The sequence below is a fragment of the Biomphalaria glabrata genome, chromosome 14, assembly GCF_947242115.1.
Source record: "Biomphalaria glabrata chromosome 14, xgBioGlab47.1, whole genome shotgun sequence".
Taxonomy (NCBI): Eukaryota; Metazoa; Mollusca; class Gastropoda; family Planorbidae; genus Biomphalaria; species Biomphalaria glabrata.
In genome coordinates, this window is record NC_074724.1 from 23,253,404 (window position 1) to 23,541,761 (window position 288,358).

Genomic DNA, 288,358 nt, shown 5'->3' on the forward strand with positions numbered 1-288,358 from the left:
TGACATCACAAAACTGGATCAATTTTTCAAATGTTGAGGTTACGTTGTCATGGATAATGACGGGATCAAAATTCAGTAGTCTTTCATTGACATCATCTTAATTCATTATCTGTTCGAGCCATTCTCTGAGTTTGGCTGGAATTCGGGCTGAAGCTGAAATGTATTCAGTAACATTTTTCGGTACACTGGACCGTTCACAGACTTTTTTATCGACTTCAGCACACCGCTAGGACGTCATCAACAATATAAATTAAACTAACTACGCTGGAGCGCCAGAGAAGTCGTTAAGATAGTTATGGAACTTATTTTTAAAAATTATAGAAACTCTTGAGACATTGACTAGAACAGATGAAAACTCTTCTACTAGGTGTGAAGCAGGCGGATTGTTAGTTGCTATGCAGTCATATTGTCACCTACCTTGGGTTATTGACCCCTGTATTAGGAGTGAGACAGGTATGAATGGACATTTTTTCATAGTTGCTATGTTCTGTTTGGTGTAATGCACACATTGTAAGACAAATTTCCTCACGGTCAATAGAGATTATTATTATTATTAACTGAATTAAGGACGCTTAAGCCTACCTTAGAAAAAAAAAGAGAGATTGTCAATTCGAGGCTGCGCACTTAAGCGAAGAAGATCAAAAACATTCTTAACTACTAGTCGGGAGAACAGCGCTGAAGCCAGTGCAAGACATGGCTTAAATTGTTCAGATGTGCCAAAAACTCAAACTCACAGAATGTATGTGCTCAGATTTGGTGATTAGCGCAGAACTTCAAAGTGGTGTTGGCCTCAAGATGCCAGACGAAAAAGGAGAAGATTCCGTATTAACACACAAGAAAGAGCTAAGGGTGGAAATGTATTCTTCCTTGGACGGGATAGTTCAAGAAATAATAACCAGATATGAGCAATATCATTATGTAGTAGGTAAATATGATTTTTTGTCGACATCCCAACTATTGAATCCTCAGATTGAAATCAATCTCGATAGTGCTCATAGCGATATTGACAATTATGAATTTCATCTGGAGCGAAAGAGACTTCAAATGTTTGTTTTTCTTCAGAAGCATTTAAACATCTGAAACAAGGAGCTGTTTGAGATCTTGTGTTTTAAATTTTAAAAATGTTGACTAGATGATTCAGTTGTAAATATTGTTTTTATTTTCATATTTCTGACAATTGTGGTAAGTGAGGTTCTGTGCGGGTCAACTTTTTTCAGACTCAGCATTTCTTAATGGCAATCAACGCTAAAAAAAAAGCGACTTTAGTAGTATATGCATTTGAGAGGCGCTAGTAGGCCTACAAACCTTGATATTACTATTATGTGACTCACGCTTCGTTAGAAGACCACCATTAAATCACCAGTCACATGTTATGCACTCGGATAATGCATAGAAGACAGCAGGCTATCTATTCCATTCATGCCTGCTTTGTACGTTTTTATGGAGAAGGCTAAATGAGTATTAAAAGCAGATTTCAAATAATAGTAGCGTTAAGCCGATAGACAATTATGCTCTCCAGAAATCTCACCACGGAATAGGTTGCTATATAAAAATATGCCCCCCCCCCGAGGGGGTTCGATAAGACGACACTCCAATTAATACTCCTTATCTTAATTTTCATTTATGTCTGACATTGTTTACCTTACTTTGGGTCACTTTAGAATAACATTTGGCTGGACCGATACTTGTCCAATCGATTGTCAGAATTTATTTTTTTTAAATATGATGATACATGACAGACCAAGTTTTAAAAATTAAGTTCACAATTAAGCACCTCTTTGAATAAATAAGTTAACCGTAGGCTCCACTAACCGAAACGTAAAATGAAGTCAATAAATAGCTTCATCTCTTGTACATAACATTGCTTTAAGGAAAAAAAATCTCAGCTATGAGACTACACATTTATCCCCACAGTATCTATTATTACCAGTGATCACAAGGTCAAACGTTAATGACCACAGCATACTTGAGCAGGCCCTGCACTACGCTACATCTTGTGTTTAAAGATCAATTTAAAAAATTAAAGTTGGTGGGCAGTGGCGTCACTAGAGGGTGCGGACCGCATTGAGCAACACCCACCCAAGAACACACCAGATGTCAGACAGGGCAACATTTAAAAAAAACTCAGCACACATTAGTGTAGCACATTAATGAACGTGGGTCAATAATCTCTTTGCATTATGATTTATCTAAACCAATAAAACAACATTTTAGCAAAATCTATAGGTGGCTGAGTGCATGCTATTTTAAGTAGGGGCATATCAAGTGCACATCATAATACAGAACATTACCAAATTAATGAGTGCAGCAGTAGTACCGGTACTTCCTAATTTTAGTTGCTTGAGGGCTTCCATGACATTGGCACAGTTTGGCTGACCACCACAGCTTTGTTTTTCAAGGAGCTACAGTTTTAATCATTCTGATTTTATATACATCCTATGCAACTAGATCACTTACTGCTTAGTACCAAACGCTCACAATAATTATAAGGCAAAAATTGTTGTTTACACTTCTAAAGTTAAATGATGCTGTATATTCGCACTTAAAAAAAAACATAAAAAAACTTTCCTGCTAAACTTTCACATTATTTAGAACCAAATTCATCTGTGAACAAGCTTTTTTTTGTTTGAAAATTATTTAGTGTTAGAACAGGTCAATGCTTTTTGACTGTAATTTGACAGCAGTCACAATGATAACACCAAGTAAGCTAAAGTTCCATGGTTCCTGAATATTATGATTGAGAGTACGCAGTTATATACTTCATATTAAGTACAACTATACATGTGTGGTGAAATGTTGTGATGTAAACAGATGATATAAAAAAATTAAACAAATCATTTGTAAAAATAGTTCAAGAAATTGGTAACTCTTGTTATGATTCCTCATTTGGGAGTGCAACAAACATACATACATATATATGGCCACTCAGCCCCCAAATTTTTTAATGCTGCCCTCAGCAGAAAAAAGAGCCCACCCCTGCAATATGACCATTCCTTAAAAAAAATTAAACATTCTTTTGCCACACTTTTTCTGACACCCAAACAAACACAGAAAAAATATTCAACACTTTATTTGATTCAGAATATGTCTATGTATTGAGTGTTCAAGTCATGGCAGACTGAATCTGCAATAACAAATGTGTAAGAAAACAGTTGTGAATTCACTTTCTCAAACTATCACTCATAGATCTATCAAAATAACAAGTCTTTAAATTACTAAAATGGCTGGATTATTAAAAGTGTATGTCCCAGTTCACCGCACCAGGAATATCATAACCCACGATTCCACCTTTGCCAATACATTCACCAGCGTAGAACCAGAAAACTATTTCTGCACCAACAATTGTGTTCAAAAATGCCTCCTGAAATAAAAATAAAAAAATTTTGACATTTTTAATACAAAGACAAAGTTTTAGTAATACTTAGTCAAATTCAAAATGAGAAATTTACTTATATGGATGATAACTCTAAGGACTAAGCACACCAATTACTAGTTGTCATGTCATGAATCAAGATGGTAATCATGGGAAGATTTGCTTATCATATAAATAATAACAGACGTTCTTTTACAGCAGCATCCATTATTATACTAGAATGGCTAAAAAAATAGTTCATGAATTGTTTGAACCATGAATAGAGAAGGATGTTTTACTTTCCTTCTTTCACTTTCCAGGATCTTCCATAATGTAAATAAAGATCTTGATATAAAAAGGACAGAAAGGGATCAAGTCAGCTGTCAGCTTTTCTCTTTGTGGATAATTATCAATTCATGTTTACACTATTTTTATTTTACTTTAGAATCTGTTTACTATGCATGTCAGGTCAAAGGTCATTCAGTTTTTGCAGTTAATGTTATTTATTCTTTCTGTTTACTTATGTTTAAGGGGAGAGTGTATTCTCATCATGCACCTTGACTGATAAATTCATTCAAAGTCACAAGCAATGAATATTATACAAATTTAATTTAAATGCAATGTAGTCAAACCAGTGGGAGTTAGTATAAAACGTAATCATAGTATACATTTTTCATTATTATTTATTAAAAGAAAAATTAGACCAAAAAACCCCCTATAAACCTACCTTTACAGTAAGCTGTTTCCATTTACCAGTCTGGGCAGACAATTTTAGTTTCTGAATTGCCAGAGGGACCTCTGAAAGTTCTCCTAATGTTGGAGGTCGAAGTTCAACTTTGGCATATTTCCAAATAGTGGATAACCTTGGTTTAGCAAAGGCAAGGATAGCTGTAAGGAAAAAAGAACTATTTTCACATCAAATAAAAAACCTTTATTTACTTTGATAAATAAAAACCATAGACTATCTACAGCAGTTGTGACAAAATATGTAGATTACAACTTTGCCTTCATGACCTAGTTGGTTTGTTTTAAATTATCAAATAACAATGTGTTTTGTTTTTATCTTGACTTATGGACTTTAGGAGAATCTAAAAAAGCATGATAAAAGAGAGCTTTATATATTAATCAGTTTTATTTGTTTTCTGTAATATATATATATATTGGTTTTGCAGCGAAGTTGCAGAGATTCTCTCAAATTTGTTTAACATATTATCAATTTGTTTACAACCATATTTTAGATCTCTCGAATTTCAGTATCAGCTCACCCTGCCCCTTCCAAATATACATTTTGATAGACTGAGCTTTTCTTTATTATATATGCATTGTAAATGACAGGACCGCAACAGGAGAGTGAATTTCTGAGCCAAAAAATGCAGGAAAATGCTTAATATTTTTTTTTTTTACATCTATAGTTTATTTAAATGTCTATATAATCTATTTATACAAACAGATAGAAATAAATCTATAAATTAAATATTATAATTTAATAAACATGACTTTTTCAACTACATGTATTCTCTCTCTCTCTTTAGTTCCTATTCATGGACCCACTTCTTGTTTTCAGAATGGTATGTTTGTTTTTACACCTTAATTACCCCCCCCCCCCCAATCCATCCACCCCAGTGGCGCTACAGCCCATGGAGGGCTCTGGCCTGCTTCAACACATACTTCCATTCAGGTCTTCAGGTCAATCCATCGCATTCAGGGTCTGCCCCCCCCCCATAAATCTTTACATAACTCTCCCCCCCCCCACTGCCTGTTTAATAGGTTGTGACGATCCACAATTAGTGTATACCTAACTATCCTCGCCCCTTGCTCAAGTGGCATGATAATCTGTAGTGGGCATGGTCTCTGGTTTCAAATTATCAGCCCACACTGTTTTTATTTCATTCATAAATTATGTACTTTAAAAATCTCAATCTAGGTCATGTTTACTATTGATTCAATAGTATTGAACAAATCATAGGTCATAGATTTATTTATCTCAATAATATTTCTTATTATGATATTGCCATTGCCCTGTTCAGTGTACAAGAATTACTTAAATCCATTATTTTTCACTGAACACCTTTTTTTTTCTGTCAACAGCTAACAGTATAAGTGTGAATTGAATGTCTTCCAATAGAAATTATTTATAAATTTTGATATTCCTATCAGCCATTGTTTAAACAAGACTAATAATCTAGTCCTGTGAGTTGCCAGGAGGTGAGGTAAAAACAATAGCTCAATAGCATTACATACATGGTTAACGAGAATCTTAAAAACTTTCATCTGCTTTTGAGAAACAGAATAAAAAATCAGGAACTAAAACTGGACATGCGCAGTTCCAAAAGGTTTATTTTTGCTCCAAACTTAAAAACAGATGAAACAAACAAAAAAAAAAGATGTGTTCAGCGAATGAGAGCTTACTCTAGATCTAATTATAATATTAAGATCTATATAGATCTATCTTATCCTAAAGGAGTAAAATGCCTAAATCAGTAAGTTGAACTGTTACTGAGTGTCTGAGTAAAAAAGTTCAAGCTGCAGATTTAGATTATGATATTCAATATAATTCAAGAGACAAAAAGAGTCTTCTAGAATCTATATATATATATATTCAATTATATTGTATATATGTATATCAAGATTATTTCTTAGACCCACATCTAGATCTTATCTAGTGATCTAGTAAGTAAGCTTGATGATGATGATCAATGGACTGAATGGATCATCATCATCATGATCTGGACAGTGAAGTTCAAGTCGCAAGTTGAAGTTTGGCTTGGTTGACTTTTTTTTATCTTACTTTACAAGTTTATTTTATTTAATTAAAAGTTAATTATAGTCTAATAATTATTATTAGAGTGACGAGTCTAAATCTCCAAAATGTAGTTAATAGAATAAGCTAAACAACGAAAATGCTGAGGAAATTACAACTATGTCAGCATGTAATACTAACTTGATCCTTTCGAGCTGAAATATGTAACGACCTTCGCCATCTTAGGACTGATTTACAAGCAAGGGCGAAAACTACGAATAAGTGAAGCTCTTCTACTTTTGAGAAACAAGAAAATTTTGTTTGTTAAAAATAGAAACTGGTGGCTCAGTCGATTGCATCTGGCCAATAAAATACAAGACAAGGAAAAAAAATAACCTGGCATCTCTTTTAAGAGTCTTATGTAAAGTTTCATGATAGTCAACTTATTTATGATCTACTTTAGATTTTCTAAATCTAGACTAGGTTTAGAAATAGAACTTAATATCTAGGTGTGTTATATCTACTATTATTTAGATAAGATTTTCTAGAATAGATACTGTCAATATGTCATTAATGATTCATTAATAAATGATAAGATTAGTCTGATTAGATAATCCTAAATTTGGGGTAGATCATGATCATGACAATGATTCTCATCTCTCGCTATCTCAGCCATCTGTTTTGAGTTTGATTCTTTGATCTGGCTTTAGTTTATATATTTAGTTTCTCCCGTCTGTGTCTGTGAGTCAAATGTTTAAGTGTTAGTGAAACTTAGATGTAGTCATTCTAGTGTCTTTACTTTACTTTTGTCACATATAGATCTAGATCTAGATCTATTCTAGATCGAACTTAAGAAGTTAAGTGTATGCTGTCCTGGGTAGTGTGTATGGCATGCTGTTTAGATTACCTGGATAGAAGTCTAGATCTAGAATCTATTTCTAGACTCTAGATTAGATTTCATTAGATCTAATTAAATTTTAAACTGGTAACTGCCTGAATAACTCAACCAATACTGGCAATACTACTAATCTTTACTAGATCTTGACACTGTTGAGTCTTTAGACGACTCTAGACCTAGATTCTAAGTCTAAATAAGAGTAAATCTGCCTTATTAAACCATATATATTGGCATTATTGGACATTTAAACAAATTTTTATCAATTGAATTATAAAAATGTGTCTTTATTTTATGGTTATTACAGAAATAATGTAATAGTACAGTATGTCATCTATTTTTCTATTTTTTAACACATTTATTTTTGTATTCCTATGAAAGATAGTTTTTCTTCTCTAGCTAGATAATAAAGTACACCAGTATGAAAGTGTCCTAATAGGGGTTCTTCCAGTACTAAGGCTGTTACTCTGTTGTATAGCCCCATAATGCATTAGCCAAGCAAGACCTACATATTTGGCTTCAGCATTGAGAGGAGAACATGTATATTACTCTTCCCTTGCTTTCCATTAAGCCTATTAAGAGTTATAGGGGGGTGTTCAATAAGGTATATTTTTTTAGAAAATGCTACAATATCAAACTGAACCATAATTTTCAAATACAAAAACGAAACCTAATAATATACTCAAAAAGACACAAAGATAACTTAGGCACATTCTCTTTCCCATAGAATAATAATAATAATAATATAGATAATAGATCTCGTCTAGATATAAGACTAGAGTCTATATTTAAATATTAGTATCTTTGTTATTTATATACATGGGCATAGCTGGGGGGGGGGGATTTTGTGACATCATATTGTATTAATTTTCTTTTATTGAAGGGGAGATTTTAATGTTAAATCATTACTTGCCCATGCATTGCTAAAAGGGGTTTGAGATTAAAATCCTCCTCTTCAAAAAAAAAAAACTATGGCAAACTACAGTCACCAAATTCTATTAGCATAGCCAAAGGAGGGTTCGAATTCTTCTAAAAAAAAAAGTGCAGGTCAAATTATCAATTCATTCTTTATTAATGGAGACTATCAATTAATAGGAAAACAGATCAATGTGTGAAATGTTTTAGTTGTTGGAGGTTTGAACCCCCTCCCTCCACCTTTGGCTACTCCATGAACTGTGAATGTAGTTTGCTCAGGCAAATTCTCATAAATTTATTTTATTAATGGATCCAATTTATTTATAGGGAAAACAAATCCCCCCCCCCCTTTTTTTTTCCATTGCTCATAAAATTTCATAACTGTGGGCTTGTTTTATTTTTCTATTCCTGTGGTGGGGGGGGGGGGGTGGGAGGAGGTTGAACCTCAAACATAATGTGCCATATGTTGAATGAGCTTGGTTAGTTGATGTTGATTCTATAAGATAAGATAATTTTATTGATCCAATCAAATGGAAATTCAGTTTGACTACAATTGACAACATCAGCGTAACTACTATACAATAACAGTTTAGATGAAAAATTCGAACAACATTTACACACGAAACACATTCACATCCAGCGCTTTATGAATTTGACTTGTATGTACTTCTCGATGACGACAGCTGGTCTTGTAACACTCAGACCGAAAGTGGGATAAAGGAGTTTTTAAATCTTTCTGTTTTAGTCCCAATGGAAAGGAGACAACCATTTCGTTCAGATCTTATGTAACAGTGGTTTAATGGCTGCAGGTTCTCCTTAAGAATCGAGAGTGTTTTGGAAAGGCATCTTTCATGAAAAAAGTTCTTCAAGTGATGGTAGCTGTATTCGAGTGATATGCGATGCTTTTTTAATTAGTCTATTTAGTTTAAGTCTTTGTGTCAGTGAAGTATTACCATACCAGCAGGTGATGGCAAAGTTAATTAGACTGCTGATTAAAAAAGTTGAATAATTGTTTTGTCGATGTTAAATTTTCTTAGCTATAAATTTGTTGGGCAGTAATTTGTATTAATTTTTCATATGTATTTAAAAGCTATATATATATTTATCTTTATAAATCTTTGCATTAAACAAAATGTTTTATTTAATAAAGTATTTTTTTTACAGTTTCATTTGGCATAGAGGTGAAATTATTGAAAAGCTGCAATGGATGTAGTACTGGATTATGCTGATCACTATATTTTGACTCCTTATGTATATCCATCCACATGGCCTGAAAATGATCCATGGAGACAGATAGCCTCCCTTCTACTCATAGCCAATATAGGAGGCTACATCTTGTATTTCATATCAGCAACATTTAGTTACTTTTTTATCTTTGATCACCGTCTTATGAAACATCCACAGATTCTAGATGTGAGTAGAAAATTATTTTACAATTATTTAAATAAGCCCTTGTCTATACATAGCTCATTGGATTATATTACCATATCCAGCATGCGACAGAACTTCCCTTGACTTGAGTCAGGTCCGATTTGGGGGGGGGGGGGGCATGATGCAATTTTCTCCCCCTCGATTGACCATAACCCTATTTACTATTTATGTAAATAATTAGTTACTACTTTAAATTAAATATGCTATGTATTGATGTTTGTTTGGGTAAAAAAAAAAGGTTGTAGCTTATCAGCTTCTTTAAGCAATAGTTTATGAGGCCTTTATTTGCCAGCACTGTTAGTATCTACCTGTAGTTGATTGTAAACAGAACAAAACACCTAAGAGCAATGTCAAATCTTGAGCTGTTTGCCTCACCAGGATTTGTCCTATATTGCATGTCTCAGCTGGTAAGTTCTTTAAGACTCAGCTGGTAAGGCCCATTCATTCACTGCTTCTTTTATATTTCAGAATCAGATAAGGAAAGAGATCATGTGTACAGTAATATCTGTTCCGTTCATGAGCATCCCAACAGTGACAATGTTCTTTCTGGAGGTCAGGGGTTACAGCAAATTATATGACAATGTTGGTGATACAAGACTAGGTAAACTCTAACCTTGCATAACATTGGATTATTTGGTTAATAGACTTCTTGTAAAACAATAATGAACAGGTTTACTGATGGCTGATAAAAGGATAAATAAATACATACAGCAGACAATATATTAATATATACTAAAGAACATTTACATTTTGTAAAGCATATTTTTTGTCACATTTCTTTTCTACTTTACACCCATCCTACAAATGATCTGTTAGTGCTGGAAAATAATTATTTTAAATACAGTTATTTAATGTACTTGTGTAGTAAGGTTACTATGGAGTTTACTTCAGTATGTCTAGATCTTGTTTTTGTTTTACCACTATCATGGGGCTCACATGTTTATTTCATACTTTCTGGGATTTACATGTATACTACATATATATATATATACTCAATGGGCTTCACATGTGTACTACATACTTTATGGGCTTCACATCTGTGCTACATACTTAATGGGGCTTACATGTATGCTGCATACTTAATGGGGCTTACATGTATGCTGCATACTTAATGGGGCTTACATGTATGCTGCATACTTAATGGGCTTCACATGTGTGCTACATACTTAATGGGGCTTACATGTATGCTGCATACTTAATGGAGCTTACATGTATGCTGCATACTTAATGGGGCTTACATGTATGCTGCATACTTAATGGGGCTTACATGTATGCTGCATACTTAATGGGGCTTACATGTATGCTGCATACTTAATGGGCTTCACATGTGTGCTGCATACTTAATGGGGCTTCACATGTGTGCTACATACTTAATGGGGCTCACATGTGTGCTACATAATTAATGGGGCTTCACATGTGTGCTACATACTTAATGGGGCTCACATGTGTGCTACATACTTAATGGGGCTCACATGTGTGCTACATACTTAATGGGCTTTATATGTGTACTACATACCTAATGGGGCTCACATGTGTTCTACGTACTTAATGGGGCTCACATGTGTGCTACATACTTAATGGGGCTCACATGTGTGCTACATACTTAATGGGCTTCACATGTGTACTACATACTTAATGGGCTTCACATGTGTACTACATACTTAATGGGCTCACATGTGTGCTACATACTTAATGGGCTTCACATGTGTACTACATACTTAATGGGCTCACATGTGTACTACATACTTAATGGGCTCACATGTGTGCTACATACTTAATGGGCTTCACATGCGTACTACATACTTAATGGGCTCACATGTGTGCTACATACTTAATGGGGCTCACATGTTTGCTACATAGTGATGGGAACTAAACTAACTTTTAAAAGTTAAACTAAAAAAAAGATGTCTAAATAAATATGTGTGCTTGTATTTTTGCCTTGAATTAAAACCTTTATTTATACAGGTAAAGTTTAAAATTTCATTAAATAACAGATTTAAAATTTAGACCTAGTAACCAAAGAAATAGAAATTGTTGGAGTTTTAAGAAACATTTGACCTGTATAACTATTTTATAGTGTAAAATACATGCTTGACTAACCATGCAGATGTGCTATTTGCTTGTCTGACCACTAAAAATACAACTAACACTGTTGCATAACCGTTAAACGTGCAAGGGAAAAAAAACAGGGTGGTCTTGTCATTATAGACTGCACATTCAGTACACTATATAGGCCTACACGTGTACGTCTATCTGGTCAGGTTGTTAAAATCAGTCGGACACACAGTCTATTTACATTCTGGGCAGGGAGGGTGTGTAACTATTTTAGTGTAAAGATATATCTACGAACATGCTTGACTAGCCATGCCAGTGTGTTATTTTCCTGTCTGACCTCTCCACATTAAGCAAACACTATTGCATAACGCGTAATTAAAAAATGGACTAGGCCTACATGTGTATGTCTAGCTGACCAGGTTGTTAAAATCAGTTGGACATATATATTTACTTTATGGTCAGAGAGGGTGTGGATTAAGATTTTTTTTCTAGAGTCGGTTATCCTAATGCTTTTAGATCTATATAGGCCTAGCTGTCAATTTAGACTTAGATCTCAATAATAAGTCTTAAGACTATAAAAAGGGTATACTTGATGTTCCTGCAGTTAAAAATTTATTGTTTGCCGCAAATGAATTGATTAAAACCACTAAATATTGACCTAACTCACTAATCAGATTCCCATTATAAACAGAAATTAAACACCACCACATGGCTCACATTAAAATTCGGAACAACCCCATTCATAATATTACGTAGAAGCTTTTGCCAAAAAATGTTTAACATTTTATAATACGCTACTTTCAGTTGCGAATATTTACTCCCATAACTTCTACCAGCATCTTACTTTACCCTCTTCAAATGCAAACTGACTAAATAGTTGTTAACATAATCATTTTTTTGATAATCAAAGTTATTGATATCACATGACCAGAAAACTGGGATGTGCGTTTCAACCCTGACCTTTTTAGTTAAACTTTTTAGTTAGTAATTTAAAAAATTAATTAAACTACGATTTTAACTAAACTTTTTTTTTTCTAGTTAAACAGTGGCCTTAATTAATTTTTTTTAGTTAAACTAAAAGCTTCTAACTTTTTAGTTAACTTTTGCCCATCACTATTGCTACATACTTAATGGGGCTGACATGTTTATTGCATACTTTCTGGACATACATTTTATGGTATTGGGCACTTTAATATATATAGATAGATAGATATAATATATATATATATATATAGATATAGATATATATATATATATATATATATATATATATACATATATATATATATATATATATATATATATATATATATACATATATATATATATATATATATATATATATATATATATATATATATATATATATATATATATATATATATATATATATATATATATATATATACATATATATATATATATATATATATATACATATATATATATATATATATATATATATATATACATATATATATATATATATATATATATATATATATACATATATATATATATATATATATATATATATATATAATAATAATGACAAACCAAATAAAAGATATTGATATTTTCACAACTAAATTAGTAATAAAATGTACACTTTTAATAAATAGACTTAATTTAGAAATATGAATATTTACATTGTAGGAAATTTCTTTCTAATGATGAGTCACCCTGACTAGATTATCATGAATCTAATTTGTTCTGATATGTTACATTACCAGGCTATGCAGGTGTTGTGTTGAGCATGTTTACATTCATAGCCTTCACTGATATGTGTATCTACTGGATTCATCGATTCCTTCACCACAAGCTGGTATACAAACACTTACACAAACTGCACCACAAATGGAAGGTAAAGAAACTGTTTTTAAAATGAAACAATTTACTTTTGTATTAACGCCTGCACATCTGCTGCTCTAGTGATGTCAAGCCTTCATGGTTTATGTGGCTGACAATATTTTGTATGTTACTTAACCACTAAGCCACCTCACTAAACATTTCTAATCAAGAAGGTACCAACAGTATTCATGCAGTTATTATTTCTCAAAACATTTTCTTTTGTCCTAACTAATGATGCGAAAATACCATACCGTATCATCGCCGTATGTCTAACGGTATGATCATGATGTATCGGCATATGAATAAAAAAAATAATAGTTATAGTTATACTCATGCTGTTATAGTCTAGAATAGTCTAGATTTGAAAAAGCTAGTCTAGATCATCTCATTAGATGATAATGATAGATCGATATCAATGAGTATCAACTATTATATCTAGACCTAGATAATTAGAATAATTAGTTAGAATCTTACACTTACAGTTCTACAATCTTGAGTTGAATCTACCAAAGAATCTACCACTAGCCGTGACTAGCCGGAGTCCTGACTAGGTAGTCCCTGGGCAGAAGCAGCGTAGATCAAAAAGTAGATTGTATCTAAATATCTATTATCAGATATAATATTCTACTAGTAAAGTCTAGATCTAATTAAATCTAGATTCTAGATCTAATAATAAAAAACTTATTTTAAAAAAGGCAAGACTAGATCTAGTAGATGATTCGTACCGATGATTATAGCTAGGGCTAGACTTCTATCATCTAGCATTACTAGATTAGTGTCTAGATCTAACTAGACAACTAGTAGTTTTAGTGACACTCTATTAAGTCTATTCCTAGACAAGTTAAAGTCTAGACTTTAAGACTCAGAGACTATTGTGAGTATGTCTAGATCTCTAATACTTAGAAGTTACTAGTTTCTTTATTAGGCCTAAATATAGATAGATGTAAATTGATGGATCTACTCTGTTACTATTATTATAGAATTAAAATGACATCTTGACTAGATCTAGATAATCTAGTGTAAAAATCAGTCTAAGCTACTATTAGTTAGAAGATTCTATCCAGTTAACTAGTTCTATATTTGGTAAGATCTACTGACTACTCTGACTCTGTCAGCCAATAAATATTTAGATCTATTAGATCTTTTATTTGAAATAGAGTTAACTTTTAACATAGGTGCTACAAAGTTTGATTTATAAATACTAATATAGTAGTAGTAGGTAGGCCTATCTATGTGCATGTTATATATAAAAAAATGAAATGTTCAAACATGCGTGTAGATTATCGTTATTTAAGTAAAAGTTCTAAAGCTTAGAATTTATAGTTTGTATTTAAATATATATTATATATATATATATATATATATCGCTAAATGTTTTATTTATGTCGTGAAGATATAAGAGGCATCATGCTTGCAGGTTTTTTGGGGTTGCCAACCCCCCCCCCCCCTTGCAGGCAAAACGGGGCTCTGTCGCTTGCATCCATGCAAGGGGGCTCAAGTTGAAATTCCAACTTGAGCAGAGTTGTGTTTGCTGAGCACCTAAAAGTAGCACAAACCTTCTCCCAGATCCCCCTTCTGGTTCACAAAAGAGATAGGACCATAGCGCACTGAGCATGCTAAGGCATGAAATATGCACTGTATAAAGACAATTGAAAACAAAAAAGAACATCCTTGTGTTCAGCTAGACATCATACAAAAAATATCACCAGAACGAAAAAGTACATTAGAGAAATTTGATTATCTTGACAAAAGAAAGACCAGTAGATTCTAAATTCGCATTGGTATGTCATCTTCAAATAAAAAAAGCATTCTGAATTGATCTTGTTCTATTAGACACCTCTAATGAATACAAAATAAAAAGTTTTACATAGAAATGACATGACTTAATTTAATACTGTAATTTTTACAAATTTATATCAACTCACTCTGTCTGGTAAAAAGCTTGTACATGTTATGTCTCGGACACCTAATCTCGTATCAAGTTGAAATTTTGCACAATTATTTCTTTTACCAACCTGACACCACAAGAATCAATAAAAAAAAACATAGCCAATTAGTTAATTAACTATTGGTAATTAATTATTTGTTTGGTTATTTCTTTTACCTGACAATAAAAGAATCAATAAAAAGATTAACAAATTATGGGTAATTAATTATTTTTTTTTGTATCTTAAACAAGGAAAAGAAATTGTGCTTGACTAATGTGGTGGTATAAGTATATAACTTAATATTTGTAGGTCGCAGCTTTAAAGTTTGAAGCTAACATTAGATAACTATTAAACCTATTTCGATAAGCTGGCAGAATGATTAATGTATTGGTCTGAGAAGGCTTTAGCTCAAATTTCAGATCATTCACCTTTTTTTTTTTTTTATAAATGCATGTAAAAAGAGATCACCCTGATACTCCCTACTTTCTCCCCCTACTTCTTTCAAGCTGGTCCAGACATTTGATAGGAACATAGAGCATTGAGAATGCTAAAAGCATGAAATTGCACTTAACAAAAACAATTGATAAAATTATTTGTAATCGTGCAGATTTATTTTTGTTAATCTAGATCTCTTACAAATTTATATACATGACTGAATCAAACTTATTGATACAACTATGTTAAATATAAGCTTTTTAAATTTGTTTTTTTGTTACTTGATTAATACTCGTATGAAATTATAACTACAATACGAATACAGCAAATATTTTTATCTTATAGAAATGCTGATGTAGTATATATTTTAAGATTTAATTAAATTTATTACTGTTGTTTAAATTTCAGGTTCCAACACCATTTGCAAGCCATGCATTTCATCCTCTGGATGGTTTCTTACAGAGTTTACCATACCATGTTTACCCATTTTTGTTTCCACTTCACAAGGTAATATACATCCGTTTTGTTTGTCTACATTAGCTTATTGAGGGACAGTCAAGTTCTTATTAGCTCAGAGAAACTTAATGGGTGCAGACAGTTGTTGTTATTTTTGTTATTAGTGATACAATCACACATTTTGTCAGATTATTTTTCACTGCAATGGGCTAGGAATCTTTTGTTATTAAGTCTTCTGTTTAAATCTCTTAAAAAAATTCTTTTAAAGGTATCCTTGAGTCACTTACTTATAAACTAATACATTTGATATATTTTAGTAAATGTTCTTGTTAACATTTATCCAGGTCACATATCTTGGGCTGTTTCTTTTTGTCAATGTCTGGACCGTGTCCATCCATGATGGAGACTTTAGGGTGCCAGAGACTCTCAAGCCCATAGTAAACGGCAGTGCACACCACATGGACCATCACTTGTTTTACAATTACAACTATGGCCAGTTCTTCACCCTTTGGGACAGGATTGGTGGCTCCTTCAAGTATCCAAGCTCCTTTGATGGCTGCGGTCCCATTGACCTGATTTTATCTAAAGAAAAAGAGAATGGCAGGTTAAAACCTGAACACATAAAAAATGGCAAGAAAAGAGATTAGTACATGTTTTAGGTTAAATTAATTAGTCACCTATTGTTCAGTAATACAAAACAATCTCTCATATTTTATATGGTAGGATTAAAGTGCCTTCTTGGCATAAATGGTTTTAGGGCTTCTATGTAGGTTTTCCCAATCATATCAGCTGATGGCATTCTTAAAATAATCAATTTAAAAAAAAATTTAATACAACTTCAGTATTTTTCTTTATATGGTATATTTAAAATCCATTCAACTACATTATTATATACAGATTTAATATACAGTTTTATGTGCTTTAGTGGACCATTTTTCAGAGTATTTATTACTGTATAAAAATATGCGTTCTTCTAGTGTTGTGAAATGACATTCATTTGTTGATATAAAGTAGATGTGTGAAAAGCTGGTTTTGGGTCAGATCAATTTTGAAGGTTTTTTGTTTATTATTGCTAAAGAATTTTCTATCAAGTTAAAATATTCTAGGTAGACATGTTAAATTTTGTATACATTTATTTATTTATTACTAATAAAATTAAGGCATTGTTTCAAGATTGCCTTGCCACGTAGCAAGTGCTGCCACTTGAGGAGTATTGCAGACTTTGAAATTTAAATTCTTTGCGAAAGTGTATGATCACCTCATGACTTCTGTCTATTGATGTTGGCCTGTTTGTTACTTATTGAATTTCAAAGCTCAATTTAAACAAAAAACCATACATTGTGAAAAATTTCATACTAAAGCTATATATCTCAAATAATTATTGTGAAGGAAATTAATATCTATTTTGACACAGAAGAAAGAACTATATTTCATTTCTTACCTAGTAACAAATTCAATGTTTTGAAAGATATTGACAAGTGCTATTTCCCAAAGTTCCTGTAAGCAGCAGGGTATTGCCAGTTTATAGGTCCCATACTATTGTGTTGACAATCAAAAATGCATACCAATGAACAAGGAGCCATCAAGAAATATTTCAAGTTTTAAAGACCCTATGTTTCATAGTATAATGATCATAAATATTTTATCCTATGTCTGTATTGTTATACAGTATCCTTATTTGAATTTAAAGACTCATGTATAAGCAATAGTGAATGATGTCATATGTACTATGCTATTTTTAAGAAAATTATTAACTGTAATAAAGGGCATTTTCCAAAAATTACTGTATGAATGATCTCCAAAATCATTTTTGTTTAAATTTTTATGTTAGTACATTTTAATTTTAGTACATTAAGTTGTCGTGTCCTAAGTAAAATGTTTTCTGTTGCTTACTGTTGCTGCATCAGTTAAAGAAATTATTGAAATACTGTGTTTTTTTTTTTTTTGTATAGTATTGTGTAGAGGAGGGACCTGAGCATGATCTCATTGAAAGCTAGGGATTAAAAATGATCATAGTTTTGATGTGTAAAGCTAAATATGTTAATAAAATGCTTTGAAAACAAGAAGTTTATAAATCAAGTGTACAAAAAATATATTATTGCAAGATAATTTCATTTAATCAAACTTTTCAAGAATGATTGTATATTTAAAATTAGATTCTAAAATTGTACAATAATATAAATCATTATTTAAAAGTGTTGTGCGGGTATTGTAGTAACTTAGTCTTATTAATTGATTTCGGGGGGGGGGGGGGGGCTATGATTTAATCATTAAAAAGAATCGATTGACGTAAACTTAAATAAATTTTTATATACTTTTTGTTTTAATTTCAGCAATTCACATGAGTTTTTTTTTGTTTTTTTTTTTTAGATTTTGTAAAATTAGTCCTTAATGTGATTTAATTTCATTGCTGGTCAAGAGGCAACAGTTATAAATCAATGTACACTGTTAGTCTGGGAAATATTTTATTTATGACAATTTTATGTAGTTCAATTTCTTACAAGTATAAATATTTCCATTTTACTGTGAAGCTAACTTGACTACTAGAAAGTGTGTCACATCATTGTAGCTTTGGATAAAAATACAAGGGAGGTAACTTGGAAGATTGAGAATAAGACATATTGTTTATGCTATAAAACAATCAATTGAAAAATAAACTACAAATCTGCAATGCACACCCTCCATTACAAGATTACTAAATTTTGAGACTATTATATTTTTAGTGTCAGTACCTAGAACTAGTTTCAACCTCAAAGTTTAATACTCTCAAAATAATTCTTTTCATTTAGATACATCGTTAGCACAGCAGGTAGCAGCTCATAGTGTGTTTGAAAAATATTGAAAAGAAATGAACAAATGTGTCTGTTATTGGGTTAGAAATACATGAACAAGAATTCCAGGCATTCTTTATTTATTTATTGATTGATGTATGTATCTGGAGCTACAATCACTTCAAACCAGGACCTGGCACCAATTTTCTTTTTTTGAGCTTCTTAATATTTTTTTTTTTTTTTTTTTGACAGACACCAAGCTCTTTATAATAAGATTATTTGTTCTGTTACAGATTCAAAGAGTAGGTCTTAGGTGTTGTTTGCTTTCCAAAATCTTTTTCATTCTCTTTTTAATTCCAAGCTGAGTTTTAGTTTTCTATTCCACAATGTACAAGATTTCTCTTACTGTATGTTTTTTTTTAATATTTAAAAATACTGTCAACTATGGCTGTGATAAATAAACCATTCATTTCTTTATTCATTTTTCTTTGCTTAGTTTCTTTAGATGGATTCTACTTCAACTTAGCAATCATTATGTAAATAACAACATGTAGACTATCATTTATTTTGGGAAAAGTTACTTCTTTAGGCCCTCATAAATAGAGGAATTTATATTTAGTTCTGAAAAACAATTACATAACTTTATGATTTGGTTTTGTTTTGTTTTTTTTTAAGGGAGGGAACCTCAAAAATCCATTTTAATAATTTTAATGTACGTTTTGAATATACATGGTTAAATCTATTTTTAAAAAATATATATTTTAGAATCATAACCATTTACATTACATTCTCATGTTCTTTTTGCATGTGTTACTAGAGTTATGTTATTATACTGTTTTGTTTGATGTGTAGATTTTGTTCTGAGAACTTAACTGAATAATTATGTATTCAGTTCTGTTATTTCTAAACAACAATAAAATCACAGTAAATACTAGCTCATGACATTTCCTAAATATCCTAAAAGTAAAACTTCATTTGGCCATTGCTTACAACTATTTGTATCTATAAATTCTTTCATGCCTTGTTTAATTGCTTGTACACTTGTAATCAAGTATCAGTGTACATTTTTTCAATAATAAACATTTTAAAAAAACAAAACAAATGTCCTTGCTATTAGAAGCGTGTCTACTTGTGAGTACAGCTGTTCGTGTGTCACTCAAGGTTGTAATGTTGTTGTTTTAATGTAAAATCTTTGTATTTCATTGGTTATATTCCAGCCGATATTTTTGATCACAATTAACAGTCTCAAACTTTAAGCAAAACATTTTTACATTTTCTCTATGAACTATCTTCAATAAAAAAAAAACAACTCAGATGACCTCAGAGCTGAGGTGTGTATACCTTCAGTGAAGTCCAGTAGGGCGTCGGCGCTATAGGCGCCATTATCCCGTTGGTCGTTAGAAAGGCTTTTATCCAACAACCAGGCCTGGACGTGGGGCTCCCAGCGGTAGACGGTCATATCGGTAGACTTGGCCAGATCGGGCCGTGCCGTGTACACAGCGCACATTCCTCTTTCATGGGTCCTGCTAGCTATCGGGATACTGATGACGGCTCCCTTTGTGGAAGGGCGTGGCGGACTTTTTGGACGTGTGCGGGCTACTTGCTCCATCCCTACCCCGAGTGAGATAAAAAAAAAAAAAAGCTCACCCAGGAGGTCCCGCTGGTTCGCTACTCGTGCTTAGCCTATCTAATTCCACTACTAGACGTTTCCATCGGAGGCGCCACGCTGAGGCGACGGGTAGCTGGAATCTTCCGGGTGCTGGGTATACAATTTGATAGATTCTAAATATCCATTCCTAGAGTTGTGTGCCCGAGGCTGGAAAATGATAACATTAGTATTAAACTTACACAACAAAGTCCACAAGTCTTTACCCAGTAGTTTCCTATAAGCATTTTTTTAAATTAAAATTTTATGAAGTCCAGAAATGATTTTGACTTTAGCACTGTGTAGCTTCTTAAACCAGAAATCCTTTTGGATACCATAGCAAGCCAATGAAGCATGTTGAAAGGTAAAATATCTGAAGTCTAGAAATCTGTGGAAGTCTTTGTCTGATTTTAGTTGTTGTTTTTTTTTCCTACATATCTTTTTAACCTTCAATGATATGCCCAATATTTGTATCTGAAATTAGATTTAAAATTTAAAAAAATGTTTTGCATTCTTGAATGTTTGGAGATCAACAGAATGAGCATGTAGTTTATACATTTTTTGTAATTATCTTTGCATTGAAAAGATTTCTACTGTGTTTCATATTTAGGTAGAAGATTAAAAGATTTGATTATTTTTAAATAATACCTCAATAAGTTGAGTCAGTCTATATAAGAAGACGAAAAGATGTTCATGATGCTGTTCATATCTGGGTTTAAACCTAAGTTTATGTCTTATGGAGAGTGATTCATAAGAAGAGCAAGATTTGAATTGGTTAATATCACTTTATTTTCAAGAATATCATTTGTTATAAATACAATAGAATGTATCAATAGAATACCCTATGTACATGTCTCATATAACGTGGCTACAAAACATATACATTAATACAGAATGACACCATGTTTGGGCCAGTTACAATATGAAATCAACATTCTGGAGTTTGTTAGTCTCGTAAGGCAGTATGTTGATATCACATTAACACAGACCAGAACCTGTTTGGAAAAAACAACTTTGATATGGAGTCAATGCAATCTACAGCCAAGACTAACTATACATCTACATATTGGTCCTATTAGTTATGACAAAATGGTACGTGACTCTATTTGTTCCAAGTAGTCATAGTATCTTTAGGAATGATGCTGTACCTTTATCAGTTAAATAGAAAACAACCCTAACCCTAAATAATAAACCCATTAAAATACATTTTTTAAAAAAGCCCTGAGTGTGCCAGAAATAAACATTTTCGAACAAATTTCCCCTTTTTAAACTGATTTGTTTCCAAATTATCTCCCTTCTTTTCGTTAGTTCCATTTTTCACATATTTAAAGACGTCCTTCTCTTAATTTTATTTCTTAAATACTTGTTTGTTCCTACTCCAGAATCACACTATATCCAGCGTTCTAAAGCCTTAAACTCCGCCTGCAATGTTACCATATCTTGATTTCCAAATGTGTATGACAAATGAGAAAGCCACCAAACTTCCCACAACACACAGGGAACCTGAGGCGATGATAAATATTTTAACATGGAGGTAGACAAAGTGACAGTCTTCAACAGGCGAGTACAAGAAGGTCCTGTGGAATAGTGATCCAAGTGTTAAATAAAGGTCAAACATACATGCACATTAATAGTAACAGTCATTAGGCAAGTCGCGTGACACTATTAAAGCATTGGTAATGTAAGATAATGTCAGAGGTCAGTCTTGTGCATTGCATCAATAAAACTAGAAGTATTCCTAGACTATTAAAGAATTGGTAATGTAAGATAATGTCAGAGGTCAGTCTTGTGCATTGCATCAAGAAAACTAGAAGTATTCCTAGACTATTAAAGAATTGGTAATGTAAGATAATGTCAGAGGTCAGTCTTGTGCATTGCATCAAGAAAACTAGAAGTATTCCTAGAAAGCCCAAACATCCAGGGCTCACCTCGCGGACTGGTCTTGGGAGTGGTGGCAGAGACAGCCGTTGTCCACGTGCTCACAGTAGGCGTAGGTGAAGAGGTGACCTATGTGGATACCACAAAACACAGCGGCGGTGACACACAGAAATATTGAGATCGCAGACAGGATGCTGCATGCCGTCTGGAAAAGAGGGTTAGAGTCAGAAAGAGCTGTCAGGGCCTATCTGGAGAACAAAGTATAAAAGCTTTATTGAAAATTCGATTTCCCTATCTTCTGTATTTAGCTTAAAATAGTTGAAATAGCTCCTTTGGTCTACTAATAGCAAGTCTTTTCATTATTAGATACCAGGTTGGACAGTAGGAGAGGCGATTGATGACAAGCCCTTTCCTTTAAAAATAAGGGGGGGGGGGACGCAGACGTATTTTAGTGGAGAAATTACATAATGTATGTTTAAAACAACTGCCTCTAATTTATATATGTTATATATATACAACCTTTTTATGTGAACCCCCCCCCCCCCACATGTCATCATATAAAATGGACAGTGGATCCATATCTGATTGATCGTTTCAATTCTTCCGCCCCCTTCCCTTTCCTGTAGAAAACATGACTTTTAAAACAAGGTAGCCAGATTTGGCGACATTTTTTTAATGTACTTCCTAGGTACAGAAATGTTTATATTATGACACGAGTTTGTCGCCATTATATCAAGACAGATTTTGTTTTGGACAATTTAGAATTCTTAACCTTTTTTTTTTTTTTTTGTTAAGAGTTTTGCAATTTCTGAACAAAACGAAGTTTCATCCAGTGGCCTAGCTAGGGTATATGATGCCCGGTGCGGCAGCTCCTCGTGATGCCCCCCCCCCTTTTCTAGAAAAACGAAATAAAACAGCGAAATTATTTTTGTCGACCTAAAGTATATGTATTGTTAAAGTATTGCTCATTTGCAAAACAAAAAAAAAAAAAACAAGAATTTAACAACAAGGTATTACAAAAATGTTAGCTCCTTTCTTGCTGGCTAAATCTATTTTTTCCCAACAAGGCCAAATTAGTGAGTCGCATTTTTTTTTCAGAGTTGATAGCCTTTAAGTAATGATCAGCTTGAGTCTGCAAAAACTTTGTTCGCACAGAACTCGTTTACCAAAATTGTCAGAAATATGAAAATAAAAACAATATTTAGAACTGAATCATCTAGCCGACATCTTTTTTTTTCAATTAAAACATTGTCCTTGTTTCAAAAGTTCAAATGCTTCTGAAGAAACCGTTGAAGAAGTCATTTTCGCTCCAGATGAAATTCGTTTTTGTCAATGTCGTCATGAGCACTATCCAGATTGATTTCGATCTGAGGATTTACTAGTTGGGATGGTAACAAAAAATCATATTTACCTACCACATCATGATATTGCTCTTATCAAGTTATTATATAATATTTATTGAACTATCCCGACCAAGGAAGAATACATTTCCATTCTTAGCTCTTCCTTGTGTGTTAAATAGTGTTAATACAGAATCTTCACCATTTACGTTCTGGTATCTTGTGGCTAACACTTCTTTGTTCTGCACTAATCACCAAATCTGTGCTCATGCATTCATCTGAGCACATGCATTCTCTAAAGGTAACACTGGCTACAGCGATGTTCTCCCGACTAGTAATTAAGAATGTCTTTAAATTTTCCGTTTAAAGTGTGCAGTCTCGAATTGACAATATCTTACGCATCATTAATTAAGTTAATACAGGGACCAGAAACCCAAGATAGGTGAAAAAATGAAGACTGCATAGCAACTAACAATCCGCTTGCTTGGACCTAGTAGAAGAGTTTTGATCTGTTCTAGTCAACTTCTCTAGAGTTTCTATAATTTTTGAAAATGAATCAATAACTATCTTAACGACTTCTCCTCTGGCGCTCCAGCGCAGTTAGTTTAATTTATTTTGTTGATGACGTCCTAGCGGTGTGCTGAAGTCGATAAAAAAGTCTGTGAACGGTCGAGTGTACCAAAAAATGTTACTGAATAGATTTCAGCTTCAGCCCGAATTCCAGCCAAACTCAGAGAATGGCTCGAGCAGATAATGAATTAAGATGATGTCAATGAAAGACTACAGAGTTTGTACCCCGTCATAATATAATATAAATAATGTTAATATTTTCTTAAGTGCAAAGTTACTTTATACTGTTCTGAAAGCGTGCACTTTTGTGTAAATAGGCCCACTGCCCACACATACGTAGGAATATGACTCAATTCAGATATGCTGCAATGCACTCGTCGGTAATGAGAACCTGTGTGTTACGTTGAATATTAATATGACTGACCTGCAGGCCGCAGGGGCTGCCTACGAGTATGTGACTCACTTTTTTGTCCTGCTTTTTTTTTGTGTGTGCCTTTTTAAAGTTTTATGATTGGAGAGACGGAATATAACACTCTAGCTTTTGCGTCTCGGTGTGCCACCGTTGCATATCATATAGATCTAAACAATTAGAAATAAAATAGGTCTAGACTACAGACAAAAACAAACACTTATGATAGCGACACTTTATCATTTCTCTGCCAAATTAAACAGAACACCTTTTATCGCTCTCACAGGCATGAAGTTGATAGTTTTTGTCTAAACAAAAGAGGTATAATTCGCGTAATGAGAGGTACCTTGTCCGCAGACGCCTGAACGTCATTCCCCGCCGATTCCTCGTCATTATTTCAGTGGCGCCAGTCTAAGATATCTCCCAAGTTGTGTGCTTAGGTTTGATTCAAAAGTTCAGAGTATCCTCCCTTTTAAAAAAAAAAGTTGCTAAAAATAGAGTTTCTTGCACCTAGGCGTTTACAAAAAATAGTAACCTGGAGGTTCCGTTGCTATGAGCCTATGCATTTTGTGAACTTCTCTCAACATTTTAGACTCATGCGCCGCCACTGCAATGGCTATATGCTTGCATTTCTTATTTTTGTGCGCATAGGAGAAATCACAACGGTAAGTGAAGGGGCGATTTTTATTTTGGTCGGAGTATATGTTTACTTTTAAGTATATAATAAATAAACCATTGTTCTTGAGTCTGAATACATATATTAGATTCTATTAGCGTAGCCAAGAAGGATTTGACAATCTAAGTCAGTAAGAATAGCACATAAGGTTTTTGAAATAAAACTTTTTAATAGCAGGATAATGCACTGTAGATACCTCAGAATACGCATTTTGTTGGCTTTTAATACCGGAAATAGTGCTCACAGCGGGGAGTCTACAATGTTCCACTAATTCCAGGAAGAACCTATTCTAGAGTACAATAAGCGAGAGAGTGAAGGGATTAATTATGTACACACACACACACACACACGAAAAAAATCCTGGCTACGCCCATGATCAGAGTGTACTTTCTAAGGTAATATCATTTTTGCTCAATTTATACTATTAATTTACACTCTTTTCATGGGTGGAAGGTAGAAATAGTGGGTCAAAAGTCTGAAGACTGAATTCCCGAAATTAGCAGCAAAGTTAACATTCTCATTCTCTAATAATAAGTTCGTGGCTTCGATCCCCATACATGCTAATTTTTGTTTTAATAACAATCTTATTCGATCTGATTTTATTTAAACATATAAAGTAGGAAAAGTTTTAAATTTTTAAAATTTTTTTTTTTTTAGATTATCAAAAATCTAAAATTAAATTTAAAACACCACACAAGTTTAAGGAAATAGAAAACAAAACCAAGGTCAAGGTAGGCCTAGAGATTGAAAACTTAGAGAGTCAGGAGTAACGATCATCATTATCTCCGCATGAATGGGGGCTTAAGTGACAAATCCTCTTTTTAAAAAAAAGCCCTAAACTCCTCGAAGCCTTTTCTTTAACTGTTTGAAATAATCTCCTACATACCACAGTTTTCTTACAGATCTGCTAAAATGTCCAGCCTCTTTTTTGGATAGCATGGACAGACATTTAATGGACAACAAAAACAACTGAAAATGTTTCGATGGCAGCTGGTTTTGAGTTGAACGTGCACATTTTTATTCTCTTCTTTTTTTTTTTTTTAAATGTAAACTTTCAAGTCTCAAATTATATCGACCATGAAACCCATCAGTTATTCTTTTTATTTTTGTTCGAGAATTATTTTTTTTTTAGTAAAGCAAGAAGCCATTTATAGCTCACGCTGCTTCACGTCGTAATAACTGGCAACAAGGTAACAATTGTGGAGTGCAGGGGTAGACAATGTCAAATATTTCTGCTCGGAAAATAAGGTGACTATTTTTTTATATTATAAATTTAATTCGATTTTTAAAAATGCAATATAAAAAGCGTTATCAAGCACAAACTGGCGTGGTGAATACGCATTCTTGTGTATAGGCCTATATATTATGGACGGAAATAACAATTTTCCCATTTTTTTCATAATTTCTGTATCGACTATTGATCCGAGATGCACATTTTTGAAATGATTAATAGATAAATGTATAGTATTTCATGGCCAAACAGATCTACTAACTTTTAATGATCTCATTAGGGCAACCCATAGATCTAACGGATACATTTTAAAACTATGCAAACGAACTTAATTACAGAAAAGAGATAATAACCTCAATTTATTTTAAAACAGACGTAGAGCCTAGATCTAGATTTAGTACGAGAAGGAAACCTTACCTTGACTACAACTAAACTCAACGAGACCTCCTCGTCTTTCTTTCCTTTCACACAGAAGAACACGCTGCTCAATCCTGCCAGCAGGAGCTAAAGGGAGACAAATTTCAAATTCACAAGAAAACAAAGTTCCCGGTAATTAGCAATACGAGTTATTTATACATAGGGGATTCGCATACTTAAGTTAATCAAAGTGGTTTGCGCTTTAAGATCCAGTCCTCGTTCTTCAAACACTAAAATCGGACGGTGTAACAGAGATTCCCCCAGTAAGCGCTATAAAGATCAACTCAATCGCCATTTTGCCCTCACTGACAGAGTGGACAGCAGCTATTAGCAGATGGCCTCTGAAAGAGACAGTTGGAGAGCTCTCACAAAGGCTGAGAGACAAACATTTGAGACTCATTAGCAGAATTACTGTGAACTATTTGTGTATTTTTTCTAGTAAAGAGGTGAGAACCATTGCGTCTGGTTGTGTCTCCATTCAAATCCAAAAAGGATGTTCAAGGAATTTTCTTTTTTTTTTTGAATACTTTTATGCCATACTTTGTTTTGTTTTAGGCTAGGAACATGAAATAAAGTCAATAACTTACTGGCACACCGGCCCATAAAGGTTTTTCTCTCATTCGGATGGCAGGTATTATAATGTGAACATAGGCGGAGACACCTGTAATCAAGGCCCCCAACAGTATCTGAAAAAATGTATATATTAATACTTTAATCCAATGAAAAGCGCAAGACGGAACAAACAATAACACAACAAAATAATAACTTAATAAAAACGTCTATTGTCATGACTTACAAATCATCGTCAGGCCTAAAAGTGAAATACAGTCAAACTATATTTAGGGAAAAAGGTCTTATAGTTCTTTGCAAAAAATAATTGAAGTAGGTGCGTTGTAAGGTTTATCTCTAATTATTTTGGAAACATGTAAAATGTAACAAAGTTTTTATAATTTATGTTTTGTGTTTATTAAACAAAATTTATTTCAACGTCCGTGGAACAAAGATGTTAATGTCAAACTCCTTGGTTTCACTGATATAGATATTCACATTTATGAGTTTTTCTAGAATAGAGATACAGTCTACACCTAAATTCTAAAAGGTCTTCGAATCTTTTAAAGTAGTTCTGTAGTGGACTTCTACAGAAGCCACTTATCACTGTGCAGTGAACACTCGTCGTGCAAACATTTTTAGGAAGCACATTTTCACTGGTACAAATAACTTGGGCAGAGGGTCAATTAGAGAAAAATTCTGACTCGCGCATGACGTCATTTGTACCCAATCACATTCGAACATTTCAAAGACTAGCGCCACCAAACTGTCCTGCAGTAACTAGATAGTCTTAATGGTTATTGTCAATATGATCATTATAAACTGTCTTTATAGTGATTGTCAATAGGATCATTATAAACTGTCTTTATAGTGATTATCAATAGGATTATTATAAACTGTCTTTATGGTGATTATCAATAGGATCATTATAAACTGTCTTTATAGTGATTATCAATAGGATCATTATAAACTGTCTTTATGGTGATTATCAATAGGATCATTATAAACTGTCTTTATAGTGATTGTCAATAGGATCATTATAAACTGTCTTTATGGTGATTATCAATAGGATCATTATAAACTGTCTTTATATATGGCTCCTTTTGTCTCGAAAGGCAATGGATGCGCCCAAATGAGTCACTGGTTTTGGCTTAATCTTGAGACGGGGCAGAATCTGGTGTGGCTAATCAAGCCAATTCTAGAACGGCAGACTTTGCCACAATTCGTACATGTGTATGCCTCTGATTTAGGGCTAGCAGACAGGGCAGCTTTCTTTTTATCCCTCTTGATTAAAGCCGCTTCAATTCTTTTGTTCTCAGCAAGGGTTGTCCCAGCATGCACAGTCTGTCTCCATGCACTCCGGTCTTTGGCTATGTTTTCCCACTTACTTTCGCTGATGCCTGAGGCTCTCATGTCTCGCTTGCAGACATCTCTATATGTTAGTCTTGGGCGGCCCTTGGGTCTGACTCCTTCCACAAGCTCAGCATATAAGATATCTTTCGGGATTCTGCCATCTGGCATGCGGGTGACATGTCCGAGCCAGCGTAATCTTCTTTGTGTCAGGAGAGCATACATGCTGTTCATATTGGCCAATCTTAAAACTTCCTGATTGGAGACATGGTCCCTCCAAGAGATGCCCATTATGCGTCTCAGGCAGCGCAAGTGGAAACTATTCAATCTGTGCTCTTGGTACATGTATGTTGACCAGCTCTCACTGCCATAAAGGAGAGTGCTCACAACACAGGCGTTGTAGACTAGGATTTTGGTCGCTGTGGTCAATTTACCATTTTCCCAGACGCCCTTGGAGAGTTTTGCCAATGCTGTGGTAGCTTTTCCTATCCTTTTTGTCAGCTCGATGTCTAAGTCTAGGTTACTGACAATTGTTGAACCCAAGTAGGTAAATTCCTGCACCACTGAAAGGGTGTGGTTCCCAATTTGTATTATAGGTATTTCTGCGACGTCTTGTGCCAGGATTTCGGTCTTGGAGAGACTTATAGTAAGGCTAAACTCTTGACAAGCAGCTGCTAAGGCGTTCACTAGCTTCTGTAGACCTCCTTGTGAGTGAGATACGAGTGCCGCGTCATCGGCAAACAGCAGCTCCCTTATCAAGATACGACGCCTTTTCGTTTTGGCTTTAAGACGTGCCAGGTTAAAGAGCCTTCCATCGGATCTGCTATGGATGTATATTCCGTCTTCCAGGGATTTAAAAGCACTGGATAGTACGACTGAGAAGAAGATGCCAAATAGTGTAGGGGCCAGTACACATCCTTGTTTGACACCGCTCTTAATGGAGAATGGCCTGGAGGAAGAACTTTCAAACTGAACGGTGCCCTGCATATTTTCGTGAAAAGCTGACACTAGTTTTCTTAACTTATTTGGGCAGCCGATTCTCTCTAGTACAGCAAACAGACCGCTTCTGCTAACAAGGTCAAAGGCCTTGGTCAAATCAATAAATGCTATGAAGAGGGGCTGCTTTTGTTCTCTGCTCTTCTCCTGTAGCTGCCGAAGAGAGAAAATCATATCTGTTGTAGATCTACCTGAATTACTTCAGCAGGAATGCCATCTCCTCCGGGTGTTTTCCCATGTGCAAGCATGTCAATGGCAATGCTCAGCTCCTTTACTGAGGGCGTTTCGTCTAATTCCGTCAAAACTGGAAGTGATGGGAAGTTGGAAACAGCATTTGGTGAGATGGCGTTTTCAATCTGGTAGAGTTCTGCATAGTGTTCAACCCATCGTTCCATTTGCAGCGCACGATCGCTGATGATTGAGCCATCTTTTGACTTGAGCGGAGCACACTTGCTGGTGTGAGGTCCAAAGGCTTTTCTCATGCCCTCATATAGTCCTCTTATGTTACTGTCTTTATAGTGATTGTCAATAGGATCATTATAAACTGTCTTTATAGTGATTGTCAATAGGATCATTATAAACTGTCTTTATAGTGATTGTCAATAGGATCATTATAAACTGTCTTTATGGTGATTATCAATAGGATCATTATAAACTGTCTTTATGGTGATTATCAATAAGATCATTATAAACTAAAAGCGGACTAATAGGAGCTTGATAACAAAATATTCTCTCTGTTATACTTTATTTGTTACATGCTTTAACAACTTTAACTCTTGCACCCCGGAACAACGTGATTGTCTGCGAGACTACAGAATTACTAAAACAAATAGACGCCTCGGAGTTATCACTTTCTCCTTTGATGTTGCCGAGATTTTGTTGGAAAATGTGAGTAGACTCGAATCTTTCTACCATTATTTACTGCTAGGAGCAAAATTAGATCTGGCGCCTCAACGGCGCACCTCCCCCTCCCCCATCCCTTTCGCTTGTGCTCCTCCCTTCCCCCATGTACTGCTGACTGCTGTAGTTAGATCTAGTAATGAGCGAGGCAGTTTCGATACAAAAAGATGAGAAACTTGTGAATCTGAGACAATGTCCATATTTCTTATCTTTGATGTCGATGACTTGAAACAAAAAAATCACGATAAAGCAGACGTTTTTACGACAACTGTTATCACGTGACTATGTTTGACATATAGGCGTCTAGTATTTTCATGGCGCGAGCAGGGAAGTGCGAAGTGCTTTAGCTAAAGCGTTCATTTGTCACATCTTGGACATAGGGTGGCAACTGTTTCGCAGATTTTAAGATTGAGGTTCCCTTCTTTTTTTGAGAAGAACAGTTTTCAGATTCTAGTAAGTCACTGAGATGTACGTAAAATTCCAATTATTCAAGCGCTGGCGGTGTAAGTGCATGTTTTATTATGTTTCTATCTATATCATTATTGCTATAGTAGTAAACTAGTAATGCTGAGGTCGACGATTGTAGTCATACTGAATTTCTATTTCTTCGGACCAAAAAAAAGTATCTTTTTTATCTTACTTATCTTATCTTATTAGAACATGAGCTCTTATCTACACTATTACGATATTCAAAAAGAGCACTAATAATTTATTGATCGTAAAGTTAAAATCTGCATTCTAACAAATATTTCTTTTGAAGATTACACAATGTTGTCTTTCGAACTACGCATACAAATGTAACTCTTCTACCGCGCTGCAACAAACGTAGTGTGTCAAAGGAAGTTTGAAACAAATCTTGGCTTACTTTATAAGACAAACCATTTTTTTTAACGAGGCATTTTTGTTTTGTAGTTTTTGGTTCAAAGCTGTCCTATGGTTTAGGCTGTGGTGGCTGAGGGGTAAACAGCTTGGTTTCGAGTTCGAATCCATATGAGAAAAAAAGGATTTTGAGTTTCTGGATTTCTAGGGGCGTATCCCTGAGTCCACGCTTTTGTTTAACCTACTTGACATTGGTTGATCATTTTCTGCCCCATAGATCTCATTGTTTTGAAAGGGTACTTTTACTCGTGACGTCTTTGCATCTGGCCGAACAGTTTCAGCCTTGTGTGCTCTCTTCCAACACAGCCCGTCACCCTCTCTCTAGCTCTCGTAATAACCAGTTCTTCATTTCTTTAGTCTCTCTGTCCGTTCTTTCAGGCATTGACACGCGTGACAAAGCGTTCTTGCCCCATACACTCTTCCATACTCAATGGTTATAACGAGTATCGGATGTTTAGGTAATAGTACATATAGCACTATAAGCCTTACTTCACTGGTTAGAGCTTTAAAACAAAAAAAGTTACTAACATGTAGATTCTACATGTAGATGTAGGCACTTTTATAATACATTTAATTAGAAGCAAAAAGTCAAGTTGGTTCAACACATTTCTGATAATGTACGACTGAAATGAGTGGTGAAGACTGGGATTTTTTAATTTCGGGATCTTTAGGGCGCCTCTGACTCCACCCAGCTTTAATGAGCACCTGACGTTAGTTGGGAAAGGCGATTGGTTGTTGTGCTGGCCACATGACACCCTCGTTAATCATCGGCCATAGAAACTGATTACGTTTACATCATCTGCCCTATAGATCGTAAGGTCTGAAAGGGGAACTTTACTCTCTTTAAATAATGAAGCGCCAGATATGGGAAAGTTGTTCTCAAAGATTACGCACATATAAGTTAGGATAAATCTATTTATATCAAGAAATAAACTTTTTACTGCTTCAATTATTAGTACATTCTAGAATTTACTTGCCTCCAAAATAGCACACCTGTTCGTACGGGTTCTACTCTTTAAAAAAGAAAAAAATCATTGCATTGATCCAGTGTAGGTCACTTAAAACTGTTTTCATTTAACATGTAACTGGGCCAGTAGCTAACAGAAACATCACTCTCACTGGAAGCGAAGAAAGTCATCAACAATAGCATAAAACAAAGATGTCCCAAATCTTACCCAAACTGCAAACAAAATTATGCTTACTATGGATTATCCCGCAGCCACTGACCTATTTCTTCACAATGACACAACACGTGTTCCGGAAGATGAAACTCGGAACCAACGACGTGTGCCTACGTGGATTGACACCAAAGAATGTTGAGCTGAATAGCTGATTACGAAGTCTGGTTGAAACACTGGTCCAAGATATTCATGTCAAAGACAAACTGTAGAGCAATACGTGCTCTGGATGCCACTGCGCTGTTCTTATCAGAGATAAAACTACTTAAGGTTTTCACCCGTCCGAGGCTACCAGGGTACATGACAAGAATCAAAGAACAACAGTAATTCTATACTACAAACTTGATTATGTTTTGTTTTTACCTGTAAGATGATTAGAAAGACTCTGACGCCACAACAGGATGACATAGTACAACTGACCGCCTGTCTGATATCAGTCGTAAGTCTACGCCGGACACGTGACCGAGGTTTGTGGGACGAGGACAGTGTTTCTGGTCGCAGGTTTTGTGGGACAGTCGTGTTGAGATAGATCTGAACAAGGAAACAAGGGAACAAGAAAAACACACACACACAAAACTTTAAAAAAAAAACTTTTACCAAGATATCAATTAGTTTGGATCAGTCATGTAATTACATTTTTAATAGATCTAGACCAACAACAATAAACCTGTGCGATTAGAAATATTTTTTACCAATTTATTTGTTTAGCGCTATTTCATGCTTTTAGCTTTCTCAATACGCCATAATTCTATCACTTATCTGGACCTTTTGGGAAAGGGAGGGGGAGAAAGGTATTTCTGGGTGAATGTTTATCGTAGTCGCTTTTTAAAACCATTTATAAAAACAAAAAGGAGGGAATGACTTGAATTCGAACTCAAGTCGACATCCTAAGCGCTCTGCTAATGAGGCGAATATGAAAATAGAAGATTGTATCTATTGTTGAAATGTTTGTTGGGGTGTGTGGGTCTCTGTAGAGGAGTCCACTGGGCAGTCGGGCTTTCTGAGCAGCTCATTGACCTTGGTCTCCATTTAGAGCCCAGCTTTCACCTGTGGCTCCAAGCAGTTGTCTGCAAACGGCAACGGCCACACTCAGGCAAACTGTCTCGACTGACAGGCCAAATTAGGTGAGGCTTAGCAAGAGCTAGTATTTGGTGAAACTATGGTGTCCAGGTGGTTCAGCGGTGAAGCGCTAGGCTACTGAACCGAAGGGGTTTGTGCTTGAAACCCATCGATTTTGAAATTTCGGAATTCTTAGGCCGCCCTTGAGTCCCCCCCCCCAACACTAATGGGTTGGGTAAGTAAAGTCGTTGTGCTAGCCACATGACACCCTCATTAACCATAGTCCCTAGAAACAGATGACCTTTACTACATCTGATCCATAGATCGTTGGGTATTAAAGGGACACCTAACGTTTACTTCGAATTTTACTGTCATTTTGTGATATTACCAATGAACATTACCAATGAACATTACCAATGACCTGACTCGATCCAGCTTTCAAGATGAGATAAATGTTATGTCGAAACGAGAAAGAGAAAGAACCGTTATTTACTTTAAGGCAGAGTTTTCTCCCTTTCTACTTTATAAAACAAATTTAATGAATTGCTACTAATTGGTTAATTGTTAGATTGATTCGTGTATTGTCAATGAATTAATAAAGCAAAACTTCAACTCGATCCGCCAAGAATGGGAAGTAGGAGAATAAAGTTACAATACGTAATGAGGGGATTAAATCCATATATACATACACATATCTCATTATTTAAGTAGCATTTATTCACCTTATTTCGATATCAAACAAAATAATTAATTACCAATAATTAATAAAACTAATTGTGTGTTTTGTTTTAATTGATTTATGTTTTGTCAGGTACAATGAATAATTTTGCAAAGTTTCAATTTGTTCCGAGAATGGGAAGTGGGAGATCGCGCGCTTTGCAGTCACGCACGAACACACACATATGCTAAACGCGCAAATCCGATAAATTTTAAACATAATATTTTCAGTGATAGATAACTCCGTGTTAGAGTGTCAGTGTATTTCAATTGACACACTGTTTACAATGGTGTGTAATGTGCGTGTGTGTGTGCACACGAGCAAGTGTATGTTGTACGGTTCCTGTGTGAAATGTAAATTGAATTAAGTAAATAATTCAGCCCAACTGAAGGAGGTCAATGGTTCTGGTTTGATCTCAGATTTAAGGATCAAGTTAACAAACACTTTTTCTTGTATAAAATAAATACGTGAATTTAGCTTTAATCTTAGTGGAAAAAAAATATAGCCCTAACTATTACAAGAGCGTATGAAATAAAAACAAGATTGCAATTTAGAATAATATTACATTTAAACGACATAATGAGAAAAAAAAAGTAATATGCAAACTAAATTAACCTAGAACTAGATTGTTAGAATATACATTTTATCGTGACATAGATGTTAGTAAATCCGCCAAACATAATCAGATATTAAACACAACGCTATGACAATTGAACACAAACTAAGAAATAAAGAAACCTTACAGACCTATCTGTGCATAAAAGAAGCATTACGAAAACTAACTGAAATAGATACCGTACCACTATTTCACGACACAAGTAGCAAGGTAAGCGACCTATTGATACTAAGTGATCTACACTATTGATACTCACCAGCATAGATCTCAGTTCCGGACTGCTCACGGACAAACCACAGTTCCCCTTATTACTGCCACCTTGCACGTGGATTGAATTAGGCAGTTTGACCTTTATCGTGCATTCGGAACGTGAGCGAGGTAGTTGAGCCGACATTTTCTAAACGGACTGTCGAACGCACCTGTAGACCATGTAAACACGCTGCCTCTGGCCAAGCTTTCTTTGATGATTACATTGAAAGGAGGGAGAGAGAATTGGGCTAGGAAAGGTGGCATCAAAAAGACGCTATTATATATATATTTATATTTCTGTATGTGTCCCTCCCCCCGCCTCCTTTGTGGCTACGCAACAAGTAGAAGAGTTTTTCGAAAAAACCTGAGCCTATGTTGTCTAAGTTGAGTTGGGGGGAAATAATCTCGGAGCCAGGAAGAAAAAGATAAACCAGATGATCTCCTCTCGCCACCTAGCAACCAGTCACGCTGCAAACTGATATCAGGCGATACACTTGACAACAAAAACACCGCCTTGTCCCGCGTATATTGGAGGTTTGTCTAGGATAGGAGGGGCTATAACCGTATACATTAAAATAAATTAGTCAAGTTGTTATTTTTAGTCGGAAATGCAATAAAACTGTTCACCTGTACTCCTGTAGTATGTAAAAAAAAAAGTCGGTACTGAGCATAGAATCAATTGACATTAGCCTGTGAGTCAGTGTGAGTGATACCCAGCCTACGGGCTATGTGGGGCCGTGACGTGGTGATATCCTACCCTTGTTCCTATAGCAAAAAATGGACATGTTAAAGAAAAAAAAAGCAAGATACATTAAAAACTTTTTTTAAACCAATACTTACTTTTTACAACGCTTATATCAACTCACTCCGTCTGCCTGTCTGTCCATTTGTCTGTCAGGCCAAAAGTCTGTACACCGTATTTCTCCGACACCCAATCTCGGATCAAGCTGAAAATTTTCACAATTATTTCTTTTACCTGACAACACAAGAATCAGTTTTTAAAATTAACCAATTAATTAATTATTGGTAATATTTTTGTTTTGTTTTTTAGTATCATACAAGGGAAAGAAATGGTACTTGACTGATGCGTGGTAAAAGCTGAATTAGTCCCCTTTATAGGTCACCGCTTTAAGTTGTGCTGACCACATGACACACTGCTCGTTAACCGCTGACCAAAGAAACAAATGACCTTAACATTATCTGACCTATAGATCGCAAGGTCTAAAAGGGGATCTTTACTACTTGACATTCGCGATATTAGAGTGACGCTCCATTCGTTGCCAGTTTTGGAAATTTCCAAACTTGTCAACTTTTGACCTATTTTTTTACTATGTCCGTTTTTCTGTCTGTCTATCTGTCTGGTAAAAAGTTTGAACATGAGTTTTCTGCCACTTCCCATTCTCGGATCAAGTTGAAACGTTTCCCAATTAATCAATAATTTAAATAATTATTAGTAATTAATTAATTAATTAATCGATTAATTGTTTTAATTGATTCAAGTTTAATATAAAAATAAGGGGAATAAGTGCTACTTCATGAAAGATGTACATGCATATAAGGATTTATCTCCCTCATTACGTTGTGTTACTTTTGTTCTCCCACTTCCCATTCTCGGAGCAAGTTGAAACTTTTCATAACTATTCATAATCGACAACAGTATAAGAATCAATAACAAAGATTAACTAAATTAATTAAATAATAAATTAGTAGTAATTTATTAATTTTATTTCATATAGCATAAGGGGGGAGGCTAAATCCTGCCATCTTGAAATTAATGGCAGTAATTAGCGGTTCTTTCCCTTAAATAACCTTTGTTTTTTAAGGAGTATTCTTCTTTTCTTTTGTTAGTTTTTTGCCCCTTCCATCCAACTTCCACACATGAAGAGACTGTAAGTTTATAGAATTGTAAAGAAGAACAAAAAATACCGACTCGATCCCTGGACTATAAAAAGTGGTAGCCATCGGCGGCAATACGAACTCAATATGGCATGATTCTGTCAATAAAATATTGCTTGTAAAGTATGCAAAGTTTGCATAGAGCATGGCTGTACCAAAGGTTATAGAGAAGAAATGGACTGCCCATATCTGAGAATTATAGTTTATATTCCCCCCAGTATATACGGAAACATGTGGTGTTACACAAAATAGAAAAGTCTTAAAATGAAAGTTGCGTCATCAATTCAAGAGCTGCTTTAAATTTTGAAATGGCGGAAATAGATGTTCAGAATTCATAAATGAAGTTATACGGGCCATGCAAAATATCAAGATATTTTTAATCATATTTATGAACACCGAAAAACAGGTATTCAAATAATTGTATGATAAATAAATTTAATCAAGAAAATAAAATAACGTTTAAAAATCTTGCTTCTCAACTTGCTTCCTAAAAACAAAAAATTGTATTTTTTTCGACTCGAATTCACCTTCCAAAATAAAAGCCAAGATTTTAAGTTTAAAAACTTTGTTTCAATGAATTAGAGTCATAAGATCTCATAATTATGATGTCTAAACTGGTGATTAGTGACAGTATGTCATTGAACCAGTCTGGGACAGTAAAAGGTCAAGCCGGGGCTAACAGACAGGTAACAGACAATCAGAAACCTTTTCACAGTAAACGGTCGTCTGACAAAACCTCTGAAAGAGCAGACCTCTTAGCGTCGCGTGTCACAGAGGAATTGAAGTCTGCTTCCTCCTGTGTCATAACGTCAGGAGTGTCCGATGCAATGCTCGGTGGCATCAAACTGAATCAAGCTGTGTTAAAGAATGGACGAGCCGTTTTAAATCCACACTTGAAAACCGTTCAAGCCGATGAGTCCAATGTCGAAGCGCCAAATGCTGTGAACCTCTCGACGCAGGAGTTACGGCGCGGCGCCAAAAAGAGGACTAAAGCCTGTAACGCTACGGCCAAGGCGAAGACATCGATTAGAGGGACCCCGAGGGTTCTCCGAAACAAAAGACGTAGCACCAAACCCCAACAGCAGGGAGTCAAGCCAGGCCAAAGCTGCACTAAAGAGGGTGAAAACAGAACCAAACATGACGAGACCATAAAGTCAAACATTATTGCGGGGGCTGCTCTCTGTTCTTCGGTTCATCGAATCGTACCAAGAAAAAACACACGGAGTACAGCTACAATTATCACTAAAAGAGATTTCCCGCGGAAATTAAAAAAACAAAAAACCCAAACGGATAGAATTTTCAGAGCAACATTAAAGCCCAGTAGTGAATATTTTAAACACAGAAATACTCAAAACTCAAAGTCATTTACGACAATGAGCGCCTTGAGAAATCGCCCATCCTGGAATTCATCTACTGCCACTTCCCCATTTCACGTGAATCAGCACACTTCAGCTGTTGTACTTGCTGCCAATAAAACTAATAATTTCACATGCCAGCGCTCAAAATCTGATCACAATAAAAGAAAGACAAATGGAGCAGTAGAAACCCACAACCCAGCTTCTTATTCACCGGTGTCTTTTCTACACAGCAGCTCTAGTAAGTTAGACAGACCTGAAAGCAAGACGCGAATAAGAGGAGGCAATCTTACAGGCGTGATTCGTACTCGTATCATTCGAAAAATTAAAGCCTCCGGTTCCATGAACTCTTCTGCTCATAAAGCGACCAAAAGTGGATCTAGGAAGTTAACGCTCAATCCTTGCGACGATGGAAACCTGAAACTAAATCCAATGTTGGCAGTGGAATCAAAAGACCGGAGCAATGGTGATTCTCTCGATACTAGAAATTTCAGCTCTGAAATGGTCAACTCAAAATTTACAAACTCTACAAACGCAGCATTGTCTTTAGCCTCCTGCCCAGAGCTCCGTGGATCTTCGTCGATCGCGGGGGCAGCAACGTCAGTGTCCGATTGCAAAACATATGGCCGCAAATTGTCGAGCAAGTATAATCTTGGACAGGAGAGTTCCAGAAACAGCCGCGTTCATGTGACGCGCATCAGACGAAGATCGGTGCAGCATCTTCCGAGAGATTCCAACAACAATGCCGACGCCGAGGAGGCAAGCATGGATGCGACGGAAGCTAAGATGACGGAATCCAAAGGAAACGAAAAAAGCAACGACGATGACAAGTCTTCGTCGAGCGAAAGCTCATCAACGCCACGGCATTCCTCTGGAACAGTCTCGTCCACATCCTTTGAGGGGGAAACATCCGCTAGCACTTTACCAGACTCAATGGCCAAGAAAAAAATGTCCATCCAAGAAGAGAAAAAAAAAGGTAAGAAAGTTCTGAAAAAGAAAGTTGCCAAGAAGAAAATGTCTTTGTTGAAAGAATACAAGGATGTCCAGAAGAGCACTGCACCTCCATGCCCATTGTTTGCAGGCTGGGACTTTGAATCAAAACTAGACACGCATCAAATGAAAACTCTTCCATTGGAATGTGATTTGGTTGGACAGCTTAGCAAAGTAGGTATTGTTTTAACTCTTGTAAAACATATATTTAAAAAAAAAAAGCCAAGGAGTTTCTATGGTTATATAATTTGAAAATTAAGTAAGAAGTCTTATTTGTAATAGAAAAATTGATATTACATTTATGGTTGTAAGGGTTGAATGTATACTACTTCATCTTCACCTAGAGTTTATTGCTGTTGAACCGGTTAGGGCACTACACATCGTCCCCATTCCGTCGTCTTTTGCCTTGACTAGACATTCCAGTCCTTTCAATTACAGTGTTACGTTTTTTTCTATCTCCTTTTTCTTGTTCCTAGTAATCTCCCTTGTGGAAGGTCTTTGCCAGCCATGAGTATCTTGTAATTTGACCATCATTTTTTAGGGGGGGGGGATTATATAGTATATCTTTAATGACAATGTATATTGTGATTGGTTCTGTAAGGTTGTTATTGCCGGAAGTTGCAATGACCCCACGATCCCACTATAAAATGCTTCCATGGCATACGTCTCAAAATAGCTTCTGATAACCAGTCCTACGTCTGGCCTTCACGTGTGCCTTGGATCTTGAGTCCGGCGGGACGGTTATAACTGACAGGAGAAGGGGAAAACACAATAACTGGCGCCTAAACCAATAAGCTTCAGGCAGGAGGCGCTTTTTTGCTTTGAGAAGGAAAACTCTGAATCGAAATCCCTACTGCCTAGATGCTATATCCAGACCATGGGCAAGGCTTTGAATGTCAGCCCAGTACCATACCCTGGCAGAACCTAATACTCCGCTGACCCCGAAACTGTATCGGGTTTCTGCCGTTCCTTTAGTCTCAACGACATCGGGTGGGGAGGGGGGAGGATGACATGTGGGCGCCATTGTTCTTAGCATAGCTAACGCCCAGACTTTCATCTAATTTCTTTGACATAATCCATTCCCGCTCTACGACTAAAGAAGGCCCACATACAATGTTTACCTTGTGAATGGGAAACTTAAAATAGGTAGACATCGGTTAGAAATATTTCAGTTTCATCTTTACGACAATTGCTTTTATTTGTTTCACATTCAAGAGAGCTAAAGCAAAAGTCTGGGAAGCCATTGGTAAACCAATAAACATAACCAACTGGGTCCAGAAGGCGGATGCGCCAACTAGCACACATATTGACTTAATCGATGATCTGAAGGCGTACCTGGCCAAGAATTCTATTGAAGAGTTTGTGCAGGTAGTAGCCTTTAGTTAGAGTAACTCATTATTACAAGTTTGTTTGTTTATTAAGACCATCCATACACCACTGGCGGATCCAGAACTTTGAGTGGAGGGGCAATTTTTTTTCCTAAACCAAACCCTAATTTGAAGTAAACCCGAACCCTTTGATTCTTAGATGCACGGGCACGTAGAATAAACCAGCTAAGTTTTTATTTTTAGTTTTCTGCAACCATCTCCATAGCAATGTCAAGATTAACTTTTGATGGGTTCTTGCAGCAAGCATGCTTTCTTTGAATAGAAGGGATTCCATGACCATAAAAGGATCGAAAACTTAGCCAGGGAAAAGGCAAGTTTGTTCGCAATGCAGAGAGAAGTAAATGAATACAAAGTTTGGGAAAGACAAAGAAAAGTCAGTTGTAGGAAAATCTAGTTGTAGCTATGTCGTAGTTGTAGTTTGAGTTGTAGAACCAGGGCCATTTGTAGATGTAGTTGTAATTATGAGCTTGAACTGAGATAGTTAACTTGTTTAATTTTATTGCACAGTGTGTATTTGATTCAAGTGATTCCTAGTTCCAGAATTATTGAAGGATCTTCATTGTTTGAATCATAGTAGTAACCAGGGTTTTGTTTTCCGGGGTTGGGGGAATTTTTTTTCTCCACTCCCAATTATATATATGTGTGTGTGTGTGTGTATTCTTTGGAACGTTTTTTTTTTTTTTTTTTGTAATTTAGAATAGGTTCTTCCTGGAAATCATGGTAAAACTATAGACCTTTTGCCAGATAGGGAGCGCTGTGAGCTCCCCCCAGCGGGATCCGGGGCACTGGCAGGGCGCCAAGCATAATTTCCAGCATTTAAAACTTTAAAAAATGCACTTTCTGAGGTATCTACATGCATCCTGGTACTCTTCTATTAAAATTGTGTAGGTTGAAAACCAAATGTTATTCATTGCACCTAATTATGGAACTCTCTGAAAACTATAGTTTTGCCACAAAACCCTTTTGGCTAAGCTCCTGAAATTAAGTTATTGTAGCTTACCTTTTCCTTTTATTGGAAATGGGGGTTTACCTCAAAACCCCTCTTGGCTACGCTCATGGAATTTGGTAACTAGATTTTTATCGAAAAATTGAGTTTTATCATCTAAACTACTCTAAACCATCTGTTGAGGATTTTAAACTAAATACCATCTGAAGAAGTGTTTAAACTTACCACCCCCCTTTTAGGTACGCTCACAGAATTTGCTGACTGTAGTTTGCTTTAGTTAAATAATTAAGAGAGGGTTTTGAGCCTCAAAATTCTCTGGAGGGTGGGTTTAAACTCAAAACCCTCTGGAGGGAGTTTTAAATTCAAAACCCTCTTGAGGAAGGGGTTAAACTCAAAGCCCTCATTGGCTACTAGTTTGCTTTAGTTTAATATTTAAAAGTTGCTTTTTTAACTCAAAACTCTCTGGAGGGGGGATAAACTCAAAACATTCTGTAAAGGGGAGGGGGGGAATTAAATTCAAACCTTACCATTGGCTACGTTCACAGAATTTTGTTACAGTAGTTGGCTTTATTTTTATATCTAAGAGGGGTTTTAAAACTCAAAACCCTCTAGAGAGGGGTTTAAAACTCAAAACAATCTGGCGGGGTGTTTAAACTCAAACCCCCATTGGCTACGCTCATGGATTTCGGTGACTTTTATTTGTTTCATTTTTAGTTTTATTTAAGAGAGTTTTTAACCTCAAAACTCCTTGGGGGATTAAACTCACAACCTTCCATAGCTGCGTTGGGGCAAGTGATGGTTTAACTTATAGTCCGAAGGTGAAGCAGGCAGGGTCGGTCTTAGGCCACTGCAACCTACGCGACCGCAGTGGGCCCAGCCCTTTCACAGGCCCTGCGCTAATTCTAGGTGTAAATTATTTAATTAAACCATTATAATTTATGTATTATTAGATTTCCCGCTGCCTCCTGATTTTCCAGGGGCTCTTGGAAATCTCTTAAAATTGCAAAATATACGAAAAAGTCCTGGAAATTTGAAATTTTAAAAATTTTCTGAAAACTCATATAAATCCACTTTAAAAAAAACTAAAAAATTGTCTTTTTGGGCTGTCATTCAATTTGGTAAACGCCAATCCTACGCGCGATAAAAAAACGACATTGTCAGATTTCTTTTTAATAAAAATGTAACATAAGAACGAATTTATTTTCTAACACAAAATCTTATTTTTAATTATTATTATCCATATCCCTACCCTGACTGGGCTTCGCGCAATCTATTTCGCATAGGGCCTGCAATTGTTAGGGCCGGCCCTGGAAGCAGGTACCGCGTAAAGTGTAACTGTTTATTATGTTTTATTAGTGGTGAAAAATACGTAAATACATTTCTTTCAACACAGCAGTTGACCCACTCAGTTCTGCTGGCTCCAAACGAAAGTGCGATCGGTACTCTGATCGAGCAAGGCCAGCTCTTTAAGCAGAGACTCAAATACGACACCGACACCGACGCCTTCCTAAAGTACGTCTTTGAGAAGCTCGGGGACAATCCCATCGCTTTTCCCTCGGCCACCAAGAGCGAACAAATATTCTACGAGTCCAACTACGAGCCCTCGATGGAGCGTCCAATCGTCAAGCAACCGATCGACATAGTTATCGGCATACCAGGAGTCATCCACGATTCTAGGCTGAGTAGTGCCCGCTCGGATGTCGAGAAGATAAACTTGCCACAGCCAGAGCCTTCCCATGAGTCTTCAATGTAAACATGCCATCTTTCAAGACGACCATCGCGTTATTTAGAAGCAAATCAAAACATCCTAGAAAAATATAGACAGTTATAGTCTATATATAAAAAAAAAGGTTAAATATATAACCTAGACGTGTTGGTTACTCAATAGTTACTTCATTAAATTGAGTTTCTTAAAGTTTGGGCCGACAAAGCGAGCTCCAGAAACCGCAAGAGATGGCTGAAAGTGATATTCTATAGCAGGGGTGGGCAAATTACGGCCCGCGGGCCACATGCGGCCCGCTGAAGTGTTTTATGCGGCCCGCGAATACCTACAGAAATCATGTGTACCCACAGTATATACATATAAAAATGCTAATCTATTAAAAATAATTCTAAATTTCCCTACAAATTAACGAAATTCTCTCATTATATAAAGTCAAAGACACAATCTCAGGCCAGTATTTCTTCAATGCTTTGAAGAACTGTGTTGAATGTTGGGTATGATTGGAACAAGATGGCAAGTGTAACAACTGATGGAGCTCGATCTTTGACTGAGAAAAACTTTTTTTTTAAGAATATCCCAACCATAAACTCTAAACAGAAAAGTTTGCACAAAGCTGCATGAATTCTCATCATATTATGCGCAAGAAAAGACGTTAATAAAAACATCTAACTTACGGTCATCACCAAAGGCAGTATAGAAAAGTACTTGTAGATATATAAACTAAATATTCCGATGCATCCGCTGGCTTAGCAAGGGCAAGGTAATGAGAAGAATATAAATTCTCAAAGTAGAAATGTCCATATTCTTAGAAGGATATTGACTGTGACTTTGAAACTAATATTTCTAATGAAGAGTGGAAGATATTTTATGTTTTTCATGGTAGCTATTGCAATGGGCTGCTTGCTTATGTAATGCATGTTAAATTTTTCCAACAAGGCTTTCCAATTTCTCCAGGCCAGCAGGGGAAAATAGGTTTTGTCATTTTCCTTTGTTGAAAGGTGAAAATATTTCTAGTGAAATGGTTAATATTATCAGACTTATTTGGATTCCTTAATTATGAAATTTATGAAGGCAAATTTTAAGACGTCAAGAACCAGTTTTCAATACCATCAGCTCACCATTTAGTGCAGAAGCTGATTCAGGTCCAGAGAACATAACGCCATACAAATTGTAACCTGTAAGAGAAGTTCAAGTCAGTACTTCCACGGTAGCTTAATGGGTGCCAGAAGCTGTATTTCCACACTTTAAAAAAACTTTGCAGCTAAGTTTTAACATTATTTTGGTACACATACATATGTGAACAAGTATTTTTCTTGTGGAAATAAATAAGTGTAATCACAGGTCGATGGTGAATGACTATAATTTGACAGCAGTCACAGTATAACAACTAGAAAGCTAGCTCCACAATTCAGGAACATTACGCACGAGTGTAAATAGTTAAATTCCTCTCATTAAGTACAACTATACATTTGTGGTGAAATGTAATATGAAAAGACAATAGCAAATTAAAAAAAAAATTGTTAAATTGGTTTCAGAAATTGCTAACTCTAGTAATTCCTCAATTTGGAATGTGAAAAAAAGGAAAAGTGAATGTATGATACAGTATAAATATGAATTAAAAGGCATTATACAGTTAACTAGCGTATTTTTCTAAGTTGTAAGTACACACACACACACACATATCTTTATATATAATCTTTATTATCCGTAAGGAAATATACATATATGCGGCCCCCCATTCCCTAAATTTTGTTAATGCGGCCCTCGATACAAAAAGGTTGCCCACCCCTGTTCTATAGGTATGTGAGGTGCCAATGGAAGGTGACTTTTTCTGTGTTTACTGGAAGACAAGAGGGGGGGGGGGATATAGCTAACACAATAACAAAATATTGTCCTTTGATTGTTTTTGTATGCCACTAAAGAAGTGAGTCAAAGGGAGTTCCTTTAGAGCAACCCAAGAGAAGCGGACACACAAAAGCTGCAGAGGAGTCAAAACTTTATCTAAACAAGTCATCTTGGTGGCCTTTTTTTATTTTCAATCCCATGTAATTGTAAGGGTTCGTGCTAAACTAAGCTTGTAGGTTTAAAAATAACAAATTTGATTGAATATATTTTCTTCTTCTTCTTCGTGCTCTCTCTATTATATATAATGGAAAGTCCAGTAATCCTATATCTAAAATGAACCGCTCAGTGATTTCCAGTTCAGGCAGGTCTCCTTATAGTTTGTCTTCTATAGGAGGTTTTCGGGGCCAGTCTTGTGGGCTTTTCGATATAGTTTTGCAAGTCCCGACATTTAGGTTACGGAGCATATGTTGTCTCTTCTGTGTCCAGTTCTGAGGCGAAACATTATGCGTTGGTCATGTCATTAAATAAATTGAGTGTACTAGAAACTCAAACACAAGGCCTATTAAGCTGGTGAAAATGCCGCTTACACGTCGGAAACAACATAGTTTACAACGCATTGGTCATTTGGAGCCTGGAAATGATTCATGTAAAGGTCATTGTACATCACTATCTCCTGCGTTGTATTGGGCGAGTTCAGGTATCTGATAGTGGGCTACTGTGGCAGCTCGCCTGTTTTATTCGAGGCCTCTGTAGAACAAGGGCGTAGATCTTTTTTATTTTTAAAGGAAAATATTTCCAAGAACTGGTGGTTCAAGTCTGAAGGAATACAGAAATCGAGATTATTCTTATATTCTTTTGCCCTGGGAGTTTGTTTTTTTTAATGTATGAAACCTTTGAACAGTATAGTTATTACAGTGCAGCTTTTGACGATGGTATTGAAATGTGCCCTGGACAGGATCAAGTTTATCCAACTCACAACCGATGCACTTTGCACACATCAGTTCGTTTTAGACATAGTTTTTAACTCAGTACTTTTCAATGGACTTATATTCTTGGCTGACTGGTAAAACCCTAAGCTTCCGAACCGGGGGTCCTGGGTTCGAATCTTGGTGAAGACTGGAATTTTTTAATTCCGGATCTTTAGGGCGCCTCTGGGTTCACCCTCTTCTAATGGGTACCTGACATTAATTAGGTAAAAGTAAAAGTGATTGGTCGTTGTGCTGGCTACATGATACCCTCGTTAACCGTGGGGAACAGAAACAGATTATTTTTACATCATCTGCCCTATTAATCGTAAGGTCTAAAAGATGAACTCTAATTTATAGCATTCTTAAATTCTTAATTTCCATACTCTTTTTGGGCCTGCTAGCCTTGATATTAACAGAAGTTAAAATAAAAGAACCATAATTCTATTTGTCCCTAAGATTTGGGATATAAGTTTGTTGTGTAATTATTACTATATCACTGACATTAGAATGTGTGTGTTTTAATATTGTGCACACACAAAAAAAAAAAAGAAAAAAAATAGATTCAATTTTTAGTATAAAAAAAAATGAATCCTGTGCGTTTCGCACCTATGATTTATTGGGGTCAATATCATGGTCTCAGGCATAGTTGTATGTCTGACATGTTTAGGATGTTCTATTTTAAATTAATAGATTATAACATCCTAGCCCAAACCTCCCACAGAGGGCGCCCGAGATTCAAGCGAAATGTCCCGAGCACATGTCACACGACCAGACAGCCATAGTTCACAATATACGTGACATTGGTAAAATTACCAACATTTTTTTCATGGAGTGAAGTTTTTTTTTTTTTTTTTACATTTAATTAATACAATTTTTTTTAGATTCATAACTTATTGTCCGAACCTCTAGCTGAAAAACGTGACATGCCCATTACTTCAGACCTGAGTGTACATCTGATAATACAAATATGTATAGGCTAGGGGTAGGTACCAAGAAGAAGTATAAACAAGCAAATAATAACACACCATTAAATAGAAGTATTTTAATAGTGGATAAAACAATTTGTATGTACATATCTATACTCATAACTATTTACACATACACCACAGGAAAGAGAGTAGCTGTTCTTTGACTTACAGGACACAACAGTTCAACCTGGTTCTCTCCCCTTGCAAACGTGGCACTAATACATTTAATTAGGTTAAAAAAGACTTGACCAAAGATACACATGTCTGAGTCCTGAAATGGTTAGTTTTAGCTGTGAGATTAGTAACATTATGTGGTGATAGAACAACAGTCTTGTATGTCTAGATTACATAATTTTATGGACAAGTCTTAAATATTCCCACCAGACTCTGTGGCTTATCTTTCAAATACTCAATCTCTCACAAACCTGAGAACAATCAACAATAGCCTTGGATACAAGTAGAACATTAAAACAGAGACTAGGCTCATGGAATTGAAACTGAATATTTGTTGTTTTTTTTAAATGTAAAAGCCTCTTTAAAATTTTACACAAATTATAATACTTATTTCAAATGCAAGTGGATTAGTTAAATAAGATACTTGTTTTTTTTTCCAGCAATCTTGTTAGGTCCACAAAACAAAATTATAAGACTAGTCTGGTTTACAATGTAAGAAAAACAAAAAAAAAAAAATACACAAGACAAGAAAGTACAACAAACATGTTACAATACTACGGTGGCAGGATATCAAGTGAAGCCATCTTAAACGATGACATTAATGACATTAAATTATCAATAACAAAGAAGTAAAATAAAACCAAGACACACAATAACACAGCGATGAGGTCAAACAGAGAACATTTCCTGCCATGTTTGTGCAGCACAACAATGAGCCCAACAACAACCAGGAAATCTTTCAAACTTAGCAACAACATAGGAAGAAGATGTTCTAACTTATGTAATGGAACAAAAACCATGAAATGTAACAATACATGATGATGGTCCTTGAGATGACAGAAAGTAAGGTTTCTAGTTATATGCTAAATAATGTATGAACAGAATCCTATTTTGTAGAGACATTTTTTTCTGAATGAACTGTACACAAATTTAAAGCGTTTTTAAAGATAATATGCATCCAAGAAATACAATTAAGTTCATAATATACAGGAAATTGTTTTTACAGACGCTATTACCAATACTTGAATAAATAGAACAGATTTAGGAAATAATCTTTGAATTTTTCAAATAATCCACCATTTTGAAAGAAACTATAAACATTTAGTAGTCATTCTGTGGTTCAACTGTTAACAAAACAATATTCTATACAATGAACATATCTTAAAGCATTACAATTTATGTGTACACAACTAAAGCTGGTACTTATTTAGTAGTCTTTGCCAGAACCAGTCACATATAAGTATATTAAAGCCTTTGGTCAAAACCTAACCTTTTAAAGACTGACAGTAGGAGAACACATACAGTAATATAAGAAGTAGCTACCTAAGAATATTGCATGACATTCTCAGAAGACATGCAAGCACTTTAAAGTGACAAAACAAGGATCAAATTACTATGACATTGAAACAAAAACAACAACCTTAGATTCTAGGAAAACCTAGTACAAACTAAAACCTAACAGAGAAACTTTTTTTTATGGGTTATCAAATGACATTTGCATTAGATTTCAATATTTCTTTGATCATGATACCAATCAGTGACATTCAACTCTTTTCTAACAACATTGATGCAAGGAAACTTTTCTTTATCAAGTTTTGTCAATCAAAATGTTGTGACTCCTGATAAGACATTCTCACAAGTTTGCTTGGACAAAAAGACTACAGATTAGCCTAACATAACAAATGACATCAGTTTGATGAAATTGAGTTGAGCACCAAATTTGTAACTTGTTCTAAAGACAAGCCAGAACAATGTCATATGAAATTTTTAGCGTAAAAGATTAAAATAAAAACCCACATAAAATGAACTTGCAATATGAAAACAGCACAAAATGTACGTAATAAAAAGGATATCAGATCAATTTTTTTTTGCTTACAAAATGTTCACATTTGTGTAATTCATGGAATTATTTGTATGGTGTGCAATGTAATATATTTTTTAAAAAACAACAACATTTTAACTAGTAATACTCCCATTACTAGTACTATCACTTTATATGCTTCATATAAACATTAAAATACAAAAGCAAAGATCCAACTTATCTAGGTAACAATAGAGTAGACAAGATCAGTGAGAGCAGTTGTTGCTTTACCATAAGTAAGTAAAACATAGGGTGGCAGTTAGACAGATAAACATATATTGTTTTGTGACAATGACACACAAAGCTTTCTAGACTTTATCATCATAAAAAGACAGCTGTGGGATTTAAACGTGTTCATTTTTTTTTTTACTTATAACATTGAAGAAATATTATTTTTGGGTGTAGTTCTTAATCATTTAATTCATTGCAACCCAAAAAAAAAAATGAATAAAGCTGCTCCAATTTAAATTTCTTACAACTGACATGAATAACCAAATTTACTTATGTTTCAACATTTCAATTACCGGTACTTAGAAAAATCCCACAAAACATTTAAAACTCCAATATGTGGAGTTGTTAAGGTCTGATAGATCACCATGACATATCCAAGATATCACATTTTTTCCACATCTGGATATGGTTAAAGTAGACATGACACACTGAGCTACTTTTGATAATTTGAACTTTTGCTCTGATTAAAGTCTAAGCAGCTTGTGTCCAGTTGCCTTCCTGAGAGGTCCAAGTTTCCATACAAACAGGTTACAGTATATGGAAAACCTAAGAGTTAAAATAGTTCTACAATAACATAAATAAGCAATCAGGTTGGTTCCATCAAAGCATTTGTTGATATTGGTATTGAGACCTATCCATTCTCAAAGGAAAAATTCTAATTAAATTGATGAACAAAATGATCCATAAATCACACAACTCTACTATAAATAAATACTCATCTTGTTGCTTGAATGACACAATAGTGGGAGCTAATAATTTAGCACATGCACAATTTTGCACAAGAAAATGAAAGCCTCAGGTAAAAAGTATAGAAATCATTTACATTTCAAATAGATGTTATAAGATATTTATAGCTAGCATGCTACTTATGTTATCTAATGATTAGTTTTGAAACTTTTATTTCACAGCTGCCACACTCTCAAGCATAACCAATACACTATTTCAAAAACAAATTTAAACTGTCATCCACACACAACATTTATGTCCCACTACAATACACTGCACACATCGTATGTGTCGCACTAATTTACACAACACACAACTTTTCTTTCCCACTACTATGCATCCAACTTTTGTGTCTCACTACTATGCACCTTTCTTTAAAAATCACATTTTCTTTGCATTTACCGAAACAATGGAACTTTTCTAAAAAAATCAACAAGACTTTGAACAGGTGTCAGTTATGATGAACCCGAGCTCAAGTCAATACTATTTTGCTGAAGGTGAGATCTTAAGAAGGCATTTTCCTGTTTGAGTTCTTCACACTGTTGTCTGAGCAGCTCATTGTCCACATTGAGGCGCTCAGCATCTTTCAAACTTTCTGCCAACCTGCTGTTAGTTGCACGCAGCTCTTGAATGTATTCACAAGCCTTTGATAAAATGCCACCTTTGCTCTGTAAATAAATTAGCACAAAGGGCGGATGATGTTTATGTTGGAAAACATTGCAAAAAAAAAACTATTTATTTTTCTTCCTCCACCAATAGCTTCAATGGTGATGTGGAATGTTTTAGAAATGGAGGTAAAAGTGACAACTTTAGAATACTATACTTAGAATGTATTCAGTGAAGTGCCTTGTTGTCAAGAACAAAAGACATTAAAAACAGGTTTGCGGTGATCACTAATTGCTTAACAAAATGACATCGATCAGTCTCTAGCATCTCTCAGTGTGTGAGCGCAGTGTTTATGGTATGTAAAATATAATAGGTGCTAGTGGCATATTCTACATACATAGTTCTCTCTTTCACAGTCATGCACAACAAAACAATGTGCACTGCTCACTATATCATTATTTATACATTCCAGACTGACATCTTTCATTTCTTAAATTTCAAATACTTTAAAGAGAAAATACAAATCTCTTACAAACGAACCGAAACAAACAAAATAATAAAAAATTGCCCAATACTGCAGCAAGGGTTAGGTACAGTGTATCTGCTAACACTTGTAAAAATAATAATAATTGTCAAATATAAAATAACTTTACATCTGGACTTTAAAAAAAAAATTTAACAAAGAAAGCAATTTGGTAAAGCATCTATCTTATTTTGTTATTTCCCTTGTTGAAGTGTAAAACTCATAACTCGAAGGCATCACCCCCACGCCCCAACAGTTCTACTTCAAGTTATGCATTTTCCACTGTAATCAATATTTAACTTTTTTTTTTTACCTTACTAGCTAACCAGTCATTTTTTAAACAAAACATTCTATCATTGAATTTCATACATTCTTTAATATGAAGTATTGTAAAGTGTTCTGATTGAAATACTTACTGCCTGAGTTTGTTTGATGGGTTCTTGAGCACAGTCAGGGACTAATTTAGACAACTGAACTATCCAGTTATTGATTTTGTCTCTCCGCCTTCTCTCAACTGTAAAAGGAATAGATACACAAAGAAATTGTGGTAAGCTATAAAGTTATTTTCTCCATGCCTTATTTTATAAATTGGTCAAATAAACCATGCAGAAGACTTGCATTATCTTTACAACAGAGCCATTGGTTAACTGTCCTCAATAAAATTCAACAGCTTAAGGCACAATTCTTATTATTATTATAGTGTCACAGATGAATTTTTGTATGTGTGTATAATCTATTTTTTTACAGATAATGGTATATGTCAGTTGGAATGTATGCGATTATGACCAGAAGTGTGTTAGTTTTGAAACAAGGAGTGAGGCCAGCGTGTGATATGTGCCATGAAGTATAATAAAGTTTCTGTGTTTTGATCAAGTTGTTAAGTGTTTGATGTAATTACAGCTGAACCCAGGGACACCTAGACTTGGAGAGAAACTAAGGTAGTTTCTAGAGAGCTATAGATATAGTAGAAAGCTATAACATATAGCATTTATAATAAGTACTGTGAGATGCTTCAGATACTATTTTTATTGAAATGTTGCCAACACATATTTGTATAGATGAAGAAAATGTGCACTGTTTAGAAGGTTGTAAAATGATGTGATAAGAAAGGTGTAGGTCTAATTGGATTTAAAACAGAAAATGTTTATTTCATCAGAATGGAGATACTACTTTTTTCCTCGTATCTAATAGGGAGATTAAAAAGCAATATACATTTTGATAGATGTGACACCCAAGCCTTTGTATTCTATTGGTGGTAGAAACATAAGCTCCTTTAGTCCAACAAAGTATCAAAACTATTCTTTCTTCCTTACACTTAAATCTCATTGACAGCCGTCACAGTGGCACTAAAATCTATGGAAGGCCCTGTCCTGGTCCAACAAGTTTTTGAGCATTGCTCAATATAATGTTTCCACCCCCACCCACCCCCGTCACTTTAGTACATATCTTATATGGTAAAATTAATTTGATTTACAGAAAAAAAAAAGACTTTAAAATTGTTACCTTCATTATGTGTTGCTCTCCTTCTATCATCACGGGCAGTCCTGATACCACCACCTTCAAGTTTAGGAGAGAATGAAGTACGAGGAGCTATTTGCCGTTGTCCTTGGAGAACATCCTGAGGTGACATCATGACATAGAACTGACCTGTACATAGTTAATTTTAAGTTAACAAGTTTATTTTTTAGACTTGAACTATTACATTATTTTCTTAATTGGTAAACTGCATAATTGGAGCTATGATTATTATTTACTACAATATATTCAATAGATAAATGGTCTTTAAAATTTGATAAAATCAGGTATATTTTTATTAGTTTATCTCATTTTTTGTTTTTATAATTCCTCTTTTCAGTTTGTAAACTCTTCAACAGGTCAAAAAACAAAGGGGTCAGTGGGTGGATAAGGTTCTTGAATACGGCAACGATTTTCCTAAAAATTTGAAAATGAAATTGACCACTCCAGTTTGACTGTTAGAATTTTTCAAAACATAAAATAAACTTATTTTAAATTTGGCTTTAGGTCTAGAAAATCTTTCTCTTGAACAGACATAGGTCAGCTGGTATTTACACTTGTAGGCCTTATTCATTAAATAGTTTAATAAATAAACAAATGTTCAGGAATATTTTGTAGCACCATCTAAGTCTAAGTCTAGATCTCTGGGCCTATCATAAAAATTTGAGAGTAGATTTATACATTCACTTAACCAGGATTTTTGTGTGCGGAAGGGGGATTGGGGCAGGTTCATGCGTTAGTAATGAGTAAAATAATGTCTCTTATCAAACAGACATCAGTATCATAAGGGAGAAATTGTCTTTTAAAAAAATGTTTTTTTTTAATGTTGCTTGTTTTCCATTGCTTTAGTTAATTAAAATATATGGATATCAACTCCAAAGCTTGGGGGGTGCAGGAACAATTAAAAATAATTTTGAAGCAAATTGTTTTCAACAAAAGCAATGGAGTAAGGGGAGGTGACGGTGTCACCTAAAGCTGCTCCTGTGGCAATAGTATCACCACCTTGAGCTGAAACCACTGTCCCATCAGTGGCTGACTGTGCAGGAAAGTAAGCAAATCTTGTGGCATCCCCGCCTTCACCTGTAGGACTGCCTCCATTACTGAATGGGCTCTGTATTACAGCCTGAAGAAATACAAGAAGAAATGTCAAGGCAAACCTGAGGACAAAACTAGTATGGAATAAAAAAAAAAAATATGGGACTACGACAAATTATCTGCTGTTATTACTTTCCAATATGAGAGCAAATCAACAACAAAACCATTTGTATCTTTATTGCATTCCTCATTAATCTTCAGACTCAAAGACAAGCCTTATTATTATTATTATTGTCAAATAATTAATAAAAGTTATTTCTAACATATTGCTTCAAAAAGCTTCAGGTAAAAAAAAAAACAACCTGCGATGACTGAATCTAATCTTAACTCATCTCCAAACTGAGCTTGTAAGTTGAGAACACTATATAAGATCTACAACAAACAGGACACTACAAAAATACTTAATACCTGCTGTCCTGCATAAGCTGCAGCTCCACCAACCAACTGAGATGTGGCTTCACTTCCATCATGGGCTACTTGAACAACTCTGTAAGTCACCTGACCTGCAAAAAAAAAACCAGCATAAACACTTATAAGGAAATGCATTACATTGTGGTTTGACTCAACAATCTTTTTTTTTTTTTATGTTTTAAAAAATACTTAAAAAGTTTAAACCAACCAGCATTATTGTCAGCTCTAATTTGATATTGCAAAGTTGGATCCAGAGTTATGGTTCCTCCCTGCTGCACACTTGCGATGGCAGCTGCTTGCTCGTCTGCATGATCTGAAATATAAAGAGGCATGGCATGTAGGCCACATGTATGCAACCATCAATTTGGTGTCTGCTCAATGCTTTGGATATAAATATTACAGTCAAACCTGGTTATAGAGAAAACCTAAGAAATTCAAAGTTTATCCTCACTAATACAACTCGATAGTAAAAGATACTCATCCTCATATAAGTGAATGTAACCAAAGCTAAATGTACATGCTAAGTTTTTAAAATTAAGCATAAATGATTTTTTCAAAATTGCTAAAAAAAGTATGCAGATTAATTTTTTTTTTAATTAAAAAAGTTAATTAGTATATTTTATAATGAGGCCAATAAAAACAAACATTTAAAATAACCATTAAAGAAAAATGTCATTCCTATATCTTATAACTACATAACAATTAGATAAGATAGCTTAGTGTCATGCTTTAGACAACAACAGAATCATACCCTCATATAGACGCAATGATCATTTTAAGGTAGACAGGAAAACATTTCCATTAATTTTACTAATTTTTCAAAGAATTAAAAAAAAATGTCCTCAGGCTGACAGAAATTTAAAAAAAAAATGCATACAACTTTAATTTCTGACTTGATTATCATCATACCACAAAAGATAATTAATATAACATTCAAGTTGATACACTCATGCAAACCCCAAAAAAAACCAAAAAAAACATCTCGCTAAATAAGGAACAATGTATCATTTCAATACTGTTACGTATTGTACATCAAAGACACAAAGACTCCACAAAAATAGAAAAAGAAACAGCTCTAATTATAAAGTTGAAAAGTCTACAAATAAATCAATCAAATTAGTTACAATCACTATAAACATCAACGATGTATACATACATTCCATGTGTAATGCTTTATATTAACAATTATAAAAAAAAGTACTTTAGTTTAATGCTTTTATATGAATCAAGGATTTCTAAAAATCAAATTATTTAAGCAATACTCAGTAAATTTTGGTCTTGGGAAAAAGTAAACAGACTGTTTCATTGTCTTAACTAGTATGCTTTCAATACACAGCCTAATGAACTGCTAAACAAGCTACAATTTTAGATCTTAGTTATAGGGCAAGATTATTTGTATGCCTGTTAGAGAAGTCAATAAACATAAAAGGTTAAACAGCAAAGATAACAATAACATAGCCAGTATTTCTCAGGATAAGAAAATCAATTACCTAGGTCAGCTTCTACAGTTCCTGATAATTCCATATTAGAACTTTCCAGCTGATTCAGCTCCTGTTTAACTTTGCAGACTGAAAGTAGGAAATGGGACTTTTTTTTTTGGCTTTCCTCTCTTTTCTTTTCAAAAGTGGAACAATAAAACTTACTAACTTTGTGAAATTAATTTTTTTATTGGCTCATATAATCATAAATCTGCTAAAAAAATATTTTACTAAAAAATAAAAGACTTTATTTTAGCCTTATCAAGGATTTTTTTTAAAGTTGCTTTTTTATGGTGACATTTTAAATTTCACTGAACAGATTTGACATGAAATGGAAATGTCTCCAAACTTCCAAATGATTAACCTTTTTTTTAAATTTCATATGACAAACTGTATTTAATGTAACAGAGAAATGGAGAGTATGTAGACAGAAAGGATATAATCTCTATATATAATTCTCTTCATGGCTCAAGAGTTTGGACAAGAAGAAGAAGTAAAGGAAAGATCACTCCTTTATTTCTGCAAGGAACTAGAGTTACCCTACGAAAAAAAAAAGGGGGTGGGAGAGAACAAGTAGTATTCCCCCGTCACAAAATAGCAGGGCCGGACCGTTGTGACCAAGAAAGATCGCTCTTTTTTTATATTTCTACCTCACGTAAATTTAGCGGCGGAAATAGAGGGGGGGGGGGCATGTAATCTACTCTATATTCACCCGTCACTAAAATGCAGGGCCGGACTCAACCGTTGTGGGGCCCTATGTGAAATGATTTTGCGGGCCAAGTTTGGGTAGGGATACAAATAAAAAGTGAAAATTAAGAGTTTGTATTTGAAAATAAATTCGTCTTTGCATTTTATTCATTCTTTTCTACGTACATAATTACTTTACGAGACTTGCGTGTAGCAAAGTCATACAGTATATCATAAAAATTCTGTTTCCTACATAGATCACACTCAATAGCAAGAATTACCAAATGCTTCAATCTATTTTAGAGAATTGTTGACCTAAAGTAATTCTTCATTAGCTTGAGGTGCGAGAAGCTTCTTTCACCAGATTCCATAATTACGGGTATTGCATAATGCAGTTTTTTTTTTCATCGCACATAGGATTGGCGTTTTCGATTTTGAATGACACCCCAAAATTACAATTTTTGTCTATATATTTCAGGAAATTTTTTTTTTAGTTTTCAAAAGCTTTTAATAATTTCTTGAGATTTCCATGACTTTTCCGTATATTTTGCATTCAGATTTCAAGGAGCTCCAGGTAAATCAGGAGACTGCGGGAATTCTGTTATAAGTTATAAAATGGTTTAATTTAATTATTTACACCTAGAATTAGCGCACGTCCTTTGAAAGTGTAGGGCCCACTGCGGTCACATAGGGGCTTAAAGCCAGTCCTGCAAAATAATGGCGTATGCTACGCAGTGGGTCGATTAGTTTTTGTTTTTTTTTAAATAAGCTTGCAATTTAACAATATTAGCAAATTATTATTATTCTGAACCTACTTTTATAAAAAATGACTTTCAAATGCACATTTCTATTCTCACTAATTTCCATAAATAAAGTTACCAATATAATATTATTGATTAAATTTCAATATGCAATAGACCTGTCCAAAGAAGTCAACAATATTTTGTACACTTAGACAGCAGTTAAATATAACCTATAATACCTCTAAACAATGCTTTAACATTTAACAGCTAATCTATTGATACAGTTTAACAAGTTTGACTTAACTCTTTAAAAATGTGCATCTAAGCTTGAACAATTATTTTCTCTTATCAAATGGCAAAAAGCTGTCAGGTAATTATAAAGGTTTAAAGAATGATTCTTATGAACAAACCAAATCTTGCACAAAAATTTCATAGTGAAAAATGGAGCTCTGGCTTTTAAAAAAAAAATGGTCAGCATCACCGGGAAGCCTAAAGTTTATTTTATAAAGCAAAGCTTACCCAAATCTGTATCCACTGTAGCTGAAAGAGGGATATCTTCACCAGAGTCAGTACTTTTATCTTGACTAAAATAAACAGTACAGAAAAAAATTATGTTGCATCTTCAAATATCTTTAAGTGATCCTAACATTAACAAAGCTGATAAATTATGTAAAATCTAACAGTGTTCAGCATCAGGTAACAATACAATAGCATTAGTTTAGTATTTAGTGATACTTAAATCTAAATGAAACTAGAAAGTTTATCTATATTTTATGTCCTAATAGTAATGCAGTGTTTTTGAGTTGGAAGATCAATCAAGACTGCGATCACATTTTACAAAGCTAAGTAGACACAGAATTAGATCTTATAGTATATTTTGTCATATGTGACGCAGACAAAGTGGTTGTCTGCTGGAGGTTTCCTATTTTTGTCATCTGCACCTATTTTCAGCGAGAGCACCTGTCTCATGGTATAGGTTATACTATTTTCCTTATTAATAATTTAATCTTTGATTTATTAGCATTCATCAGAAAAAAAATTAGGTTTGCAAATACTATGAATTTGTTTTTAAATATTTATTTTATGCTTCATTTTAATTACCAAGTAGTTTCTGCATATTAGTTCTACATTCAATTTGGCCTGCCGCACCAGTATAGAACATAGGCTATTTATATCCAGCATATCATTGCTTTGTTTATTGTGATAATATTTTAGAACACAATTTTATGTTACAACTAAAAATGTTTCAAAAATTAGTCAATGATTTAATCTTTTTTTGTTTTACTCTCAGCAGTAATGGCTACATTATTTACAATACTTTCATGAAAAGAAAAAAAAAATATATATATTAATTTTTGTTAAGTACACTTACTGTAAAAACATGGAAGCAGCTTTTGTAAATTTAGATCATCAAATTTTAAAGGGGCAGAATTCAATTTGATGAAAGTCAACTGATTGGCCTGATCATGCATCAGCACATCAGTATTAATAACAACTCAACAATGGTATTGAACTCCAGTACTTGTGCATAAAACATGTTTAAAACTAAGGTGATCCATCTAAAAAGCACAATGATATAAGCCTAGTATAGCCATACTGACAATGAAAATCCCAAACCCCACAAATTGTCAGCAATTTTAAAATTAGCTTATGGAAATAAATATTTTTTGATGCCATATTGACAATCAATATCCCAGCATTTCAAATTAAAAAATAATAAAATGACAATGTGATCACACAATGCATATATATGATAATGTTCAAATAACTACAATATAATTACTTTATTCATATTTTGTTACAAATTAGTAAAATTATAAATTAAAAATTATGTACAGATTATTATCTATCGCTTTATCATTATTATAATACTATTAGCCAACTAAAAAAAAAAAAAGCATCACTTCCTTAACTTTTATGATATAAGAAGCTTATTATTCATATTAAAAAAAAAATAACCCAGTTGTCGCAATTAATTATTTAGTTGCATAGTAAAAATGTTCTCTATCTAATAGCGCCGCTTTCATCAATAGGTGATGACATCAATTGTGCTATTTTATTTTCTTGTGCAATATTAGTGTTCTCTTGTTGTGTCTTCTTAAATTTTCATATGACGTCAAATTTTTCTTATTGGTCATTTGGTGAATTCACGCCATATTGCTAGACTAAAGCAGGCTGTATCTTTTGAGTTCTTGAATTCTCCTTGTGTCTTCGTTATTGGAAAGCCTTAGCGTTGGCCTTGGTATATATTCTGGAAGGATTATCTTGACCCCTGTTTAGGGGTTTTCATCTCAGGTTTCAAGTCTGAGGTTCCAGATTCCAGTTTTCTATATCCAGACTTGGTGTTACATTGTGAGTTTTGATATTACTACTCTGAACTTTGATTCTTCATCGTGGGTGAACATTTGTCTTGGTTAGGAGATACTGGTGTTACCTTGAACAGTTTATTGAAGTGATTGATCCTCTTACAGAATCTTTGTCTTTGAATGAAATATTATGAGGACAATATTGCAAGGTGGTTATCATTGTATTTGAACTAATAATTCAGTAGTTAATGGAACTAGACTATGATTTAGTAATTTCTCATATCATACTATATCATATGTACAGTATTCATTTATCATTATCATTAAGCCATGTTATTTCATTGCATAAATCTCACTGAATTAAATTTATAGTTTAATTTAAATCATCATTCTCATCATTTATTAGTTTATGTATAACTGGGTTTGTATGGTGTGTCTGTTGGGCTGATCTCAGGACTAGAAGTAATAATAAATTATAAATTAATTATAACACACACACATTGCAATTAATATTACTTTTAATACCTAGACAATTTAATAATTTATTAAATTAAATCTTAAGACCTGACACCAGTTAGACCTTAAAAATGTTTTAGCAGGTGCTTCAAAATATTTAAAACATTTGTCAATCAAAGCAGAAATCTATAGATCTATCTGATGTTTTAGATGTTTTAATTGTGAGGCCTCAAAGTTCAGAAATGTGTAATTTATAGCTCGAACTCTATCTATGGCCATGTTACCTTTTTAAGTTATTTATTGTGGGGAAAAAAGGAAAATTTATTAATTTGGTTATAACATATCACAAGAGATGTACATTTATTAGATCCAAATAGTTTTTAAAACTCCATTTTTAATTGTTGGAATTTATGTTTAGTGTAAAGTCAGTCAAGAATTTGTTCATTTAATAAAATAATTTGATATTAAATACCGGTATCTCATATGTTTAATATAGATTTATAGCCCTATCAAGCATATATGCCTATACCTATAGCAAAGCCCAGTATTTCCCAAACTGTGTTCCACGAATTTCTGGAATAATTTACTTGTAGGCCACCACTAAATTAATCTCTAAGTAAATACAAGAATTTTTTTTTTATATTTCTTCTTGATAACAAAATAAATTCTCTATGAACTTTGAACTGATCTAGATTCTGAATCTCATTTGAAACAAAGATACAATAAAAGATCAACCATTAAATGATTTCTGGTCAAGTTTTTCTGCAGATCACAATATTACAAAACAAGCTATTGTATTGTTTTAATTACTTCAGTTTCATAACAACCTATTTGTTAGAAGCAAGATTTTTATAAGTTGCAAAAAAATCAAAGAAAAGAAAGACTTTATGCCACACCAGTCATTCAGATTTTATGCAACACAAGAATCAATAAAAGAGTTAACCAATTAGTTAATTAACTATTGGTAATTAATTATTTTGCTTGGTATCTCGAACAAGGGAAAGAAATCTTACTTGACTGCATTATCTGGAAACCACTGCGTGGTTCATCTCAGATATAGGATTACTGATCTGAATCCTCTAACATGTAAAATGAGAACAAAGAAGAAGTCCCCTTTATTTAGAGCTATAAATCTTCTATTTTTATAGTCACCTCACTAGTAGAGTTTTTAGTATGTTGGCTTGAAGAGATGTGAGCCATGATTTTGAATTCAGGTCGATCCCCCCTTTTTTTAAAATGCTTTTAATAAGTGATTATGGGTGATTATTGTAAAACTCACCCAGATATCCATTCTTCCCTCCCCCCCCATTTACCCAACTGGTCAAGATAAGTTATAGAATCATAGCATATTGAGAAAGCTAATAGTGTGAAACAAAAGCGCTTAACAAAAACAATTGGTAAAAATATTTCTAATTGCACAGATTTATTGTTGTTGGTCTAGATCTATTACAAATTATATGACTGATCCAAACTGAGACAATTACACTTCCTAAAAGCTTTGTTTAAAAAAAAATATTTTTTTAAAAATATTTTTCTTATTTTATTTCAAGAAAAAGAGAAAAAAAAATCCTATCTTAAAAATAAGCAAAGTGTTCCGCTAAATAAAAAAGTTTAGGGAACACTGATATAGCCTATAATTTAGAGTAATGTTTAGTAATATATTTATTAAATCTACATTTTTATTATATTAATTATAATCTCTCATAAAATGTCATGATACTTTTAAATTTATAAAGTTTAAAGTCAGTCACAGTCATAAGTTTTTAAGTCAAATGTAAAATCCAGAATTTTTTATCTCTAGATATCTTTATGACCAAATAGATCTAGATTATATTCTGGTATATAATATAATTATAATATATGTAGTGGAGTGGATACCTTTTCAGGAAACACCGGCCACCCCAATATCCACGTGACCCTTCCCCCTAGATGGCACCTTGTGTCCGCGCATAAAATGGCAGAACAACATGGGCACTGTCCATTCGACCGGCATCTCTTGTCGCTGTAGTGTCCGTATGTTACTGGACCTACGTTGTCTCCACTCCCTGTTTGTGCCTGGTTCTACACCATGTGTTTATGTATGGCTGCAGGTAATTGTATTTTACATTCTTATATTATATTGTAATTTAATTTAGTAGTCTAAATAGAATATCGCTACCCCCGGATTTCATCCATATTGTTGTACTATCGTTATTTTTAGCAAACTAGGATGTAAATGATTCCATTTGCTGAATTGTGTACCTTTAGTATACTATACGAATTAGATCATATATAGAATGTTAAATGTCCATCTTGTTAATCTAATTCTACAACCAGTCTGTAGGTACTGGCTTTTATGAACCAGTTGTTCTATTTAATTGTTATTGTCATTTATTTTTAGAGAATTACTTTGTCATTAATTTTTATAATGTTTCTGATGTATCATATCCCTCCTTATGTTCTGATAAGAGATGATTGGCTTACATTATTAGATTTTCTATTTGTTGATGTAGTATTTAGACCTGATGTTGTGTGTACAACTTGGTCTAACCATTTAGGCTTATTAATTATGTTTAGTTTATGCCCATGTGTTATTATGTTTTATGTTTGCCTTTGGCAGGTCTTTAGTGTGTAATAAAGAAATTGAAATCAGCCTACGAGTTGCCTTCGTCATGTCATTTAGTTTGTTCTGTGCCAAACCCACCACATATATATAGAGAGATATTCTAAATGATTATAATCGAGACCATTCGTTACAGAAGGCCTCAACATTGACCAGCAATGTTGCATCATGTGGGAACTTTAGACCAATAGCTTGTTGCCACATTGTGATGTGGCAGACAGCCATTGGTCTGCACTGCCCACAGGTTGTGAGAGTTGTGACTCGGTATAATCAATAATAATCTACATTCTAGGCTTGTCACTATACCTACTATAGACCTAGCTAGATTTGTAGTATTCTATACTAGTCACTATTTTATTAGACACTAATCAGTGGCATTGCTTGGAATTTGCTAACATTTGGGGCCTGTGTTGGGGGACTTGTCTTGACCTCATTGGGGGTTGAGGGGGGGGGGCTGCATTTTGTGTAATATTAAATTTAATATAAAAAATAATTTCGAACACTCATTTGCCATCATTTAGGTGCCGGGAGATTTTCAAATTCTCCCCCTTCACCCAGGGTCACTAGCTATGTCATTGACACTAATACTATATATAATATATTAATTAAATATATTTGATATATATCTAAGAGTCTAGACTCCAGCTACTAATTTTGGTAATTCTGAATGACACTAACAGCATAAATAAATAAATGCTGGTTTAATAATAGACTAAAGAAGCTTTGTAAACAGAAGGAAAACCTATATAGAAAATTTAAAGAAACTAATGCAGAAAGAGTTTACAAAAAGTATATAAAAATTAAACACTTAACCCAAAAAGTAAGCAGACAGCTGCAGAGAGAATACATAAACAATGTAATATCTAAAGATAACAACAAAAACCTATGGTCATACATTAAGTCTAAGAAAATGGAAACAACAGGCGTAGCGCCATTAAAAGATGAACATAACATAATACATAATGATAATGAAACTAAAGCAAACATTCTAAACAAATACTTTGCATCAGCATTCTCAGCCCCAGGAGACAAAGACATATTACTGAATTTGAACCAAGTAGACAACATAGAAGATATAGTAGTACAAGAAAATGGAATTCAAAAACTATTAGCCAACACCAAACCAAATAAAGCTTCTGGACCTGATGGTATTCCAGCTAGATTACTCAAAGAACTAAGTAATGAGCTAGCCCCAGTGTTCAAAATACTCTTTCAGGCTTCACTTAACCAGGGCAGAGTACCAAAGGACTGGAAAGAAGCTAATGTCACCCCCCTATTTAAAAAAGGAGAAAAATCTGACCCAGGGAACTACAGACCAGTATCACTTACCAGCATCACATGTAAAATCCTAGAACACATAATATGTAGCAACATCATAAACCACTTAGACAAACATAATGTCCTCACACCATACCAACATGGCTTTAGGAAATATAGATCATGTGAAACACAACTAATAGGACTAATTGATGATTTTTCAAAAGGTTTAGATAATAGTGAACAAATAGATGCTATCTTACTAGATTTTTCTAAGGCTTTTGACAAAGTTCACCACCATAGTTTGCTTAAAAAATTAAAATATTTCGGCATTAATGGTCCACTGCATCAGTGGATTAAAGACTTTCTGATAGGGAGAGAACAAACTGTAATAATAAATGGCTCTAAATCAACACCGATAACAGTAAACTCAGGTGTACCTCAAGGTACAGTCTTGGGTCCACTACTATTTTTAATTTACATAAATGATTTACCAAATTGCATTAGTTCAGGAACAAAAGTCAGATTATTTGCAGACGATTGCATAATATATAGAACAATAAAAACAACACAAGACACAGATATTTTACAAAGAGAATTAGATGAATTACAGAAATGGGAATCAAATTATAGCATGTCTTTCCACCCAGAAAAATGTCAGTTGTTAAGAGTAACAAAAAAACTAAAACAAATTAATTCCACTTATCTTATTCATGGCAAACCAGTATCACAGACTAAAAACGCAAAATACCTAGGTGTTATAATAAATGAAAAACTATCATGGAATCCACATATTGATGAAACTACAAAAAAATCAAACAAAGCATTAGGATTTATTAAAAGAAATTTCTATAAATCAAATAAGAACATAAAACTAAAATGTTACTTAACCTTGGTTAGGCCAATAATAGAATATGCATCCTCAGTTTGGGACCCCTCAACTCAAGAAAACATTAAGAAACTGGAACAGACACAAAATAGAGCAGTGAGATTCATAACAAACGAATATTCACATTTGACTAGAGTAACACCTTTAGTAAAATCACTAAATTTAGAAAGCCTTCAGGACAGAAGGCTCAAAAGTAAAGTAGCAATCATACATAAAACACTGAACCATAATCTTCAAATACAAAAACAAAATTTAATAAAATACTCTGAAAGACACAAAGATAAAGGCACATTCCTCGTCCCATATGCTAGGACAAATTTGTACAAATACTCCTTCTTCCCTAGTGCTATTAGAGCATGGAATGGGTTGCCTGAGCTAGCCAGGAAAACCAGTGACTTGGCAGAATTTAAGTCATTGGTTAATATGCATGACTAAATGCATGACGCGTAGGACGTAATCATCTTCTTTTTTGAAGTAACGTCTGTATTATATAAGATAAGATAAAATAAACATTTTTAACTTAAAAGTTAAATGTCTTAACTTAAGACTAGTTAAGTGTTCCTTTAAAAAAAATCCTAGACAATCTAGATCTAGATTATTCTAGATCTAGCACTAGATTCTAATCTAATTTAGATTTCTTTGTTTATGATTATAAATTATGAACAATGATTAACAATCTGAACATGCAATCAAGTTTTATCAAGTTGAGTCTGAAGTTTATTTCTTGTCATTCTGGCATACATTAGACTTGATTAGACATAGGACACCTATTACTACATAAAGTACATAGTTTACATAGTATGATATTTTATGATAATGATAGTTAACAATAACAGACTTGATAGACTAGTGACTAGAAAAAGAATCTAGATTCTATAAAATAATTAAATAATTATATTAAAATTAATGTCTAGTAGAGTCTAGATCTAGATCTAATAAATCTAATCTATTATTAGTATTATCTATAGATCTATTCATTATAGTCTAGAGAATCTAGATCTAGTACATAGTCTAAATATTTGAGACCACACAAAACTATTTGATTTTTAGATCTAGACCACTAGTAGGGTGCTTAGGCTTAGTAAGTAAGTTAGGTAGTCTGAGGACATGCTAAATATAGACTTTCGCCACGTGCGACATAAAAACGGATGCACTGACGACTTTAGCACACCAATTTTTTTTAGAGCACATAGACTCTAGATCTACAACTAAGATCTAGGTTACAATTGTGACACTCACTATCAAAGGACTTTTTAACGAATATTGATACCTGGAATCAAGAGTCTGGTCAAGCATTTCCATGACTATTCCTCCAGGAATAAGTTTGAATTTGCCTGGAGACACAGAGAGCTTGATCACGGGGCCAAACAAGAGGTCATGTGAGATGGAAAAGTGAACATGTGACAAAAATGGCGTCTCAGATGAAGTAGGCGGAAGAGCATCTAGGGCTCGATTACTACTTTTTTTTCCACAACTCAGAGAAGATATAAAAACCCACATCGACTTAAATAAACAAAAAAAAAATAATTAGAACAAGATTATTTGTTTCAATTGGTTTTATTTTTGTTTTACAACAGCTAATATATTTTCAACTTAATAAAGGGAATAGATTTTTAAGTGTAATAAGATTGTAAGAAGAACACTAAGACGTAATTCAGATGCTCACGTGAACGTCTCTAATTTATGCACCGTAAACCTGCAAAAAAATGGTATAGTCGTTAACAAAGCACATGCGCATACATGCTTTTTTTTTTTTCTTCTGAAATATGGATGGGCTATTGTTGTTGTTTTTTAATGGGAAGTAAAAACAATGCAACTAGACCTTTTTTTTTCCTTTATAAGATTAACATCTTGAAATTGTTTTGTAAATTTCAAATAACATTAATAAAGATTATTAGTTTTATTTTAATCAAAATAAGCTTAGGATAATTATTTACAATACGTTTAATTTAGACCTAAGAGACGTATGACCGTGCAAGGTTGACAGGGATTTTGGTTGACCTGTATCCATGTCGCATTTTAACTTTGGTTTTATCAAGGGTTTCCGGAGTCCAAGTTTGAGAGCGTCTCTATTGAGGGTCTCTGTCATCTCTTGTATACATTTAATTGTATTCCCGAGTAATTCTATATCGTTTGCAAAGTTCAGGTCCGTTACGAATGCAGCCTGATTTTTTTTTCATTACAAAGTCCATGGCAAGCAGAAAGATAATGGGGATAATGTTGGCCTACAACTATCTTGAATAAAACAGTTCACCTACTTAAGCCGCGTTACACATTTGAATGCAAAATCAACAACATCCCAGTTATACAAGAATGCAGCTAGGTGTATTTCAGAAAAAAATCACCCGAAGAATATCCAGCGGCAAAAAGCATCGAATAAAATTATTCGACGGTCATGAACAAAATGCATAAAATATCTTGGTCAGTTTATTTGAAATTTTACGGTAACATATTTTTCGATCCATTTCCGACTGTGTAAGGGGCGTGGTTGTACACAATCTATTTATAGCATTAGTAAATTTTGCACACAATATTTTAAAATATTTATTAGTATAAAACCACAAGATTCTAGATCTAGATATATCATGTAGATCTAGATCTTCATTCTTAGCGTCTTAGGCCAATGCTAACATTACCAATAAAATAATAATAGATTCTATAAGTAGGCTATATAAGTAAAGTTGATTACACTATAATGTCTATAAGGTCTGATTCAGTCTTAGTTCAGTAAATAGATCTAGATAATCTAGTATAGATCTAGAGTCGAGACCTGCAAATAATGTTATAATGATTATGACTATGGTTTAAGATGAAATCTGAAATAAAGAAGATGACCCATTTTTTGGCCTTTTTTTTTAGATCTGGGACAATGTTGTGCAGTTGAATCTAAATCCAGGGCCTATAACTAATGGTTGACGCCGAGATTCTAATATAATTAGAAAATAATCAGATCTAGTCTATAATAGTATAGTCTTTTTTTCCATATTCATATTAACTATTTAGATCTATATTCACAATATCTTAGATTATATTGTACTAGTCGACCGGCGGCGTAGCATATACGCCGCTATAATTTTGCAGGGGCGGCATCAGGCCACTGCAACCTATTCGACCACAGAGGGCCCCACACTTTCATAGGACCCGCGCTAATTCTAGGTGTATAAATTATTAAATTAAACCATATTATAACTTAAAACATTTTTACCGCGCTGGAAATCTCCTGAAATTGCAAAATATACAAAAAAGTCCTGGAAATATTCGGTAATTATTAAAATATTTTGAAAACTCATATAAAGCTCCTGAAATATATAGACAAACATTGTCATTTTGGGGTGTCATTCAATATGGAAAACGCCAATCCTACACACGATAAAAAACCGGCTTTATACAATATATACCCGTAATTGTGGAATCTTGTTAAAGAAGCTTCTCGCGCCTCAAACTAATGAAGAATTACTTGAGGTCAACAATTCTCGTAGATAGATATTGAAACATTTGTTGCTATTGAGCGTGATCTATGTAGGAAATAGCTTTTTTTTATGATATAGGCTACTGTTTGACTTCGCTATACGCAAGGCTCGTGAAGTAATTCTGTACGTAGTAAAGAATTAATACAGTGTTTCTCAAACTTTTTTTTCTGCCGGCACAGTAAAAAAGCTACAAAAATTTCGCGGCACACCAGGAAGAGCAACTGCCATGATGTTTTATAATAAAATGAAAAATTATATATATTTGACCTGTTTTTAAGTTTTACATTCAATTCAAAGGGTGTGCCTGTTTTTTGAGAGCAAATGCGATCTAATCGAGGTTCCTAAGTCGACAAACCAACTCGCATTTCATCGCCTATTGAAAGAAACGCTCTCTTTTCTTAGACTTGATTTCAGTCAGTGCTGAAAATCCAAACTCACAAAACCATGAAGGAATGAATTCAGTTTTGAAGATGCAGTGATGATGTTTTCCAGTGGAAGACTTAAATTCAATGAATTTAATTTGTCAAATAAATCAGAGAGAAATGTCACCTTAATCCACCAGATCTAGTCATGAATAGAAAATCCTAAGTCTTTTTTTTTTCAGCCTCCTAGAATGAAATCAGCTCAGCCTAAAGTTGGATGACACGCTTTAACATTTTTCTCTGTAGAGCCAACAAACGTTGGTATTAAACAGGAGACTTTTGTAGTCTGAATCCATTAAATTGCTTCACAGAGCTGAGAGAAAAGTCGGGATGCAAGTGGTCGAGATTTGATGAAGTTTACAACTTCAATAACTTGATCCAGAACAGACATCAAATCTTTCGGCAAAGATTTGAAGGCAAGAGCATCTCTGTGGATCATCTTGACGCACAAGAGTGACGAATCCCTTTCTATTTCCCTGCATGGAAGGATAGCCATCAGTGCAAACGCTAACACAGTTTTTCCACTGTAGTTTGAAGACCAAAATGTTTTCGTTCACCACATTGAAAATATCTTCGCCTTTGGTTGTAGTCTGTAAGTCTTTGCAAAATAAGTATTCGTTGACTCTTGCTAAAGCTGGTGCAATGACAGATTCAGCCTCTGTGTGTGCTTTCTTGCGTTTTGCTAATAACTGAGCAACCTTATAACTTGCAATCAATCACTTTTCTGGCAGTTCGTAAGTTTCTTAGCTTGTTTATTTTGTTGAGTCCTGATGTTTTTGAAGTATTCCTTCGGTTGTGATTTTACAGCATGATGTTTTGTTTCCAAGTGTCTCTTCAATTTGCTTGAAACAAGCGCCTCATTTGACAGAGTTGCATTGCAGATCAGACAGAATGGCAATGGAGCATCTTCAGGTCCAGAAGATATGAAACCATATCTTTGTACCTTCGTTGGTTCCTTGCTTTTCATTTCACGCTTTCGCAGTTTCATTCTTGCTAACGTATTTCTCCGCGGATAACAATAATTGACGCTTATTGATAATTTGTTATTATTAGCATACACCTAAAAAAATACATGAAACACATCGCTTATTGAGGGTGCGGTGGCTGAGCGGTAAAGCGCTTGTCTTCCGTACCTAAGTTCCCGGGTTCGGATCTTGCTGAAGACTGGGATTTTTAATTTCGGGATCTTTGGGCGCCTTTGAGTCCACCCAGGTCTAATGGGTACCTAAAATTAGTTGGGGAAAGGTAAGGGCGGTTGGTCGTTGTGCTGGCCACATGACACCCTCGTTAACTGTGGCCCACAGAATCAGATGACTTTTACATCATCTGCCCTATAGACCACAAGGTCTGAAAGGGGAACTTTACTTTTTTTTTCATTATCGGTACCAATTAAAAAAAGTCTGTGCGGCGGCCTTCATTTTAGTCATTATAATATGTATAATGCAAAATTCCCTAAACTTAAAAGCTAAAAGCCCTTCCCGTCAAAATGAAGCCATCCGATTTACTGGTCGTTGCAAGTGGGGATGTCATCGCAACGTAAAATACAATTTTATTAGTAGACAGCCCTGGGTAACGCTACACGTGTGGCGTTCTGATAACCTGCATAAGTTTCAAATATTTGTAGAAATTCCTGCAAATCTTCCGCGGCACACAGTTTGAGAAACACTGAATTAATAAAATGCAAAGACGAATTTATTTTCTAATAAAAACGTTTAATTTTCACTTATTATCCGTATCCGTGGTTACTTCAGGCCCTGCTATTTAGTGACGGGTGAATACATAGTAGATTACTTGTTCTCTTTCCATGACTTCTTGGTCACAATGTTTAAGTCCGGCCTTGTTTGCCGATTTGGGGGGGGGGGGGGCGAATACCTCTACTGCCCTTAATTCCCACCTAAACCCTTTGAGTGGGGGGGGGGCGTCCTACTTTTATGGAGAAATCATAGTTTGTGAACAAAATTAATTCAATTAATATATAAATTTTATATTATGTCAATCCCTTTCTGGTATCTTGCCGATTCGGTGGGGTTGGGGGGAGGGCGACTGCATGTACTGCGGTCCTATTTTTATGAAGAATCATAGTTTGTGAACAAAATTAGTTGAGTCGCCCCACCCCTATTCTTTAATGCCAAATGCAATCTTTAGCAGAAATTAATAAAGGAGCGAGGATTAATCGTTTTAACTCTACCGCCCCTCCCATTTCCAGACAGAGTTTAATTATGTAATTTCACATGAATTTATAATAATTATTTTAAGAAAGTTAGAATTCAAACGAAATTTATATTGATAGTCCCTTTTCCCAACCTTTACTCAATCTGATATTTTGCTAGTTAAATAAATTTGGGACTATAACTCACAATTTATAGCCTACTTCAATTTTATTGAATATTATTTATCGAATAATTATTTCTTCGGCGTCGATCCTCAAAGCCAAAATCTAAATATGTGGGTTATCTTATCTTTTCAAGGAAAAAATCGGTTTTATTTGCAATGTATTAAGGGCCTATTAATTCATATTAGAATACTTTTCAAGTACAACATTATTCGAAAGGTCCTTTTTTAATAGTATGAATAATGAGCCTTTGGTCAGGAGAATGCGTTTCTTCTGTGAAGAATGTAAGAAATCTTTTTTGGCGTCGGGAACCCCACTGATGAATAATGAGCTGTAGCTGTAGGAAAATACGTTTCTGCAGTGAAGAATGCAAGAAAACGCTTTTGGCGTCGGGGCGAACTCCATTGATGAATAATGAGCTGTAGCCTAGGTGTCAGGAGAATGCGTTTTTCGCTGCTGCTTTTTGAAATTCTCATATATATATATATATATATATATATATATATATATATATATATATATATATATATATATATATATATATATATATTTGTATGTGTGTGTGTGTGTGTGCTGTACGCACGTTTATGCATAGGGTTAGGGTTTACTGGGCGTTAGGGTTAGGGTTTGGAAAAAAATCGCCCCCCCCCCCACACAGTTCTGGATCCGCCAGTGCTTAAGATCCTCAAAAAACAAAACAAAAAAAAAACACACTCTATGAAAGCATTATAACTTCATCTATCTAAAAGCTATGAATACCATGTTTACATGAAAAGATCGAAATGATCTATATCTAAATTTAAGAACTACACTTTGCGAAGATAGTTTTTTACTTTGACACATGAAAATACAAAATATAGTTATTTGATTTCATTATTTAATAAAGTTAACCTTCAAATTTGTGTTTCAAATGCATTTTTACATAAATTCGTTCCTTATATCTGCAAATTTAGAATTACTGACGAACATTCTTTCATTAGACATTACGCGAAATGTTACACTTCTCTCTATTAGGGCGTCTAAAACTCTATTTCAACTCTAAGATGATAGAACTTCTTTTCGCAAAGATAGTTTTATATTTAAACACATGAACATATTAATTATAATCCATTCATTTCATATTTAATCAAATTAACATTCAAATTTGTTTTTCTAAAGCATTTTTACATAGATCTAGAAATCTAGATCTACATTCGATCGCCAATGTTTTCATAAAAAATTGAATTCAGGTCAATTAGCTATTTTTAGCTCCATTCATAATATTTTTTATTCACGAATTCACGCATTCGCTTTACTTATAACATTATTATTTTCGTTTCTAGTGTTAATGTTTCAGTAATTATATCAGCAATACGCAAGTTAAGACTCCCGGGCAGCGGGTAATATCTGTCTAGTATAGATATAATATAAACAGAGAGAGTCCCAAAGATCTAGACTTAGACTCTAGTGTCTCTAGTGAGTCTAGTGACTAGCACTAGTCTAGCCCTATCATATTCATATAACTAGTGAGTGACTAGTGACTCGAATCTAGATCTTGATCTATATCACTTATCAGCTATAAACATGAAGTTCAAAACCGTTTATGAGGGTCAGCAGGCTGTAGTTTTAAACCATCTTGGACAAGGAAAACTTGTAATTGGGCCAGAACGAGTAAGTATATATATACTATTAATCTACTATCTAGTAGTAGGACTAGTAAAAAAATAAGTAAAGTATCTTGTGATCTTATAATAGGGCAGATGATGTTAAGCAGTTAAGCCAACTTAAGCTCATCTGTTTATTTGGCCAACGGTTAAAGAGCATGCCTTGCCAGCAGGTTGGCCAGCACAACGACCAACCTTCTTTAAATACTTTCCCCAACTAAAGTCGGTATAAAGTCAGGTACCCATTAGAGTTGGGTGGACTCAGGGGCGCCCTAGTAAAAATCCCGGAATTCAAAATCAGTCTTCACTGAGATTTGAACCCAGGACCCCAGGTTCGGAAGCCAAGCGCTTAACCACTCAGCCACCCCCCCCCCCCCCAGTAGTAGGACTAAGGATTTTATTTTCCTTTTTTTTTATTCCAAGAGTGAGTTGACTATAGTCTTGAAATGAAAAATAATAAGTAAAAAAAAATAATTAAATAGTTAATAGATCTATACTAGGTCTATAATCTATAGGATAGGTAATAGACCTCTAGATCAAGATCTAGATCTAATTATTTTCTAATATACTTTTACAAAATATCAAAAATAGCCACACAAAGTTTGCAAAGATAACAGAAATCTAGATCTAGTATTTTGGTCTTTGGCTATCGGCTATATAACTCTATACCCATTTCCAGATTTATAGATCTTTATATATAATATTAATAATATCAAGAAGGTTGAAGAAGTTCACTATGGCCTACTAGCGGATCCAGAACTTTGGAGGGGGGGGGATTTTTTTCCAAACCCTAACGCAAAGCAAATCCTAACCTATTGCATAAACGCACACGGATGGTTGCCTGGTCGTGCAGATTGCGTACTGGACTGTCGTTTGGATTTATCGATGGTTCCAGGTTCAAACCCGGCTGCTCCCATCCCCCCTCGTCCTGTGGGAGGTTTGGACTAGGAAGTAAACTATCTTCATCTCTGGAGGAACATCCGAAACATGTAAAACATTTTACAAACAAAACATTTTACAAACACACCATAATATATTTATATATATATATATATATGTATATAAAGTGGTGTTTCTCAACTTCAGGCAAAAAAAAACCAAAACAACAAAAAAAAAACCCAGTCATGTTGGTGGCCTAGGGGGTTTGGGGGAGCGCTGTAAGCTCCCCTACTGGGGTTCGGGGCAAAGCCCCAACGCCAAGCTTCTTCTTGCATTCTTCACTGCTGAAACACATTCTCCTGACATCTACAGTGTTTCTGAACCTTCAGCAAAAAAGGAAAAAAAAACAGTCATGTTGGTGGCCTCTCTCTTGACTGGGGTGTTTTCTTGCATTCTTCACTCCTGAAACGCATTCTCCTAACATCTACAGTTCATTATTCATCCTATTAAAAAAGGCAGGTCAAATAAAATAAAATAACGTAACATGGGGGCAAGGGCCAATCCTGAAGTGTGACTGACAATCGAGGCACAAGTAGGGTAAGTAAATCTTTATTAGGCGTATTTATCGTAATATTATCTTCATGTTAAGCGAAACCTTTTGTAGTAGTCCTGTTTTGGTCAGCATAAGACATCAACAGAACGATGTTTTAAATGATAGATCTTTTTAAATTGTGTAATTTCTTAACTAAAATACAAAAAGAAAAAAGTATTGGTTTGTCCGATGGGCGGAGGGCGATTGTATGTATTGCCCCTCCCACCTGGTGCAACCCTTTTTCATTTTATATTTACGAATGATAAAATTTGAGATTAGAGTCTGAATATATAAATGGGTTCAAATATCAATATGTAGCATATATTACATACATATTCAACTAATTTTTTTCACAAACTATTATTTCTCCATAAAAATAGGACCGCCCCCCCACTCAGAGGGCTAGAGTGGGGAGGGCAGTAGAAGCAATCGCATCCCCTCCCCCCCAAACCACCCAATCGGCCAACATCGGAATGACATAATATAAAGATCGGTTAAAATATCAATAACAAGTTTTAATCATATTTAATCCATTCTGTTAACAAGCTGTGATTTCTACTAATAAATTGGAAAGCCCCCCCCCCTTTTCGAAAGTTTATGGTAGGGGGCGGGATTGATGTCATCACCTCTCCCCACCCCACCAAATGGCTAACTTAGATATACTAGAGGGGGGCGAAATAATCTAAAAATGGGTTGAAATATAAATAATTAGTATATATTATTAACATAAGTAATAAATTTGTACACAAACTGTGTGATTTCTTTACTAAAATTTGTCCCCCCCCCCCCCCCCCCCCCCCCCCCCCAAACTAGTGGTGTGTGTGTGTGTGTGGGGGTGCTATGGCCCAACCTAAACAGTGTTTAAACACACATGCCCGTAATATAATCAGCTTTTCCAAGTAAAGTCTTAAAGATTGTATAGATCTACTTCTCTGTCATCTTTTAAGTTGATTGAAAATGAGATAGTGTCAAAGGCAACTGGATGGGATGAAAAAGAAACAAGATCCATATACTATTAGGCCCTATAGTATAATATAGTAAGGTGGTCTATACTGCAATGGAGAGTCTAGTTGCCTGGTCTGGACTCCAGTGGACATACGGATAGAGGTGCTACCTAACATTTCTTGTTTTAGTTCTCAACACTCAATGACTCAATCACTTATCAAACATTCTGATTGGTGTAAATAGGTGTTATGTGTGTACAGAATGTGGGCATCAGCTAGGCTGACTTGTGTGAGACCAGCTAAACAGCTTTTCTAACTGAAAGTTTCGACCTCATAAATATCCTTTATGTTTGTAAAGGATTTGAGGTACCCTTAATGCCCAGTGGGCTAATAAAAAGATTTGGTAGATAACCTGGATTGAGCAGAGTGTCTTTGTTAGGAGTGGCACCACAATTACCCTTCATGAGGTCAAAAGCCAAGAACTCTTGCATTGGAGTCCCCATGCATTTTTTACTAGTAATGTTTCTCATTTGAAGGACAGCAAAGGAATAAATGGCAAGGTGGATTGCATATGTGCTACCATTCTTTTCATTCTGATCACATGCAGTGGTAGGCCTATCAATTCAATGTGGTAGCCCACTAAGGACCATATTTGATGTCCAGTTAGCCTATATTTGTTTTTCCAAGAACCTTTCCAAGAGAATATGCCAACATGAAATTAGCCAATTTATTGTGATGATCATACTTATTTTTATTGACTATATTAGCACTTTATATATTTTACCCATGTAATAAAAGAGAGAACAGATCTATTCATCTTTTTATTCAGATCTAGATTTACTGTCTTAACTTTTTACAAGCCCTTCAATTTTTTATTTATTTTGTAGCTCTTCCTTTTCCGTGAAAGGTTTTATCAGTTAAGATCAAACACAGCTGACAGATTTGGTTATATTGCTATCCAAGAGAACAGTGGATCAATTATCCACAAACCAGGGTATGTCACAGTAGTCCTGGAATATCAGATTGTTTAACAGGTTAAATCCTAGGATCAAGTTTATTAGGATTTTTCCAAACTTAATAAAAGCCAAGTTTCATTAAATAACACATTCTAAAAATTTAATTTATTAAACATGTTCATTATTTAAAGAATGAACTTTTATTACCTTTGAAAATGGTAAACTGCCCTACCATATCTTCTTAACTTATCTTATATAATACAGACGTTACTTCAAAAAAGAAGACGATTACATCTTACGCGTCATGCGTTCAGTCATACATATATATAGGCCTATATATGCTGACACTTACTGACAGAGAATCTGAATGTATGTTTTTTCTTTATCTGACATAGTAACCACTGTTTCTGAATGAATTCTTCTTCTAAACTTGTCTTACTGAAGGTTTTTTTTTAAAAAATGAACTTATTACAAAATGAGCTTTACCTTACAAGATCTACCATACACAATTTACAAATATTTCTTCAAAAGATTATCATATCTTACTTAATAAATAGATCTATTATAAAATTATATTTTATACATTTCTCACATTTTTCTTTTAAAGTTGTTCTGGTTCTTTCAAATTCTTTTTGTTGATTTTCCTTCTTTTTTTTTCTAACATAATTTTTAAGGACAATTTTCATGGCAAACTATGTTAGTCAAATACTTGTTGTTTTTTTTTCAAATTCTAGACCATGCCAGATATTTCACAATATTTTGGAGTTTAGAAATTGCGAGTCTAAAAATGCATTATGTATAGACGCCAATCATGTTCTGGTTGTTTACAAACGACTGAAAGGGGGAGAAGCTCAGAGACGGATTATACAGGGACCTGCAGTGTTCATTCCTGATGCAGAAGAATGGTACAAAGTTAAAATTGTGTGTGTGTGTGTATTTATATTTAAATATTATAATTTTAAAAGAGTGATTATTACAAAATTAGAAATGTATTGATTAATTATTTAATATGATTCAGGGCTCATGAGTTTGTCTGGCATGGAGCAGATCCAGAAAATAAAACTAGGATGCTTCCAGGTTCTAACAAGTTTACTCAGCTGCCTATAATACCTGATAACTTTTATTATAATGTAAGTACAGTTTGCTAGGTTTTTATCACAATAAAAAAATTTGAAGATATTATTACGAATCTCACTATCCAGGCTCTCTGCAAACTGCACCTTACACCAACAACTTAAAGAACTTGACAACTCAGGGCTCCAAAGTAACGTAACAGTTTAATGTCCAATAAATTACAGCCAATACTGAAGAATTGGCAACACGCAACACAAGACTGTACAAATATCTCTCTGTTAATAGCTGTATCGCCGTATCAACTCTTGCACTGGTCTCTCTGTCTCGTCTCGGACTTGTACTGAGCCGTCGTAACGAACCGTAGATCGGGAAGTTGTGACTGACTCGTCTCTGATACCTTTGCTCTTTATATAGGGTCCCTGCTGGCCTTCTAGAACCGGGCAGAACATCGCTTGACTATTCTGGATGGTCAGATGACTACATCCCTCATGACGCTCCTGAGCTCTGTTCACGACGCCGATCCTTCCCGACACTCTTCTGGCTGACCATCGTAACTCGTCACAGTTGACCGCTCTTCTAGCACTGGCCTAGGGTGATTTGCGTCGGCTGACTACACACATACCACTACCCACATCTGTGCCACCACCAGGTTTATAACAATATTATGTAATTACAAAATTCTATATCTAATACAGACATTTCCCATTTTACTTATGAGTCACAACAAGGAACATTAGGAACAAAACAGCAGACTTAGAAATTTTATTAGAATGTGAGAAACCAGACATAATTGCAGGCACAGAAACTTGGCTACATCCTGAAATTTATAATGCAGAAATTTTCAATAGTAATTATGAAATTTTTAGAAAAGATAGGGCTGATAATCATGGATGAGTTCTTTTAGCAATAAAAAACACTCTTATAGCAGAAGAAATTACCTTACCTAACTCAAAAAATATAGAATCAACATTTTGTAAAATTAATACCACCTCAACATCCCTAATAATAATAATAATCCGTGCAGACGTTAATGATGATTTAAACGACAGTGATATGTTTTCTTTCGGCGAGGTGAGAGGCTCCTCCCTCTTACCCCCCCCCCCCCCCAACTGTGCTTAGAGCATTTACAGACCACCAAATTCTAGTTTAGAATACATGCAGGAACTATGTAATCAGATTACTACACTTAAAGAGACAAATGAAAATGCAGTTTTTTGGATTATGAGTGATTTCAACCTACCTGATATAAATTGGAAAACACTAACCATAGATAAACACCAAAACCTTAAGGACATAAATGAGCTTTTCATAGAAACTTTACACAACCTAAGTTTAGATCAAATCATTAAAAAGCCAACTAGATTAAACAACACATTAGATCTCTTCTTAACCAACAGACCTGGATTAATAGTTGATTATGATATTATCCCTGGTCTATCAGACCATGAGATCATAAAAATATGCAGTCAGATAAAAGCAGTAGCCAATACAAAACCCAAAAGAAAAATCTTGCTCTGGAATAAATGTAACCTAACACAACTACACCAAGCTGCATTAAACTTTCAACAAACATTCTTATTAGAAAAAGACATTAACCAACCAGTCGATGACCTCTGGAATTTCATTAAAAACCATCTTAAAAGCATTATAGAAAATCATATACCAACTAAATACACATCAAACAAAATAAATAAATGCTGGTTTAATAATAGACTAAAAAAGCTTTGTAAACAGAAGGGAAACCTATATAGAAAATTTAAAGAAACTAATGCAGAAAGAGTTTACAAAAAGTATATAAAAATTAAACACTTAACCCAAAAAGTAAGCAGACAGCTGCAGAGTGAATACATAAACAATGTAATATCTAAAGATAACAATAAAAACCTATGGTCATACATTAAGTCTAAGAAAATGGAAACAACAGGCATAGCGCCATTAAAAGATGAACATTACATAATACATAATGATAATGAAACTAAAGCAAACATCCTAAACAAATACTTTGCATCATTATTCTCAGCCCCAGGAGACAAAGACATATTACTGAATTTGAACCAAGTAGACAACATAGAAGATATAGTAGTACAAGAAAATGGAATTCAAAAACTATTAGCCAACACCAAACCAAATAAAGCGTCTGGACCTGATGGTATTCCAGCTAGATTACTCAAAGAACTAAGCAATGAGCTAGCCCCAGTGTTCAAAATACTCTTTCAGGCTTCACTTAACCAGGGCAGAGTACCAAAGGACTGGAAAGAAGCTAATGTCACTCCCCTATTTAAAAAAGGAGAAAAACCTGACCCAGGAAACTACAGACCAGTATCACTTACCAGCATCACATGTAAAATTCTAGAACACATAATATGTAGCAACATCATAAACCACTTAGACAAACATAATGTCCTCACACCATACCAACATGGCTTTAGGAAATATAGATCATGTGAAACACAACTAATAGGACTAATTGATGATTTTTCAAAAGGTTTAGATAATAGTGAACAAATAGATGCTATCTTACTAGATTTTTCTAAGGCTTTTGACAAAGTTCACCACCATAGTTTGCTTAAAAAATTAAAATATTTCAGCATTAATGGTCCACTGCATCAGTGGATTAAAGATTTTCTGATAGGGAGAGAACAAACTGTAATAATAAATGGCTCTAAATCAACACCGATAACAGTAAACTCAGGTGTACCTCAAGGAACAGTCTTGGGTCCACTACTATTTTTAATTTACATAAATGATTTACCAAATTGCATTAGTTCAGGAACAAAAGTCAGATTATTTGCAGACGATTGCATAATATATAGAACAATAAAAACAACACAATATTTTACAAAGAGAATTAGATGAATTACAGAAATGGGAATCAAATTGGAGCATGTCTTTCCACCCAGAAAAATGTCAGTTATTAAGAGTAACAAAAAAACTAAAACAAATTAATTCAACTTATCTTATTCATGGCAAACCAGTAACACAGACTAAAAACGCAAAATACCTAGGTGTTATAATAAATGAAAACTGTCATGGAATCCACATATTGATGAAACTACAAAAAAATCAAAGCATTAGGATTTATTAAAAGAAATTTCTATAAATCAAATAAGAACATAAAACTAAAATGTTATTTAACCTTGGTTAGGCCAATAATAGAATATGCATCCTCCGTTTGGGACCCCTCAACTCAAGAAAACATTAAGAAACTGGAACAGACACAAAATAGAGCAGTGAGATTCATAACAAATGAATATTCACATTTGACTAGAGTAACACCTTTAGTAAAATTACTAAATTTAGAAAGCCTTCAGGACAGAAGGCTCAAAAGTAAAGTAGCAATCATACATAAAACACTGAACCATAATCTTCAAATACAAAAACAAAATTTAATAAAATACTCTGAAAGACACAAAGATAAAGGCACATTCCTCGTCCCATATGCTAGGACAAATTTGTACAAATACTCCTTCTTCCCTAGTGCTATTAGAGCATGGAATGGGTTGCCTGAGCTAGGCAGGAAAACCAGTGACTTGGCAGAATTTAAGTCATTGATTAATATGCATGACTAAATGCATGACGCGTAGGACGTAATCATCTTCTTTTTGGAAGTAACGTCTGTATTATATAAGATAAGATAAGATAAGGTTTACTGTTGCATAGCTACTGAGGATGATCATTATCTATAAATATTCCAAGCTAATAAAAAAAATGTAAAATGGCTTCTGAGTATATAGATTAAGGAAAAAAATGATATCTTTTGTTATTCCAATCAAGGGTGCATAAAATATAAATTTTGTTAAGTTGGGAGCACCTGTATTTATACAGTTATCTGTGTATAATGGTATCTTCTTGCCAGGTTCCTTATGAATATTATTATATCTTATAAATTACAGACTTCCTTCTTATGTGTATACATGGAACACATGAGTTCCATGCAGCAGATGATGTAGAAAGTTCACTCTTTTCTGTGGTTAGTGGTTAACAAGTGTGGTATGCCATGTCATGGAAACAAACAGCAACCTTTAGTTTTTATGAACATATGTTAGTAACTTGTTAGAGCAATGAAATCAATAACATTCATAAGTCCCAAATCAAATATAGCGAAACTTCATTGAGATGTTAATTCAGTTCATCTCTTTACCAATCATCCACCCACCCTATTTTATATCTTGTACACTATTACTATTGATTCAATTTTTTTTATGTCAGCCATTTATAGTTTCAGTAATTTACATATAATAGCAAAAATATACAATAGCTAGTGCCAAGATTGTTTTTGGAGAGCAGTGTATTGTCTACACATTCATATATGACTTACTACTTGGATACACTGAAGAAACAGAGCATTGAATATATTTTTCTTGAGTTTAATGCTTTCAAACTCAGTTCAATAAATTAGTAATCTAATGAGAAAAGAGCAATAAAATATAAATCACTTATACAATGATGACTGACATAAAATATTATAGTTGAAATGAAACAGTGAAGATACATTCAGGCAGTCAAAAATAATACAGCAAAGAATAAGCACAATGACCAATGATAAACGACCAGCCACCAATGACAGTGAACAATGATCCCAGAGCAAGATAGTACTGTGCAAAGATTTTTCTGTATTGTCTATGTCACTGATAGTAAATTCTGCAAGGTTCATGCGTGACCTATACACACACTTACACAGCATAAGAGAGTAAATTATTTTTACCTCCTTTCAATTCAGTTATATAAAACAACAAATTGTTGTTTTTTAGATGTTTTCTGAATTTTTATGTGTGCCCACCTATGTCTCCTTTAAAATTCAAAATATCTTTCTTGTGTCGTTCAATGGCATTCTTGAACAGGTGCGAGAAGTTCGAACAAGTGATGACACCATGTTGACTGTTAAAGTCATGCTTTTCTATGAAATTGTTGACATACTAAAGATGGTAAATTTGTTTTTAAAAAAATATACATAATTTTAGTTTTTTCCTGGTACAGAATAGATATCCTAGAATAAAGTATTATCTCACTGATAATTACAAACTTTTTAACTGTGTAAGACTTTTTTTTCTAATGTGTTGTATCCTTTTGTTCATGTTTCAGTTAGATGCCACACATGATCCAATAGCAGATTTAATCAAGTAGGTGTAAAAGTAGTTTATGCCTGAAGTGCATTTACAGAGCACCAAGACAGTTTGTGAATGGTGTTTTAGTAATAATTGAAAACAAAAACCATGAAAGAAATCCAAAAGTGACTGGGTGGAGATAAAGTTTCTGTTAGTGGCTGCAGCTGACTAAACAATATATAAACACAATATCGCATAGAGAATTATGACATTATTCTACACAATTTATCTTGTAAAGTGATTTGATAATTTAGTATTGCTAATACCTGCTAATCAACCAAGCCAAATAATTATACAACACCTGGTTCTCAAGCACTTCAAGTTAAGAGATGATTTTAATAAAAATGGTGTATGGAATTAAAAAAATACAAAATCTTAATCCTCATCAGACATCTATTACAGGTGGAATGAAGATAATTTTAGGGCTATTAAATATGTAACTTTAGCAGTTAGTAGTCTGGTGTGATGTTAGAATTTCTTTACAAATGACCTAACCATTTTATTAAATTTAGTAATATTTTATTTTGCAATAGAGATATAAAGATTTCTAAGAATGTACCTATTTCAAAGAATGTACCAAGTATTCTTGTTATTCATTTTGCAGTGCTTTGTGTGCTGATGTAATTTCTTTTGTTGGACCCCTGACGTAAGTTTAGAATCACTAAAATTATTTATTTTTTGTTATTTTTTAAAATAGAAAATTAAAAATTATTTACTTTTCTTTTCATTATTGCTTTGCATCTAACTGATAAAATCTTATCTTAAAGATCTCTTCCATTGTAAGAGTTTATTTTAGTTTTCTGTCCCCAATGTTTCTTTAAATTTATACAGCACAAGTGCTTTTCTCTCTCTCTCTCTCTTCTCACTTATGCAGGTTAAACTCCCACCAATCACATACCAAGCAAAACTGAACCACTTTTTTTTTTGTAATTCATCTAAATTTCATTACAAATATTTTTTATTTTTTTTCCACTTTTCTGTTCACTTATTAAAAAATTATTTTGTTTAGTGAGGCACCCTAGTTGCTAGTATAAGTGCTGTTTTTATAATCTTCCTTCTCATGTGGTATGAGATCTGGGCTACTGTTTGGTAGTCAAGAAGATCCTCAGTTTGAACCCTGACCACTGCCATCCCCGTCGTCTTGCAGGAGGTTTGGGCTAGGATGTAATTATCTTATGAAACTGAAGGAACATTCAAATTATTTCAAATATATTACAAACATATAGCCTATTTATGACAGTGAACAAGCTAATTTTATATTCAGTGTACAGGAATTGACATTGTATAATTACATTGATAGTCATATATTTACATATTTCTTTATATATAGAGAGAGAGTTAGTAGGTAGACCTTTTTTTTTTCACTATACAAAATGTATAAATTGGAAATACATACAACTTTCAAGCGTTTCCTTCTAAAAGAAATAGGTCTATAATCATTTTTAGCATCCATTTTCAAACAAATTTCTTTTAAGATGAAAATTAGTTTCTTTTTTTTTTTTTACTATAATTTTAAGGTGACATTGAAATTTAAACCTTTATTTTTAATTGAAAAGGTTTTTCTTTTCTGAGTTAAATCTGCTTAAACTAAAATAGTCTAAAGATATCAATCTATACGTCACTAAAAGTCACTAGTTGGTCACCACTTCTATTTTTACATATTAGGGCATAAGTAGATTAATTGTATTTATTTCCCTGGTACCCACCATATCTGGAGGGCCCGCCCTAGCTTCCACCTAGGGAGGTGCTCAATGGGAGAATAGCAACTCCACATGATAAAAGCAGTAATTTTTAACTAACATATTGTTTTGAAATGTTCTTTCTTGTTTTTGAATGTCTTCTGATAGGTATCTTATAATTTTTGTTCACTTGATATCAGGTACCAACAGTTCATTGAGAAAACTAGTCAACTCAGTAGCTTAGACACATACCCACATCTACAACAAAGGGCAGAGAGAATTGGGTTCAAAGTTGAGAAGGTTGTTTTCAGGGGCTATCATGCTTCAGATCAGTTGCAAGTAGGTGATGGATTGTTTTTGTGAATAGTACAAGTAGGTCTTATTTATTCTCTCCATTACTTTCTGGTCATGCCTTTTTCAGTTTCTTTCTACAAGGTGTTCTTCTTACAATGTTTTCTTTACTCTTATGGATTTCATAATATTGGTTAAAAATGAATATTATAGTCAGATTTGTCCTAGATCTTTAGTAGCCATTTGAAGTTTAAAATGAAAAAAAAAAATCCAAATATTATTTATAACACCCTTTAGTTAGAAAATATTTGACTTCTAGGCTTTTTTTAAGCTATTTTTTTTTAATTGCTTTTTGTGTAGCACATTTTTTATGCTATAGCATGCCTAGTACCCTAAGGTCCAATCTCTATAGTGGACCCTTGAAAGAAGGGGTATCTGGGAGAAGGTTTCTGTGCTGCTATTAGGTGTTCAGCAAACACAACTGAAGTCGAGATTCAAACTCAAGCCCCCTTGCTAGGTAGCCATGAGGTTCATGCCACTTAGTCTTAGGTCCCTAAATGCTGATGGGTGGTATGTTCTTATTTGATATACATTTTATTTCTTTTAAAACCCTTTTATGTTCTTATTAGATATACCTGTACATTTTATTTTTTTTTAACTCTTTTTTTTTTTAATCAGGTTTCTACCATTAGAGCTTTCAACTTTAAATTTAAACACTATTAATCAAATGTTTGCTGTTTAGGAGATGCAGAACACAGCCATAGAGTCTCACACCCAACTGAGGCTGCAGCGGGAAATAGAAGAACAAGAACAGAAACTTGTCAACTTCAAACTGAACCAGATGCAAAAAAGAAGTGTAATACGTACGTGATCATCTTATCTTTATAAATATTTCTTTTTTAAAAAAAGAGAAAAATTATTATAATTTAAAGCGTCCCCTTGTCTTTATAGCTACTGGTTAAAGTTTGATTCATTGAATTTTCTGTAAACACATCATTTACAAAGTTCTTGTACCGGTATGTTACTTTTTTTTTTTTTTGCTTATGTTATTAGGAATCACAGCATTGGTGTAGCTTTGGGTGTTTTGTTAGGTACTATGTCTGTATATAAGTAATGCTTTGGCTTAACGCCCTTATTTTTTGTTCTTGAATTGTTTGTTTCCAAATATATTTATCTTATAAGTAATTGATAATTAATTCCAGTGTATTTCTTTGTTAGATAATTCATACTGGTATAGAAAGAAAATGTTATTTCAAAAAAAGGTTAAAAACTAGATTTTCTCACTTGTCTGCTGTCAATGTTGTGATGCTCCATTTCCATGCTATAATCTGCTTCTATTGTGTTTTGGCAACATTTAGTGGTTCTTAAGACTACTGTCCCGGGTTGAAATCCTGGTGAAGACTGGGATTTTTAATTTTGGAATCTTTAGGACACCTCTGAGTCCACCCAGTTCTAATGGGTACCTGACATAAATTTAGGAAAAGGCGGTTGTTTAGCTGGCCACATGATACCTTTGTTAACCGTGGGCCACAGAAACAGATGACCTTTACTTCATCCGCCCCATAGATCGCATGGTCTGAAAGGGGAACTTTGCTTTACTTTACAACTACTGGTGGAAACAGCTCAACCTCTTAATGTTTTTAGAATCCTTTGGGGAATTAGCTGTTTTTCTTTTGTACTAACTTACGTTTTTTTTACTACCATTTCAGAACAAAGTATGCAGTTGAAAAGACAACTCCACCAGCAGAAAATAGCAGAGTTAACACAGAAACATTTGTTAGAAAAAGAAAAGCTAACTTTGAATCATAAGTTGGCATTGTCTTCCATGGAAATTAAAGTGAATGCAGGTAAGCTGAAAACATCTTTAGATGAGTTAAAATGTCAGATAAAAAGGTCAGGGTGAACTTAGGTTCCTTAAGCACACAATTATTGTTTTACAAATATTTTCACAATTTCACTTCTACCTGTACCTGCTGTTGTTCTTCTTAAACTAGAAATCCACCGTCTTGTCATTGTTAGAGTCACATTGCCTCTTATTTATTGAAAGTTTGTTGCGAAGGTGTACTACTGAGGCATTTCAGAGAGACAATCTTTTCCCTTTGCAACTAAAGGAGGCCAATCCTTGATACACAACTGCAGTCACAGGTTGTGCATCTGTTTTCACCAGGTGCCGTTGCATTTTCACCCTTCTTTCTACTACTGTTGTGTATGACATCTGCAATCCGTGACCCTTCCTTTAAGCTCGCTCTCCAAGTGGATCTATTCAGTGCCACTTTTTCCCAGCTGTTAGTGTTGATTTTGGAGAGCTTGATGTTACGTTAGCATACATCATAATACTGTAAAGTGGACAACCAGCGGCTCTCCTGCCTTTTGTTAGATCACCATACAGAATGTCTTGTGGGAGTTGACCTTCTGGCATTCTATGAAAGTGGCCAAGCCAGCCATGCGTCTGCTGCTGATAACAAAGAACCCTGCTCTTCGGAGTAAGGTGTACTTAACGTTTAATTATTCAAATTGTTGTCATAAGATCAAAAGAATAACTCACTGATTTTTCAACAAATATAAATTGGGACACATTGCCATATTATTGTCATTACATTTCTATTTTGATATCTTTATTAAGCCACGGCATACACATTTTCATTTTCAATGGTTTGTGGTTCAAGTTTTTTATATCTTCTAGACATGAATACATTTTTTTTCTGTGCATAATTAATGAGATTAATTAACATTAATGAGAAAAATGCAATTAATCGCAATGAACCAATGAATGACATAGTTTCTCACAAGAATGTGATGCAGGCTTGTAGATATAAGAACAATATACAAATCAAACAATAACAGTAGTTTCACCTATTTCAATTATTTAAATGAATACTAGTATATAGAAAGCATTGCAAGTCTTTGTGGAGAAATTCTCTGACAGATAAAGCAGTCATCACTACTTTCTTTTTTTTATTGTCTTGTCATGTCTTTTCTAGAATCAGTAATTTTAAGTTGTTTTCCCCCAGAAAGTCTTTCCGAGCTTAGTTTAACTTTACTATCCAATGTAAGAAATAATTTAAATAACATTTGACAGTTTGGGACATGCAATTAGTTTTCTGTTTTTAATTGTTTATCTGTTGATGTTTTTTTTAACCCATCTGAGAGTAGTATTCATTTTCCAGCATCATTGAAATTAGAAAAATGTGTCCTACTTCATGTGATGGACTATAGCTAGACACCTTTTAATAATTTAATACTGGTATTTGTGTAGGAGTAAAAGTGAGAAAACAGAGCTGGGGTTGAATCTATAATAATTTGACTCTGTGAACCTTCAATTGAATTTCATTGATACATTCTGAATATCTGTGTGTTCTGATTCTCCTCTGACAGATGAGCATTGGAGTATTTAATCTTTTGATGTTATGTCATGCTATTACCAAGACAGTTGAATGCAAAATATTAGCTATTGTGTCAAAGTGAATTATTCTAGTGGCCTACCACTTTTATTTTTTAAGATAATAAGGCTTGTCTTCGAGTCCAAGGATCAACGAGGAATGCAGTATTTCCGGTGGCCACACAAGCCTCAACCTATGAGGTGGTCAATTTAGATTTGATAACTCTTAGGAGATGGTAAAGAAGTGGGTTTTCAACTGATTATAATATGGAAGATAATATATAAAGTAGTGAGGGAGGGGATTCCTCAACATCACATTACAGAGTATCAGCCATTTAAAAAAAAAAACAAATTACAGAAATTTTACATATTAATGAATCTTGCAAACTTTGCTCCTTAATTTCTCTATTATGGTTATATGACAACTTAATAATTGGTTGGTAAACAACTAAGTGCCATAGGATATGTTGTACTTGCTTATTTTTTTTTAAAACAGAAATCAAAGAAGCTGAAGATAGCCAGATGATTGTGCAGCTGGCCAACTTGTCAGCAGCCAATATAGATGTCACCAAGTATTTAACCCTACAATATGACTTGCCAGCAACAGAAGAAATAAGAATAGCTAAAATAACTTCAGGTTTCTCAAATTTAACTAAACCTACAATTTAAGTATTACCATTTTTTTTTAAATATTAAGGTTGTAAAATGAGTTGTTCATGAGACAATTGGGGAATATCATAATTGTATGATTCTCATTTTGCATGCTTTTCTGCAAGTATTTTGTTTTTCTCTCCAGGATCTAGTTTTTAAATTATCATACCAATAATGTTATGTTTAAGTGCTTTTTTTTTATAACATTATATGCCCCCGACACTTATTGTTACAAAATAACATTGACATTTTCACATTCACCATCTAAGCAAGTAATAATACCATAAATGTTCAGACATTTCTCTTGGTAAATGCCAACTATTGTAGGTTGTTTTAATGTTTTTTTCCTTCTTTGTGTCAATCCAGTGTTGCCAGAATATTTTTGAATGTATTGAGATTTTTCTTTCTGTGATAATCTTGTTTTGTATAACTAAGGTTAAGTCCTTTTGTCACTAAAAAAAAATAAAATAATATCAAAATAAAATACAATTATGTAATTTTTTTTTTTTTTGGTTTTTATTTCTGAATGCATTTCTATGTTGTAATATGGGCAACGCCAAAACAATTGTTCAATCATTTGATAGAAACAAGAACATGGTAAGTTCATTGAGCATAAACAATCAGTTTATGTCAACTAATAAAGAAACATCTTTTAGTTTATATTTACACAGCTATGTACATTCACTATATACACACATGTGATGACTATAAACAATGATGAGGGAGGAACCATATACATTTGTATACATTAAAATAATCATCAAAATAATGCCACATTATTGTTTTCTTCCAATTTTTTTTTGTTTTTACATCAAAATAAAAATTCATGACACTAAATTCTGTAAAAATGTAATACTTTGTCCAATTAAAAACAAACAAACTTTAATACACATAAAAATATTAATATCAGAACACCAGTTGGTGAATACACAAGAGAAACAGTCCTGTGTAAAGCACAGAAACAATGCATTCAGTATTTCATTCACACTGTGGTTATAGAATGTACATGATGTATCAGCTTAGTTGTATATACATTTAGAGGTTCCCAACCCAAAGATCTTCAGTGGCCCTTTATTATGAGTTAGATTCCTATAATACAAAATATTTGGGTTTCTGGTAAAAAAAATAAAATAATCCACATGTATGTGGGAGATCTTACAAACATACATCTATTTAACTACCTCAAGAAAAAATGTTCAATTTCAGTATAATTTAATACTAAATTTCATGTAACTACTAATAAAACTCAACAAATAAATAAGTATCTTAAAATGACACTATATTGTTGAGTGATTCTGCATAATTAGAAGCAATTAGCAGCAGAATATTGTTAATAAACAAATTATCCCCTCCCCCCAAACCCAACCAAAAAAAAAAAAAACATACAAAGACAAGACACTTGTATAGTGGACATTTAGCACTGAGCTACACCGGATCATGGCAGTATGTGCATAGAGAAATGGGCTGGAAAGAAACAGTTTAAACACAGTTCTCTGTGACATTGGTTTTGTTCATTAGTTCTAGCAAACATTTTTATGTTGAATCAATAGGTGTCATAATAATAGCGATTACAACACAAAATTGCGTAAAACATATCAAATATCTTAACAAATATTTCACAAGAAGGCAGCCAGTAAAAAAAACAAACAAACATCATAAACATACTTAAATTAGTTCTTTAAAAAATTACAAAGAACACAAAAATCAATAAAAATAATATAAAAACCCTTCAAATATCCTAGACATTTTTTCTGCTAATAAGTTCTCATAATTAATAATCTAGATATTCATTCTCTTTAATTATTCAATAAATAATAATAAATAATTGATTTTAAAACATAAATGCTTTAAAATAATGTTAATAGTTCTCATAAACCTTATATTTTCATTATGTCCACATCACACCATTTTCTTCCTTTATATTAAAAAAAAAAATATTTTTTTTTCTGCATTTGAAAGAAGTGTTTGTCAGTATACAACATACTTAGCCTCAGGCTAGAATACAATCACAAATGTACTCATCTTTTATTTATTGATTAGTTGCCTAAAAAGTATTTTAACAAATTGTTTAAAATAGTGAAGAGAAAAATGCTCTTTATTACATAAGACACTAATATTTACCTCCCCTACCTTTGAAATTTAAAATGAGAAAAAAAATTCTTTTAAAAGTAATTTCTGACATGCTCCCTCCATACTCATGGGAATTAATAAATATAAAATCAATCTTTATCAAATTCATTATTACGGTACTAAGTTAGTATACAGGTTTTGTTTCGATATTTGAGGAGATTGGAATCTGTTAGAAACGTCTTAGTTTGTTGAGATATTTTCCCTTGACTTAGTTAAGATATTTGCGGCAACGTTTTGATCCACAAGAACAAGGAATTTTAACTTCCTCGATGGGAAATTTATAGTCGTAAGTCAGCTCCTCGCCTCGTTTAATCCTACAGAAGAAGAAAATATTTGCTGATTTAGTTCAATAAATGAATTGTACACTAAGATGATGTAAGGTACTTAAATACCTGTTAATATAGAGTGAAAGAGTAAGTTTGGTCTTTATCAGTGTTCAGAGTTGGTTACTTTGGAATCATTTTTTTTGTTTAAAAAGAAAAGGTAGACACAATTACACTACAGACCCGCTGCTATATTTCCAGTGATAATTAAAATATAAACACAAAACTTACGGCCTCATAGCAAATATGACAATGTGCTTTTTGCCATCCACCAGGATCACTTTGGAGAAACAATTAGGCTGTTGAAGATAGAAATAAAGTTTCAATAAAGAAACATTGGGGACAGTTAACTTTATAATGCACAGAAGGAAAGACAAACAGCTGGCTCACCTCACAAGAATGGTTGATAAATCTTGCAGCACTACCATGCATGGTGGCATCTACTACCTCATCATCATCAATTCTAAACATATAACACCCAATTCCCTGAAATGAAAAAAAAAATATTTTACAGTACGGTATAATCAAAATTAAACATTTTATCCAAAAAGCATCCAGACTATTATTGACCAGCTACACAGACTTCCATGACAAATACAACAAACTAGTTCACTGACAATAACAATACTTTTAGCACTAGGCTATGAACAGTACAAAAATCATTACTGTTCCTCTAAACTCTAAAACATTGTGTAGTGTAACTAAGTTGTTTATTTTCTGCGTGTGTCCAGCATGTCAGAAGGTCATGTCCTGTGTGTGTGTCCATAGTAGTTATGCAATGTCATGTGAGATGTTCACTGTCTACTGCAAGAATAAAGCCATGGTATTGGTATTCTAGTAGTTATTCTATTGCACGTTGATAACCACTACACCAAATATCTTAACAATGTGTGTACTTACCCTACTCTCATAGTACTTTTCTCTCTTGTCTGTAAGAGATGCTCGTATCACCTCACCAGCATATTCAATCACCATCTCCCCAGCATCTATATTTCTCTTACAAAACAAGCCTCTGCCATGAATCTTGGAGCGATACACATCCACTGCTTCCTTGGCAAATGTCTTAAGCTTGCGGAATCTCATAGCCATGGGCAGGCTCAAGCTTGTGGCCCTCCTATTCCAAGATATAAAAAATACATGTCTATACTGCAAGCTTATACATTTTACATGAATACATTTCTTTTCCAACAATTGTTTTGTTAGCCTTGAGTTCAAAGTTTGTCAATGCATGCCAGAAAACACAATGTTACAGACCTGGATGATTTCAGAGCCATTTCTTCTTCTTTTTCTCTTTCATCATCTCCTGGCCTTGTCCTGTACACAGACTTTAAAAAGTTGAACATGTCAAATGGCTTCCTTGTGGAAAAAGCTTCAGATCTGGCTGCTCCTGATGGATTCAATGTGACTTCCTAAACATGGACAAGTTAAAAAATTATGTTTAAAACATAAGACTAATATTGGTGCAGCTACTGTTAAAATAAAAAATTATGGGACAGTGTAGACATATTATATATATACACAAAAGTCCTGATTCACTCATCACTAGTTCTCCCACTTGCAGTGGGTGAAAAAATAGGAAAATTTAACATGTTGCTACTTATTTTTGGTCTACCACAACTAAGATATTTTCATGATAGAAATGTAGTTGTTTACTTTACCAAAAACAAATTTTTCTTCACAAATTTGGCCTGACATTGAAAAATACAAGATTATATTTCTATTTTTAAGCACTTTACTTTTTGTGCATAATTTCCTCTGATTCTAATGACACTAAGTTAACACAGTCGGTAAAGCATCAGACTCAAAATATGAGGGTCAAGAGTTCAACTCCCTAATCTTGCAATTCCTTTTTTGTTCTTGTTTGAACTATTTTTTAAAAGTTAAAAAGGAATGTATAACCTCGATCCTAAGATGATTTGAAACACTTGATAAAAAAATTGTGTTTGAAAGCATCAGAAAGGCTTTAAATAAACATCAAAATGAGTAGTACTTCCTTTACAATTTTTCTGACACCATTACAGCTGGTTACAAGAAGGAATCTTATGGGATCTCTGATAAAAATAAAATCCTATTTGGAAAAGTCATACAACTTACAGCGTCAGCCTGGTCCAAGTCATATTTATGGAATTTGAACTTGTAGTTCCTATGGCAGTAGACAGCTCCATACAACTGTTCTATGAGATAAACAACAGCATCATGATCTAGGCCAAACATGTTGCAGCCTGATATACCAGCATATGACAATTGCTTCATGCGGGAGGCTGCTCGGACATCCTGCACCTTTTCTAGCACCTGATTCCAAGCATCTAGGGAAAAATAAAATACTGTATGCATAATTGAATGCTATAATGAAGCAGAAATATCAGAAAAGCAACACAAGATCAAGCACAACTAAAATGTCTTTTTGAAGCAGAGAAACAATATAAACATGCATGTTACACAACAAAAGAAATACATTATTTTCTCTAAAATCAAAGGAATAATACTTTTTGTCTTTCAAAATACATAATAACACAGGACGGATGTTTATTTAAATCCTACAAAAATGATTACAAACTCACCATCCACTGTGTCACCTTGACATGTGAAGCCATCATCACTGCTAATCTCAAACCTGAGCCTGCTTTGATGTTTCACTTTCTCCAACTCAGCTGATGTTCCAACTGGCATATCTTTACCCTGATCTAATGGGGTGGCCACCACCTCCTCCTCCAGCATGGGTTGAGGCAGCTCCACATTGTCCTTCTTATGGTGGATCAAAGGATGGTGACTGGCTGTAATTGTTGAAAAGGAACCAAAAACTAGTTTAGAATATACCTTGTTAATCTAGCTATTTCAAAAGATCATAGTTAACTCATGAACATGAGTTCTTTCTTACAATTACAAGAAAAATCTGAAATTAAAACACTCAACAACCATATATATACACACCAAAGAATGAATGAATGAAAGGTGTATCTTAAGAAATGTGCAGTTTTCCCTGCAAGCTAAAGAGTCAAGTTAGGTTAATTGAACCAGCAGCTCATTCTGACAGATCCTAAAGTACTGAAATCACATGTTGTGTAATATAAACGGCCAATTTTTAGTACCCATAAAGACCAGGACCTTATTGGTCTAATTAAAGAGAACAGACTGAATGTGCTTGTCAGAATTTAAGTCTGTAACTTTGAAGACAAACCCAGATTTAATCCTCTTTATGTTTATTTGAAATATATGCACACTAATGAGGCATGAATTAATAAGAGGTAACTTTCAATTTTAAAGAATAATTATATTATAAAAACATGAACTGTTATAAAAAAAAACTGTCCCATTGCCCACTCACATACCTATCCTGAAAGTGTTAAAAAGAACATTGATATTAGAATTAGGTCAAATACTCACTTGTTTTCAACCTTCTTGATACAGTGGTTATCCTCTCAGTCTCAGGAGTTTTGAACCCGATTCCAACAGAGGATGGAACATCCTTCATCAAACTTTTTTTCATGATCTGTTTTTTTGCTCTCTCTTTGATAATGCTGGCTGGGTTAGTGATGGCTAGAGATTTCTTACATGGGGACATGATGGGGAAACTGGCCCTCCTGTGAGTGGATGCTGGAGCAAGCTGTTTGTTATGAAACTGTTGGGGTTGTTGCTGATCAGAGGGGATCTCATTTGAGGTCAATGCACCTTCAGCACATGTCACCTGTGGTGACTTTGACTGCACTGAGCTGATCTCCCCATTACTTTGGATAAACGATGGTATATTTGGGGTGTCACAACTAGCAAAACTGGTGCTCTCAATAATGTTTCGACTAACTACCTGTTTAAAGGAACCTGAATATACCCCATCCTCTTTCAATGTCTTGTCAAAAAGTGGACGTTTCAACTGAGGCTCTTCACTTGGAGGTAAATCAGACTTTCTTTTGTTGCTATGGTTGTAAATGTTTGGCTTTAGTGCTCTCCTGAAAGGTGGTCTTGTATTATTGGAATTTTGATTAATGGGAATAGAAATGTAGCCAGTACGTGACCCTGACCACAAGTTATCAGGACTGGTTTGACTAGATATATTTGTCTGACTGGAGGATGATACTGTTGATGAGGATGAAGAGCTTGGTAATATCTTTGTCCAATCAGACAATGAAGTTTTTTGTTCTGTTGCTGCTAACTGGGGTCTTTGAGTGACCGGAGTAGTTCCTACAGAAGATGTGTATGTTGGAGCCAGAGTGCTTAAGGAACTGGAGCAACTATTCATAGTTTGGTTAGGTAGAATTCCTTCATTGATGATAACACTGTACAGTTTCCTAGGTCCTTCGGGAGTGTTGGTGATGGTAGACTTCACCTCTACACCTGGAATGCTCTCTTGTCCATGGCTGCTGATAGCCCTTTGTACCAAGTCTGTAATTTTATCAGACTGATCTTTATTGAACTGCTGCTTCTGGAAAACAGACTGGAGTGTGGATGAATTTAAGTCAAATGAACCCATGTAGTTGACTTGAGTGGGTGCTCCATCCAGGTGAGCTAAAACTGGAGTTGTCTTGGGCAAAGATATGAAAGATGAACTTTGAGGTGCGACTGAAGATGTGGATGAAGGTAATGGTAAAGTTGGTGGAGGCAGTCTTAGGCTTGGACTAGGCAGATGTAAAGGGTTGCTGGGAGAAGGGTCAAACCTGTTAAGTTGAATGTGTGAAGGTACCGCTTGGGGGTTGCCTTTAAGAAGAGCTGGATTTAAGTTAGTGGAAAGCATGTGGGCAGAGGGATCTATCACAATAGAAGATTGTCTGAGGGCTGGCTTTGGTGATAATTGTCTACTGGCCAACTCAATCCCAGCTGGCTGGGTTGAGATAGTAGCTTGAGTAGCAAGTTGAGGCAAGAACACACCTGTCTGAGCAAAAAATGGTTGGCCAATCATGACTGGTTGGTTAGCAGCAGACAACGTAGCAGTTTGCATTAAAGAATTCAGTCCCATATTGGGCTGCAACAGTGAGGATGCATTGTGTGATTGTATAGGCTGAAGAGTGGAGATAATGGTTGGTCTAATTGTATTGGGATTATTAAGTGAGATAAATGAAAGTCCAGTTTGGCTACTTTGCATCAGAGTAGACTGTGCCTGCATGATGGAGGCAGGGTTAGCTTGTTGCAACATTAAACCAGCAGAGTTGTTAGTAAATAACATATTAGGCTGGTTAGCGCCTGGTACAGACAGAGTTGAAGGTCCTGTGTTTCTAAAGACAATGCCAGGCTGATTAGAGTTTTGAATTATAACCCTGGACTGACTTGGTGTGTTCTGCAGTACCAGATTGGACTGAGTCATCTCCTGAGGCTGTATTAAGTCTGGCCTTTGATTCTGTTGCAGGATGAAATGACCAGTGGACATCCCAGACAACATGACTTGGGGTTGAACTCTAGGTGGAGACACCTGGTTTTGCTGAAGACTAATATAAGGACTAATACCCTGACCAACTGGACTAACACTAAGAGATGGCTGAGTGAAGCGAGTCTGATGGACATTAGTTTGTATGGACATTGGCTGCTGCTGCTGTGGTGGAATATATCTTAACACAGGAGACATATCTTTTGGAGTTGAAGCTGAGGAAAATGAGTTGCTTATTCCAGAGAGTAAATTTGAAGCTATATTTTGTGGTGGCCTTAGGGCTACACTTGGCTCTGGAGCCTGCAAGCCAACAGCTTTAATTATCACAACATCATCATCTTCCTCTTCTACAACTTTCTCTGTGTGTTCTTTATTAGATATGAGAGCATTATTTGTACATTCATTGTTGCTTTGACGAGTGATAGGGTAGTCATCAGCATCATTTGACGTTTCAGAACTAAAGTCATCACTTTGAATGTCATAGGCAGCAGAGATGGAGTCTGGACTGACAGACCTAGATACATCACCACTGTCAACACTTTCAGTTCCTAAGGCTTTGCCTGACACCTCTTCTTGAAAACCAGCTTTCAGCTTTGCTTCATGACTATCATCACCTAATTGATCTGATACAACAATGGGTTCAACTTTGTCACTACTTTCTACCTTCTGAGATTCAACTGTTGAGACAATAATTTCAGAAGCTTTAGCATTGGAAGCTAATGCTTTTTTTTTAATGAGTTCACCAATCTTTTGAGCAGCATCAATGTTTGGTGACCTAATTATAAACCTAAGTTTCTGGCCACTAAACTTAATGGCATCAATAGCAGGATGTATTGATGGTGGTGTGTCTCTGGCATCACTGTCCTTTACTGATGTGCCACTACTACTAACAGAGGATGAAGAACCTAACACTTGTATGGGTACACTGAGGCTAGTGGCTGTACTATTACTTCTAGAAGAATCCCTCTGATTATCAGACTTGTTATCACCACTAGCATCAGACATCTCAGACTGCTTTACAGTGACAGATGATTTTTGTTTTGAACCCTCACTTAATGTCAACTCTAGTTTTTGGTCTGAACTGTCCATACTTTTAGCAATGGATTCAGATGGCAATTCAACATCACAAGAGGATTGAGCCTTTGCTTCAACAACATTCTCCAAATCTAATACACCTTTCTCCTGAGAATTTCTTAATTCAGGTTTCTCAAGTTGAAGTTTAGAAGTGGAAAGGGGTCTTCCTCTTAATTTCTTTATGCCTAAGGCTTCAACTGGCTGTTTCTCTATTAATTTTGGCCGTCCTCTGCCCCGTTTTTCTTTGACGTCTGCAGAGGGTAAAGTTTCAGCGACAGACTCCTCTTCCTCATCTTTAAACTCTTTTTTCAACTCTGCAAGGTATTCACTCAGTTTGTTCTTCTTACTTGCAGAGCGGCTGCTCCGTCGGATAGGAGATGTCACAGTACTAATATCACCTACTACACCCCTCTGTTCACTACATTCATCCATCTTAGAGCAAACTTCATCTTTCTCAATGCTTGGTTCATCAAGCTTGGACTCATGGGAGGCCACACTGCTTAAGCCAGTATTTACACATATGTCAACAGGAGCCTGCATATCACAAGGAGAATGAGAAACAGAAACTGTTGTTCCTTTCTCAAGACTGTCCAAATTTGTATTTCCTTTGTGTTTCAATGTAGTGGGGTCACTCTTCTTCATTGGTGATTGCAATGATGTGCTGCACTGTGAGGACTCTTGGTTCTTGTTAGTTTTTGATCTTAAATTAAATGTTTTCCTTGAACTGGCATTTTTATTTAGATCCAAATCATTATTACTTATTTCTGAACATGCAATTGTCTCTACAACATTACTGGCTATTTCAACATTTGTATCCATCGATGAATCAAATTTGTTCATTTCAGAGTTATTTTTAGTAGCTTTGCTTTTAAACTGACCATCATGATTGTTATTTTGAAAAGTTTTTTGATCAGTGATATTATTTGATAGTGGACTTTCCTGAGCTATACTAACAGATTCTGCAATCATATTATCTGTTGAAGCATTAATATCTGGTAGTTTTTGAGAACTAATATTTGGTTTGGGAGATTTTTTCTTATCTGTGGCTTTGTGGTCAGTCGATAAGCGGTTCCGTGTTCGACAAGCCACACCCCCATCACTGTCATCATCATCAGCATTCTCTTCCTCTTCATAATTACCATCATCTTCCTCCTGATCATAATTAGCATCTTGTGAGGCCTCTACCCACCAAACTCTCTTAGGCCTTGGACGTTTTTGTCTGGAGCTAATGGTCACTTCTTCTAGAACCACAGGATTGTAAGTGATGGTCACACTTTTTTGCTTAGATGAACCAGCTTTGGGAAGGCCACCCGCCATGATGCTTGGCCGCATATTACCTCCTGGACATGCCTGAGCTGGGCTCTTTTTCTCCCTTTTAGGTGCTTCATCCATGGATGATGGTGATATTCTAGGCTGCAGCTTTACTGGACCAACAGCATCTAAATCTGAATGAGGTGACAGCTCCAGTGACTTTCTGCTAACCAGTCCAACAGCTTCAAGCATGGTCTCTTTCGGAGAAGGTTTGTCTTCAACTAATCTAGAAGAGCACCTAGTGGGTGACAGCAGAGAGGAACAAGTGGATCCATCAGGGGATAAGGTAGATTTAGAATCCCTGCGTCTTAGCTTAGCAAGATGGGCAGGTGCAGCATTTCTCTGGGTCATTGTACTTCTTCTCAGAGAAGATCGTCGAGAGTCCTGGCTCTGAGCACTGCTGCAATCATCAGAGAGTTCCCTTCCACTAGAGGGTGAAAACTTCTCTTCTTTGAACTCATCAGAGATGATGATGCTAAGAGGAATATTTAAAGGAGAGGAAGATGGCACAGATTTGTCAACAGACTTGTTAAGCCCTTCACTTAGTCTAGAGGTAGATGACCTCAATAGTTTAGAAATAGGTTTTTCGTCTTCATCACTAGTACTAACCTCAAAGTCACAACTCTTTATATGGTTCTCGTAGCTCTCCTTAGTCCTGTACATCCTCTTACAGGTCAAACATTTGAACGGCCCTTCATGCCCAGGGCTACGCCTTGCCAGGCTCTCTGCTTTGATTTTCTCAACTATCTTCTCATGCAGGCTTTCATCTGTCCCCGACAACCTGGAGGAAGCTCTAGTCCTAGGTGAAATGACAGAACTTTGAAAGAATTCAGTCTTAATAATTTCCGGCTCATCCTCAGAAGAGTCCAGATCTAACAAAGGGTTTTCAGAGTCTGTTGCAGGTCTTCTTAATACAGCGACAGACTTCTCTGCTCCATCATGTTCATCTCTATCTGAGTTGCCACCACTTAATGTTGCTGCAGAGGAACTGTCTACATCAGGAACATTTCCTAGTTCAGAAAAAGATTTGTTTGCTTCACTATTCAAAGCTATTGCACCTCTCAGATCTATCAATTGGTCATTGCTTTCAATTTCTTTATACTTTACATCAGCATTATAATCTTGAGCTAAATCTTTACCTAGGTTAGTTTCAGCTGATTCTAAATCTTCTGCTTCTTGACTGTATTTAGTATCATGCTCAGGTTCTTTCAGCACAAATGTTTGCTTGCTTCCAGATCTCAGTTTGGCATTTAAATGCACAGCACTTGGCAAGTTCTGCTTCTTTAATGCAATGTAACAAGAGTTAGTAACTAGCATTGGAGATTCTATTTTATTTACTTTATCAGATTCAGAATTCAGAACATGAGGAGAAATGTCACATTTGGATGAATTAATGGCTTTATCAGACAAAGAGGCTGTATTACTTTCTCTTCTGCATTTGCCTAGTGGTACTAATGCAAGAGGTTCCTTTGATTCATTGTTTTTACCATGGTTGGAAAGTTCTTGTTGAACAGTTTTTAGAGTAAGCTTTTTAGAGCTATGATTGTTCTCATCTTCATCATTTGTTTCACTGTAACTGAGATCATCTAACATCAGAAAATCACTTTCATCATCACTAGTACTTTGGATATCTCCAAGGAAAGACTTTGGAATGCATGAAACACTGGTCGAGGAGGACTGAAACAAATGCATATTTGATGTGTCTTGATTTTCTTGTGTACCAGCCTTATCTAGTTTACCTTCACAATCACCTTGTATGTTGTTGTCCTCAAGGTTCCCATTGCCACCACCAGTCAGCATCAAGTTGCACTGCTTTAATCCTGTGTTGCAAGAGTTTTTTGAATCCAAATCAGCATCAGCTTCTTCAGCACCACCAAATCTTATAGTGTCTGCAACTTCTAATTTATTTTCTCCAGGTCTCATTCCAGACTCATCATCAGACTTCAAATTCGTGTCTGTTTCAACACAAGCCTGTTTAGCATTTTCTTTTGGTTTCAATTTTTTAGTTTTCCCAGTTTTTGTCTTATCTGAGCAGATTTCTGATGCCTCTGGCTTGGTGCCACCTCTGCAGGGTTTCCTTTCATCATCATCCCCACTCCCATCATCTGTGCTGCCATGGTTGACTGGACTTGGACCAGCATTGGTTGATTGCTGAGCATGTCCACTTTCACCTCTCACTTCATCTCTATTGTTTTTAGCACTATCTTGGTGGCTATCCTTGTCTCCCACCCCTTTCTCCTTAACATTGACATTGTCACGAGTGAAATGATCACCTTTGGTCAAGTCCTCAATATCTTGACAGTTTCTCTCATCTACTGTTCTGGTCAAAGGCACTGGATTTGTTTCACTAGAGTTATCCAAAGCAGAGAGGCTTGGTTTCATAAAAGGATCTTCAGGCATATCACCAGAATTAGTAACTAAGACATCTTTGATAGCCTCTTCCCCTAAAACATTAGCACTACTACTCTCGAAGCTTGTCTTCTCTAAGCAATCTATTGTTTGCCTTGACACCTCTGCTGCTTCACTAGTTCCCTGTGTTAAACACAACGGTGACTCATCTGACAAATCTTTTGCTTCTAAACAAGTTATTAAGTTCAAAAGGGGCTGAGGAGAGAGTGAAACTGACCTCACAGGGCTAACATCCTCGCATCTGATGGTAGTAAATGGTGACACTGACCTCGCTCTCACCCCTCTCCACAGACCATTAGGCAATGCAAGGTTTACTCTAGCTACAGCATTGGTATGAGCAAGTGGAGAGAGAGGGCTTGAATACCTCTCCTCACTACTAGACCTCTGTCGGATCTGATGGGGAAAAGCCACAGGTGAAGGTGACTGAGACTTGCTGAAAGTAAAATTTCTAGAAGTCAATAGCTTTTGGGGGATCTGTCTTTTATCTCCTAGGCTATGTCTCTGTTTACAAGAAGCTGCATTGTTTAGCCTTTCCGCTATCCTCACCAGACCCAACTCTTCCTCAACTGGGGGCAAGACAGAAGATTTGCACAATCTTGCTGGTGGAATATAGTTTTCTGGGACTTTGATATTCAGAAGTGCCAGAGTACTTGGTGACAAACCCGTTAAGTCAATAGACTTTGTGGAATGTTTATCCAACAATGAATTTTGGGATGATTTATTACTATGTGAATCATTCTTGACATCCTCATCACAATCTCCAAACCCTGTTTCTGAAACATGATCGGGAAACATCTCTTTTGATGCATTAACTGGAGAGGTGAGATCTGGTCTAGATGGTGGTTTCAGAAAGTTTGGAATGCCTAGCAGATCCAGGCCAAGCTTATCTAAGGGGACAAACTCAGGATTACTCTCATCATGGATGATCCTCATGTCTTGAATGTGAATCTCTGGCAACTCTGCAGGTTTGACTTCAATAATACGACAAGTATAGACACATCTCTTTCTGGTATCTTGGGTGCTCCAGTATATCCTTGTTGAGCTACAATTAATAAGAAATAGTTTAAACAAAGGAAAGAAAAACATTACATTTTATACAACAATCTAAAAGCCATTTTGAGTTATGTACTTGTACGTTATCAAACTCGTAAGATAACTTGCTAGAAAAATTGAAGGAAGAACATTTGAGATGTATAAAGAAATTACACAGAAGTAAATGCATTGAAACTTTAAAACATTTATGTTGTCAATAATATAGAATGCCACTATGTAACTGAGGATTTATTTTTGATGTATTAAACAATTTAAAAGTTCAGACATCATCTACCTATAAATTTAAACATTTAATTTAATACAATCTTTACTTTCCTACTTTTCGCTGTTATCTCTGTATTTGTGCAACAAAATAAATAAATAAAAGTAAAGGTTCCTCCTTGCCATCAATGAGGGTAATTGATGTACGGTTCATCTGTTTCTATAGCCAACGGTTAACGAGGGTCATCTGACCAGCACATTGACCCAACGCATTTTCTTTTCCCAACTACGTCAGGGGTATCCCATTAGCTTTGGGTAGACTTAGAGGTGTGTCCAAAAAGTCAAAAACCTAGTCTTCACCAGGATTCATACACAAGACCCTTGGTTTGGAAGCTAAATGCTTTACTAACCTGCCTCCATTGGATTTTAAAAATACTTAGCTTGTACTAAAATTGAACTTTTGTACAAGTTATGAGTAATAAAAACAAGAACAACAAAAACTTTTTTTCCACTTACCAGAAGTCAATAGGATAAAGGCACTCCTCAGTATCTGAGAGAATGGATCTTAAAACACCCAAATGTTCCACTGTACATGATCCTAGGAAATTTAAACATTATGATTACAAAGAAAGTTTAGTTTTTATTTTAAAATGAAAAATCAGTAATTTTCTATGCTTTATTAAATGTCTCATTAATGCCAAAGGTTGCAATTGTTTTAGTTTTTGCATGAAATTCACATTTTATTATTATTATTATAGCTTTTATATAGCGCTACTTTCATGCTTATAGCATGCTCAGAGCGCTTTGGTCCAATCTCATTTGTGGACCGGTGGGGTGGGGGTGGGGGTACTAGGAGTTGGTTTTCCGTGCTGCCTTTAGGCGCTCAGTAAACGCAACTCTGCCCGAGTCAGGTATCGAACCTCGAGCCCCCTTCTAGGTAGCCAAAACAAGCCAAGTTCAAGCACACTTAGCCTCTCGACCAAGAAACAAGAATTTGAAGAGAAAAGAATAGAACAAAAAAAAATAATTCGTATATAACATAGTTTAGGAAAGTTATATTCATATGCATTCTGATGCACAGAAAATGTTTGAATAGGAGGCAACAGAACAACCAATCTATGCAATGCTGCGACTCTCTCTGAGCACAACCAAATAATGTGTATGCCAAAAAAGCTTACAAGTTAATAAAATCACATCACAGCCATGGCCTTGATCAGTAGGATTTAATTAGGTACCATGGGGTTAATGTTCCAATAATGGAACACTTGACATAAATGGGTTAATAATCACACATAACATAGCAACTCACCTATGATCACACTAAGAGTAGATGGGTCCACAGCTTTACCCCATGAGGACTTAGCCCTGATTTTCTCTAAATCAACACATACACGCCTAGAGACATCAAAGTGTCCTTCAGTAACAATCTGTTGATATCAATGGATACAATCTTCAAAATTGTTAATGATATAATATAATTATTCAATAAAATGTTTACTTTTTATATTAAAAAAAAAATACCAGTTACTGGGACAGAAGGATATAGTGCTACTTTTTATTTTTCTATTAAAAAGAACTAGGAAAGTGTGATAAGTGATTGATTTGTGCGAAAGAAAGTGTGATGTGTGATTGATTAATGAGAATGAAAGTGTGATGAGTAAATGATTAGAAAATATGTTTGGAGTGATTGATTTGAGGAAAAATGTGAGAATAGTGATTAATTGGAGAAAGATTGTGATTGTGGGTGATTGATTTGTGAAAAAGTAAGTGTAATGCGAGATTGATTTTTCAGAAAGAAAATGTATTTGACTTGTGATCTCTAGATTAGATTATTCACAATGTGTACACAAGGATACTACAAATTCTGTTTATAAAAACATATTCCAAATGTATATCCTGCATTATGGGTCATTGTAAAGAAGTTATTTACTGCTTTCCCCAACGTGGATTCATTGCTTTAATGTACCACATCACAAGTAAAAGAAAACGGCTTAGATTTTTGCTTGTTGTGCTCATCCACGTCATTATTTTAAAAAAAATTAAACAAAATCTTAATAAACACTCCTTCAACAATGTTTTTTCTTTTTTTTTTATATCTGTTACTTAGGCTATATAATATGCTTTTATGTAGCTTTTTATTTTTGTATCAGGACAAGTTTCAGAACCCCCTGGCTCTAGATGACACATTTGTGCCAAATGAATGGGGACAAAATAAACCCTATTTTAGAATGTGATGCAGGAAGATTGAACTGTTAATAGCTTATTGTAAACTTAAAACAAGTACTCTTTAACACTTGAAGACCACATTGATGATGTCTCATTAATGCCAAAGGTTGCAATTGTTTTAGTTTTTGCATGAAATTCTCTTGAGCAGCGATGCCAAAATGAGGCCACCAGTGTCTGATCCACTTTTCCCTGTTTAATTATTTTTCTTTTCTAATCCACATTTTTAATCACTTGAATAGTTTATGTGTACACTAAGCAGCCATTTTAAAAGATTTTTCCTTCTGAAACATTGTGGCTCTAAGCTGTTTTTATTATTCTAAATATTTTTTTAGCATAAGTGACTAGTGACCTTTTCATTTGTTAACATCTAATATTCTTTTTAGATATGAATAATAGTGACATAAGTGACTTAGAAAACTGTCCTGGAAGCTATTTTCAGCCTTCAGATTCAAGTGAGTGTTAGTGAAATAGATCTGCATTTAGACACCCCTAGATCTAGTAAACAAAAGGGAGCTTCACCCCAACCAGGCCCCAGTAAAAGCCTCACATTGCAAAATATTGATCAAGTTTGACAGTGTTATGTTTTTTCAGTAGATACTTGGATAGAGTTTAATAGTTTTTTTTACAATAATAATGAATAAGAAATGTTGGGATATTTTTTTGTAGGGTAAGTCAATATTAAATTGTCTATTATATTATTGTACTGCCCTTCTTAGTTTTGCATTGCAGGGTGTTTATTAATTAATAAATAACTATGTTTATTAATGACAAGTACATTGATCAAACTACTGTTATTATGCTTTCAATGCATAATAAAGTTGTTCATTATCTTAAAAATATAAACTAAATTGATTTTTTTTAACCAAACAAACAATATATATTTTTATGAATTAAAAATATTTTTGTTAAATATCACTTTTCAGGGGCACAAAAGTCACACTTGCATATCAACCATACCAAAACAATTAAGAAAATTAAATGATCAATTTTATCAACAAAATATGCCCATCAATACACAATAAAAAAAATGTATGTTTAAAGCTGTCACATTAACAAAGCCATTTTTTTCCCCTGAAGAGAATATTTCCTTACACTTTTAGTGATTGTAAAATGACAGTGATTAGCAACACAATTAGGCTGTAGAAAGAGCTCAAAGGAACAATGTTTATGAACTACTTTGTGAAAATACATTTTCTTTCTTTCACTGCATCTATCCAAAGCTAATTCCCCACCACCCCATTATTATGAGTAGAGAAGGAGAGGGTTACTGAAATGGTTAGAACTAATGTATACCTCTATATCAGTTGCCTCAGGATGAGCCTTACAGAAAATGGTTTGATCTGCAAGAAATATACACTTGTCCTTTTTAGCACACATAAAATGGTAATTAGCTCTACAGTTTGCAGCACAACAGCCAACAGTGGCCCCTACTTGCTGGCAAAGATCACACTTCTACAGTGAGAAAAAAAACAACATTTAATAACAACTTGGAATTATTTATCTACATTTTAAAAAGTCATCAATAAATATATTATACATTTGAAAGATGTAGGAAACCAACCAGTTTTCTGCCTCTGCTGACTGCATCCTGCACATTTTGTAAAGAACCATCATGAGATTCAAACACTTCAGCTGACCACAAAGCACAATTTATGTGAATCCAATCATCTTGACCACAATAAAGCAAGCGCCCAGCATTCTGTTAAACAATGTCATAATTAATCACAAAGCAAACAACCAAAAAAAAAAAAAAAAAAAAAGCATAAACAGTAAATTAAAGGCTTACATCAGGAAGATCATCCCCTAGTATAGTACACAGCAAACAGGCTCGGGTATCCTCCCCTTGGTTGATGACTTCCAAAGATTTTTTGAAAAGAAAATTGTCTGAAAAAGAGAACCATTTTAATATTGTATAATTTCATAGGAGTTAACAAAGTCACAGGGTCTTTTCAGTAGATAGTAGTACCTATACTTGAAATCAATAGTATCATCTCAAATCTATTTATTTTTTGGAATTCTGACATAACGGAACAGCTAAAACTTGTCTTTTTTAACTCTTAAAAACCATAATTTTTTTCTCATTCTACTGGAATAATTTTTTTCCCCACAATTTTTATCACATAAGCCTTTTTATAAACATCATACTGTTTTTTCTGTTTGTTAAAACATAGACATGTTATATAAAATTTTGTTGGAAATTGAATGTACTACAAGAAAATTTATCTTTCAATGTTATAGATAGTCACTGGAAAAAAAAAATTAGGTAATTTCAGAGATGAACATTTTTTTTTTTAAATTTGATATTTAAAAACTGACTTTCCCAAGTAAAAAAAGAATATTCCAACAGTCCTTAATCATTATTATTCTATGAAAATATTAAACTCTATCCAATTATCTATTTATAAAACATAACTTTGTCAAACTTGATCAATATTTACACTTTTAGTGAGGTTTCTTTCTAGATCTACTAGGGCCTGGCTGGGGCGACACCCCCTTTCGTTTACTACTTTTACTAGATCTAGGGATGAATAATTCACTATCAGACTCGCTTGAGTCTGAAAATCGCTTTCATTATAACTTTCTAGCTCTAGAATCTCTAACTCTAAGTCTAAGTCACTCATGTCACTATAATTCGTATCTAAAAAGATATTTAGAGCCTGATCAGCAGTAAAACGGCAAGAAGGCCTGTCAGCCATGATGTCTGATGCAAAAAAAAAAAACGAAAAATTCACTAGTCACTTACAAAAAAAATATTTAGAACAATAAAAACAGCTTAGATCAACAAAGTATCAGAAGGAAAAAACTTTCAAAATGGCCGCTCTAGCATTTCCTTAAACCATTTAAGGGATTAAAAACGTGGATTAGAAAAGAAAAAGAAGTAAATAGGGAAATAGTGATCGGACGCTGGAAGCGTCATTACGGTCTTGAAGAGTTAATGTTTTTGTGGGATGATTCCATATAATGCAGAACGTTAGGCATGTCTGAATGCAATATGTTTTTTTATTGTTGCTATTGATTCATTCATGCTTACACAAGCTTATTTCAGCAATAAGCTTCAAAACATTCTATGCAAACATATCTTTAGGGAAATAATATGTAAAATGAACCTATGTTGTCTAATTGTTGGAAAATGTCCAGGGTTGAGAAAAAAAACAAAAAAAAAACAAGAAAGTAAAAAGTGAAAAAAAAAAAGTGAAACTATATTTCATACGAAAGAACTACCAAATGTTGAAAAATACTTTAAGAAAATCCTCACCCTCAATGCTATTATTTTTCTTGAGGTTGGAAATTTTCTTAAACTGTGATGGCTGTGGTGTCATGGGTGTGTCCTTTCTCTCTAGCCACTGGGCATAGTTATGATCACTTGAAGGCGGCAGTACAGCATCTTTCAACATCCCTCTGGAAAAGAATATCTACAAATGTAACAAAGCAGATTTTTTTTTTTTTTTACCTTTTAGATACTATCATTTATAGCTATTTGATTTCATAAAGAAAGCAAATCTTACACTGGTAATCCTCTATTATGTTCCCACAACTTGCAGGTATTCACGTTAAACCAAGGAAAACATCTCTCCATTTGCTGCAGAAACAAAAAAAACAAACAAAAAAAAACAATATCACATCTACACCAAAATATACTGTAAAAGATATTTCTAAAAAAATGAACATATCAATTTAATGATGACAAATCTCTACAATATATAAATGCCTGATTTGTACACAGTTTAGTTGTCTATGAAAAATGTTATCTCTGCATAATTATTCACATTGCCAAAATCTGTTAACTGTTTTAAAAATAATTTTAAAAATTAGAAACGTAATATTTCTGTAGATAGTCATATATTATATATATATATACAAGTAGCAATTTGTTGGAAACAAGATTATAAAACACAAAAGTAATCAAATTGACAATTACCTTTGCAAATATGGATCGAACAGAATTGGCTTGTTTTCTTCGGGTAGAGTAGTTTTCATTTTGAATTAGTAACGCTTGTATAATACGAACCATGTCTTCACTAAACTCCTCCTACAAATAATTTTAACACTAAATGTTGTTAAATGAATTTTTGAATGAACTCGGTACAATGAACAAAATGCTAGCCATTAACGTAGTATGATTTTGAAATTAAAAGTTTATAAAAAAATATTATATATAAAGCAGCCCAAAGTAAATACATATAAACAATGAAATAACAAAAATGTATCCAAAAGTCAAGTTTTTCAAATAGCATCTCTTTTAATTGTAAACAAAGGTCCTCAATGTCGGTGCTGTGAGATTTCCTTTTTCATCTCTAATTTTTTCTCAATAATCAACCTTCCTTGAGTACCTTTACCACAGATTTTCTAAATTAATAGTTGCCAATGCTAGAGATACTAGTTATCAAAAGTAAAAACAATAATGATTTAGGTATAGTACTAAACATAAAAAAGCCAACACTTAAACTGGTTAATGTCAAACATTGCTAAACTAGTGATCTACTCACCACAGAAGTATAGCTTCCAGTTTCAATTTTATTTTTAATAGCTGTAAAATCTCTAGGGTGTTCTCCATTTATATCTAAAGTTTCCCAAATGTCAAACTCAAAGCTAACATGTTTATCAAAATCTGCAATAAGTATGTATACATAAATTGATATAAAAACAGATTGTGAGCATTTTATTGCACTAAGCACACATACACAAGTGTGCATGTCTACTTTATTCCCAAAAATTATATGAGCTTAAGACATTTATAAAATAGATTGCTTTGATTAATCAAATGAGTAATTGCCAAAGATCATTGGCAGGACAGATTTTGCTCAGATTCAAATGACAGCTTAGTGGGGAGAAACAAAAATTAAATAATAAACTGAAATTGCAATTTATGCATAGGAAGTTTTTTTTATAAAAAATTTACATACACATATTTTTCCTTTTCTTTGGGTAGGCATTATAAATAAATAAATATAAACACTAGCTGATGGTTTATGTTTTAACCATAACATTTTTGTTTGTTGCAACCTCAATGAAAGAGCCTATATTGCAACTCTTCCACATAAATTTTGGTTATAAATTCCAGTGGCCATTTAAGATTAAATATCTTTGCCTTGTTTCTCATAGTCCAAAGGGACACCAGTTTCCACAATTTAGTTTTTTCTATTACATTCTCTTATCAATACTGTCACCCATGGGGAAGTTCATGGACACACTTGTCCATAGTTTCTTCCCCACTTTATATACATAATAGCATTTTTTTGGTCTAAATTATGACCTTTTCTAAAGCCACCCCTTAATAAACTTCAGCTTCTCAATTCCATCTATATTATACTTTGACATTGACCTCCACCCCTTTTTTGGGGTTATTTTTTTATATATTTTTTTGCTTTTTCCAAAGGCCCTAATTGAATGCCACTTTTCCCATTCCACATTTATTTTGGTAATTTTATTCTCTAAATAAAAAGAAATAATTTGGTTTTATTTATTCAGTTATTGTCATCGTTTATCTCACTCCTTTATAAAATCTTGTCACTTTTAAATGTAGAGAAATGGATATAGATCTATATTTATATTTTTAATTCTATTAGGTTTACCTTTTATTTTTTTGACGATAAAAAGAAAAAGACTCTAGGTCTATCTTATTAATGCTATTAGAATTGGTTTTGTCTAAAAGAATGGTGATGATGACATAAGGCATATATATTATAAATAAGCAGACTTTAAAAAAAAAATATAAATCAAAGGTTTGATAGAAAGCTTGTGGTTTTTCACAAATAGCAGTCCAAAGGTTGCAAACCTGTCTAAAATGTCCCCAATGAGTATGTCAGTGGTATTTTACAAGTATATAATAGATTTTTATATTATTTTTTTGGTTTTTGAAAAAGTTTTCAAAATTGATAAAGGATTTTAACAGAAAAAAAATGAGAGAAAAAAAAAGGGTCCAATAAAATATATGTAGCTTTGAAGCAAACTTAGTAATATAAAACATATAAATATATAAATGACCTCTCAAGAGATTTCAAATAAAATAAAACTAGAAATTTAACTACAATACCATAATGTATAATTGAATGTGTAAAAATCAAAACTTACCAGATGGTCCTATGAAAGAAGTCTGCGTGGTTTCAGTCTGAGATGTTTTCTCTGGAGAACCATCTTCTGGGATACCATTTCTATGAAGTATTAAATCATTATTTTCTAAATCCATATCCACTGAATTCAATAAATCTGTCGATTCACATGTTTTTGGCATTGAAGACACAGAACTGTAAATTTGGAATAAATTTTTTGTGACAGATTGTCTGCAGGGATCAGGACAGACAGTAGAAATGGTCAAGTTTTCATTGAGCTCTTTAGTTGAGCTCACTGATGCTTTAGCAGTCATCATTGGGCTAGCCGTATTGGATGAAGAGTCTGAATTGCTTGTTATGGAGCAAGGTGACAGAGAATCACAACTTGCAGTAGAGGGAATTGAGATCATTCCGTGTTTTAAACAGTTTATATCACAGTTGGTAATTTTCACTGATTTAATGACTTGACATTCATGAGCATCTCTCGCAGCATTTTCTATTGAGCAATGTTTTTTAGCATTAATACCATTAGCTAATGTTAGCCCTTGCACTTTGAGTCTATCCTCCTCATTTGTGAAACTACTAGGAGGACCTGTGTCCAAAAGTTCTGTGGAACTTGCTTTAGGCAAAGTCAATGAAGAAGTTTGTATCACAGATAAGTCAGAGTGAACACTATTATTCTTATAATTAATCCCTGTACAATTGTCCAAAATAATCCCGTTTAGCCCACCTGCTGCACCACCTATCTTATCTTCTTTAAGGCTAATCACTACTGCACCATCACAATCACATTTTTCTATCAATTTAGTGTTTAGTGAACCTGAATTGGACACTGTATCACAATTAGGTTCAACAGAAACATTGTCATTGCTACACTCAACACTTATTTCCTTGGGAATAAGAGCTGCGTCATCCTTAGGCTCACCAGCATTAGATTTGGTATCATCAAAAGTTGTGCAGTTTGGTTTTGTTTTCCTGATTTCTCTCTGCAATGTTAACACAATATATTAAAAAACACATCAAGTAAATTTTTTCAAATAAGATAAAAAAATAATTTTAATGGTCCAAATGAAAATTCAGTTTGACTATAATTGTCCACACCTCAGCATTACAACTATAACAATAACGAGATAGTTGCAAATGCAAACAACATACACAACAGAAAATATGTAACACTGAGCTTTATTTTCTAGTGACAAACTTTAAGCAGTTCTATGAGGTTAGTGAACTGAAATGTAAATGCTAATATTGCTTAAGATGTAGAAATAATTTCATAACACTATCAATGTATTTTATTTTTTCAGATAGACACCCCCCCCCTCCATTTTGAACTCTTTAATATCCCAATGCAAACATTTCTTTGAGGAGATTGGTTCTTCACAAACTACAGTTACAAACTTAGCTTTTGAAACAAACTAAATTATGGCTAATAAAATTTCTAAGAAAATCATTTGCCATTAAAATGAATGGTATTACTTTTATTTAACAAAAGTACCTACTGTGAAAAGTATACTCATTTCTAGTTTTTATGTACCATTCAGAAGCAATCCATCAAAGCACTAGAATCACTTTGTAAAGCAAATTAAAGCTAACAGCATGTACACAACAATGCTATAATTATTGTTACTCACAGGTGGACCTGCCTCTAGTAATAGCTGGGCACACTTAGAACTTTCAAGAGCATTCAGTATATTCATGAGATTGTTGGAAAACTGTGACTTCAGCACTCTCTCCCAGTACCGGGGCTTATCAGAAGAACAGACACGGCAAGTGAACTGTACCTCATCAGGAAGAAGTGAAATCAACTGGTACTCATCATCTGTAAGCAAAGTAAATTACATTATTAAAATTACTTACATTTATTTCAAAATAAACAAAAAACAATACAATAGCTTCTAACAAATTCTTCACTTAATTCCTGATCACTTAATCCTTAAATATTAGTTATTAAGAAATAGTATTTTTTAAGACTTTGACAGTAAGCAGAACAACACAACATAAAATGTGTATTTATTTGTTGTAAAGTAAAGTAAAGTAAAGTTCCCCTTTCAGACCTTGTGGTCTATAGGGCAGATGATGTAAAGGTCATCTGTTTCTGTGGCCTACGGTTAACGAGGGTGTCATGTGGCCAGCACAACGACCAACCGCCTTTACTTTTCCCTAACTAATGTCAGGTACCCATTAGAGCTGGGTGGACTCAGAGGCGCCCGAAGATCCCGAAATTAAAAATCCCAGTCTTCACCAGGATTCGAACCCCGGTTCGGAAGTCAAGCGCTTTACCGCTCAGCCACCGCGCCTCCATTTATTTGTTGTGCTACCATATAAATTGTTTTCTCTAATATTTTACTGTTTTTTCTAATGCACAATAGTTAATTAATATATAGTGTAGCTTGATGTGTTTAATTTGGTTTTAGGGAATGTAAACATTTTACTGGGCATACTGCAACAAAGCTTATTCATCTTCATAAGTACGATCAGACAGTCATCTTTCATATTTTTAAATGGATCTTCCTTCTTTTCCAGTCATGATTTTTGTCACCATATTTATGGGTACATCATTTGCTTTAACTTTTTTTTAACTGCTTTTATATAGCACATCTATCAGGCTTATAGCTTGCTCAGTGAGCTATGGTCCAATCTCTTTTTGTGGATAGGTGGGGGGAAGGGGTATATGGAAAAAGGTTTGCTGCATTCAGGTGCTCAGCAAACAGAACTATGATAGAATCAGGATTGCAACTCAGGCAACCTTGTTAAGTGGCCAAGCAGATTTAGCCTCTCAGCCACACAGCTTTTTATTTATTCCAATCAATGCTGACTTGACCCATCCTCTGGAGTGAATTCATATTATTAAAAATGTTTTGCTTAAACCCCTATTGAGAAATCTAATGGATTTATTATGTTGAAAAGTCCACAAATTCACAATTTTTGTAATTCAAATGTCTGGACTAAAAGGACTGGAAACTTAGGGAAATATTTGGTTTCATTTCACTTGCTACATTTGTTGATCAAACTTTTTTTTCAAACATAGTCACAGAGTGCTAGAGATCTTATCTCAGACCTGCCTACCAAAAAAAGTCCAAATGTGTAACGCTGATGGTCAAAATGCGTATTTTGGCACCAAAATGCGTAACATTTATGCGATCCACTATTTTGTCATATATTTATATGCCCAACCTGTGATCGCAGCTGTGTATCAAGGATTGGCCTCTTTAGTCACACAAGAAGTTGCAAAGGGAAAAGATCGTCTCACGAGACGTAAAATGCCACAGATATATATATATATATATATATATATATATATATATATATATATATATATATATATATATATATAGCTACAATCTAAATCTAGATCAATACGACAATAGAGATGATATCTAGACTAGATCTGGATCTATGTCTATATAATGAATATAATCTACTCTAGATCTGGGCTCAAGAGTGTTACCGATGCTGTGGATCCGCTACAAACGTAGGTCTACTCCAAACTTTCGTAGGCCTACCTTCATCCTTGATCTATTCTATACTAAGACTAAGAATCTAGTCTAGATCAAGACTAGATGGTAGTAGATGTTATCGATCTAGATCTAGTCAAACTAAATCATACTACAACTAAATTGGATCTAGATTGTACAGTAATGTAGAGAATCATGACATAACGTAATGACTAGCTAGTCTCTAGCTAGATCTATTCCTGTATAATAAGTTATCTAGATTCTAGATCTAGACTAGATATCTACAATGTCACTCAATGTATTTTGAATCGATAGCACTTCGATATTTTTTTTCTATACAAATGAATACGGGAATCAGGGATTCAACATAATTAATTTCTACTAATGAACTTACAAAAACAAAAAGTCACGTTGGTGTATCAGCTAACTGACGGTACCAACCCGCCATTCCCTCACTCTCGCGTTCTTCATTTCTAGACTAAATCTAATTGCTTTTAAGAACCAATCAACGTATAGATCTGGACACAATGTGTTCCCCCATCTTCCCCCCCCTCCCCCGACAGGATGGCTTAGCGTGACCTCCGTGACCGCTCGTAAGCTAGTCAAGAGAGGGGGGAAAAAAGGATATGAAATGCGTAACGCGACGGGTTAAATGCGTTTTTGCGTACTGACAGTCATTTTTGGGAGATTTTGCGTAACGAATACGCATTTTGCGTAACGGTAGGCAGGTCTGTTATCTGCAGATAAGAATCATGACAAATACTGCAATTTTTGCAAAGAATTTAAGAACATGATTGAAAAGTAGTGTTTATGTTTGTTCAAAAAAGATTAAATGATGATGTTTATTAAATAAAAATAAACAGATTTCATTCAAATACATATGTGCAACATGGAATAAAGTAATTAGTAGTCATGTCACTTGCCTGTCAACTCCTCACACTTGGCATGAACCCAACTCTCACAGATGGCACAGTGAACCATTTTGGACTCCCAGTCATCATCAGAGTAGCATTTATGACATATGGGGCAAAAATTACCTAGATGAATTTTAATGTGCATTCTTTAAAAATGTATAACTAAACTTTTTCTTTAAATTAAAAACAGAAAAGTTAAAGCTTTTTGTTATATTGACTAAGAATAATTGTACAAATTTTAAATTTTAACTTGAACTGAGAATGGGAAGTGGGAGAAATAATGAGTAAACAATTCCATCCAGACAGCCAAAGGAGTGATTAATATTAGCTTTGTAAAAAAAACTAGAATGCATTGAACTGTTGCCCTGTTACCAAAAGTAGATCTGATTTGTCATGCATTAGATTTAAAAGCAAAGGAGAGGAAAGGTAGAGTGTAGAGCTAGGTAGAGGGAGGTGTTCAAGACAAACATAAACTGGGATGTAATACAATACAAAGTTGAGAATATAAAGCACTAAAAAAAAAAAGCAGATATGGGCAAGCTCAGGGAATCATGGTGAAAAACACCTTAGTCTAAAATATTTGCAACCTTATATACTTTTTTTTTGTTAGCACCACTTACACCAACATACCTTTATCCATAAGCTTTCCACAATCATAGCACAAAGAAAAATCATAAGTCCAGGTTGCATTGGAGCCAACACCAGGTGTTGTTGCCCCACAACTCTTACACCGCACACACTTAGTACAGACCCATATATTCTTACGAGATGGCCGTGTTGGGTAGTTGGGGCCCAGGCACTCGGGATGGTAAGTGTCTTTGCATCTGTGGCACTGCAAATAAATGTTTTTTAAATTACTGAAATGAAATCTTTAGAGCAAAGGATTTGTTAATGGTAAAGGTTACAAATAAAGCATTAAGAAAATGTTTAACATAATGTTGTTACTGGTGTATAAGGTCACTACTGTCCTCTGTTAGGCGGTTCCCCGAACAATCAATAGAAGTTTGTCGATGCTGATACTGAATGTCACGCAAGTTTAATAGTAATAAAGGGAACCGTCGAATGTCAGCTAACTCTATATGTTAATAAAATGCTACTTATCTCTACGTTGTCCTGGAAGTAGTCTGTTTACGTTGGCTGGTATTTTGTTCTATCCCTAAAATCTAGTCTTGTTTTTACTAGTCAAGTCATTGTCTCTTAGTCAAACTTCACCTATTTCCGAAACAAATAATTAATTACTAATTGTGCCATAACACCTCATCCACTAAAAGTAAGCTCTCATTAACATTACCTTAAGCAGTCCATTCTGTTGTCCACATACATGACAAAACTGACACCGGCGGCAGCACCACATTAGACTTCTACTTATGGCTACATGACAGTGACCATCCTCAGCATCCTCCCCTTCTTCACTGTCTGGCTCTTCTGGTCTCTCCTCCTCATCCAGACAAAAAGTGTGATACGCCTGACAGCAGACTACGCAAAATATCAGCTGATAAAAAAATATCATTTTAAACATTATTTCATGTGATCACTTATACATTTAATTAATTAAACAACAGTAACACATTTACATTAATAATTGTCAATAAAAAATCTCTGTAATTCATTGTTTTTTATTGTTGAAAAATAGTGGTTTTTTTTTTACTTTTTATTCATTTTATACAATATTTTATTATAAAAATGTATCTACTAAATCTAATTGAAAATAAAATTAGAAACAAGTGTCATTATAATTTCTTATGTCTTAAAATTTATGATTAACTAAACACTTCTGAAAAAAATACTAAATTAACATAATTATAAATAATTTGATACATTGTTTTAAACTCCAAAATGTAAAATAAAATAGTTATAAACTACTAAATCATACCTACAGATAACAAATGTCCTTGCTTTCAATTAAAAATATTAAAATTAGTATAACTATTCTAAAGTGGACAAACACCTAACCAACCTCTTGTTTTCCAGCTGAGCCACACAGGTAACACAGTGTCCTGACACAAGTTGTTCCAGTCAGTGTCAAAGAAAACCCTTGAAACCAGGCAGACGTTATAGAATAGCTACCCTGTTATCAGAAATCAAATACTAATAATGTAGAAACACTGTTCCCTTTAAAACAACATTGTATATGAAGTATAATAATAATCAAAAGAATTGTTAGAGCTGGTGGCTCATTGATTGCCTTACTTTATAATCAGCCTTGATGAGGTGAGTTTTCAGTGGGACATCAAGGCAATAAGCAGTTTCATTATTCACAGGCCTCAACTCAGCAGAATGTTGCTTAAGTGACAATATCAACTGCAAGAGAGAACCAAAGTCTTGATACTTAAAATGAAACTATGAACTCTAAATCACAGATTCATCATAGTTGAAAGCTTAATAAAGTGAAAATTAAAATTAGTATGTTATGGAAGTAATAGAGAAGTAATTACATTTCCCAACTAGTATAAATTGTATGCTAGCACAAGATTACATTTTGTTTTTGTAGTCAACAATTACTCAGACTTTGAGATGAATACATCAAACAAATTAATAAAAGGTCATTGCTCTGAAACTGTACAAGTACATCTTAAGTAGGCAGGGACAAGTGGCGTAGAAATCTTTTTCACATTTTCAAAACAGCACCATTTTGGGTGTGCAGAAAAATGAAATTAGAAAAAATAGCTTCTGTTATTGGAATTTGTCAAATCAAATACAAATACATATTATTTGTTCCTCAATGCTTTAGTGAAAACAAAATAGTTCAAAACACAGAGTCTTAAGTACTCTCATTGACCCAGAGCTATGTGTGAGACTTTGTTTCTACCTTCTTACCTTTTCACGTTTCTTAATTCCAAGTTTCCCATAAAGGTTTCCAGGTAAGCTAGAGAGAAAAGGATTTCTTATATCCGTTAGGGCCATTTGGATAGTGGTTTCCACAGGTGCATACTTTGACTTAGCCTGGCGAAAATGTCTCTTGTTTATGTTGGCCACCGCCTTCAAGCTCATCCTGGAGCCATCCATGTCCAGCCCACATAGCCGCGATGAAGAGCTACTTCTGTTCTGTTCTTCATTCCTATCAGCATCCATTCCTAAACAGGCCAATAAAATTAACTACAAGAACATACTGAGATGATAAAAAAAAATTCTGTTGAGTGCAAAGATGTCAAAAGAGTTCATGTTTAATTTTTTGTGTTCCCATTATAAGTGGAACTTTTTTTTGGAAGCACTATTGAAGGTTACTATCAGTAATGGAAAGAGACTTGGAACAGTTGAAATTTATTTTGTGCTGATTGTAAGGCAATTTAAAGTCTAGGATTATTGCCTTCAAAATTGAACACTTAAATCACACAAGCTACAATAAGTGATGCCAAACCATGCCATTATCTTTACTCTCCTCTAAAAACATTTTACTGTGCATCCTAATTTTTACTTCAGTATGAAGTCTTTCATAAGCACCTAAAACCACTACAACAATATTGCTAACAATTATAACCAGCTTTCTTATTTTCTAACAGCTTTACTCACCTTCTTCCTCATCTTTCACACCATCACGTCCCCCATCCATCTTGTGATTGCTAGTGCTCCTCCTGTCCTGGAACCTTGTGGCTGGGCCTCCAGGAGTAGTTAAGTTCCCTTTGCACGGAAAATAGTCTTTACTATTATCATCATCCTCATTCCTGTGAAACTTTAATGGACTTTTAGGGTCAATAAATGCTGCGTACACTCTTCTGGAGTTTTTTGGATTCAAGCAAATAGATTCTCTGAAAACACAAAGAAAAAATGGATGCTTTCATGCGATCAGTGTTTTATCAGAAGGTTATATTGATAGGTAGTATGTAAAAAAAAAGAATGTTAGCACAACCCCTTTGGGTCATTGGAAGTAGTCAGTCTTACAGACAAGGAAAATTGCTCAACGAAATCTCAACGTCGTTCTTGAGGAAGGGAGGAGAAACTACCGCACCAAGCTGGAAGACTCAATTAATACAAGTGAAATGAGACAGACGTGGGGCATCATGAACAAAATGGCAGGAGCACAAGTCAAATTTAAAAATAATCTTGCTACAAGAGACGAAAAAACATTGGCCAACGAGTTAAATGATTTCTATTGTCGCTTCGACACGAAAGATTTTAATTATCTAAGACTCAAAGCCCTTGAGGATGTCAATGTTAACAACTGCTTAGAATTAGCGATTACTAAAGAGCAAGTTTGTAACATTTTCAAAAACGTCAACCCAATGAAAGCTGGTGGGCCTGATGGAATAAAAGGGCGAATCTTAAAAGAATGTGCCGAACAACTAGCTGAACCTTTCCAAGATATTTTTTCTACTTCATTACTAAACCATGAGATACCACCTGTGTGGAAGTCATCTATAATTGTACCTGTGCCAAAGGTTTCCAAACCAAAGGAAATGAATGACTATAGACCTGTTTCACTTACTTCCATTGTGTCTAAATGTTTAGAAAAATTGGTTCAAATGTTTCTTCTGAATGATCTTTGTAATAAGTTAGACCCTTTACAATTTGCTTACCAAAAGGGTAAAGGTGTAGACGATGCCATCCTAAATATTTTAAACTGTGTCTACAAACATGGACTTACCGAACACTTATGTAAGATTGCTCTTTATGGATTTCTCATCAGCTTTTAACACTATACAACTTCATTTACTCATTGAAAAGATGAAAGTGTTGCAGATTAGTCCATACATAATACTATGGGCTAATGAATTTTTGACCCAGAGAGCTCAGAGGGTTAGGGTAAACAATGTTATATCTAATGAACGCATAGTTAACACAGGGGCGCCCCAGGGGGCTGTAACATCGCCATTGTGGTTCATTTTGTACACCAATGATTTTCAATCCGATAGTTATTGTTGCTCCTTCACAAAATTCGCTGATGATGCAGCTCTTCTTGCCCTGCTCTCAGAGAGCTCAAACGTAAATGAGTATTTCAAAGAACTAGAACACATTGAGGAATACTGTAAAGATAATTTTTTATTATTAAATGTAAAAAAAACCAAAGAAATGATAATCGATTTTCGTAGGGACAAGAAGGGAAATGATATTGTTTCTGTAGCTGGAGAGACTATTGAAATTGTGCAAACCTTTAAATACCTTGGTACTATCCTAGACAATAAACTAAATTTTACTGCAAATACTGATTATATCAGCAAAAAAGGGCAGCAAAGATTACGACTACTAAGAAAACTGTCCTCGTTTAATGTTAGCGAAAAGGCCTTGGCTATGTTTTATCACGCTCACATCTGCAATATTTTAAGTTTCAATATCACTGCCTGGTATGGCAATCTGAGCATTAAAAATAAAAATAAACTTAATAGAATCCTAAATGCTGCTGGCAAAATCATTGGCAAAAAACAAACCCCATTTGGGCAGTTGTTTGAGACAAACATCTATAAAAAAGCTAACAAGATCCTCGAAATAAAGAATCACCCTTTGTGTCAGGACTTTGTGATTTTACCATCACAAAAGAGATACAAGACACTGATAGCAAAGACAAACAGACACAAACACTCTTTTGTTCCCCTGGCAATCAAATCATTAAATAAGAACAATCTGGTATAAACTTTGTCACATGTAAATTATGAGTGAGTCTGGTGTGAATGTACACTTTGGTTTCTTATAGTTATAATGTTTTTTGTTTGGTGTAATGCACAAATTGTAAGACAAATTTCCTTACGGATAATAAAGATTATTATTATTATTATTATTATTAAAATGTAAAACTATGTATTTGAAATGACCTACTTGCAACACTTCCTTATTTTACCAGGTCCTCCAAACTTTGGTTTATCTCTGGTGAATTAAAAACAATAACATAAAACTTATGCCCAAAAAGAATTTGGTTTATAAACTATTCCACTAAAAAAAAATTGTTGTCATTTTTTTTATTTTATTTTATCAAATATAAAAGTAAAACTTCAAAAGTTCAGAATTAATGATTATTATTTGAAGCATTTAACACTTATATTAAGAACCACAATCAAACAAAACAACTAGGTGTAAAATTAATATTTTCACTCTAAATCTCCCTTTCCCTGGTTTTCAAAATTCTTTGCATTGCTTTTTTCTTTACTCTATTAAGTTGCTCTAGAGTAGATTATTAGAGTATTTCCAAATTCCACTAATGGCTCATCTCCAAGAATCTAAATGTACTTTTCCTAATTTGGCTCTTTTTTTTTTTTTTTTATCTAGATTTTTTTATCCAATCTGTCGATAGAATGTTACGGCAGCTGCTATGTTCTAAAGGGAAATGCTTTGTTAGAACCAATCTGTTAGTGAAAAACAGATCTCAAAATGGGATGGACTTCAATACTATTATGGTACAGTTGAGTCTTTTAAAAATTACCTGCAGTTTTCACACACACCACAATCAGGAGTTAAACAACCTCTGCATTCTCTGCAGCGCTTTTTTCTTTTATGAGGCATCAAGGGATCATATACCCCAATTTCACTAGCATGTCTGTGGGTTAAAGAATTTCTTTTATTATAACAATTTAAAACAATACTCACTTCTTACTGGGGTGCAGAATTAAGTGGGTCTCAAATTCAAATCCCAATGAATATTAAAAATGTTGAATTTGGGATTGAAATCAGCAAAGCTGTGATTCACATAACAGACTGCATGAAAAACTTATCCAAGGGTGAATAAACTGGTTTAATCTCCAAAGTTTGATTTAATATGTAAAACAATTACAAGCTCATGCTTCAGTTGAAATTAAAGATCATTAGGCAATGGATTTTCATTGAGATTTGTGACAATATCGATGGTTTAATAGCCTCCCTTGACCCAAAATGACTATTTAAGGGAAAAAGTAACCCATTATCAAATGACTACATTTGAGAGGCTAAAATACTTTTTCTACAAGCCCTGGACAAAAGCAATACTTAGGAAGAGAGACACTGATCTAGACAGTCGAAATATTGTTGGTACTTATCATCAAACTCTTTCTTACTTCTTTTTTCTCACTTTATTAGCAAGAGCTTCAATATTTTCAAGTGGTCTTTCAGCCTTTTTCTTCAGCACATGACTTTCTTCCATTTCATTTTCTATCTTTTGATCCAAAGATTCAACTTCTTCCTGACAAGGTTCCTCTAATGTTCTCAGACTCTTCAGTTTGGGAAAAGAATGATTGTCAAAGCTTTCATCAGAAGAATCTACAAAAGAAATAAATTGTAACACAATAGAGGATAGCAATGACATTTATGAAAATGATTACAAGCTGAAAAGGTTCAAATAAACCCTCACTATTACATTATATGTATCACATATAGATCAAATTATTTTAATAAAAGGTGAAACAGTATCTTAATATTTGAATTTTACATCATTTTTAAACTTCTTTATTCGAATGCATTTGTTAGAGAATTATGTGGGATATTTCCCCCCCCCCCCCCCGAACCTAAGCTGCACTGATTGAGCATGAGGATTGTGTAATCTTATAGAGTAATCTATCGAGTACCAAGAGTAAAAAAATCATGCAGCCAATTCTAAAGCACATATCTTCTATCTGCCACAGTTATATTACACTAATGTATAAAAAAACAAAAAAAAACAAGGAGAAAGAAGAACAGAACACTGACAAGTGCATCATGCTAGAGCTCTTGGTACTTACATGGAGCCTCATCATTTTTGCTTTTAGTCTTGGCCCACAATTGCTGTTTCTCTTCCGTTGGCAGAGCACTTAAAGTAAGAGTTGTTCTCTGGGGAGCATCTTCTGGAAATGTGGCCCGCTGATGTGGGAACACCATTGCAGCACGCCTGCAAACATGTTTGATACGAGGGCCTCGTGAGGTGCCCCGTGGTTTATCTAGACTTCCCTTGTTATCCTCATCATCGCCATGTTCATTGCTGTCAGTATCAAAGCTGGTAGCAGATTTTTTTAGAGCTTTGTTTGTCCTCCCTGGTGACGATTTAGTGGAAGAAAGTGTTTGTGGAGGAGAAAGACCTAAGAAATAATTAGAAGACATCAAATATATAGAGAGAAAAATGAATTTAGATTCAGACCAATACTGAAGAAACATTTTTATGTAACATTAATTAACTAACTTTTTTAAAATGAAAAAAAAAAAAAACAGCTATCGGGAAAGATATCTAAGCAGTTCTCAATATACTTGTTGAGCAATAGTTGACTAGTCTGAATTCTAATAAGATAAGATGGAGGGCAGTACAACATTTTCTAATATTTGTAATATTTAATTAATAAAGGCTGCTGGCTTTGCTGACCACACAACAGCCAAAGGTAAACCATAAGCAACAGAAATCAAAGCATGTGTAGGAAGTAACATATCACTGCTTACTGAATGGTTCATCTGCAGCACCAACATCAACAGATAAGGGCTTGTCCAGACTGTTTGCATCTGCTTCAACTTTGACATTGCTGAAATACTTGGATGATTTATGGCTAAATGATTTTGATGACACGCTGTCTTCATTCTTGTGTTTGTAAGTAGAGTCATCACTTTTGTGCCTTTGCTTCTTTATAAATGCATTTGTTTCAGTCTATTTTATGAAAAAAAAAAAAAGATTTTTAAACAAGTAATTAAAAGTATGTTTGGAACTTCTTAAAAGTTGTTTTAACCAAAATACCTTAAAAACCTGTTTCTATTGTCATTTAAACACATACTTCAGGTACAGAAAATTGTTAACATTAAAAGAATGCTAGAATAGTCAAAATGTACTCAAAACAAAATGTTAGTTCTTTTTATTGCCCAGAACATACATGATGGAATAGAAATGTTTTCTCCATTAACAATTAAATGTATTATTTTAAATCAATTGCACCTATTTCAGGTTTTAAAAATTACCAACTCCCCAGCAAAGAGAGATAGCAATTTAAAAATTAATATATATCTATAATTTTTTTAAAACTGCTGTGATACAAAAAAAAAATATATTAATAATAATTAAAAAATAGGTCTTTAAAAAAAAATACCTTCAATACTTTAAGAACAGGGAAAAAAAAAGTTGTTTTTTTTAGCAAATGTTTTTAGCAATCTTTTATGGTTTGGTATATTTTTTTAAAGTATTCTATTGCAAAAGGAATTAATTTGAAAAGAGCTAGCAGTTAATCATTGTTTTCATAAAAGAGATCTTAGAACTATTTTAAGATTGTCAGCTAATGATTGTTATTAGTATCATGCCCTTATAAACAAAATATTAATCATTTTTCACATCCTAGATTTTTTTTATTGCATAAACTGGAAAAAAAAATGGCTTACTTTCAAATCTTCTGTTGATGTGCTACTGCAATCAGATGCATAGGTCCTAAAACATTTCAGTTTTTTCTTTCTTTTACGACTCTTGGTGTAATGCTGACCACAAATCAATAAAATGTTAACTCTTAAATTTATTATTCAAGTTCATATAATATTAAACACAACACATTAATTTGTGCTAAATAAAAGGGAGGGGGAGAGAAAGAGAGAGAGAGTTAGTAAAAATAAGTAGTGAAATGCTTAGGAAAAAAACAAAAAAAAAGCACCTACCAATGGTTTGGAAGCAGTAGTAGCTGTGTTCACCTTTTTAAATGGTAATCCAAGAGCCAGAGCTTTCTTAATGACTGCTCTGAACTTGATATACTTACAATCTTTGCACTCTTTGGGCACAGTGTAATGTACGTGGCAATGGCCTTGAGAAATAAAAGTTTAATGATTAGTCATAACCTCATGCAACTGTAACTTATGTGGAAATTGTTCAGCTTAGTACAGAGAAAAAAAGGAAACCAATCAACTTACCACCATTGGCACATGTTGTTATGTATCTTTTATTTGATTTCACCTTGAAGAAATAACTTTTCTTACATGGTTTACAGAGTGGAACTGTTGGCAGCTTACGGTTCTGTTTGATAGTGCAAGTATTAAGACATACCATGCATATACTTTTCTCACCAACCACATACATTTTCAACAAGTCTTCTTCTTTGATTAGACTAGCTTGGAAGTCTTCCTCTGTCTTTTCTGGTTGTACTTTGGGTGCAGAGCTGGGTGTAGCTGGTGGGCTACCTAAGATGCACAAACAAAATTTTATTAGAAACATTGTCAATATAAATAAATAACTGATCATGATTTTGGCAAACCTAGCTATTTTACTAATAAGAAAATACTTGAAACAACTGTTGGCACTTGATAGTCTGACTCATTAGTATGACCCAGTCCTTGATGTAAATTTGTGTAATTATTGAAGTATACTGCAGTATGAATATTTTTAGAATGTAAGTAGGCTTAAATTTTTAAAAAATTGTAATTAAGTACAGTATCTGAAAACTGAAATATTTTTTGTATTTTTTAGATAATTACTATTCTTTTTCATTTATTAATATTTTTTGCTGTATACGGTTATATTTGGATGTACAGCTAACCTTTAGTAAAACAGGCTTCAATGTTTTTGGTAATCTGGCATCCCTCCAATCCCATAAATATTGGATTATCAAGTCAACTGTAAGTAGAAACCCCAAACAACAAAAGAACAAATCACAAGCTATTCTAAACATTGACTTACTAAAACTTGCTGGAGAGAAAGACCCAGCTCCTTCTATTCCTTCAAACAATCCAGTTTTATGTTTTTCAATGACAGAGTCACCCAAACGTTTAGAGAATGGTGATAGCTGGGCTAAAGATGAACCAGGGGAGTGAACCGAAGATGTCAACCCCCCAAGATTAGCCTGAGATTTTCTCCTCTTTCTTTCAAGCTTAGCTTCTCTTTTCAGCTGAGCTTTAAGGGACCTTGCTAAAGCTGCTTTGGATCGATTCAAAGCTGTCCTGTTGAGCTGGAGCTTGGGTTGACGAAGAACAACTGTGTTCTGTGAAGGGGCTTGCACTCCCCCTTTATGCAGATTTAGAGACTGGGATGACAGGGAGGAACCTGTAAACAGTTTAGCTGGTGCAATAAGACTTTTAGTACCGCCATACTTAAGCAATGTTGATGGAGGGGTAACAGTAGCTTGTTCTGGACTGGGTTTCACATCAACAGGGCTGCTAGAAATCTTTACAGGTGTTACTGTATCTGAAAGCTGTTGCTGCAATTTTATCTCATCATCTGGGTTATCCTCCACCAATTTCATTCTCATTATTAGACTAGGTTTTCGTGTGCGCTTCCCTTCAACAATTAAAGGTTGTTCAAGATAACCTAAAGGTTTTTGATTACCAATGCCGTCTGTGAAGCTTGAAGTCCCACTTGGCTGAGGCGCTGCAGAAAAAGCAGGAAAGCCTTTCTCTCTGTTCATGTTAAAAGGGGATAAAGATAATCCATGTGCCTGAAATGGTGAAAAAGTACTTGTTCTGTCATCAGTTGCTCCTAGACTGAATATAGAAGAGTTTTGTTGAGGTGCTGATGACGGTGACAATGGTGAGACAATTTTTGGCTGCTTGGTAACTAGATCATGAATAGTGTCATCCTCAAGAAATCGTTTGTTTGGCTTGATGACACGAGAGGACCTACTGCTTTTGGTTGGAAGGACAAATTTTCCCACCTTATGGGTGGATGCAAGTAAATGTTTTGTACTGGACAATGCTGCCTGCTTAGTCGCACGTGCCAGTATTTGTTTTGCAGCTGTATATTTGCAAGTAGGTTTTGAACCAAATAATGCACCTCCAAACACAGCCTCTTGGAATCCATTTGAAGAATCACAAGCAACTGATGCAGTGACTACTTTTTTAGAGCTCTCAAGTGGCTGACTATCTACTGTTTTTAATTTAACATGTTTCACTGATTTATCTTGATGATTTGAAGTGCCATTCAACTTTGGGGGCTCTATTTCTGATTGTATAAATTCCTTAACATTGTCTTTTTTAAATTTCTTGCTAGACTCCACCACAAGACCAGTTTCTACAATCTTGTTAAATGTTTTTCTAAATTTAGTAGCACTAGTAACGGTGCTGGGAGCAGCCCAGCTAGCAAGAGTTGCATGTGACCGCTCAGCTCTAAGTTTAATTTCTTCAACTTGTTCCTTCTGATGTTGTCTTTCTTGTTCTATTGCATGTTTTAGCTTCGATTCTGCAGACCTGACTTCAATTTCTGAAAAACCTTCAAATTCAAAGTCATCCTGTAATAAAAAGGTATGTAAAGCTTTAAGTTTTTTTTTCAGGTGACTTTGGTGGTTGTAAACAATGTCAAATATAAATATTAATAAATAAAAATATATTGATCAAAGAGTAAAAATTAATAATACATGCTTATGAAAATGCTCTAACAAATCCCACTTCAAATAAAGTAGAAATTTAAATGTTTAATTGATTTGGTAATTCAACCTTCAATTTTTGTAGTTTAAATTCTTTTTAATAATAATAATATTGTATGATTATTGTATTTCAAATAATATGAGTTTACTTAATAAATCAAAATATGGTACTAATTTGGAGACCCAGTTAATAATTGTAGTTTTAAGGAAGTAGATTTAATCTACACTAGTCGACCCACAGCATAGCATACAGCAATATTTTGCAGGGCCGGCCTTAGGCCAATGCAACCTATGCGACCACAGTGGGCCCCACACTTTCAAAGGACCTGCGCTAATTCTAGGTGTTAATTATTAATTGAAACCATTTTATAACTTATAACAGAATTCCCGCAGACTCCTTATTTACCAGGAGCTCCTGGAAATCTCCTGAAATTGCAAAAAGTACGAAAAAAAGTCATGGAAAATCTTTAGAAAACTTATACAAATCTCCTGAAATATATAGACAAAAATTGTCATTTTGGAGTGTCATTCAATATATATGGAAAACACCATCCTACGTGCGATAAAAAAAACTGTATTATTCCGTAATTTTGGAATCTGGTGAAAGAAGCTTCTCGCGCCTCAAACTAATGAAGAATTACTTAAGGTCAACTCAATACTCATAGATAGATTGAAACATTTGGTAATTCTTGCTACTGAGCGTGATCTATGTAGGAAATAGAATTTTTATGATATAGTGTATAACTTCGCTACAGGCAAGGCTCGTAAAGTAATTCTGTACCTAGTAACGAATGAATAAAATGCAAAGACGAATTTATTTTCTGATACAAACTCTTAATTTTCACTTACTATCCGTATCTCTACCCAAACTGGGCCCCGCGAATGGTTAAGTCCAGCCCTGCTATCAAGTGACGGGTGAATACAGAGTAGATTACTTGCTCCCCCCTCTTTTTTTTCGCAGACCGCTAAAACTATATGAGGTAAAAATAAAAAAGAGTGATCTTTCCATGACTTCTTGGTCACATTGTTCGTCTTTTCTTTTTTTTTTTTAGGGTAACTCTAGTCCGCCCGACTTGCAGAAATATATATATTTATTTATTTATTTTTATATATATATATTTATTTATTTTTATTTTAGTTTCATAAGTTACTTTCACATATCTCCTGAGCTATTTGTCTTCATGTCAGAAGTTGTTTTTGGAGATCAACAAGGAATGTAGGATTAAATCTATATAATATATATTAATATTACAATATTACAGATCTGTATGGCGCTATATAATAGTATTTTTTTTTGTAATCTTATTTTTTTTTAAATTAGTTAATTACATTAAAATGTAAACTAAATATTCAGATTTATTTATATATATGCATATTATATATATCAACAGCATAACTAGCAATCTTCACAAATATTTTGATAGAATCCTTAATGTTCCGGAGTTTACTGATCAGATATATAATATGCATTTAGCTAGATTATACATACTAATATATATATATCGCTCTATACAGTCTATATTTTAGATCTAGGCTAGGACTAGAATTCTAGATCTATGAAAAAATATGATTTAGGTCTAGGCTAGACTTCTAAACAACAGATCTGTAGGCTAAATCAAAATGCCAATTTTAGATTCTAGATTATATATAATATGTACAATGTTGTACAATCAACAAAGATGCCAAAACAGACATCTATACATTAGATTATAATTAGATATCTAGACAGTATACTCTGAGTATACTATACTCTCTCTATTCTAGAGTCTAAGTATATTTTGTGTTTAATCTAGAATTGATTCTATTATAAAATTAGTCTAGTCAGTCTAGTCTAGTATTACTATTACTGTCGACACCCATAGTTGTGTTTACTAAGTGCCTAAAGTTAAAGGCAGAACGGAAAACCTACCCACTTGACCAAAAATGAGATTGGACCATAACCCTTTGAGCATGCTATAGTATAAGCATGAAAGCAGCGCTAATTTATTTCTAGATTGACTAGATATAAAATAGATCTAAATCTTAACCTAGCCTAGAGACTAGAATTCGAGATCAAATTATCCAAACCATGCAAATGATTTCTTAAGACTCCCATTAACTCTATATCATTATATCACTATAGTGACTATATTAATGACTTTTTTAGTTTAATAGGTTTAGTCAGTCTTCTAAATATTTCTAGTCTATAAGTATATCTAGGTTCTAGATCTACTACTAGTAAAAAAATCTAGATTTATAGTATAGATACTATAGATCTAGATCTAATTCTAATATAGAATCTCTACTAGACTCTCTAGTCAATGTATTTAGACTTAGACTCTAGATAAGATACTCTTGAACTACTTGAAGGCTAGATTCTAGATCTACATCTCTAAGATATACTCTCTAGATTAGATCTAGATATCTATCTACAAGTAGTTTAAATCTAGATTCTAGCTCTAAATAGATTCAAATAGAATCATAGATCTAGATTCTACCTTAGGCGCTTTAGTGTCTAGAATCTAGTCTAGATCTAAAGTCGAGGTCTAGATCTCTAGCCTAGAGTCTAGACTACTCTAGACTTACTAGACTAGACTCTAGACTAGAGATGTAGACAGTAGACTAGACTAGATTTACAATATTTACATCATATTATGATCATATGATCATTTAGAATTTTAGATCTAGACTAGATGAGTAGACTGTAGATCTAGATCTAGATCTATAGTCAAGTCCATGATGATGATAACTAGATCTAAATCTAGATTCTAGAATAGTAACTAGCTTAACTAGATCTAGACCTATCACTATCTAAATCTTAGTTACGTAACTTAGAATCTAGACTCTAGTAAAGTTAGTTATTTACTTATTTAAGTTATTAGACTATCGACTATCTAATAATTCTAAGTGACTTGACTGTCAGTCAGTGTCTATCACTATCTCACTATGAATGTATGAATATGATAGATCTAGATTAGACTCTATTAGAATTTAATCTAGATTAACAGTCTACTTTGTCTACACCTTCAAACTGTCTTGAAAAATCATAACAATTAAATAACCAAACATAACGTTGGAGGATTCACACACAGTGACACAGTATACACTACACTACAGTACAGTACAGACTACAGTACAGTACAGGGTGAGGGTCAGGCTGAGAGGAGGGGTGTTTGGTAGATCTAAACTATACCTCGTCAGAGTCTCCAAATAAATCCCTAAAGCGTTGTAAACCTTTATGAATACTTGCTACAGTTGCTAAAGTTGGATCTGTTGTTTTACTAGCTTCATCAGCACCATATCTTATTCCGATTCGATCAAATCTATAGCCAGGCCGTCCAGGAAAGCGGAGACGCGCCATGTTGATTTTCCTAACACAAGATCTCTAAGATATACTCTCTAGATTAGATCTAGATATCTATCTACAAGTAGTTTAAATCTAGATTCTAGCTCTAAATAGATTCAAATAGAATCATAGATCTAGAATCTAGATTCTACCTTAGGCGCTTTAGTGTCTAGAATCTAGTCTAGATCTAAAGTCGAGGTCTAGATCTCTAGCCTAGAGTCTAGACTACTCTAGACTTACTAGACTAGACTCTAGACTAGAGATGTAGACAGTAGACTAGACTAGATTTACAATATTTACATCATATTATGATCATATGATCATTTAGAATTTTAGATCTAGACTAGATGAGTAGACTGTAGATCTAGATCTATAGTCAAGTCCATGATGATGATAACTAGATCTAAATCTAGATTCTAGAATAGTAACTAGCTTAACTAGATCTAGACCTATCACTATCTAAATCTTAGTTACGTAACTTAGAATCTAGACTCTAGTAAAGTTAGTTATTTACTTATTTAAGTTATTAGACTATCTAATAATTCTAAGTGACTTGACTGTCAGTCAGTGTCTATCACTATCTGCTGTACTGTAGTCTGTACTGTACTGTAGTGTAGTGTATACTGTGTCACTGTGTGTGAATCCTCCAACGTTATGTTTGGTTATTTAATTGTTATGATTTTTCAAGACAGTTTGAAGGTGTAGACAAAGTAGACTGTTAATCTAGATTAAATTCTAATAGAGTCTAATCTAGATCTATCATATTCATACATTCATAGTGAGATAGTACAGTACAGGGTGAGGGTCAGGCTGAGAGTTGAGAGGAGGGGTGTTTGGTAGATCTAAACTATACCTCGTCAGAGTCTCCAAATAAATCCCTAAAGCGTTGTAAACCTTTATGAATACTTGCTACAATTGCTAAAGTTGGATCTGTTGTTTTACTAGCTTCATCAGCACCATATCTTATTCCGATTCGATCAAATCTATAGCCAGGCCGTCCAGGAAAGCGGAGACGCGCCATGTTGATTTTCCTAACACAAGATGTCGCAAATACAAAATGGCGGACATCGGTTGTCGATATGATGGAAAATAGTAAATTCAGACGTTTTCTTTATATTTTTCCAATGATCAACACCATCTGGATAAAAATATTGTTATATTAATTGATAAAGTTGACACATAGCACTATTTTGTTGAATTATACTTGCACAAAACAGTATTTTCACAGATGCGTTTTACAAATCCATGTTCAGGTGTTTGTAAACAGCCAATAGGCGTGTGATGTTTCCCCGCCAAATTGTATTTATCATAATAAACCATTTTGCTATTATTAATGTTTGATTATGTTTACTTGACAATTTCTTCTACGATTTAAGATATTTACTAGTAAGCTTGATAATCGAATTTTAATTACCAAGTATAACTTTAAATTAAACGACACATTCCGTGATGTAACTCATTTTATGGTTCCCATAATCCCTTATTGAGCGACTAAAATGAATATTCATTTTTCCTTCTACCAATGATAAAACACCCGCGTTTATGGACAAGTGATTTGCTTAGGACGAAAAATTACGAACAAGTGGCTATTTAATATTATAACTAATTTATTTCTTCTACGCGTACGAATGGGTACATATCGTTGTTCATATACATAAAGCGTAAACTTAAGTCACTGGTTTTCCTGATTCAAGGAAACCGCTGAATGTTATAAAGGCTATAGCAGTGGCGTAGCTATAAGAATTTGGGGGCCGGGGGGGGGTGCTTGACCTCTTTAGGGGCCCCTTCATTTTGACTTTCGACATCATGACATGAGATAATGTACTTAATAAATATAAATCTAAATTCGAATCAGTACAGTATATCAGTGACATCATCTAGATCAATGCTGTCTAGTATTTTTGAATTCACTGATATTATGACATGCATTTAAGTCTTTATTGCATTATTGTGCTCCTTTTGATAAACTTGAGTTATGAGAATCACTGTTCAGAAATGTTGCCTTTGGATTTATGCTTGGCAAGAGGCGTTTCTGCAGGCCAGACAGACGGCCACTCATTGTGGCTGCGTTATCATAGGTTTGACCTCTGCACAGATCTAATCTTATATAATACAGACGTTGCTTCAAAAAAAAAAAAAAAAAAAAAAGAATGATTACGTCCTACGCGTCATACATCTAGTCATGCATGTTAAACAATAACTTCAATTCTGCCAAGTCATTGGTTTTCCTGGCTGGCTCAGGCAACCCATTCCATGCTCTAATAGCACTAGGGAAGAAGGAGTATTTGTACAAATTTGCCCTAGCATATGGAACGATGAGTATTTTATTAGATTTTGTTTTTGTATTTGAAGATTATGGTTCAGTGTTTTATGTATAATTGCTACTTTACTTTAAGTCTTTTCTCCTGAAGGCTTTCTAAATTTAGAGATTTTATTAAAGGTGTTACTCTGGTCAAATTTGAATATTCGTTTGGCCTAACCAAGGTTAAATAACATTTTTAGTTTTATGTTCTTATTTGATTTATAGAAACCCTAATGCTTTGCTTGATTTTTTGATAGTTTCAACAATATGAGGATTCCATGACAGCTTTTCATTATTATAACACTTAGGTATTTTGCGTTTTTAGTCTGTGTTAATTATTTACCACGATTAAAGTCCAGTTTAATTTCTTTAAGAGTTTTCATAACAAGGTCTTCATAATGTTGTGCATCTGACTTCCCAATTTCAAAGTAACCAAGGTATGACTCTTTTATTTTGAAATTCTCAACATCCAAGTAACGAACTATAAGGGATACAGGTACTTGGTGAGAAACCACAATTGACAACTAAAATGATAATGCAACAGAACCCTACATACCAAATTACTCACTGAGAGTAACCCCGCACGGAGTTAATCTAATTGGAATACATGTAACAGTGTCATTAACTTATATAACAACGTGAATAGCAAGATTACAAGGCAGATGCGTAATATTTAATATTTAATGGAAAAAAACATCATTCGGACACTCAAGTGTGGAGGCCCGGGGGAAATTTATAAATTTTGACCCCCTTTCCCCCACCCTTGCTACGCCACTGGGCTATAGGGTAAGTGAAGGTCTACTTTTTTAAATATAAACTTGTCTGAGCATCACTGGCGGATCCAGGAGGGGGCGGTATTTTTTTACAAACTATGATTTCTTCATAAAAGTAGAGGTATTCGCCCCTCACTCGGTCGACCCCCCCCCCCCCCGGCGGACGAATTTCAGTCAAGAAATCACACAATTTGTATACGAAGTTATTAGTTATGTGAATAATATATACTAATTATTTATATTTCAACCTATTTTTAGATTATTTCGCCCCCCTTTAGTATGTTGACTGATTTGGTGGTATGGGGAGGTGGCGATGGCATCAATCCCGCCCCCCCCACCACCAATTTATTTGTAGAAATTAGCAGAAATTATAAAAAAAGATGCGAGGATTAATCGTTTTCACTCTACCACCCCCCTCCCCTTCCCAGACGAAAACATGCCGTTTTAAAACAGAATAGTCAAATATGGCTACAGAGTTTATGTAATTTTACATGAATTTATCATAATAATTTTAAGAAAGACTTTGCTTTGAAAAATGTAGAATTCATACGAAATTTTTCAATATGAGAGTAACGATTGAGTTCTAAACCCTAATGTTCTTTTTCTAGTCGCCTTTTCCCAACCTTTACTCAATCTGATATTTTTCTAGTTACATAAATTTGGGAATATAACTCACAATTTATACTTGAATCCTAAAAATGCAAAAAAAAAAATAATAATAAATAAAAAAATAAGAGTATAATCTAATTGGTCCACTTAATTTCTCCTCCAACTTCCATTTTTTTTTGTTTCGAGCTTTGGATTACAGTACTGTAAACAAAACAAAGTTACAAACAGGCCTATTGAACAAAATGTATCACAAATGAATATTTTGTAAAATATTATTTTTCGAATAATTTTGTTTTCGGCGGCGATCCTCAAAGCCAAAATCTAAATATGTGGGGTATCTTATCTTTTCAATGAACAAATCGGTTGTATTTGCAATGTATTAAGGGACTATACATTCATATTAGAATATGTTTCAAGTAAAACATTATTCAAAAGTTTTTTTTTTAATAGGATAAAATAGCTGTAGGTCAGATGAATGCGTTTCTGAAGTGAAGAATGCAAGAAAACGCTATTGACGTCGGGGCTTCACTCCGAACCTCACTGATGAATAATGAGCTGTAGATGTCTTGAGAATGCGTTTCTGCATTGAAGAATGCCAGAAAACGCTTTTCGCGTCGAGGCTTCGCCGTGAACCCCACTGATAAATAATTAGCTGTAGATGTCAAATGAATGCGTTTCTGCAGAGAAAAATGCAAGAAAAGGTTATTGGCGTCGTGGCTTCGCCCCGAACCTCACTGATCAATAATGAGCTGTAGATGTCAGAAGAATGCGTTTCTGCAGTGAAGAATACAAAAAAAAAATAAATAAAAACGCTTTTGGCGTCGGGGCTTACAGCGCTCCCCCAGACCACCTAGCTATCAAGAGAAAGGCCTCAACATGGCTGTTTTTTTTAATTATTTTTCGAATAATTTTTTTCGGCGGCTATCATCAAAGCCTTAATCTTTAATGTGGGGTATCTTAACTTTTCAAGGAACTAAGCGGTTGTATTAGCAATGTATTAAGGGCCTGTAAATTCGTATTAGAATATTTTTCAAGTAAAACATTATCCAAAAGATCCCTTTTTAATAGAACGCTGTAGATGTCTGGAGAATGCGTTTCTGAAGTAAAGAATGGAAGAATATTAAGCGAAAGTGCTATTTTAGTGAAATGTAATAAATATCTTTTTTCCAAAGCTTATCAAACTCACTATTTCTGTCTGTCTGGGTCAATTCGTTGATACTCTTTCTTTTTCTTCCTACTCCCATTCTCGGATCAAATTGAAATTTAGCACAATTATTCAATCTCAACTACACCACATGAATCAAGCAAAATAGTAACCATTTAGTTAATCAATCAGTGGTAATTAATTAGAGTTCGATAATATAGAAAATGGGGAGTTAAACCTTGCAAAATGGGGCGATTGAACGGTGCACTTCCTTCACTTAATATAAGATTTTTTAAAATTATTATTTTTCGCTTGCTCTTTAGAGAATCTGAGAGTTTCTTTACATTTTCCTGGATTGAGGAATACACGCCTCCCCCCACCCAAAAAAAGATAGTGTATACTGTATATTATATTATTCATGGGCGTAGCCGGGGGGTTTGGGGTTGGGGTTCACCCCCCCCCTGAAATGAAATCCCCCCCTTTATTTTAGGCGAGATTTTAATACTAAACCATCACTTGCCCCAGCACAGCCAAGGGGGTTTTGAATTTAAAACACTCTACCAGGGGGTTTGAGTTTAAAAATCCCTACCAGGGGTTTTGAGTTTAACCCCCCCCCCTTTTTCAGTAGCGTTTGAAGCTAAAAATACATCTTCAATATAAAAAAAAAGAAAATTACGCACTCAAAAAGTTATGAGCTTAGCTAAATGGGTTTTGACTAAGTTTTGAGTTTAAACCCCCATTTAGCGGGGTTTGAAGCTAAAAATACCTCTTCAATATGATAAAAAAAAGAAAATTACGCACTCAAAAAGTTATGAGCTCAGCTAAATGGGTTTTGACTAAGTTTTGAGTTTAAACCCCCATTCAGCGGGGTTTGAAGCTAAAAATACCTCTTCAATATGATAAAAAAAAAAGAAAATTACGCACTCAAAAAGTTATGAGCTCAGCTAAATGGGTTTTGACTAAGTTTTGAGTTTAAACCCCCCTTCAGCAGGGTTTGAAGGTAAAAAAAATACCTCTTTAATATTAAAAACAAAGCAAATTATACACTCAAACTTCTATGAGTGTAGTCAAAGGGGTTCTGAATTCAAACCCCCACCAGTGGAGTTTAAAAAATTACACACTCTAAAATCTATAAGCGTAGCCAAAGGGGTTTTGAGTTTACCCCCCCCCCCCCAAGCGGGGTTTGAAGATAAAAATACATCTTCAATATGAGAAAAAAAAATTACGCACTCAAAAAGTTATGAGCTTAGCTAAACGGGTTTTGACTAAGTTTTGAGTTCAAACCCCCCTTAGGCAGGGTTTGAAGGTAAAAAATACCTCTTTAATTAAAAACAAAGCAAATTATACACTCAAAATTCTATGAGTGTAGTCAAAGGGGTTCTGAGTTTAAACTCCCCTCCAGTGGAGTTTGAAGCTAAAAAATACATCAATGTAAAAAAAAAAAGCAAATTACACACTAAAATTATTTGAGCGTAGCCTAGCCAATTGGGGGTTTTGAGTTTAAACCCCTCTCCTACAGATGGCTTTTTTAAACCCTCTCAAGATGGTTTTGAGTTTAAAATCACCCTTAAGAACGTTTTTAGGTGGAAAACTTCTATCTTCAATATTATTTTAAAGCAAACTACAGTTATCAAATTCTATGACCGTAGCTAAATGGAGTTTTGAATTTAAAAAAACAACAAAAAAAACTCCAGAGATTTTTTAGTTTAAAACCCCCAACAGGTGATTTTGACGTTAAAACTGCCCTTTTCGATATAAAATCTAATACAAACTACAGTCACCTAATTCCAAGAGCGTATTCAAGAGAGGTTACACATTTCTACCAGTGGCGGGGCTCCATTAATTAAGTGCAGTGAATAGTCATCTTCCGAAATTGAAAAACACTAAATGTGGCTCAACAAAGATGGCTAAGATAGATTTCAGGAGTCAGTTATAGACTTCGGGTCTAAATCAAGGAAATCCTATGCCGAACTGAGAGTCGATCCCTTAGTAAGATTGTGACAGAGCGTCGCATGAGGTTTGCGGGACATGTTCACCGATAAAATGAATTACGCATAAGAAGAGTTGCAATGATATCCTAGTACAACTTGGCGCCACACATTCATGGAGGTCCTCACAGCCGGTGGGAAGAGGCTTCAGACATTACCAGTGAAAGATTTTTGTGGAAACAGCTTCACGGCAAATGCGCCGAACGGCGCAGGAGGGTCTAAGTCAGTAAGAATAGCTAATTAGGTTTTTGAAATAAAACTTTTTAATAGCAGGAAAATGCAGTGTAGATACCTCAGAATATGCTTTAGTTGGCTTTCAATACCAGAAATAGAGCTTGGCGGGGGGCTCCGCCCGCGCTGGGGGAGCTCCTAGCGCTCGCCCAGACCCCTTTACTGGGTATTTCGGGAAGTCTACAATTTTTCCACTAACTCCAGGAAGAACCTACTCTAGGGCACAATAAAAGTATTCCAAAAAAAATGAAGGGTCAGAATGTAATAAAGATTATGTACACACACACACATATAAACATATAAGTATTTTTTTCGCGGGGGGGGGGGGGGGGGAGGAGGGCGGAAAAAATGTCCCCCCCCCCGAAATAAATCCTGGCTACGCCCATGATAGTATTGGTATACCTAGACTCCTAGACAGAAAAAAAAACTAAAAGAAAAACATACAAAATACTTTTTGTTTTTTAACAGAAAAAGCTTATACGAAGTGTAATTGTAGGCCCTATTAATTAGTCTGGATAAGTCATATAATTAAATTTGTAATAGATCTAGACCAGGGGTGGCCAACCTATGAAGCATGCGCTTTTGAGATATTATGCCTGTGAAATACTGATGCGAGCAAGCATTTTCATCCATGAAAAGGATAAAAACAATCTGAAGTCTTAATACTACAGATTTGGTAAAAGCAAAGTCATAAGTCTTGCTAGTTAGTTACATAGTTTATGCCTGTACGAGATATTGTTGTTTTTTTTTTATTTAAAACTGCTAACAGTGTTCAATAGGTCATAAAGAAATATTGAATTTTAGGTAATTAAAATTATAAATGCGAACTAAAATGTTTAAAAAAGACAGACTTAGTAAGTATTTTGCTTATTTATTGGTAAATCACTTCCTCCACTACACACTGATAAGTACAAATATGTACTAATTACCTTACTTTAAAGGACTGAAACTTGTAAAATTTGAAGTGGCGCATCAGAATTAGAAGTGAAAAAATTGGCACACGGAAGAAAAAGGTTGACCACCCCTGATCTAAACCAACATCAATGAATATGTGCGATTAGAAATATGTTTACCAATTGTTTTTATTTAGCGCTATTTTATGCTTTTAACTTTCTCAATAAGCTATAATCCTATCCCTTATCTCAACCAGTTGGGAAAATGGGGGCGGGGGAGAAATAAAGTGATATCTGGGTGAGTTTTACCATAAACACTTTTGAAAAACCATTTGATAAAAAGAGGTGGAACGACCGGAATTCGAACTTGTGGCTCATGCCTCCTCACGCCTCTGTAGAAGATTGTAAAGTTATCTATTGTTTGTTTCAAACTTACTTTAAAGCGGCGATCTTTAAAGGGGACTTATTCAGATTATACCACCACTTCAGTCAAGTACAATTTCTTTCCCTTGTTCTAGATACCAAAAAATAATTAATTACCAATAGTTAATTAATTGATTGGTTTTTTTTTTTATTGATTCTTGTGTTGTCAGGTGAAAGAAATAATTATGTACAATTTCAGCTTTGTTCCGAGATTGGGTGTCGGAGAAACACCGTGTACAAACGTTTGACTAGGTCACTAGACAGACAGACAAGAGTGCGTTGATAAAACGCAAAATAAAACGCGAGAAATTTTCAATAAATGGACAAAATAAGCATTATCAATGACACTATATGAAAGAATCACCGTTGCCAACCAAAATAACAAGGTTACAAAGACAGTTTGTGTGGAAACACAAACTCAAAATCGGCCCCCGAAGTGGTCCTCTATGAATGTTAGCGACTATGAAACTGTCAACAACTACAACCAGGGCCGCCGCTACCTATTGTGCAATGTATGCCGACTTCAGGGGGCGGCTAAATCATTATTCTAAGGTTACTTTTTTTTTTATTAAAATTAGATAAATAGAAAAAGTTACTTAATATTTTATATAAATTCTTATTATTCCATTATCCTTTAAAAATATAAACGATATTCGTACATAAGAAATTATTTCGGAAACTAGAACAAAAAAATAAAGCAGTGTACGAGGGATTCCCACGGGTTTTCCCATTGGCGCCTACTCCGTTCTGGCCTTGAATTTTCGCGGACATGAAAGAGTAAAGCCTTTTTTTTTTTGTTGTGAGAAAGATTTTGTTTAAATATCAGTTTATTTCATTACTATTAGATCTATATTTCATCTCAAGTTAAATCTTGAATAATAACAATTATATTGAGTTTTTGTTCACAAAAAATTTGTTCAAGTTATTTAAAGTTTATTTATTTAAAAATTTTAAAAGCCTATATCGGTTCAGTTGCACAAGCTGTCTTAAGCTACAAGCCAACAACCGACCAACAGACCCCTTGCCGACTTGAGCGGAAACCTGCCGTATTTTAAATTCTACCTCCAGGAAGAACCTTTTACAAGGCTTAAAAATGATTTAGGTAACATAATGTCCAAAAAAAAAAACAACACCCAACGTTTTAGTGAAATTTCATGACGTTAATTTGGTTTCTATGGCCTACACAGTGTTCAATTAATATAGGCTAAATGAAAAAAAAAACAACTAAAAATTGTAAGTTCCTTTTCTTTTTTATTACATTCTGAAACAAAACAGTAACAAAAACTCACGGACCTCACTGTGGGAACCTACATTGCTCCTCTGTGCTCCAACTTCTAAAGGGGTTCAAAAGACCTAGGGAGTCGCCACCCGGGAATGTAAGAAACACTTCCTTACTATGTTTTATTTCAGTCATTGTTTAAGTGACTTTTACTTTGTTTTTATTTGGTAATAAACTCAAGAAAAATATTCAGCGCTGAGTTGCTTCATTTGTTGGATAAATTTGTAGACAACTCTGAATTTGTGTACGTCAGATGATTGTGGATACAATGCACATCTCTCCAAAATACAATGTGATAATTACCGATACCATGAAAGTGTACGGAACGTTGAAAAAGTTCCACTGTCAATGGCTTTTGTATTTCGAGCTTTTGTTTTCGGATTATGCTTAAATTTACATTAACAAACAAGTTAACATATCCATGTCCAGACCATATAACACTGTTGTCCAGTAAATGTTATCCAGAAATTGTATATAGAACATGATTTTTTTACGTTGTTCTTAGTAATATACCCGCCACAGCTCATCAATTAGAATCGTCGCACATACAGGAGGAGCACAAGCGAATAGTCAGAACGAGATCAGTTTTTAGCGTTTATCACAGAATAAATCAGCCAACAGTCACCAGATTTCCGAGCACAGCCAGAGTTTTTTTAACATTAAAAAAGGGGGGGGGGCGGCAATTTTAATTTCGCACGCAGGCGGCTACAACCCTGGCGGCCCTGACTACAACCCTATCTCCGTCGATACAAAAATAAAAGGCGTGCTCATTAGTATTATAGCTTTTATATAGCGCTACTTTCATGCTTATAGCATGCTCAGAGCGCTTTTGGTCCAATCTCATTTGTGGACCAGTGGGGTGGGGAGGGGGTATCTAGGAGTTGGTTTTCCGTGCTGCCTTTAGGCGCTCAATAAACACAACTCTGCCCGAGTCGGGTGTCGAACCTCGAGCCCCCTTCTAGATAGCCAAGCCAAGCCAAGTTCAAGCGTACTTGGCCTCTCGACCGATACTGTTGTATTGATAGTTCGACTAACAACTTGATACCACAGGATACGGAGATTTAGTAATGTTATTATTATTACATTTTACATTGTTTATATTCATATGTATTCAATGAATTGATAGTTCTGAAAATATAGACTAGTTAAATGCAAACCTGGCCTAACTGATGTTATTGAGTTATTATTTAATTGAGTTATTATTTAATTGAGTTAATTGTTTTGCCTCAACAAAGAAACTTTTCCCTTTCGTTATTGTTGAGCGTTAGTGGTGCAGTACTGTATTTCTTGTGTACAATTTAAAACACAACTTATTCATTGTTGTTTTAAATATATGCGACTTATATGCATACTAAATAAATTTTATCTTTTTTTTTTTAAATAAACAAATTGTGCAAAATATAAGTAGCTAGTAAGACAGAATTAACTTAATAATACACATTTTAAAGAAAAATATTGACAAAAAAAATCTAAAAACCGCGTGCATAAATATGTTAAAATATGCTTTGAAATATCTAAAATATCATGATTTTGGATTTTCAAAATTTTTTTTTCTAGTTTATGAACTCTAAACGGGACGGACGGACAGACAGACCACACAAATCTAATAGCGGCTGTTCCGCTTTCGGGGGCTGTTAATAAAAATTACTTTGTGCTACGAGCTTAGACATTTGATTCTGTAGTTCCAAAAAATGCATAAATATACATCTTATTATTAATACTTCTTATTCTGAATGCCGCATAAACCGAAGATTCCATTTATGAAAATCTCAACTCTAGCTTATTATCATATGAATACTGTTACCATGACAGTGAGTTAATGTGACATTTGTGAAGATTTTTTAGCAATTTTTGCAAATCAATTTTAAAAAATTATCGCTTTGTTGCAGCAGCGCTCCTTGAGATAACAATTATGTTTAAAATGAAACCAAGGCCTATGTGTACAGCTGTGGCGCAGCGAGTGAGACAATCACTTCCTATCATGCATGAGGCGATTTTGAGCATTCTTTTTATGCAGTTTTGTGTACACAGGAGACACCAGTTGTAAGTACATAATGTTCTGGATATTTGTACCAACAAAAAACTATAATAAAGCCTAAAATATGTACATCTAGATTACTACAGAAGATGTGCATAAGCATGTTTGGATATTTAATAAACTCTAGATACAGAGGTGATGCCAGAGAGAGACAACACAATTGATTTTGTAATAGTTACATTGCTTAGATCTAGATCTCGGCGACCCCTTTTTACAATCCCTCACTCTGCCGCAACCCCCCCCACACACACACATACACATACAGCAATAGAAGAATAGACAACAACAATCCATATTTTCGATGGTCTTAGGCAACCCCTGGCAAATTGTCAATCGACCCCCAAGGGGGTCGCGACCCACAGGTTGAGAACCCCTGATCTAGATGAAACTGATAGTAAAAGATGTCATTGACACCGTAGACATCCATCCAATTCTAGACCTTCAATGGAGCATTTGACACAAGAAGCCAAGAAATATAGATTTTACTGAAACAATCAAGGAGCGAACTTAGTATTTTCTTTTTTGTTAGAAACTTTTTCATTTTTAGAAAAAACAAATTTATTTATAATAACATTTTTAGTTTGCTGTAAATGGCTTTTAAAATAGATCTCTCATGTGGGTCGAGGAGCACACAATTGAAACCCAAATTAGTCCCCAGGCGGACAACGGCTTTGTCTGCATCAAGAGAGACGAAATATGTAAGTCGCAACTGAGATTTCGTATGTCACATGAAACACTGCTCTCATCCTTAATCTTCGGAATCAATGACATTGCCCTTATTATTATTATTAGTGATAGTAGTAGTAAGGGCTACATCTTTGAACAATTTTCAAGCATTTTTATATATGGAAAATTTAAATATAAATATCCAAAAGAATGTTTTCTGAAAGATTTAAAATAGTGCCGTAAGAACGTGAAGACTTACTTAGGAAACCGAACAACACGTCGTTACGTAGGATTTAATTGGTTGCAAAATTTTGATGTATTTTAAACGGTGTAACAATGAATAGGAGCACCATTATCGCTGAATGGTAAGGAGACATTACATGAATTAGCTTATATCTGAAGACAACACTTAGTTCATTTCCTAGCATCCTTCTTTGGGCCAGACTTGGTACCTGAGTACACCCAGCTCTAATGGGTACAGGAGAATAAATGGCAATGCTTTTCAAACTTTTTGTGTTTGAGTAGGCCTACGACTGGCGGAAGATCTACTTCAGTTCAGACCAAGTGATATTCGTGTGGTACTTTATTTTCCCCGTATCGATGGCTCAATCCCCCCCCCCCCTCTTTCTTTTTACTTTCCAACTACGTTAGTCTCTAGAGGATAGGCTATGTAAAACAATGTAGAAATAGAAGAAGAATTAGCCTTTGAAAATATTATTACCCCTAGCCAAAGACACACACACAAAAAAAGAGAAATGATGTAATACCAGTCGCTTTCCAGTTTGGCCTGTCACACCTGGCTTCCCAGCAATCATTTCTTCAGTCCGATTTGTGGTTTGTCTCGAGGAAGGTTTTCAATCCGTGTGCAGTTGTAACTGTTTTATCGAGTGCAGAGCCTAAAGATGGACAAATTGGTCATCAGGAAAAAGCTAACATATGTATAACATATGTTCAAGAATCACTAATCAGCGGTCCAGACAGGGTAGCCTAAAGCTTCCAGGGCTGCAGAAACAACATCGAGAGAACCACCTAAGAACAAATGAAGACTGTCGGATCAAACGGCGAGTACAGTGAAAACTATTATATTAGTGTTTTTGTTGTATTGTTATAGGAAACTTAGCGTCGGGGCTGAGCACCGAACCCGCTGGGATGTTTACAACGCTCCCACAACCCACTAGATTCGAAGAGAAGTGGCACCAACGATGAGAAACACTGCTCAAAATATATATGTGTGTTTATATATATGTTCTGTAGTCACAGATTAATAATAAATTACTGTAGACGTTACTATTTAATAATGATAATAACGAGACTGTCTTGATCAAGGTAGACATATATAACTAACTTTTATTTCCGTCCGATTCTTTGCTTTCGCATAAAACATAAACAACAAACAATGACGTAATATCTCTAATATTAGCACATCCTTCCTTTTGAAGCTATAATCACATCCTTCCTTTTAAAGTTCTTAATACTTATATTTACAAGGAATTTTGACAACTCGACCACTTCTGGTTGTCTTGACCGGCACAGCAAGTTCTCTAGATGTTGGTTTATAATTGTCTGTTTCTTTTGTTCTAACAGTTTGCTGTTCATTGTCTTCGTCGGTGTCATAGTACCCAGAGATGTCTTCTTCGTAGCTCTTGTTTAAAAACCGTTGATTTCGTCTGTATGTTTTCCCATCATTTGTCTTTATGATGTAAGATCTGGGTGATGGATGTTTCTTAATGACGACTGCTTTCTGCCATGTTTGTCCTAGACGAACTCTCACCTTCTCCCCGACAGAGTAGTCTTTAGGTAACCTTGCTTTTGCATCGTACCTCACTTTGCTTTTCCTCTGTCTTTCGTTAAGTAATGTCTCTGCATTTTCAGCTACCGATGGTTTCAATAGTTTGGGATCAGTTGGAATGATGTCCCTGAGTCTCCTACTCATCAGCAGTTGTGATGGCGAATAAAGAAGTCCGCTTATCGGAGTATTTCTATACTCGAGCATAGCGAGATATGGATCTTTCCCACTTTTGTATGCTTTGTTGAATATCTGCTTTACGATACCAACATACACCTCACTTTGTCCATTTGATTGAGGGTATCTGGGACTTGATGTTGTTATCTTGAAACCCCATTCAGAAGCAAACTCTCTATATTGATAGCTATTGAATGGCATATTGTCGCTCACTATTTCTTCTGGTATGTCATGTCTAGCAAAAATACCTTTCATTGCCCTGATAACACATTCTGCTGTTTTGTTCTCTAGTCGTTTTATTTCAGGATATTTGGAGAAATAGTCCACAACTAGCAAATAGTCATTGTTTCGCCATTCAAACAAATCTGTCGCAACCTTTTTCCATGGTCTGTCTGGTACAGCATGAGGTAGCAATTTTTCCTTCACATTATTTCTTTTGAACGTTGCACATGTTGAGCATTTCATTATTGTCGAAAAAATATCTTTAGACAATCCTGGCCAAAACACACTCTGTTTTGCCTTCGATCTGGTTTTCTCAAGACCAAAATGACCTATGTGCAACTTGTCGAGAATTTCATTTCTCATACTTGAAGGAATTATAATTCTGTTCTCATAAAACAATATTCCATTCTCTTCATGAATACTGTCTTTAAATGACCAATACACTTTCACTGTTTCATGAACTTGAGTTTTTATCTTTGGCCAACCTTCTCTGACATAATTCATTACAAGTTTTAATTTAGCATCAGATTCAGTTTTCCTTCTAATTTCAATAATCTTCTGATCACTTCCCGGAAACTGTGCTGTTGCGCTATGAATTCTCATAACCATGTCATCATTTGAATTTGATTGTTCTTGACCATTGAGGTACGCACGCGATAACGTATCAGCTATTTGCATTTTTGAACCTGGAGTGTAAGTTACTGTTAATTGATATCTCAACAGTCTTAACATCATCAACTGAAGTCTTGGTGAAATCTTATGTAAAGGCTTAGTCACAATAGTTTGCAAAGGTTTGTGATCTGATTGTACAGTCACAGTTCTTCCAAAAATATAATGGTGAAAATGTTCAGCTGCAAACACTATAGCTAACATTTCCTTTTTGTGCATATCTGCACTCTGTTTCTGTCAATGATCTTGACGTATACGCAACTGGTTTGTCTTCTTGCATTAAACATGCTCCCAACCCTTTAGAAGAAGCGTCACACTGAATAGTAACTGGCTTTTCAGGGTTAAACAATTGCAGAACTGGAGCTTCACTAAGTGTTTTTTTTATTAGTTGGAAAGCATTGTCTTGCTCTGCATTCCACTGCCACAATACATCTTTCTTTAGCAATTCACACAATGGACTGGTAATTGTTGACATGTTTGGAATGAAACTTGACAGAAAGTTCAACATCCCTAGCAGTCTTTGAATTCCTGTTCGATCTGTTGGTGCTGGCATCTCCATTATTGCTTTGATTTTAGCTGGATCTGGACGAATACCATCTGCTCCAATTTGTCTTCCGAGATAATTAACACCAGAAAGTTTATATTGTATCTTGTTCTTGTTGAACTTTACATTGTTCTTTCTAGCTCTCTCCAGAACATTTTCAAAAATTTGATCATGTTCTTTTTCATCTTTTGCTGCAATCAGCATGTCATCTGACATGATATGTACACCTGGTATGTCTCCGAATACTTGATAAGCACGTTTCTGTAATACTTCACTAGCTGAGGATATACCAAAAGGCATTCTCAAGAATCTGTATCTTCCAAACGGAGTATTGAATGTACATAAATAAGAGCTTGGTTCATCCAACTCAACTTGCCAATATGCATCCTTTTGATCAAGTATACTAAACACTTTTGCTGCTCCCAGTGAACTATTGATTTGATCAAATGTTGGTATAGTGAAATGTTCTCTCATTATATATTTATTCAGTTCTCGGGGATCTAAACACAACCTCAAAGAATTATCTTTCTTCTTTGCTATAACCAAGTTATGAACCCATTCTGTTGGTTCATCAACTTCTGTGATCACTCCATCTTGTTGCATTTGTGTGAGTTTTCTTTTTAATTCTTCATAGAGTGATGGTGCAACTCTGCGCGCACATTGAATAACTGGTTTTGCATCTGACGTCAGTTTAATGTGATACTTCATTTTGTATGTACCGAGTCCTTCGAATACTTGCTTATATTTTTTCATCAACACTTGTGGAACTTCATTTTGTTGCTTGACATCGTGTACTTCGACATTTCTCTTTGCCTCAATTAGTTTTAAAGCAATAGATGTCTTCAGTCATGGTATAGGATTTATACTTTTCTTGATCACGTACAGATCATCTTTAACTTCTACATCGCCGACTTTAAATGTGACCGATGCAACTCCCTTCAGTTCTAATGCTTCATCCCCCAATGCTCGTAGGGTAGTATTTGAATTCTTTAACTGAGTATCAGTTTCTAAATTGTTCCACGTTGACTCTGATATCACATTAGCTTGTGCTCCTGTGTCAATCTTCATTTTGACTATTTTTCCCATAATATTGACATCAACCATCCAAACTTTGACATTGTTGTCTGTACCAATTGCCTCAAACCACAATTCATTTACTTGGCTTGACTGACTTTCATCTTCCAGTAAATCAACAGCCTTGAAGTGTTTCGACCGACATTTTACAGCGAAATGATTTCTTTTTTTACATTTTCGGCATGTCTGTCCGAATGCTGGGCAATTGTATTTTCTGTGAGATCCACCACAAGATCTGCAATCTCTAATGAAACTTGTTACATGATTCTTTGCCATTTTTCCCTGTGAGGTTTTGTCTGGCTTTCTATCTTCTGTCTTCTTTAATTTATTAGCAGCATCCACATGTAGTCCTTTCATATCTATCTTTTGGTTCTGTGTATGCTCGTCAGAACGAATTATGCTTGCTGCTTTCTCTAAAGTTAAGTCTACATCTGTCAGAAGTCTCTCTCTCACTCGATCCGACTGTATGCCACATACCAATCGATCTCTGATGAGTTCATCTCGAAGGTTGTCAAACTTGCATTCTTTTGCCACATTCTTTAACTCAGTATAATACTGTTCAAACGTTTCTCCGTCTTTCTGCTTTCTTGAAAAGAATTTAAATATGTCATACACAGTGTTGGACTTAGGCAAAAAATAATTCTGAAACCTTTCAATGAGTTTGTCTACAGTCTCATCTTCACATACTTGAAAAGTATTGTAGATGTCTCGAGCGGGTTCACCGATCAGGTGTAACAATAAAGCTTTCTTCACTGGCTCGGGCTTCGTATTTTTTATTTTTTTCAGTGGCGACCATAAACAGTTCAAAACTTTGTCTCCATTTTTTCCATCTTTCAGATAGATTACCATCTAGTGACAACGGTTTAGGAGGATCGAATAATTCCATTATTCGTACAGATTCTAGATTCTATGTCTAGATCTAGATCTAACAACATGAACTAACGACACCACAAATAAAATGTACTTTTAGCAATTTAGAAACCACTAGATCTAGAGATCTATTACCAGCACTTTAAAGCAATGTGACACTAGATTTGACACCTAATCTAACACCAGATCTGACACAAGATCTGAAAACAAATCTGACACCATGTTCTGTAGTCACAGATTAATAATAAATTACTGTAGACGTTACTATTTAATAATGATAATAACGAGACTGTCTTGATCAAGGTAGACATATATTTTTATATAACTAACTTTTATTTCCGTCCGATTCTTTGCTTTCGCATAAAACATAAACAACAAACAATGACGTAATATCTCTAATATTAGCACAATATATGTGTGAATGTGTGTGTGTGTGTGTGTTTATACTTAGGGTTTGGGTTATTAAACAAATCCACTTCCTTCCCTCTCAAAAGATCTAGATCTGCTAATGATCAACGTAGAAATGTTAGAAGCAATTATAAAATCAATGATAACGTTCTTTTAATTGTATTCGGCTGTGAGGTTTGTTTTACAATAGTATTAGTGGGTGGATCTTTTTACTGTGACTATACGTCATTTGTTTTAACTCACTTTTGGTTTCTAATTGTCCACGTTAGTATCCATTTCAATCGCTCGTTCCCCCAGTATCGTCAGTTGTCTCCCCTCCCCCTTGACATAACCGATATAAACTTTTCCCCCTACTTCCCAACTACACATGCTTATGTGAACGCTAGCGAGACTAGAAAAATCCGCAAAGAGTGAATGAATAAAAAGACATGACATGACTTATGTAGAAATTATTAGCTAGGATGCTAGAATTCATGTTTGACAATATGCATACGTATCCGGATCGGAATTTAGTGAATGATTTTTTGCTTTGATTTGTTTATTTTAGGTGAATTCCACTCATTCATTGAGGTCCTCATGGCAGGTGGGAAGAGGCTTCAGACATTACCAGTGACAGATTTTTATGGAAACAGCTTGACGTCAAATGCTCCTAGCGCTCCCCCAGACCCCATTGCTGGTAGTGGCAGGGAATCTACAATTTTATGGAAACAGCTTGACGGCAAATGCGCCAAACGGCGCGGGAGGGTCTAAGTCAGTAAGAATAGTACATTAGGTTTTTGAAATAAAACTTTTTAATAGCAGGAAAATGCACTGTAGATACCTCAAAATATGCATTTTGTTGGCTTTCAATATCAGAAATACTATATCTCTAACTATATCCACATCCAGTATTCTAGTCTAGACTTTGGTTATTTCATATATTGAAGTCTGAATCAATATCACCAAACTAGAATCATCTATATGCATGGGCGCAATAAGAACTATTTTTCGGAGGAGGAGGGAGTTGGAGAGGGGTAATTTTTAAATATAGCTATCATACACTTAGCAGTACACTCCCGCTACACTCGTTGATTTTTTCCCAAGCTTAATATTGTTTATTATGGCTGGAATCCCCCCCCCTTTATTTTTTATATTTTTATTTTAATAAATGGGCCACATCCTAATGATCAAACTAACATACTTTTTAAACACATGAATTAGTGTATCTGTTACAATAAAACTTCATGACCCACTCTTTCTTTCCTTCAATCTTTCTTTCTCTCCTTCGCAATCTGGAACCCTCTTTTTTTTTTTTCAACCTATGCATCGTAATTTCATTGACATAGACCTCTGACTTGAAATGGAAATACCCGCTTCATAATGCGCCCCGACACATACGCGCTCTTATAGTTTGGGCCCGTTAATTTTAGTAGCACTTTATCCCTCTCCCACCCCTGCCCACAACAAAAAAGTTATTCATTCGAACACATTCCCGTTCCCATTTCAACATTTCTCTTTTTACTTTGTTGTCAAACTAAAAAAGAAATATCTATTTGGTTCTATTAATTGTAGGCCTAATCGTTTATTTGATCCTTTTTGAATGTAGCTAAATTACAATAGCTCCGTTCTTAGTTGGCGTCTAGGAGGTAAAAGGAACCTGCGTACGAAATTTAATGCGGATGTTTACGATGGTTTAAGAGATCTCGTGATCAATGAGTGTATTACTGGTATTTTACAAAAATTAATAGATTTCGAACGTGAGACCTCCCCCCTCATGGTTACTTTACTTTTTTTGTTTACTTTTTGCAATCTTGAATCTTACTACCCAGATATGTGAAGTGGTCTACCACGTTAAGGAGCTGTCCGTTTACGGTGTTCTTTGGGGCTGAGTAGGTTTTATTAGGTGACTTCTGGAACATGACTTCTGTTTTCCCGAGGTTTATAGATAAACCGAAAGAGGCGGCAGCGTATGCAAATTCGTTGACCGCGTTCTGGAGATCATGCTCATTGTGAGCTAGCAGGGCGCAATCATCGGCATAGAGATGCTCCGTTATGTTCATCTCCTTTGTTTTTTGTATGGGATAGTAGACGTTGAACACATTGCCGTCCGAACGAAACCTGATGTAGATGCCTTCGTGCAATCGCAGCCTCATTTGACCCAGTATTACACCAAAGAAGATAGCGAATAGAGTAGGTGTAAGTACACAGCCCTGCTTCACGCTATTTTCTATTGGAAAGTAATCAGACAGGTCACCATTGTGTCTGGTCTGGCCTTTTTGTCCCAAGTGAAATTGCTAGAGAATGGATAGGAACGTAGGTGGACATCCCAGCCTGGCCAAAATCCTTCACAAGCCATCGCGACTGACCGTGTCGAAAGCCTTGGTGAGGTTCACAAAGGCAGCGTATAGGTTTAGGTTCTGCTCTTTGCATTTTTCTTGTAATTGTCACAGAACAAATATCATGTCAGGTGTGCCTCTACTAGCTCTGAAGACACATCGGCTCTCAGATAACACCTCGTCCACTAAAGAGTGGGTTAGTCGGTCGAGCAATACTCGAACAAAGATTTTTCCTGCTACCGACAGAAGTGTAATGCCTTGATAGTTGGAGCAGTTAGGCTTGTCACCCTTTTTATATAGGGATATGATTACGGAATCTCGAAGTTTAGGTGGGACCACGCACTTCTCCCAGCATTGAGCGAACAAGTCTGTTAGCCTCTCGGTTAGGGCGACACCACCCATTTTAAATATTTCAGCCGGAAGTCCATCAGAGCCAGGTGATTTGTGTTTTTTGAGCTTATGAATCGCTGTTTCAACTTCCTCAAATGTCGGTGGGTCGTCGAGCTCCTCTCTCACAATTTTCTGAGGAACATTTGCCAGTGATTCTTCCAATACTAGCCTTTTATCACCAAATAGCAGGATGTAGTGTTCTGTCCAGCGATTTAGTATGTCCGCCTTGCTAGTTAATAGGGTAGAACCATCGGATGATCTTAGCGGCGCTGTAGTCTAGTAAGTTGGGCCATAGGAACATCGAAGCGACTCATAGAAGGAGCGCGTGTTACCGTTGTCAGCATGTCTCTGCATGTTTACGGACAGCTTAAGCCACCAATTGTTTTTTAGTTCCCTGATCTTTGACTGCAGAGTGTGACAAGAAGCTTTGTAGAGAGTTCTGACTGCTTAGTCATTAGGGTTCGCAAGAACAGAGCGATAGTATTTGTGCTTATTTTTTTAACAGTTCTTGAATTGCGATCTTGTTCTCATCAAACCAGTCTCTATTGGGTTTACTGCAGTATCCCACGACTTTGGCTGTCACTTCCTGAAGTATCGCTTTTAGCTGGCTCCAGTTACTCACTGGATCATCGTCCTGGGGCTTTCGAAGATCAGCCTCGAGTAGTACACTCAAGCGCTCTCGTACGTCAGCAAGCTTATCAACATTAAGCTTCTTTGCCCTAGGCAAGCCATCTTTTTTTTTACCATCTTGATGGTGATGTTCAGCTTTGTAGTTGGCACTCGGCATCACTTTAGTGTGCACCACATCCCTGACATCACACTGTCTCACTATTATGTAATCCAACAGGTGCCAGTGCTTTGAGCGTGGTTACATCCATGTGGTCTTGAAACAGCTTTTTTGTTGAAAAATTGTGTTGGTTATCGCAAGCTTTGCTTAAGAGCTGAGTTCCAACAGAAGCCTCTGTTATCGTTGCAGTTGCCTAGGACACCTGGCCAAGCGCTGTAGTCGTTCCCCACTCGAGCGTTGAAGTCGCCCATGATAACAAGTTTGTCAGTAGTGTCCACCTTGCACAGGACTCTCCTCAGATCATCGTAGAATCTTTCATTGGTTTGAGGCTCTGCCTGCAGCCGTGAACTCCGTGACTATGTCGAAGGTGCCGCTGCAGCGTGGGAGCTTAAGCACTGATAATAGTGACGAATCTAGAGCCATCGAACAGTAGTCTCGTTGACATCGTGTATAGGATGTTACTTACTGAAGAGGTTAAGCACTCTTTAAAAAAATAATCATCAACTTTATATTGGAGTAACTGATTTAAAAAACAACAACTTTCTTTTAAATGTTAATTGTCTTTACTAATTGATCTTGATCTAATTTACTAAATGTTTCTATGATTCTTTAAATTTTAGGTCATAAAAATATTGTGATATATTATTATTTTGAATTTAGCTTTTTTTGTGTGTTCCATTTTTTTTCTTTACCTCCTCTTGAAAATTATGGGCCTATGTGATGTCACCTACATAGCATCTGCATTGATTAGCATTGAAAACGTGTATGAGTGTGTGGAAAAAAGGGATAAAACGAGTGAACTAGACTAGAAATTAAACTTTAGCAGAGAGAATAGGAGGGAGACTGCAAATAGAGAAATAACAAGGTTACAAAGACAGTTTGTGCGGAAACACAAACTCAAAATAGGCCCCCAAAGTGGTCTACCCAGGCAGGTAAAAAGCCAGGCTTCAATATTTTCAGAGAAGAATGGAGAAAGAAGGTTGACAGATCTTGTGTGGTGCCCCAACGGTCCAACACTCCAACGGATAAGTGAAGGTGAAGTTACGTGTGAACCTGGCCTAACTGATGTCATATAATGATTATCTAATTGATCTAATTGTTTTGTAAAGAGTCAATGTCTTATCCAAGGCACACAAAAAAAGTGCTTAAAATAAAATCCTTATTATGTGTTCCATGGCAATATGGTGGCTGCAGTTCACGCGATAATATGAAAAACTACTTATTAATTTGTTGTTTTAAAATTATGTTCCACTTATATGCATATTAAATAGATTTTTTTCTCTTTAAAAAAAGTTTATTTTTTGTCAATGTTGTAGGCAGTATGACAGAACTTACTTAACTTAGCAATAAAATTGCAAAAAAAAAAACATTTTTTTTGACAAAAAATCTAAAATCGTTTGCATTTGTGTTAAAAATATGGTAAATGGTTATCTCCCTTACTAAATAGCCTCCCGTGTTTGTAATTATTGATAGTAAATAGTTTGAAAATATGTTGTAGGCCTATTTTTATGCAAAAACTGCTTGCATATTTGATTTAAAAAAATAATTTATTTCACTTTCAGAAAAGAAAAAAGTAGCCTTTATATCAGAACTTTGAATGGTCTAAAATATCATAATGTTGAATTTTCACTATCTTTTCTAGTTTACGAGATCTAAACGGGACGGACGGACGGACAGACAACACAATACTAATAGCGTCTATTCCACTTAAGGGGGCCGCTAAAAACACACCAAAAAGCTAATATTAAGTGTAACAATTAGTTTGGATCAGTCATGTAATTAAATTTGTAATAGATCTAGACCAGGGGTGGGCAAATTACGTCCCGCGGGCCACATGCGACCCGCCGGAGTGTTTTATGTGGCCCGCTGACACCTACAGAAATCAGGTGTACCCACAGTATATACATATAAAAATGCAAATATATTAATAATAATATCTATATAATTTATTGAAACTGTCTCATTATAAAAAGTTTCAAGCAAACGAAGATTTTTCCTATTGGCTATACATCAATACACTCAATTCAAAACACAATCTCTGATCAATGCTATGAAAAACTGTGTTAAATGTTAGGTAGGCATGGAACAAGATGGCAAGTGTAACAACTGATGGGGTTCGATCTTTAAATTGTTTGTTTTTTTTTTTGCTTTTTTTTTTTTTTTAAATATCCCAACCATAAACTCTAAACAGGAAAGTTTACACAAAGCTGGATACAATTTTTTATTAACAGTCAACAGAACAGCATAGTATTTAAACTTATTAGAGCTAGGGGTGTTAACCACAGGTAGTTCCGATTTAGGGACAAATAATCCAATATATCCGCTATCCTGGCATGGGCAAATCAAATGAGAACATTATAAAATCTCAAGGAAGATATTTTTATGTTACTTGAAGGACATTGACTGTGACTTTGTTACCAATATTTCTAATGAAGAGTGGAAGACATATTTCATGTGTTTCATAATTATTATTGCAATGGGTATTTTGCATATGGAATGCAAATGCATGTCAAATCTTTTCAAATAAGGCGTTCCCATTTCTACAAGCAAGCAAAAGAAAACAGGTTTTGCCATTTTCCTTTGCTGAAAGGTGAAACTATTTCTAGTGAAATGATTAAAAGTACAAAACGTATTTAGATTCCTTAATTGTGCAATTTATAAAGCAAATTTTAAGAAGTCAAGAACCAGTTTTTAATGCCATCAGCTCACAATTCAGCGTAGAAGCTGATTCAGCTTTAGAGGACATAACTCCAAGCAAAGAGTTCCAGTCAGTACTTTCACGGGAGCCAGAAGCTGTATTTCCACACTTTAAAAAAAAATTGCTGCTGTTCACACTATTTGGGTACACATACATCAGTTCTTCTTCTTCGTTCTCATTTTAGATGTTGGATCGCTCAGATCAGTAATCCTATATCCGAAATGAACCGCGCAGTGGTTTCCAGATCAGGCAGTTCTCCGAATAGTTTTGGTTCTATAGGAGAGCTTTGGGGCCAGAGTCTTGTTCGGGTCTCTTGATTTAGTATGCACCATTGAAAGACATGGTCAGCATTCGCTTGTGATGCTCCACAAGGGCCAGTTTCGCTCATCCCGACATTTAACTTCCAGAACATATATTGTATCATTCAGTGAGCAAGCATTTTTTTGTGTGGAAACTAAACAAGTATAATTACTGGTATTATACTGGTCGATTTTGACTGACTGTAATTTGATAGCAGTCACAAGGGTAACAACTAGTAAGATAGTTTAACAGTTACGAACATTATGCACGAGTGCAAAAAGTAAAATACTGCACATTAAGTACAACTGTATATTTGTGGGGATATTGTAATATAAAAAGACAACAGAAATTTAAAAAAAAATTAAAATTATTGCTAAGAAACGTGAATACAATTGGAGGCATTCGGCTGTAGTCAGCATGGAGAGGGATGGGCGCCGCCATGCAAGTAACTAACCCTCGTTACACCAAATGAGATGATGACCGTTAATAAACCCGTCGCCCGGATTACCAAGGCCGCGCCTACCGTTACAGACCAGAAGGGGTTGAGAAGTATACTACTGGTCCATGCAAAACTAAAATAAATACCAGAAATAAAATCACCACAGGAACAAGGAATGTGAGATCACTAAGAGACGAAGGAAATGTTGAAGAGCTCACACATGAACTTAACCGACTCCGTTTCAACATCATAGGACTCTCTGAAATGCGCTGGAAAAACATAGGTGAAACAACAACAGAAGATGGCCATAAACTGGACTACAGTGGACTACCAGATGTTCAGGAACAAGGAGTAGGATTTCTTGTACACAGGAACTACAACAACTGCGTTGTGAATTGTTACCCTATATCCAGTCGACTCATCTTCATACGTTTAAAGGCATCACCCTTCAATATCACCATCATTCAAGCCTACGCTCCTACATCAACATATGACGATGAGGCAGTAGAAGAGTTTTATGATCAATTACAGGAAGTGGCCAATAAGGTCCCGAAAAAGGACATCCTTGTTGTACAAGGAGACTGGAATGCCAAAGTAGGAAGTGACTCCTATCAAACCTGGAAAGGCACTTGTGGAAAATACAGTAACATCTCAACCAATGAAAGAAGTCAAAGACTATTAGAATTTGCGAAATACAACAATCTCTTACTGGCTAACACACTAGGATGCCACAAAAAATCGCGTATAACCACGTGGCACAGTCCGAACGGAGAGCACCACAACCAGATCGACTATATCATGGTGCAACAGCGTTTTAAGACAAGCATCCATACGGCTAAAACAAGAAGTTTTCCTGGAGCTGACATTGGAAGCGACCATGACCTTGTTATGATGACCCTTAAAGTACACCTAAAAAAGGTAACAAAACAAGGACCTACCAGGATAAAATTTGACTTGGACAAGTTGAAAGACCCCCAAGTAGCTGCCATATTCGAGGCACAAGTAGGAGGACGCTTTGAAGCCCTCAATATATTGGACTCCAATGACCAGGATATCGATACGCAAGTCAATATGCTAAACACAGCAGTCACAGATACAGCCCTGGAAATATAAGGGAAGCTCCGCCCGCCCAAAAAACCCTGGGTAACAGAGGATATACTCCAACTCTGTGACAAGCGACGGGAGCTTAAAGGGAAAAAGCTGTCCGACCCAAAATATGTCCACGAATACAAAAGCGTCAACAAACGGATTAGAAAGGGATTGAAAGAAGCGAAGAAAAAGTGGATAGAGAATAAGTGTCAAGAAATTGAACAGGGACTTCTTATCTTATCTTATCTTATATAATACAGACGTTACTTCAAAAAAGAAGATGATTACGTCCTACGCGTCATGCATTTAGTCATGCATATTAACCAATGACTTAAATTCTGCCAAGTCACTGGTTTTCCTGGCTAGCTCAGGCAACCCATTCCATGCTCTAATAGCACTAGGGAAGAAGGAGTATTTGTACAAATTTGTCCTAGCATATGGGACGAGGAATGTGCCTTTATCTTTGTGTCTTTCAGAGTATTTTATTAAATTTTGTTTTTGTATTTGAAGATTATGGTTCAGTGTTTTATGTATGATTGCTACTTTACTTTTGAGCCTTCTGTCCTGAAGGCTTTCTAAATTTAGTGATTTTACTAAAGGTGTTACTCTAGTCAAATGTGAATATTCGTTTGTTATGAATCTCACTGCTCTATTTTGTGTCTGTTCCAGTTTCTTAATGTTTTCTTGAGTTGAGGGGTCCCAAACGGAGGATGCATATTCTATTATTGGCCTAACCAAGGTTAAGTAACATTTTAGTTTTATGTTCTTATTTGATTTATAGAAATTTCTTTTAATAAATCCTAATGCTTTGTTTGATTTTTTTGTAGTTTCATCAATATGTGGATTCCATGATAGTTTTTCATTTATTATAACACCTAGGTATTTTGCGTTTTTAGTCTGTGATACTGGTTTGCCATGAATAAGATAAGTGGAATTAATTTGTTTTAGTTTTTTTGTTACTCTTAACAACTGACATTTTTCTGGGTGGAAAGACATGCTCCAATTTGATTCCCATTTCTGTAATTCATCTAATTCTCTATGTAAAATATCTGTGTCTTGTGTTGTTTTTATTGTTCTATATATTATGCAATCGTCTGCAAATAATCTGACTTTTGTTCCTGAACTAATGCAATTTGGTAAATCATTTATGTAAATTAAAAATAGTAGTGGACCCAAGACTGTACCTTGAGGTACACCTGAGTTTACTGTTATCGGTGTTGATTTAGAGCCATTTATTATTACAGTTTGTTCTCTCCCTATCAGAAAGTCTTTAATCCACTGATGCAGTGGACCATTAATGCCGAAATATTTTAATTTTTTAAGCAAACTATGGTGGTGAACTTTGTCAAAAGCCTTAGAAAAATCTAGTAAGATAGCATCTATTTGTTCACTATTATCTAAACCTTTTGAAAAATCATCAATTAGTCCTATTAGTTGTGTTTCACATGATCTATATTTCCTAAAGCCATGTTGGTATGGTGTGAGGACATTATGTTTGTCTAAGTGGTTTATGATGTTGCTACATATTATGTGTTCTAGGATTTTACATGTGATGCTGGTAAGTGATACTGGTCTGTAGTTCCCTGGGTCAGATTTTTCTCCTTTTTTAAATAGGGGGGTGACATTAGCTTCTTTCCAGTCCTTTGGTACTCTGCCCTGGTTTAGTGAAGCCTGAAAGAGTATTTTGAACACTGGGGCTAGCTCATTACTTAGTTCTTTGAGTAATCTAGCTGGAATACCATCAGGTCCAGAAGCTTTATTTGGTTTGGTGTTGGCTAATAGTTTTTGAATTCCATTTTCTTGTACTACTATATCTTCTATGTTGTCTACTTGGTTCAAATTCAGTAATATGTCTTTGTCTCCTGGGGCTGAGAATGCTGATGCAAAGTATTTGTTTAGAATGTTTGCTTTAGTTTCATTATCATTATGTATTATGTTATGTTCATCTTTTAATGGCGCTACGCCTGTTGTTTCCATTTTCTTAGACTTAATGTATGACCATAGGTTTTTGTTGTTATCTTTAGATATTACATTGTTTATGTATTCACTCTGCAGCTGTCTGCTTACTTTTTGGGTTAAGTGTTTAATTTTTATATACTTTTTGTAAACTCTTTCTGCATTAGTTTCTTTAAATTTTCTATAGAGGTTTTCCTTCTGTTTACAAAGCTTCTTTAGTCTATTATTAAACCAGCATTTATTTATTTTGTTTGATGCGTATTTAGTTGGTATATGATTTTCTATTATGCTTTTAAGATGGTTTTTAATGAAATTCCAGAGGTCATCGACTGGTTGGTTAATGTCTTTTTCTAATAAGAATGTTTGTTGAAAGTTTAGTGCAGCTTGGTGTAGTTGTGTTAGGTTACATTTATTCCAGAGTAAGATTTTTCTTTTGGGTTTTGTATTGGCTACTGCTTTTATCTGACTGTGTATTTTTATGATCTCATGGTCTGATAGACCAGGGATAATTTCATAATCAACTACTAATCCAGGTCTGTTGGTTAAGAAGAGATCTAATGTGTTGTTTATTCTAGTTGGCTTTTTAATGATTTGATCTAAACTTAGGTTGTGTAAAGTTTCTATGAAAAGCTCATTTATGTCCTTAAGGTTTTGGTGTTTATCTATGGTTAGTGTTTTCCAATTTATATCAGGTAGGTTGAAATCACCCATAATCCAAAAAACTGCATTTTTATTTGTCTCTTTAAGTGTAGTAATCTGATTACATAGTTCCTGCATGTATTCTAAACTAGAATTTGGTGGTCTGTAAATGCTGCCTATTATTAGGGATGTTGAGGTGGTATTAATTTTACAAAATGTTGATTCTACATTTTTTGAGTTAGGTAAGGTAATTTCTTCTGCTATAAGAGTGTTTTTTATTGCTAAAAGAACTCCTCCATGATTATCAGCCCTATCTTTTCTAAAAATTTCATAATTACTATTGAAAATTTCTGCATTATAAATTTCAGGATGCAGCCAAGTTTCTGTTCCTGCAATTATGTCTGGTTTCTCACATTCTAATAAAATTTCTAAGTCTGCTGTTTTGTTCCTAATGCTTTGAAAATTTATAACTAAGGTTTAAAGGTATTTTGGTATTACTTCTTTAGTAGGTTTGTTTAGTGAGGCTGTTGTATTAATTTTAGTAGATTTAGGTTTAACAGGAGTGGATCTGGCTAGTGGTTGGTGAGTTTGGTTCGGGATGGTGTTTAGGATGTTGTATGGGTTAGAAGTGTCCGCATCAAAGGAATCAAACAGTCCTGATGTAAACTGAGGTAACCCACACGGTACACAGTGCCATGATGCGTCTTTGTTGCCTAAGGCAAAATACACAGGTGTATTCATATGGAGACATGATGCATGGTACCATTCATCGCAGGTGTCACATTGAATGGCTTTCTGTTTCAGGGTGCATATTTTTTTGCAGATGTTGCATCTATCTTTAGATCTAGGCCCTGGATTTGACTCTACATCTCCTGCCATTAATATTAACAGTGATAGGTATTTATTTCTGCTGTGTCTGATTGAGAACTTCCATTTGTGATGGGTAATCTTCTTTAATGTTATAGATGTGTATGTTAGGTTATTTTTGAAGTTGCATTGTTCTAAAGTGTGATGATTGATTATGACTGTTGTTTCCTTTTTAAGTTTAGTGTTGACAAAGGTAGATCTAGTTCTGTGTTCAGCTAGTGTGCATTTGGTGATTATTAGGATAAATAGCCAGAGCAATTTCATGATGACTGTTCTTGATTTTAGTTTTTAAAGGAGTCTAGTCTAAATCTAGTTTAAGGTTTACAATGCCTAAGTTAAGTCTAAATCTAAAGTGAAAGCTAGTTTACAATGACAATTAAATCAAATCAAATGGTTTATTAAATTCAAAATAAAAATTCAAAACTTAATAGGAACAACAGCAAAAAAGCGTAAAAAATTAGTAAAGGACCTCACTACCTCAAGCATGGAAGAACCAACACAATACAAGACTAAAACAACAAATGCTTAACCGAGGACAAAGATGTGTTGAAAAGATGGACGGAATACTGTTCAGAGTTGTATAACTTTGAAATCTCAGGAGATCCAGAGATACTAAATGTCCCGGCAGTCTCCAACATTGACGACTATCCGATTCTTCGCTCGGAAGTAGCAGCAGCAATAAAAGCCCTGAAAAGGGGAAAATCGGCCGGAGTTGACAACATTCCTGGTGAACTTCTTCAGGCAGGAGGAGAAACTATGATAAACGCACTCTATATGATTTGCAACAAGATCTGGCAATCAGGAGAATGGCCCAAACCCTGGACCCAATTACTCATAATAACATTTCCAAAGAAAGGCAACTTACAACTCTGTCAAAACTATCGCACCATCAGCCTCATAAGTCATCCCAGCAAAGTACTGTTAAAAATCATATTAAACCGGCTAAAACCGATAGCAGACAACATCATATCAGAAAAACAAGCAGGTTTTAGACAAGGTCGCAGCACAACAGAACAAATCCTAAACCTCAGAATACTTTGTGAGAAATATCTCCAACACCAAGAGAATCTTTTCCATGTCTTTATTGATTTCAAGAAAGCTTTCGATCGAGTATGGCACGGAGCACTCTGGGCGACAATGGAAAAGTACAACATTAATAAAAACATAATCAAAGTTATCCAGAACCTCTACAAGGAGGCCACCAGTGCGGTGTACTTCAACAATAATATTGGGGACTGGTTCAAAACCACAGTTGGAGTAAGACAAGGCTGCATACTGTCACCAACACTCTTCAATATCTTCCTTGAAAGGATAATGGAAGATGCCCTCGAGGGCTATGAAGGTACTGTTAGCATTGGAGGAAGAAGAATTACTAACTTGCGCTTCGCAGATGACACTGACGGCCTAGCAGGGACAGAAGAAGAACTAGCTGACCTGGTGATGCGCATTGACAAGACTTCCGCAGCATATGGCATGCAAAATAAATGCCGAAAAAACTCAAATTATGACCAATAGCCATCAGGGCTTTAAAAGAGGCATCAGTATTGGAGGTGAAAAGCTAACTAGTGTTAACAGCTTCAAATACCTCGGAGCTATTGTCTCAGATGAGGGAACAAAACCCGAATTATTGGCCCGAATAGCACAGTCCACAGCAGCCCTTTCAAAACTTAAAATAATATGGAAAGATAAGGGCTTAGCCCTCGGCACCAAAATCAGACTGATTCGATCTCTGGTCATGGCCACATTTGTATATGCTTGCGAGTCGTGGACGTTGAATGCAGAGCTTGAGAGGAGGATCCTAGCAATGGAATTGAGATGCTACAGAAAAATCCTAGGCATCACATTCAAAGACCGCATCACAAACCAAGAAATCAGAAACAGGGTTACTGTAGCGATCGGAGCCCATGACGACCTGCTAACTATTGTGAAAAGACGAAAGCTTAAAACCTTTGGCCACATTACAAGATCTACGGGGCTCGCAAAGACCTTCCTTCAGGGAACAGTGCCAGGGAAAAGAAGAAGAGGCAGACAGAAAAAGCGATGGCAGGACAACATTAAAGAATGGACAGGCCTGCCATTGAGAGAGGTTCTAAACAAGGCAAAACAGAGGAAGGAATGAAGGTGAATATAATAGTTTAAATATGAATTAAAAGTCATTCTACACAGTTAGAAAATCTTTCGAAGTTGTATATGCATATGCGGCCCGCTATTCCCAAAAGTTTTAGAATGCGGCCCTTGATACTAAAAGGTTGCCCACCCCTGATCCAGACTAACAATAACAAGGTTACATAGACAGTTTGTGTGGAAACAAACTCATAATCGGCCCCGAAGTGGTCCACCCAGGCAGGTTTCAATATTTTCAGAAACAATATTAGAATGAAATTCTATCAAAGACAAATGACAGAGAAGAGTGGAGAAAGAAGGTTGACAGATCTTGTGTGGTGCCCCAACGGTCCAGCTGACCAAGGGATAGGTGAAAGTGAATGTGAAGTTAGATGTGAACCTGGCCTAACTGATATCTTATAATGATTATCTAATTGATCTAATTGTTTTGTAAAAGGTCAATCTCTTATTCAAAGCCTCAGAAAAAACAACATTTCCGTAAAAAAAAAAATCCTTTAGTTAAGAGTTCCATAGCAGTTGTGGAACTGTGTGATTGTCAAAAGAGTTGAGCCGAAGGCTCTTCGAGCTCTAGGCGTGTAGGCCAGCTTGAGCATAACCGTTCTGTCTGGAAGAGATCCAAGTCAATGCCTATGTAAAACATTGCTATTTCTGGTATATCTGGCACTCCGGGCGCATGGACTAGAATGCATGGCCGAAGGCCGAGTACACCGGGAACCTCTGCCATTTTCCTATGTTGTACCAGGCTAACAGTGAAGGAGTCGCCATTAGTGTAGCGGTCTCTCGAGGAACGCGCATGGATTATCGACAGGGACGTGGAAGCTCTCTTTCAACTCCGCACCGTGCAATGGGAAAGCTCTCGCATTCCTTGAACACTCCCACAGGAGTTTTGTTCTGCTATTCGCGACAAATAGTTCACTGACAATTCGTTCACCGACAAATTTTTCACAGACAATACGTTCACTGGATAGTAACATATTGTTAATATATTTTCTCGTCGAGTGTTTAATTTGTTTTCATTCAAACTTTTGTAACTTTTATTTCCAAAAAAAAATTAATCCGAGTTTCTTTGTTAATTTTTTTGTTGTTGATTATTTGTTCATTGTTTACTTTACAGAGCAAGCTGTCTGTGAGCAAGTTGTCGGTGAGCGATATGTCGGGTGAACGAAATGTCGTGTGAACGAACTGTCGGGTGAACGATTTGTCGGGTGAACGAAATGTCTGTTGAATGAATTGTCGGGTGCATAAAAAGTCGTGAACGATTTGTCGGTGAACGAAATATCAGTGAACGAATTGTCGTCTCCCCGCTAAATAGGTAGCCTAACTACATTCTTTTTTATTTTTGTCTATAATTTCTTTACGACAAACCGATAATTGATGACTGTGTCATCATCTGTCACATTCGTTTTGTCACATTATGCAACTTATGCAACCCAAGTTACTTTTCCACCCAATCTAGATATAGTTTGTTGATCTAATGTATTATTCAGTTGCCCACACAAAACATCTTACTAGATAACACCGAGCTCACGCGAACGGTCTTGCGATCCATGCGCATGCGCTGCATAGCTATCTTCGAGTATTGATGTTCGCGTCTGCTGTCCTGATCACAACTAGGTCACTTCTGTTTGTGTTTTAGTTTCGTTAACGCCATTCAGGTTAAAACATGAGAGCCGTTGGACACTTAGTGTGATTATATACTTCGCTCGTTTTTGGATCTTGCCTCTCTTACAGAGGTTTGCTGCATTCTTTGGCAATGGGAAGCCATAAGTCGTATGTGTTACAAATAGTAGGCCTATTTAATAAATCCTTTGTCTGGTCAAATTAAAGGGAGGGGCAGTATTAATAGTGTTTCTTCTTAAACATAGATTTGCATTCAATGTTTACTGCAACTAAAAAAGACGCGGACTTCATTACGCAATAGATATGTCATTCAAAACGCGCATGTTCTTAGATCTGCATACACGCATAAGAGGTCCTTCATAAAAAGGTGTAAACTTAAACTTTTTAATTTTTTTGTCCATATTTCGATCTAGGCCTAGATATATCAACACATGTATTCCTGAGTCCAAAACATTATTAAAAACGATACATTTTATGAACAAATTAGTTGATAAATTAGGGGATCTCTGTCACAAGAACGTAATGTACATTTAACCAAAAAAAAATGAAGACAATTTCGGTCAGATTCACAGATTTATTATAATGATTTTCATTTGTTTATATCAAAGTAATATATTGAATTAATTTGTCTTTCATTGAGGTATTTAGTCTTGTAAGAGATGAGCGTAGTTTTTCCCTTTGCCTATCTGTTTAATTACCATACATCAGGTTATATTCCATTGGAATTGCTATGAAGCACTTCTAGTACCTGTGCTATTTTAAGGAAGCGTATCGATTTATTTTCCCTGTGTTTTTTCCCCTTATTCAACATTAGGTTGAGAGTAACTGTGAGTGATGAAGAAAGAAAAACATTTTCATAACTTGCCTGGCACAGATTAGTTGTGCTTTTTAGGTTCTACGTGTGGAGTTGTCAGGACAAAAAAACACTGAATCTCACCCAATTATTGACAGAGACTCTAAGGTTTACTTTTTTAAACTATAAGACAGAAGAAACATGGAACTATGGAAGCTGCTCTATTTCTTGTTAGTCGTTCGCGACGTATGTGGTAAGTTAATACATTCTAGAGTACTCGTTCGATTTCACATTAGTATGGTGTTGATCGTGGTAAAGGAGTTAACTTTAATGTATTGCCATACTTCATTGTTTCACTTGATGGCCTAAGTTTTCATGTCTGTCAATACTAAGTTTAAAGTTAAGTGAAATCCTCTTTACAAAATTTTGAGGGATCAATTTAATCACTCGCGCTTAATTGGCATTTATTATTTGAAAGAAAGACAGTAGGCCAACTATAGTTTTTTTTTAACGGGTGCATAATACAAGTTGGACAAGTTGCCTATTAACAAAATCCATTTATATATATGAAAAGAAATACACATAATCGGTATTTCATGTAGACCTATTTCCGATTCACATAATCGGTTATGGTTAACTTTGTGGCAAAACATTATATGGGAAAAAGTAAAGGCGATTTGTCGTTGTGCTGAATACATGACACGCTCGTTAATTGTTGGACATAGATCGCTGATACAAACACCTGGCATTCATACTGCCCTCCCCCTGGCACCGAAACCTATTTCCTAAGACTATGAGACCTGAAGCCCGTCCAACTGATTCTCACATACACACACCTTTCCGTTAAACAAAAAAGCAACTGGGCGCATCGAACCCATTGGCTTAGCTTCATAGAGGATTGCAATGTTGCCATTATATGAATGCGATGTCCATGGTAATAATATGTTAGTGATCTTGTTTTGTTTTCTTGTCAAGGTGACATATTCAAAGCTTTTTTAATTCCCCCCTCACTCTTCTCGTGAATATTTCGAATTACAATATTCTTCAGCATATCTTTGACGTTAGGCCTACGCCATCGCTTTTTATGTTGTGTGGTGACGCGCACTTGACAGCGCGTGCCATTACGTGACACTACTTTGTGTGCTGACACCATCGACAAATTGTGACACTGACCCTGCAATAGTCTCTGCTTTCTTCTTCATTGCCTAATAACAATAGGGGAGAGATATAAAGGAAAGTCGAGAGAAGGAGACGGGAGAACAAAGACTAGGAGAACGATTGAGAGAAGGAGAGAAAAAATAGATGACGCCATGCTACACTCAGCCCAAATTATGCCGCATGAAAATTGTGAGCTGTTGCACGCCCCTGTTGATATTCAGGCGTAAGGAATTGAGGAGGAGGAGGTTGGTAAATAGAACTCAACGCATCTACCATATTAAGCGAGAAATAAAATATTCGAATATTACAAACATCTGTACCTTTGACTCTAAGGAATGTTACTGTTGTTTTTTTTTTCTATAAGCATAAGAAATTGACCTTTAAGACGTGATCACGTGTGTAAAACTCAACCTTAAATCACACATAGCGTCCTAAGAGACAAAATGATGTGTCTCATCGACTCGACGACGCAAAACGTATAAACGAAAAAAACAAACAATGTTAACCAAAACCATTTTTTGTGCAAGATTAAATTCGAAGTTTTTCAGGAATACCAATATATTAATAAAATCTACAAATCTAATGAGACATTTATGTTTGAATGATTATGATTCCAACAAAAATTTAAAAGCTAAAAGATGTTCAGTTTTAGCATCTTTCGGGCAGAAAGACAGAGATAGATAGATATAATTAGATAGAAAGATAATAGATAGATAGATAGATAGATAGATAGATAGATAGATAGATAGATAGATAGATAGAAAGATAATAGATAGATAGATAGATAGATAGAAAGATAATAGATAGATAGATAGATAGATAGATAGATAGATAGATAGATAGATAGATAGATAGATAGATAGATAGATAGATATATAGATAGATAGAATTAGATAGAAAGATAATAGATAGATAGATAGATAGATAGATAGATAGATAGATAGAATTAGATAGAAAGATAATAGATAGATAGATAGATAGATAGATAGATAGATAGATAGATAGATAGATAGATAGATAGATAGATAGATAATAGATAGATAGATAGATAGATAGATAGATAGATAGATAGATAGATAGATAGATAGATAGATAGACAGACAGACAGAGGGACAGACAGATGGACAGACAGACAGACCGGAGCATGAGAGCGAAAGAAACAAAATGAAAGACAAGATAGAAAAACAAAAAGATATAAACTCAGTAAAAAAGCTATCGACATTAAAAAAAATGAAATAGAAAAAAAAAGAGGAAGGGAGTGAGAGAGAAAGATGATGACGAAAGAACGTTACGTGCTTCAAGCAAGGTCTCTTGACAATAGAACTTTAAAAAAAGATTGTGATATAACACAGCGGACATAAGTCGGTCAAATAATGGAACTTGTGTAAAAGAAGATGAACATGGTCTTTCTGTTGCGCGGCGGGCAGCAGAGTTGGAAGCAGGCGGCGAGAGAATGAGCAAGTGACCTTTCTATCCTGAAACGTGCCATCGGGTTCCATTTTGGTTAGAACCGGTTCTATGCAATTAATATAAGAAAAATAGTGTATACTCCTAAGTCACAACCATTGATATAAGCAATAGTTTATTAAATGAAGTATACCCATACATGTCTATTTCCAAAACACACGTGTCTGTTACTGACTCACTCTTTCAGTCTGTCATCACATGATATAACGTTTTTACTCACTCCACAGTAAATCACTCTTTCATAACCTCGTTCAATCACATCAACAATCAACCGTTGAATCAGTTATTTACTTTCTTATTCAATCACTTGATCATTTATTCAATCAATTTCTTCCAAAGCTATCACACATTAATGTACCTACACCATCGGCTAATGAGGCCCCCACTTTATTGTGAATTGAGAGGATTCCTTAAAGCTAGAAGGTCTGAAGTTAGGGTCAAGCAATGTGCCACATTCTGAGCAGTAGAATTGCATTATTCATGCAGCGAAACAGCATTACCACCATTAAAAATGTGTTTGATGGGTTTTGTGCTGTAAAAAGCTATGTTTTGGAACTTGCATTTAGTTATAAAAATAAAAGAAGTAAGGAGAGAGAGATGCGTTATAAAAATAAAAGAAGAAAGAGAGAGAGATGCGCTTCGTACTCTTCACACTCTCATCATATAATTTGCAGCAGTCGTCTCTTAAACAAATATATTATCACGATCTTATCTTAACCGAGTATCGTGGTTAGAACTGTGCAGCTGTAAATTTATGGTCTTAACACAGTGGTGAGAACTCAGTTTGCGCAGTTCATCGTTGACAGTCGAACGAAGAAGATTTGACTTGCGTTGTTTTGGCAGCGACATTTCGGGCCACTAACTGTTACTGTGGGCACCAAGTGGGCAACAAGGCTAAGGTAACCGCTGATTGTGATTGTAATTTTGACGTGGCCTCGTCATTGACGTGGCGAGGAAGAAAGAAAGACTCGATAACTTTTGTCTCATCTGCCATATGATGTTCCTCACGGGCGTCACACGGCCCTCCTCTTAGTGGCGATAACTTTGTAGAAATACAAAACAGACCTCGCTATAGAAGGGGGAACCGAATGGTGGCTCAAAGAGTCGTGATCTTGCAAAAAGGATGCAATTATATAGTTGATAAGGGACACTCGGGCAGAAGTGTTGGGTGAAGAGCAAATCACACTGGTAGAAGTACTTCCATTTAGTCCCAAGGCTCTTCAGTTCGACACTCTACAAAAATTAGACACGACAGGCGGACAGAGTAAAGTTGGATGATGCCAGTCTCCAGCGAGAACTACGGCCCTGGCTCTTCCTCGGTACATTGTGCTACAATCACAGTAAAGTTACAACATTCACATTTCTTATATGACGAGGTCTCAGTAGCTTCCTTCAGTGATCACTCTTTTTTGTTCGTATTTGCGAAGTCCCCACCCAAAAAAATGTGAAAGAACAAGCACACCAAAATAAATACTCTTGTTAAATACTCTTGGCTTTTTATACCGTTGTTTCCTGCGCAAGGCTGTATCTTTTGACACACACACACACATACACTACATCATGACACTCCTCTCCTAAAGCTGGACTTGCAGACTCACTCAATCACATACCCATCTCAATCCTTCATCCAAATGGTAACAATATAATACATACAGCACATGACGTTTGTAATACTTGAACTTTTATTGTGCGACTCATGCATCTCTGAATGTAAAAAAAAAAAAAAGTACCCTCCCCAAAATCTTATAGATTACAGACATTACTTCGAGAGCAGAAGCATACTTATGTTACCTCTTTATCCTGATCCCATTAGCTTAGAGGACCTACTAATGATGACCCCAATAGAATGGGGGTGCTACTTATGCTACCCCCAGTATCTTAGAGGGCTTGCTTCTGCTGACCCCGGCACTTTAGGTGGTGGGAGCTATTTATGCTGATCCCTTTATTTTTAGAGGGGACCTACTTATACTGTTCCTAGTAGCTTTGGGAGGGAGTACTTTCGCTGACCTTATTAGCTAAGAGGGTCTACTCTTGCTGACCCAAGTAGTTTAGGGAACTACTTATGCTGAGCCCACTAGCCTTGGGGCCCTATTCATTCTGATTCCGGTAACTTGAAGGCGTATTATGTTGACTAACGCAGCTTTTTTTTTCCTAAGAATTGTAAACATGTTAATATTATACGCTTTTTAAATGTAAATCTTACCGATATGTTAGGCCCTCATCCAAAATTAGAACATTTAAAGGTATTATATCTATAACTAGATCTAAAATGTAACGAAAATGTTTTACATGTTTCGGATGTTCCTTCACAGTTGAAGATAATTTACTTCCTAGTCCAAACCTCCGCAGGACCAAGGGGGGGGGGCAACGGTCAGGGTATATGAACCCGGGTCCATCGACATGTCCGAACGACAGTCAAGCAAGCCTACCGCACGACCAGGCAGCCATCTATAACACATATCTAGATGTAGATATCTACAACGGAATAGATCTAGTTCTTGATAAGTGCACCCCAATGAGCAAATGTATTGAATACAATATCTTTACATTATTAAGAAGATGCTGACCAAAAAAATATCAATGAATTGAATGAAACAACAACAACAACAAAGTATTTACCTGGACTGCTCATTTCCTATCGCCAAAACTAGCAAAAGCTAGATCGAGATCTAGATTTATAGATCTAGATCTATAGAATCTAAATCTAGATTATGTGTTGGACAACATAGTTTAAGCTGGAAAACAGACGATCAAAGACTTACAGGTAAACACTGAATAACACATGTCTATGATTATAAACAAAACGTTAATAAAGTTAATTCAACAATAGAACAAAGGGCCCATCCTGTCAGTACTACGATCTAGATTATTCTAGATCTAGTGTTAAGATCTCTAGCTCTAGAATCTAGTTTAAATCTTGACTTGCAAGGAAGAATACTAATATTTTGGTCTTCAAGCGTCATTTAATTGTCTAGTAAGTGACGTCATCCTGATGCAGCAAGGGGTTAGAGATTATTACGCTAAATAAATAGCGTAAATACTTGAAATGTCATCATAGCAACGCAACCGGATAAAAAAAAATATTGGAGAGTTACACAAAGTTACAAGTAAGATTTATAACGCTCTCTACAGATACATATGTTGGAATCAAAGTCTCGACATAAAGAAAATGGCGACAAAATAAAATAAACTGGAAAACCTACACTAACCATACTAACAATTAATTTGATGAAGCGTCATTAAACTATTGTATTAGGTAGCCTATATGATTTCTGAGTACGAAACAACTTTTTGCATTTTCGCGCAGATTGTGCTTTGTGATTTGAATGGAGAGTCCATACAGTAGGCCTATTTCTCTTTTATCCAATGTGCCAAAACTGTGCATTGATCAGCAAAAAAAAGTCTTCTTTTTTTCAAAAGAAAAATGTTTAGATTTTGAGTCAACACTTTCCTAGATCTAGAATCTAAATGTTGTCACCTTATCTTCTAATAAATTACAGACGTTACTTCAAAACAGAAGATAATTAAGCCTACCTCCTAAGCGCATGTTAGTCAGAGACCTAAAGTCTGCTGTTACGTAGGCCTATTTGCTTTTTCCTGGCTGACTCAGGCAACCCATTCCATGCTCTATTGCTCTTATCTTATCTTTCTGTTCAACTAGTTGAAATTTTGTTCAGTGTTGAATCGATCGTTCAGAATAGAATACGAAGGCGGCCGTGCTCGATTTGATAGCTTAATGCCTTAATAATTGTCTTGTGAATGGTGCTTCTGGTCATTTCAGTGTTAGTGTGAGGCCCTTTTGGAAATATTGGCTCAATGATTTTATTTAGAAAAAAAAATTAATAAAGTAGCCTACCATTTTCAGAACTTTCGATATAGTTCATCCGTTAAAAAGGGTGTCATGTGGCCAACACAACAACCAACCGCCTTTACTTTTCGCCAACTAATGTCAGGTACTCATTAGAGCTGGTGCGCACTAAAGCTCCCGAAATCAAAAAATCCCAGTCTTCACCTAGATTCGAACTTGGATTTCTCGATTCGGAAGCCAAGCGCTTTACCCCTAAACCACCGCGCCTCCCAGAATATCGAGAGTACACTGTCAAATATTTATTAGTTGTTTTAACTAAAACAAACGTTTGTGAATTGTGAGGTAGCATCTTCACGGTGTTCGTGAGGCGCGGTGGCTGAGCGGTAAAGCGCTTGGTCTCCGAACCTCGGGTTCAGGGTTCGAATCCTGTTGAAGACTGGGATTTTTAATTTTGGGATCTTTGGGCGCCCCTGAGTCCACCCAGCTCTAAGGATACTTGACATTAGTTGGGTAAAAGTAAAGGCGGTTGGACGTTGTGCTGGACACATTACACCCTCGTTAAGCGTAGGCCACAGAAACAGAGGACCTTTACATCATCTGCCCTTTAGACCACAAGGTCTGAAAGAGGAACTTTACTTTTTATCTTCAAGGTGTCCGCGTGACAAGGTAGACGTCTAGCGAGAGAAAATCCATATTTACACATGCACAAAACTTTAAATATAGAATTGAAGAACTGAGGCTGTAAATTTTTTTTTTATGTTTCATACTAGGTTTTATTTATTGTTACACGTATTTAATGTGTGTTTTAGAATAAAATTGTTTATAATAGATTTATGACATAGGCCTTCACATGCTGGTCCTAGACTCTGTTATTTGGGGGGGGGGGGGGGGGAGGAGACATAGATGCAGGAGAAGACAAAGAAAAATACAATGTAGATAGGGGTGTCAGTGACGATACGCTTATTACGAATTCTGTCAATTTTTTCAAATTTTTCGACTACTAATCAACACTAAATTGTATTTACACGTAACTAAACGGATTTGTAAATAGAGAGACTAAACATTATTTTCCACAGCTCACAAGTGTGTACCATCTCTGTCTAGTCTCACTGCCACAGAGGACTCACAGACACTGTTGTCTCCTGGCTACCCTTCAGATTATGAAAAGTAAGTGACGATACACAAAAATTACTAACTCAGTTAAACAGTGGCGTAGGTATGGATGTGGGACCCCGGGCTTGACCTATTTAGGGGCCCCTGCATTTTGACATAATGTCATGAGATGATGGTGTAATATTTAATGTAAAAGCTAATTTCAGAAACTCATTTGGGGCCCCCCTTAAATGGGGACCCGGGGGGATTTTCAAATTAGTACCACCCTCCACCCACCCATAGCCTGTATGTAGTGATAAGAAACGCCCTTGTTGAAGAAAGGGGCAGAAGACTTAAAAGAAAACCCCTAGCGGACAACGGCTTTGTCTGTATCATTGTGGGAAAATATGTAGGTCGCAACCGGGTTTGCATAGTCATGTGAAGCACTACACCTTTCCTGAATATTTGGAGTCGAAGACATTGCCATTATTATCATAAAGGGATGCACCAACTGATAATAATAATCATTCATGTAATAATAATAATATTAATTGATATAGCGCTGCTAACTAACATAATGTAGGCTCAATGCGCTAGCTATATATGATAACTCAACAAACATAAACACGAGAGTTAAAATGACAAACTAATCTAAAAGAGTTTTGGACATTAATGTTCTCCTGGAATGTAGAGCAAGTTGTTTGTCTATTTCAAGAAACGATTATCTCTTATACATTTATAGGCACACAGTGATACCCAACTTTTTTTTGGGGGGTGGGGGGGGTGGGAGGGTGTCCATTTTTATTCCCGACACGTTTCCCATGCCACATCGCCACAAGACAATTATGAAGTTTCTAGGTGCCGAGCATCATATGCGTAAAATGCCTTTCGAAGACGAGGCCGCCGATGTGCTTATATTTAATCGAGTATAATCATTTAAATATTGTCCTTTTCTTATTGTTATTTCCCTTTTGGTATAATCCCTCTCCTTAGTTTGATTGATGGTCATAGAGGCAACAAAAAGTCAGAGAGCGAACGTTTGTTTTGTTGTTGTTGATGGGCCATCATGGGTGTGTGTGGGCAGGGGGGAGTGTCAGATAAGGAAAACACACATTTGTAAAAGGCTTTTCGCCACCCAATTGCTTAGTCTTAGCTATATGCACTAAAAAATATTTATATTCGGGTATTAATTCACAATGCCTTTTTTCAATGAACGAAATCCTCTCAGACTCTAAAGTGACTTTCTATATGTATTGCTTCAGTGTAGCGCGTTAGAGTGCTTTTAACATGACATACAGAAGAAATAACAGTAAGGTCAAAAACTTTTGTTTCAGTTTTGAGAAATGGTTGGCGGTGAAATAATGTGATACTAAATACACATATATTTCTTGATTTTAGCAACCAAACTTGTAAATGGATCATCACAGCTCAAGACGTGACTAAAAAGATTCAGGTCGAGATTGTTTCTTTGGATCTGGCATATTGGTTTGGATCAAATTGTGAAGATTACCTCGAGTTTAGAGACGGTAAAATATTTTTATTGCAGCTAAACATAGCATAGGTCCATATCTAATTATTGTTCATTAATAATTTTTAAAGAAAAGTCTTGCTTACAGAGGTCTACTTCTCTTCAAATATTTCAGGGAATACAGATGATTCCACATTAATTAAAAGAACTTGCACTGAAAAAATTCAAATTAAGACCAAAGGTCCACACTTGATGGTGACATTTATCACAGACCAGCATTTTACAGCTCCAGGATTTGCACTTCAATATTATCAAATCCACGACTGTTTGTTTTTCAACACTTTTCTTTTAATAACTCTTTGATCTAATAATTTAGCCCAGTTAACATGAAGTTCTAAAACATGACTTTTTCCTTATGTATAGATCAATTGTTATTTTCACCGCTAAGTACATATTAAAATTTTGTTATTTTGAAGATAAATCAAGCTGTGACCCGTTTGCTGCCAGGACATTGTCAGTGGGACAAAATCCCCTGTTTTTGGATCTTCCAATGTTTTCACAGACTTTACAAAGGTTTTTTTTTCATGGTTCATTCAATCAAAATCTTTTATTATTGTGTTTTTGTTTTTGAACATTAATTTTCAATAATTAAAAACGTATTATTAATATCGGCCTATCTATAGCCGCCAGTAGGCCTATATTATAATTGTGTGTTTGTGTATTATCCGGCTTTCAAACGCAATTTCTTATAATTATAGAGAACTAAATTGCGATTTTCATATCAAATCTGAAACTACTGATGATGTGGCTATCAGCCTTGAACTACTGGATTATAGCAGTATTCGGTGTCACGATGGAAATTTCAGCATTTATGATGGTAAATAGTCGATAATATCTTATCTTATATAATACAGACGTTACTTCAAAAAAGATGATTACGTCCTACGCGTCTAACCAATGACCTAAATTCTGCTAAGGATCACTGGTTTCCCTGGCTAGCTCAGGCAACCCATTCCATGCTCTAATACCACTAGGGAAGAAGGAGCATTTGTACAAATTTGTCCTAGCATATGGGATGAGGAATGTGTCTTTATCTTTGTCTCTTTCTGAGTATTTTATTAGATTTTGTAAATGAAGATTATGGTTCAGTGTTTTATGTATAATTGCTACTTTACTTTTGAGTCTTCTATCCCGAAGCAGGCTTTCTAAATTTAGGGATTTTACTAAAGTTGTTACTCTAGTCAAAATGTGAATATTCGTTTGTTATGAATCTCACTGCTCTATTTTGTGTCTGTTCCAGTTTCGTAATGTTTTCTTGAGTTGAAGGGTCCCAAACAGAGGATGCATTTTCTATTATTGGCTAGACCAAGGTTAAATAACATTTTAGTTTTATGTTCTTATTTGATTTATAGAATTTCTTTTAATAAACCCTAATGCTTTGATTGATTTTTTGATAGTTTCATCAATATGGAGATTCCATGTCAATTTTTTATTTACTCCTAAGTATTTTGTGTTTTTAGTCTGTGTTACTGGTTTACCATGAATAAGATAAGTGGAAGTAATTTGTTTTAGTTTTTTTTGTTACTCTTAATAACTGACATTTTTCTGGGTGGAAAGACATGCTCCAATTTGATTCCCAATTCTGTAATTCATCTAATATATATTTCACATGTAATCTAAATGTGGGTCCTATTTACTGAAAGGGCTAAGTATACATTTAATTTAAGCTAGAACCAAAATTGAGCTGACTGACTGACCAACTGTTACACACTTTGAGCTTTTTTTTTTGCCATGCCTTCTGGGTTTGATAGATATTCCTTTAAAATAAATAGTTACAAGTTGCAAGTAAATAAATGCACAATGACTTTTACTAGATGTATCATTGGTTAATAAAATAAGATTGTTTTAATTTAGGGAAAAATAACCAAGCTCCATTGATTCTTGAGTGGTGTTACTCCAATCAACCTTTTCAGCATTTGACTAGCTCAGGGCAAAATTTATTCATTCGTTTTAAGCTGTTAAAAACAGAGAGTCTGTGGTATGTCTTCAGAGTCAAAGTGACAATCAAAATCAAATCAGGTTAGTTTGAAAGAACATAGTTGGTCTATTAATATAATATTTTAGACATTTTTTTTATCAAGATTTATCCAGATGCCAATTTTGAGTGCATCTCTATCAAGGCTCTCTGTCATCTCTTGTATACTTTTGATTGTATTCCCAAGTAATGCTATATTGTCTGCAAATTTCAGGTTCATCAGTCCATTTGATTCAAACCATGGAATACAGAATGGAGTCTGATTCATGTTTTTGTTTCATTACATAGTCAATGGTTGCCAGAAATAAAAAAAATTGTCCTCCAGATAAATCTTAAGAAAACAAAAGTTATGTGTATTGGCTACAGGTCAATGAGTATCCTGTCAACATTGGCCATACAGAACTTGAACAGATAGAGCACCTATTTGGACAGCATTATCACAATGGAGATGCATATCATGATGTTCAATGTTGGATAGGGAGAGCAGGAGCCATCTTCTTAAAATTATCTGGGCAAACAAATCAACAGCCAGGAGACAAAAATCCTCCTCCTTAATACACTCATCATCCCAACTGCCATTTATGTTTGTTAGTCTTGTAAGTCATCCATAAAGGTTGAAAATAAAATAAATGAAGCTCAAAAGTGATGGCTGAGAAGGGTATTAGGCATAACACTCCGAGATCATGACACCAATAAAGAAGCCCTTTTCACATGGGCACTCATCACCTGAGTGAAATGGTGATCGAACATCATATGAGATTTGTGGGACATACCCTTAAAAAAATGATCACCAAAGTCAGCCATAACATTGAAGCTGAAAAGATGAAAAGGAAAGCAAGGCTGTCCAAATATAACATGGTGTCACACCTGCTTAGATAATCTAAAATCTGTGGGAAGAGGCTGCAGAAGTTACCTTTGACCATTCTCTGTGGAGAGAGCTTGCCTTCCTATGCACCAGAGCGAGAGGACTGAAGTGTAATTAACTTTAAGGCTAGTTATTCAGTTGTCTTAGCTGTCATTCCATAGAAGAAAGGAATAGAGGATATTCAGAGACAAGGTCTTTTTTTCATCAGTTGTGTCAAAATATTTAGATTGTTATAATACTTCAGCATTGCCTTATAGAATAATGCATTTTTTCTTCATCTAAGACCTAAAAAATGATAGTTATTTTTTGTTATAGTTAGCTATTTTTTTTAAACATTTATATTTAGATAGCATTAATCATCCAGTCATTTATTCAGATGTATCTTAATCCCATGCTTAAAATTAAGCATAATATAACCCATTGAGGTATGTTAGTTCTATTGAAATTTCATAAGTTTTAGTGGGGTCATGAATATAACCTTTCTAGTTGTATGCTATTAGGAAGGCAACCATTTAAGAAACATATTTATTTTTGTGATTCAAATAAAAAAAAAGCTTTGCTAACTTTCTTTTACTTTATTTTCCCCAGCATCTTGTAGTGATAAATCCATTTCAAACTTGGAGCTTACATCATTGCCTACATACTTTGCATTTCCTTTGGAATATAAACATAAAAGGTTGGCCTACATGAAACAAATTTCATGCTTTTTGCAAATACAAAATTATGATGATCATCTCCCTTTGTTTTATTTATAAAATCGTTATTGATGAATTTACTTATTAATACATTTAAAGGAATAATTCCCTGGCATGCTACCCTGCTTCATAGTGGCGCCCAGGTGGAAATGATCGTAAGAGGAAACGATTAGGCTAAAGGGTAGCAAAACAAGACTCCCGTGGGGGTGCCTAAGGGGTGCGAGAGCATCCTCATTGCACTGTGCGGAGTTGTAAAAAAGCTCCCACATTTTGTCACAATCCAGGCGCTGTTCCTCAAGGGGCCGTTACATAAATGGCATGTCCTGCACAGTTAGCCTGGTATAGAAAAGAAAAATTGGCGGGGTCTTAGTGTTCACGGTCTCTTGTCGCTAGTCTGACCCACCCATCAGACAGACAGTGTACACTGTTCTCTTTCAGGTCGGTGAGAGGGAGCTCTTGCTCACTTTTGCTGGCCTAGAGTTCCAAGAAAGAGCCAAAGGCTCAACTCTACCTGACAGTTTAAGAAGAAGAAGAAGAAAGGAATAATTATTTTAAGGATTAACAATATGAAAAAAAAACAGAAAATAAAATGCAAAATCTAATTCTAAAAGTCATTAAGACAGTGAAAAATTACAAGAATCATAGTGATATGATCAGCTTTGCAGTAAAAATTAATCAACAAAATATTTTTAAAAAACTTAAAAACAAACACATTTGTATCAATTAGTTTGGATCAGTCATGTAATATATTTGTAATAGATAATACAACAATAATAAATATGTGTGATTACAAATATTTTTACCTATTGTTTTTGTTTAGCGCAATTTCATGCTTTTAGCTTTCCCAATCCTATCACTTGTCTGGACCAGCCGAGAAAGGTGTGGGTGTGAAATGTTTGACTGTTACCATGATCATCTTTAAAATGAATTTATAAAAAAAATGTTGAGTGACCTAAATGCCCTGTGCCAGGGAAGTGCTTATGAAAATATTTATCTCTTGTTAGTTTCAAACTTTAAAGTGTTGATCTACTAAGTATAATAGGGGCTATTTCAACTTATACCACCACATCAGTCAAGTACAATTTCTTTACCTTGTTCAATACCAAACAAATAATAATTTATTAATGGTAGTTTATTAACTATTTGGTTAAATATTTTTTTTTACTTATTCTTGTTTTGTCAGGAAAAAGAAATAATTTTGCAAAATTTTAGCTTGAGCTTTTAACACATCATTGGATGTGGGAGCAATAATGTGTACAAACTTTTTACCTCACAAAGTGAGTTGATATAAGCTTTGTAAAAAGATAAAATGGATAGCATAAAAAAACAGCTTTTCTTTTTCTCAGCAAAAAAGTTTGTCCTTTGAGACTCTGGGCTGCTAACATGACACAAAGTATTAGATTACAAGTGGTTTCAAAACACTCTTCCTGTGGAAACAAAGATGTTACAGTTTACAATGGTGGGTAATGAATAAAATGCATATATTAAATCTGGAAAAATTACAGAATGAGCCAGTTTGTTCATTTGAACATACCCTTTTGAGACAAATTAGTCTTAATGTCTCATTATCACATAATAATATTCTGGGACATACACACAAAGAAAAAAAAAATGTTTGGCATATGACAATTTACACTTAAGCCAACATTTTATTTGTGTAGTTCATATAGTTCAACCATGTGAACAAAATATATTGAAAAGAAATATATAAGAGGATATAACACTGTCTTTCACTTTCAAACAACAGGAAATTAAGACTAGTCATACTTAACATGTGTTTTTTATATTAGATATGGAGTTTCATAAAAAAAATGTCCCTTATTATTTTTGGATGAGTGATGGAACATTTACTTCATTATAGAGGTCTAAATGTACATCAATAAGCAAGACATTATGTTCTGAAGATAATTTAAGTCAATTAATTTCAGTGGCCAACAGACAGCATAATAATTAATTACCTCTGATACCAATACTTGAAGTTTTGTATCTCTTTGGACTGACTGGATAAAAATAGTTCTTCTGTGTTAAATATTACTTTGCAGAACACAAACTCAAGAAATCAAACCTGAGACATTTAGATTGTTAAAGCATATGCACATTAACTTTGTATTTCTTATTATAAAATTATGTTTGCAATTTTTTTTTTGGTTTAAACCAATCATCCTCATTTTATTAGCCATTTATCTATAGAAATTTGGTAAATATATCTTCAACTAATTCTTTAAAGGTTATGATCAAGCCTTTGGGATCATTGGAACTTTGTGTGAGAAAAAAATATATATCAGTTCTAGCCATAACATGGTTTTACATCCAGTAAGTGAGGACACTACAGAAACAGTTATTATCAAAGCTTCATCTGTTGGTAAGATGATTGCTGTAACTATAATATTAGCAATATATAACTAATTAAGATTCCAGAAAAATGTTGGCTCTTAACATATTTTCTTGGTATCACAGTTAGGTCAACCTTAAAAATAACTATAATTAACTTAACTTTTTAAAAAATTTCTGTTGTTGCCTAAATATGAAAAAAATTCAGAAATTAAAAAAAAAGTAATTAAAAAAAAATAAAGATTATTATTTTACTTTTATCCATCTTATTCTTTAGAATTTTAATACATTTTTTTAGTGTCAACTTGCAGTGTCAAGGTTGAGACAAAAAAAGCTATCCATGATGTGATCCAGTATCTACCAGAGGTAGCCAATGCTGTGACCAGTTATCCACAGTAAGTTAAATGATGGTCTAAAGTCAGTTTAAGTAAATTAATTAAAAAATTGTGCTATTTTAGTATAAGTTATACCTAGGTCTTGGCAGTAGTTTTTGAGGAGAAAATAAGTAACTTTTTTTTGGTTCCTTTTAAAATATTGATCTTAGAAGTTAATAATTATATAAATTTATTTATATTTGTAACAATGTTCTTTCAAATACAAATAGACAAAAATAGGAATAACATTTGGATATAGTGTTATATATGTAAAAAAAAAGAAATGTAAATGGATTAAATATTTACTTATACTAAAATAATTAAGCAAAAAATGCTATCACATCCACTTAGTCAGTGTACTGTAATACTAGAAAATGTAACTATTAACTCAATTCTGTACATGGACAAACATAAGTCAGATTGATATATAAAGATATATAAGTAAAAGGGACATAATTAAAAGTGTCTTCATTTAGATAAGCTCTTTGATCAAAATTATTTTAAAATCTTTTTTCTTTTTATCTATTAGTGATTTGAACTGCACATATTTATTGCAAGCAGAAAGTTCAAGTGATGCTGTGGAAGTTAAGCTTTTTGGTCGTTTGGTACACAAGGGCTCTCACAAATGTAGTGGAGACACAATCACTTTTTACAATGGTAGGTTAATCTAAAGTGGTAGGTTAAGATTTGAACAAATCAAACAAGTGATGATGTTTTTGTTATATTTTAAGCAGTAGTATAAATTATGGGTATATCGAAAACATTTGTATTAAAATTTTAAGTAATTTCTTTGTGGAATTTTTTTTACCACGTCTCTAGACTTCATATAAATTCATGAAGTATTTTTAATCATTGTAGAAATATATATATATATATTCAGTGATAATGTTCATAGTACGTTTAAACTACTTGACTGAATATATTAGATTAAAACTAAACTCTGGCTGGATGTAATAGTAGCTTTTTTCTCTAATAAAATATATATTAAAATCAACGCAGGTTTGGTTTAAAAAGCTTTAAATCAAAGTCTATTGAGGCTGTTTAATCAGTTTACTCAAATTAGCCTAAAAAAATATGTTAAATGATAATATCTTACAATATTTTATTGTGACTTTATTTGAAGGCTATCAATATATTGCAAGATTGACTTTATATAAGTTCATTTGATTTTTTATTTTAGGAGACTCCATCTCCTCTCCTCTCATTTCTACATGGTGTGGTGTGCCTTCACAGAATAGAAAATTCACCAGCACAGGACCCAAAATGCTAGTGAATATCAAGACAGATAGCTTTGAAAGTTTTGAGGGAGCAAAAGTTATGTATTATGCTGTGCCTCGTAGGTATCATATGTATAAATAAAGGTTACATTATAACTTGCTTTAACTGACATAGAAGAGAGCACCTGGTTGCAGGCAGCTTCAGAACAAGACAGCTGGAGGTCACTTACATAGGCCGAGGGATACACATTTGAAACCAAAAGAAAATCCGCTGCCGAGGACAGACATAGACAGCAAAAAGAAAATCTAAATCGACCACCAGTGGACAATGGTTAAGCCTGTGCTAGATGTGTCAAAGTATGTAGGTCACAGCTGGGGCTATGTAGTCATGGGAAATACTGCATTCCTCATTAATCTTCGGCCTCTAAGATGCCTTATTACAATGCATGGAGGGGAGGCTTTGAAATCCATTGGATAGCTTGTTACCAACATTCCTATGTACAGCTTTCATAAAATATATTCTGGGAAGGCCAGAGGCTGGCATTCCATGACCAAAACAAGCCAAGAGTCTTTCAACTTTAGCTCATCACTATCTGGCCTTCCCCTTTTAAATATCAACATTTTATGTTATAGTTCTTTTTGATATTATAAATACAATCTGAATATGGACATTAATATAAGTAATTGAAAAAGTATGGATTTCATCAGTGCCTTAAGCCTACACTATGTTTGTTAACAGCACTCTATAAATTAAATTATTATTATTATTATATAGTGGCTAATCAATCAGAAGAACAGACAAGCATATCTCTTGAGATGCTTATGCAATGCTTTTTATTAAAAGATGTAGTTCCTTGCTCCATATATCTTTTGCAGCACACCCATGACACAAGTCAAGACTCTGTTAATTATCAAGGTTTGAAAATTTTTTCATTTCATTCATGCCTTTTAAATGATGATTGAAGCTTTTTTATTTTCCTTGATTTTCAGAAGCTGGTAGTTGTAAACTTGTCACCAACCTTGAGGCTAACAGTTCAGTTCAATATCTGACATCACCTAATGAGCCAATGTACTATCCAATGTAGGTGTTGTGAAGTTATTTGCCTTTAACAATGAAGTTTTAGTAAATAGACCAAAAGTTCAGATATAAAAAATAATAGCTTAGTATTTAAAATAGAATGTTGTGCTTGAAAAAGAAAGTGGAAATGCTAGAGCTTTGGAACCTTATTGCTTAAATAAGCTTCTAAATATATGGAGACAATCAGAATATAGATTTTTGAAAGTTATAGTTGAAAACATGTTAAATTTAAAAGAAAAACACTTTCATGTGAGGGTATTTTCTTCGAATATGAGCATTAATGAAGAATTTTAAATGGATTTTATAAATGTTGTCAATCTAAAAGTGCTTCATATGTCAGGCTTATATCTTAAGAGTGGATGACCTGCAGATCTTTTGCCGTCTATTAGATCACCATACAATATGTCCTGTAAAAGTTTAATCTGGGCATTTTGGTGTGCATGTCCAAGCTAGCCAAGGTGTCTGCTGCTGTGCTGCTGATAACAGAGTGGATATCTTAGCACTCTGCTTGTTGCAGGACTTCCACACTGATGATTTTATCATGCCACCTTATTTTCAGAATGCACCTTAGAGTGGAAGGTATTGAGCTGAATTGGGAGAAATCACAGGATAAGCCCAATAGAGGTAAACATAAAGAAGGGGTCATGGATTACAGATGATGAACAGACAAGAAGCAGAAAAAGGACCAAAAACACTGCAGTGTCTAGTGATTATAAATGCCTAACTTATAACCATGGATGTGTATCAAGGATTGACTCTTTAAATCATATGAACAATTACAAAGGGAAAAGATACTAAATTGCATTGTAAAATGCCAGTTATGTAAAATGTCAGATCACATTTAGAAGCTTATCTGCCATTTTGCTAACATTGTTAATACAGAAAAATGTGGTAAGGTATAAAGGTATTCATTGGCCCCACCTTTTTTTTTAATGGGTAACATTGTTGCTTTGTTGTAGGTGAATATGAAGATATGCATTAATTGCTCCCTATGTATCAGCAAAAGCTTCTTTATTTTTTAGTTTCCATTATTTTTTTATGTCATGCAGCATTAAAGAATAAATCATTTTTTTAATTGACAGCATCTTTATGATGGGTATAAATTATGTTGTTATAAGAAAAATAAACATATTTGTTGCTATATTTTCAGAAATAGTTACTGTGTGTATGAATTAAAAGCACCAGAAGGTCATGTTGTAGTTCTGAATGTAATTAAATCTAAAATGGAAGAAGACTGCAGCGATAATGTTCAAGTTTATGATGGTAGGTTTATCTGACACTGAATAGCTTTCATAAAAACTGGGGTAGTATTTTATCATTTATTATCCCTTCATTAAATATTCAATAAGTTCTGAGTTTTCAAAAAGACAGGTTGAGCTCTAGAGGAGAAATACTTTCTTAAAGTAGGCTATGTACAAACTCCAGTCATCTGTACAAATGTAATATTCCCTCTGTAAGCATTTGGATTCTGATAATTTACCTGTTTTTGTTGTGTTTTTGCATAATAACCAATTTTCTTTCAATATTGCATTGTAGGCCTTGAGAAGAATGCTGCCAACTATTTAGGCAGATGGTGTGGTGAAGATAAACCTTCATTCCGTAGCACTGGCCAAGATATGCTAATAATCTTCTCTGCTGATGAAGAATTTAACACTGGAGGGTTCAATGCTTCTTATTTTGCTTATAAAGGTAAAAGCAATTTCAATTGTTAGGGCTATAAATTATACTAGTACAACAATTTTTTTTTTATTATTATGGCCAGCCAATATTGATTCAGATTATTTCTATATCAGTATGATCTGTAGCTACAAAATATTATATATCTATTTAATTTTTATGTGGGTTGATATAAGCTTTGTAAAAAAAATGAATTTTTTTAAATTGGTAAAAACAACAGCTATAGTAGTGTTGAACATGTATGTCTGTCTTTATTCTATTTTACTTATAGCTAATAATGAATGTATTATTTTTTTAACAGAGAGCTCAAGTCAATATATAACAGCCCTGATTGTGGGTGTGGTGATTTCTGTTATGTTTCTTGTTACAGTCACTGTCATCATCTACATATTTGTCATTAAAAAGAGAAGATGGGTTGGCAAAGTGTAATTTACTTTGTTGTGTAGCATAATTTGAAAAGCTGATTTTTTTTTCCGCTTAATATCAACATTGTGACACATTTTTTTTAAAAAGCTTTTTTATGGTTCATATTTCATGCTTAGGCATGCTCAATGCACTATGGTACAATCTCTTTTGTGGACTTATGGGGGAGGGAGTATCTTGGAAGTTTCCATGTGCCTGTACGGGCTTAGCTAACACAACTAGGCTTGAACTAATGCAGACATATTGTGAGCTATATGATACAATTTAGATGAAATTTCTTGGAAATAAAAAAGAGGGGAAAAATTTTTTTGAAAAAAAAATTATGTGCCAAATGTGATAGTGAAAAAGTATGTGTTAAAGCCCTGTGATGAACATGGAGGTAACATTAGTGTGTGTGAAGAACAACTTGGTCTCTAAGCATTAACAATCAGTTTGTTGAGACTTTACAGTTTAATTGTATTGATCTTTATAAAATAAGCAGCTTTAAGTGGCAGCATATTATTTGCAAGCATTCTATGATAATTTACAGACAGCACAAATATTTAAGTGGCTTTTTTTAGAATATCATTTAAATAATATATGTGCAATCCCCCTTATTTTCTTCATGTACTCTTATGTGATACTTTTTTCTTTAATTAAATTTAAAAAAAAATGTAGATAAAACATTCAAAAATCTTTTATTTACCTTAAAATTTGTGATAATATTTTTTAAAAGATTCATTTTATTGAGATCTAAAGAGCAAGAAAATCTCAGCAAGCTTGTTTAAACTTGCATTTTTTTCTTGTTCTATTTTAAAATACCTCACTTTACAAATGCATGTTTGATCACTTATCATCATTGTACTATTTTTTCTTGGGAAAAGTCAGTATATTTTGCACTGATCATTTTTTTCTGGGATCCAACATTTATATACATAAAAAAAAAATCAAAATTAGGAAATCAAGATTACCCATTTAAAATAATAGTCATTAAATGTTTTCATTTTTTTAAAACATTTTATAGAAGTCCACACTTTATATAATTTGTTTTCTAAGAAAAAATATTTTTCATTTGCTTTCAATTCAATACAATTCCAGGACTTTTCCAGAATTTAATGATCTGTTGGTATCCCGAATTGAATAAGAATTGAATTCAATTCTGTGAAATTACTTAGACCTATATTGCATTTTTAGATGCATCTTATGTCAAATACCCATATGTAGCAAATCTACGATTTGTACACAGGATTAAATAGGCCTATTTTGCAAAGGGCTTGCATGATGAATAAAAATTATTTTAAAAACAAAACAGTTTTCTGTTACATTTACACCTTTTTTTAAATGAATAAACAAAACCATAAGCGAAGCCTCATAGTTCTTGTCAAACTTCAATGTTAAACAAGTCATTCCAATTTACTCTCTAGATCAGGGGTGGGCAACCTTTTTCTGCCGAGGGCGCATTAAAAAAATTTGAAGACTGGGGGCTGCATATATATATATATATATATATATATATATATATTGTTATAAACCTGGTGGTGGCACAGATGGGGGTAGTGGTGTGAGTGTAGTCAGCCGACGCAAATCGCCCCAGGCCAGCGCTAGACGAGCGGTCAACCGTGATGAGTTACGACGATCGGCCGAGACGAGTGTCAACATGATGGTTCGGGAAGGATCGGCGTCGTGAACAGAGCTCAGGAGCGTCACGAGGGTTGTAGTCATCTGACCACCCAGAATGGTCGAGCGACGTTCTGTCCGGTTCTAGAAGGCCAGCAGGGACCGTATATAAAGAGCGAAGGTATCAGAGACCAGGAGACACAACTTCTCGATCTACGGTTCGTTACGACGGCTCAGTACAAGTCCGAGAAGAGACAGAGAGACCAGTGCACGAGTTGATACGGCGCCACGGCTATTAACAGGAGAGATATTTGTACAGTCTTGTGTTACGTGCTGCCAATTGTACAGTATTCGCTGTTATTTATTGACATTAAACTATTACGTTATTTAGAGCCCTGAGTTGTCAAGTTCTTTCAGTTGGTGGTGTCGTGTGGTGCAGAGAGCCTGGATAGTGAGATTCGTAAGATATACATACATATAACTCCTCAATTGAGAGTACATATATATATATATATTTGCACTCTCAATTGAGGAATTGTTGACAAGAGTTAACAATTTCTTGAATTAATTTTACGAATGATTTTTTTTACATTTTGATGTTTTCTGTTTCCATAAAACCATTTCAACTCAAATATATAGTTGTACCTAATATGAAGCATTTAACTGTTTACTCTTGTAGGCCTACATAATGTTCGGAACCATGGAACTAGCTTACTGGTTGTTATCCTTGTGATTGCAGCCAAATTTCAGTCAATAAACATTGACCTGTTCTAGCACTTGATAATTTTCAAACAAAAAAAAAAGCTTGTTCACAGCTGAATGTGGTTCCAAATAATGTGAAAGTTTAGCAGCAAAGTTTTTGTAAGTGCAGATATACAGCTTCTGGCACCCATGAACTCCCGCGAAGGAATTGACAGGAACTTCTTTTTCAGGTCATAATTTGCTAGGAGGTATGTCATCTCGATGTACGTCAGCTTTTGCATTAAGGTCTTAAAATTTGCTTTCAAATTCCACAATAAAGGAATACAAATAGCCTAAGACTTGTACTTTTCAACCATTTCATTACAATAGTTTCACCTTTCAGCTAAGGAAAATAATAAAGCCTAATTTCATTTGCCGGCCTCAAAAATGGAATAGCTTTGTTTGAAAAGAATTAAGATGAACATACATTTCATGTTCAAACAACACATCGCAATGCTTATGGTGATAAACATGAAGTCTGTCTTCAACTCTGCATATTTGATATTAGAGATATTAGTAATAAGGTCATGGTCAATGTCCTTCAAGGAACCTAAAAATTTCTATGAGATTCCATATTCTTCTAATTCTAGGCCAGCGGATACTATTATGTTACAGAACATCAGAATGTTTTGTTTCCAAATCTTAAAGTGCTTTTCGGAAGTACCAGTAAGGGTCAGCCTTTGATAATTGCAGGCGCTAGGGAAAGTGAATTTGGTGGCCCCAAATATAAAAAGAAAAATATAAATTAACAGCGAAAAAACTATAATTATGCAGCTTATTAAAATCCTAGTGTACTTCAACAATAACATCGAGGACAAGTTTAGCTATGTCTTCTATAAATGGGCCTTACACAGAGGTATGGTTTACCTATGCTTAATGCCGGCCCTGTGCCTATTTTATGACAATTTAACTGTTATCCCAACTAATCTGAAAGATATTCAATGCAGATTTATGTAAACTTTCCCGTAATGAGTTTATGGTTGGGATATTGCTCTTTATTTTATTACAAAGCCTGTATTTTTTCAAAGTCAAAGAACGGTTCCATCAGTTGTTACCCTTGCCATCTTGTAGGCCTACAAGCCAACCCAACACTTTCATCACAGTTCTTCATAGCAGTGAGTAAATACTGGCCTGGGCTTGTGTCTTTGACTGAATTTTTCGAAATATTGCCATTTTAAATAATCTTCGTTTACTTTGAACTTTTTAGAATGACGTTTAGAGACAATGTTTCTGTGTAATAGCTTCTTCATTATAAGTGATTCAATAATTTCTAGAGATGTTTACAATTATTTATTTAAAATATATTTGCATTTGTATATTTGTAATGTGATTTCTTAATGTGCGGCCTGCGGTTTCGTAATTTGCCCACCCCTGCTCTAGATAGATTGAAATTGTGTAATAATGTGAAGTATGTTCAGAAAAAGTTAGTGCTAATATTTACACAATTGAGTAAGCTCAGACAAATTCTTTTTTAATACCTTTTATTTCAACCTTGTAACAGAACAACAAATACTATTTATAACAATAGTCAATTAATTAAATCGAGATAACATCAAGAAACCATGCCATTGATAAGAATATACTTTCACTGTCTGATGACTGACAATGACAACAAATACCGGTATCAGTGAAGATTACAGAGCTGTTTTTTTCTTCTTCAAAAGTAACATTACATATATCTATTTAATATATAGATTTATTTAATACAGGAAATTAGAGTTCAAGTTATCAAGTTCATACAAGATGTCATTTAACATGATTATTAAACATTGTAGAGATTAAGGTTGAAACAATTCAGCATTCACATAACACAAAATGATGTTACAACATGTACCTCTTGCCTTATGCAAACAGTAGTATGCTTACATGTTCAATAATAAAGTATGATAACATGTACTTAAATATTTCAGATTTTAAAAAAAATTAATTCAACCATATATATATATATATATACATACAAGTTTAATTGACCTTTTAACTACTGTATACTCTTTACATTTCATTGCCTATTACAGATTGAATTCTAAAAATGACAATGAGAACATTTATTTCCCAATCTTGTGTTAATTAACATTTTGTCAAAGTTGAGAAAAATATATTCATTACACATAATAAGGTATTTATTTATTATAGTGTTAAATTCTTATAGAAGTCATAGTTGCTTAAAAACATAATTTGTGCACATTGTTAGAAATTTTCTTCTGTTCAATTATTTTTATTATCCGTTATTATTATGTCAATGAACAAAAAATCAAACACTTTAAAGTCAATACTGATGACGTAATGCTTAGTAAAACAAGAAAACCATAAAAATACTTTAAAAAAAAAAAAAGCTTATATTAAGTGTAATTGTATCAATTAGTTTGGATCAGTCATGTAATTAAATTTGTAATAGATAAAGACTAACAACAATACATCTGAGCGATTACAAATATTTTAACCAATTGTTTTTGTTTAGCACAATTTCATGCTTTCCCAATACGCTATGACATCACTTGTCTGGACCAGTTGGAAAGGGGTGGAGGAAAAAGAAGAGGGTATCTGGGAGATGGCTTTTTATATAAACCTGAATTCCTCAAGCTAACACACACAAGCCACTCTGCCATGGAAGTACTTATGAAAATAGAAGGTTGTTTTTTTTCTCATTTTCTTTTGTTAGTTTCAAACTTTTTCTCTCTACAAAGTATAAAGGGGACTAATTGAACTTATACCACCTTATCAGTCAAGTACAATTTCTTTCCCTTGGTTAATTTTTCATAATTTATTCTTGTTTTGTCATGTAAAATAAAAAATCAACCAAACTTTAGTTTGTTCAAAGATTGGGTGTGGTAGAAATGATGTGTACAAACTTTTTACCAGACAGAGTGAGTTTAAAAAAAAAAAAAAGAATTAAAATATATTGCTTCTAGATGCACAGATTAAGGAAAGAAATTCTAAATACAAAATCATACATGTTAATGCAAAATGTTGTCAATTCAAATGGGACATATCCATCTCAGTAATCCATTTTTATAACATAGTTACCTCTTTATTCTCATCATGATGCTCCCAGTGTTGCTTTGACCCTGACCCTCATGTCATTATCTTGAATAGTTTTCCTTTCTGGAACTTTACAAAGAAGGATGTTTTGAAAGAGTTTCTTTAGATTGATGTTCCAGATGGTAGTGATATAATATATTGAGCTCAAGACAATCATTTTGTGTTTTTATAACATATATAAAAGTTTTGTGAAAATATGAAGAAATATCATACAAATATAATCTTTATTAATTTGGATTACATAATATTTCCTAGATCTAGTCTAATTATGGAGACAATAGAGTTTAATAGTTAATATCATTTGAAGTACCAGTAATAAAATAACTAGCACAAAATACCATATCAATTCTTAAGGCTATGACTGCAGGTAAGTGAAAATGAATCAATATTTCATCAACCGCTTCTGATATCTTGTGCAGTTTGCTTAAAAAATGGGAATTCAGTTCATTACATAACAAAACTGAAGATAGCTAAAACTACAATTTGAAGTAACCATATTTAAAAGGTGACATTACTTAGCTTTATGATAGAAGTATTTACTGTACTGAGCCTAAGTTTGCAAGTTAATTTTAAAAATACATTTTTTATCATACTAGGAAAGACAATAATTAAACAAGGCTGCTGCTGAGTTTCCAAGGCACAATTCTATAATCATCAATCTACCTACAATTGTGAACAATTTAAAGAAACAAAAAAAACTTTATTATTTTAATACAGATATCAAATTGTGGTTTCATTACCAATAAGGAAACAGAGCAGAGACAGTAAAAAAAAATCATATTAATTTTTTATAAAATAGGCACTGTATATCCACAGCACCTAATCATTAAGATTTCAAATATGAATATAATAATTACTGATTTCAAACATTCACTTTAAGCACACTTTAAATTACAAATACAATACAAAATGCAAAGACCCAAGCAGAAAATTGGAAAAGCAATTCAAAATGTACAATATCACAATTGAATGGAATAATACTTGACACAGCACAAAAGGGACATCATTTTGGACTAAAACAAGTATGGCCACATGACTATAAACACAACATCAATAATTCAAATAAATTGAAACGTTCAGATTTGACTGGCATACCAAATCAATAATGACTGGCCCCTTGGTAAATAAATTGGCAATGCAGAGGCTATAAAAACAAAAAAATCACTCCCTAACAAAGGGAAAACAAATGGCTTACAAGTGAATTATGTCAAATTTTATATAGCAATAGCTGTATTGTTGAGAAATTTTCATCTGCTTTATCAGAAAAATGAATATGGCAATATCTACAGTACTCTTTGAGGGTTTTGTGCCTTACCATTGGTCTCAACCCCCCCACCCCCCACACACACACATTGTTCACTTTTAAAATATTAAGGTGCTTCTCTTGTTTGGCTATTCAATTATTGACTCTCAGCATGACAAATTCATTTTCTTTTATCTACATAATCAGCAATAAACTCTTGCATTTACTCTCATAGGCCTGCAATCTTTCCTGGTTTAATATTTAACATCCTGCTTCTTCACAACCAGGTACTAGCCCCAATAGATGCGGGTATTTTAGTTATTTTTGAACATAGAAAACAGCTTATGACAGGACAAGAATAGTGATAATTCATAGCCTGATAAGCATGCAGTGTCTTTGGTGAGGGATGTCAAACTTGTCTGGACAGTAGCACACACTATCTGCTTTTCTGGTAATTCAGGGATAGTATGCTCTCAAGTCAAATGTCTTTAAGATATCCTTGTTTTCTACGATCTATTTCCATTAAAAAAAAAAAATCCCCTGTACATTTGCATGGGCCACAAGGTAAACCAAACACAAACTACTCAAACATCTAACCTTTAGAATGAACATTGGCAACAAAATGTCGAAGAAAAAAAAGGAATTGATCTAGACACTTTTTACTTCTTGGCTTCTTGCTGATCAGTCTTTTCCTTTTGCTCTACTGTCATTTCTTGTTGCTCCTTTGAGTTTTCATCTTGCTGAGATGTCTTGTTTTGTTTGCCTCTTGTCACATTCACCTTATGCCAAGCATTGTTAAGAACACCCCTGAGGTTCCAGATGCCTTCCACTGAGTCAGGCTGAACATTGTAAGATATGTCAACAGCTTTGGCTACCAAAGTTGTCTCATCCGCATCTTGGGGTAGAGACAGGTCCACTTCCCAAAGGGTCCAAGCATATGATGTGTAAGGCGTCTGACCATTTGGCTTGAGATTAGCTTCTGTCCAGGTCTTGCCTCCATCTGCAGAAACATCCACTCTGATAATGCCACGACCACCTCCTGAATAAGCATATCCTTTGACAGTAACCTAAGGGACAACAAAAAAAAAAAAGAGATTAATAAATATTTAGAATATTGAATATTTATTCTATATAGACTCTAAAATTGTAAAAGAAAAATTTTATAGAATGGTAAATAAAAATATATAAGAGGCCATTTGTAAAATTCTAAAAGTCAGAGACAATATAAAAAAAAAAAACCTGAATAGAACAGCCAGTGATAATGATACTGAGGCAAAGAACACAATTTTGATTTCAAAGGTGTAAAAAGTGGATCAACTAATGTGTTCTTTAGATAAGGCTCATTTTAATTTATCAATGCAGAGTTGTGTTAAATAACATTCTAAACTTATGTTCAGTAATTAAAAAGCATGGAGCAGCCATTTGTAGTAAAGGGCTACATTGTTAATCTCAGATTTCAGCTTATTTTTACAAAACCAGTCTACCTCTTTGTAAGAACAACATTATTAGCCAAGGCATTTTAGAGACATAGCTACTAAGTTTAAAACTACAACAGATTATAAATAGGAAGTCAAGAAAACTTTTTCCTTACTGTCTCAGAGTCTTTCTCTAAGTCTGTCCCCTCCACAGGTTCACAAATAGCAGATGTAACAGGCAGCTCAGTTATTGACACGCTCTTATCAAAGTTGACATTATCCCAGTCTACTGAAGGATTAAACCCTTTATAATCATTTCTTTGCCAGTGGGAAGTGCTTTCTTCTGAGCTAAAGTAGATTCTATTCAGCCACTTCACCTGAAATGTAACTAATCAATTTAAGAACAAGAATAAAATAATTAAAACTTTTAAATGCCTTTTTTTATGCTGAAAATTATTATGAATTTAAAAAAAACAACTAAAATGTATAGTTTTTCAACCAAGAGTCATTAAAGAATACTCTTCTTCTAGCAAGCTTTTTGTTGCTGAGCTGTAAGCTCTTTTGCAGACTGTGCCAAGGGTTTCGCACTGGTTATGTTGGGTCATTGTGGTAAGGGTCTGCCTAAGTAAATTAAATTTGGCATTGGTTGAGCCACTTTTGGGAATAAGTTATTAGCATGGCAAAATTTTTTATTTTAATAGCTATATCTTGGAACTTCTTTTTTTTTGTTATGGTTACATTACATTTTCTGACAATCTGCAGATAAAATAATACTGCCAAAAAAAGAAATAGCTGCTACAATGGACATGAGCAAAAAATTGGAAACTCCAATATCATTTTAAATTTTAGTTCAGTTACGGCATTGAGACATAAAGCCCAAGATATATCAGAATGGAAAGATGTGCTTGAGCAGGCCAGGGCCCTCCATGGGCTGTAGTCCCACTGGAATGGATGGATATAATATTCATGAGAAATTCTAAGACTAATGAGTGGGAAATATATGGAATCTTTTAACCTTTTAACCCAACAGCCTGTGAGTTTTCTGTAAGAAATTGTTATTAGGGCACACGTTTGGATCTTTATAGGATAAATGGATGAGAGTAAAAAAAATTTCTTGACCCATTTTTTTTTTTATTTTTTATTTTAAACTGATTTTGTTTTATAAACTTTGCTGTATATATTATTATATGTATATATAGCTTGTAGGGTATGGACACTCTGAATATCATTGAGATCTGTTCATCAATAGACATCTTGAGAAGTAGTTTGACTGTCAATTTATTCTTGTCACTTGTCTGGGTGAAATAAAAATATGTGAACTACACGAAGATGCTTCATACTCCTTGACAATGACAATTTATTGCCTGTCAGTTTAGCAAGTAATCATCACCTTTACGTGTCACATTAACAGACACTGTAAATTTTGTTTAATTTAGAAAACACTTTTGTAGTTTTTACCTGTCTAGCTCCAACTACTCCAGGGATCATAACTCTTACGGGATAGCCATGATCACGAGGAATTATAGCTCCATTCATTTCATAAGCAATGATGATAACATCTTTTAAAGATCTGGCAATTTCAATCGGTATTGAAGCACCATAAGGAGATCCATCTGGCTGCTTATCCATGCCTTCAAACACAATGTAATTACTGTTGACTTTGTCAATGTCCACTTTAAATTTCTTCAGCACATCATCCAGACTGGGGCCTGACCACTTGGCATTACTGATGGCAGCAGCCTTCCAGTTAAGGCCTTTTACTGGCTTGACTTTGATCATTTCATTACGCCTGTTGCCAGCACACATGGTTGTGGCAGTAACTGACTTTTTGGGCATCTTCCTCAATTCTTCATACTTGAGGCATGTTTTCTGACCTGGTAGTTCCAACTGCAGGGCATACTTCTCTGTTTTGACACAAGGAACTGGCAGATGATTTCTAACAAAGAAAGCATGGTTAGGTGTGTAGAATATGTCAGTAAGGATCTCTGCTGGTGGCTCAGCATTGAAAGGCTTCTCACAGCATGGAATCAAGAGAGGAGAACGCACAGGATCAAGCCTGTAAGGATCATCTCTGTTCCTTTCTTTTTTTGGATCAGGCTCTGTAATATTTCCTATCCTCAAGGTTTCTAAAACTTCATATATCTCCTCATTTTTGTGGGCAGAGTAAACATTCCAGTATGGCTCAATGGATTTTCCAGCAGCCAAAAGAATTTTGTTCCCTCCAGGGTGGCTCTGAAGGTACTGCGTGATGTCATACACACCATTACGGAAAGTGACCCATATTTTAGTTTCAACTGTGTTATGGGCAGCGACATCAGCCCTGGAATAAGTAGGCAAGCCTTCTATTATCTGACCAGGTTCATTGGGGCTCTCGGAGGCAGCAAGAACTTTGCCAAAGCCAAAAGTATTAGGTACATAAGTAATTTCTCTGGATGTAATGTGTCTGCATGTATTCTTTCTGTGCAAATGTAGAGCACCTGAAAGTAAATCGATTCAACAGGATAGTGATGCAGAATGCACAGGGTATAAAAATTATCAGAAAGTTACAATATTTTTCTAATTCTACAATATTTTTTTTTACTTACAAAAATTTCTGAAATACTATAAAATCTTATTCTAGAAAAATTGAGACTAATGATATATTATTCATCTTAATTTGGCTTGATTTAAAGTACAACAGACACATTGAATGCCAGTGTCTCATTTCTATTTCATACACCTTGTCACCACCACTAAGTTGGTGTCATACAGTAGGACACCCTATTTTGATATTTTTAGTGTAATTCACAACGTCCAAGTTTCTGAGGGTGATTGCTTTTATTTAATTATCCTTGAGCTATCAAGATACTTCATAGCAGTCAGAAAGGGGCAGTCACCATAAGCACTTAATAGAGGATAGTAATTGTATGGAATTAGTAGAGAGCAGTCATTATAAAGAATTAGTAGAGACTTGTACCAGTTACCATGTTATTACTATATTTGTCAAACATTTTTTTTGTATAAAGGATTGTTACTGACAATACTTGGTTTATTATTGTGTGTCATTCATCAATTCACACACAATAAGAAAATGATATTTTAGGCAACTTGTCTAATAAATAATAATGCTAATAAAAACTTCACAGTAAACTAATAAACCAAACTGCACTGTAGATCATAGATCTAGATAGTCTAAATCAGTGGTCTTAAACTAGCACCCTCCGGGAGGCTATTTTGTGAAATTGAAGGGGGTGGGGTGTGTGTGTGTGCTGGGAGCCAAATGGGCAGTAGAGGGCGCTGGACATTAAAGAGATGAAAGAAGAAATAAGAGGTGCACTGAAACAAAATTTAAAGATATCTTCAAATTAGCACTGGCAAACAAAATATAGACAAATTATAGTTACCTTGCTTCTAATTTCTAACAGAAACAACATTAGAAATTGAGTTCGGGAATCCCCTTTCTCTATGTTTAAATTCTTACTCTGTTGCTGCAATCAGAGGGTATTTATTGTTCTTAGATCTTGCGAGTGTAAATGTTTATGATTTGATAAACAAACTAGGTAACAGGCTCTTTTATTTTATTAGTTTATTTTATCTACATATGTTAATATATTTATTTGTAAATGTAAATTTAAAACAAAAACACTAAAGATAAACTGAAATAGAATAATTTAATTTTTTTTAAACATTGAAAACATTGACAAATTCGATCATGACAAAAACTCACAGGTATAGAGAGATATCATTTTTCCTAAATTTTATTGGATTGCCACCAGATAGAAAGTATTCCGGTGTTCTACTTTGAATGATATTTTCACATTAGGTTATGAAACCAAGTCGGCTACACGACCATATAACAAAACTTTCTACTATTCAAACAATATAAAACAAATATCGGCCAAGCAGAATATGGTTTGGTGTACTATTAGAAAATTGCATCTAGATCTATAGCTTTTTTTTTTTTACCACAAAAACAACTTATGTCTTATGATGTTGTTTTAAAATTTATCAAAACAGAAAAAATAATATTGTTAAAAAACTTATCTGTGACAAAAAAAGAATGGAATTAACAAATAAAAATTTACAGACTGTGGACAAATCTAGTCTTTAGAACTAGATCTAAACTATATCTAGGCAATATTTATTCATATTTTCAAATAAGTAAATAAAATGTAGATCTATATCAAACATTAAAATAATTATCTTGTCACCATCCCTTGTCAACTTCCCATTCTATTCTAGAATCTCTAAATTTATCATTCTAGAAATATCTCAAATCTAATCTAGATTAAGATTAGATCTAGATCTACTCATCTAGGACTAGACTAGAAATTGTCTAGTCTATCTAGAATCTAGATGATACTAGTATAGTAACTAGACTCTAGAAATAGGTCTTGATTCTAGAATCTAGACTTTTTATAATGTAATAAAATTAAATAATATTATTAGTAGCCTATGTACTAGAGTATAGGCCTAACAGTATTCAGTATATATACTAATAAATAAATAGATCTAATAGACATAGAATGATAGATAGATCTAGAGTAACTTACGTCTATTGAACACCTTCATATTCAGGTACTTATCGAACACCCCTTTGTATTTTTTTAAATTCTCCTTTGTTTCGATGATTATGACGAAACTAGTCCATTCCCATCATCCATTTCTTTATAGTTGAGTTATATTTAGTTTCATTTTCACCCAAGGATAATTTTTTTTTACTTATATTCAAAGTGCATTGGTAATATTGGTATAAAAATTTCACTTTTTTGACCTCTTGGGAAGAGTGAAGTGAGTCTCGGGTTAAGGGTAATTTTTAATGCCAATGATTCTTGAGCTCAACAAAACCTATATAGAGTAGTTTATGCTATTCGTACACCTATAGGCCCAAATTTGAAAGTTTGACTTTGACAGCACATTATTTTACAATGGTTTGACATAGAAAAGAAAATGACGTATCAAAATCTTCTTTAGTTAAAGGAGAATAAGGATGACTACTTATATTTGTTCCCCAAACCTATATTTGTTATTATATTTAAGGTCAAAGAGGCAGTGTGTTTTCATTTAATTCGGACACATTTGACCCACATTATTTGATTCCGGACACCATAATTTATTTCGGACAGTCTCTATATTTAGGCATCAATAAACTCAGATTTTAATTCTATATTAACATTAACTAAATTTTAAGATCCCCAGGCATAGGCCCTCACATGAAATCATTACGATGTTTTCAAACTATGCATAAATACAAACACAAAAAATAAAAATATGAACACACTTATTCTACCAAAATTAGGTCACTGGAATAGTGATTTCTGCACCGACTTTTAGACTTATTTTATGTTTGTTTATTTTATGTGTGTTGAATGTTCGGGGTTTGCATGATTAGATTCTAGATGTGTGTTGAATGTTTGTGATTTTTTTGTTTATTAATTTAATAAATTTCTAATACAGATGATCTTTTGTAGTATAGTAGGCCCCTACAGGTTATGATAGCCATTCTTGCCTAATTGAATCCTCTATATTCTCTATATATAAATCTAGATCTATCTAGTAGGTCTAGATCTAAGCATTTAACTTCATTCAATGTACCAAGCTCACTCCAAACATTTGCCCATTTATTCTCTATTAAAAAAAACAACAACAAACGAACAAATATAATATAAGATCATTTTTACTGATGTCCAAAACTGGCTGTCCGAAATAAATTTTGGTAAGAAAATCGTAATTTAATTCGGACACTGTATTAATTTTTTTTTTGGTATGGAATTGGAAAACTTGGCTTATGAATAAAATAAATTATCTCCAAAAATAGAATAAATATTGCCGGGCTCATTAGTATAGACTTAGCCAATTAAAAAATATAGTCTTAACTCTAGGAAGAGGTAAAGTCATCCGGGTAACATAGGAAAAAACAACAACCTGACTAACAAATTTGAAATTCGTTTTTCTTACATAAAAAGACAGCTAAATGGAAGGAAATTGGGTTAGAGTCATTGGAAAATGGACAAGCACATTATACAGCGTGCTAGTTTTATAATACATATTAAAATAATTATTTAATGACCACAAAAAACAGCGAATGTCCGAATTCATGTAATGTCCGAAATAAATAAACTACTATAATACGCTTCTAATTAGGCTGAGAAATATTTGCAACTATTTTATTTAAAGTGTCCTTTGCTATCTAAACATGAAAATTGAGGTTTAAAAAGGGGGTGTTCGATAATAGCTGTTTTTATATAAGCAATCTCAGCTTCGTAAAATATCGAACACCATTTTAATGTTAAAAATAAACATCAAAGGGATATAACCCAAAGAAGACAAAATATTTAAATTATATATTTTTTAATTCTTATTTTTTAAAATAATGTAATGCAAAGTACAGATATAAATTAATCACATGTTACAATTTGTATCAGCTATTTGTGGTTTACCGTAAATGTGCTATATTTTTTTAAGTAAATAGATTTACATCGATATGCACTAATTGTACCCATTTTAAAAGCTTGATTTTATGACACATATAGCTTGATGCTAATAGCATTATTGCAAAAAAGTGAAAACAAAAGGAGTGGAATGTATTCATTATTGCAACAATGGCAGAACAAAAGGAGTGGAATGTATTCAGTTGTGTGTTGTTTTTTTTTCATATGCCTCATTCTATTAACCTCTGAATTATGTGTTGTAAACCAATACCTAACGCATGTGATTGATGTGAAGAGATATTAATAAAACGAAAGGGCAAAGGGGGAGGTATAGAATGTAGATATGGTATTTTGAAATAAAAATGTCTTGGGCAGGTAAAAAAACAGGAGGGGGGGGGGGGGGGGAAGAACCATTCAAGACACTGTATCCAGAGATTATCAATAATTGATCGACCATTAGAATGTGACGTCAGCCTCAAATACATAGAGTCAGTTGTGCTTCTCGATCTAGACGTGTGGCGCCGGGTCTATAAAATTATATATATATATATTTTTTTAATTATTTTTTTTGCCATAAAGTATGATAAAGCTCATAATGCGCTACAAAGACACTCCTTTGAAACATCACAAATACACAAAGTAATAATAACACATTTAACCACTCTCTTATTCTGCCTACACCCCCTTACCTGCGCTTCTTCTTACACAATTCCACTCTCCAACATTCACACTTTTTCAGTGCAAAGTAACAACGTAAATTTCAAAACTCAATCTAAACGCAGCCACCAGACTAACACACAACAACAAAAAAATGGTCAGTGATAGCGCAACACACAGGTGTAAACCAGGCCATCAACACAGCCCCAAAACATTGTTGAAGTTGTAGTAAAAACAATGTTGAGGGGAAAGGGGGAGGAGCCATCAGTTGAGTACCTACGGTCAAGCTGCTAATTAGATCATAAACACTAGGCTTCATAGATATGTATGCTTCATAGATATGTATTATATATAGATATGTTGTTTGTGTGTTTGTGACAATTACTAAACGTGCTCTAAAATACGTTGTTGTTTTTTAGTCAACCAGGTGGTTTAGGGAGGGCGGATCTATCTACATCTATAGGTAACACAGCTCACAAGCTACCAAAGCTTTTCAGCCCCCCCCCCCCCCCGTTCGAAAAATATCTAGCACTGACTTTTGGGCTGTTACATACATTGAGTGTGCTAGATCGGCGGCTAGATACGTAGAGCAGCGTATGTTTTGTTTTTAGGTCAACCACGTAAACTGTTGTGTCCTGCAATGGCTTGGGGAGGGCGGGATTATCTATTGGCTACCAAAGCTTATTAGACTCTCCCCCAAATAAATAATATCTGGATTTATTAAGGACCTTGTATCTCAAAATAGCTTAGACCTAAATAAGTACAGGTACGATAACGTGTCGGTAATGCATTACTGGGCTTAGCACCTTACACTTATGTGTATCGTCAATTTCTAAGCAGAGCTGATAGATTCCTTGGATGTGGAGCATGTGCAAAAATCTGTCTGTCTTGTCATGGCGTAAAAAGAAAATGATATAAATTAAAAAAAAAAAAGAAAAGATTATAACACTTTTGAAACACTTTTAATAGTTTCTTAATATGTTCGATAAGGTAGCGGTAAAATGATGTTTGAAAGCATCGACCTGATCCACTTTAACATCAAATATAATTTTAACTATGAGTAATAATAGAATAAAACATGTCTACTTTTAAAGACAAATGGATGAGGAGTTCATAGATACAATCAGTTTTTTCTAGGTCTAATTCTTATGGAGATACACAAATTCAAACATAAAAAATGCAGGCAACTGAGCTTAACTTGTTCGATAAAAGTAAGTTACTCTAGAGTCTAGATCATCTTCAAAACTATTAGATCTAGACAATCTAGAGTCTAGATTCTAGTAGTCTAATAATTTTTTTTTCTAATATATTAAATTATTATATTTATTAAATGTATAGATCTAAATCTAATCTAGATCTAGGCAGACTAATCTAAACTAGATATTCAATTTAAATTTAAGCCATATAATATGATTAATTTAAGGGTAATAAAAACTACTAATCTAAGTCTAACTAGTTACTACTAGGTCTAGATCTAGTACTACTAGTCTAGTACTAGAATCTAGATATCTAGTATATAAGTATAGTTATAGTACTACTACTTTTGTCTCGACTCTAGCCTTCAAGTAGCCTTCGGTTATGGATCTAGATAGATATTCTAGACTAGTCGTATTACTTTTACTTCTTCTATCTAGGTGATCTAAGACTAATCTATATTATAGATCTATATAATATAGAGTCTAGATCTAGAATAAACTTTCAATTAACTTACTCAAGGCCAAAAAGATCCCGGCACTGCCACAGGCACAGGCCAGTGTTACCACACCCCTTTTAGGTCTAGTGGTTCGTTGGTATTTAAATCTGTCTTGGTTATTATCATGACTATCACCTTTACTTGATGTATTTAATTTTAGTGCTGTAACGTAGATATATGATTTAAGTTTGTCACCATATAACTTGCATGCATTACGAGAAATGCAATGACTTAATGCCATGTTTGCGTATGTGAAATGAAAACACCGCGTCACGTACAAGTGACATGTGTGAGCCAGATGCTTTTATGTTTATACTAAGCCAATTAGACTGGAGTAGAATATTGCAGTCGGCAAAAGTGGTTGCCCGTTTTCTTTACAATTACATTGTCATTTTGGATTAGTGAAGCAATTACTAGTGTCATGAAAAATTAGTATTTTACTCCTTTAGTTGTATATTATATTTAAATAATTGTATAATACTAATATTGAATATATCTAGATTTGCCTATTCTAACTGGCAATAAATAAATTATTGATGTTAAATTGGAAATGTCAAGGCCGTTATATCTATATTATATTAATCTTGTAGACTCAAAATAAACCATTATCAATTTTTGTTTTTAAAAAAAAAAAATTAAAAGACAGATCTAGATCTAGAAAGATCTTGATTGCTGGATTTTTTCATTTTAAAAGTAAAAGTGGAAAAGCAATAGATCTAGATTATTCTAGATCTAGGTTAATTATAGATCTGAATATTTTTAGTTTACCACTTTCAGACATTGAGACATGTAACGTATTACAAAATTGCGAGGGCGGACTATGTGTGAAAATAATAAAGCATAGACTATGGTCAAAAAGGAAAAAAATACAGTGCCGACGCAACGTTAGTTAAAGAATCTAGTTTTAATTTAATATTTTATTAATAATAATTTGAAATTATTAATTATTTATAAAAGAGTGAGGCATACCACTGAAATGAAACTAGGTTTTTGTTTAACAAGTTTAGGATGTTCCTTCAGATTATCGGAGATAATTAGCGAGGCTACACTACATCTTAGCCCAAACCTCCAGCAGGACGGCGTCGGGCAAGGTTCGAACCCTATTTTCTATTTAAAACAAAGGCGGGTGGGAGGAGGCTATATTGGGTAAACTCAAGAAAACATACTATATTGGGTAAACTCAAGAAAACATAAAGAAACTGGAACACACACAAAATAGAGCAGTGAGATTCATAACAAACGAATATTCACAATTAACTTTAGTAGCACCTTTAGTAAAACACTAAATTTAGAAAGCCTTTAGGAGAGATCAGACTCAAAAGTAAAGTAGTAATTATACATAAAACACTGAACCATAATCTACAAATACATAAACAAATCTAATAAAATACTCAGAAAGACGCAAATATAAAGGCACATTCCTCGTTTCATATGCTAGGACAAATTTGTACAAGTGCTCCTTCTTCCCTAGTGCTAATAGAGCATGGAATCCGGGTTGCCTGGTTAACATGCATGACTATATGCAGGACGCGTAGGACGTGATCATCTTCTTTTTTGAACTAACGTCTGTATAATATAAGATAAGAAGATAAGATTTTCTTATAATTTTTATGCAAGTAAAGTAAAAGTAAAGTTCCCCTTTCAGACATTGTGGTCTATAAGGCAGATGATGTAAAGGTCATCTGTTTCTGTGGCCTACTACTTTATTACTTTTCCCTAACTAATGTCAGGTATCCATTAGAGCTAGGTGGACTCAGAGGCGCCCGAAGATCCCGAGATACCACGCCTCCATTTTTATGCAAACAGTTTTGTTATTTTCTAAAATTATTTTATTGAAATATTACTACCAAACTATTTTCTGTTATGAAGGCGCGGCGGCTGAGCGGTAAAGCGCTTGGCTTCCGAACCAGGGACCGAGTTTCGAATCTAATGACATTAGCTGGGGAAAAGTAAAGACGTTTGGTCGTTGTGCTGGCCACATGACACCCTAGTTAACCGTAGGCCACAGAAACAGATGACTTAACATCAGTGGAGTATACTAATGGGGGGGGGAGGACTTGAAGATCCCCCGGGCCCCCACTAGAGGGGGGACCCCACATGGGTGTCCGAAATTTGTTTGTAAATACATAAATTAATATATTTGATTGACAAATAATGTCAACGGGTGTCTTCTTTTTCAACATTTTTGGATTAAATTTATAACAAAGACTAAACCTAGATCTAGGTCTATCAGTACGTTGACTTTGTTGACATTTTAAAAATATTTTTTCCCACAGAGATCAAAGTTGTTGTTTTTTTAAAGTTAGTTTTACATTTCTTGGGGGAGCTACCACCTTCTACCAAGCGCGTCACCGGGTGGCGGATAGAGGAAAGACCCTTAGATATAAGGGTTAGCTGTGAATACCAAATAAACAGCCGCGGACCAACTGGTTTGCAGTCATGGAGGATGAGGTGGTTTGAATATTTACCAAAAACATCTCAGAAATGCAGAAAAATGATTGCAAAAAGCGAGTATAGGGCGCTCTAACTCTAAACCCGGGTAGATGAAGCTCGTTAGCTAGGGATAACACTTCATCTAGGAGAGAAAACTCCGAAAATAAACACCTGCTGCCTTGCAGATGATCTTGGATGATCAAAGGCTATGGGAGCACACCCAGAAAGAAAAGCAGGCTGAAGTCGGAGTCAATGGGCCTCCTGGCGCATAACACATTGACACGCAACCTCATCTATGTTGGAGTTCAGTAACGATTCTAATAGATGTGGCGTCCTGCCTGTGGAATCCCGCCTCGAAGGACCCCACACAAGCGAGCTGGTGGTTCTTCTATCTCTGCCTGTGGAGCCAGGAGCAGGGGCAAAAAAGTTAAAACTACTGGCCAACACTCCAAGACCAAAAGTCTAAAGATCTTACAATGGAACGCAGAAAAAAGAAGCTCTAAAAATATTTCTGCATGAGAAAGAAATTGATGTAGCTTGCATCTAAGAAACTCCTTTAAACAGTAATCTACTTTTCTCCATTAGAGGCTACACCTGCGTCAGACAAGATAGAGAAATCAGACCCAAAGGAGGAATCCTCACCCTCATTAAAAAATGACATCCCTACCACAGACATAACTCTGCCAAACTTCTCAGTATCAGAAATAATGGGCATGAAGCTGATTCTCCCAGATGGAAATATTAATTTATTTAACTGCTACCTCCCACCAGACAAGGAAATAGAGATTGACCACATACAAATTCCTGATCAAGAAGAATGTCTTGTCTTAGGGGATATGAATAGTCACTCTCAGAGCTGGGGATACCGAGACCTCAATGCCAGGGGATAAGAAATCGAAGAATGGCAAGCAGAGAACAGACTTATCCTTCTTAACAAACCTGAAGATAAACCAACCTTTTTCTCAAGAGCCTGGCTAACATCTACCACTCCAGATCTAGCCTTTGCAACTGACGACATATCCAAAAAGTGCACAAGAGATGTTGCAGATCAGCTAGCCACCAGTGACCACAGCCCCATATTAATCAGTATTGATACCTCCTTCAAAATATCAGAAAACTCCACCATCCCCAGATGGAGCTACAAAAAAGCCAACTCGAACCTATTCTCAATGCTCACAGACCTATACACCACTTCAATAAACTGCAAATCAAATCAGTTAACAAGTCATACTCAGCTTTCTCCAAAGCAATCCTCCTAGCAGCTAAGGAATCAATGCCTAGAGGAGCAAGACAAGATTATATCCCAAACTGGTCTGATCACCTACAACAACTCCACAATGCCACTATTGAAGCCAGAAACACAGTAGAAAATAACCCTTGTATAGAAAATAAATCTAAAAGCAGCTAACGAAGTTTTCAGGAAAAATTACCTTTCCGCTATGAGGAAAAGTTGGCATGAAAAAAACAGAACAACTAAACGTAGATAGAGACGGTCACAAACTCTGGCATATAGCTAAATGTCTTAACCAGGAAGAAAACAGAACAACTCCTATAGTAATAGAAAATGATAACAGACTCCTGAAAGGCCAAGAAGCAGCTAATGAATTTATTAAGTATTTCCAAAGCGTAGGACAAATACAAATCAATGAAAGTAGAAATAAAGATGTAAACTCAGAAATTCAAGAAAAAAATAAAGAAAACAATCCAGCTTACTCCTTGGGAATGACCACAAATCTTAAAATGAAGTCCTCAAACCAAAACAAGCCCCGGGCCCAGACAAAATATCTAATGACATGCTTCTTTACTTGGGTCTTCAAGCCAAAAGAAAACTGCTACAAATATTCAATACTAGCTGGAAATGTGGCAGAATTCCAAACATCTGGAAAAAAAGCCATTATGATCCCTATACTAAAACATGGCAAACCAAGAAATAAACTGGATAGCTACCGTCCCATCAGCCTCACTAGCTGTACTTGCAAACTTATGGAAAGAGTGGTAAATAACAGACTCACTTGGATCCTTTAGTCAAATAACCTACTCACTGAAGCCCAGGCTGGGTTTAGAAAAGAGAAACAGAACAGAAGATCAAATCGCCTTCATCACACAAGAAATAGAAGACGGCTTTCAATAAAAGAAACCAACAACGATTGTGTGGGTTGACTTAGAAAAAGCATTTGACAAAGTCTTGGAACAAGGTCTCTTACTCAAGCTAATCCATCATCAAATATTCCACAGAATGTACAACTGGATAAAGGAATATCTAAATAATCGAAAAGCTTTAGTTTGCATGCAAGGGCAAAGAAGCCACACAGTGGGTATATAAATGGCGTCCTCCAAGGAGGAGTCCTATCCCCAACACTTTTCCTAATATTCATAAACGATCTAAATCAAGACCTAAAAAGAAAAATTAAAAGCAGCATGTATGCAGATGACCTTGCCTTAATTAGCACAGAAGAATATGTAGGAACATCGAAATTTCGATTACAAGATGCTCTCGATAAACTCAATAAATGGTCCAAAGACTGGGGCATGTCCATCAACACAAAAAAAGACAACATACACCATATTCTCACTGTCAACAAAACAATAAAATTAACATTAGATAAGGAAGCTTTAGAAAAAAAATGACAGTCCTACATACCTTGGAGTCCCCTATGACACAAGACTAACCTGGAAAAACCAAATAGATAAAACACAGAGTAAATGCATCCAGAGACTATCTCTCTTGAAAAAATTAGCTGGCACAGATTGGGGAGCTAACCACAACATCATGAAAAAGACCTATACGGCTATACTAGTTACGTAAGACCTGTACTAGAATATGGTGCCACAGCAAGAGGCTCAGCAGCCGAAACCAAGCTAAGAAAAATAGACAAGGTTCAAAATACTGGTCTAAGGATAATGACAGGAACAATCAAAACAACACCCATAAGAGCTATGGAGGAAACCGCTGCCCTGGTCTCTCTGGATGAAAGAAGAGAAATAAAAATCATTTCCCAATTCACAAAATTGGAAACCTTGGAAAGGCACTCACTCAAAACAAAAATCCACAAAACTGGCACTAAAAACCGTCTCAAAAGGACCAATTTCATACAGGAATCTCTAAACCTAAAAAAGAAACACCAATTTGAAAAAATAACTCTGGAATCCACGATACACCATAATGAATCTCCACACTGGTACGAAAGCTCTCTTCCTACTATAAGAGACCATATTGAAAACATAAAAAAAAAGTCTGACTACAGTCCAACAGAGCTCAAGGAAAAAGTGAACTGTTTTCTACAAACCAATTATTCTAGCAATCAGTGGATCAGAGTGTACACTCCTCTCATAAAGCCACCACAAGAGGAGCTGGAATACTCATCGAATGGACAGATGGAGAGAAACTAGAAAAATCCATTGCAACTGGAGAGCCCTCTGACAGCCACAGAGCAGAAAGGGAAGCACTAGCACTAGCTGCTACCATGCTAGCAAATCATCCCCAAGTACCCCACACAGTCAGATTGTCTTTCTCACTGATGCGAAAACAACCCTCCAAAGCTTGCAAAACTCTGATTCCTCTTTTATAACAAATCTCAGAACAGCACTTACAAAGCTCAACAACAACAGCAAAATAACTGTAGGCCTAATTCAATGGATACCAGCTCATATATAACTAGAAGGAAATGAGAAGGCTGACACACTCGCCAAGAGTGGGAGAACAAACTCACAATAAAACTCTGCACTCTATCCAGAAGAAATTAATCGTAAATAAAATAAATGAGAAATGGACGAGCTCTCATCCAAATCACAAGAAAGATGATGCTTACTATAAGCTATCCCGACATGATCAACGCCTAATCTTTCGACTTAGGACCGAACACAACAGAATGCGACAACACATGTACCGGAAGCTCAAAATTGGAATCAGTGAGGTCTGAGCCATGTGGAGTGTCACCAGAGAATGCCGACCACGTCCTCCAAAACTGCTCTCTTTACCAAGAGGCCCGTACAAGACACTGACCCCAAAACACCCCAATAGAAAGAAAACTATATGGAGAGCTCCCTGATTTGGAAACCACCGCGCAGTTCATCTCATGTATTGGTCTAGTCATCTGAACACTCCAACATAAATAATGAGAACGAAGAAGAAGAAAAAAGTTTTACATTTTAAAATGCAAATCTTTAATAGATTTGATGCTGATTTATTTTCCTTTTAAAAGATCAAACATGTGCTTACAGTAGGAACTAAGAATATTACCCTTTGTTGCCACGAATAAAACTGTATGATATACAGCGAATTCCAGATCTTAAAATTCTCCCCCCTTAGTTACGCCACTGTGTACGAAATTTTATGCGGATATGTACAACAATGATCAATGAATGTGTCAGTCAGTCAGTGGTAACTTAGAAATATATTTTAGATTATGATCTTCGGAATCTATGACAGATCTACTACGATAATTTATAATCTACTTAGGTCCTAGAAAGACTATATCAGGTACCAGCCAGAACATTGGGAATCGAAACTAGATCTGGGTGTTAAAGAAGATTAATTTACTAAAACAAAAAGCAACATCATTTATCGTTACTCCTCAAACACCTGTTCAGATCTTCAAAATGATTGGACAGCGTTAAAAACGAAAGTTGTCTTACTTCTAGGCTAATGTCTGTGCCGCATAAACTTAATCATGAAAATTTGTTTTATAGATAATTTTATTTTAGTAAAATTAATTTTGAGTCTAAGTATTTTAAGTGACAATTTAAAAAAGTAAAGTACATAACAAAATTCTTGATTGGTATTTCAATGACACTTTGAAGTGATTTGCATTCTTGCAAATTCTTACAAATATTGACCAATCAGAGAGCACCATTTAATCGCTAGATTGGAAACGCTCGGGATATTGTTATGACTATCGAAAGTTAGCATATGTCGATCGGTAAGTTAATGAAAGCGTTTGAGAATGTAAAATACTACTAAATAGAGTCCGGCTATTTAATAAATGCTTGTATGCAAAGAAATGTGCATGAATGTTTGGTGCACCTCCATTTCAAAGGCTTGTAGATTAATTTCCGTGGACTGCCGAAAGATAATTTCCCACATTTTATTATTCAAAATGGCGGGGCATGACTTTCTCATCGTTACTGTTAGGCTGTTACATATTCATAACCTCCTAATCTCTATTACGAGGGTTTTTGCATTTGACCCAGTTAATAAAATGACACACACATTAAATAATAAATCTAGAATGATACTTTAATAGGTCTAGTGAATATTTTCCCTTAAACTTTTAAAGCCAGTCACTTAGGTGTCTAAGAGTAAGAGTTGTAAGACTGACTAAGACTTAGTTTAGTGAAGTTTAGTCTTAGACTAGTCACTAGTTAGACTAACTAGATCTATAACTAACTTCACTGTGACTGTCCTAGTGTCTAAAGTGACTATAAATAAAAACTAAAGACTAAGTCTCACTGTGATTGTCTTAGTGTCTAAAGTAAAAACTAAAGACTAAGTGAGAACTAAGTCTCATTAATCTACTACTTAGACTTAAACTTAGTCGGACTTAGTGTCTTAGTATTATTAAGACTTTTAAATTATTAATAAATAATACTAATGTCTAATAGTTAATACACTCACTAATGATTAATCATATGCAAAATATATGTCACTACAGTGCCTACGTCTACAGTCTACACCTATTACTAAATTAGTAAATATACTATATTATAGTAATTATTTAATTATTACTTTATTAGTAGAGGGCTAGAGCCCATTTGCCCATAGCCAGTCCACCCTTGGATAGTAATCTAATAGTAGTTATAGATCTATATATATATTAGACATAAATGGATAGCAGCACCAGGGACCACGTTTTTAAGAGAGAAAGTAGTGAATTAAAATGCTGCGAAAATAAGGGAATGCGCCGACTGAGGCTCGAACCTGTGACTCTGGATTCGACACCACTGCCTAGCGATAACGCACTAAGCGAACTTAACCTCTAGACCATGGGAATGTCAAAAAACATTCTTCTGATCCAGAGTCATTTCGCCCGTATGCAAATTACCACCCCAGTGGTCAAAGGTCACAAGCCCTAGCTAGCCCCCCCCCCCACCTCGCAGCATCCATTCACTAACAACTTCAATAGAGCCGACACAGACAGCCGTTAGGCATGTATTAGAAATGTCTAATGTGGCGGTGTCGAATCCAGAGTCACAGGTTCGAGCCTCGTCGGCACATTCCCTTATTTTCGTAGCATTTTAATTCACCACTTTCTCTCTTAAAAACTTGGTCCCTGGTGCTGCTATTCATTTATGTCTAATATATGTATGTATCACATTTGTTTCAGCACCTAGCTTCAACTTCAAAGTAATAGATCTGTCATCTGTCTAGAGTCCAGGGCCGGTCCTAGGCCACTGCAACCTATGCGGCTGCAGTGGACCCCAAACTTTCATAGGCCCCTCGAGAATTCTAGGTGTAAATTATTAATTTAAACCATTTTAACTTATTATTAAAGGGTTCCTGGAATTCCCTGAAATTGTAAATTATACGAAAAAGTCATGAAAATCTCATAAAATAATTAAAATCTTCTGAAAATTGATGCAAATCACCTTAAAAACTGACAAAATTGTCATTTTGGGGTGTCATTGAATATTGACGATGCCAACCCTACTTGGATTTAAAAAAATGGCATTGTCAGCTTTGATTTAATAAAAAGGTAATAATAAGGCAAATGTTAACCAAAACAAGAACTTTAAATTCTTAATTTACTTTAATAGTCACTGGCATATATATATATAATATATATATGAAATAAAAGATCTTAATCCATATTTTTCTATCTCAAACTCTTAAAAAAAAGCGTTATTTTGCTATTTGATAGTAAATCTAATTTAAAAGGCAGATCTGAATGTTCATCGGCTTTTTGTTGGAAAACTACTATCTACTGTAGATGGCTCGTAAAGTGTTAATTTCAAAGTGATTTTTTAATTAGTAAAGTATGAATAAAATGCAAAGACGAATTTATACAAAATCTTAATTTTCACTTATTATCCTTATCACAACCCAGAATGGGCCCTGCGCAATCTGTTTCGCATAGGGCCCCGCAATATGTAGGACCGGACCTGCTAGAGTCTAGATAGCAGTATCTCTACTCTATATTAGTCTATATTATATCTAGATGAGATCTCTCTATAGATCTAAGATTCTAGACTACATCTAAAAATCTAGATCTGAAAATTAATATAAATGGTGAAACTGTTTGTTTTTTTATTTTAGGGATCCCCTGAGTTCACCTAGCTCTAATGGGTATTTGACTTTAGTTTGGGGAAGATCAAAGGCGGTTAGTTGTTGTTCTGGCCACATGACACCCGACTTAACATTGAGCCACAGAAACAGATGACCTTTACATCATTTGCCTAATAGATTGCAAGGTCTGAAAAGAGAACACATAATCTAGTTGTATTTCTTAAAGAGAGCAATGCCCATGAGATAACAAATCTTAAACTGTGAACACAGTAAATTATCTGTGTATTTAATCACCTTTCGGTTCTTACAAAAATCATTGCCTTTTAAAATTTTAATTTCAACAGAATTTAATTTGAAAGATACAGAGATATACATTACTTAATATGTAAATACATTACTTAATATGTTAAATTAGTATTGTAACTGCATCAGATATTTACCCACTAAATTCAATCTGGAAGTCTTCCCACATCTCTAAAAAAACTAAAATGCTACTGTTGATCTCTATGATGTTGAAAGGTTTGACCTCCAGGTATACAAACACCATATTATCCATATTATCCTGTTACAAGTTTACCTTGAGTGTGGCTTTGAGTGAGAGACATAACAATTGAATAACAGGGTGTGTGCAGTTCTCTACCTGGAGATGTTTTACAGGCATCAAGACATGGCCTATAGGGCAGATGATGTAAAGGTCATTTGTTTTTGTTCTATAGACCACTAGGTCTGAAAGGGGAACTGTCACGAACTTGATATCAGCTCTTGATGGCTATACGTCTAGGATGATTCTTACTGATGTAATTTAACCGATAAAACACACACATCACAGATGACTATCGATTAAAGACCACAATATTCAATAATGATATAAATCATGATCTCTGGACACAAATTTGCATACGAAAAATAAATATTTAATTAACAACTATAGTTACATATAATACGACAGTCTAATATGTAAAAAGAACAACATAGAAGTTATTAATTAAAATACTATTATAAAATTAAACTCATGTGATTCTAGAATTAAAAGTTAATAATCACATAGACATTGATGCTTGGCTGTAGGTCACGATGAACTTTCCATTTCTCTTGTCTCTCTCTCTAGCCTCTGCACGGATCCTGGAACCCAACGTCACAGTCCGCTCAATACTAGAGTGATATCCCCTTGCGTAGCAGGCAAGGATACACCATATATAGATCTACCGTCTCTGACCGTCAGAATGTCACTAAGACTGTCCCTCTAAATAGACAAATAAAAAAAATATCGCTAACAACTAGCTAAAGCGCCATTCTATTTATAATATAATCTATTAAAGCTAGATATCTAACTAAAAAAAACATTTCTTCTTACCCTGGTCCCTAAGAATTGGTTCCTACATGTTGTCTCTGGCAAACAACTCACACTTCTTGGAGCCAAGATCGTGAGCCAACCTCGGCGACTTGCTCCCAATGTCTGTATGTGTCGTTCACCAGAAAACGTCTAGCATACGACACACGCCCCTGCTAACACTGCATGGCGCTGTGTCCCCACTGCCCCAAACTCTACTCTATATAGGCTGAGTATCTAGCCTACGCCTAAACTAACATTACTAATTGTCTGTGTCTGTCCCGACCCACATATCAGTCTCTCTACAAGACAAACAACTTACTGACATTGTCCTAACCTTTGTCTGGTCTCTGTCAAGTCTATCGGTGAGCTTTGATAACAACTATGAATCTATTAATAACTCACACACTCAACACTGTGACAGGAACTTTTTTTTTTTTTACTACTCAAGACAATACACTAAATGGGTCAAACTCACAACAATTGTTTAACCCAAAAAGCATTTTTGTGTATTGAATAGTCTACATAATAAAAAATGATATAAAAATGTCAACTCACCTTTGAAATTTAATATATAATGACAGATTAGCTTCAAATGAAAATAATGATGATAATTGTTTCCAAAAAATAATCACAATCAGTGCTGAAGTCAATTGTAACGTATCAGTACGATTGCATATATATATAAATATGTTCTTTTAGTTATGTAATAGTGACAGATAGTCTCATATTGTTCTCTTTCTTTCACTGTCTCCCCACACAGCATCTCCAATGAAGAAAGTAACTCATTGTAAAGCAACTAATTCAGTTAATAAACTACAAGACTTTAAAAAGATTGTAAGTCTACATGTCCCTAACACAATAACACTCATAACAGCTCGAAGAAAATTTGATAATGACAACAAATTGGTACAATCTGTCATAACTGGTCCCCCCTGCAAGTTTTTGAAGTTAGACAATACACATGTAGCTGAATGTCTGTCACCAATATCTTTGAAATTACAGATGTGAACTAATTCATTATATATTTACCTCTTTTCAGTAGATCAAAAAATATCTTAAGTAACATCCATCCATGACATCTATGACCATGTCTTTTTAAATAAATGTTTAGACAGGAACAAAACATTTTAATATTTTTTAATAACTAAATATATTTAATTTTCCAGGTTTTTTTATGACGTACTTACAATGAGCACTGATCGAGAAGATCAACAGAAAAAGGTAAGACTTATGAAGTTATACTAAATTATAAAATAAAAAAAGAGTGACTCTTTGTATGTAGAGTTTATGTTGCAGGTGCATGAATGACCACATTGCAGTGTCTTATTTTCTGAGTGTTGTCATGTGATTTAGAAATCTTGACTTTGTGTATTTTTCAATGAACATTAATATTTTAGAAATCATCAATGTTGGTAGATTTTGATACTGACAATTTGTCTTACTTATTACTGCATGCTATCTGTCCCATGATATACCTTTCCAAAAATATCGACAATAGGTTGTTTTGGATTTTAAAATAAGAAAGTAATTTACTAGAGACGATTATGAATAACACTTTTTAGACTAATTTATCATTGAATTTTCTTGCTGTAAAAATATACTTTTTTTAAATCTGTAAAGAATGTTCCGGATTTGGTTTTGAAAAAGAAATCAAACTACATTACTTAAATTTTCTTTTAAATCGTCGCCAAAATTGTTCTGAATTTTATATGAAAAGTCTACTAACACAAATAACTATTTGAAATTTCTCTTCTAATAAATAAAACAAATAATCTTCTCATTTACGAATATCGGTTGTTCTGAATTTTATGAAAAACATTCTAACTCTATGTAAAATCGCACTTTTGTCATACATTACATTAAATTTTCTAACTAAAATGTTTTTAAATCTAATTATCGTTGATATTATGTTCCGATTTTTAAGGAAAATAACTTCCTAACACCAAAGTATGGTATGAAAATCTCTCCGCAAGCCTATGGTACATCTAAGTTTCATACGAGACCATTACAAAAAATAATTAATTAATGGTATTAGATTTATCTAGACTTCTCTTTTTCTCTCACTATAAATACACACATCGGGAACAATCTATTATAGATACTTAAAACTATTGCCATGTTTCAGAAGGAAAATTAAAGGTTAATCAAATATTCAATAGCTTTTAGTTGTTTTTATTATATTAACATAACAGACAGACAAAACAAAAAAAAAAAGCGACTTTAATCCTAATATATATATAATATAATATATATATATATATATATATATATATATATATATATATATATATATATATATATATATATATATATATATATATATATATATATATATATATATATATATATAAATATATATATATAAATATATATATATATATCTTTAAATGAATTTTATTAGAACTCGGTGCATTATAGACTATGAACCCTCGTTAAAGCTCTTGTGTTTATAACAACATTTTTTTGTTACTAGCCCATTTTGACGTTATGGAATTTTTTTTTCCTTTGGCATCATATGAATGAATGAATGAAATGCTTAAAGAACTCACTAGGTGCACCAATGTCTATGAACCCTCAATAACTGGCTCGTATTGATGAAGATTTTTTACTCTGACTAGGCCGTGTCACGTAGTTAATTGTTTTCCTTTGATGTCATATGGAATTAATTCTTTAAACGAAATGCTAAAAGAACTCACTCAGTGCACCAATGTCTATGATCCCTCGACAACTTGCTCGTAGGTCTAGTGATGAAGACATTTGTTAGTCTAACTAGGTCGTGTGACGTAGTGGATTTTTTTCTTTTGACGTCATATGAAATGAATTCTTAAAATGAAATGCTAAAACAACTCGGTATAGTAATGTTTATTTAACCTCGTTATCATGACTCGTATTTTAAAAAGACGTAATAGCTAGATTTAGATCTAATCTAGATTTTTAAAACAAGTTATAGATTTTTTACAGTATATCTAGATTTTTAAAACTAGATCTGGATTTATATTCTAATTAAAATTATTGTAGATGACTAGATCAAGATATAAAATTTCAATTTCTAGACTTAAAGTGTAGATTTTGACTTCCAAACGTATAGATCAATATTGCAATGTTATAATATACTAAAACTAATCTACTATTTTTTAATTTAATCTATTGATAGATTATCTAGTTTTTTTTTTTTCATAAATCAAATCTAAATTATATCTAAATTATTCCAAATTTATATTTTAGATCTAGATCTAGTAGATATAGATCTTAAGAGTGCTAAATCATAAGTTTAGTTTAGGTAAATCTACATCTTTATTCTAGTTCCATTTGAATGAAAATGCCAATAGCTCTGTTGATAACTGTGCTGAGACATCGAAGTACAAACACGATACATCTGTTCTTTTCTTCTTTTTTTTTTTCAATCAAAATCAATGCTGAAAGATTATCTAAAATTGCTCGTCTGACATATTGTACATATCTGGTAGATGTCATGCCGGAATGTGTAATATATCTCTTTATCAATAATAGGCTATTAGTTTGTAACCAGTTTGTTATTAAGAGCAATGCCTGGTCGTGCGTCTAGCGTTCTGAACTAATTATCTCGACGGTCCCGGGTTCATACCCTTCTCTTTGCCATCCTCTGTCGTCCAGCGAGAAGTTAATTATTTTTAACTCAGAAACATGTATAGGCTAACAGAAGAAAATTTTTTTTTTTTTTACAACGGCAAATGAAACTTTGAGACATTATTACTTTGACCATCAAAATAAAATAACGTCTTGAATATTCCTTGCGAATAGGCGGATCCGACAGGGATCCGACTCCGACGGGGGCCGCCTCTGAGTTTGGAATTACAATGTATTATACAATCGAACCAATTGTTATGCTCCGAGTTCTTTTACGGTGAAACGGCAGCAAAGACAAGTATAACTATTTGAACATCTTAAGAATTATAGCTTTTATATAGCGCTACTTTCATTCTTACAGCATGATCAGAGCGCTATAGTCCAATCTCATTTGTGGACCAGTAGGGGAGGCCTTTAGGCGCTCAGTAAACACAACTCTGCTCGAGTCGGGTGTCGAACCTCGAGCCTCCTTCATAGGTAGCCAAACCAAATTCAAGCGTACTTAACCCCTCGACCACGCTTTAACGTACACTGGTACAATACAGTTATTCGGTATCCATCTCTCTCTCTCTCTCCCTCTCTCTCTCTCTCTCTCTCAAACAAAATCCCAGACTTTAAATAATTTTTTTTTTGTCTAGCATATTTACTGGTTCAATGAACAGAAGGGCACGTAACAAACCACAAAACTTTCATCCTTGCCTAGAGGCTCTCATTTAGATACGCTGTAATATTCTTATTGTTCTTGTTTCACACGTACCCGAGCCACTCGTGTCAAGATATCTCTACCTTCTGAACTAAAGCAAAGGTACGCTCATTACATTTACATATTCCTCAACAATGAACATCCTCTCTCTGACCTAAATACTTGCCATGTTTTCACAGTACTCACACCAATGTATTTTTTCTTTTTTATTGTCTGCTTCATAATATGCTAGTTTTGACTTGACCAGATCTCTTCGATAGGAATAATTTGTACACGTTACTTGTTTGTTTTGTTTTCTGTTTCAGTTTTGCATTGTTCTTGTTCTTCCCAACGTTGTAGAACATGTTCCGTCTCAATATCACAAACTCAGTTAGAATGGAATACTTCGATTGGAATACGTTTGGAAGAGCAATGTACTCTACACAACTTAGAGCTGGTTGGCTTTGGGCTCATGAAGCTGGTGCCCACATGTGTAATCATCATGATCCGATGTACATTGAGCTACTTGGGTTTTTAACAAACAGATGTGACGTCTACTTTATGTTGGGCTTCTTACTTTACTTGATAGGTTTTGATACATTGACTGGTTATTTTGGTTAGTACCATTATATTATCAACTTGTAACCAGATTGTAGCTATTGTTATCGTATAGTGTCAACAGCTTTTTCCTGTCACAGAAGACTGTGGAATTACAGTTGTCACTCTTGAGTAACTCTGAGTTGACTTTCTTTTGTGACCCTTGTCGGCCTTAATTTGGAATCTTTCTAGTGCTGTAGTCTTGACTTCAGCTTCCCTTAGCAATCGTTTGTTGGTCGCCAATGTGCGAGTTCATTTCATTCTTGAACAAACAACTAAGAAAACACGTCTTTTAAAGCTTCAAAGTGTATGATGGCTAGTGCATGTATATCGTATGTAATAGACAGCTCTTTCTTCAGCCTCCACCTCTCTCTTGACTCATTCAATGAACACAAATTGTTCTTGCTAACAAGCATCTCACACTGGACAACCCGTATTAGGTTACTCCCAATGGCATTCGAAGAAAACTAACATCCCTATCTATCTGGCTTCATTAATTAACTTGCGCTTTCTGAAGTTTCCAAAGGTGTCATTGTTTTCCCTTTGTGAGGTGAAGTCGGTAGATTCTAAAATCCCCCAATAGTCTTGGCGACACAATGATTTGAACAGATGTACTTCAACGTGGTTTTGTTGTAGAACTAAAGAACATTGGTCGGCCAAATTGTCTTACAAACTAAGCAAATGTTGAATCCCATATATATAAATATATATATCTAAAAATACATTTTACACGATCTCTTCAGCAATTTCCTTATGTAAAGATTGCTGCTGTTTTTCTGCAATTTGTGCCCACTTTTTGATCTAAAAGACTAACTTATATGCTCCGATTTAACCCTCGCTTTCATCGTGGTTGAAACAAGTGTAACGACAACATTGTGTCTTTTAAATGTACACTCTAATGTCGTTCACGTTTAGTCTGCAGATTGGTTGCCTATACCTACACAGCAGGTTGAAAACAAGATTGGAGCTGGTTTTTGTTTTTCGCACGTTCTTTTCCGAAAAAACAAAATACATTTTTTTGAGTATTCAATTTGTATCTACAACGCTGTGGTACATCTACTACCACTGTTGGTACTTCAAGCTATGCGGTACTCTCGTGTGGTCAGTTATTTCCACATTCGAGAAATGATGTGATATCATTCCCTTGTTAGTTTAGCATGTCACAACTGGCTTCTCGATAGTCATTTGTTCAGCATATTTTATGGTTTGTTTCTAGGAAGGTAGGTAGGTGTGTTATCGATCTGTGTGTATATTTAAGCATACTTCCTTCAAGATACACACATTTGTCACCAGGAAAGTGCCAACATCTAGACAAGAATCACAAAGCTGCAGCTCGAACAGCGAATTTCCGGTAATACAGAAGGTCGAAAGAGACACCAAAGAATAAAATGACTGCCGGACTAAATCGCAAGTAGCATATAGTGAATACTTTTTGCAATGAGTTTTTACAATGCCTCTATTCAAGTCCCACTTTCCGATTGGGTGGGTGGTCACGATAACGGCTCTAACAATTTTCGTAGAAATTTGACCATTGAATGTATATCATTGGAAACGAGTTGTTAATCATTATAAGACATCAGTTAGACCAGGTTCACATCTAACTTCACCTATCCCTTGGTCTGCTGGGCCATTGGGGCACCAAACAAGATCTGTCAACCTTCTTTCTCCATTCTTCTCCGTCATTTGCCTTTGATAGAATTTCATTCTGATATTCTTTCTGAAAATATTAAAACCTGCCTTTTTACCTGCCTGGGTGGACCACTTCGGGAACCGATTTTGAGTTTGTGTTTCCACACAAATTGTCTTTGTAACCTTGTTTTGAAATGTGTTCGGGGCGCGGTACTATTTATTGTGAAAGAATTATTTCCGATATTCTATAAACAAATCTAACATTAATCTGTTATTAAGAGCAAAATAAACGCTCTTAAAATAAAAAAAAATGTTTTTCATGTTTATAATATTGAAAGCGACTCTCATCAGCAGTCTATGTGGTTATCTTTACTGTCAAACCAGTGTATAAAGCCATCTTTACTCAGTGACTTTATCGTACCAAGCACACACATAGTAACAGAAAGTCTTTCTCGTTTTTTTTTGTTTTTTTTTGTTTCTCTGAATAAATGACGAATTTTTGAAGCGACAAAAACCAACTATTCTCTCAAGAAAACCAACATAAAGCTCATACTGTCATTGAAATCTATGCTTTGTTTTTCACATTTTGCACTAAACATGCCAGAAAGAGTGCGTAACAAATGATCATTTATTTTGCATCTGAACAATATTTACCTGTTTAAATTCATCTCGTGAGCGAGAATCTGATTTCAAATAATTGCGTTTATGACTTTTCAGTTGTTTTCCATTTTTACACCTTCCATTTCTCTAAATATTTTAACGATTATAATGAGTATTTGGAGAACACAATAAAGTAATGACAGTGGTACTTCAGTTGACTGCTCCTTCACAAGTGGTAGGTCTACATTGTTATATAAAGGCGGACATTTGAGTCAACGTAATAATGCAAAACATATTCACTGGCCTATTGTTTGCGATTAGATTATACACAAGTGTCCAGTTGTTGACTGTTATTGTGTGCTCTAAATGCCAATGAGAGTGGGATCATGACTTGCCCTATGTTCAGCAGCCCTATTAGATCAACCTCTTGGGTGGACAAACAACAACAACATGTTTCGATTAGAAACTCAAACTGGAACATTGCGCGGGCTGTTTAGTGAATCACCGCGCCCTCCTGTATAGCTTACCTCGTTACTCTTCATGTTTAGCAGAAATGAAGGGGGTTGATGGATTGCTGTCTAGTCGTGTGGTATGCGCTCTTGACTGTCGACTCGAGTGTACGGGTTCGAACCCTGCCCGTTAAAATGTAATAATCTTTAATTCTGAAGGAACATTTGAATCTAGAATGTCTATTCTAAACATTTTTTTTTGTTCACGTTGCTTAAAAACTATATCAACTTTACAGTAGCTATATCACCATTACAGAAACTATATCACCTTTACAGAAACTATATCACCTTTATAGAAAATATATCACCTTTATAGAAACTATATCACCTTTACAGAAACTATATCACCTTTATAGAAACTATATCACATTTACAGAAACTATATCACCTTTATAGAAACTATATCACCTTTACAGAAACTATATCACCTTAACAGAAACTATATCACATTTACAGAAACTATATCACCTTAACAGAAACTATATCACCTTTATAGAAACTATATCACCTTTACAGAAACTATATCACCTTAACAGAAACTATATCACCTTTACAGAAACTATATCACTTTTATAGAAACTATATCACCTTTATAGAAACTATATCACCTTTATAGAACACTCAACAAGTCGTATATTGTGGCTTACTTCATATTTTGTAGCTAAGTTTCCTTATTGACAGTCTATATATAGTTCTGAGTTTCATAGTAAGAAACCCTTTATATCCTCCTTATGTGCCTTGAATTAGTTTTCCTGCAAGCGACAAGAGAGGACCATGCTTGCTATTGGGAGTGATTGACGCGGAGTCAATGAACTACTGTGGGAAGCGTGGTCGAGAGGCTAAGTACGTTTGAACTTGGCCTGGCTTGGCTACCTATGTTCGACACCCGACTCGAGCAGAGTTGTGTTTACTGAGCGTCTAAAGGCAGCACGGAAAACCTTCTCCCAGATACCTCTCCCCCCACTGGTCCACAAATGAGATTGGACCATAGCGCTCCGAGCATGCTATAAGCATGAAAGTAGCGCTATATAATATATATCATCATCATTATTGTATCTAGCCGGTAGCTCTAACAACATACGGATGGTCTTGCGAAAGAAACCGGATGATGAAGTCCTGTCCGACAAGTTATGCAATTTTAACCAACGCTGGTCAAGTAGTTGAACAATATCATAATGTTAATCCCTCCTACCTACCACCGCCCGCCTTTTGATTGGCTTCTAACAGCTATTGTGACCGTCTTATGACACAAAATGTGTTGTTTGGCTTGTTGGTTATTATGATATAGAAAGCAATCATTCAGTTCTTTAAATAATATCAAACACCTGTCCAGTAATAATGGATATATTTCTTATCCGACCCATAGATTTGTTTATAGAATATCGGAAATAACTCTTTTACAATAAATAGTACCGCGCCCCGAACACATTTCAAAACAAGGTTACAAAGACAGTTTGTGTGGAAACACAAACTCAAAATCGGCCCCCGAAGTGGTTTACCCAGGCAGGTAAAAGGCAGGTTTTTAATAATAGCGTCTTTTCCCAAAACCTTAATATAAATCGCACAACGCGAAATTACGGTAGCCATATTTACAAATGTGTTCACATGGATGACGTCATCTTTTGCCACCTTAAAACCTTGTTCTTTTTGTGTTAGTATTCAATGACAAGATTCATTAACTTGAACTTCTCCATAACATTGCTCTTCATCTCGGCCTCCCCTCAGCATAACGGAGATTTGCATTGCGCATAACTAGATTTCGTAACCACGGGTGCTATGCTCGCGACGCTGGCGGACCGTTGCCGACCAAACCTAATTGATTTGCAAACGAGAGAGAGAGAAAAACTCGCGCTCTTGTTAGCGTACGAGTGTGTCCTATGGGCGGCTGTCTGCATTTACATAAACATGAGAAGGGAGGGCAAAGCGAGGGATAACATTATGGTAATAGGACCTCGAGAGGCAGCTGCTTTGAAAAGTAGTTTGTGGATGTATTTTTTTGTTTGTTCTCTGTGTGTGCAGGCATCAGAACTTACATAGTGGCGTCTATGTTTATGTTGCCCAGCTTTTTGGAACGCGGAGAATTCTGTCGCTATTCTTTTTGAAACAATTCGCTACTCACCGGCTTGCATAATATATGTAGAGATTTTGGGGAGGGGGGAATCAAATGATGTCGACCTGTCTGCGTGTCAACGGATTCCGATATTTGATGAATCCCGCATCGTCTCGTATGTAGAGTCTTAGCCTTGTGTCTTTGAAATATAGATCTAGACTCGTGTGTAGGAAGTGTGAGTTTTAATAGCGCTGGACACTTTGTTTAAATCGTTAAATCTTGCAAGAGATGTATTGAACCTGCTATGGTTTACAACGTTCTTATCTGACTGTGTTTGAAAACAAGTCAAAAACTTTGTGGAACGTACACAAAGAACTTTGTCAAGTTACTTTCTTAGTGCTCAGACCTTGAGTTTGGGTGTGATTCTCTTTATTGCCTTGTGATCTTTGAAATGGTGAGTAGCCCCCCCCCCCCCCCTTGTGACTAAAGCCAAGTGTCTCCTGTCACTCTAGATCTTTAGGAATTGTTTGACTAGTGAGCACCGGACTAGCAATTAGAATTAAAGATACTTGTGTAGCATAAGTTGAACAATAGCATATATATATATTTATATGTATGTAGACCAGGACTAACCAAGAATTGTTCCCCATTATTCTATCTACTATCAGCTAAGCTACACTAAGCCTGAAGTACCCTTGAATGCTTATGTTCGGCCTCTCCTGTCAATCCTCTCCTGTCAATCCATATGGTATGGCAAATGTTTGTCACCCTGCAGCACCCCTACCCCTTCTACAACATTGAATGGATGTAACATTTTTAACACTTAACAATGGTAGTAAGATAAATACTAATTACTAGAATGTCTGTTAATTATATTTATCATATGAAAGTCTTGGTGTGGGGTCAATGATGCTAGCACCACTTTTTGCAGTGCTGATTAATACAGTTTCAGCCAGGCTCAAAATGATCTGACATCTTTAATGCAATCTTAAGTTCTCTAGCTAGGCTGTACTGTATAATAAATAAGATCTGCACATCAAGATGTATCATGGTTCTCTGCCCACCCTCATCCTCCCCTTCCTCTGCAGCAGGAGCAATGGTGATGCATGTGTGGGATCTGTCTCTTACAAGCTTTAGTAAAATAAAATAGTAAAGTTTCCCATTCAGACCTTGTGATCTAAAGGACAAATGATATCAAGGTCATCTGTTTCTGTTGCCCAATGTTAACAAGGGTGTCATGTGGCCAGTACAATGACCAACCGTCTTTATTTTTCCCCAACTAATGTCAGGTACCCATTAGTGCTGGGTAGACTCAGAGGCACCCTAAAAATCCCAGTCTTCACCAGGATTTGAACCCTGGACCCATGTTTCAGAAACCTAGTGCTTTACCACTCAGCCACTGCACCTCTACAAGCTTTAGTGGAAGTCAATATTTGAAACATTCAGTGGCCATTCTTTTATGTGGCCATACATTTTTGTGTAAATATTTCTTTCTCTTGTTGGTTTATATCTAGACTCTACCTTGTTGAGATTGAATGTCATTATCTTTGATTATGGAAAGTGTGGATAAGACAATGGATTGGGACAGCTCTAGCATTTCTTGTTACTTTCTGGCTTCACTTGACAAAATAAAGTGTTCATTTCATTCACTACACAGTTAAAATAAAGTTGTCCTTGCCTTATGATATTTATAATTTAATTCAAATCCATTTTATCAGATGATAAACATATGCCCTCCCTCCCCCAGTCTCTCTTGTTTTTTTTGTTCTAATTAGTCTAGATTTGAAAGCTTCTCCCATCCCAATAAAAAAGCTCAGCATTATAAAGCTTCAGATATTCATCTTGCCAGACAAATAGGTTATTAGCAAGTCAAATTGTCCCCCTCCTCCCAACCACCTTCCCTAGTAGTCCTAACATTTTAATTCAATTTTCTCTCATGTAAATGATTTGTTTCTAACCCTAGCCTCAGGTACAATGTTTTATTCATGCTTTGTGGCCAGCAGAGCTGGAGATGATGGTGCATTCTTTTTTTTTTAATGTGTAGCAAGATGAAACCAATGAAATGAAAATAGTTAATACAAAGTAAGACAAATAAATATTGTACTATAGCTAGTTGGTAAAAACTTTACAGAGATTTTAGATATAATGGACACACTTTTCCATGGATACACTTTTTGAAATACCATTTATTGTAATGCTTTATTTTTAGGGACCACTCAATGTTAGGAATTACCAGGATTTCTCATTGTATCCTTTGTGAATATTCTCCAACAGTTCTTTGTTTTTACATGCCAAGGACACTGATTTTTAGCATCTCACTCACTTCCCTTCCACTTTGAGCCTAATTCTTGGATTTATTACTATTGCTCTTTTTTTGTGTGTGTTGGTGACTGATCTGTTTATGATGCTTTCTGTAACACTTGTTGAGTTGCTCAAAGTAAAGGTTGAAGGACATCACTTGACAATTGCAGATTACTGAGCAGAAATGGTTAATTGGATCATTCGTAGTTGTTAAATTGAAAAAGAAATTGACCATCTTATAGTTAGGTAATTATCTTATCTGAGGGGATAAACTAATGCTGTCCTCTCCCTCTAGCACAGGGGTTCTCAACCTGTGGGGTCGCGACCCCTTTGGGGGTCGATTGACGATTTGCCAGGGGTCGCCTAAGACCATCGAAAATATGGATTGTTATTGTCTACTCTTCTATTGCTGTGTGTGTGTGTGTGGGGGGGGGGGTCGCTGCAAAGTGAGGAATTGTAAAAAAGGGTAGCTGAGCTTAAAAGGTTGAGAACCGCTGCTCTAGCAGAATGACATATTCATGAAGCCCTGTCCTAATTTGAATGTTTCTCCTGCCTCTTTGCCCCTCCCCTATTTATAATACCTTTTCTCTATTTCTCTTCTCTACTTCTCACATATTAAATAAAAAAAAAAAGCATATAGTCTTGCATCAGTCTTTGGTTCAACCATATATTTTGTATGGAAATTTATTAATTGTTTATGAAAAAACAACAACAACCTATTGACAATCATTTATTGCTTTTGATATTAAAAAGACTATTGTAAGTAATACTTAGACTTAATATATGGCACATGAGAAATGTATTTCAAAACTAAATTATATTAATAAAAATTCTTAACTTGTTTGTTTTTAATTAGAACATTATTTTAATCCTTTTTCATATACATTAAATATATTATAAAAAACTGTAAATAAAACATATCTAAAGTTTTCACAGTCTGCCTCATCAGTTGCTTATTATCTCAGTTTGTTAATAGATTTGTCAAGGCATGTATTATTCTCTCAGTTGATTTTTTTTTTATATCATAGGGTTGATTTACAAGAACATTTGAAGAGGTTTTTCAGAGCTCACAATCCTACCCTGTTTTTTTTTAATACTTGGCAGCTGAACTATTTGTAGTGAATTTAATTGGTCTTATTTGTTTATTCACTAACTGAACAATTATTTTATTGCTCCTCATCATCATTTGTATTTAAAGAAACTGTTTAAAAAAAACAAAACTTCTGATATTCCAAGACATATCAGTTTTACAGAGCAATATACTTGACATGATTCTACTAGGGTTTCATCCCATCATTGACATTTGAATAAAATATGAGCTGGCTTATCCATAGTTTTCCTCTTCTTTAAAAGGAGATGTGAACTCATTTTAATATTCATGTTTGGCCAGCAATGTTTCAGTCACTTGATCTGCTTTGAATGGAATAGCAATAATGTGTTGATGATTAATGGTTTGTGTTTATGAATAGAATCCTCTAGTGCTGTAGAATTGTGAAAGTTATAGGAAACAGTGATGCAAGTCACAGAATTGTGCAGAACTAGTTTAGTGTAAATTGTTATTGTCACAACAAAAGCTTTTTTTTTTGGGGGGGGGGGGGGGGGCCTCATAATTTAATTTGGTTCAAATAATTAGACATATGATAGAATTATAGCCATTTGTTAAGATATGAGACTGGTAGAACTGAAGACACAATAGCTAACTTGTTTTTTTATAATTACTTTAAAAACAAATGACAAAGTATGCTTTAATCAAATCAATAGAATAATTTGTTGGTTTGCTTACTGTGCCAGATTGAATATTGTAAAGATTGGGAGAATACACTGAAACATTTTAATCATTATTTTTTTTAATTAAAAATTTTAATCACTTGTATATTATATACTTATACAATTGATGTATTACATATTGTTGTAGAAGTTCATGTACACAAACTATATTCTTGTAGACATTTAGAAAAGACAACTAGATCTGAAGTAGATTGTTTGGCACCAAGGTGTTTTATCATGACCACACATTCCTCTTTTGATTTAGCATTCTCTTTCTACTTCTAGACATAAATGATATTTCAGAATGTACCCTATTTTGGCATCCATGGGCTATACAAGTTTTTATAAACGAATGGCAACTGTGTATATACATAGGTGTAGAGCTTACAAAATTTAATTTACTCATTAACATAGCACAATGGAAACTGTGGACATACCGGTAGGTCTTTATACCTCACCTCCTATAGTTTACTGAGTGGTTGTGAAATGTACATTGGAAAGCTTTAAGAATATCTCATTATAAACCTCAAGAAAGCAAAGAGTACAGATGCAGCAGAGAATCTTAAAAATTATAGTAATCAGTTGTGACAAGTCACACTTGTATAACTTTGTTTTTACTTATTTTGCATGAAAATACTGTAATGTCTTTGATGTCCACCAACACATTCAGCTTTTTCAAAATCCAGTTACTGTTCAATGTTCTCCTCTTTTCCAGATAGGAATTGCATTTGTTAGATATAAACTTGTGTTGATGTTTTCTAATGTGTAACTAATGGCTTTGTTTTCAGAACATGAATAGTCACACCAATGCTAGTGGTGTCCACCAGCTAACCCAACAGCCATTTCCAATCAGTTTATCTGGACCTACAGGAACAGGACTGATTGTACAAAACCAGTTTGGACAACAGGCAGTGGTAAGTTCACTTTAGTCCCCAGGGTGTAGTGCTTTTTCGTCATGTTCAAATTAGTCTTGAAATCATTTGGAACAATGTCTGATGTATAGTTAACTTTGATTTTAAACTTGCTTATAGCAACCATTAGATTGTTAGTTTTTTTTTGTAATTGTCCAAAGAACTTTTTATATCAACCATTAGAGTATTAGATAGACTTTGTTAGTTCTTCTTTGTAATTCTCCTAAGAGTTTAGTCCAAGATTCTTAGAACTCTAGGCATATGGAAGCTCCCCTCCATTGGCCTGTCTGAACTACTCTTCTGTTTTGGGAGGGATCACAGGCTGCATTATTAAGTCTCATTCCTTTCATCTCATCTCTACTTGTGGTCACATCTGGGGCATTGGCCACCAACCAATTTCCTCCAGGTATCTTGTTCTTGGGGTGTCCATCTTCTCCCAGGTCCATGAATTCCGTTGTTTGCTGTTTAGTGTTTCTGTAGCTAGTAGTTTTTCAAAAGGGTAGGGTAGCTAGCTCTTGGGGCCATCCTTGGCAGAGTTATTATGTCTGTAGTATCCAATTGAACTAAAACCAAAAATAAGGAGTTGTTATAAAAAATAAAGCTTTATATTACTAAATCTTAGCTTAGTAAATTATGTAAATGTCTCACATCACAGTAAAAACTAATGTAGTACATCCTATAATTTTAAAACATGTTTTAAAGGTGTTTGATAAAGATACTGATGTTTTAAACTTCATCTCTCTCTCTCTTAAGCTAGTTGACCTGAACAAAGTGTTTCACTTGATTGATTTCAAAATATTTTGTGCATGACTGATTTCTATTTTTAATTTTTAAGATTCCAGTGTCAACAGCAATGCCCACTGCAGGTCTGACCTTGACCACTGAAGCTTTGCAACAAATTTTATTGCATACACAGTTTCAGAAGAACTTGGCTGGCAACAGTCAACAACAGCAGATGGCTCAGATTTTAAATCTCAGTGCTGACAATCAGGTCTGTAATTCCCCCCTCCTTCCCACATAGAATATAAATGTTATCAGGTTAACTTTATAAACTATAACTCTAGGATCAGTTTGAAAAGAAAGAGGTAGCAGCAGAAAGGTTTCAACTCATTAACTTAGCTAATGGTCCTAAAAAAAAGGATTTTGATAAACTAGTTCAACATACTACTCGCTGTCTAGACACTGCACTGACACTGCACTTGCATATGTGTTGTTTTTTTTTGGTATGTTAATTTATTATGTAATTAGACTTCTCTGATTTCTTTGACTTAGGAATGTAGAGTGATGCTGTCAGTCTCAATGATAAGGCTATATCTATGCTAAAGTTGTATTTATTTTACGTGTTTGAATCACAGACCTCTACCACTGGAAATGTAGCACCCTTACGACCCAGCAGTCCAACTACAATGTCTACCACACCTTCACTGTTTGTCACTCCAACATCTCAACCAGCTTTACAGCAAAGCTTGGCCACCTCAGCGATTGCTTCCTCCATAGCACAGGTATTTCCAGGAGCTCAGACTGTGTCCATGTTGCAGAATGGTCAGCTTCAGCAGTTTTTAGTGGTCAGCCCTACTCAGTTGAGCCCTACACAGTTGAGTCAGCTTGCTGGTACACAGTTATTAATACCAAATCAGGTAGACTAAGAATATTTAAGGAATTTTATTTTTACTATATAAACTATAAATGTTTCCTTAGATTTGGTGTTAATGTTTTAGCATATTATAATTACATAATTGCATTCTAAAATGACATTTCTTTTAAATTAATTATTTCTTTGACAATATTTTTTTAAAAAGTTACTATCTGTTATAAGTAATCAAAACTGAAAAAATACCATATTTTTAATTTTTTTTTTTCAACTTTTAGAATAGTCTGCCCTTATTGTCAGCCAATAGTTTGATGTTGAACCAGCGTTTGACTTCAATTAATGCTGCTCAGTTGCAACAACAACAGAAACTACAGCAACAACACCATCAAGATTCACCTATGCAATCACCAGAACAGAGCTCTTCCCCTCCAGCCTCACCACAGGAAAGTCCACGAGAAGGAAATTCACCAGCCTCATTTGTCTTGACTGTTCAGCAAACACCTGAATCTGTAAAATCATTTTCCAGCATTCATTATTAGATTGATGTTTAGGTTTTGAATGGCTTCAGAATGTTATTTTTCTTAAAGAGCCATACTTTTTTTTTCTTTTTTATTCTAATTTGTCTGGCCAAACCCAACTCTGTTTTTGCCTTATGGGTCTTAGTTACCTCTTTAAGAAAACACATTTTGCAATTCTCAGTAACATAATGTAATGGTTGTCTTTAATTGTTGTAATTGTCTGGAGCTCACATTATATTCCATGCGTACATGCTAAGATTGGAGGAGTGCATGCTGCCTATATTGGGACAGTCAGTCACTGGCATAATGCTCACTAAGCTGTATTTAACCAGAATATGATGGCATGCTATGAATAGAATAAGCTACAAATAAAACCAGATCTAGTGTTACGGAAAATTTATTATTTCTAAACAACCATTTAACTTAAAAAAGTGAATTTCAGTGCACAATATCTTAAATTGTCAAACATTCAAAAAGCAAATGGGCTATTAAAATAATGATTGCTTTCATAATTAGATTGAATTGATTAAACATTAATTCCTTTGCATACAATATTTTAGAGAATGACTGATGCTAATAGAATTCACTTAAAATGCTTGCACTGGTAGACTAAGCTTAGATTTACATTATCTTAATTTGCATTGTCATTTGGGGAGTATATTTAAAAGACAATTTTGGGTAAAAAAAAATGATTTTTCAATTTTGGTGTAATTAAATAGGTGGGCATGTATTTTATAAACTGGCACCAAAAATTTTCTAAAAAATTGCATTTTTTATTGAAAAAAAGCATTTTAATGATGCATGGTGAACACTATTTTCCATATTTTTCTTAATACAAATTCACTGTTTTTGTGTGAATGCATTTTTTTGTGACCCCCCCTGTAACATATTTCTAAAATCTCTAGAACTAATAGAGATAAATGTGTCAAATTCGGTACACATATTCAGAGATAAATAATAAAGAGAATCAGCTAGTTTTAATGACTTTATCGGAAGAAGTTTTTAATATATGATCTTTTTGAAAAAAAATGTGGATGCATTTTACAGGTAAAAAAAATCACTCTTTTTAAAAAAATTATAAAATGCACAATACTAAGGGAAAATGTATAAAATCTAGCTAGCTCCTTCCAGTCACCTTTATACTTTAAGGTGTAAGTATTTTTAGCTTTGAAATTTATCAATTTTGAAAAATTTTAGAAATTTCCTATATGAACTAATTTGTGTTTATTTTCAAGATGGCCGCCATTACCATGCAACCCAGAAACATTAGACAACATTCAATTTATTTTTTTTTTATTGAGTTGTCATACGATATAATATAACAAAAGTTGTTAAGTTAAAGCAAAAATAAAAAAAAATAATTTTGCACTCCAGTAACCCCTTAACTTCAATATGTAGTTCTAGATTCCAATGGTAAATCACTCTATTGGAGTTAAAGTTTCAGATTGTTTGTAATATCATTAAGTCATAATTACAGATCTTTTAGAAATATTTATGAAACTAATTGTTAATTATGCAATTATGTAATTATAATATGCTAAAACATTAACACCAACTCTAAGGAAACATTTATAGTTTATATAGTAAAAAAAAATGCCTTAAATCAATTTGATTTGAATGTTTTGTTGCCAGGAAGAGACCATGAATATTGACCTTGAAGAACTAGAAACATTTGCAAAGACTTTTAAAAGAAGAAGAATAGAACTCGGTGAGTTGAAGCTTGTACATTTTACAAACTTACACAAGTGTTTTGTTGGTACTAAAAAAAACAATTTGATGTGCTTTGAATGTTGGCCTGAAACATTGTTCTTTGTACACTGATGTGCTTTAAATAGTCCTGCTGGACTGATGTAGTCAGATTACAAATGAATTTAGTTACAAATGAAAGAAATTAATTTTTTTATTATAATATTTTTGCTTCAGGTTTTACTCAGGGTGATGTTGGCCTGGCCATGGGAAAACTTTATGGCAATGACTTTAGTCAGACTACCATCTCAAGATTTGAAGCCTTGAACTTAAGCTTCAAGAATATGTGTAAACTGAAACCTTTGTTACAGAAATGGCTGGAGGTGAGCTCAGCAGCATATATATTCGATTGATTTCAAACAATTAGTACAGTTCTTTGAGCCCTTTTGCTATCAGATATAAACTTACCATTATATCTCTTATAAACTTGTATATTTTGTTTGCTCATCAAGTCATCTTACTGGTTTTGTTTGTTTCAGGATGCTGATGCAATGTCCAGAAGTCCTACCCCGCTCTCACCTGGTGGTGGTTCAGGTGAAGGTGTAGGGAGGCGAAGAAAAAAAAGAACCAGTATTGACACTGTGATAAGGGTGGCCTTAGAGAAAAGTTTCCTGGGGAACTCAAAACCAACCTCTGACGATATCTCTCTCATTGCAGATTCACTTAATATGGAAAAAGAGGTTAGCCATTTTTGTGTGTGATAAACACTCAGTTACACAATAATTTTATCAGAATGGTGATACTTAATCATACCATTAGATATATCAATTTACTTTATATTATGCATTAAATAATTATTATACAGATTAACATTTGCTAAGAAAACATTTGTTTTATATATGTAGGTAATTCGAGTTTGGTTTTGCAATAGAAGACAGAAAGAAAAACGTATTAATCCTCCTAGCTCAAGCTATAATCAAAGCCACATTCAGTTACTGCATTCCACCGGAGACTCCTCAGAAACCAAAACAGATGCAAGTACTACCAACATCTTGCTAACCTCTAGCTCCCAAGAGCAAATCAATCAGCTCCTAAAACAGCATGAGCAGCACCAAGAGAAGCAGAGGTACCAAAGACATTTAGATTCAAAACTCTCTGAACAGGAGTCTACATCACCCCAACAGCAGTTAACTTCAGACAGCGTTATCATAACACCTATTTACTCCTCCAGTGATACACTGTCTTCCAGTCCCTCCACAGCCTCTACCATCTCTGGTGGTAGCTTGCTTTTTTCACCCTCCATCCTGGACACCAGTGCCACCAACACTATCCTTTCATTGAACCAGAAGGTGTTTACACTTCCAACCAACAATTCCAATGGCATCTCATCTCTACAGACAAACTCACAGCCTTTGACTCTACACCACTCAGGCACCACACTTGTGAACAGTGATTCCAACAGCTCATCTTTTCAAATGTTCTCCAACCATGGGGATACATAGTTTGTTTTTATATCAGCACATTTGTTGACTAATTGGATATAGCTCTGCTTGAGCAATATTTCAACCTGTGTACAATCCATTTTTTAAGTATTATGGCTCTTAGAAGAGGGACATTTCAAATCAGTGTATAACTACTTTGGTAAATAAACTTGTATTTAATATAGATCTTATCTCTCAACTAAATCTCTTGACAACTTGTTGGCTGTACAGTATTTACATACTGGGTAAATGAAATTTCTCAAGTTGTAGAATTCATTTGGAGATAATTACTATACAAAGACAATGTTGGATTCAGTTTATTTTATTCATTTCTCTACAAGAGACATTTTTTGTTATGTTTTCTTTTTTGTCTATTACTGGCAGTTCTCACAAATTTTATGTTGTGTTAACAAAAAACAAAAAAAAAAACAAAAAAAAACACTAACAGTTCAGTTGTAGGTCTACACTACTGACATTTTAGTTGATTTTTTGTTTTGTTTTAATTTGTGGTCATTTTGATTTTAATGAAATTGAATGTACTGAATTGATTTTACATTCAAGCTATACATTGTTTTAAACAAATTACATTTAGTGTAAGGTTTCTTGACAAGAGCAATTTGTTTAGCACAAATCAATTCTACTCTATGTGAAGCTCAAAAAATATTTGGGTAATGAAAACTCTTAGTCATTTTTATTTTCCAAGAATAGGGACTTACTATTTGTCATTATTTTGTTTGAGTTGATAAAACTTAAAAGAGAAACAAATAGGGCCTATGCAGGCAATTTTGTAAGTATTTCACTTTGGCTAGGCCAGATGATGTCATGGTTGTGCTGTGTTCTACCTCAATACTTTTTTTTTCTATTTTTAAACTATGGCATATCATCTTCTGAATCTGTTTTAGGCTATAGCAGGGCAACTTGTATTTCTATCTACACATTTGTAAAAAAATGATATTTGTAAAGAACAATACTTGGTAATTTTGTTAATAATTTAGAGCTCACTAACATTGTTATAATCTCCTTTTATCTACTGGGGGCTTGTAAGTTCTAATATGTGGTTCTGGCTTAGTAACAATGCACAATCATCATATTAGAATGGAAAGCAAATTACTTCTCCTTCAATGTTCAGACACATAACATGCATTTGTAATGAGTATAAAAAGTACATTTCACTTTGAGGTTTCTCTAGTAGAGGAAGGAGAGTAATTAATGATGAATAAATAAAAGACATTTACCTGAACCTCCCCAAACTCAAATCTCACCAGAAAATGCAAGTTGCCCTAGAGTATAAACTTTGCAGACACATGTTCTAAAACTTAAGGTAACAAGAATCATTGTTTATGATAATAAGCAGATGTTTTCAAGTCAAAACATTACACCATTCACACTATTCTGATACTCAAATATAGAGTTTAAAACATAGTGCAATTTTAATTCATTGTCTCATTCTGGCAACACTAGAAATTATGATGCATTATTACATATATTCCCTGTTCAACAACTCATAATTGTACATAAAGCTTGACTTTTTTCCCCATTTGTGTCCTCATTTGACAGATTTGGAAGCAAGACAATTTTGTGTGTAATAAGTATTCTAACAAATCTAATCCTAGTGCCATCTAACCCATTATTGTATATATCTCCTGAGAGTGTTGAATGCTTGCCTTGTGAAGTGGAAGTATTTGCAATCCAAATGTTACACACCATTTGTTTGTTCTCTGTTCATTTTGTTCAACATGTTTTTGTAAGCAGTTCATGTGATATATACCACAACTAGCAATACAATTAGGAGGAATTGAAATTAAATTGTCTGAACTAATTGAATTCAAAATTGCCTTGGTTTGCTTTTGTTAATTTTCTAGCAGTTTTCATGGCTACTAGGGTTAAGAAACTAGATATAGTAACTAATAGTATATGTGTAAGATTAAGACAGTGATAGGCAAATACTTCAACATTGTAGTCACAGTTAACTTATATTTTTATTTATCTAAATGCTAACTCTGAAAAACTTTTTTTGAAAAGAGCATTTTATGAAGAGCATAAAGTCAGTGGCCTATCTGGCAAACAGTTTTTAATTTCACACAGCTAGGTAATCCTTTTTTTCATCAGCGGAAGTTAAACAATGAAAATATTAAAATACTGGTATATTGTGGGAGTAATATATTTATAGTATATTTGATATATGATAAACATTTTGAAGTATTTAATAAAATAACAAAAAGATGTTTCCAAATTCTTAATTTTATTGACCAAATGAGAAATTTTGTCCACTAGAGCAGCAGACAAACAAAAATTGTAAATGGTTTTAGTTGTTAGAAGTAAGAGAGCTTGGTTGAAATACTGATATAGTCAAAATACAGTTACACAGACTTCATAAAATACACAGTCAATATTGGTGTACATAAGAACAAAAAGTTTCAGTTAAGCAACTCTTTTTTTTTTGACCTAAGTGACTAGAAATGTGATGTATACAAATATATTAAGAAGTTTTTCAATGCATTTAATTGAACAACTTCAATTTTTGTAAAAATTCATGTAAAAAAAAAAAAGCTTCCACTGAGACAGGCTTGCTATGGTACTAAGTCTTATTTACATAACCATTCAGTTGATATATAATAAGGGATGGAATCTAAGCTAATGAATACAACACATCAACACCAGTTCCTATATTGATGATGTCCATACACTAACAAGCATACAGGTTTTGAAAAAGCTAAACTAACAAATTATGATTTCAATCAAGATATATTTTTTGTTTCTTCAAATACCCTTGAATAGTCAAAGCTGGTTATTATTATATAGCTAACTGACCTGAATGGAATGCCAGCCCTAAATTTTTTTTTTTCAAAAACTTCTATTTCCAAATAGTTCAAGGTTTAACACAGGCACCAATGATACAAACAATCATTGAAGTTGCATGTTGAATTGGAAAAAAAAAAAAGCCTTAAAATGTTTCTTATACCATACAAACATCTCATGAAAAACTTTTTATTCATTGGATATTATTTCATTTCTTATTTAAAATAAAGCTAAACCAATCCATACATTTTGGAAAGGCTTTTATATAGGGTCACTGGATGGCAAATAAAATGTGTGATTTGAACACTAATTAACACACATTGTATCTAAAGATAAGTACAAAGCTAATGTAAACACAGTCACTAGACACATAAGCTAATTATGAAATAAGCAAGGACATTATAGTGACCTAGACAGTCTATTCTTGGTGGGACAAGAATTTTGCTTGCTGACATCACATTTTTTTTTTACTTTAAAAATGATACTACAATTCTCTAAGTAGGGCTAGAACATACAACCTTTCTACCTACACATTTTGTTTTCCAGCATTCCATTCCTTCATCAATACAAAGCTATTGTATTAGAGTCAGTCCACCAAAAGTTTGTTCATTTCAAATGATAAATCAAATCTAACATTGTCCAGCAGTCTAACATGTAAATGTTGAAATGGACAACTTGAATGCAGTCAAAAGATACTGATGAATCACAACATACACTAAATAAGATGCATTCTAACATGTAAATGTTGAAATGGACAACTTGAATGCAATCAAAAGATACTGAGAGATCACAACATACACTAAGTAGGATAAGTGATGGTAAATGTTTAGGACATCAATAAAATCACAACTACGACCTTCTTTTGACAATAGCTTTCATTTCATGCTATAAATTGCTTGGCAACTGACAGAGGCCATACAAAAGCCAACTTTATGCATAATTTACAACTATGAAAATGGAAACAAAAGCAACAAAATCTGCAGTTGGCTATGTCAATATAGTCTATATATTAAGTTTAATAAGTTATTATCTTGTATTCTAAAATTGATTTTTAATTATTGTGGATTTCCATGTTAAATTTTTTACTCTAAACAATGTCAAGGATGTTTTCTTGAAATCCAAATATTTAAGACAAATTGGTTCATGCTACAAACAAATAAACTTAGGAATTGTATTGTATACCTTCTAAATTACAAAGCTATCAACACTTCCTAATATCTGTACATCAAATAGCTAGCTATTTATAGTTATCAACCATCTCCGATTAAAGGACATGTTTCTTGGTCTCGGCCTACAGAACCAGTATGCCCATACAATGTTAAATGTGCACACTTTTTTTTTTAAATCTAAGAAATCTAAAAGGCTTTAACATTTTTTCATTAACTGGGTCAATGTTAAGGCTACCACAAACTGAGCCAATGTTAAGGCTACCACTAACAAACTGAGCCAATGTTAAGGCTACCACTGACAAACTGAGCCAATGTTAAGGCTACCACTAACAAACTGAGCCAATGTTAAGGCTACCACTAACAAACTGAGCCAATGTTAAGACTACCACTAACAAACTGAGTTAATGTTAAGACTACCACTAACAAACTGAGTCAATGTTAAGACTACCACTAACAAACTGAGCCAATATTAAGGCTACCACAAACAAACTGAGCCAATGTTAAGGCAACCACTAACAAACTGAGCCAATGTTAAGGCTACCGAAACCACTAACAAACTGAGTCAATGTTAAGACTAACCCCAACAACAAAGATATGAAGTCCAGAACCAAGTATTGTCATCCAATTGTTTAAAAAGGAGATATAATCAATCTGCTTTCTAATTTTAAACAACTCTGTCTGAGACACTCTATTTTTTTCACCAAAGCCAAAAAAAACAAACAAACACAAACAACACTTTATAGTAAAAAATAAAATAAAAATGTGCATTGTAAAAACCTATATACTAGAAATGATCCAACTAATTCCAGAGAGTATTGACTTTGAACACAACCAACTGGTCTTACAAGTGAAACTGATCACAGTCTTGATCAATCAGTTAAAACTGATATACAACTAGTCACTGACTTGTACAATGAGCTTAAATGGTACACAACCTTTAAGTGCATGCTCTCATCACTGTTGCACTATGTCAACCCCATGCTAAAGGTTTTGATATGTCCAAGTAGTTGACATGTAAATAAAACAAACAAAAAAATAGCATCAAATGTATTAAATATAAAAAATCTGTTCCAAAAATGAGTATTTGGTCCAAAGCAGTGGACTACTGTTTTGAAATAGTCATTTCTCTTCCCCCTTCCTTCCCATCTATAAGTACCAGTAAAAAAAAAATAAAAATAAAGTAAGCATTCAAATATTTATTGCAATTTCATAGTTAGCAGAAACTACCAACTATAATACACAGGGTAAATAAAACAAAACATCTCTGAACATAGATTTATAAAACTTGGAATCAATGAATCAAGGTAAAACATTTTATGACCATTTCAAAAGTTTATCTCTAGGTGGGTCTGATGTAGAAATCTTGTCACAACATTGCTGGCATTCATTGGAATAAGTGATGACAAGAAATACAAAACTAACAAAAAAAAAAAAAATTTGAGATCACAAAAAAAAAATGTTCAAAAAGAAAGATGATCTTCATACACACGCAATTATTGTCATTATGTTTTATGAATAATAAATTGAATTGTGACAAAATGATGTGAATTCAAAGCCATTCATGAAAGCTTGAAATCGACTGTGAAGTTATGCCACACATGGTAATAAATAAACAGATTGTAATGGTGGAAATGTCAGAACAAAAATGTGAAAGACGTTGAGACATTATTTACACCCAAATAAATGATGAGCTGTGTTGGGAGAGCTGACATGGGATTCTTCATATCCATTGATTACAAGGATTCTCAACCTTTACACAGATGAATGAACACTGGGACATGTAGCACACTAAATAAGTAATGCACATTTAACATTTTTCATGTTGACCAGATAGAGAAATGATCACAACAGATGGCCATGACTGACCACTAGAGAGATGACCATAGGTTACCACCAACGCTGAGTAAACCACAGATTAAACATAAAGCCAAACCAAATGTTACATATAAAGTCACATCCAATATGCTCTGCAGATACAGTACATAGCCACATGTAATACAGTTATCCATGCAGACATTGCAATGGCTATTACTTTGAAGGTTACCCATGTCAACACTGGTGGGAGGTAATCCATGTCAATTAAGGGAGGCAATAAATTTCAATACAATATTGTCGAGTCAAAATATAATAATTATAAATAGTACAAACAAAGGAATGTGGTTTAAAAAAAATACTCCAAAATAAATAAAAACAAAGTGTATTAGAGGTTTAGTTACATGAGAGTTAAATGTATCAATCAGACAGATGTTTAGCTAATTGTGTCTGTTAAAAATTGAACTGATTTCAGTTGTTTGCCTTAATAATTCAATATTTTTATGAAGCTAAAAACGCAATGCTATATCAAAAAGTGGAAAAGCATTTAATTCTGAAACTTTCTAGCAATGGGAAACAAAAATATAGGTCAGTGCCTAAATTACTTTTGCAGATGCTCTCTTTATAGATATGAAGCAAAAATTTTTTTAACCCGTTTCTAGATATGCGAGCATTGCAGCTGGACATATAACTACTGATCCTAATTCAATTCAATAAAAGAAAAAGAGTAATAGCCTTGAAACATTAATAAAGAAAATAGTTTTAGATTGATCTATGTATAAAAAGAGCATTTCATTCTGGAACTTTCTAGCTATATAAAAAAAAAATTAATAGGTCTGTGTCTTAAACTGTATTAATTGTGAAAAAGATTCTCATTTAAAGATATAAAGCAGAAAAAAAAACACTTATTCTTAGCCAGCAATTCACAGGCTAAATGCTATTGATATGAACCTGTTTCTAAACAAAGAGATGTGGGAGTATTTCAAGACCTGAGGCTTGACATCTGGACATGCAACTACTGATCCTCCATTTGAAATACAAAACAATTAAATTGAAAAAAAAAAACAACAACCTTGGGTGTTTGCTTTCAAACATTAATAATGAATAAATGTTTTATATCTTCTTTATCATGACTATGCTCTATAGATGGCTATGATCAGAGACATTAAATAACCGCTAGACCAAAAGTTAAAGATTTATTAAGTTAACAAAGGAATGTTGGCCATTTAGGAATGCAAAATATTTAAAAAAGTAAAAAAGTGGAAAATTAATAGAAAAAAAAAAGCAACAGACATACTAATGTTAACTCAACCAAATAAAAACAACACTGGTTTAAGTAGTAAGGCAGCAACTCTTCTGAACTCACTGACATATACACATGAGCACTGATTTAGTTTTATTCTAGAAACTTCAAGTCAGTCCACATTTTTATATGAAATAAGGAAAAAAATAAATCAGCTTATCTATTTACAATGATAAAATTATAACAGTTCTGATTCAATACAATATTTTGATCAAATTTTCACAACAGCCTCTCTGTAGCATATTTTATTTCAACAAATGAACATCCAAAATAGAAGTACAACCTTAGGGTAATGAATACAATGATTTTAAAGAGTGGAAAGATTAAGATGATGGGCAGTGGTAAGCTTTAACAGCAAGACTTTTAAAAAAAAGTTAACGCCAAAATAGTTTCAACCCAGACAGAATTTCAACCCAGACAGTAGTTTCCTTATTCTTTGATTTCTCTTACAGCACCAAGAACTGTTTAGAAAACTTACAGCAATAACCTGCAGGAATATATTTTCTTTTTACTTGTAAGTCAATGTACATACAGTCTACTGGTACAGTTTTATAGGTCCTGGGGAAATGTTGGTATTTCAGGAAATCATCATCTCAAAGAGATTGATATATGTAGTTTTTAGACAATATTTCTTTCTAAAGCCTCATCTGACAAAACCAGATTTCAAATCAAGCTACTCAATAAGGCATTCACATACTCAGACACAAAGACATTCATATCAGTGATTCTTCAACTTTGGAGATTCATGAACCACATATAGTTCATTTGTTAAGTCACAGAGCACAACTGAAAACTGTGCCTTTTATAAGTTGTATATATTAGATATGAATCAAATAACACCAGGTAGACAATATGAATCACAAAGCAAGAGGGTCACATCCACCTTAAGACAAGGGAGGAAGTTGGTTGCTGATCACTGTAACTTTTAGTTGTCCACACAACAACTACTTTACAATGAGTGTAACATCTACACCAAAAGGACCAAAGCACTAAATGCAATGCAAGTTTGAATACAACTGACATAAAAGAAGAAAGGTCCAGCTAAGATTGGGCTATATAATAAATTGTTTGACATGCATGCATGGAGAAACTAGCCAGGTAAGCAAGCACTTGGTCAACAAGCTGTTCCAGTTTCCTCTTCCAGCCAAGCTACAATTTTCCCTTCCCAACCAGGCAATATGTCATCATCATTAGACAACTGTGGACAAAACAGTTTTCAGAAGTGAAAATAAATAGAAAAACAAGCAAAATACAAATTGTGTATCAATCAGAAGATGTAGAGATAACATTTGTACTTTCTAAAAGACAACACTTTCATGAAGTCAATTTGTTGAAAGTTAAAAAGAAACTAAACTATAACCAAAAAAATCCCAAAGAGAAAAAAAAAAGTTAATGTTGAAAGTGATTTAGTAATTTGTCTAAATTCTTCAAAGCTACTGCTGTTGCTTTTATTCCTATCTTTAGGTTCTGTAAACAATGGGTCGAGTAAAACAATGAAAACTTTCTCTTTGATAGTTGAATACAAAATCAAATTCTATACGAGTTCCAGAAGCAACAAGTAGAGCTGAAAGAAATGAAATATCTTAGGGTGCTGTGGACTACAAATTGCAATGTCTTGGCTTTGCATGGCCTGGTCTAAATTATACAACTGACACTTCAGATTACAAAAATATTTACAACTGAAATGGTTACACCACTAAAGGGTTTTCTATTTTTCACAATGGTCTGGGGTTAATTCAAGTTGAAGAATCCCAAGATGTTGTGGCTTAAAAGGGTTAGGAACAAAGAATATCTTATAAAGAGGGACTAAAAGAAATTTAATTTAACAGCATGAAGAAGCTCATGCCAAAATTACCACTGGCTACTAACCTCTTCTTTAACAGACCCATACTCTGGATCCAAAGCTTTGAAGAAGTAATGGTACAAATTGGAATCTGGTATCACACATTTTAAGTCTCTCAATCGGATTTCTCCCAATCTGAGAACAGAGAGAAAATAAGAACTAAATCTAACAGTTATTTATGAAATACAAAACAAAACAACTGAAAATGGGATCAAATCTTAACACAAATTCATTTTAAGAAACAAAACAGCTCAAGAGTCACATATCAAAATGGGAAGATGCTAAAGGGAGGCTACACTGCCGTAAACCCAAAGTAAAGAGAAAAACAGAGTTGTGCTAGCAAATGAAACTTTCTGATGAAAATGACATTTGACACCAAAGTGGAGAGTGGACCTGAATACATTATGAAGTATATTTGTGCTGATGCTGGAGACAGGGAAAAATGGTTAAAGATTTTGAATGTTGATTAAAATTGTTTGCTGAGATTACTCTTAATTGGTAAAAACTAATTTAAAATAAGGTTTTAAAGTTTAAGTGTTACACATTTAATTTGTTAGTAGCTGTTTTAAATATTAATCTAAGTGAAAAGTACATTTAGTTAAGGAAGATTATTACATTATTTTCTACTAATTTGTGTAAAAAGTCACTGATATTATTACAAATATAAAAAAAATTCAGATCAATAAACAATCTTAAGAAGCATAATAAATTTGTATGTTAAGAACGTTTCTGCATTCAGACACAGGTATGATAGAAAAATACATTAACACCAACTGTTTCATAAATAAAAACAAAATGCTTGCTACTGTTTCATAATTATATGAGGAATATAAACTTTGATGTAATCCATTATCAAAAGATTCAATAATTTATAAGTACAGATGCAGATTAATTAAAGTGCTAAAGCTAGGACATGACCTAGGACTTACTTTTTCCTAATCAAGCAGGTAAAAGGCTTGTCAGAGTTGGAAATGTAGTAGATGACATTAGTTGGAAGTGGCTCAGTTGGGCTTGGGGATGTACCTTTAGCACGGCTACCTGAAACAGTTAAATCTATTGGAAGGGAGGAGAATGAGTGATTCAAATGGTGATGATAATGACACATAAATACATTAATTTGTTTATAGTCAAAGTATAGAAGAGAGAGTGTAATTGAGAATTGATAAAGGGTGACACTGACATTTGTTAATATTAATGTGTTTACGGTCACAGCACAAGCACAGTACATTAACAAACTACAGTAGAACATCTACTGTTGAAAATACAGCTTACTACTTCAGACTCCACTGGCTTCCTATGAGAATCAGAAGTAATTTTTGTCAGATCCAATTTGGTCATCATTAGAATCATGAACTCTCATTTTACATCCAGGAAATCTAGTTTTTTCCACTGTTTCATTAAGAAAATACCTTTTCCATTTACAGCCAGAGGGTATGGATGTCACTCCCTTTTAAACTTAGATAAACTCCATGACTCATTACTTCCAAGAAGAACACTAAATCCCAACTAGTGTAGAATAAAATGTATTTTGTTTTGACTCTATTGAATTTGAAAAAGATTTCATTCTTGCAAAGAAGGTTATTAGGTTCCTGTAATGCATTAAGTCCTATTAAAGCCATATAAGAAAAGCATTGTGCCAATAAAATTTGACCACAATGTAGCACACAATAAACACAGTCAAATGTTCAATTGACCACAGCATGAATACACATACAATTAGAAATACTGATATATAAATACATGCCTGAACAGAGTTCACAGATATAGAGTTTATTTCAATAACATTTTTTTTTTACTAACAGCAATAAATACAATGAAAAGATTATTAAAGAAAAAAAAAAGGTTAGCATATGATTTTGCAGAAGGTTATGAAGGGAGATTCTATTGCACAAACTTGGAGGTATTTCCAACACATGCTTTTAGAAAATTATAAAAAGTGTCAAGCATTTAAAATTCCTTGCTAAGCCAGCCACCTAACAAAAATATTTTTGTGTGCATTCTCTTTTTAAAAACTGAATAGTTCAAAGGTCACTTTTGTGAAAGATATTTCCAAAATATTCAAGCAGGGTGAAAAAGACAATGAAGTCCAATGTTCAAGGTTGTTTTGTTCAAGAAGGTAGATAAATAACAAAGGCTACCAGTCAGAGACACTAAAAATGATACATCTTGTTAAAAAAGTTAGTGTCAAACAGCAAATCAAAGTTCATGTTCCATCACTTCAATAAATGAAATGATGATACAAAGCAATTGAAAAAAAAAAGTCAGCAATAAGTAAAGTAACTACAAGGTAATAGAGAGATAAAATCTTGGCTTAAGTAAAGTAGTTGAAAGTCAGACTAAAGTAAAGTTTCGACTCCAATCATGAAACAAAATAAACTGACCATTCAAGACAGGAATCTGTGACTTCCCTCCTCTTCCAGGACTGCCTTTACTTGGGAGGCTGGAAGGATTGAATTGTTTGCTTAGCTGAACTCTGGTCACACTCTGCTGGACAACCTGCAAGTGTCCATTGATTCTTATTTCATCAACTTATTTATACAAAACTAAATAAAAAAAAAAACATATTTTTTTCTTTCATTTCACTTTGAAACAAAGGGCTCTGTAATTTGCAAATTTGAACCAATAGTTACATTTGCTATCATTTTCTAAGTATTTGAGGGTGACTTGAAAGATTTGTAAATAACTCAGATTTAAAAAAATAAAAGAGGAAAAAAATAGAACATGTTTGTATATAGTTTTTAAAGATACCAATTAAGAAGAAAAAAAAAGCTGACATAATATTGTTTCAAATGCTTAGCTGACATAATATTGTTTCAAATGCTTCGCTGATATAATATTGTTTCAAATGCTTCGCTGACATAATAATGTTTCAAATGCCTCGCTGATATAATATTATTTCAAATGCTTAGCTGATATAACTTTGTTTCAAATTCTTCACTGATATAATATTATTTCAAATGCTTAGCTGATATAATAATGTATCAAATGCTTAGCTGATATAATTTTGTTTCAAATTCTTCACTGATATAATATTGTTTCAAATGCTTAGCTGATATAACTTTGTTTCAAATTCTTCACTGATATAATATTATTTCAAATGCTTAGCTGATATAATAATGTATCAAATGCTTAGCTGATATAATTTTGTTTTAAATGCTTAGCTGATATAATAATGTATCAAATGCTTAGCTGATATAATTTTGTTTTAAATGCTTAGCTGATATAATAATGTATCAAATGCTTAGCTGATATAATTTTGTTTTAAATGCTTAGCTGATATAATAATGTATCAAATGCTTAGCTGATATAATAATGTTTCAAATTCTTCACTGACATAATAATGTTTCAAATGCTTCACTGATATAATAATGTTTCAAATGCTTCACTGATATAATAATGTTTCAAAGGCTTCTTTTCAATGCAACTACCATACCCCTCCTCCTCTCCAAACAGGAGACCCCCGACCTGGAGAGCTGGAGGTGACCCGATGTTGTGGAGTCCTCGGTGTCACTCGCAAAGGTTCTCTGGCTATGACTTTCTTTGCTCTTGGGGAACCGGTTGGTTTTGACATTGGTGATTTGACTTTGCCTGGGTTCTGTGGATTTCAGACATATTTGTGCATTTTATTACATAAAGAAATTTGACTTCTGAGTGTTTACATCAAAAGATATACCAAAATAAGAACAAAAAACAGTAGACATCAATATAATTCAAAAGATAAGAAGATACATTGGCCAAGCATTTAGAAGAGTGAAAGCTTAGCCATCACTTCTCTGTGTGTCTACTGCATTGCACAAATAGCTTCGATAACCTAAGTGTGTGTGTGTGTGGGGGGGGGGTTGAGTTCAAGTTCTGATGTAGACTAAGAATTTCAAATTTGAAATTTAAAGTAAGCTGAGTTGTGTTAGCTGAGCACCTAAAGAGAGCACTGAAATCTTCAAGATACCCCTACTTCACATTTTTCAAAGAGAATGAACTTGAATGCACTTAGCATGCCATACAAGCATGAAGTGATGCAATAAAAAACTGAGAACTGGCCACAACAAAAGTACAGCTTTGTTTTCATCCTTTTTGCAGAGAAAGAAATATTATAAAGTGAAACTCTAGCATGACACTTTGATGAAGGATCTCAGGGCAGTGGACAGTAGCTGGAAATATTGCTAGAGACCAATTTCTCTCGAGACAGCTTGCAGCCCAATGTGCAAACAGAATAGGTGGATCTAAGTTTAAGTAAGTCTTTAGAATCTGAACTAATAAGGTTTGTCTTTGAGTCCGAAGATTAATGAGGAATGCAATATTTCCCATGGCTACACAGCCCCAGCTATGACCTACATATTTAAACATTTTAAGTAATAGAAAGAACTAGTTGACAAATGTTCATAAAAAGTGGAAAAATTTTACTTTGACCACAAACACTATCAAGGGATATCAAAGAGAAATTTATAAACAATTTTTAATCAGCCTATGAATAAATATTAAAGATTTTTCCCTATAAGACCATTAACATCTAAACACAGTGTAACTATTTACCAATGAAAGCCCAACTGGTACACCAGTCATTGAGCCATTGATGTGGACCTTGTCTAGCAGTCTTGACAGGCCATTCTCCAGGGAGTCCATCAGAGCATTCCCAGGATCTTCAAAAGATATCTGTGTTCTAGCCTGTTTGAAATTATCTCTAAGTATCTCCAGTTCTGCTAACTAGAAAAATAGAACATATGCAAATAAAAAGCACCAAAAATCAACTAATAACAATAATAATAATATGGCAATGTCTTCAATCCTGAAAATTAAGGAAGAGCGCAGTGTTACACATGGCCACAGACCCAGTTGTGATCTGCATATTTTCCACAGCAGATGCTGGCAAAGTTGTTGTCCGCCAGGGGTCTATTTAAGTTTTCTTTACATCTTCTGGGCCAGTCTTCTACAAGGGTTTTTCTTAGGGCCTCAAATATTTGTCCCACAGCCTTTGTGAGAGTTCTCTAAATGTCTCTTCCAGAGGTCATCTGATGCCAGCTATTTTCCTCTATGCCAATGAGGGCAAAATGGCACTTGTGTTGATCTTTATAAGCTCTCAGGACACCTCTGTTATGCCATCCTCCTTAAGCTCTCCAAAAAGATCACCTTTGGCAGACCATTGTCCCCCATAGAGTTAAATGTCCAACCCAGTGCAGCTATTGAATAGTAAGTAATGCTTCTATACTGTCCACACTAGCCTTTAGCAGAACGTGTTTAATTTTAAGGTATTGCCAGTGTATGTCCATAATGGAGATAATGGAGTGAAGGCACCTTTGACTGAAGTGTTCGAGCCTTAGATGCCTTCTATAGAGAACCCACTAAAAAAGTAGTGAGAACCACTGATTGGTAGACACTGATTTTTGTAGGCAGGTGGAGCAATTTATTCCTCTATACTCTCATTTGAAGGCAAGTAGATATACACTAAAAACTACTTAGGTAAAAGTGTGGGAAAGTTTAAGAAAAAAGAGAAAGCAATATGAAGAAATGTCTTGACAAAATAGTGGAAATCTATAAATTACATAAGAAATTAAAAAGAGGTAGACTGGGAAATAGGACCAAAAAAAAAACCAATGTTGAAGATCGTTGTTGCCAACTTATAATCCAACTTACTTTGTGCTATGAGAGAAAGAGCTTAGAAATTTGACTGAGTGCTTTTTAAATGACATAGCTATCAGCACGTCCATTGTCTGTAGACCTGACAGGAAACTGTGCAGTTCATAGAATCATTTGTACACTTAAAATAAAATCACAATAACTGACAGATACTGCCTGCTTTCTCTTTGATGTCATCCTCAATTTGTCTCCATTCACCAAAGTGTTTACCATGGGTTTCAATATTTGACCACAGATAAAAGTACATTAAAAAAACTCTTAGATTTTGTCAATGAAAAATCCGGACCAAAAAAAAATGCTTTCATTGGTAAAACTAAACACCAAGAAAACTTGACCCTAATTTCAGCACTATTCTCTAGCATAGCAAACCTAAACGAAGATTAAATTTGGAATCATTTCTCTAACAATATTTCTAAATCTACACAAACTCACATCAGATCTGTCTCCAACTTTGTGATCAAACCTCTCCATGTGATTGTTTTGTTCATTCTGTATAGTGGCTGCATGATCTCGTTTCAACAACTCCTTCTGTGGACAAACAAATGTGAAGTGGAAACATCATTTGTTACACAATAAACACTTGACTTGGGAATACAAAGTGGAGAAAAGGGAACCTCAAACTATAACTCTAAACAATTGTGGACAGGAATAAGCGATATAAACTCTACCTGACAACTCAAAGACGAGCTATTTAACTATGAAAAAGAATTCCTTTACATGAGCAAAAGAAAAAGAATTCCTATCAATGAGAAAAAAGAATCAACTTTTTCCATGCTTGAGAAAGAAAAATTTATCATATATTTTAAAATATCAAGTTATTCATTTCATGTTCCATAAGCTTACCCTTAAATCACTGATCAATTTGTCTTTCTCCTCAACCTGTCTCACGTAGCTTTTCTGATGCACAAACAAAAAATGAATAAAACTATTAAGCAAGATAATAGTGAGAGTAAAAATAAAAGTTTTCAAGAATTCTCCTAAGTAGGACTTCATTATCTTCTCTTTTCAACTAACTTGTGCTTGGTAATACACACTAGAAAAGACTTTTAATTTTTGTACATTCAAAAGAGACAGTAAACATGCTACATTCAAATAACAAAATATTTTGTACTAACCAGCAAGTTTCAATGAATTAAAAGTTGGCTATCTTTAGTCATAAAATATATTTGGTTGATATTATTAGTTAAAGTAAACATATTTATAGGAGTAAAAAGTAAATTATCCATTTCAGACCTAGTGTCCTAAGGGACAGATGATAGAAGACAGTTAACAAGGGTATCATGTGACCAGCACAATGACCAACCATCTTTATTTTCTCCAACTAATGTCAGATACCCATTAGGATTGAGTGGATTATTTCAGGAGTGTCCTAAAAATCCAGAAATTAAAAAATATATCCCAATTTTCCTGAGATTCGAACCTGGGAATCCTTGGTTCAGAAGCTAAGCACTTTACCACTCATCCACCATGCCCCTATTTAAAGTTGTAAGTTAGAACAATATCAGTACTATTCAAGAAAGACAATTTAAGAAAACAACCAAATATCTATTACATACCTTGACATCAGACAAAATCTGTTCACGCTCACTCAATTGCTTCTTCAGTGTTTCCTTTTTACCAAAGAATTGTTAATACCCAAAATTAGCATTAAGACTATAATGTCAAAAAGTTAAAATGAGACTAATACCAATTACTTAAGATTATTTGCTGGTCTACACATTTTCATTTCATTGATGAATCGACAAGAAGACTTTTTTTTTCAAAACACTGCTAAATAAATAAAAAAAAAAGGTGACAAATACTGACTGTCTCCAATGCCAGTGTTTCTTTAGCCAACTCTAATGTCATGAGCTCAGACTTCACAGACGACAACTGACTCTCTTGTTCTGCAAGTCTATGCTGTAAGGCAGCCTAAGGAATAACATGATTTAGACAAGTTATAATATTTTACCAAGAGTGTTTACAAAGACATCATAGTAGCTGACAGACACAAGTCTTATACAGTTCACAATGGAAAGAGGTTCTATCCAAGGCAAAAGACAGAGAGGAATGGAGAAAGACGATTGAGATCATGTTTGGTGCCCCAGTGTTTCAACAGACTAAGGAATAAATAAAGGAATATAAGCTTATTGCTAATATTTTCCTTTAAGAGAATTGATGTTTAGTTTACAATTTGAATATCTAATTTATTCCTAATAATGGAGAATTTTACTTAGTTGGTCTACTACAGTACTCTGCTCTTGGGTTGTGATATAAAAGGGAGGTAAACATTGGCATGAATAAAATGGAATGAGTACCTTTGTGCCATAGAGTTCTCTACATTCATTTTTTATTTTGTTGTTCTCTACCCTCAATGTTTCTGCTATCTCTTCATTGTGTAACACTCTGGCCTTCAGGATTGTCTGAAATTTATACAAACACAAGTTTTCAGTGACTGTTTTTTACTATGCAGTAATGTGAAAGTTCATGACATCAAGACTTTATTATATTTGTCACAAAACTCCAGTGCAAAGCTCTCAGCTTCTTGGATGACAAAAGTGGTTATCAATGAACCACGATGTAGGAACTATATATATATATATTTTATATTTAGATTTTGTTCACTGCATATTGTTGTATGAGTATGCTTACTCTTCACAATTACACACAGGAAATAAAAGAATATAAGAAGAAAAAAAAAAGACACTACTGGATAGAAGAAGAAATGTATGGTGTATAATAACCTAAATACTAGAGCACTTTAAAAAAATTACATTATAACAATATTAAGAGGGTTAAAATAAATAATTAAATACAAAAAAAATAAACTTAAAAGTAACAATAAATAAAAAAGAATATAAGTTAGTGAGATATGAAAATAGCCATATGCTCAAAAAGAATCAGCCAAAAACTATGTTTCCTTTCATTAAATGCCTAAATAATCAGAATGTGTTAGCAATTCAATGAACTCAAAATAATTACATAGCAGCTTACTAAACATTCAACACACGTTTGACATCAAATTTTGTGATATCAGCATTAGATCAAAGTTTATCATTGATTTCTAATTGCACAACAGCTGAGAAAGTCAAATTTGAAACTTACAATAGTTTCCATAATATTTGAGCTCTGAGCCACACCAGATACAAGAGGTTCACTGGGGGTATTCTCTCCATTTAGAAGCTGGAAAATACAAAGACATCTCAATTCTAGTCAACAAAACATAGGGTGTGACCTTAGCTCAATACCAACTAAAATAGTTCTTTCCTGCCAGATCAACAAAAAAGATCTTTATTTGCTAGTGTGTATTGGCTTATGATACTTCCATGCATATTATGTTCTGTGATGTGTTACAGAACTCACTAGGTCATGGAGCTGGAACAGCATTTGGTGGGTGTCCTTGATAGAGTCCACAATCTCAGTGTAACCAGAGTCCACCATGGCATCACTTTCACAGGAAGTTACCATTACTGCACCTGCTGCCAGGAATAAAAAGAGGGCATCGATGGGTTTGTATGTCACTGATCAATTAATATGTTTCAAGTATGTTTTGTCAGGAAAATAACAAAATTGTTTCCATGTAGTGAGCTCAATGAACTTAAAAAAAAAGTTAGTAATTCTTTTCTCAGCAATATACATAACTGTTGAGAAAAATTGTTAGAGCTGCTTTTGAGATCAGCGTCCAGGTTCTGTCCTCCATGAAGTTTTGACTTGAATAGAAGTATTGTAAAAATAGGTACAGCAGCATAGAAACCATTTAAATAATAAGCAAAAAAAATTGGTATACTGGTCTGTTAGCCTTAATTCTCAGATACTCTGAACACCTATCTACTCATTAACCCTTTTAAAAACTGTTGAAAATTTAGCTTCTGTAAAACATCTATCCAGTTCAAATTTAATGAATATACATTAGAGTCTCATGGAATGCTAGTTAACAAAGTTTTAACTAAGAAGTATTGGCTCAAAGTCTTTGCAGCTTTATACCTTTGTTACTTCCAGCTACTGCCAACAATCCTTCCATTGAGGACGATGGCTCAGTGAGATACAGACTAGCTCTAGGGCTGGCATTGTGACTAGAGACAGGGCTACTGCTTGCACTGGCACCTTCCAGCTCAGCACGACAATCAATCTTCAGACCTGACTCCCCTTCCCCAACCAACCGCTGATCAGTGTGGCGGTGGTGAGAATGCTGGTGGTGATAGTGGTGCTGGCTCTGGGAAAAGTTAGACGAGGATGTAGACTTTTTCTGTGAGCTCCCATAGTTCTGTGAGTGATCTGAGTCGCTGCACATCATGTCAGAACTATCTTCCCTTTGTCTGAAATTACAACATACAAGAGAATAACTCCCTGGGAAAGAAGCAGAACCCCATGTTATTTAACATGACTCTGGATTTCAATAATGAATTACCAGCTTCGTCATAATAGCTTAAACAGTTGAGATATGCACAGCAAAATATGATCATGTCTTATGGATCATAACAAGAAAAGTATTTGAGATTTTTTTAAGTGAATTTGATTTTTAACCTTCTTCTCCTGTATCTGTGTCCTGCTCTGGAAGCATTCCTCCTGGCCTCAGTAAGTGTAGCCGCAGCACCCTATAACATAGACAAAACATTGTCAAGGAAAAGTATTGTTGTGTTCATACGAATCATAAAGTATTATACTAATGAAGTCACAGTAGCTAAGACCTACTTAGCTAGCAATGATTCCAATGACAGAATTAGAAAAATGGTTTGAATGCTGTGACAAGTCCCAAAAAGTCAATGTAGATTGGGAGCAGCTGAGATGATGCCCAGATTGGGCTACCCAGGCCTAAACCAGATATTAAAAACTTGTGCAGCACAGGCCAATGATTAATATTCTGCAAGGTTTAAGCCAAAGTTTGAATCACAGAGCCCTCGCTGCAGAGAGGACAAGCCTTTCATACATTTGGAGTTAACACAGTCACATACTATTGGACTTTCAATCCATACAGTTCGATGATGATGGGATGACTTACTTGTTCTATGCTTTTCATAGTTACAGGTCATAACATACTATGACATAAAAAAGTGACAGATCTACGCATGAGAGCTTTAAAAACATAATGTAACTTTCTATAATAAGCGTTAAATTATTAGATTCGAAGGTAAAGGTTTTGCAGTATATTAAATGCTAAAAACTATCAGTGCTAATGGAGAGTCTATGAACATGTTGAAGCTAATTGTGCAGAACTAGAATGTTATTAAGGCTCACTTGTGCTATCCCAGCAATCCCTGTGTTTTGTTTATTCGCTTGCGATGAGTGTCTGACACTGTTAGGTTTGTAATGGGCAGCCAAAGCCAGGACTAGCCTCATTATAGCTTTAAGATTGCCTTCAACAATGTCTGCAAGAAACATGTTTAGTAAAGAGAAATTTAAAAATGCCTTAGTAGGTCATGAAATAATCTACAATAAAAAATAAAAAAAATAAATAAAAGTTGGCATCCATTTCCATTTTGAACATCTTGAAAACATGTTTTTTTATCTCCATATTTCTTAGTAATTTGGGCTGTAAGCTTTAAATGAATAAGACATTTATTTTTATATTTATACAGGTATTTATTTCGGAGTTACTGGATCAAAGTGGGTTTGGTGGCCACCTGGTGACTGGCTTCTGAACAGAGGGATCTTGGGTTCAAATCTCTCTGAAGGTTGGGTTTTTAAATTTTGGGATTTATAGGACACCCCAACCAGCCAACTCTGATGGCTATCTGACATTAGTAAAGTAAAGTATAGGTGCTTGGTCAATGTGTTGGCCACATGACACTCTCCTTAACTGTTGGCCTTAAAAACAGATGGCAAGGTTTGAAAACAGTAATTTTATAATTTTTTTTCTACTGGGAGAAGAAAATGAAAAACTTTTTAATACTAAAACGATTCAATGTTGAACAGATTTTTAGTATTACTAGGTCAGTGAAAAGGGAAATAGCTGTAACAATAATTAGAACCTTAATATGTTTAACATGAAAGAAATCACAATCAATTCATTTTGGAAGACTCCTTAACTAATTTCCATTTTTGATAGAATAATCAGAACCAAATGGTAACAATTAGTTAATTAAATAATACATAAAGATAAACAACTCAATTGTGAAAGATATTTGTTTTTTGGTTCTGTAAAAATAAGAAACTTTGGATAAGATAAAGGATATAAAAAATACAAAAAATCTTGAAAAAAGTTTTTCATTTTGCATTTAGATTTTTGTAACAATATTATTTTGAAACAGCTGCATGGATAAGTTCACAGGTGAAGAATAAAACTTGAGACTCATCTCATGGAGGATCTGAAACATGATGAAGCTGTGGCTCTGATTGACTTGTTGCAGAATGGCATAAACCATGACTTCCTATCAAGGGGTCTAGAGTATGAAAGTGGACCTCAGCTAATTTGTGTTTATTGAGCACCTAAAGGCAGCACGGAAACCTTCTTCAAGATACCCCTCCACCCCAAACGTCTAAAAAAGAGATTGGACCATAGTGCACTGAGCATGTTATAAGCATGAAAAATGTGCTACACAAAAGCAGTTTTTAAAAAATCCAAGTCATAGGTCAGTGACTAAAGCTACTCCCTCATTATTTTGCTGAATAAAACAATCTTGTTCTCTGCTGAGCATACCTCTAGTTGTGATATGATGCATTTTTATTTTGTGTGCAGACATGAACAGCAAAACTTTATCCACATTCTCCTTCATCTGAGAGTAGGTTGATGGTGCAGGGTGAGCTCCTTCAATCTCTTCATTAGCTGCAGGAAACATGGGACATGATTAGAATGATTGGAATAATTCGTGGTAGAAAGTAAACAAACATGTTTCTGTCTGAGGTTTTATCATTTAGAACTTTAAAAGTACTTTCTGTTATCATGTGATAGTAGCTTTTTATCCATTATGCAGGATATTTTTTTTACAAGCAACTTTAAAACATTGTCCTATTTGTTCAAACATTCACAGGATTCAAATCTCTAACAATTATGTTTTTATTTTAGTCTCCTAGTTCAAGTTTATGGTATGGAGCTTGGTGACTGAGAGATTGGTTTATGAACCGTAGGGTTCAGGACACCCCTGAACAGTGGCAAATATGACATATGAACCAAAGAACAGTAACTGATAATAATTTGGAAAGCAAAGGCAGCCATAGGAAAAGATGACTATAACATCATCTGAAATATGGATTACAAGGTCTGAAAGGGTTACTTTACATTGACTTTTTCAAGCCGACGGTATGCACTAATTGGAGCCCAAATGGCCTTGTTATGGAGTGTGTGTATGTGTTTATATGGTGATTGTGGAAAGAGGATAAAGATTGGTTGGGACTGATGCAACATAGTTGGCATTGTCATCACTTGGTATTAGTTAGGACAGACGACTCCAGAATGTAAGATTCAAAGGTTGTGTTATTGTAGTGAGTTTTTGTTAAAGAATATTATTACTTAAGTCTATTACAGTTATTTCATCTCATTTCAACTTGATTTTGTCTATATTATAAAACAAGTTCCATTTAGTTTTCTTCACAAAAGGAGGGTATTCAAGTTTTTTAAAAGTTTTATTAGTTTAGATACATTATGCCTACAATGGTTTAGTTGTCTACCAGCAGTTTGGTGCTACAAGTCAACGACCAGTAACAACAACCCTCAAAGTACATTTAAAGGATTGGTGAACAGGAAGTCTTTAAGTCAGTTCAAGGAATCCACAAATATTTTCTCATACATTAGTTGCATCTTACCCACAAACTGTCAAGACTGGTCAATACTGAGTTTTATTCAATGGACATGTGTTCATTTCATACTTGAGCTACATTAGTTACAAACTATTTTTTAAATATAATTTTGTTGTCATGTCTGCCAGTCTGCTCAAGTAAACAGGGTACATTTACACTGAACATAATTGTGAACAATTTCCTTAGAAAAACATATAATTGCAGTGTATGCAGTTGATTCTTGATAGTTACAGCACCAGGGTGTGTTAGATTGCTGAAAAATTTGGATTGCCAAAAAGGCGAACATGTGTGTCATAACACATGTGCAGCTGATGCATACATCACTGCCTTGCTAGATTATGAAGTGTTCAACAGATTTATGAAGAGTCAGACTATCAACAGTAATTAATTTTATTTGTGTGTGAATATGAGGGGATGAGTGAACATAACTAAAAAATAACTCAGCAAAATAGATAACTGTGTATTATCATTATCAGTGTCAGAGGTCAAATTCAATCATCAAACACCAACTAGTCATTAATTTTTGTTTCACAAAGCTAATTAAGCCTTGAAAGTCCATACAACCAGCTACAATAAATCTAAGTGTTAGTGAGAGCAGCCAAGACTAGCTTAATTAATCATTAGGCATTGCTGTGTGAAGAGTGTTATCAGGCACCATGGTTAAAATGAATACCTCCAAGTTTTTAGAAAAAAATTGTGTCAGTCAAAAGTAAGTACTCATAAGGAGCACCTAACCAATGAAATAAGATGGCACAAATACACACTGACACACAAAACATTCATCCTCTGAGTGTTAATGGTAAAAAAAATTGGCTTAAGTCACTGACCTATGACTTGGATTAAGTCAATCAGAGCCACACCATCTCTGACATCATTTCTGAGATCCTCTACAAGATGGGCTCCAGGCTTCTTCTTCAGCTGTGAGTTGACCCAAGCCACATAGGCTGTCAGCTGTTTCTGAAACAAAACAAGACAGGAAGTAGGACAAATAGTTGGGTAGCAAAAATACACATAGAATCATTATGTAGGTGAACCAAAAAACGTATTCACACAGATGAACCAATGAACAGTAACACAGATGAACTAAATAACAGTAACAGAACAACACATAACCAAAGAACTGTAACACAGAACTACAAAGTAACACAGATTCACACAGATGAACCAAAGAGTGGTAACAAAGATTCACAAAGATGAACCAAAGAACAGTAACACAGATGAACCAAAGAACAGTAACACAGATGAACCAAATAGCAGTAACACAGAACTACATAGATAAACCAAAGAACAGTGACACAGATCTACATAGTAACACAAATTCACACAAAGGAATCAAAGAGATGTAACAGATTCACATAGATGAACTAAAGAACAGTAACACATAGTTGAAAAAAGAACAGTGACACAGATGCACCAACGGTCAGCAACACAGAACTGCACAGATGAACCAAAGAACAATAACAGAACTACACAGATGAACCAAAGAACAGTAACAGAACTACACATGTAACTAGCTAACAAATGTACAAGTGTATATAAAAATAAAAGTTTACGCAAACAAATGTAGAAGTCATTTGTTAAACAATTTAAGTTGACAACAACCCCCCCCCCCTTTTCCATGTTAAGCCACTAAGACTTAACTGTCAGAACTTACTCTGAGTGCGGCCATTTGATTCCCCTAAGCCATAACAACAAACAGTTGCTGATTTGCTAAAAGTAACTCAATCTAGCTGGTACTAGCTAAAAGTAACTCAATCTAGGCTGGTACTATGAATGTGGTCCCTATCAACAAAATGTTCATAGAGCATCAGACAGTCAAATGAATACTTTTTAGAAGTTAGAAAACATCGTTGAGTTAAAGAGAAGAGACAGAAAACAAACACGTTTTTGAGATAGGATCTGGGTTCAAGTCCCGTCTGAGATTTACTAGTGTCTTGATTTTATACCAACAAATACCCCCCCCCTTTTCCTCCCTAACACAGACTTGGCCACAAACATCACATTGGGGGGAGGTGTGTCAATAACAACTTGTGGACAGCAGTACAGAAAAAAGGGGGGGGGGAATGAGAGAGATGTCCGAGGGTCTCCAGGCTAATCCACAAAGTTGCCATCACCAGTTTGTGTTGTCTGGCTTGAGAGTTGACTCACACACAAAGAGTGACTTGACCGGATGACGTTATTAGACAGAGCGTCCCGTGCGACCACACGCCGCCGTGCAGTGTCATTATTTCTCACTTAGACCAAAAATGACCTTGAAATGAATTGAAGTAAGGAACATAAAACACAGCTACGGTCTCAAACAGATCGCGACAAGTTTGTGTTGAGCATGTCAAATATATCTGCATGTATAAAGAACAAGGCGTGAATCTATTGGCCTACACCTATACATCAAAGGTGTCACACCTTCAAGGGTTATCCATTAAGAAAGTTAACTTGAAAAGCTATTTTAGTTTTTTTTTTTTTTCCTATGTCCATGAAATCTCTGTTTATGTGTGACTGTGTTTAATAAGAGAGAGAGAGAGAAATCTTTCAGTGATATAAGAATTTTATATATAACATCTAATTTTCTTTCACAATAGTATTTGTTGAGATGAGATTTGCGATATATGCACGCTTATATCAAACTACACGCGACCTATTGAACAACAATAAAAGAATGTAACTAATACACGCTTCGGGACTAAAGATACAATGTGTTCGAGCTGGCGAGATAAGACTTTACACTATAAACACTAAAGACAAAAATGAATCCAATTACCCGGAATATTCCATTGTATCTGATGTAGTACCTCGACCAGGCACTTGTCATTGTCAGCTAATCCATATCCAGATCCAGGAATATTAAATTTTAATCCAAAAAAGGAAAACTGACCGCTCACTAAACACCACGTGTCTAGTACGTATCACAGAGGCTCATCATTGTTATTATAGTCCAATACGACGACATTGGTCAGATCTCAATGCACACCACTAGTGGCTCTTCAAGCACACAACTGTCATCAAATGAACTCTTCTAGATAATGATTTGAATTAAAAACATGGTATTTTACACAGACCACTTTAGGAGAACTTTAATTAAAATCCTGGCGATAAACAGATTGCTCAGCATCAGATGTGGCGAAATAAGCAGGTCGCAACTGGGTCAGCATAGCCACGTAATCAAAACAGTACCTTGCTATTATCTTAACAGACGAACAAGAAGTGTTCTATAAGCCATCAGCCACACAGTGGTGTTAGAATGAAATAGTTGCATTGAGTAATCATCGCTAACCAATCCAAAGATAGAGATAGAGCCCCAAATGAAGTAGTTCCGTCATGAGTTTCCTAACGTCAACAAATAGAATGTAACTCTTCTTTGTAAAAACTTGGCAGACAATCTCAGTCAAGCAGAACTGCACACATGGCACGCCAATCATCAGCTAGATCCAGGTATGAATGTCTTGAGTCACACAATAATAAGCAAGGCAAGAATCTGTCAGACACACAGAGAGGCTAATTAAAGACGATGTCACCATCGTAGAGACTATTAGGCCTCGAGAAAACTTCATGCTACACGTCTCAGCCAGGTTGTGAGGAGGGGGGTGTATGTAGACTGGTACATCGAAGCGAACTATAATTTGATGTACCTAAAAGCATATCCTCTGTTCAGGTCATAAGGTGACATTGCAAACTATCAAACTGCCGCTTCAGTTGAATACCAGCTAATAAAATTATACAACAATTTACGTTTATTAGGATAGATGCAGGTTTCATTAGTCAAAGAATAAAACTAATTTACAATAGGAGAAAAAGAAAATAGAACTGCTATCTTGCAGGTTTCATTAGTCAAAGAATAAAAACTATAATTTATGATAGAAAAAAAAATAGACCAGAACTGCTATCTAAAATAACAACAAATAGAAAAGAATTGAAGTCCTTAAAAATTACGTTAAATCAGTTGAGCAAGTAGACCAGAAGACTGCAATAATTTGTCAAAAAGAACAGAACTGTAGGCTACAATAGCTGAGCCAATAGAACAGATCTCCATGTTAACATAACTCTCTATTTTAGCCGCATAAGATGAATGGGATCCTATTGTTTACTGAAAACAAAGGCTCGATACTCTTGCTGCTCAATTACACAATGAGGTGAAGTAAAACAATACCTTCATTTGTCTTTTAACCGGATGACACCTAGATCCAATTACCCTAAGTATGACACCTGTGTCTATGAGAGAATGACTCATACATTTACCACAAGTTTTCGGTTTGTCTTTAACGACTAGTAGAGTGATGGGATACTAACATAAAGCAGGCATTAGGCCTCCGACAGTAAACAGAACAAGAAAACAAGACTGCAAACATAAACCTAGAAGAAAGCCAGTACAGTATCTTCTTTAGTTTTAAAACACCAACCTATATAATTAATGACAAACTATTGCAGTGAATGAATAGATCAGCATTCATCACGACCTGTGAAAGACAAATGTGTACATCCCTAACTATAGATCTATAACCTCGCGGATAGACCGCGTAGATAGAAATGAAAACCTAGTAAGTATTGAGCACTACCATCAAATAGCAACAAAACACAAAGTCCAGTGTTTTATAAGAGTCACCATCTGCTCCAGGTACACACCCACGTGACCCACGGGGGGACACACTCACAGCATGCACGCGATGTCACGACATTAACTTACTCCCCCACCCCTACACACACACACACCAGGTGCGAGAGGTCACAAGGTGAGCAAGCTTTACCCAGTTGGTGTTTTATTTTAAACAATAGACTTCAATAGACAGATATCCTACAGGAACAGAGATCCCAGAAACAGAATGCACAACACTGTCCCACTGTCCAAAGATGTCGAGGATCACCTGACGCAGAAGTGCGTCCCAAGACACATGTTCAGGACACCGGTGAGTGTGACGGCGCATGTAACCATGGAACTGGAATGTCGATCGTTTGCTGGAAGCCAAGCGTGGCCCTGTGGGAGATCAATACTGACCTACTTCACATGACAAGCTTTGAAGACGATTCAAGCAAGTTTGCTTTAAATAATGCCCAGGGAAGGGATGCTCAACACGCGTGTAGACAAGAAGCATTCCCATATACGTTTTTTTTTTTAAATTTCAGCTGATTCAAATTATTGGGAAACACAAAATAATATAAAAAAAACGGGGTGGGGTGGCAGGAGTTTAGCATGTAACAGACTTATATGCACATTTTAAGAAATGCTCTTTGTTTGAAGTTAGCAAGTTCTCTGTTTAAAAAAAAAAAAAAAACTTTGTAAATTCTGACTAGAAAATACTTTGTAAGAAACTGATCAAGGTGTCTTCAGTTGCTTTTGATGATCGTGTGATAATCATCAGTCCCCTGACTTGCAATGTGGAGGTCATGTGACGGTTTGTGTAACCAAATCTCTCAACTCTTTCTGGTCAGTCCTTAGCAGAATATCAAAAGAGTGCCTGGCTTATTCTTGTCCAAAAAATATTTTTTTCTCATGCTCTTCCTATTGTACTGTGAAGGTTGACCTTTTACAATGTTGTCTTTAAAAATAGGTATACCTCCTTTTAACCAGCCAAAGTATTGACTTGTAAAAATACATCTTCATTTTCTTCTCGCAACATCTGACACACAGCTATTTTCTGTAGCATTTATTCTCTAAGGCTTGAGTTCTTCAGCGTCCAACTTTCACATCCATATAGCGGTACTTGTGTTTTGGAAAACACCAGAAACCTTCCAGTCCTAAACATTGAAAATACACTTTTAATTCACACCCAGCAACTGGCATCAGATCTAAGAGATCTAACCCTCCAACAAACATACAAGTGAAAAGGTAACAAAGAAAACAAAGAAGGAACAGGGAGAATATGGATGGGTCAGCGAAGCAAACATATCTCATATTTACATTAAGACTAGACCATTGTAATGTTTTATTCTTGTCTTATGCAAGATCTAGATCTAAAAACAAAAGTGCTCATGATAAAAATTCATATCATTAAGTTTTTTTTAAACCAAGCAAAATTCTGTGTAAAAAAAGAAAACGAAAAATTCCTCTCTGAGTTGTAATCTCTTTTTTTTGTCCTGGTACAAGTCAATGAAAACAATCCTTAAATTGGCACATTTTAATCTTCAGTTTTGGTCAACTAATTAGGATTTTCAGAACTATTTATCTTTCTGTTAAAAGTCAAATTGCCATGACCAGATCTTCCTAGTTGAGGATGCAGATAGGGCAGCCTTGTTTTTTTTTGTTCCCAAAATCTGATTTGTTTATGTTGTAAAATAAGTGTGATAGTTACAAATAAGCAAACTTATTTACTTTTGTCTCATTTATGTCCCAATTTTTGCAAGAGATCATATGAAATGGATTTATATTTGACAAGTGATTGCCTATATTTCTTAGCTAAAAAAAAATAGTTCTATTGAACAATGGTCGTAACTGGAGTAGGACAAATGAAAGAGCTTAATTGAAATTTAAATACAATTAATCTTTCTTATGAAAGACAATACAACAAAAATGGTTTAATGTGTCTCAGAAATAAAAACAAGAAAAATTATTTACAGCCTGGTAGCTCTGGTGGGGAACAAATAACACATAATGATAGTTGATTTTTTTTTCCCTAGTTAGTGTACAGCAATTAAAGAGGCACCATTTGGACCACTAACATTCCAAGATTGCTTACCAGAGTAAAATTTTAGTCACCTCGGCAACCAAATCCATTGAAAATATTAATATGTCAGTGATTAATTGTTATGAAAATAAATAAAACATGATAATAAGGAGTTTCCTGAAATATTAAATTCTTGTATGTATAAATGTTTACAAAAGAAGAAAAGAAATAAAAACAATTTTATGATGGTGACCTATATATAAGAAAAATTGCTTTCCCAATCACCAAATAGTCATTTCTTGCAAAGTACATTTTATCTTCATGGTAATATCAAATTCCTACCTGCCATTCCACTAATATTTGTGCATCTTCACAGGCTCTTGCTGGTGAGCCAGAAGGGTAGCGAGACTTTCTTGCATTTTTAACACTAGGCAACATAGTTGGGATTGGTTTGGTACTCTTGTCACTTCCAGTAGATTATCACTTCAATGTATTTACTTGCTTACAAGGTGCTTCACATTTTGAGGTAACAGAAACCACTTACTTTTCAACTGGAATAATTCAGAGTTTATGCTGCAACAAAATTAATTTTAGCTGTCAAAGTTTATGTGAAAATGCCATTTTAAACAACTTAAAAAAAATAAAAAAAATATATATAAAATTATAAATATATATTATCTATATTTGATAAGATTTTCAAAAGCAGGTATAAATTTTCCCTAGATTTAGGCTTTTCCCATTTAATACAGGAATTCATTCTTACCACTATATTATACTATAGTATTAGTCAATTAGAGAATTTAGTATCATTTTTTCAAAAAATTTAAAAAAAATTCTTAAAGGTGGGTTTTGTTGTTTTTGGACTAGTGTGGTATTTGTGAGCTACTTAAAGCTATGCCACTGGAATAGGCAAAAGCTGCAGAAAGAATGGCAGGTTGACTGTTTATCTTCATTGCTCGGCTAAATTTAATTTCAATCATTTTACTTTCTCAAACTAAAAAAAACACAAAAAACATAATTATTTATGAATATTTAAAAAGCAATATCTTTGTAATATTTTTCATTTGTTTTTAAAAACTAAATATATGTGTTTCATATTTAAAAAAAAAAAGCAATCAAGGTATTTAAAATAAACTTGCAATAAATTAAAATCTCTTACAGAAATCTCTTTACATTTGAAAAGTTTCATACTGTTTGTCTAATATTTTTCGGGAGGAAAACTTACAGCTTAGTTTAGCAACCAAAAAAAAAAAAATGAGAAGGTTTTAATCCTGTATCTTTTAAAAGGGGTAGTGTTACTAGAACTAACCTAACTTTTTTATTATATAACCTAACATATTTTATTTTATAGGAAAATGAATTAACTAGAAAAGTGTAATAAATAAAATAAATTATTTAAGAAAATATTTCTTTCAATAAGCTTAAACTGAGTACGGAAATACAATATATGATTTTAAACAAAATCATAAAAAAATGGATATATACTGAAAGATGTAACCTTAAAATTCTATATTTAATACATAAATATATTGAAAAATCACAAACCTAAACACTATTTGTCACTTCAACTTTAATAAAAGATGAAAAAATGCACTAAAAATGTTATTATTTAAATATTTTGGTTCCGTGACATTGTGACAAGTCAAAAACTCGCTGTCAGAGTCACTCTAAATTATCACAGCATTAATTTTTTTTTTTCATTATTTATTTATTTTATTTTAATTATTTCCCCATCCTACCCCTAAATTATTCACCCGCCACACCTTTCCGCTCCAGGCTAGACTTAGTTGACCACATTGGAGATAGTTAAGGCGCGTCCTTTCATTTATCTTCCCTTGACCGGGGCAAAGATACACACAGACTCCTTGATCTTATCGCAGGATGTCTGACAGCCGCAGTGGACACCACATTGTGTGGAATGCAAGTCACTCCTCCCCCCCCCTTTCTCCTATGTCTCTCTTTGATCTAGGAGACCACGAGGACAAACACGCCCATTGACCTCCCAATGTGCGAATCCCATCTCTTGTCGGACTTCACCCACGTGTAAGACAATTCGAAGCCTAGGACATTTCCTGTTTCCGCCCACATTTTCCAAGCCTTTGTATATAAGGTAAATTAAATCAAGTCAGAGTCTCTTTCATTTCTCATTCGAGCTGAGCTATCAAGTCTGGACTGCTTCATTTATTCTCCCTCCTAGAGGAATACCTGGTGGTAAGCCGAACTTAATCACAAGTTCCATCTTAATTACTTTTGTGCTGTTTCCACTGGATATTATCATGTGTAGTTTATTATTTCATTTATATTTAATTAGTGCATTGTGTATTTCTCACTGTCGTAAGTAGAAAACATGAACATGGCTAATGTATATTTTATGTATTGCATTAATCTATTAATGCTACGTTGCTCAATTGATCATTGATGCAACCATGTACATTTTGTGCACCTTATTTTATTTCCTTTATCTCGGTTGACAGCCTTGATAATTCTACTATCGCACTAATACTGCGCTTAGAAAGGAGATATGAGTTATCTCCCCTGTATTGAATTATCTCCCCTGTAGCCATTTCACTCTAACGAGAGTTGCGCCTCTTGAACGGACACCCTCTCCATTCAAGCACGCTCCATTGTTCTCGACCTACGGTCATATGTAAACAAACCGTCTTGGTCGCCGACCACCGCCCAATTCACCCCCCCCCCTTTTCTTTCTCTATCCACCTGTGTTGTTTATTTGAGATTATTATTTCCCCTTATATGTACATTTTATATTATTATTTCCCCTTCTATGTACATTTTCATATTGCTACTATCAGCCATCTATTTTCCAAATCCCATTTGTCATCATCTCCCCTTTTGTGCTCAAAAGCAATTTCACCAATCTGACGAATGCACCTCAGTCGAGGGCATCGCTAAGATGCATAAGAGACATGTCCTAACTTGTCTTTATTTATTCGCAGCCTCCCTCAGGTGTCTGCCTATTTGTTTGATATCAAGAATCACCTACTATCTTTGTGCTTAGTGCTATTCAGCACTGCACTAGCTCACTGACCCGCCTCTGTATGTGCTTAGTGCTATTCAGCACTGCCTTTGCCTACTGAGATCTACTCAACTCTATTACTTGGCGCTATCGGCATTGCCCGCCTATTCGACAGCCCACCTGCCGAGCTATTAGGTGCGACGTCCCTATAGATTCAGATCTGTGCGAGACGTCATAGCTACGCCAACCCTCTGCAACTCACTGGACATACCCTGTTCACTACGCTGCCCAGGCAGATCCGCTCTGCCCGCAGTACACTTGTGCCCACGGTAGCCGGCCACCCGCCCTACTGTGCCCACTACAGATACTAGATTTTGGGGATTGAGACTCCACAAGAACTATATCACCGGCGTCCCTCTACCCGCTAGAGCGCCACCTCCAGCTGCAGAACCTCAAGCCAGGACACAGACAGCTGCGACATCAACAGGAAAACCAGCTAAGTCAGAGGACAAAGTGACATACTCTCTTATTAGGTGCAAGAGTGATGATTAAACATAGTATTCACTAGAGATAGTTGCAAACCCTCCCCCTTTTTATTCTTATATGTATATTTATGTAAATAAATATTCTTTTATTTTAACTTTTGTATCTATCTTTCATTGCTTGTCTCGTTGCGTGCCTGCTCCCGATTCATATGCTGATAGGTTGGTGTGTGATAGCTTTAAAAATAATCATCCCCTAGACATTAAACGCGCCAAACACACGTCACATTTCCCCACCTGTCACAGACATATACTAAAAAGTGGAACAACTTATATGATATTGTCATTTTAAAAAAAAAGTCATGGTCTTGCATCCAATTTACAACCAATCATTCTTACATGCGAAAAAAAAAAACGAAGAGAGAAATACAAAGTTTTATAATGATAGTGAAACAAATATATATTGTATTTCAAGTTACTTGCTGAGAGTAACACCGCACTTAAAGGGTTAAGGATATATTTATCCTCTAATCTTAAAAACACTAAAAAAGAGACTTTTTTTGCAATCAACTTTGTAAGAAATTTTAATTTATTGCAAAACAAATGTGTATCATCAAAGTTTAAATCATCTGTCAAAAATATCAGTATTTTCAAGTTTTAAGGCTATAAAAAGATTTATTTATATTCCCTTTTTTAAAATTAGTATATTGTTAAGGAGAAGTCTAATTTTTAGAATATATTTATAATATAAATTATATTAATAATTAATTTACATATTTTTATTATGGTTAAATATTTAATTAAATTATGATTATCTACTTTCTTATTAAAGTATTATACATTAGACTCATTATTTTACTAGATCTAAATAACATATTGTTACGTATTTCTGAATCTTCTGGCTAGATGTACTAGTAGGCACACAAATAAAAACACTGCAAAGAACTTGACGACTAAACTTTCAGTTTCATATAACTTTAATGACTATTAACTCTAACAATTCGTTACTGTAACATGTAGCGTAGAAGACTGTACAATATCTGTCAGTTTACAGTTAGCTATACTTCGTTGCAATTCATCTCTTCACTTCGTTGCAATTCATCTCTTCTTAACTTTCCTCGAGCCGTATTCCACAGAACAGACCAACGACACACTTCCCAGTGTCGCTCCAGGTCTCCCAAAGCTGAACCAAGTCGTACTCAAGTCTACCGAATCAGAGCCGCACACGTCTTACATCGACTGTATCGACTGTAACGGCTCAAGTCCACTGTAGTTCGCTGTATAGACTTTAACGACAGTAGTCCACTCCAGTTAACTCTACCCTAGTTAACTTGCATCGAGTCGTACACATTTCTCTTCCACAGAGCCGCACACGTCTTACATAGTCTGTATCGACTGTAACGGCTCACTCACGACTCCATACGACTGACTTTCACATTAACTCTCTGGCTTATATAGAGTCCCTAATCGCTTGTCCAAAGTTGCACAAACACGGCTAGTATCCTCTGAAATAACACGTGAGGAAACGTCACATCCTGTCTCTATTTATACACGTAGATTCCAGAAAACACTCGATGCAGTGTCATCAAGTCGGGGTCACACGTAGTGACCTTTATCTGTCACTGTTCATTAGTAACTGTCCCCCTACTTAGATCTGTTCGTCCCCTGGAACAACACGTGTGGACACGTCACATCCTGTCTCTATTTATACACGTAGATTCCAGGGAACACTAGTTGCTGTGTCATCTCGCCGGGGTCATACGTTGACCTCTACCTATCACTGTTCATTTGTAACAATATTGTTATAACCCTATTGGCGACACAATAGGGTTAACTGTGTATGATTAGCTGATACATGTGACACAGGCCAGTAATACAGTTTAGCATGCTATGTCGATGGACAAGGGCCAGTACTAGTATGAACTTTGCATGTGAATATAACCTGTGTTATGGTCATGTGATCAGAAACCTTCGTGGACCTGAGACAGAGTGCGTAAGGCAGTGCAGTTCAAGATAGGACAGCGAGGAAACCGGGACTGTTAGTCGGCCATGAAGTCGGTCCTGGTGGAGTCCTTGTCTGAAACGCATGAGTCCAGGAAGAGATGAGACAGTAGAATTTAGTATGGTGATGTACACTGTAGCATTTGTAGTAGTTTAATGTGTTGCCATTGGTTTCATATTGGCTGTTTTATTTACTAATTATTAAAGTACCAGATTATTAGGAACTCTTGTTGTCAAGTTCTTGTGTTAGACGTGTTGTATGTTGAGCAGTGTTTACAGAAGTGCTGATTAGGAGAGAGAGAGAGAATTGTAACAATATTGTTACGAATCTCACTATCCAGGCTCTCTGCAAACTGCACCATACACCACCAACTTAAAGAACTTGACAAGTCAGGGCTCCAAGATACGTAAAGGTTTAATGTCCATAAATAACAGCCAATACTGTACAATTAGCAGCACGTAGAACAGTACAAATAGCTCTGCGATAACAAATATCTCTCCGCCGTATCAAGTCTTGCACTGGCCTCTCCGTCTCGTTCCGGGCTTGCACTGGGTTCAACAGTTCGGGACTGACTTCACACACTTGGGCTCGTTGTGTCGGACTCGATCACAGACCAAGATCAAGACGCCGTTCGTCTCAACTGTACTTGACAGTACTCCGCACTGAACCGCCGTAATGCTCTGTACAGAACCACACCGTTGAACTGTGCTGTAGTCGACCGTGCTCTGAACTCCTGTCGTGAACCCGCTTTCTAAACCGTCTTGACTGCGTCGCCTCTGCTCTTATATAGGGTCCCTACTGGCCTTCTCGAACCGGACAGAACGCCGCTCAACGTTTCTAGGTGGTCAGATGACTACAACTCTCGTGACGCTCCTGAGCTCTTGTTCACGACGGCGATCTTTCCCGAACTGTCCTGTTGACACTCGACTCGGCTGACCGTCGTAGCTCGTCACGGTTGACCACTCGTCTAGCGCTGGCCTGGGGCGATTTGCGTCGGCTGACTACACACACATCACTACCCCTCTCTGTGCCACCACCAAGATTATAACACTGCCCCCTTCTTAGATCTGTCCGTCCCGGACAGAATCAACATCATGGCATTGGCTGTGAGGTTTCATCACTGTAGGTGGGGGTCGATCGGTGGCAGTTGGCTTGCCCCTTGAGCTTGATGGAGCCATCCATGTTGCAGTCTGCTTCCTTCTTCTCCTCCAGTTGGCCTTCAACTGTTTGCCTCGACGTCATGCTTTAATCGCCACCCACGTCAAATTTAGTAAACGTTTTCTTCTTTTCCTCCAGTTAGCCTTCATCTGGTTGTATCGACCTCGTGATCGCATGGTCATCCATATTGCACTCAGCAAAAGTCGCCTTCTTCTTCTTCTCCGCCAGTTGGTCTTCGTGTGGTTGCAGTGATATCGAGGTTGCATCGTCATCCATCTTGCATTCAACAAAAGTAGTCTTCTTCTTCTCCACCAGTTGGTCTTCATGTGGCTGCAGTGATGTCGTGGTCGCGTCGCTCTCTTGTCGTTCGGTATTGAGTGCAGCCGTTTGGCACATGGAGAGGTATAGGATGTAAGGGCTGGGGATACCAAGATTGTTGGCAAAAGAGGTGGCTTCATAGGGCTTTGCGAAGAAGGACTGGGATGGGCTTCAAATCCACAGGACAGGAAATTGTGGGACATTTCATCATTTTCAGCCTTGTCTGGAGGGCATGCTCGTGGGGCAGGTTGGCAACACTCCTCGTGCAAAGGTCCCTCGTCTTCGGCTTCAGGCTCCATTCGGCTTTCCTCACCACCATCACGACCTCTCTCTCTCGTCTCAGTATCGGGCCCATCACTTGTTGGTTTCAGACCTTGTCGATGACTTTCGTCTTTCAAATGTCCATCAATGTCAACGTCAGACTGCCTTGGATTCTCTTTACCACCATCAGGACTTTCCTCTCCAGTCTTGGCAGCTGGACCAACATCTGTTAGGTTCGGACCTGGCTGGTATCTCTCGACTTGCATATGTCTCTCAACGGCTTCGTCAGGTTTCAATGGGTCCTCATTATCACCACCAGGGCTTCTCTCGCTGAGCTTAGCATCTGGACGAACGTCTGTAGGGTCCAAGCCTCGCTGGTAGCTTTCATCATGTAAACGTCCCTCAGCAACAGGCTTGTAGGCAGAATCAGCAATCTCTTGATCTGTTTTGCTGTTTGAGGTGCTCATATCAGGTAAAGCTTCAGCACAAGATTCGTTCGAACTATGGGCAGCTTCCATTGTCTCTTCATCTGTCTCTTTCGGCTCCACAGGTCTGTACTCCCTGTTTTCAGATTGACAGGCAGCACCACATTCATCAGCATTGCCGTTGTCACTGCATATTTCTTCAAAGCTTTGTTCATTGTTTAACGATGGCGTAGCTCCTTTATCTTTCATGTCTCCTAGGTCGTACGGGGTTACTTCCAACACGTCCATCGTCTTCACCATGGGGCTCGTGATTTCCTTCACCGAAATATACATCTTTTCAAGCTTGGTACAGGTCTCTTCGTTGGACTTCTTCCATGTCGTATTCATAGCCCGCAACTCTTCCTTCCATTCATCTAGCTGTTTGTGCAAGAGCTCTCCTAAAGTTGGTTTAATTTCAAACAGATATGTGTCCGGATCTTCCCCTTCTTCCACAATGTCTTCTCGGAGGCGTGCTTGTAAGGTTTCCTTCTTTCCGCCATTCTTCAGCCCTCTTTCACACAGTTCTCGCCTCAGTTCTATAAATTCAAGTTCGTACAGCAGTTTCAGACGAGCCATAGTAGATCCGATCCAATCCGATTCCGATCCCACTTCTGACACCAGTTGTTACGAATCTCACTATCCAGGCTCTCTGCAAACTGCACCATACACCACCAACTTAAAGAACTTGACAAGTCAGGGCTCCAAGATACGTAAAGGTTTAATGTCCATAAATAACAGCCAATACTGTACAATTGGCAGCACGTAGAACAGTACAAATATCTCTCCGCCGTATCAAGTCTTGCAGTGGCCTCTCCGTCTCGTTCCGGGCTTGCACTGGGTTCAACAGTTCGGGACTGACTTCACACACTTGGGCTCGTTGTGTCGGACTCGATCACAGACCAAGATCAAGACGCCGTTCGTCTCAACTGTACTTGACAGTACTCCGCACTGAACCGTCGTAATGCTCTGTACAGAACCACACCGTTGAACTGTGCTGTAGTCGACCGTGCTCTGAACTCCTGTCGTGAACCCGCTTTCTGAACCGTCTTGACTGCGTCGCCTCCGCTCTTATATAGGGTCCCTACTGGCCTTCTCGAACCGGACAGAACGCCGCTCGACGTTTCTAGGTGGTCAGATGACTACAACTCTCGTGACGCTCCTGAGCTCTTGTTCACGACGGCGATCTTTCCCGAACTGTCCTGTTGACACTCGACTCGGCTGACCATCGTAGCTCGTCACGGTTGACCGCTCGTCTAGCGCTGGCCTGGGGCGATTTGCGTCGGCTGACTACACACACATCACTACCCCTCTCTGTGCCACCACCAAGTTTATAACAATATATTATAAATATCTAGATCTAGAATCTATATTGTTTTGTAACAATAGTTACGCCGAGGTGGTCAATTGTAGTCAAACTGAAATTCCATTTGATTGAACCAATAAAAATTATCTTACCTAATATTAATTTAATAATGAGTAATAGTCTAGGTTTACTCTACTCTAGAATATTCGGAAAGATAGTAGATTGATATTGATAATCTAAATCTAGATAAGTTCTAGAATAATCTAGATCTGTAGATCTACGATCTATATAATTATAGATCTAGATTTCAATTGTAGATTATTTAATTTACTACTAGAGTAATTAGAGTTGACTAGAGTCTAGAAGAAGCCTAGATGCCTAGATCATATGATGGCAGATCTAATCAAGACTTCTAGTCACTCTGTACAAACTAGAATAGACTATTAGGATCTAGAATCTAGACTTTAATCTAGATCTAGAAGTACATCTATTAAATTTTAAATCTATACGAAGCTGTCCATCCATAGGGCAGAGATGGAGTGTGCGTGTGGAGGTGTGTAATTTGCATTATTAGGTACTTTGACATCCCTACTCCACTGACCTATAAACAGCTAGACTAGCTGCTATATAGTTTTGAAACACCATGGCTAGACTTCCAAAACCATGGTGTTAGTTGATTGATTGTTGTTTTTACATTTGCTTCATGTTTTAAAAACCCTCATGCTAATCTTAAAGGAGGATTCCTAAGTTTTTCAATGATACCACATTGTCAACAAATGAAAGTCGTATTTATTTAGAAAATTTACAGTAAAGTCATAGGTAAGAATGATTTTGCATTTAATATAATTTTTAAGCAAGCTTGGAATTTTTTTATTAAATTTAGACCTAGATTTATGCTTAAAGTTTGTTATTCCATTATTTTTTAATGAAATTTTGTCCTCCAAAATTAAAAAAACGTCCCCCAACATGCTATAAATGATGCCAAATTAGGCTATTTTTCGAAATGGGTACGTGGAAAAATTATAACTACCATAACAATCTATGACTATAGTATCACAATCAATATTTTTATTATAGAGTAGTGTTAGAAATATTTTTTTTCTATATTTAGGTACACAAAATATAAAAGGAAATCAGCTAATTAAGGCAAGTTTGGGTCCATCCTGACGATGTTAAATGAAGTCACTCCATGATGCAGCGACATGTGGCGCCAGACATTAGTAATTCTTGTGGATAATATGAAGTATAAATGATTTATGCATTGTTTAACAGCTTATCTTTGATCAACCTAGTGGAGAGAATGCTATCAAGGTGTTGTTTTACATTATATTTATAAATATTATAAAGCTGAGGAATTTTCTACCAAACGGCATTCTAGAAAAAGGATCGAAGTCAATTTTCAAACTATTGGATTAGCTGTGAATGAATGTTAGCTACATGTGAGATGAAACATTCAAATTCAAAATCATATAATGGGGTAGCTGTGTTCCAAATTTCAAGCTTTTATCTATTATGGTTATAAAGTTATGATGAGATAAAGACGAAAATTCATTTTTTCGATCACAGCTTTTTGGACATTTTCTATAGTCCATTTTTCTACACATAAAACGGCATAACTTTGCTCCTATATAACATAGAAAGATAAATGTGGTATCATTGTAACCCTCTCAGCAAGCTCTACATAACTAAATAGCTTCTGTTCATATATATTTATTTTGAATTTTTTGTCAAAGTACCTAGCATTATTTTACTAGATCTACAATGCAATATTTGAATATTTAATTAAATATCCCTGATTCAGTGTGATTGGCATAATATGTTGAAACATTTTGTCATTTTTGTACTTAACTTCTTATTAAATATTGTTCTTGTTGAACAATTGTTGATTATTGGCAATACTATTCAAGGCAAAACTACTGTAATACTAGATCTAGTAGATATAATAATATATATTTATATTAGACTTAATTAGACAACTTGAACTTAGACTTTTACTTTAAGTTTAACTTTATTTAAATATTATAATATTTAGACTAGATTAATTTTAAATTTATTATGCTGACTGAGTTAAAAAGTCATTTTTTTTTATCGCGTTAAAAGTGGTTATCAATTTGTTAATAAAGTTGTAAATTACTCCTTTATTTACAAAGCAAAGTGAAACATAAATGAAATGAAAACCTTACACAAACAACTAATTATTATTGTATCGTCCATATTGTAAATATATTAGAGAGTAAAATCAAATGTAACTTAAAGAGAGAAGAGCAGACTAAATTTATGAAAGCGCAGCCAAACTAGTAAATTTTAATTTCTTTGTAAGCTTACATATGACAGACCTATATATATTACATAAAGCAACTCGCTTCCGTGCCGACATTTATGGTGTGCATCAGAGCACAGTTCAACATGAGTAGAAAAAGACATGTTGATTCTATAGGAAGGACTGTTGTAGATCCGGCTGAAGGGATCTGCGGGTTATGGAAGTCTGAACTGTCTTTGGCTAAGTGCCATCCTGCGTGATACCAGTGAACTGTTTGGAGGACCTGGAGCAACAATGGGAAGTGTGTCAGTGGTCGGTTCTAGTGTTAAGTAGGACTTGTAGAACGACATTACTCCCTGTGACTTGATACTTAAGCTGAAGTCCATGTCAAACTATTTGTTTAAAGCTGTAAGTAAATACATCGTCTATTATTACATTCTTCCTTTCGTTGAGTCCTTAAAATTTTTGCCTTAGATTTACTACAATAGGCCTGTATTAATACCCCCAGATGTTAATAGCAGCAACAGACTAGAAAACACGAAAAAAAAAACCTTAACAGATAAAATAAACTCGTAATTTCATTGTATCAGGGTCGGCCTTAGGCGGCATAGGCAAACGTACTAGGCAGCCGTCAGAACACGTGAAGTTGACACCGTCAGCTCTTGATCGAATGATTCAACCATTTGGGCCAGCGGGCATTGTAGAATAAACAATTATTTATTGGTACTGTTATTACATAGAACACTTATGCTCTAGTTTAGATCTAGATCTACTTCTAGATATAGAATCTAGACGTAATCTATATTAGATTGACGTAAAAATATAAGCAAAGCTTAGATAATCTATCAATAAACTTGAAGCAACTTTAAATTGAATAAACAACTTTTTTTTTCTTGAATAATTTCAGTGATATAGATCTAAGTCTTTAAACCTAGACTTAGAAGACGACGCGCACAATTTTCCTGAAAACATTATTTTTTTAAAAATCTATAGACCCTAATGTCTTATATTCGGAAATTCCCGAACACGATAGTCCTTTCAAAACCTATGTTGGCTCTAGATTTAAGTCTAGTACTCAAGCCAAATTTACATGTATTTATTTTTTTATTTTGAAAAATGATAACGGTCAAACTATAGAGTTTTCCCATGTGGCCAACGAGCTAGTAATTTTTTTCTCAGCGATATACACCAACTGTAAAATGTTTTGGAAAATCGTTAGAGGCGTTTTTAAGATCAGCAGAGGTTTCTGCTGAATCCTTGTTCCTGGATCCAGGTTCCATAAAGGAGTGACTCGATTAGAGGTATTGTAAAAAAAAAAAGTTCTTGACAAGACAATGAACTCGAAGTCATATATATACATATATATTTTACTTATCAAATGTGTCAAAGGAAAAGTATTACAAATATAAAAAAATCTAAACAATAACTTTTGGTGGACAAAGATCCGGGATTTTCAACAATGCAGGCTGTGTGATATTAGTAGCAATGTCAACAAAGAAACTGGCAGACACGACACCTTTATCTGGAATACAGGAAAACATAATTATTGAGTCAACTTTCACTAAAGGTATGGACCTTATATTACAGATATCAAATATTAATGATCACATTTATAAATACTCTTGGGTAATTGAAACTTGTTAGTTAATCAACAAACTAGTTTGACTTGTTTTAGAACTTGTAAAAAGTTTCTTCCCAACTCATAAAACAAACAACAAATAATAAAATATTAAAAAAATAACAAGAATGGACTGCAAGTTAGAACTCAAAGTATTTGGATATGATGCTCTGAAACCAAGGGGAGAGAGAACTGGGTGTCGAATGGGCCCTGGCTTTACCATACGATCCAGCCCACAAGATGTGTGTCATATGACATGCATGTAGGCCTACCAAAACGTCTGATAATGGAATGAAGGAGGAACGTTGCGTTATTTATTTCTACACTTTAGTAGACCAACAGGCAATATGAAACCTCGATGAATACACTAATGTATGGTACGATCTAAACCTTATTTAAATAAATAGAATACTTTATTATATGCTTTTGAAACTATTTGACATTACATTGTTTTTGCAGCATTACACTTGACAAATAAGCAGCGTGAAAAGTTCTTTCAATCTTCGTTAACCGTTGGCCACAGAAACGGAAGGCCTTAACATCATTTACTCTATAGATGATCGCAAAGTCTGAAATAGTAACTTTACCTTACTGCTTCACTTTTTAAAAACATAAAGCCATTTGTATCATCCCATGACTTTTGTCGCAGGGGTGCTGTGACAGTTGGCTTAATCGAATCCCTACACTTTTCCAGGTCAGCAGCTTAGCAGAATATCAAGAGAGAGGCCGGTCCATTCTTTTATGTTGCCCAGCCAGCTTTTCTTTGGACGACCCCTTCTACTGTGTGCCTTACAATATGACCGAACCATCTTAGCTTTCGTCTCTTCTATAAAAATTTCCTTTTTTTTTTTAAATTCAGTAAGAACTAAACTGTCGAACCAATTTATATTGCAAGTTATCAATAGGCTTACAAAAAGTGCCCGCGTTAAGTCCAGTGTCCCCTTCATCCAACTAGTCAGCCTTGTTTAATGTGTGACTACATGATATGGTATGCAGTTGTCACGCTGGTTTCAAGTTGCAACACTGTACGCTGCAGTCTTTCTTAGGTCTGGGCTAGGACTTAACAATCTTCGTTTTTGTTGAAACAGTAGTAGACAGAGGAGTTTGATGTGATAGTCTAATATAATACTAATATTGATACCATCACATTATCAATAGCGTGGCTTAGCAAGACAAGCACAATATCCCTAATAAGCCCTAATATGTTAATATTATGTGCATAGTTTTTATCTAAATCATTTTTTAAAAAGTCTCTTTACCATGCTCTCTCATTCTGATCTCAGAATTAATTCTCAAGACAAACATTCGATTGCCTATTACGTACCATCCACAAATCGAGTCAGGAATGGGTAGTTAGGTGCATTGGGTACGTTGGTAAAAGCTACTTTCAATACCCCATTGTTGTATGGAAACTGCCAGACTGTACCAGTCAGCTGATTGGAACCAAGACCTACTGTAATGTTTGCCAACTGTACAGCGTTAGCTGAAAGGAGAAATAACATCTTTTTACTAGCCAACGTGAACATTTAAAACTGATCTCTTTCTTAATAATAATAGTAATAATAATAATAATAATAGTTTGTATAACACAAACATTTAGTTTAAAAATACAAATATGTTTTGTAACATTATTTTAGAAAAACAACAAAAACTTTTGTATGAATGTTACAAAAAATATACAGGAAAATCGCCTCCCGTATTAATAATCTCATTTATATTTTACTATTAATGGTGAATTTTTATTAAAAAATGTGTATTTTTTTAATGAACAAAATGCTTGCATTTTTATTTTGAAAAAATTAAAAGGTTCGCTTTCAGAAAAGAAAAAAAAATTCCTTGCTCCAGAACTTAGCAAGATCTAAAATATCACGATATCGGATTTTAAATATATTTTTTAAAATAGTTTTTGGGATCTAAACGTGACGGACGGACGAACAGACAGATCACATAAAATTAATAGCGGCTACTTCTCTTCGTAGGCTGCCAATAATAATAATAAATTACCTGGCAGACATTGTGGGTACGGGTCTTTAGGTAAATCTGATGACTGACAGGTGCCATTTTCAGTTATGTAAGATTTTTCCTGTACACAATAGAAAGAACTTGGATAAGAACAAGAAGAAGAAAACAAACACACACACAAAGATGGCTCAACAAAGATGGCTAAGAAAGATTTTAGGAGTCAGTTATAGAGATCGGGTCTAAATCAAGGAAATGCTATGCCGAACTGGCTTCCGAAAGAATGAAGGGTCAGAATGTAATAAAGATTATGTACACACACACACATACATACATATTAATATATTTTTTGTTGGGGTGGGGTGGGGAAATCCCCCCCCCCCCAAACCCCACCCGAAAAAAAATCCTGGCTACGCTCATGATATATATATATATATATATATATATATATATATATATATATATACGTAATATTTGTTAAAGTTTTTTTTCTAAAAAGCAAAACAATAAAACCTTTCACATTTCTTTTCTTCCATGTTTCCAAGTGTATGTCAGTCAAATGGTAAAATTGAACTCAAACTGATCGTCGCCTGTTATTGAATTGCCTTATTAACATTTGCCTAAAGTCCTAATGGTGCGATTATGTTGTAGAAATATTTTTGAACCATTGGCCACTCAATGTCTTATTAATTAATAATGACATATGCTTTGGAGGTCACTTTAACATCTTGATGATGTTCACTCTGATTTAAAGGCAAACATACTTACACTTTGAAGGTCATTGACTACAGTTGTGTTGCCAAGAGCAACAGCCATGATCTTACTTTTGTAGTCGATGTTCACAAGGGAAATGACCTGAAAAACAGCAGAAGACATGTAGACTGTTTACCAGGGTCAGTGTGCGTTGGTTCAACATTTGCAGCGTTTCGCTTTATAATGATAAATAATACAAGCAAAATATATAATAAAAAAATCACAACAACAAACAAAGCGTATATCAGGGAAAAAACTGTACATTTATGGCCATATCTGTCAGCACAACACGATTTATTTCCCTTAATCAATATCAAGCTAAATGAATTAATTACCACTAATTAATTGACTAATTGTTAATTCTTTTTAGTTGATTCATATTTTGTTAGGTGCAATAAATAATTAAAGCTTCAACTTGATCCGAGAAAGGGTGTGGGAGAAATAACGTGTTCAACATTTGCACTTGACAGACAGACATAGTGAGTTGATATAAGCGTTGAAACTACTTACATCTTTTTCAATATTGTAACTGTAGAAAGACACCTGGTCAGGTGAGCAGACTTTTGTAGGATCTTGGTCTGCTGAGACCAGCGATAGAACTAAGAAGCAAATAATCTTAGAAATCATTGTGACGTTTAAGTCTACTCAAGTACGTGAATTGAATGCGATCAGCAGTTTTTATTTGGAACCTTTTTATAACTCTTCTTATCTAAATATTGTCAGTTTAACAGACCTTTCTTTTCCCGTGACACTTGTTATCATGTGAGTTCTTAGTTCGGCCCACATTCCATCTCCCCAAGTTCCTTTCCTGTAACTGTCAATGGTTACAATATGTAACTTTATTTTAAAAAGTAAAAGCAAGAAAATGTATACAAAAGGACGAACAATTTAAAACTATAAACATATAATTGAATCACGTGTCATGAAACATCTGACATCTGCGGTTCTACCTTGAAGTTGGTAAACCCGGTTTTATATACATTTTCTTCGTGTAAATATAGAAGAAATAATACATTAAGGGATAGAATATAACAGAGTTCTTAAATCTGTTTGAAGATGTAGCCATATGTCATTTTGCTGTCACTGGCATTTTATCTAGAGGAAAGATGGCAGCAGATAGAGAGACACCTGGAGTTCTAAGACACACATGTGAGACTAAAAGAAGGGCCCTTGTCGAAGACAGACACAGACGACAAAAAGAAGACTTGGAAAAAGACCCCCCCCCCCCAAGACTTTGTCGAAGACAGACAGACGACGAAAAGAAGACTTGGAAAGACCCCCCCCCCCCCAAGACTTTGTCGAAGACAGACAGACGACGAAAAGAAGACATGGAAAGACCCCCCCCCCCCAAGACTTTGTCGAAGACAGACAGATGACGAAAAGAAGACTTGGAAAGACCCCCCCCCCCAAGACTTTGTCGAAGACAGACAGACGACGAAAAGAAGACTTGGAAAGACCCCCCCCCCAAGACTTTGTCGAAGACAGACAGATGACGAAAAGAAGACTTGGAAAGACCCCCCCCCCCAAGACTTTGTCGAAGACAGACAGACGACGAAAAGAAGACTTGGAAAGACCCCCCCCCCCCCAAAGAATTTGTCTGCATTAAATGTGGCAAAATATACAGGTTGCAATTGGAGCTCATTCGTCCTGTGAAATACTGCACCCATTCTTTATCGTCGGATTCGAAGACAATGCCTTCTACTTATTTAGTAATCAGTAAAGTAAAGAAAAGTTCCCCTTTCAAACCTTGCGATATGTAGGTCAGATGACGTTAAGGTCATCTGTTAAGGCCAACGGTTAACGAGCAAGGTATCATGTGTTCAGCATAACGACGACCAACTGCCTTAACTTTCTCCAACTAAAGTCAGGTACCCTTTAGAGTTGAGTGGACTTAGGGGGCGCCCTAAAAATCCCGAATTCAAAATCCCAGTCTTCACAGAGATTCGAGGACATAACTCCAGGTTCGGAAGCCAAGCGCTTAACGAACCAGATACCGCCCCCCCTATTAATTGATAATGAAGCAAACTTCTTTAAATTAGGCCTAAATATAGTAATGAAATCATATCTGGAGTATGGTAACATAATGGTAGGATCAGTACACATGTATATTGCCTGGCTACTGGAAACAGATTTAGTGTGCGTTGAATGAAAAAATTCACTAGTCTTAAGTCAGATTGTCGTATCGATAATTTCCGGGTTCGAACCCTATCCGCTGCGGAAAGGTTTGGACTAGGATGTAAGAATAATAATATTCCATTGTGAAGGAACATCCGGAACATTTAATACAAATACACAAACCAATTCCACCAATTAGTGTCGTTTGGTTGCTAATTTGGTATGAAAGACTGGTGACCCTTAGGCAGAGCCTGCAGCGCTACTGATCCCAAACTGTATAGGATAATCCATTCCTTTCGGTCTCATCTGCTGCGCGGAGAAGGAGGAACTGCTGTGTGGGCGACATCGTTCCGACCATAGACAATGCCCAGGCTTTCATCTCACTTGTTCGAGATGAACCATAGCCGTTTCACGACTGAAGGAGGCCAATAATAATAATAATAATAACGAGTTATATCCCTTTGCTTATATTCCCATGCATGAATATGAACTGTCTACTTGTATATGAATGAGATTTCCTTGTATGAGAGAGAGAGCAATCGTTAGTCTGTTGTTATCTTGATAGTTTCCTTGTATGAGAGAGAGAGAGCAATCGTTAGTCTGTTGTTATCTTGATAGTTTCCTTGTATGAGAGAGAGAGAGAGCAATCGTTAGTCTGTTGTTATCTTGATAGTTTCCTTGTATGAGAGAGAGAGATCAATCGTTAGTCTGTTGTTATCTTGATAGTTTTCCTTGTATGAGAGAGAGAGAGAGAGAGCAATCGTTAGTCTGTTGTTATCTTGATAGTTTTCCTTGTATGAGAGAGAGAGCAATCGTTAGTCTGTTGTTATCTTGATAGTTTTCCTTGTATGACAGAGAGAGAGCAATCGTTAGTCTGTTGTTATCTTGATAGTTTCCTTGTATGAGAGAGAGATAGAAAAATCGTTAGTCTGTTGTTATCTTGATAGTTTTCCTTGTATGAGAGAGAGAGAGAGAGAGAGCAATCGTTAGTCTGATGTTATCTTGAAAGTTTCCTTGTATGAGAGAGAGAGAGAGCAATCGTTAGTCTGTTGTTATCTTGATAGTTTTCCTTGTATGAGAGAGAGAGAGAGAGCAATCGTTAGTCTGTTGTTATCTTGATAGTTTTCCTTGTATGAGAGAGAGAGAGCAATCGTTAGTCTGTTGTTATCTTGATAGTTTTCCTTGTATGAGAGAGAGAGAGAGAGAGAGCAATCGTTAGTCTGTTGTTATCTTGATAGTTTTCCTTGTATGAGAGAGAGAGAGCAATCGTTAGTCTGTTGTTATCTTGATAGTTTTCCTTGTATGAGAGAGAGAGAGAGAGAGAGAGCAATCGTTAGTCTGTTGTTATCTTGATAGTTTTCCTTGTATGAGAGAGAGTGCAATCGTTAGTCTGTTGTTATCTTGATAGTTTTCCTTGTATGAGAGAGAGAGAGCAATCGTTAGTCTGTTGTTATCTTGATAGTTTCCTTGTATGAGAGAGAGAGAGAGCAATCGTTAGTCTGTTGTTATCTTGATAGTTTTCCTTGTATGAGAGAGAGAGAGAGAGAGAGAGCAATCGTTAGTCTGTTGTTATCTTGATAGTTTTCCTTGTATGAGAGAGAGTGCAATCGTTAGTCTGTTGTTATCTTGATAGTTTTCCTTGTATGAGAGAGAGAGAGCAATCGTTAGTCTGTTGTTATCTTGATAGTTTCCTTGTATGAGAGAGAGAGAGAGCAATCGTTAGTCTGTTGTTATCTTGATAGTTTTCCTTGTATGAGAGAGAGAGAGAGAGAGAGAGCAATCGTTAGTCTGTTGTTATCTTGATAGTTTTCCTTGTATGAGAGAGAGAGCAATCGTTAGTCTGTTGTTATCTTGATAGTTTCCTTGTATGAGAGAGAGAGAGAGCAATCGTTAGTCTGTTGTTATCTTGATAGTTTTCCTTGTATGAGAGAGAGAGAGAGCAATCGTTAGTCTGTTGTTATCTTGATAGTTTTCCTTGTATGAGAGAGAGAGAGCAATCGTTAGTCTGTTGTTATCTTGATAGTTTCCTTGTATGAGAGAGAGAGCAATCGTTAGTCTGTTGTTATCTTGATAGTTTTCCTTGTATGAGAGAGAGAGAGAGAGAGAGAGAGCACTCGTTAGTTTGTTGTTATCTTGATAGTTTTCGTTGTATGAGAGAGAGAGCAATCGTTAGTCTGTTGTTATCTTGATAGTTTTCCTTGTATGACAGAGAGAGAGCAATCGTTAGTCTGTTGTTATCTTGATAGTTTCCTTGTATGAGAGAGAGAGAGAGCAATCGTTAGTCTGTTGTTATCTTGATAGTTTTCCTTGTATGAGAGAGAGAGAGAGAGCAATCGTTAGTCTGTTGTTATCTTGATAGTTTTCCTTGTATGAGAGAGAGAGAGCAATCGTTAGTCTGTTGTTATCTTGATAGTTTCCTTGTATGAGAGAGAGAGAGAGCAATCGTTAGTCTGTTGTTATCTTGATAGTTTTCCTTGTATGAGAGAGAGAGAGCAATCGTTAGTCTGTTGTTATCTTGATAGTTTTCCTTGTATGAGAGAGAGAGCAATCGTTAGTCTGTTGTTATCTTGATAGTTTTCCTTGTATGAGAGAGAGCAATCGTTAGTCTGTTGTTATCTTGATAGTTTTCCTTGTATGAGAGAGAGAGCAATCGTTAGTCTGTTGTTATCTTGATAGTTTTTCTTGTATGAGAGAGAGCAATCGTTAGTCTGTTGTTATCTTGATAGTTTTCCTTGTATGAGAGAGAGAGCAATCGTTAGTCTGTTGTTATCTTGATAGTTTTCCTTGTATGAGAGAGAGAGAGCAATCGTTAGTCTGTTGTTATCTTGATAGTTTTCCTTGTATGAGAGAGAGAGAGAGAGCAATCGTTAGTCTGTTGTTATCTTGATAGTTTTCCTTGTATGAGAGAGAAAGCAATCGATAGTCTGTTGTTATCTTGATAGTTTTCCTTGTATGAGAGAGAGAGAGAGAGAGCAATCGTTAGTCTGTTGTTATCTTGATAGTTTTCCTTGTATGAGAGAGAGAGCAATCGTTAGTCTGTTGTTATCTTGATAGTTTTCCTTGTATGAGAGAGAGAGAGAGCAATCGTTAGTCTGTTGTTATCTTGATAGTTTTCCTTGTATGAGAGAGAGCAATCGTTAGTCTGTTGTTATCTTGATAGTTTTCCTTGTATGAGAGAGAGAGCAATCGTTAGTCTGTTGTTATCTTGATAGTTTTCCTTGTATGAGAGAGAGAGAGAGAGAGCAATCGTTAGTCTGTTGTTATCTTGATAGTTTTCCTTGTATGACAGAGAGAGAGCAATCGTTAGTCTGTTGTTATCTTGATAGTTTCCTTGTATGAGAGAGAGAGAGAGCAATCGTTAGTCTGTTGTTATCTTGATAGTTTTCCTTGTATGAGAGAGAGAGAGAGAGCAATCGTTAGTCTGTTGTTATCTTGATAGTTTCCTTGTATGAGAGAGAGAGAGAGCAATCGTTAGTCTGTTGTTATCTTGATAGTTTTCCTTGTATGAGAGAGAGAGAGCAATCGTTAGTCTGTTGTTATCTTGATAGTTTTCCTTGTATGAGAGAGAGAGCAATCGTTAGTCTGTTGTTATCTTGATAGTTTTCCTTGTATGAGAGAGAGCAATCGTTAGTCTGTTGTTATCTTGATAGTTTTCCTTGTATGAGAGAGAGAGCAATCGTTAGTCTGTTGTTATCTTGATAGTTTTTCTTGTATGAGAGAGAGCAATCGTTAGTCTGTTGTTATCTTGATAGTTTTCCTTGTATGAGAGAGAGAGCAATCGTTAGTCTGTTGTTATCTTGATAGTTTTCCTTGTATGAGAGAGAGAGAGCAATCGTTAGTCTGTTGTTATCTTGATAGTTTTCCTTGTATGAGAGAGAGAGAGAGAGCAATCGTTAGTCTGTTGTTATCTTGATAGTTTTCCTTGTATGAGAGAGAAAGCAATCGATAGTCTGTTGTTATCTTGATAGTTTTCCTTGTATGAGAGAGAGAGAGAGAGAGCAATCGTTAGTCTGTTGTTATCTTGATAGTTTTCCTTGTATGAGAGAGAGAGCAATCGTTAGTCTGTTGTTATCTTGATAGTTTTCCTTGTATGAGAGAGAGAGAGAGCAATCGTTAGTCTGTTGTTATCTTGATAGTTTTCCTTGTATGAGAGAGAGCAATCGTTAGTCTGTTGTTATCTTGATAGTTTTCCTTGTATGAGAGAGAGAGCAATCGTTAGTCTGTTGTTATCTTGATAGTTTTCCTTGTATGAGAGAGAGAGAGCAATCGTTAGTCTGTTGTTATCTTGATAGTTTTCCTTGTATGAGAGAGAGAGAGCAATCGTTAGTCTGTTGTTATCTTGATAGTTTTCCTTGTATGAGAGAGAGAGAGAGAGAGAGCAATCGTTAGTCTGTTGTTATCTTGATAGTTTTCCTTGTATGAGAGAGAGAGAGCAATCGTTAGTCTGTTGTTATCTTGATAGTTTTCCTTGTATGAGAGAGAGAGAGAGAGAGAGAGCAATCGTTAGTCTGTTGTTATCTTGATAGTTTTCCTTGTATGAGAGAGAGTGCAATCGTTAGTCTGTTGTTATCTTGATAGTTTTCCTTGTATGAGAGAGAGTGAGCAATCGTTAGTCTGTTGTTATCTTGATAGTTTCCTTGTATGAGAGAGAGAGAGCAATCGTTAGTCTGTTGTTATCTTGATAGTTTTCCTTGTATGAGAGAGAGAGAGAGAGAGCAATCGTTAGTCTGTTGTTATCTTGATAGTTTTCCTTGTATGAGAGAGAGAGCAATCGTTAGTCTGTTGTTATCTTGATAGTTTCCTTGTATGAGAGAGAGAGCAATCGTTAGTCTGTTGTTATCTTGATAGTTTTCCTTGTATGAGAGAGAGAGAGAGAGCAATCGTTAGTCTGTTGTTATCTTGATAGTTTTCCTTGTATGAGAGAGAGAGCAATCGTTAGTCTGTTGTTATCTTGATAGTTTCCTTGTATGAGAGAGAGAGCAATCGTTAGTCTGTTGTTATCTTGATAGTTTTCCTTGTATGAGAGAGAGAGAGAGAGAGCACTCGTTAGTCTGTTGTTATCTTGATAGTTTTCCTTGTATGAGAGAGAGAGCAATCGTTAGTCTGTTGTTATCTTGATAGTTTTCCTTGTATGAGAGAGAGTGCAATCGTTAGTCTGTTGTTATCTTGATAGTTTTCCTTGTATGAGAGAGAGTGAGCAATCGTTAGTCTGTTGTTATCTTGATAGTTTCCTTGTATGAGAGAGAGAGAGCAATCGTTAGTCTGTTGTTATCTTGATAGTTTTCCTTGTATGAGAGAGAGAGAGAGAGCAATCGTTAGTCTGTTGTTATCTTGATAGTTTTCCTTGTATGAGAGAGAGAGCAATCGTTAGTCTGTTGTTATCTTGATAGTTTCCTTGTATGAGAGAGAGAGCAATCGTTAGTCTGTTGTTATCTTGATAGTTTTCCTTGTATGACAGAGAGAGAGAGAGCAATCGTTAGTCTGTTGTTATCTTGATAGTTTCCTTGAATGAGAGAGAGAGAGAGCAATCGTTAGTCTGTTGTTATCTTGATAGTTTTCCTTGTATGAGAGAGAGAGAGAGAGAGAGCAATCGTTAGTCTGTTGTTATCTTGATAGTTTTCCTTGTATGAGAGAGAGAGCAATCGTTAGTCTGTTGTTATCTTGATAGTTTCCTTGTATGAGAGAGAGAGAGAGAGCAATCGTTAGTCTGTTGTTATCTTGATAGTTTTCCTTGTATGAGAGAGAGAGAGAGAGCAATCGTTAGTCTGTTGTTATCTTGATAGTTTTCCTTGTATGAGAGAGAGAGAGAGCAATCGTTAGTCTGTTGTTATCTTGATAGTTTTCCTTGTATGAGAGAGAGCAATCGTTAGTCTGTTGTTATCTCGATAGTTTTCCTTGTATGAGAGAGAGAGAGCAATCGTTAGTCTGTTGTTATCTTGATAGTTTTCCTTGTATGAGAGAGAGAGAGCAATCGTTAGTCTGTTGTTATCTTGATAGTTTTCCTTGTATGAGAGAGAGAGAGAGAGAGCAATCGTTAGTCTGTTGTTATCTTGATAGTTTTCCTTGTATGAGAGAGAGAGAGAGCAATCGTTAGTCTGTTGTTATCTTGATAGTTTTCCTTGTATGAGAGAGAAAGCAATCGTTAGTCTGTTGTTATCTTGATAGTTTTCCTTGTATGAGAGAGAGAGCAATCGTTAGTCTGTTGTTATCTTGATAGTTTTCCTTGTATGAGAGAGAGAGCAATCGTTAGTCTGTTGTTATCTTGATAGTTTTCCTTGTATGAGAGAGAGCAATCGTTAGTCTGTTATCTTGATAGTTTTCCTTGTATGAGAGAGAGCAATCGTTAGTCTGTTGTTATCTTGATAGTTTTCCTTGTATGAGAGAGAGCAATCGTTAGTCTGTTGTTATCTTGATAGTTTTCCTTGTATGAGAGAGAGAGCAATCGTTAGTCTGTTGTTATCTTGATAGTTTTCCTTGTATGAGAGAGAGCAATCGTTAGTCTTTTGTTATCTTGATAGTTTTTCTTGTATGAGAGAGAGCAATCGTTAGTCTGTTGTTATCTTGATAGTTTTCCTTGTATGAGAGAGAGAGCAATCGTTAGTCTGTTGTTATCTTGATAGTTTTCCTTGTATGAGAGAGAGAGAGCAATCGTTAGTCTGTTGTTATCTTGATAGTTTTCCTTGTATGAGAGAGAGAGAGAGAGCAATCGTTAGTCTGTTGTTATCTTGATAGTTTTCCTTGTATGAGAGAGAGAGCAATCGTTAGTCTGTTGTTATCTTGATAGTTTTCCTTGTATGAGAGAGAGAGAGAGAGAGAGCAATCGTTAGTCTGTTGTTATCTTGATAGTTTTCCTTGTATGAGAGAGAGAGCAATCGTTAGTCTGTTGTTATCTTGATAGTTTTCCTTGTATGAGAGAGAGAGAGAGCAATCGTTAGTCTGTTGTTATCTTGATAGTTTTCCTTGTATGAGACAGAGCAATCGTTAGTCTGTTGTTATCTTGATAGTTTTCCTTGTATGAGAGAGAGAGCAATCGTTAGTCTGTTGTTATCTTGATAGTTTTCCTTGTATGAGAGAGAGAGAGAGAGCAATCGTTAGTCTGTTGTTATCTTGATAGTTTTCCTTGTATGAGAGAGAGAGAGCAATCGTTAGTCTGTTGTTATCTTGATAGTTTTCCTTGTATGAGAGAGAGAGAGAGAGAGAGCAATCGTTAGTCTGTTGTTATCTTGATAGTTTTCCTTGTATGAGAGAGAGAGCAATCGTTAGTCTGTTGTTATCTTGATAGTTTTCCTTGTATGAGAGAGAGAGCAATCGTTAGTCTGTTGTTATCTTGATAGTTTTCCTTGTATGAGAGAGAGCAATCGTTAGTCTGTTATCTTGATAGTTTTCCTTGTATGAGAGAGAGCAATCGTTAGTCTGTTATCTTGATAGTTTTCTTTGTATGAGAGAGAGCAATCGTTAGTCTGTTGTTATCTTGATAGTTTTCCTTGTATGAGAGAGAGAGAGAGAGAGAGCAATCGTTAGTCTGTTATCTTGATAGTTTTCCTTGTATGAGAGAGAGCAATCGTTAGTCTGTTGTTATCTTGATAGTTTTCCTTGTATGAGAGAGAGCAATCGTTAGTCTGTTGTTATCTTGATAGTTTTCCTTGTATGAGAGAGAGAGAGCAATCGTTAGTCTGTTGTTATCTTGATAGTTTTCCTTGTATGAGAGAGAGCAATCGTTAGTCTGTTGTTATCTTGATAGTTTCCTTGTATGAGAGAGAGCAGTCGTTAGTCTGTTGTTATCTTGATAGTTTTCCTTGTATGAGAGAGAAAGAGAGCAATCGTTAGTCTGTTATCTTGATAGTTTTCCTTGTATGAGAGAGAGCAATCGTTAGTCTGTTGTTATCTTGATAGTTTCCTTGTATGAGAGAGAGCAATCGTTAGTCTGTTGTTATCTTGATAGTTTTCCTTGTATGAGAGAGAGAGCAATCGTTAGTCTGTTGTTATCTTGATAGTTTTCCTTGTATGAGAGAGAGAGAGAGCAATCGTTAGTCTGTTGTTATCTTGATAGTTTTCCTTGTATGAGAGAGAGAGAGAGAGCAATCGTTAGTCTGTTGTTATCTTGATAGTTTTCCTTGTATGAGAGAGAGAGCAATCGTTAGTCTGTTGTTATCTTGATAGTTTTCCTTGTATGAGAGAGAGAGCAATCGTTAGTCTGTTGTTATCTTGATAGTTTTCCTTGTATGAGAGAGAGAGCAATCGTTAGTCTGTTGTTATCTTGATAGTTTTCCTTGTATGAGAGAGAGAGAGAGCAATCGTTAGTCTGTTGTTATCTTGATAGTTTTCCTTGTATGAGAGAGAGAGAGAGCAATCGTTAGTCTGTTGTTATCTTGATAGTTTTCCTTGTATGAGAGAGAAAGCAATCGTTAGTCTGTTGTTATCTTGATAGTTTTCCTTGTATGAGAGAGAGAGCAATCGTTAGTCTGTTGTTATCTTGATAGTTTTCCTTGTATGAGAGAGAGAGCAATCGTTAGTCTGTTGTTATCTTGATAGGTTTCCTTGTATGAGAGAGAGAGATCAATCGTTAGTCTGTTATCTTGATAGTTTTCCTTGTATGAGAGAGAGCAATCGTTAGTCTGTTGTTATCTTGATAGTTTTCCTTGTATGAGAGAGAGCAATCGTTAGTCTGTTGTTATCTTGATAGTTTTCCTTGTATGAGAGAGAGAGCAATCGTTAGTCTGTTGTTATCTTGATAGTTTTCCTTGTATGAGAGAGAGAGAGAGAGAGAGAGCAATCGTTAGTCTGTTGTTATCTTGATAGTTTTCCTTGTATGAGAGAGAGCAATCGTTAGTCTGTTATCTTGATAGTTTTCCTTGTATGAGAGAGAGCAATCGTTAGTCTGTTGTTATCTTGATAGTTTTCCTTGTATGAGAGAGAGCAATCGTTAGTCTGTTGTTATCTTGATAGTTTTCCTTGTATGAGAGAGAGAGCAATCGTTAGTCTGTTGTTATCTTGATAGTTTTCCTTGTATGAGAGAGAGCAATCGTTAGTCTTTTGTTATCTTGATAGTTTTTCTTGTATGAGAGAGAGCAATCGTTAGTCTGTTGTTATCTTGATAGTTTTCCTTGTATGAGAGAGAGAGCAATCGTTAGTCTGTTGTTATCTTGATAGTTTTCCTTGTATGAGAGAGAGAGAGCAATCGTTAGTCTGTTGTTATCTTGATAGTTTTCCTTGTATGAGAGAGAGAGAGAGAGCAATCGTTAGTCTGTTGTTATCTTGATAGTTTTCCTTGTATGAGAGAGAAAGCAATCGTTAGTCTGTTGTTATCTTGATAGTTTTCCTTGTATGAGAGAGAGAGAGAGAGAGAGAGCAATCGTTAGTCTGTTGTTATCTTGATAGTTTTTCTTGTATGAGAGAGAGCAATCGTTAGTCTGTTGTTATCTTGATAGTTTTCCTTGTATGAGAGAGAGAGCAATCGTTAGTCTGTTGTTATCTTGATAGTTTTCCTTGTATGAGAGAGAGAGAGAGAGCAATCGTTAGTCTGTTGTTATCTTGATAGTTTTCCTTGTATGAGAGAGAGAGAGCAATCGTTAGTCTGTTGTTATCTTGATAGTTTTCCTTGTATGAGAGAGAGAGAGAGAGAGAGAGCAATCGTTAGTCTGTTGTTATCTTGATAGTTTTCCTTGTATGAGAGAGAGAGCAATCGTTAGTCTGTTGTTATCTTGATAGTTTTCCTTGTATGAGAGAGAGAGAGAGAGAGAGAGCAATCGTTAGTCTGTTGTTATCTTGA

At 34.8% G+C, this 288,358-nt stretch overlaps 13 protein-coding genes and 1 long non-coding RNA gene across 38 annotated transcripts; 7 read left to right on the forward strand and 7 right to left on the reverse strand.

Moving 5' to 3' along the window:
* Nucleotides 1–3,054: 3,054 nt before the first annotated feature.
* Nucleotides 3,055–6,430, reverse strand: LOC106063307 (ATP synthase subunit g, mitochondrial-like). The gene is made up of 3 exons (XM_056010490.1): nucleotides 6,294–6,430; nucleotides 4,080–4,240; nucleotides 3,055–3,361 (listed from the first exon to the last, which is right to left on the reverse strand). Exons 1-3 carry the CDS (start codon nucleotides 6,331–6,333, stop codon nucleotides 3,233–3,235), a joined length of 330 nt encoding a protein of 109 aa, XP_055866465.1. The 5' UTR covers nucleotides 6,334–6,430; the 3' UTR covers nucleotides 3,055–3,232.
* Nucleotides 6,431–6,442: 12 nt separating this feature from the next.
* LOC106055237 (lathosterol oxidase-like) lies at nucleotides 6,443–17,846 on the forward strand. Its single transcript, XM_056010489.1, has 6 exons — nucleotides 6,443–6,601; nucleotides 9,067–9,315; nucleotides 9,802–9,934; nucleotides 13,122–13,252; nucleotides 16,011–16,109; nucleotides 16,403–17,846. The coding sequence occupies exons 2-6, from the start codon at nucleotides 9,106–9,108 to the stop codon at nucleotides 16,703–16,705; spliced, it is 876 nt and encodes a 291-aa protein (XP_055866464.1). The 5' UTR covers nucleotides 6,443–6,601; nucleotides 9,067–9,105; the 3' UTR covers nucleotides 16,706–17,846.
* Nucleotides 17,847–21,245: 3,399 nt separating this feature from the next.
* Nucleotides 21,246–35,821, reverse strand: LOC129922988 (uncharacterized). Of its 3 annotated transcripts, none has more exons than XM_056011554.1 (6): nucleotides 35,497–35,819; nucleotides 33,211–33,378; nucleotides 27,583–27,681; nucleotides 26,996–27,082; nucleotides 22,403–22,557; nucleotides 21,246–22,051 (listed from the first exon to the last, which is right to left on the reverse strand). In XM_056011554.1, exons 1-6 carry the CDS (start codon nucleotides 35,632–35,634, stop codon nucleotides 21,886–21,888), a joined length of 813 nt encoding a protein of 270 aa, XP_055867529.1. In that variant the 5' UTR covers nucleotides 35,635–35,819; the 3' UTR covers nucleotides 21,246–21,885. The 3 variants fall into 3 exon arrangements, with proteins under 3 accessions (XP_055867529.1, XP_055867531.1, XP_055867530.1); XM_056011556.1 differs by lacking the exon at nucleotides 35,497–35,819 and adding an exon at nucleotides 35,372–35,467; XM_056011555.1 differs by lacking the exon at nucleotides 33,211–33,378 and having other exon boundaries at nucleotides 35,497–35,821.
* A 1,853-nt stretch (nucleotides 35,822–37,674) lies between these two features.
* On the forward strand, nucleotides 37,675–43,908 carry LOC106067660 (uncharacterized). Of its 2 annotated transcripts, none has more exons than XM_013226872.2 (3): nucleotides 37,675–39,904; nucleotides 40,946–41,098; nucleotides 43,461–43,908. In XM_013226872.2, the coding sequence occupies exons 1-3, from the start codon at nucleotides 37,988–37,990 to the stop codon at nucleotides 43,815–43,817; spliced, it is 2,427 nt and encodes an 808-aa protein (XP_013082326.2). In that variant the 5' UTR covers nucleotides 37,675–37,987; the 3' UTR covers nucleotides 43,818–43,908. The 2 variants fall into 2 exon arrangements, with proteins under 2 accessions (XP_013082326.2, XP_013082325.2); XM_013226871.2 differs by having other exon boundaries at nucleotides 37,676–39,904; nucleotides 43,458–43,908.
* A 3,714-nt stretch (nucleotides 43,909–47,622) lies between these two features.
* On the reverse strand, nucleotides 47,623–66,631 carry LOC106067661 (upstream stimulatory factor 2-like). Of its 11 annotated transcripts, XM_056010320.1 has the most exons (11): nucleotides 66,135–66,303; nucleotides 61,394–61,459; nucleotides 58,991–59,177; nucleotides 58,138–58,202; nucleotides 56,201–56,278; nucleotides 54,919–55,023; nucleotides 54,705–54,802; nucleotides 54,174–54,327; nucleotides 53,193–53,336; nucleotides 52,106–52,203; nucleotides 47,623–51,228 (listed from the first exon to the last, which is right to left on the reverse strand). In XM_056010320.1, exons 3-11 carry the CDS (start codon nucleotides 58,999–59,001, stop codon nucleotides 51,016–51,018), a joined length of 966 nt encoding a protein of 321 aa, XP_055866295.1. In that variant the 5' UTR covers nucleotides 59,002–59,177; nucleotides 61,394–61,459; nucleotides 66,135–66,303; the 3' UTR covers nucleotides 47,623–51,015. The 11 variants fall into 11 exon arrangements, with proteins under 11 accessions (XP_055866295.1, XP_055866293.1, XP_055866294.1 ...); XM_056010318.1 differs by lacking the exon at nucleotides 61,394–61,459; XM_056010319.1 differs by lacking the exon at nucleotides 66,135–66,303 and having other exon boundaries at nucleotides 61,394–61,905.
* Nucleotides 66,632–72,374: 5,743 nt separating this feature from the next.
* Nucleotides 72,375–89,934, forward strand: LOC106077004 (uncharacterized). Its single transcript, XM_056009330.1, has 11 exons — nucleotides 72,375–73,002; nucleotides 76,298–76,404; nucleotides 77,101–77,271; nucleotides 77,385–77,496; nucleotides 82,282–82,365; nucleotides 82,523–82,560; nucleotides 83,150–83,191; nucleotides 84,425–84,563; nucleotides 85,258–85,378; nucleotides 86,225–86,362; nucleotides 88,391–89,934. Exons 1-11 carry the CDS (start codon nucleotides 72,916–72,918, stop codon nucleotides 88,561–88,563), a joined length of 1,212 nt encoding a protein of 403 aa, XP_055865305.1. The 5' UTR covers nucleotides 72,375–72,915; the 3' UTR covers nucleotides 88,564–89,934.
* LOC106077005 (uncharacterized) lies at nucleotides 89,322–170,186 on the reverse strand. Of its 4 annotated transcripts, XM_056009327.1 has the most exons (37): nucleotides 169,906–170,186; nucleotides 143,662–143,790; nucleotides 125,546–127,088; nucleotides 124,783–125,049; nucleotides 124,534–124,676; nucleotides 124,267–124,359; nucleotides 123,346–123,547; nucleotides 122,661–122,993; nucleotides 122,001–122,202; nucleotides 121,394–121,507; nucleotides 120,793–120,840; nucleotides 118,555–118,790; nucleotides 117,862–118,118; nucleotides 117,235–117,345; nucleotides 117,002–117,112; nucleotides 116,336–116,536; nucleotides 115,675–115,876; nucleotides 115,054–115,167; nucleotides 112,307–112,494; nucleotides 110,698–111,661; nucleotides 109,113–109,234; nucleotides 108,545–108,655; nucleotides 108,132–108,205; nucleotides 107,882–108,024; nucleotides 106,412–106,509; nucleotides 106,187–106,324; nucleotides 105,919–106,077; nucleotides 103,709–103,826; nucleotides 102,916–102,997; nucleotides 94,383–102,187; nucleotides 93,560–93,772; nucleotides 93,093–93,304; nucleotides 92,253–92,407; nucleotides 91,899–92,112; nucleotides 91,389–91,484; nucleotides 91,230–91,297; nucleotides 89,322–90,989 (listed from the first exon to the last, which is right to left on the reverse strand). In XM_056009327.1, exons 2-37 carry the CDS (start codon nucleotides 143,707–143,709, stop codon nucleotides 90,884–90,886), a joined length of 15,291 nt encoding a protein of 5,096 aa, XP_055865302.1. In that variant the 5' UTR covers nucleotides 143,710–143,790; nucleotides 169,906–170,186; the 3' UTR covers nucleotides 89,322–90,883. The 4 variants fall into 4 exon arrangements, with proteins under 4 accessions (XP_055865302.1, XP_055865300.1, XP_055865301.1 ...); XM_056009325.1 differs by lacking the exons at nucleotides 143,662–143,790; nucleotides 169,906–170,186 and adding an exon at nucleotides 131,402–131,599; XM_056009326.1 differs by lacking the exons at nucleotides 143,662–143,790; nucleotides 169,906–170,186 and adding an exon at nucleotides 130,396–130,569 and having other exon boundaries at nucleotides 122,661–122,948.
* On the forward strand, nucleotides 155,838–156,686 carry LOC106077006 (craniofacial development protein 2-like). Its single transcript, XM_056009634.1, has one exon. The coding sequence runs from the start codon at nucleotides 155,838–155,840 to the stop codon at nucleotides 156,684–156,686; it is 849 nt and encodes a 282-aa protein (XP_055865609.1).
* On the forward strand, nucleotides 163,832–185,639 carry LOC106077011 (cubilin-like). 3 transcript variants are annotated; one of them, XM_013237809.2, is made up of 18 exons: nucleotides 163,832–164,034; nucleotides 164,683–164,914; nucleotides 172,171–172,261; nucleotides 173,585–173,712; nucleotides 173,830–173,979; nucleotides 174,131–174,227; nucleotides 174,413–174,531; nucleotides 175,569–175,733; nucleotides 177,143–177,230; nucleotides 178,596–178,708; nucleotides 179,477–179,611; nucleotides 179,879–179,975; nucleotides 180,484–180,611; nucleotides 181,135–181,290; nucleotides 182,162–182,252; nucleotides 183,400–183,512; nucleotides 183,786–183,938; nucleotides 184,228–185,639. In XM_013237809.2, the coding sequence occupies exons 2-18, from the start codon at nucleotides 164,863–164,865 to the stop codon at nucleotides 184,353–184,355; spliced, it is 2,004 nt and encodes a 667-aa protein (XP_013093263.2). In that variant the 5' UTR covers nucleotides 163,832–164,034; nucleotides 164,683–164,862; the 3' UTR covers nucleotides 184,356–185,639. The 3 variants fall into 3 exon arrangements, with proteins under 3 accessions (XP_013093263.2, XP_013093262.2, XP_055865304.1); XM_013237808.2 differs by having other exon boundaries at nucleotides 163,832–164,018; XM_056009329.1 differs by having other exon boundaries at nucleotides 163,839–163,981.
* Nucleotides 185,640–188,150: 2,511 nt separating this feature from the next.
* On the reverse strand, nucleotides 188,151–201,460 carry LOC106077010 (sulfite oxidase-like). Its single transcript, XM_013237807.2, has 4 exons — nucleotides 201,162–201,460; nucleotides 193,842–194,860; nucleotides 192,560–192,760; nucleotides 188,151–192,035 (listed from the first exon to the last, which is right to left on the reverse strand). Exons 1-4 carry the CDS (start codon nucleotides 201,382–201,384, stop codon nucleotides 191,628–191,630), a joined length of 1,851 nt encoding a protein of 616 aa, XP_013093261.2. The 5' UTR covers nucleotides 201,385–201,460; the 3' UTR covers nucleotides 188,151–191,627.
* A 6,898-nt stretch (nucleotides 201,461–208,358) lies between these two features.
* Nucleotides 208,359–233,890, forward strand: LOC106077009 (POU domain, class 2, transcription factor 2-like). 4 transcript variants are annotated; one of them, XM_056009970.1, is made up of 10 exons: nucleotides 208,359–208,495; nucleotides 213,298–213,352; nucleotides 226,661–226,786; nucleotides 227,619–227,774; nucleotides 228,139–228,420; nucleotides 228,653–228,883; nucleotides 230,525–230,600; nucleotides 230,816–230,961; nucleotides 231,118–231,318; nucleotides 231,484–233,890. In XM_056009970.1, the coding sequence occupies exons 2-10, from the start codon at nucleotides 213,320–213,322 to the stop codon at nucleotides 232,078–232,080; spliced, it is 1,848 nt and encodes a 615-aa protein (XP_055865945.1). In that variant the 5' UTR covers nucleotides 208,359–208,495; nucleotides 213,298–213,319; the 3' UTR covers nucleotides 232,081–233,890. The 4 variants fall into 4 exon arrangements, with proteins under 4 accessions (XP_055865945.1, XP_055865946.1, XP_055865947.1 ...); XM_056009971.1 differs by lacking the exon at nucleotides 208,359–208,495 and adding an exon at nucleotides 208,660–208,874; XM_056009972.1 differs by lacking the exon at nucleotides 208,359–208,495 and adding an exon at nucleotides 209,882–210,268.
* On the reverse strand, nucleotides 232,416–272,121 carry LOC106077008 (dixin-like). 4 transcript variants are annotated; one of them, XM_013237803.2, is made up of 20 exons: nucleotides 272,068–272,121; nucleotides 261,265–261,495; nucleotides 255,157–255,286; nucleotides 253,233–253,358; nucleotides 251,831–251,961; nucleotides 251,120–251,190; nucleotides 250,580–250,911; nucleotides 249,959–250,071; nucleotides 249,701–249,778; nucleotides 248,914–249,018; nucleotides 248,423–248,527; nucleotides 248,173–248,226; nucleotides 247,460–247,513; nucleotides 247,049–247,144; nucleotides 245,516–245,686; nucleotides 244,419–244,580; nucleotides 243,367–243,481; nucleotides 241,915–242,038; nucleotides 241,012–241,120; nucleotides 232,416–240,340 (listed from the first exon to the last, which is right to left on the reverse strand). In XM_013237803.2, exons 2-20 carry the CDS (start codon nucleotides 261,358–261,360, stop codon nucleotides 240,257–240,259), a joined length of 2,256 nt encoding a protein of 751 aa, XP_013093257.2. In that variant the 5' UTR covers nucleotides 261,361–261,495; nucleotides 272,068–272,121; the 3' UTR covers nucleotides 232,416–240,256. The 4 variants fall into 4 exon arrangements, with proteins under 4 accessions (XP_013093257.2, XP_013093258.2, XP_013093254.2 ...); XM_013237804.2 differs by having other exon boundaries at nucleotides 241,915–242,023; nucleotides 249,959–250,074; XM_013237800.2 differs by having other exon boundaries at nucleotides 249,959–250,074.
* LOC129922782 (uncharacterized) lies at nucleotides 270,420–271,587 on the forward strand. The gene is made up of 2 exons (XR_008774642.1): nucleotides 270,420–270,703; nucleotides 270,996–271,587. It is a non-coding gene; the product is annotated as an uncharacterized LOC129922782 (long non-coding RNA).
* A 1,376-nt stretch (nucleotides 272,122–273,497) lies between the features above and the next one.
* LOC106077007 (uncharacterized) lies at nucleotides 273,498–277,152 on the reverse strand. Its single transcript, XM_056010853.1, has 5 exons — nucleotides 276,985–277,152; nucleotides 276,490–276,576; nucleotides 275,767–275,845; nucleotides 275,087–275,245; nucleotides 273,498–273,666 (listed from the first exon to the last, which is right to left on the reverse strand). Exons 1-5 carry the CDS (start codon nucleotides 277,099–277,101, stop codon nucleotides 273,560–273,562), a joined length of 549 nt encoding a protein of 182 aa, XP_055866828.1. The 5' UTR covers nucleotides 277,102–277,152; the 3' UTR covers nucleotides 273,498–273,559.
* Between the last annotated feature and the right edge of the window lie 11,206 nt (nucleotides 277,153–288,358).

What these genes read in the sequence shown, in the direction of transcription:
- LOC106077006 (XM_056009634.1), top strand. Translation starts at nt 155,838, where the DNA reads ATGCGCTGGAAAAACATAGGTGAAACAACAACAGAAGATGGCCATAAA.
- LOC106077004 (XM_056009330.1), top strand. Translation starts at nt 72,916, where the DNA reads ATGAAGTTCAAAACCGTTTATGAGGGTCAGCAGGCTGTAGTTTTAAAC. An exon ending in TTGTAATTGGGCCAGAACGA is followed by an intron (nt 73,003 to 76,297) that starts GTAAGTATATAT and finishes TTTATTTTGTAG; the next exon opens with CTCTTCCTTTTCCGTGAAAG. An exon ending in GCAAAAAAGAAGTGTAATAC is followed by an intron (nt 85,379 to 86,224) that starts GTACGTGATCAT and finishes CTACCATTTCAG; the next exon opens with AACAAAGTATGCAGTTGAAA.
- LOC106077009 (XM_056009970.1), top strand. Translation starts at nt 213,320, where the DNA reads ATGAGCACTGATCGAGAAGATCAACAGAAAAAG. An exon ending in AAGAAGAAGAATAGAACTCG is followed by an intron (nt 230,601 to 230,815) that starts GTGAGTTGAAGC and finishes TTTTTGCTTCAG; the next exon opens with GTTTTACTCAGGGTGATGTT. An exon ending in TGTTACAGAAATGGCTGGAG is followed by an intron (nt 230,962 to 231,117) that starts GTGAGCTCAGCA and finishes TGTTTGTTTCAG; the next exon opens with GATGCTGATGCAATGTCCAG.
- LOC106067661 (XM_013226875.2), bottom strand. Translation starts at nt 66,628, where the DNA reads ATGTGGGTTTTTATATCTTCTCTGAGTTGTGGAAAAAAAAGTAGTAAT. An exon ending in GACCAGACTCTTGATTCCAG is followed by an intron (nt 58,203 to 66,398) that starts GTATCAATATTC and finishes TGTTTATTTTAG; the next exon opens with TCAAGATAAAAGTACTGACT. An exon ending in CTTATGCAGGACAGCAGGTA is followed by an intron (nt 54,328 to 54,704) that starts TTAAGTATTTTT and finishes GTATTTCTTCAG; the next exon opens with GCTGTAATACAGAGCCCATT.
- LOC106063307 (XM_056010490.1), bottom strand. Translation starts at nt 6,333, where the DNA reads ATGGCGAAGGTCGTTACATATTTCAGCTCGAAAGGATCAA. An exon ending in TTTCAGCTCGAAAGGATCAA is followed by an intron (nt 4,241 to 6,293) that starts GTTAGTATTACA and finishes TTTTCCTTACAG; the next exon opens with CTATCCTTGCCTTTGCTAAA. An exon ending in GGAAACAGCTTACTGTAAAG is followed by an intron (nt 3,362 to 4,079) that starts GTAGGTTTATAG and finishes TTTTTATTTCAG; the next exon opens with GAGGCATTTTTGAACACAAT.
- LOC129922988 (XM_056011554.1), bottom strand. Translation starts at nt 35,634, where the DNA reads ATGTCGGCTCAACTACCTCGCTCACGTTCCGAATGCACGATAAAGGTC. An exon ending in CGGAACTGAGATCTATGCTG is followed by an intron (nt 33,379 to 35,496) that starts GTGAGTATCAAT and finishes TTCCTTGTTCAG; the next exon opens with ATCTATCTCAACACGACTGT. An exon ending in TCTTTCTAATCATCTTACAG is followed by an intron (nt 27,682 to 33,210) that starts GTAAAAACAAAA and finishes ACATTTTTTCAG; the next exon opens with ATACTGTTGGGGGCCTTGAT.
- LOC106067660 (XM_013226871.2), top strand. Translation starts at nt 37,988, where the DNA reads ATGATGTCTAAACTGGTGATTAGTGACAGTATGTCATTGAACCAGTCT. An exon ending in TGGTTGGACAGCTTAGCAAA is followed by an intron (nt 39,905 to 40,945) that starts GTAGGTATTGTT and finishes TTCACATTCAAG; the next exon opens with AGAGCTAAAGCAAAAGTCTG. An exon ending in CTATTGAAGAGTTTGTGCAG is followed by an intron (nt 41,099 to 43,457) that starts GTAGTAGCCTTT and finishes CTTTCAACACAG; the next exon opens with CAGTTGACCCACTCAGTTCT.
- LOC106077008 (XM_013237800.2), bottom strand. Translation starts at nt 261,360, where the DNA reads ATGTTGCCTAGTGTTAAAAATGCAAGAAAGTCTCGCTACCCTTCTGGC. An exon ending in AGATTTTGTCTGATGTCAAG is followed by an intron (nt 247,514 to 248,172) that starts GTATGTAATAGA and finishes TTTGTGCATCAG; the next exon opens with AAAAGCTACGTGAGACAGGT. An exon ending in ACAGATTCCTGTCTTGAATG is followed by an intron (nt 242,039 to 243,366) that starts GTCAGTTTATTT and finishes CCCTTCCAATAG; the next exon opens with ATTTAACTGTTTCAGGTAGC.
- LOC106077010 (XM_013237807.2), bottom strand. Translation starts at nt 201,384, where the DNA reads ATGGCATTAAGTCATTGCATTTCTCGTAATGCATGCAAGTTATATGGT. An exon ending in CGGGATCTTTTTGGCCTTGA is followed by an intron (nt 194,861 to 201,161) that starts GTAAGTTAATTG and finishes ATTTACTTTCAG; the next exon opens with GTGCTCTACATTTGCACAGA. An exon ending in GAGTAGTTGGAGCTAGACAG is followed by an intron (nt 192,761 to 193,841) that starts GTAAAAACTACA and finishes GTTACATTTCAG; the next exon opens with GTGAAGTGGCTGAATAGAAT.
- LOC106055237 (XM_056010489.1), top strand. Translation starts at nt 9,106, where the DNA reads ATGGATGTAGTACTGGATTATGCTGATCACTATATTTTGACTCCTTAT. An exon ending in TGTTGGTGATACAAGACTAG is followed by an intron (nt 9,935 to 13,121) that starts GTAAACTCTAAC and finishes TTACATTACCAG; the next exon opens with GCTATGCAGGTGTTGTGTTG. An exon ending in AACTGCACCACAAATGGAAG is followed by an intron (nt 13,253 to 16,010) that starts GTAAAGAAACTG and finishes TTTAAATTTCAG; the next exon opens with GTTCCAACACCATTTGCAAG.
- LOC106077011 (XM_013237809.2), top strand. Translation starts at nt 164,863, where the DNA reads ATGGAACTATGGAAGCTGCTCTATTTCTTGTTAGTCGTTCGCGACGTA. An exon ending in TTGGAATATAAACATAAAAG is followed by an intron (nt 177,231 to 178,595) that starts GTTGGCCTACAT and finishes TCTTTTTCTCAG; the next exon opens with CAAAAAAGTTTGTCCTTTGA. An exon ending in TATCAAAGCTTCATCTGTTG is followed by an intron (nt 179,612 to 179,878) that starts GTAAGATGATTG and finishes ACATTTTTTTAG; the next exon opens with TGTCAACTTGCAGTGTCAAG.
- LOC106077007 (XM_056010853.1), bottom strand. Translation starts at nt 277,101, where the DNA reads ATGATTTCTAAGATTATTTGCTTCTTAGTTCTATCGCTGGTCTCAGCA. An exon ending in GTTACAATATTGAAAAAGAT is followed by an intron (nt 276,577 to 276,984) that starts GTAAGTAGTTTC and finishes GCTGTTTTTCAG; the next exon opens with GTCATTTCCCTTGTGAACAT. An exon ending in CCTGACTCGATTTGTGGATG is followed by an intron (nt 273,667 to 275,086) that starts GTACGTAATAGG and finishes CCTGTATTCCAG; the next exon opens with ATAAAGGTGTCGTGTCTGCC.
- LOC106077005 (XM_056009325.1), bottom strand. Translation starts at nt 131,569, where the DNA reads ATGGCGCGTCTCCGCTTTCCTGGACGGCCTGGCTATAGATTTGATCGA. An exon ending in TGGAAAGCTTATGGATAAAG is followed by an intron (nt 115,168 to 115,674) that starts GTATGTTGGTGT and finishes AAATTCATCTAG; the next exon opens with GTAATTTTTGCCCCATATGT. An exon ending in ATGGCTCTGAAATCATCCAG is followed by an intron (nt 92,113 to 92,252) that starts GTCTGTAACATT and finishes ATCTTGGAATAG; the next exon opens with GAGGGCCACAAGCTTGAGCC.